At 57.0% G+C, this 288,358-nt stretch overlaps 3 long non-coding RNA genes across 4 annotated transcripts; all 3 read left to right on the top strand.

Moving 5' to 3' along the window:
* The first annotated feature begins 4,299 nt into the window (after positions 1 to 4,299).
* On the top strand, positions 4,300 to 26,318 carry LOC140392330 (uncharacterized). The gene is made up of 2 exons (XR_011935290.1): positions 4,300 to 4,437; positions 25,729 to 26,318. It is a non-coding gene; the product is annotated as an uncharacterized lncRNA (long non-coding RNA).
* Positions 26,319 to 70,677: 44,359 nt separating this feature from the next.
* Positions 70,678 to 245,856, top strand: LOC140392329 (uncharacterized). Of its 2 annotated transcripts, none has more exons than XR_011935289.1 (3): positions 70,678 to 70,917; positions 237,002 to 237,107; positions 245,555 to 245,856. It is a non-coding gene; the product is annotated as an uncharacterized lncRNA (long non-coding RNA). The 2 variants fall into 2 exon arrangements; XR_011935288.1 differs by lacking the exon at positions 70,678 to 70,917 and adding an exon at positions 71,099 to 71,181.
* Positions 245,857 to 255,038: 9,182 nt separating this feature from the next.
* Positions 255,039 to 286,247, top strand: LOC140392328 (uncharacterized). Its single transcript, XR_011935287.1, has 2 exons — positions 255,039 to 255,405; positions 285,580 to 286,247. It is a non-coding gene; the product is annotated as an uncharacterized lncRNA (long non-coding RNA).
* The last annotated feature ends 2,111 nt before the right edge of the window (positions 286,248 to 288,358 follow it).

Here is a 288,358-nt window from a genome sequence, read left to right as displayed (position 1 = left end):
GTGGAATTTAACTTTCAGTGAATAAATATTGAATATAAAACTAGTCTCCATAATGGTGACCGTGAAATGATTGCCGTAAAAACCCATCTGGTTCACTAACGCCCTTTAAGGAAGGAAATCTGCCTTTCTTAACCAGTCTGGCCTACATGTGACTTCAGACCCACACAGGGGTGTGGTTAACTCTTAAATACCGTCAGAAATAGCCCAACAAGCCACTCCTTCTGGGTCTCCTTCAGCTGGGGCTGGGGCTGTCTCCTCCACTGGGGCTGTTTAGCACACTGGGCTAAATCGCTGGCTTTGAAAGCAGACCAAGGCAGGCCAGCAGCACGGTTCAATTCCCGTAACAGCCTCCCCGAACAGGCGCCGGAATGTGGTGACTAGGGGCTTTTCACAGTAACTTCATTGAAGCCTACTTGTGACAATAAGCGATTTACTCAGTTCAAGGGAACAAATGTTGGCCCAGCCAGCAACACCCACATCCCAAGCAAGAATAAAAAAACAAAATGTGGCAGAGGGAGTAGATCATAGATTCGCTACAGGGCAGAAGGAGGCCATTCAGCCCATCGAATGTGCACTGACCCTTTAAAAGCGTACCTTACCTAGGTCCAGGTCCCCACCCTATCCCCGTAACCCAGTAACCCCACCTATCCTTCTGGCCACGAAGGAGCAATTTAGCACGGCCAATCCACCTAGCCTGCACATCTTTGGATTGTGGGAAAATCTGAGGCTCTCCACTTTGGCGGAATGGAAATGCAGAATATGACTTAAATGGAGAGAAATGGCAGAAAGCTGCAGTACGGAGGGACCTGGGTGTCCTTGTAAAGGAATCACAAAAAGCCAGCACTTGGTGCAGCAAATGATTAGGAAGGCAAACAGAACATTGATCTTTATCAAAAGAGGGATGGAGTATAAATCTAAATGAAGAACTATCCAGAGCTTTAGTGAGCTGCACCAAGAATACTGTCTGTGGTCACCTTCAGGATACACTCACATTGGAGGCTGGTCAGAGAAGATACACTCGGCTGATTCCTGGACAAAGGGGTTGGTTTATGGGGAAATGTTGAGCGGGTTGGCACTTTCCTCATTGGAATTGAGAAGAATGAGATGTGATCTCATTGAAACATACACCATTCTGAGTGGACTGGACAGGATAGATGCTAAGAGTACATTTCTCCTCATGGGGAATCTGGAACTCGGGACACAGTTTAAAAATAAGGGGCGGGATTCTCCCCTACTCCGGCGGGGCGGGGGGTCCCGGCGGGATGGAGTGCCGGGAACCTCTCCGGCGTCGGGCCGCCCCAAAGGTGCGGATTTCTCCCCACCTTTCGGGGCCAAGCCCTCACCTTTAGGGGCTCGGCCCGCGCCGGAGTAGTTGCTGTCCCGCCGGGGAAGGCCTTTGGCGCCAGGCCAGCCGGGGCCGAAGGGACTCTGCCGGCCGGCGGAAGTCCGTGCAAGCGCGGGAGCGTCAGCGGCTGCTGGCATAATCCCCGCGTATGCGCAGGGGGAGGGTCACCTACACGTCAGCCATCGCGGAGATCTGCACGGCCAATGCGTAGTAAAAGAGTGCCCCCACGGCACAGGCCCGCCCGCAGATCGGTGGGCCCCGATCGCGGGCCATGCCACCTTGGGGGCACGCCTGGGGGCCAGATCGCCCCGCGCCCCCCCCCCCCCAGGACCCCCGGAGCCCCCTCACGATGCCTGGACCCGCCGGTAAGGGTGGTGGTTTAATTCACGCCGGCGGGACCGGCATTACAGCAGCGGGACTTCGGCCCATCCCGTTGTGGTTACCGTCCCGCCAGCCGGTGCGGCGCGATTCCCACCCCCGCCGAATCTCCGGTGCCGGAGAATTCGCTGGCCGGCGGGGCGGGATTCACGCTGCCCCCGACGATTCTCCGACCCGGCGGGGGGTCGGAGAATCCTGCCCAAGGGGTCTCCCATTTAATTCAGGGATGAGGAGGAATTAATTTCTCAGAGGGTCGATGGTGTTCGAAATTCTCTTCCCAGAGGAGTAGTGGAGGCTGGGTTTTGTACATTTACAAGCTGAGTTTGACAGATCTTTAATTGACAAGTGAACCAAGGGCTATGGGGTCAGATAGTGAAGTGGAGATGAGTCCACTATCTCATCAGCCATGATACTTTATCTGCTCTTAGTGCAAAGAGCTGTTGGAAAACACCTCACTGCCTCTTGCTGCTCCTGGCCCTGTGCCAACCTACAACAGACACCCCTCCTCCTCATCTTGGTGGGAGCCAGTAGAAAGACCGGATTGCCCGCATCCTGCATCATCCGGGCCTCAATGGATCTGTCAACAAATTGAAGCGATAAATGTGGTGAGCATATTTCATTTAGGTTCACCTCCATCTGGAAACCAGCATTCCAGTGCTGAGCCCTTCACCCGACCTCCGTCTAGACATGGCATCCCCAGCCCACCCCTTCCAGGTGAAGGATATCCTGGAGGAACAGGGGTGCATGTTCCTCCCGTTCATACATGACTGCACGTGGAGACATTGCCCTGTGACTGGGGTGATCAGAGCCACATGTCAGAACCCTCCCTCACACACCATTCAACCTGCCTCCATTACCCTTGAGACTCTATAGGCACGATTGCCTTGTATTGAAAGACGAGCCGCACAATACCTTGTCAGCCATCACCATTCACTTGGGACGATAGAGGTGTGGAGTTGTGAGTTTGCTGCCCTCTGCCAGCAATGCCCCCTGGAGGCCTCCATCTCCCTTCACCCCTGCCTCTGACAGCAGCCAATAGCAAATAATAATAATCGTTATTATTGTCACAAGTAGGCTTACATTAGCACTGCAATGAAGTTACTGTGAAAATCCCCCAGTCGCCACATTCCGGCGCCTGTTCGGGTACACAGAGGGAGGATTCAGAATGTCCAATCCACCTAACAGCACGTCTTTGGACTGTGGGAGGAAACAGGAGCACCCGTAGGAAACCCACGCACACACGGGGAGAACGTGCAGACTCCGCACAGACAGTGACCCAGCCGGGAATCGAACCTGGGACACTGGTTCTGTAAAGCAACAGTGCTAACCACTGTATAAGTTTTCACATTAAACACCTGTGCACAAGGTTACAACCTGCCTCAGTGTTCTGTCAGGTGGATGTGAGGGGTGGGTTTGTCTGGGCTGGCTGCAGAGGGGGCACATGAGGCAAGGGTGGTATTGGGCAGATGTTGGGGGTTGGCTTGGCTCAGGGACCACAGCTGAGCCAGCGCTCACTGTTCTGGTGTTCCACCCCCACCCTCACCATCACCACCTCTGCCACCCCAGGGATCCGATGGGACCGTGTAAAGGGCAGCACGGTGGCATTGTGGATAGCACAATTGCTTCACAGCTCCAGGGTCCCAGGTTCGATTTGGCTTGGGTCACTGTCTGTGCGGAGTCTGCACGTCCTCCCCGTGTGTGCGTGGGTTTCCTCCGGGTGCTCCGGTTTCCTCTCACAATCCAGTGATGTGCAGGTTAGGTGGAACGGCCGTGATCAATTGCCCTTAGTGTTCCAAAACGTTGGGTGGAATTGCGGGGATGGGACAGGGGAGTAGTCCTTGATGGGGTGCTCTTTCGGAGGATCCGTGCAGAGTCATTGGGCTGAATGGCCTCCTTCGGCACTGTAGAGATTCTCTGATTCGATGCAGAAAAGCTGAAGGCATAGCAATAATTAACAGCCCAACACAGAAGGAAATAAAAACATTGCCATCATTTTATAAGGCACTCAAATAGCATGTTTGGAATGCATTTTTTAAATAAGCACCATGACTTTTAAATAAAATACCTCCTTGTGGACTTTCACAGCACATCAATGAAGCAAACAATGTATTAATGCGTTTGAATCTATTAACAGAATGAAGCCTTCTGTCGCCTTCTGCAGTACTTAACCAGTTCAAAGATCTCTGAAGTCAGAGGTGCCAATTATCTACAGACAGAAGGCTGCACGCTATGGAATGATAATGAACAGGCACTCATATCCCATCTGGTTTTTCAGAAGCTGACATAACCCTTGACCAGATTCAATTTTATTAGCACCAGGTCAAACCACCTCCCCAACTCCACAAATAAATTGCAAAAAATTGTTTAAATTCATCCTGCATGTCTTCGGGTGCTCCACCTAAACTCGGGTAAAGTGAAACACTTTGCAATTCAACTTTTCACTGTACCTTGGTACACGTGACCACAAACAAAATCCAAATCCAAACTCCAGTCATTTCAAAACTGCCTGAATCTGCTTTGAATTGCAGGCAAAGTTTGTCAAAATGCAGGGGACAGGAAAGTTACTCGGAAAACAACATTGGCACAGTGAGGGAAATGCGATTTGCAAACTTTTCTGTTTCTAATTAATAGCAATAATTATATTAACAGTTAAAGTTATTGTAAACAAATTCTCCATGTGCGAGGCTAATGTAAAATGCAAGGCTGTGTGAATGGTAAGAAACAATGCAGACTAATGGATTTATCGTTCTGCCAATTGATGTTTAACAGAGATATGTGAAAAATAATTAACACAAGAACAAAGAATCTATAAGAAAGCACATATGAAATGGAATGTAGCTCCAAGGTGTGGACCTGGAAAGAGTCCAGAACAGATCAGCTATAACTCTGGCTGCACAGTGCTTAGCAACTGTAGAAAAGTTAATTGAACAAGCCCAAGAACAGGTTGTGAGCTGGTGATGGTGCTGCATTGTCTGACTGAGCACAGTTTTATCCTCAGCTGAGAGAGTACGAAGCAAATAATGAAATGATGATGAATTTAGATCACAAGGAAAGATTAAGGAATGTAAAGTGTAGAAAGCTTCAAGGTGACCTAATTAATGTTTTCAGACTCATAAACAGATTGAACAAAACAGTTCCAGGCAAATTATTGACTACTGTGCTAAGTTCAAACATCCTTCAACAAAGTTTTGAAATTGAGGAAGTTCAGAGGAATGAATCACATACTCGAAGGTAATTGTATCATAAAAGGAGTTACCAAATCAGACAGTTACAGTGAAGACTATAAGGATGTCCGTCTAGTGATTGGGACAATTGAGAAAGAGGAAACTGATGTGTTGGGTGTTCTGGATCACATACAGGTCACCAACACTTGAAGTAGTGCAACACTATTTTATTAAAAGTTTTGTAAGGGCCACGAAGAATCCAGCACGAGTTTTAAGGATACAAAGTAATAACATTTATTTACTATAACATATATACATAACAGTAGCAGTAACTTCCCTTGCTACATACTCCTTCCTGCTGGTTCCTGAACTGGCCAGCTTTATTTATACTAGGAGTTTACTAGTGGTTTCTCCGCCCCCCTCATTGGGGAAGCTCATACTCCCACAGGATTGTGGGATAGTCATTAGTCCCCAGCCAATGGTAAGTAGGCAGGTTATAACAAAAAGGTTAACTATTTAAACATACTTGAACTGTGGGTAAATATGATACCAGCTTTAATTAAAGACCTTTGCCTTGTCCTAACCAGTTGATGCACTCAGCACATGGTGAATGTCTGTGTTACAGGCTGTGAGCTCTGTACTCCGAGCTAGCTGCTACTCAAATGAGAGGGAACTCTGATGTCCCCTGTCTTTATAGTGTGTGTGCTCTCACTGGTGATTGGTTGCGGTGTTGTGTGTGTTGATTGGTCCCACTGTGTGTCCATCAGTGTGTGTCTGCACCATGATATACTGGTGATATGACATCCCCCCTTTTATATAAAAAAATGTGCCTGCGTGACAATAAATAGTGTGTGGTGAATGTTCCTGACTACGTGTGTGCGAAATATTTACAGGACTATGTACATAAAACTAAGCTATTTACATGGGAAGGTGCCTGGTGCAGACAAAAACAGTGTGTCACACAAATAACGAGATGAACGCTATATACAAACCACTTGAACGATTAAACAGAAGAACAGAACAGACCAGAGAGTCGATTGGTGCAAAGTTCACAAATTAAGTCTCTGAGGTGGGCGACGAATTCTGGTTGACCGCCTCAAGGGTGGGTCAGGAGTCACCAGCTGAGGAGCGGGCTGGACTGCGTCAGAGTGAGGAGGATGCAGAGTGACCAGAATCTCTGCATAGTCCAGGTCAGGGACAACAGGAGGGCGTGGCACTGGCGGAGGATCATGTAGCGAGCGCGGAATGAGACGAAGGGCACGCCGATTACGGCGCAGAATGGAACCATCCGGGAGACGAACCAGGAACGAGCGGGGAGCCACCTGCCAAGAACCACAGCAGTTGCAGACCAGCCACCATCCGGAAGATGGATACGGACGTTGTCATCTGGAGCCAGAGCAGGGAGATCAGCTGCACGGGCGTCATGAGCCGCCTTGTGCTGTGTACGAGACAGTTTAATCCGGCGAAGGACCGGAACGAGGCCGAGGTCTGGGACATGAATGGACGGCACCATCATCCTCAGGGTGTGACCCATGAGCAGCTGGGCTGGCGACAGGGCAGTGGACAGTGGGGGCCGAGCGATAGGCCAGCAGGGCAAGGTAGAAGTTGGATCCCGCATCGGCAGCCTTGCAGAGGAGCCGTTTGACTATGTGGACGCCCTTCTCCGCTTTGCCGTTGGATTGGGGGTACAGGGGGCTGGATGTCACATGCACAAAGTTGTACCTCCTGGCAAAGTTGGACCATTCCTGGCTTGCGAAGCAGGGGCCATTGTCCGACATCACAGTGAGTGGGATGCCGTGTCGAGCAAAGGTGTCCTTACAGGCACGGATGACCGCAGACGATGTGATGTCGTGAAAACGTACCACCTCCGGGTAGTTTGAAAAATAGTCTACAATCAGAACATAGTCCCTGCCCAGCACGTGGAACAGGTCGATGCCGACCTTGGACCAAGGGGACGTGACCAACTCATGGGGTTGAAGGGTCTCACGTGGTTGGGCCGGCTGGAACCGCTGACAGGTGGGGCAGTTGAGCACTGTGTTGGCGATGTCGTCATTGATGCCGGGCCAGTACACTGCCTCTCGGGCCCGTCGGCGGCACTTCTCCACGCCAAGATGGCCTCCTCGTGTAGCTGTTCCAAGACGAGTTGGCGCATGCTGTGCGGGATAACAATGCGGTCCAGCTTCAGGAGGACACCATCGACTACCGCCAGATCGCCTCTGATGTTGTAGAACTGCGGGCATTGGCCCTTGAGCCACCCGTCTGTTAGGGTGGCGCATGGCACGCTGTAGCAGGGGGTCAGCCGCAGTCTCGCTGCGAATTTGGATGAGGCATTCATCCGTGGCCGGTAGATTGGAGGCCACGAAGGCCACATGGGCGTCAACCTGGCAGACGAATCCCGCTGGGTCACACGGGGGTGTTGACTGCCCTGGACAGAGCGTCGGCTATGATCAGGTCCTTGCCCGGGGTGTATACGAGCTGGAAGTCGTATCGCCAGAGTTTGAGCAGAATGCGCTGGAGGCGAGGCGCCATGTCGTTCAAGTCTTTTTGTATTATATTGACCCGCGGGCGAATGGTCGGTCTCAACGGTGAATTGGGGAAGGCCGTACACTAATCATGAAATTTGACGACACATGGCGCGTGACGCATATACAACGGGGGCCCATGATGAGGCCTCATCGCATTGCAGGAGCACTGCCCCAATGCCAGGTTGGCTGGCATCGGTCCAAAATTTTTGTCTCTTTCGCTGGATAAAAAAGGCACACTACCTGGGCCGTGGTAAGTTTGGTTTAAGTGACTTTCAGTGGCACATGGGCGAGCAGGGGCGGCCGCAGCAACAAGAGCTCCTGCCGGTGGCCGCGATTCACGGCGATTTCGGGGAAATCCCCGAGTCTTCACGCGCCCCCCCGACTATCGTCGGCCTTTGGGGCCGTCTGCGAGCAGCCAGCCGGGGCCAGTTTAAAAACCGGCGAAGAACCCCATGCGGATGGCGGGTGGGCGGGGGCTGAGGCGCTGGGCCCGGCGCGGCGTCGAGGTCAGAGCAGCGGTGGGCGGAGCTACGAGGAGGCCGAGGCGGCAGGCCCGAGGCCAGGGCACTATGTAGGGAGGGTGCTCCACGTCGGATGGCTCCCACCTAGGAGGAAGAAAGAAGGCTGAAGCCTGGTCCCAGGGGAGCGCTTGGGCGAATGCAGAGGAGAAAGGAAGAAGGTTGAAGGAAGTTTGGCAAAAGTGTTTTTTTTTTCTCTCCCCTTTTTTTTTCCAAAAAGAATAAATCACATTTATGAAGGACAGGAGGGTTGAAGGGGGGGAGAGGAGGAGAAAAGAAAGAAGATAAAAAACAATAGCCGCTAAAGGATGCGAAGAGCAGTGTGTCGAAGAAAGGAGGAAACGCGGGTTCGCCGCCGAAGGAGAAGACGAGCAAAAGTGTTGACAGGATGGCGGAAGCCAAGCTGCAAGGTGGGGCCGCACTACTTACGGTGGAGATGATGACCGAGGTGATGGCGGTGGAGCTGGAAAAACAGTTTGCGAGGCACATGGAAGCCTTGAGGAAAGAGATGGCGGTCGTGTTGAGGTCATTGTTGGAGGAGGCAATCTGCCCGATGGGGGTGGAGGTGGCAAAGGCATTGGCCGAGGACGAGAGCAGGGCGAGAAGATGAAGGAAGTGGAGGAGGCCGTGTCACGACACAGCGACCAGGTCACCTCGATGGGGGACAAGCTGCGGAGGGTGGTGGAGGTTAACAGAGGAACTCCGAGCAAAGCTGGAAGACTTGGAAAACCGCTCAAGGCAGCACAATTTGAGAATTGTGGGCTTGCTCGAAGGGACAGAGGGCCCAAGGCCAACGCAAATACTTCGCTAAGAAGTTGGCGGAGCTGATGGGGGCGGGTGAGAGCCCCACCCTGTACGAGCTAGACCCAGCTCATCGGTCATTAAGGCCGAAGCCCAAAGTGAACGAGCCGCCAAGGGCAGTAATTATTTGCTTCCATAAGTTTTGCATGAAGGAGAAAGTATTAAGCTGGGCGAAGCAGGAGTGTGAGGTGCTGTGGGATGGTACTGCGGTTCGGATCGAACAGGACTGGACGGTGGAGTTGGCAAAAGATTGAACGGCGTTTGGGCGAGTGTGAAGGCGGCTTTGTACCAAGAAGGGGGTGCGATTTGGTGTGGTGTACCCGGCGAAGTTGAGAGTAACATATAACGCCAAAGACTTTTATTTTGAGACAGCGGAGGCGGCTGAGCATTCGTGAGGGCAGAAGGCTTGGGACAGACGTGAAGAGCGGAACTGGAAGAGAGACTGTGGACTGTGTTTGAGCGGCTGGAAAATGTATAAATGTTACAACTTTCTTTTTACTGATTTGTATTGCAATTTACTTCTCTTTGCATTGTTACAGAGTTCAAGTTAATGGCATTCTGTGTTGCGACGGTTAAATGTTATGTTAGTGAATTGTAGGGGTTGGATTGTTGGGTTTGTTTTGGTGTTTCTTTCTCTGGGACTGGGCGGAAGGGGGGCGAGAGGTATTGGCGGGGGGAGCCACCCCGCGCTAGCTAACTAAAGTCAGTTAGTGAACGGGGGTGAGGTGAGAGGAGGACTGCGGACGTTGGAGCCTGGATAGCAGGCTTCAATGGGCCTACGAGGCGAGCGAGACGGGGGAAGGGATGGATGTTGGGGGATGTTTTTGTAGGGGGGGTTCTTGGGAGGGGGGTTCGATGTTACCAATGGACAGGGGCGGGTCAGGCATATGGGGCAGGGCCTCGGTGGTATTGGTGATGGTGGATAAGAAAGGTGGGGGGGGGGGGGGGTGAGAGACCCCCAGTAAGGATAATCACGTGGAACGTGAAAGGGCTAGGAGGTCCGGTCAAGAGGTCAAGGGTGCTTGCACATCTTAAAAGGTTTGAAAGCCGATGTAGCAATGCTGCAGGAGACTCACTTGAGGGTGACGGACCAGGTGAGACTTAAAAAGGGTTGGGTTAGCCAAGTGTTTCACTCCGGATTTGATGGAAGGGCTCGAGGGGTAGCGGTGCTGGTGAGCAAAAGGTTACGCTTCCAGATGGAGAAGGTGGTGGCAGATCAGGGGGGTAGATATGTGATTGTGACAGGGGCGCTGGAGGAGGGATTAGTGGCGCTGTTAAGTGTATACGGTCCCCAATTGGGACGATGTGGGATTCGCGAGGAAGGTGTTTGAGGCTAATTCCCGACTTGGACACGCGTGAGCTGATTGTGCGGGGGGACTGGAACTTGGTGCAGGAGCCAAGGTTGGACAGATCACGGCCGCGCTCGCTGGTCCCATCAGGGGGGGCGAAGGCGCTGGCTGGGCGTAATGGTGGAAATGGGAGGGGGTGGACCCTTGGAGGTTCCTGCACCCAAGGGAACGGGAGTATTCATTTTTCTCAGCGGTCCATAAGGTATACTCGCGGATCGACTTTTTTGTGGTGGGGAAGGCTTTGCTGGCTGGAGTCAAGGGATCGGAATACTCTGCAATTGCAGTGTCAGATCACGCTCCACATTGGGTGGATATGGTGCTGGAGAAGGGGGTAGCGCAGAGACCGGGATGGAAACTGGATGTGGGGCTTTTTGGGGAACCAAGTGTTTCTGTGAGATAAACTGAAAAAGGTAATTAAGGAATATGTAGGTTTCAATTGTACAGGTGAGGTGTCGAAGGCAGTCGTCTGGGAGGCTCTAAAGGCGGTGGTGAGGGGGAGATAATTTAGTTTAGGCCACGGTGAACAAAGAGGAGAGGTTGGAGCGGCAGAGATGAGATGTTGGAGGTAGATAGGAGGTATGCAGAGGATGAGGACCCGGCGAAGCTGGAAAAGAGGAAGGAACTACAGGCGAGCTTCAACCGACTGTCCACCAGGAAGGCGGTACGCCAACTGAGATGAGCAAGGGGTGCAGTTTATGAACATGGAGATAAGGTTAGCAGGTCAGCTCCGGAGGGAAGGCAGCGGCAAGCAAAATTCTTCAGGTGAGGGATCGGGCAGGGAAGTTGGTGGTGGCCCCAGTGCTGATTAACAAGGTTTTTGAGGAGTTTTATGAGAGGTTGTACAAGTCAGAGCCACCCGGGGGAGACCGTGAGATGCAGGAATTTCTAGATGTGTTGGAGTACCCGAGGCTAGGGGAGGGGGACAGGGCTACATTAGAAGGAGCGATAGTAGAGCAGGAGATAAAGGATGCGATAAGGAGGTTGCAGTCGGGGAAGGTGGCAGGGCCGGATGGGTTTCCGGGGGGAATATTATAAAAAATTCAAAGATAGGTTGGCACCCCTGATGGTGGGGATGTTTGAGGAGGCGATAGGGAAGGGGGTGTTGCCGCAAACCTTGGGGCAGGCATCGATTTCACTGTTGCTCAAAAAAGATAAGGTCCCGACGGAGTGTGGGTCGTATCGGCCCATATCACTTCTGAATGTGGACTTAAAAGTGTTGGCGAAGGCACTGGCGGGTAGGCTGGAGGAGTGCCTCCCGAAGGTGATAGGGGAGGATCAGACGGGGTTCGAGAGAGGGGAGGCAGCTCTTTTCAAACGTTAGGAGGGTTTTGAACGTCGTTATGGCACCGGCAGAGGGGAAGGAAACAGAGGTGGTTGTGGCATTGGACGCTGAGAAGGCGTTTGATTGGGGTAGAATGGGTAGAATACCTGATGGCAGTCCTAGAGCAGTTTGGGATTGGACCCAGATTTGTGGACTGGGTAAAGCTACTATATAAGGAGCCGAGGGCCAGTGGTCCGCACAAACAACATCAGCTCGAGATACTTTTCTCTCCACCGTGGGACGAGACAGGGATGTCCTATGTCCCCCCCTGCTGTTTGCACTCGCGATTGAGCCGTTGGTCATTGCATTAAGAAATGAATAGTGCGGGGTGGGGGGGGGGTGGGGGGGGTGGGATAGAGCATAGGGTGTCCCTTATATGCCGACGACTTGCTGCTGTATATGTTGGAACCGAGTGCGTCGATAGGAGGAATATTGGAGCTACTGCGGGTATTTGGGTCTTTCTCGGGGTACAAGCTGAACCTGGACAAGAGTATTTTTGTGGTGTCTCGGGTGGGGGCAGGGGTGGGGGGGCTGCCATTCCGTAGGGCAGGGACTCATTTTAGGTATCTGGGGGTGCAGGTTGCTGGGAGTGGGGGAGGCTCGCAGGTTACAACATCACTAGTTTGGTGGGGAAGAGTGAAAGCCGATCTGGCAAGGTGGGACGGCCTTCCTCTGTCACTGGCGGGTCGGGTACAGGCGGTTAAAATGAATGTGTTGTCGCGATTTTGTTTATTTTTCAATGCCTACCGATTTTCCTGCCAACAGCTTTTTTCAGGGAGATTGGGGGAAGGATTACCTCATTCATATGGGGAGGGAAGGTGGCCAGAGTGAGAAAGGTGCTGCTAGAGGGGACGGCAGGCAGGGGGGTTTGGGTATCCCGAACCTGGGGCGTCATTCTCCGACCCCCCAGAGGGTCGTGAGAATGGCCGTTGTGCCGCCGTGAATCCCGCCCCCGCCGGTTGCCGAAGTCTCCGAAGGGAGAAAAGTCGGCGGGGCGTTAATGGCGCCGCAGACGTCGGAGAATGTCACGGGTCTGCGCAAGGCAGCCAATTTTCGGCCTGCCGATATTCTCCCTTCCGGATGGGCCGAAGTCCCGTCGACGTGATGACCGTTCACGTCGACCGTGAATTAAACTCTCCTTTTCATCGGCATGACCCGGTGCTCCAGGTTCACGCCGACCAGCGTGGAGGTGAGTGACGGCCCTGGGGGGTTGGCTCTGGGCAGGCGATGGCGTGGCCGCAGTCTGAATGTGTGAGGAGAGGTGTGTCTCGGGTTGTGTGTGTGTGTGTGCGGCGGGGGGGGGGGGGGTGGTTAGAGTGGGCTGGGCTCCGGGGAGTGCCGGGAGGGGGGTCCGTGCCGGGGAGGAGGATGGGGGGGTCCGTGCCGGGGAGGAGGTTGGGGTCCGTGCCGTGGAGGGGGATGGGGGGGTCCGTGCCGGGGAGGAGGTTGGGGTCCATGCCGGGGAGGGGGATGGGGGGGTCCGTGCCGGGGAGAGGGGGATGGGGGTCCGTGCCGGGGAGGGAGGTTGGGGTCCGTGCCGGGGAGGAGGTTGGGGTCCGTGCCGGGGGAGGAGGTTGGGGGGGCTCCGTGCCGGGGAGGGGGATGGGGGGGGGTCCGTGCCGGGGGAGGGGGGGTGCGAGGGCAAGTGAGTTGGTCCACCTGGCCAGGTGCCAGCCTCCAACAGTTGGACCCATGCGGTCCATGCCACCTGGCTGGGGGGAAGGAGGGGATATGGGCAATGATGACATGTCGTTCCCCCCCCCCCCCCCCCCTCCCCCCAACCAGGCCGTCATGTTTTCAGACCATCCAGCGATGTTGGCCGCCGTGGCGGCAGCCGGCTAATGTCCATGTTGCCCTGGATGAGGAGGAGGAGGAGGAGCGTGCCAGAGAGGCGGCCCCAGGCTGGAGGGACACCTGACCGACAGGACGAGGAGGGGGGAGGAGAACGTCGCGGCCCCACAGCAACGGAGGCACCCGAGGGCGCCCTGTGTGTACCGGCCTGGGCAGTCATACCAGGACCTCACGGACCGGGAATGCAGGAGGAGACTCCGGATGAGGCGGGAAACCATGGCACATATCTGCCACCTGCTGGCACACCTGTCACCGCGTGGCACTGGCGGGGGACACCCCTCTCCCCGTGTCCGTCAAGGTTACGGTGGCCCTGAACTTTTATGCAACGGGGTCGTTCCAGGCACCGAGTGGGGGACCTGTCCGGCATATCGCAGACATCGGTGCATCGGTGCATCCGGGCAGTGACAGATGCCCTATGTGCCATGGCGCACCGCTACATCCACTTCCCTGTGGACCGGGCCAGCCAAGATGCCCGGGCCGTGGGCTTCTCTGCCGTGGCCGGGTTCCCCATGGTCCAGGACGCGATCGATGGGATGCACGTCGCCGTGCGGCCACCTGCAGATAACAGGGCCGTGTTCACCAATAGGAAGGGGACCTATTCGATGAACATACAGGTGGTCTGCGACCACCGCATGATGATCCTGCAAGTCTGCGCCCGTTACCCAGGCAGTGTACACGACTCATATGTGTTGTCGCGGTCATCCATCCCCAGCATGTACGAGGAACGCCATCCCCGGCTGAGGGGCTGGTTGCTAGGCGACAGGGGCTACCCATTGCGATCGTGGCTGATGACGCCTATACGGAGGCCACGCAATGAGGCGGAGAACCGCTACAATGATGCCCATGTAGCGACAAGGGGAGTGATCGAGAGGTGCTTTGGCGTGCTGAAGGTGGGTTTCAGGTGCCTGGACCTCTCTGGGGGCGCCCTCCAGTATCGGTCAGATAGGGTCGGCCGCATCATTGTGGTGTGCTGCGTCCTGCACAACATAGCCCAGCAGAGGGGCGATGTGCCGCAGGCAGAGGAGGGCGGAGTGGAGGAGCAGCAGGAAGAGGCGCAGTCCTCCCCAGGTGAGGGGGATGGGGGTAATGGTCAGGGCAGACGGGGTAGACACAGGCGGATGGCTGTCCACCGTTACCGGCTGGCCCAGCGGGCACGGGACAGACTGATAGCCGCCCGCTTCACTGACTAGATGGGCGTGGGAATCGGGTAGTATGGCCACAGACCGCACACCATGGCAACAGCCGACCACCCACACCCCCCACCCATCCACCCACCCAGCACCCTCACCCCCCTCCCCAACCCCACCCACCCCACCCGCATGCACACCACCCCCCCCCCATTGCCGATCCACCTGCGGCACAACGGGCCGGGCTCACACAGTTGCGGGTGGACGCGTGTCTATTGCAGGCCATGGAGGATGATGACAACCCGCCCTGCGGTGAGCTCCTGGCTCTACATCGTTGGACTATGTCTGACCCATGGCCACAGTACCACCATCCACCCGGACCATCCCTGCATGCGGCTGTGACACTGCAGCGCACGGTCCCGTCCTCTGCCCGGGGGGATGTTGATGGCGGCCCAGGGGGAAGGGGGCAGACTCACCTGGGGCTGAGGTAAGACCACCCCTCACACACCCACTTGCGCTCAACGTACATGACACCCCCGCATGCTTTGGACAGAGCACAAAGGCAGCTTCTGTAGGTGTAACATTGACTTTAATAACCAAACGAGTTCATGCACGTGCCCTAGCCCCTAAAACTCATCTGTGCCCTGCACCCGTGCCAACTTACTCAGTGTCTAATTGTTTGGCCTTACGGGCCCTTTGACTACGTCTACGTGGTTCCCCAGACGGTACAGCAGAACTGGAGGTGGACTCCTGTGATTCCTGCCCTCTGACACTGGATCCCTTTGGCGGCCGTTTCCTGGGGCGTCCTGGCCTAGATGGGCCAGGCTGCGGCCCGGGCGACTGGGATGGCGAGCTGCCAGCCTGTCCTGCCCGTTGCCCACCCGATGCACCTGGGACGGAAGGGGGGAGTCCGAGGTGTCGCGGTGTTCCCGGACCTCCCCTACAGGGGGAGCCGGGACGGACCACACCACCTCCTCCTCCCTCGGGGTGCCCGATGGCCCCCAGGCCTCTACATGGGTGGGGGATGCGAACGGACTGGCCATCCGACGCCCCCCCGACATCTGGCGCTGCCAGTCCAGGAGGCCCGTGCTGGTATCGACAGGGGTCTGCAGGTTTGCAGCCATGGAGCCCAGGGGGTTGTCAAACCCTGTCTGTGACAGTGCGACGCCGGCTCGCAGATGGCCACTGGCGCCGATGCCCTCAGCGATGGCCTGCAGAGACTGGGCTATGGTGTTGAGCGCCTCTGCCATCTGGCGCTGGCACTGGCTCATGGCCTCCTGTGAGAGGGCAGCCATGTCCTGGGCCACAGACGCCGCCTGCACGGAAAACCCCAGGCCTCGCAAACCGTTCCCCATGTCTGACACCGTCGCACCCATTGCCTCCACCGTGGACGCCACCCGTGCGGTGTCGGCCTGGGTGGCACGCATGACCGGCACCACTTCCAGCTCCTGGACGCGGGTGGACTCCTCCACCTGCGACTGCAGCCGCCGCAAGCCGGCCGTCACCCTCTTCGCTCGTCTCCGGGTCGGTGGTTGCATCGGACCTATGGGTGGGTGTGGAAACTCCAGGTACCCGGGATCCATCTGGGCGGCAGATGTTCGCTTGGGCTGGGCTGCTCTCCAACCGCCCGGCCCCTCTGCTGCTCCTACCTCCACCTGCTGTACCGGGACGGCTGTGTTGTGCGCACCAGTGAGTGTACCAGACTCCTCATCACTAAAGTGCCCAACCGAGGTGAGTGTTTCTGCGATGGTGGAGGGTGTTGGTGACAGCAGTGGCGTTGTGTCGTGCTCTTCGTCCCACTCTGAGTCCATGGCACTTTGGGGTGGGGGTTCGTCTCCACCCATCCACTCTGAGTCACTGTCCGGTATTTCGTCTTCCTGGGTAGTGCTGTCCCGGGTAGGAGTGTCCTGGGCAGTGCTGTCCCGGGTAGTGGTGTCCTGGGTAGTGGTGTCCTGGGTAGTGGTGTCCTGGGTAGTGGTGTCCTGGGTAGTGGTGTCCTGGCTCGGATGTGATGGGGGCCTATGGCTGTCCCCCTCGTCGCTGGGTGGTCGCTCCCGCACGTGACGGGGGTGTCGTCTCCCTGTTGCTCCAGGTCTCTCCGTCTCCTGTGGTCTCCGAGGGGGCATCCTGCGGGCGTCGCATGCTGGAGGGTTCGGGTCTCTCCGTCTCCTGTGGTGTGCGAGAGGCATCCTGCGGGCGTCGCATGCTGGAGGGTGCGGGTCTCTCCGTCTCCCGTGGCCTCCGAGGGGCATCCTGCGGGCGTCGCATGCTGGAGGGTGCGGGTCTCTCCGTCTCCCGTGGCCTCCGAGGGGCATCCTGCGGGCGTCGCATGCTGGAGGGTGCGGGTCTCTCCGTCTCCCGTGGCCTCCGAGGGGCATCCTGCGGGCGTCGCATGCTGGAGGGTGCGGGTCTCTCCGTCTCCCGTGGCCTCCGAGGGGCATCCTGCGGGCGTCGCATGCTGGAGGGTGCGGGTCTCTCCGTCTCCCGTGGTCTCCGAGGGGCATCCTGCGGGTGGTCTGCATCTGCGGGGATGGGTGCCTGGACGTTTGGTCCTGCGATACACAATGAAGCATGCATGGTTAGACATCAGGCAGTGATCAGGTGATATGGGGGAGGGGGATATAGGGGAGGGGGGATATGGGGACGGGCTGTCGGTGGCTCACTTGCTAGTACGCCCCCGACCTCTGCATCAGCAACCTCCCGGTCCTCAGGTCCGCCAGCCAGTTCCAGGGCCCTTTCCTGGTGTTCGGTCAGTGGCCTCTCATCAGCGGGGCCTCCTCCAGTCCTCACATGCTCCCTATTGTTGTGTGCGCGCTTCTCCTGTGGGGTTGGGGTGGGTGGGGGTGGTGGCAGGGGTAAAAGGCAACACTGTTAGGCAGGTATATGAATGCACGCCATCGGTTGCGCGTGCATTGCAGAGGTTAAGGTTAGGGCTGGATTCACTTGGGGATATGGGGGATATGGGGGAGGGGGGGATATGGGGGAGGGGGGATATGGGGGAGGGCGGGTATGGGGGAGGGGGGATATGGGGGAGGGGGGATATGGGGGAGGGGGGAATATAGGGGATATGGGGAGGGGGATATGGGGAGGGGTGCTATGGGGGAGGGGAGATATGGGGGAGGGGGGATATGGGGAGGGGGGATATGGGGAGGGGGATATGGGGAGGGGGATATGGGGGAGGGGGGATTTGGGGAGGGGCGATATGGGGAGGCGGGGATATGGGGAGGGGGGGATATGGGGGAGGGGGGATATGGGGGAGGGGGATATGGGGGAGGGGGATATGGGGAGGGGGGGATATGGGGGAGGGGGGATATGGGGGAGGGGGGATATGGGGGATATGGGGGAGGTGTGATATGGGGGAGGGGGGATATGGGGGAGGGGGGATATGAGGGAGGGGGGATATGGGGAGGGGGATATGGGGAGGGGGATATTGGGGAGGGGGGATATGGGGGAGGGGGGATATGGGGGAGGGGGGATATGGGGAGGGGGGATATGGGGGAGGGGGGTATGAGGGAGGGGGGATATGGGGGAGGGGGGTATGAGGGAGGGGGGATATGGGGATATGGGGGAGGGGGATATGGGGAGGGGGGATATGGGGAGGTGGATATGGGGGAGGAGGATATGGGGAGGGGGGATATGAGGGTGGGGATATGGGGGAGGGGGGGATATGGGGAGGGGGGATATGGGGCAGGGGGATATGGGGGAGGGGGGATATTGGGAGGGGGGATATGGGGGAGGGGGGGATATGGGGGAGGGGGGATATGGGGGAGGGGGGATATGGCGGAGGGGGGATATGGGGGAGGGGGATATGGGGGAGGCTCACCCTGGCTGCTCTGACGAGGTCGTTCACCTTCTTGTGGCACTGGGTGCCTGTCCGTGGTGTCAGGGCCGCAGCGGTGACGGCCTCTGCCACCTCCCTCCACAGACGCCAGCTGTGGCGTGGGGCAACTCTGCGGCCGTGCCCGGGACACAGGGCGTCCCTCCTCTGCTCCACCGCGTCCAGGAGCGCCTCCACATCCCGTGACTCGAACCTCGGGGCTGAGCGGCGGCCAGCCATCCAGTCGGGTGTTCCGGTCGGGTGTTCCGGTCGGGTGGGGGGGAGCAGCGCGGCCTTATGAGCCGTCACGCCGTGCGGCGCGTATGACGCTGCACGGCGTGAACCACGTGCCCAAGCGCGGATCCCGTTACGTTGCTGCTAGCCCATTCCGGGCCGGAGACTTTCGACCCATTTTTCCGACGTGATGCAAGTCGGATTTGCGCCGTTTTTTGCGCCGATCGGCGGATTTGCGCCGATAACGGAGAATTTCGCCCCTGATGTATTACTACTGGGCAGCGAATGTGGAGAAGGTGCGGAGCTGGGTCAGAGGGGTTGATTCTCAGTGGGTTAGAATGGAGGAGAGTTTGTGCAGGGGGTCGGGGCTGAAGGCGCTAGCAACAGCGCCGCTCCCGATAGCTCCGGGGAAATAGTCAGGGAGTCCGGTAATAATAGCTTCATTGAAAATCTGGAGGCAGTTTCGCCAACACTTCGGGTTGGGGGTAGGGTCAAGGGAAATGCCGATTCGGGGGAACCACAGATTTGAGCCAGGGAGGTGGGGTGGAAGTTTTCGGAAATGGGAAGAGAAGGGGATTAAGACACGAAAAGATTTGTTTCTTCGGGGTCGGTTTGCAGGATTGAGGGAGCTGGAAGCGAAGTATGGGCTGGAGCAGGGAGAAGGGTTTAGGAACATGCAGGTTCGGGATTTTGCCAGGAATGAAATACAGAGCTTCCCAGAGGAACCGGCCTCCACATTGCTGGAGGAGGTGTTGACGACAAGAGGACTGGAGAAGGGGGCAGTGTTAGCGCTGTACGGAGCTCTTTTGGAAGAGGATAAGGCACCACTGGAAGGGATCAAAGCAAAGTGGGAGGAAGAGCTGGGAGAGGTTATAGAGGAGGGGGTCTGGTGTGAGGTGCTCCGGAGAGTGAATGCCTCCACCTCATGTGCGAGGTTGGGGCTGATACAGCTGAAGGTGGTATATAGAGCGCACCTCACGAGGGCAAGGATGAGCCGATTTTTTGAAGGAGTAGAGGATGTGTGTGAGCGTTGCGGGGGGCGTGGGGGGGGGGGGGGGGGGGCGCGAATCACGTTCATATGTTTTGGTCCTGTCCAAAGCTAGGGGAGTACTGGAAGGAGGTGTTTAGGTAATTTCCGAGGTGGTGCGTGTGAAACTGGACCCGGGTCCCCAGGAGGCCATATTCGGGGTGTCGGACCAGCCAGGGTTGGAAACGGGAGATATCATAGCCTTCGCCTCGTTGATCGCCCGAAGGCGGATCCTGCTGGGATGGAGAGCAGCCTCTCCACCCAGTGCCCTGGCGTGGCGGGGGACCTGTTGGAATACTTGACCCTTGAGAAGGTTAAGTTTAGGGGGTTGGTTTAGCACACTGGGCTAAATCGCTGGCTTTTAAAGCAGACCAAGGCAGGCCAGCAGCACGGTTCGATTCCCGTACCAGCCTCCCCGAACAGGCGCCGGAATGTGGCGACTAGGGGCTTTTCACAGTAACTTCATTTGAAGCCTACTTGTGACAATAAGCAATTTTCATTTTTCATTTCATTTCATTAAGTGCGAACTGAGGGGAAGCTCGGAGGGGTTCTACAAGTCATGGACACTATTTATTATGCACTTTCAAGAACTGGATAACATCGAACATTAGTTGGGGGGGGGGAGGGTTGAGGGGAGGGGGGGGGCTGTGTGTGTTAATGGTGACTATGGGTAATCCCTGATTCCTTTTTGTCATTTGTTTATGTAAACAGACGGGTTGAGGTTTGGGGGTTGGTGGGCGGATGGGATCGTTGTTACTATGGGGACTGACATATCTTGCTGATTATTGTTTATTGTTGATGGGTGTAAATGTGGGAGAAAATGTGAAAAAGGAGGAGAATACAAATATATATTTTTTAAAAGTTTGGTTTTAAGTTCTGTCCATTCGCTCTTGTGGGCAGGAAGCCATTGGAAGTCTGTCGTCTTCCTGACCAGGTTCCTGAGAGCTGTGGTATGAGAGCGAGGTTAGGGATGAACGTCCCTAGGAAGTTGACCATGCCCAGAAATCGGAGGACCACCTTCTTGTCCTCTGACTTTTTCATGGCTGTGATAGCAGCCACCTTGTCCGCCTCCTGCCGCACACCCAACTGGGAGATGTGGTCCCCTAGGAACTTGAGTTCCCTCTGGCCGAAGGAGAATTTGGGTCTGTTGAGGCGTAGGCCCTGCTCCCGTACGCGTTTGAACACGCGTTGGAGGCGACTGATATGCTCCTGCGGGGTGGTGGACCAAATGATTATGTCGTCAACGTAGACGCGAACACCTTCAATGCCTTCCATCATTTGTTCCATGATCCCGTGGAATACTTCTGATGCCGATATGATCCCAAACGGCATCCTGTTGTAACAATATCTGCCAAAAGGGGTGTTAAAGGTACACAGTTTCCTGCTGGATCTGTCTAGTTGAATTTGCCAGAATCCTTTCGAGGCGTCAAGTTTGGTGAAGAGCCTGGCCCGAGCCATCTCGCACGTGATCTCTTCGCGCTTGGGGATTGGGTAATGCTCCCTCATTATGTTGCGATTCAGATCCTTTGGATCAATGCAGATTCTGAGCTCGCCGGAAGGCTTCTTTACGCACACCATGGAACTGACCCAGTCGGTTGGTTCCGTAAATCTGGAGATCACTCCTTGGTCTTGGAGGTTCTGCAGCTGCTGCTTGAGGCGGTCCTTGAGGGGTGCTGGGACTCTGCGAGGTGCATGCACCACAGGCGTGGCGTTCTGTTTGGGTATGAACTGGTAAGTATATGGGAGCGTGCCCATGCCTTCGAAGACGTCGCGGTGCTGGTCGATGATGGCGTTGAGTTGCGCCCTGAAGTCAGCATCCTGGAAGCAGACGTGTCATCAGGAGAGAGAGAGTGAACTCTTTGAATGAGGTTTAGCAATTTGCACGCCTGTGCGCCAAGCAGAGAGTCCTTCGAGGAGCCCACCATCTCAAAAGGAAGGATGGCTTTTCGTGACTTGTGCGTCACTTCGAGGTGGCATGAGCCGGTAGCAGGAATGATGTTGCCATTGTAGTCCAATAGCTGGCAGGCCGATGGGAGAATGGTTGGTTTGACACGAAGGCTTTGGAAAGCAGACCATGCCATGAGATTGGCGGAGGCACCAGTGTCCAGGCGGAATCATATTTGGGACTGGTTAACCGTCAGGGTGGCACACCACTCATCGTCTGGATCGATGCTGTATACCGACAGCGGCTGGTGTCTTTGCTTCGGGGACAGCCTGTTTTTCGTTACGACACCGACTCGAAAAGGCGCCTTCGGGTCCTCGGTGTCACTGCTGTGGGGGAGGTCGGAATCGGACTCGGTGACCGTGGGTTGAATTGCCCGAACATTCCTGCGAGGCTGGCTGAAGCGATATGAGTTGGAAGGCTGAGCTGCTCGACAGCAGGCAGCATAGTGGCCAAGTCTTCCACATCGTAGGCATTGTCGAGATTTTGCGGGGCATTGCCGCTTTAAATGGGCGGAGCCACAGTTGCCGCACGTCGTGGCGTCAGCATGTTCGCTGCGCCACCGCACATGCGCGGTGCGGTCCTGCATGGTGCGCGCCTGTGCAATGCGTTCCTCCATGTCGCCGCCCCCTCGTTTGGTGCATACAAGCGCGGGAGTCCGCAAAAAGGGCGCAAAATGGCCGCCCTCATCCAGGCTGAGGCCCTGGAGGTGTTCAATCACGTGGACCAGTTCCGCCTCGTGGGGACCTTGCCGCGCCGTTTCAGCCGCTTGTATATGGGAGTACCGACTGGTGGCATTTTCATGTAGGACACAGGTCTCGATGGCGGTCGCTAGGGTGAGTTGCTTTACTTTGAGGAGCTGCTGACGTAGGGGGTCCGACTGAACACCAAAAACGATCTGGTCGCGTATCATGGAGTCGGAGGTGGGCCCGTAGCTGCAAGATTGCGCAAGGATGCGGAGGTGCGTTAGAAAGGATTGGAAAGGTTCGTCCTTACCCTGCAAACGCTGCTGGAACACGTAGTGCTCGAAACTTTCATTCACCTCTACGCTGCAGTGAGTGTCAAATTTGAGGAGAACCGTCTTGAACTTTGTCTTGTCTTCGTCATCTGCAATGGTGAGAGAGTTGAAAATATGGACGGCATGGTCCCCGGCCGTGGAGAGGAGAGAGCAATCTTCCTGGTGTCTGAGGTGCCCTCCCTGGCCGTGGCTTCGAGGTTGAGCTGGAGGCACTGTTTGAAAATCTTCCAGTTGGCCCCGAGGTTGCCGGCGATGCAGAGCGGCGGCGGCGGGCTGATGTTGTCCATGTTGCAGAATGACGGAATGCTGGCGGAAGGCAGCTCACTTGCAGGTAGGTCGAAGAAGTGGTAGTATGCAACCACTCCTGGTATCATGATGTGTTGGGTGTTCTGGATCACATACAGGTCACCAACACTTGAAGTAGTGCAACACTATTTTATTAAAAGGTTAACTATTTAAACATACTCAGACTGTGGGTAAATACGATACTAGCTTTAACTAAAGACCTTTGCCTTGTCCTAACCAGTCGATGCACTCAGCACATGGTGAATGTCTGTGTTGCAGGCTGTGAGCTCTGTGCTCCTAGCTAGCTGCTACTCGAATGAGGGGGAACTCTGATGGCCCCTGTCTTTATAGTGCGTGTGCTCTCACTGGTGATTGGCTGCGGTGTTGTGTATGTTGATTGGTCCCACTGTGTGTCCATCAGTGTGTGTCTGCACCATGATATACTGGTGTATATTATGACAGAAACCTTTCCTGATTGTGTAAATTATTTTTTTAATGCATCATTCTCATGTCGTATACTCTCCCTGACACACTGAATCCTCTATCCAATGTGCTTATTCAATCGGGAATTGCTGGCTGCAGTATTTCCTCAGTTTGGACACATTATCGAGGATATAATCATATTCATTTTTACAAGCTGAACTTTTGATTTGTGGAATATATTTTAAAGTTGCTCCCAGCTGCATAAACGAGAAATGAGATCACGGAGGCAAGGGTTTCCTGAAATATATCAGCACCCCAATCGTTGAACTCTTCGGGGCGATAGTTTAAATGGTTGCAGGAGTGTAAAACTTGCATAAGCATGCTTGGCAAACAGTTGTATTTGACAAAACACATTTCTACAAAAGGAGTGCCCATCGGAAACCAAAGATTACACAGAGATTAAAGTAGACAAAACTGTAACCACAATCTGTGCCGAATGACCCAGTGGGACAAAGTCTGATTCATCAGAGTCAACCATTCATTTCTAATTGACTAATGGAATCTCACCACCGACTGTACAGAGCCAGCCACATAAATGCTGAGGCTACAAGAGCAGGTCAGAGGCTGGGAATCCTGTGCTGAGTAACTCACCTCCTGACCCCCCCCAAAGCCTGTCCACCATCGACAAGGCACAAGTCAGGAGTGTGATGGAATACTCTCCACTTGCCTGGGCGAGTGCAGCTCCAACAACACTCATGGAGCTCGGCACCATCCAGGACAAAGCAGCCCCCTTGATTGGCACCCCTTCCACCACCTCCTACAGTGGCAGCCGTGTGTGCCATCTACAAGATGCACTGCAGCAAATCATCAATGCTCCTTCGACAGCATCTTCCAAACCCACAACCTCCAACAGCTGGAAGGGCAATGACAGCAGACACATGGCAACATCCCCACCTGCAAGTTTACCTCCAAGTCACTCACCACCCTGACCTGGAAGTGTATCGCCGTTCCTTCAGTGGCGCTGGGTCAACATCCTGGAACTCCCTCCCTAAGAGCACTAAGAAACGTGAACACAACAGGAGAAAAATAGTTAAAAACAAACACAGCAAGAGAAAGATACAGCATTGGTGTCACCACTAACCAGCATAGGTGTCACCACTAACTATCACTGGTGTCAGCACTAACCAGTACTGGTGCCACCACTAACTATCACTGGTGTCACCACTAACCAGCATAGGTGTCACCACTAACTATCACTGGTGTCAACACTAACCAGTACTGGTGCCACCACTAACTATCACTGGTGTCAACACTAACCAGTACTGGTGCCACCACTAACCAGCACATGTGTCACCACTAACCTGCACTTGTGCCACTGCAAACTAGCACTGGTCCCACCACTAACCAGCACTGATGCCACCACTAACCAGCACTAGTGTTACCACTAACCAGCATTGAGCCACCGCTAACTAGCACTGGTGCACTGCTAACCAGCACTGGCGCCACCATTAACTAGCATTAGTGCCACCAGTAATTAGCACTGGTGCCACCGGTAACTAGCACTGGTACGATAACAGCACAACACTATTCTTGATGCTTATCAAGTTCCTCTCTGTAGATTGAAGATTGGCCTCACATTTTCAAGGACAAATCATTGATAAAGAGAAGGCTGTTTTACTTTGTAATCTTACCTCCTGAGGATCTGTGTTCGCAGTCAGTGAACAAGAGCATTCAGAACTCTTTGTACACTTGCCAGCCACACCCATATGTTTCATTTCAAAGACTAATTGTAGTCATGACCTTGGACAAGGGTCCAGACATCCACACAAGGAGAAATGCAGTGCAGTAACAATCCATGATCCATCACTGATCCTGGGAAAACTGTCCTGACTAACGTGCTTGATGAAAGGTTTGGTCACAAACAAGAATTTCAAATCTTGCATCTTTTTCACGGCTTTATGATTGAAATTTGCTTTGGTGGCTGAACCACATAATGCGCTGTAACGTCCGATTGTCGACGGAAAGCCACGTGGTCGCCGATACGGAGAGAGGAAACTGGGCATCCACCTGCCTTCAGAAAGCGCGACGAACCTTCCTGTTCTAGCGGCAACCTCGGGCTTCCAGCGCGACGGTCTGTGCAGGCTCTAGCGTGGCGCAGTTTCGATGTAGCCACATCCCTTGTGACGTAACAGTGACGGGAGCACCCATTGTTGGCAGGCTTTCAAACTGCAGAATTAGATTGAAGACAACGGGCAACATGTTTAACACGTGTTTTAAAGGTTGCAGAAAGCTTTTAAACATTTTTTTGTTTGTGATTTCTTTTAGTCAGGCCTTGCTGAGGTTATTGGTTCTTTTAAAGTAATTTAAAAAAAATTTCTGTGTCTAAAGGTGATTATTATTTACAAGTGAACATTGGTTTGTTATTAGTTTTGAATCTGTGAAACTATTTAGATCTGCACAATGTATTATATCACACTACGTGTGACATGCTGAAAGGTGTTTATCTTTTAATTTAAATTATGGTCATAATATTTTAAAAGCATCCTAGGGCTTTTGCGGTCACTGTCTTTGTAACAACTGTTTTTTTAACATTTGTTTTATAGAATCATTGAATCACTGCATTGCAGAAGAAAGTCATTCGACCCATCGAGCCTTCACTGATGCTTCAAAAGACCATCCTACCCGGGCCCATGTCCCCGCCCTATCCCCATAATCCCACCTAACCTTTGAGGCGATTGATCATGGCTAATCCACCTAACCTGCATATCTTTGGGACTGTGGGAGGAAACCGGAGCACCCGGAGGAAACCCACGCACACACGGGGAGAACGTGCAGGCTCCGCACAGACAGTGACCCAAGCCGGGAACCGAACCTGGGACCCTGGCGCTGTGAGGCAGCAGTGCTAACCACTGTGCCACCGTGTTACCCGTGTTATTGTGTCCCTGCCTAGTTTGCTTCATTTATTTTATTCATTTATAATTATCTGCTAATTAAATGTGCTTTGATCTTTCATAAGTCATTTGTAGAAGTTTGCAAAGTTGAATGGAAAAGCATTTATTAACATAAATAATTTTATTTTTCCTTTGAGCTTTGAAACCAGTTAAAGTTATCAGCTGAACAATGACATTTTGTGTCATAACCTCAACTTTTACAAATTTCTTGCAATAAAACCTATTTTCTCACTTAAACACAACGGTCCATAAAATCTATTTTTCCACACAAAGTCAACAGTTCTGTCTATTTGTAAAAAGGAGGGAAGGGGGGGGGAGAGGAGGGAGGGGACAGAGTGGGTAGGGGATAGGGGGAGGAAGCGAGACCTTGAACAAGTTCAAGGTACAAAAGAAGCAGCTCCTGAAGTGTAGTGTCCTGGCACACATCTCCTCTGACATCATTTCAAGATGTCCTTTGCCTGTACTCTCTCAGGGGTGGGTAATTGATTCACTTCCTCGCCAAGCGGAAATGTTGCATGACTCTTCTCTCATGTTCCCTGTACCTATGTAGAAGCCTCCGAACAATTCAAGGATTTATAAAAACCAGACTATTAATGTGATGCCCCAGCAGAGATGAAGCAGGACTACAGATTTTGAATCTGCACAAGATTCTGCAGTACCTGTCAGAGATATAGTTCACATTAGCTTACAGAAGACTTGCGTACGTCAACTAAGGCATTAAACTTTGTTAAAGCATTTGAAGTAATCACTGAGGCTTGTAGCAATGTACATTACATCGAGACTCTTAAACAACACAGTTTAAAATCCTTTGCAAAATCCAAATATACTTTATCTGTGAATCAGCTGGGAGGACAGGCTTGCTAAAATTAGTGTCCTTTAAGGAGTCAATATCACCATATCGATATCGAGCCCATGATCATCCAAAACTAATTGCGTTGGGCTGGCCATGTGCTTAGGATGTCATAGCCCCAAACTGCCAAAACTGCCAAAGCAAATCCTCTTCACCCAGCTCAAGGAAGGATCCTAAACAAGAGGTCAAAGGAAGCTCTTCAAAGACACCTTGAAGACTAACGACAAAAAATGGAACATTGTTGTCAATACCAGGGAGACCTTTGCTCAGAAGAAACCTACATGGGTGAACCTCCCGACTGAAGGGTCACAATTCTTCGCGAACACCCAACGGCAAGAGGAATCCTGGAAAAGGAGCCCGAGAAAGGAATACCCATGACTTAGCGTCCAAGGACCGATCCCACCTCCCAGAAACACCTGCCAAGTGAGTGACTGAAGATGTGGCTCTAGGATGGGGCTCATCAGCTACGCAAGGATACACAGACCCGTGACCAATAACACGGAGTGTCTTAGGTGGACAGTCATACTCATTAGTGAGTGATCACCAAAGATTACAGACACTCCAAACCCATTCCATCCATTATAGTTCCTTTACTGGATTAACAAAACCAAAGTTTTAAAAATATCTTTCTTTCACTTTCTGTGACTCCAAACTTACGTTAAACATTTAAAGGAACTTTTAAATGGAATTAAAAGCCTCATGACAAACAAAAGTTTAAAATATATATAGCTTCCTTTCGCTTTATTTGCATTTGAACATATTTACAAATGCTAAACACTAATAATCTAAAACATTAACCCACCAAAAACATGTCCCCCGATGTCCCTGCCACTGCTCGATGATCCTGGACCGAGAAATAAAAGTGCAAATAAAGAAGTGTACAAACTCACCTAACATTGGGACAAGTCGACCAAGTTAGCGCCGTCCCTGGATTTTTCATCTGTCTCTTCAGCACAGCGGTGGACAGAAAAGAGATAAAAAAACATTTTGCAGGTTACATCACCAGGACAATTTATGAATACAATGGACCCTTACAAAAATGATCAATGGTTCAACCATACTGAAAAACCTTTGAATTGTAAACCACAGAGAAGTTTAAATACTTTCTAAATTCTGTATGCAATGTGGTTGACTTGTAATTGCTCTGTGAAATGTTCAACAACTCACTCAAGGGCAATTAGGGATGGACAACAACATCTGGCCTTTCCAGCGATGCCCTCATCCCACAAAACAATAATATTGGGCGAAATTCTCTGGACACGGAGCGATGTCCACCGACTGGCGCACAAAACGGCGCAAATCAGTCGGGCATCGCGCTGCCCCAAAGGGCAGCACGGTAGCATTGTGGATAGCACAATTGCTTCACAGCTCCAGGGTCCCAGGTTTGATTCCCGGCTTGGGTCACTGTCTGTGCGGAGTCTGCACATCCTCCCCGTGTGTGCGTGGGTTTCCTCCGGGTGCTCCGGTTTCCTCCCACAGTCCAAAGATGTGCGAGTTAGGTGGATTGGCCATGCTAATTTGCCCATAGTGTCAAAAATTGCCCTTAGTGTTGGGTGGGGTTACTGGGTTATGGGGATTAGGTGGTGTTACTGGGTTATGGGGATAGGGCGGAGGTGTGGACCTTGGGTAGGATGCTCTTTCCAAGAGCCGGTGCAGACTCGATGGGCCGAATGGCCTCCTTCTGCACTGGAAATTCTATGTAAAAAAATAACATCAAAGGTGCGGAATGCTCCACATCTTTGGGGGCCGAGCCCCAACTTTAAGGGGCTAGGTCGGCGCCGGACGAATTTCCGCCCCGCCAGCTGGCGGAAAAGGCCTTTGGTGCCCCGCCAGCTGGCGCGGAAATGACATCTCCGGGCGGCGCATGCGCGGGAGCGTCAGCGGCCGCTGACGGCATGTGCAGTGGAGGGAATCTCTTCTGCCTCCGCCATGGTGGAGACCATGGCGGAGGCATGGTGGAGGCGGAAGGGAAAGAGTGCCCCCACGGCACAGGCCCGCCCGCGGATCGGTGGGCCCCGATCACGGGCCAGGCCACCGTGGGGGCCCCCCCCCGGGGCCAGATCGCCCCGCGCCCCCCCCCAGGACCCCGGAGTCCGCCCGCGGCATCTTGTCCCGCCGGTAAGGTAGGTGGTATAATCTACGCCGGCGGGACAGGCATTTTAGCGGCGGGACTTCGGCCCATCCGGGCCGGAGAATCGCGCGGGGGGGCCCGCCAACCGGCGCGGCGCGATTCCCGCCCCTGCCGAATCTCCGGTGCCGAAGAATTCGGCAACCGGCGGGTCGGGATTCACACCAGCCCCCGGCGATTCTCCGACCCGGCGGGGGGTCGGAGAATCTCACCCATTGTTACCTGTTGCCATTGTATGGTGTTATGTGTTAATGTAATGGTAATTACTCCATTACTTCCACTGATCAGCAACAGTCTGACATTTCTACACACGGCAGACATTCCATTGTCCCCGCACCTCCCCTTCCCCCTCCCATTCCGCATCTACCTACTTTCCCAGAAATTACGTGCCAACACCATCTGCACCATTACCAGTTCTGGATCAATGTTTAAAACAAAATGTATCAATAAGAGAATAAACAATGGTCCAAAAATCTCCCATCGATTTCCAAGCCACTGAAGAGATGCCCCAAAGTGATGTTTGTAGGTTTGTAATTCACCTCCATCATTCCCACCACAATGATGTTTTGTACAGTGATGTTTCAGTTCTTCCATGTCAACTGATATTAACTGGCCTAAAGGTTGACCTTATTGTTCTGTTAAGCTGTGCCGCAGCTGCTTGGGCCCTGGAGTACATTCCCTAAACCTCTCCATCTCTCTCTTTCTCCTCCTTGAAGACACTCTATAAGACTTACCGTTTTGTCCAAGCTTTAGTAATCGGCCCAAATATCTCCGAACGTGGCTCGGTGTTGTACTTTATTTTCGAATTAACATCCTCACAGTGTTGAGGAGCCCAAAGTGCCTTGAAACGTAATCATGTTCGCACTGGTTACAGTTATATTGTAGCCAGTGCATTGCTGAGGTCTCCGCTAACAAACAAAAGTGCATGGCCAAGTATTCCACACATTTTACACGGATGTGAAAGTGCTTTACGTTCTCAGAAAATGTTTTGGTTACCAGAAGCAAAATAAAAAGAGAAAATTGTTTATCAGGCCTTGCTGCACTTACAGTGATTTCTACTTCCACAGAAAGTAAATGAATGGAGTGTTGCTGAGGGCAGCCATTGTCCAGCGTGTCCAGAGAGCGTTCATCTCAAACTGCCGACATGCAAGGGTTTAAAGGCTGGAGATGAGACGATCAGCCAACCTACTCCCATCCCAGGAAAGATTCCTGACCTGAGCTCCCAGCCCAGCGCAAGCCCCCCACCCCCGACCTCCAACCACCCCGCCCCCCCAAGCCCGCCCCCCGGCACCCCAGAGGCAAATGTAGGGAAGGGACTCACCCCCTTTCCCCCTTTGGAGTTCAAGCCGCCATGTCCACATTTTTCAGGACTTGCATCAATTCAGGGCTGCGTGCACTGTATGTTCTATGTTCTATGACCCCTGGCTGAGGGGGGGGGGGGGCCAGAGCATCACAGGACGCCGGTGAATTGGGCGACTGACCCGATAATGTCATCCAATTGAATCAGTTGAGGACTTTACATTTTCCCGCTGGGTCTGACCAGGAAACCCATCAGGTCTGGTGGGACAGGCCGGGGGACTCGCAATCTTTTGCCCGACGCCTGATTTAACGGGACGACAAATAGCACTGGGCTAAATCGCTGGCTTTGAAAGCAGACCAAGGCAGGCCAGCAGCACGGTTCAATTACCGTACCAGCCTCCCCGAACAGGCGCCGGAATGTGGCGACTAGGGGCTTTTCACAGTAACTTCATTTGAAGATTACTTGTGACAATAAGAGATTTTCATTTAATTTCATCACTGGATAGCAGACCCGGAGAATCCCCCTCCCTAAACATTTTAGAGTTGTGTTATTGAAACATAAAAGATCCTGAGGGGACTTGACCGGGGGGATGTGGAAAGGCTGTTTCCTCTTGTGGGAGGACTGGAACTAAGAGGCACAATTTAAATATAAGGGGTTTCCCATTTAAGACGAGATGAGGAGAATTGTTTTCTCCCAGAAGGCTGTCAGCCGACGGAATTCCCTTCCCCAACGAGCAATGTGGGGGGAGGTGTTGGTGTCAATGAATATGTTTAGGGTTGGGTTAGAAAGAACCTCGATTGACAAGCGATGTAAAGGATATTGGAGCCGGCACAATGGAGTTGAGGCCCCAATCAGATCAGCCATGATGGTAACAAATGGCGGAGCAGGTTCCAAGGGCTAAATAACCTCCTCCTGCTCCCGATGTGAATGTTGTTGTAAGCATGTAGATCACAAAGAAAACACTGTGGATGCTGCAAATACTCAGCAGGCCAGGCAGCACCTGAGAGGGAGAAACCAAGTTCATCAGCCTGCAATTTTATTATATCATATTCTGCACCTGAAGGATGTTCCTCGCATCTTGTGGCAGAAAAAAGAAGCCAAATCCACGTGAAATTATCGCTAAAAATGGTTCCGTTTTGTCACAGTACAATATCACTTCTATATTCACCATATTATTCATCATATTACAAACATTGTTGATCCTATGGATATGAGTGGTGCTCTATAAATGCAATTACCTTTATTGTGTTAATGGAGAATCACTCTCTTCCAATGGTCAGTGGTAAACAAAGTACAATGTGCCTCTTGTTCCAGAATCACTTCAATTTCCTGGATGGAACTCTTTATGAATATCTCTCCCAGGCATCAATTCTCCATCTGGTGCCTCCCAGAGGTTATTTAGCCCCTGGAACCTGCTCCACCATTTGACACCATCATGGCTGATCCGATTGGGGCCTCAACTCCATTTTGCCGGCTCCAATATCCTTTCCCTCACTTGTCAATCAAGGTTCTTTCTAAACCAGCCTTCAAAATATTCATTGACGGCCACCCCCCCCCCCCCCCCCACCCCATTGCTCGCTGGGAAGGGATTCCGTCGGCTGACAGCCTTCTGGGAGAAAACAGTGCTGTTTTAGTGGGCGGCACGGCAGTGCAGTGGTTAGCACTGCTGCCTCACGGCGCCGAGGACCCGGATTCAGTCCTGGCCCCAGGTCACTGTCCGTGTGGAGTTTACACATTCTCTCCGTGTCTGCGTGGGTCTCACCCCCACAACCCAAAATTATGCAGCGTAGGTGGATTGGCCACGCTAAATTTCCCTTTAATTGGAATTTTTGATTTAAAGAGCATAGATACATAGATACATAGATACATAGAAGATAGGAGGAGGCCTTTTGGCCCTTCGAGCCTGCTCCACCATTCATCACGATCATGGCTGATCATCCAACTCAATAGCCTAATCCTGCTTTCTCCCCATAGCCTTTGATCCCATTCTCCCCAAGTGCTATATCCAGCCACCTCTTGAATATATTCAAAGTTTTAGCATCAACCACTTCCTGTGGTAATGAATTCCACAGGCTCACCACTCTTTGTGTGAAGAAATGTCTCCTTATCTCTGTCTGAAATGGTTTACCCTGAATCCTCAGGCTGTGACCCCTGGGGCGAAATTCTCCGGAAACGGCACGATGTCCGCCGACTGGCGCCCAAAACGGCGCAAATCAGACGGGCATCGCGCCGCCCCCAAGGTGCGGAATGCTCCGCATCTTTGGGGGCCGAGCCCCAACCTTGAGGGGCTAGGTCGGCGCCGAACGAATTTCCTCCCCGCCAGCTGGCGGAAAAGGCCTTTGGTGCCCCGCCAGCTGGCGCGGAAATGACATCTCCGGGCGGCGCATGCGCGGGAGCGTCAGCGGCCGCTGACGGCAACCCCGTGCATGCGCATTGGAGGGAGTCTCTTCTGTCTCCACCATGGTGGAGACCGTGGCGGAGGCGGAAGGGAAAGAGTGCCCCCACGGCACAGGCCCGCCCGTGGATCGGTGGGCCCCGATCGCAGGCCAGGCCACCGTGGGGGCACCCCCTGGGGCCAGATCGCCCCGCGCCCCCCCCAGGACCCCGGAGCCCGCCCACGCCGCCTTGTCCCGCCGGTAAGGTAGGTGGTTTAATTTACGCCGGCGGGACAGGCATTTCAGCGGCGGGACTTCGGCCCATCCGGGCCGGAGAATCGCGCGGGGGGGCCCGCCAACAGGCACGACGCGATTCCCACCCCCGCCGAATCTCCGGTGCCGGAGACTTCGGCAACCGGCAGGGGCGGGATTCACGCCAGCCCCCGGCGATTCTCCGACCCAGCGGGGGGTCGGAGAATCTCGCCCCTGGTTCTGGTAACACCCATCATTGGTAACATCTTCCCTGCATCTACCCTGTCCAGTCCTGTTAGAATTTTACAGTCTCTATGAGATCCCCCCTCATTCTTCTGAACTCCAGTGAGAACAATCCCAACCTAGTCAATCTCTCCTCACATGACAGTCCCGCCATCCCTGGAATCAGTCTGGTAAACCTTCGTTGCTCTCCCTCGAGAGCAAGAACATCCTTCCTCAGAGAAGGAGACAAAACTGCCCACAATACTCCAGGTGTGGCCTCACCAAGGCCCTGTACAATTGCAGCAAGACTTCCATTCTCTGTTTTATTAAGGCGTTTGCAGCCGCCACAACATCCTTGAATAATTATCATTGTAATGATTGCTTTGCCATTTCCTTGTTTGCCCAGCGTCACAGGGAATGAGTCAGCCATGTTATTGCATGGCATTATTCTAAAGCTGTACTTACACACATTCTGGGCGAAATTCTCCGGAAACGGCGCGATGTCCGCCGACTGGCGCCCAAAACGGGGCAAATCAGACGGGCATCACGCCGCCCCAAAGGTGCGGAATGCTCCGCATCTTTGGGGGCCGAGCCCCAACATTGAGGGGCTAGGCCGGCGCCGGAGGGATTTCTGCCCCACCAGCTGGCGGAAACGGCCTTTGGTGCCCCGCCAGCTGGCGCGGAAATGACATCTCCGGGCGGCGCATGCACGGGAGCGTCAGTGGCCACTGATGGCATCCCCGTGCATGCGCAGTGGAGAGAGTCTCTTCTGTCTCCGCCATGGTGGAGACCGTGGCGGAGGCGGAAGGGAAAGAGTGCCCCCACGGCACAGGCCCGCCCGCGGATCGGTGGGCCCCGATCGCAGGCCAGGCCACCGTGGGGGCACCCCCCGGGGCCAGATCGCCCTCGCCCCCACCAGGACCCCGGAGCCCGCCCGCGCCGCCTTGTCCCGCCGGTAAGGTAGGTGGTTTAATTTACGCCGGCGGGACAGGCAATTTATCGGCGGGACTTCAGCCCATCCGGGCAGGAGAATCGAGCGGGGGCGCCCGCCAACCAGCGCGGCGCGATTCCCGCACCCGCCGAACCTCTGGTGCCTGAGACTTCGGCAACCGGCGGGGGCGGGATTCACGCCAGCCCCCGGCGATTCTCCGACCCAGCGGGGGGTCGGAGAATCTCGCCCCTGGTTCTGGACACACCCATCATTGGTAACATCTTCCCTGCATCTACCCTGTCCGGTCCTGTTAGAATTTTACAGTCTCTATGAGATCCCCCTCATTCTTCTGAACTCCAGTGAGAACAATCCCAACCTAGTCAATCTCTCCTCATATGACAGTCCCGCCATCCCTGGAATCAGTCTGGTAAACCTTCGCTGCACTCCCTCGAGAGCAAGAACATCCTTCCTCAGAGAAGGAGACCAAAACTGCCCACAATACTCCAGGTGTGGCCTCACCAAGGCCCTGTGTAATTGCAGCAACACATCCCTGCTCTGTTTTATTAAGGCGTTTGCAGCCGCCACAACATCCTTGAATAATTATCATTGTAATGATTGCTTTGCCATTTCCTTGTTTGCCCAGCGTCACAGGGAATGAGTCAGCCATGTTATTGCATGGCATTATTCTAAAGCTGTACTTACACACATTCCTATTTCATACCCATGTTATTATGAACAAGATCACAATTTTCACAATTTAAAACAGGCTTCAGCAAAAAGGCTAAAACTTAAACTTTTCCTTCAGGAACTCCCAGCTCCCCGTGTGTGAATCTGACACCACAACCCCCATTTCACACAAAAAAACTAATTTACCTTGAATTATTTTACATTGAAGTATTTACATCTGTTTAACAGGCTCAATTTATTGAGATTGTGCTCAGTATGTCACCATACCTCAGTGTAATAGGATTATTTTCTAATGTCCCACAGATAGATTGGAGCTTAACATGGGGCTGGATTCTCTGCAGGCTGACGGTGAAATCCGGGGCGGAGAATCCATTTCCCCGCATGGAATCGGGGCCAGTGCCGTAAAGCCACGCCGCGTATCCCCTACCTGGGGCCATTGCTGGAAGCCCTGGCTCTGCTATTCTCTGCCCCCGACTGGCTGAAGTCCTGACGGCGTGGATCTAACATGGTCCTGCCGGCCAGGATGCTGGTGCGGCGGCTGAGGGCCGATTGGAGGGCAGGGGGTGCCTTATATGGGACCGGGTAATTTATGGTCAGGTGGTCCGGGTCGGGCGCAGCTGGATTCTCCGCTGGTGAGATTGCACCGACAGCGTACCCATGCCCGGGAATTTCCAGATGGCGTGGGGATGCCCACAATGGGAAACCCCATTGGCCGGTTGACGGGACAGAGAATCCTGCTGACGGTGGGAGCGCGCCGTGCCAGAAACTGGGTGCAGCGGGATGGAGAATCCCGCCCATGATGTTTAAATCTATAATACAACATGAGTACCTCTTTGTTCTTCACTAAGATGTACACAACAGCTTGGTGCGATTCTCAGCAATTCTGAATATTAATTCCTTCCTCCTGTCCTGAAAACGGAAACAAGCGAGAGTAGAAATCCACCAAGTGGTCAGTTTTCATGACTGACTCCGGACAGGCGAATGGCAGAAGCTTATTGTTATTGGCCAGTATCGGAGTCACGCTGGACGACCAATCCTGAGAGATTGCAGTGTCATCGTGGTCACTCCTGCTAAGATTGGCTAACTGAGCAGACTGCTGACCAAACTTTCCGATATTTGTGAAAAGGTGCCACACGAGTTAATGTACAGATCAAGTGAGCTATTGGGGCAAGCAGGAACGCCTTTAACTCAGTAAAACAGAATATCCTGTAGTCCCTGAAACATAGCAGTGCTAAACATGTCAGCAGAAATCAGTGTGTTAATGTCCACACAACTAATCAGTGAAGGATAGTCGATCTTTATTCAGTTTTCAAATTTTGGAGTTTAAGCTTGCAGGGAGAAGTTTGACTGGTTTATAGAGGAAGTGGGGTCAATAAAATAGCCTCTTCCAAGGTGGGAGTTGGCAGTGTGTATATATATCTCATGGTACTCTCAGCATTTTGTCGATGGTGGAGCTATCTCGCCCTGGGTGGTGGTGGTGGGGGGGGGTTGTCACCTGTTGCTAACTTTCCATTGGTTCAATTGCTCTGTTTTATTACCTTTGCTCTCGAGTCGCCAGGTATCTTTATGATACCGCCACGAGGTTCAAGTCCGAGTAATGATCAATAACCCAATACACCGATAAGTAAGATTCAAATCAAAGCACATTTATTATACACAGTAATCGCTACTCATGCACAAATTCTACGTCTAAGCTACTTCTACAACTAACAGGCCTATACTTAGCTTCTCCTCTCTTCCCTGGTCCTGGAGCTTCTGGAGTTCTGTGGGAACAAGCATAGTGTCTGTAACTATCTTGGTTTAACATCTCGTATGATAGTCTGTCTGTTAGTGCCAATTACTCCCTTTATAATTGGTCACTATGTGTGACTCCGTCATTTTTTTTTCAAAAACCAAATTTTAGGACAAGACACACTTTCAAATACTGAACCAGTGCAAGCCGTCTCGCAGATTGTGAGGTTTACCATCCAAATGTTTCAGGATGTAAATAGCATAAGGTAGGCAACCTAAGGGTTTTTAAACTAAAACTTTCCAAAATGAGGTGCGCATGGGCCGCGACGGGTAAGAGTTGGATGGAGTCCCCAGGTAGGACGGCGACCAATGCCGTGTCTCCCCTACCCGAGCGTAGTTGACCAGAGGGGGGGTTCCTAGGCAGGGCGGGTCCCAAGCCCGTTTCTCCACTGCCTGAGCAATCGACAAGAACGGGCAAGAAATGTAGTCATCGTGGGGGGGCTGCCGTAGTGGTTCTTCCCTCGAACCAGAAGGGCAGTTATGAACGGGCGTGTGGTATCTGTCGACGGACAAGTTCCGCTGAACTGGCGTCTGGGACCTTAACAAGTCTCTGCAGACAAACTAGTTCCTCTGAACTAGCATCTGGCCAATAGCAAGTCTCTGTGGGCAAGTCCTCGGAGGTTTCGGCCGAAAAGGCGTGGGGCCATGAAAAAAAAATAGCCGGTCTAACATACAACATTTAACAAAATACTACAAACAACATAAAACATGCTGCAGGTTCCATCAGAAAGGACACCGTTTCTCCCAAGCGGTTCCTTTTAAAACATCATCTGGACACCTCAGTTTTCGTTTGCGAACAGGGTCGCAAAGGGGTTCTCGTTTTGGGAGTTAGACTCAAGGTCGTCATCTTCTCCCGGATGCCAAACTCTTGAATGTATCAGGGCTGAAAGGGTTGCTTGGTATGATTTGGGATCCCTCTCGTCATTCCGGGCGAGTCTGAATGAGTTGTCTCTGTGCCAATAGGTGGTGTCTAGTTGTGTGGGGACGGAATCGGGGTCATCATTGTGGGTCAGTGGTCGGTGGTGGAGTTTGTTTAGGAAAGTGATCATGAAGGGATCACTCGAATCGTGGTCAGATTCGCTGGGTATGGATCCTATTGCATGGGGATAGTAGGGAGGCGTGCTGTGGCTATCGTCCGAGTCACAGTCGCTGTCTCTGCTGCTGCAGTCTGTGGGCGTTCCGGGGCGGAGTGTATATTTTGGGGGTGGAGTCGAGGTTGTGTCTGTGGCTGGGCTGAACGTGCTCGGTGATGGTAAGGTTACGTTGGCTGTGGGCGGGGTGTGGTGTGCTGCGTCGAGCATGACGTGGTGTGAGTGGTTAGACTGTGTTCCATATGCCTTCAGCTGGTTGATATGGAACCACGCAGTCGTTCCGTTGGGATACTTTATCTTGTAGATGTAAAGGTTTACTTTGTCCGCAATGGAGTACGGACCCGAGTACTTTGGTGACAGGAATGTGCTGGGGTTGTATACGGAGAGCATGACTTGCTGTCCTACACTGAACTCAGTCGCATGCACTGTCTTATCGAAACAGGCCTTGCTCTGTTTCTTTCTTGTGCCCAATTTCACTGCGGCTGCTAGCTGAGCCGTTTTAACATTATCCACTAATTGCTCTACTGCTTTCTCGTGTGTGAGGGCCGTCACTTCGGGGCTGGTCAAGTCTAAACCTGATAAAAATTCTGTGCCTTTCATGGGGCGTCCGGTCATGAGGGTGTGTGGGGTGTAACCTGTGGAAGTAGAAATTGTGTTCCATAAAAACATCAGCGCAAAAGGGAGGACTGAGTCCCAAGTGGTGTTGTTCTGCTGGACCATTTTTCTGAGGGTGGATTTTAGGGTCCGATTCATGCGCTCCACTATACCACTCGACTGTGGGTGGTATGCTATGTGGAATTTTTGGGTGATGCCAAATATCGTGAGGACGTTCTGCATGACATGTCCCGTAAAATGGGAACCTTGGTCGGATTCAATGCTGCGGGGGAGTCCCCATCTCGTTAAGATGTGGTGGGTCAAAATCTTGGCTGTGGTCTTTGCCGTGTTCGTTCTGGATGGGAATGCTTCCACCCATTTTGTAAATGTGTCTATCACCACATATTTATAACCATTCCTGCAAGGGGGCAATGGTCCTATAAAATCAATCTGGAGGTTAGTCCAGGGGCCATTAACGGGTCGGGTGTGACTGAGTTGAGCCCTTTTGGCACATCTATCGGGGCTATTCTGGGCACAGATAAGACAATTCTCGATGTAGTGATTTACATCGTCCTTCAAATTTGGCCACGAACAAAGCTGCTTGAGGTGGGCTGTAGTGGGATCGATTCCCTGATGTCCATGACCGTCATGGAACAAACAAATCAGTTGATTCCTGTCCTGTTCAGGAACCACATAAAGGGTGTCTTTTCACACCACACCGTCATGTGGGTCAGTGCATTTTCAAATCTCTCGTAGGGCGCTGGATAGTTTCCTTTTAAAATCTCCCTGAGATTGCTGTCCTGCTTCTGGGCCTCCATTAAATCCTCGATCCTAGTCTGTGAGACCTGAACTGCATTCACTGGGGCGCTCTCGGGGGGTGTCCAAAAATATCCGTGCCTGGAACCTGCTTTGGCCAGTGCGTCGGCTTTCACATTTCCAGGGGGGGGAGGAACGATGGTGACTTCGAACTTTAACTATCCCAAAAGTCCTGTTCTGTGCTGTCTCTAAAATGTGATGGAGCAATGGGGCTGAGGGGAGGGGTTTTCCGTCTTCGGAAACAAATCCTCTTGCTTTCCACAGGGGCAGGAATTCCGTAAGGCTGTTGCAGATATAGAGGCTGTCCGAGTATATGTCTGCTGGGCTGGGGAAGGAATCTGGGTGTTCCACTATATATGCGATGGCCGCAAGTTCTGCTGCCTGCGCGCCGAAATGTCCTGGAAGTTTTATTGCGATTTCTTCTAGGGCGGGTCCCTGCGCGTCCTCGACATAAATGCCGCATCCTGTTATGCGCTTCCCATCCAATATCGTGGAAGATCCATCCACATATATTTTTATGGGCTCGCACGTGTCTGTGTGCTGGGGGCTCTGGGTTGAACTACCTATCTTTCTGGCGGGGGGGGGGGGTTTAGCAATAAAGGGGCCTGTGTTGTGGTGTGGAGAGATGATTTCACATTCATGGGGGGTTCTGGGGTACTGTAGGTTGTCGGCTAAAAAAGTGTGGGTCTATGTTTGTTTCACAGTGATGTCCCGTCCCTGCAAAAGAAGGGTCCATCTAGCTGCTCTAATCTGACTGACTGTACCGTCCTTGAGTCGTCCGTCCACTAAAAGTTGTGTGGGGGTGTGTTCTGTGAGGATTGTGATGAGGTTCAGTCCAGTAATGTATGAAAAATACTGAACTGCCCAAAATACTGCGAGCAGGTGCCTCTCACAGGCTGAAAATCCCTTCCTGCACAGCATCTAAAACTCTGGAGGCGTAAGCTACGGGCCTTAACTGTTCGTGCCGTTCCTGGAGGAGCACGGCCGAAAGGGTGCGTCTGTGGTCGCTACCTCTATAGCTAAGGGGAAAGCGGGTCTGGAACTTGTAGTGCGGGGGCTGCTATGAGTGCCTGTTTTAAAGAGTCCACAGCATCCGTATGCTGCGGAAGCCATTCCCAGGGGGCTCCTTTCTTTAGGAGGTCTGAGAGGGGCGCTGCCTTGCTGGCGAAACCGTCAATGTGGTTTCGGCAGTAGCCAACCAGTCCTAAAAATGACCGGAGGGCTGAAACGTTCTGGGGAAGGGGCAATTTAGCGATCGAGTCAATCCTTTTGTGCTCGATCTCGCGTTTACCATGTGTGCTAATTGTACCCAAATATATCACCTTGTCTTCCAAAATCTGGGTCTTTTTGGGGTTAACTTTACAACCAATTGAGTGTAAGAGTTCCAGGAGTTCGGACAGAAGCTCAATGTGCTCTTCCTTGGTGTCTGTCTGCAGTAGTAGGTCGTCTACATACTGGACGAGACATTCGGGGCGAGAGAATTTGGCTAAACCATTTACCAGCTGTCGGTGGAAAATGGAGGGGGAGTTATGGAATCCTTGTGGCAGGCATGTCCACGTGTACTGCTGATTTTTAAAAGTGAAGGCAAATTAGTATTGGAACGCCTTTGCCAATGGAATGGACCAGAATCCAGTACTGGGGCGAAATTCTCCCCCAACGGAGCGCTGTCCGCAGACTGGCGCCAAAAACGGCGCCAATCAGACGGGCATCGCGCCGGCCCAAAGGTGCGGAATGCTCCGCATCTTTGGGGGCCGAGCCCCAACATTGAGGGGCTAGGCCGATGCCGGAGGGATTTCCGCCCTGCCAGCATGCGCGGGAGCGTCAGCGGCCGCCGACAGTTTCCCGCGCATGCGCAGTGGGGAGAGTCTCTTCCGCCTCCGCCATGGTGGAGGCCGTGGCGGAGGTGGAAGGGAAAGAGTGCCCCCACGGCACAGGCCCGCCCGCGGATCGGTGGGCCCCGATCGCGGGCCAGGCCACCGTGGGGGCACCCCCCGGGGTCAGATCGCCCAGCGCCCCCCCCCAGGACCCCGGAGCCCGCCCACGCCGCCTGGTCCCGCCGGTAAATACCAGCTTCTATTTACGCCAGCGGGACAGGCAATTTCTGGGCGGGACTTCGGCCCATCCGGGCCGGAGAATTGAGCGGGGGGTCCCGCCAACCGGCGCGGCCCGATTCCCGCCCCCGCCCAATCTCCGGTACCGGAGACTTCGGCGGGGGCGGGGGCGGGATTCACGGCGGCCAACGGCCATTCTCCGACCCGGCGGGGGGTCGGAGAATGACGCCCCTGATGTCCAAAACCGTAAAGAATCGGGAATTGAGCCCCTGCTTGAGCATTGTCTCGGGACTTGTGGCTACCGTGGGGGCTGCTGCGGGGGTAATTTTGTTGAGTTCCCGGTAATCGATGATCAGTCGCCATGATCCATCGGGCTTTCTCACTGGCCAAATCGGGGCATTATTAGTGGAGGCTACTGATCTAAGTACTGCTCTCATAAGCTGTCGATAACTTTTGCGATTTCGCCCTCTGCCTCTTGGGGAAATCCATATTGTTTTTGGGGTCCAGGGTCAGGTCCTGTGATCTGTACGGAGCCAGTCATCCGGCCACAGTCGTGTTTGTGGGTCGCGAATGCTGTCCTGTTCTTTTGCAGAACTGCCCTAACCTGCTTGTCCATGCTAAGCGTGGTCAGGTTGAATCAAAATTTGCCTACTGTGCTAATTTTGTTGGCGTATTCTCCTATTGTGAGCACTGCGGGGGCTCTTGCGGGTTTTGCCATTTTCCAGACACACTGGTTGACTGGATCAAATGATAAGTTGTGGGGATTCATAAAATTGATTCCCAGAATGTGTTCTGCTGTGTGGGGCAGATCGACTAAGACTACGGGGTGCTTGGTGGTGATGTTACCGATTTGAATGGGTACAGGGGCTGTGATGTGTCCCTGCTGTGAGTGGCCTGTAAAGCCTCTGAGGGTGATAGTGGCTGTAGTGGGCCACGTGTCCTTTTGGAACGCGGTGGAGGAATTTATTGTGGTGCGGGACCCTCCTGTGTCCCAGAGAAACTCGATGGGCTGTCCCCGAATTTTCGCTGCGACTACCGGTTGTCCGGACCTATCCCAAAGGGTGTTGCAGACCCAACTGGGGGAGCCCGTACACCGTCAGTCCTTTCCAGTCAAGTCCGTCTGACCTGAATGGGCGCTAACACTATGAATGGGCTCTGTCCTTTTCTTACTCAGAGTGCCCGTCTGCTGGGCTCTCTGTGGCTTTCGTGGGGCATTGCACTCTCTTGCAAAGTGTCCCAACTGTCCACAGTTGTAACACTCCTGCGACTTGGGTGGGGGGGCTGTTCTTTCCCTCATTCACCCATGCGGGGTTCTGGTGTGTTGTAACTGCCTGTATATCTGCGTCGGCCTGCTTTTCTTCGGGAACTTTAACTGCAGGTTTGTTTTGTACAGATTGCTCCCAGGCGCGGGACAATCTTTTTACTACCCACTTCTCGTTATGAGCCTCCTCTGAGGGATCATAATTTGCGCACGCTTTCTGTCCTGTTTCTGTGGCATGGGAGATAAGGGTGCGGGTCCATTTGGCCATGTTGTCTGGGGACAAATGGGCGCGGTCTAAGTCTCCGAAGAGTGCTGCAAAGTGGATCCACAGGCGTCCAGCAAACGCTGTGGGGTGCTCGGATTTCTTTTGCCTACATTTGTTGAGGCCATCTACAGAGTCACCCCGGTTATACCCGATCGCATCTAGGACCGCGGTATGCATTTCTGCAAGGGTGCCTCCTCCTACATTCTGTGGGTCGGGAAGGGCTGCTGCGACTGAAGGATCTAAACTCAAAACTGTGAGCTTTACGTGCTCTCGCTCATCCAGGCCGTACATGGTCACCTGCTGCTTTACTCTGGCAAAGAAGTGGTGGGGGTCTGAGATGGGGAGGAACGGTGTGATCTTCTCGCACGCGTCCTGTAACTGGGTCACTGTTAAGAGGGTGGAGTATAGAAATTCCGCATCGTCCGATGTGGCTGTGCTGTGGGTGGTTACGGGTTCATTGGAGCCGAAACTATCTGCTCTATGGGGGGTTGGGGCACTTTTCTCTTTTGGGGCTTTCCCTGCACACATGTTCCCTGAACATATCTCTGTGCTGTCTCGTTTAATTCTTCCCAATCAGGGCCATCTTCCTTATCTAATTTTGCTCCAAAGGTTTTCTGGAATCCTTTTTGAACTGAAAGCAGAGACTGCAGCTCTGCAATCTGCTTCCGGCACTTTGCGTGGTCTAGTGAGCTTTGTCCATGCTCCGTGGTGGCAGCATGGAGTGCTCTTAACGCTGCCTTGAGGTCACCACACTGTCTTTGCGATGCTTCTACCTGCTTCTCTGTTTCTTTACTTATCAGGACTGTACGTTGCGTGTCCTGATAGGCCTTTTCATATTGAGACTGGAAGCTGCTTAAGTGCGCCAGACAAGACTGGTGTGCCCTTTTGGCATCCTCCGCCTCTCCGTCTTTTGCTGCCAACTTCCTTCTCAATTCTAAGTTCTCTCTTTCTACCTTGCTTACATCGACCTTACTCATTCGATGTATGCCTTCTACTTCTTTCTGGAGCGTCCTAACGACCTCCTCTGTGCCTCGCAACTGTGCCAAGCAGGACACGATTGCCATCGGCTTGCGAGCTTTCCCTAAGCTCTTTTTGTGAATCTCACTCAGGTTCTCCCACCAAGTATGTCCTATACTTCCGGGGCCTGATTCCTCGTTGTCACAGAATTCACTCCAAAGGGGCCATCCTTTCCCTTTGAGGTACTTCCTGATTTCTTCCTCCCAAATGGGACAGTGTCCCACTCTACTGCTGCTGGTCGCTGCGACCGCAAATTCCTCTGGGTTCATGAGGCGTTGCATTGCCTGCATTGCCATCTTTCCTATCTGAATGCTGCTCTTCAAATTTGGAACAGGGGGACTAAGGCGGTGCTGTAAATACGAGTACGGCTTTCGCTACTTTCCGAGATACAAACTTCCGACAGTTTTGTCGCAACAAAAAATCTATCAGTTTACCTTATCGCCCTGTTAGTTACGCATGCATACACACACTTCCGAATTATGAGCATTGGTCAGAACTGCTTGAACGCTTGTGGTTTTCTGTTCCCAATTGGATCTCTAATTCAAATTTTTGGGTTCTGCCGGAGCGGTTATGCCACCTATAGATCGGGTCCCGTCAGATGTCGCCAAATAATGTTGCTAACTTTCCATTGGTTCAATTGCTCTGTTTTATTACCTTTGCTCTCGAGTCGCCAGGTATCTTTATGATACCGCCACGAGGTTCAAGTCCGAGTAATGACCAATAACCCAATACACCGATTAGTAAGATTCAAATCAAAGCACATTTATTATACACAGTAATCTATACTCATGCACAAATTCTACGTCTAAGCTACTTCTACAACTAACAGGCCTATACTTAGCTTTGGACTGGCCCACCAGGTCAGGGGAACAAATGGCCTTTCGTTCGGGTTCTGGGTCTGCGGGATTCGAAGTTGGTACAGATTGGTAGCTAGGAGCGCCTATCTCATAGCGAGCGTTGACTTAAGACTTACTTCTGTCGGCGGTCACTGCACCGGTCACGGTCAATGTTGGTTCGTGTTGCTGGGTGACCCGGGCAGGACGAAGAGAGGGCTGAAGAGAGACCGATTTGAACTTGGGGCTTAACTCTTATAGTCCCCAGGGGCTTCCCGCCTTTCGGGGCGGACCCTGTACCTGGTCCAAAGTGACTGGACTTCGTTCCAATCGCTTGGTTCGATTTCTCCAATACTGGAGCGGTTCCCTGATCGATGGGCGGGTTTGAGGTGCTCGTTCACCTCCTTTGTGTTGGCTCCTGCTGGCGCCGAGGAGTCTGGCTTTGCTTTGTGTGTCCAAAATGTTACTTATTGTTCCCGGGGATTGCTCATCAGTATGCAGATGGCTGCTACATTGTTATGCTGATGGTCGCTGGTATCGATGTTGTCTGGCCTTTTGCAGAGTTAAATACACAGCAAACCTGCAGCTGCTGGTTTCTGCCTGTGTTGGCTGACTTTCCCATCAGCCTTTGCTGTTCGCCATTTTAAATCGGGAGTTGGCTAATTTAGGTGGCTACATACCTTAATGGTGGCAGACTTACTGCAACAGTCTGTAGGGGCAGCACGGTAGCCTGTACGGGCAGCATGGTAGCACAGTGGTTAGCACTGTGGATTCACAGCACTAGGGTCCCAGATTCGATTCCCCACTGGGTCACTGTCTGTGTGGAGTCTGCACGTTCTCCCCGTGTCTGCGTGGGTTTCCTCCGGGTGCTCCGGTTTCCTCCCACAGTGTAAAGATGTGCAGGTTAGGTGGATTGGCCATGCTAAATTGCCCGTAGTGTCCAAAAAAGGTTAGGAGGGGTTATTAGGTTGTGGGGATAGGGTGGAAGTGAGGGCTTAAGTGGGTTGGTGCAGACTCGATGGGCCAAATGGCCTCCTTCTGCACTGTATGTTCTATGTTCTTGAAGCCAGAGACCACAACAACCCTACTGGAGCTGTTTCTCCTCTGACACCCCGTCCCTTGACATTTTTATTTTTGATGTGCTTACCTGGAGGCGACCTGGGCTGCCCTGCATTCCTCAGCAGTGACCACCTCTCTCAGTCTGGCTGCTGAAGCTTCAGGGCACTGAACCCTCCCTCTGAGTGGGCTGGCATCACCTGGAGGCCTCTGTCCCTGGCGGGATGGCAGGCCTGCCTGTGGGTGGCCAGTTCGGAGGTTGCCTGACTTACATCATTGAGTCAGTCCTAAAACACCCAGTCACATTCAGCCTTGCAAGTGTGCATCCCGTAACTCAACCACACTGCATTGCCAATAGGTCTTTCTTTATACATGATACCTGAGTCAATACCCTGCTCCTGCACACAATTAAATAACATTAATACATAATTAACAAATTCTACATTCTACTTAATAATGATGATTTTCCTTTGTTAGTGAAGTATACATTTACCGTGCATCTTATTCATTAAACCTAGGTTTTAAGGATCAATATTGGGAAACATTTCCTGATCTTCCTTGCCCTGATACCTGGTTAGAGACATATTGGTAACAACATCCAGCTGGTGACAAGATGTTTTGCTACATTTCAGCTTTGATCATAGACTCTATTCTTTAGCTGAAATGTAATGGCAGACTCATTTCCAGAGTGTTCTTTCATCTCTGGAAGATTTGAGAACCTGTTTGGTTGTTAGTTGCTGACTGTTACTTCTGTAAAAGGTCAATCGCGTTTTTATTAATTTTTTGCCAGGAGCTGTTCACAATAGGATTGAAGGGTGAGAATGAGAGTTCTTGATTCTCAAAGCAAATTCATTGTGGCTTTTCCTCAAGCAGGCAGGAATTTAATTCTTGTTTGAACAAGGGTCTGTTTGTTGCCGAGGCAGACTGCTGTGTGTTATATTAAAGGACCATAACAACAAACAGTTGTAAAATGGACCTACTCAGAGTTGGTTAATTGGGTTTTTTATTCACTCAGCGCTTTGGCCAAAAGATATCTCATTGATGATTGAAAAGCGCTACCACATGATTCCAGACAAAGTAGTTGCTCTTCCCAGTTGCTCAGCGGGCAGGCGCATTGCTAACTGGGTCCTGAGGCTCACAGAGCTGGGATGCCCCCAGCTCAATCTGTCCCACCCCCCCCCCCCCCCCCCCCCCCGTATTGGGTTAGTAGACCTCAGCTGAAGTGGCAGTTTAAAAAAATGTAAAGTTATCCATGGCGTCTACGGTTATCACACTGTAGACCTGGAAACAGGGTTATCACACATTGAACTGGAGACAGGGTTATCACACCATAGACCTGGAGACAGGGTTATCACACCATAGACCTGGAGACAGGGTTATCACACCATAGACCTGGAGACAGGGTTATCACACCATAGACCTGGAGACAGGGTTATCACACCATAGACCTAGAGACAGGGTTATCACACTGTAGACCTGCAGAGAGGGTTATCACACCATAGACCTGGAGACAGGGTTATCACACCATAGACCTGGAGACAGGGTTATCACACTGTAGACTTGGAGCCAGGGTTATCACACTGTAGACCTGGAGACAGGGTTATCACACTGTAGACCTGGAGACAGCATTATCACACTGTAGACCTGGAGACAGGGTTATCACACCATAGACCTGGAGACAGGGTTATCACACCATAGACCTGGAGACAGGGTTATCACACCATAGACCTGGAGACAGGGTTATCACACTGTAGACCTGGAGACTGGGTTATCACATTGTAGACCTGGAGACATGGTTATCACACTGTAGACCTGGAAACAGGGTTATCACACTGTAGACTTGGAGCCAGGGTTATCACACTGTAGACCTGGAGACAGGGTTATCACACTGTAGACCTGGAGACAGGGTTATCACACTGTAGACCTGGAGACAGCATTATCACACTGTAGACCTGGAGACAGGGTTATCACACCATAGACCTGGAGACAGGGTTATCACACCATAGACCTGGAGACAGGGTTATCACACCATAGACCTGGAGACAGGGTTATCACACTGTAGACCTGCAGACAGGGTTATCACACCATAGACCTGGAGACAGGGTTATCACACCATAGACATGGAGACAGGGTTATCACACTGTAGACCTGGAGACTGGGTTATCACACTGTAGACCTGGAGACAGGGTTATCACACTGTAGACCTGGAGACAGGGTTATCACACCATAGACATGGAGACAGGGTTATCACACTGTAGACCTGGAGACAGGGTTATCACACTGTAGACTTGGAGCCAGGGTTATCACACTGTAGAACTGGAGACAGGGTTATCACACTGTGGACCTGGAGACAGCATTATCACACTGTAGACCTGGAGGCAGGGTTATCACACTGTAGACCTGGAGAGGTGATTATCGCACCATAGACCTTGAGACTGGGTTATCACACTATAGACCTTGAGACTGGGTTATCACACCATAGACCTGGAGACAGGGTTATCACACCATAGACCTGGTATCAGGGTTATCACACTGTAGACCTGGAGACAGGGTTGTCACACTGTAGACCTGGAGACAGGGTTATCACACTGTAGACCTGGAGACAGGGTTGTCACACTGTAGACCTGGAGACAGGGTTATCACACTGTAGACCTGGAGACAGGGTTATCACGCTGTAGACCTGGAGACAGGGTTATCACACTGTAGACCTGAAGACAGGGTTATCACACCATAGACCTGGAGACCCGTTATCACACCATAGACCTGGAGACAGGGTTATCACACTGTAGACCTGCAGACACGGTTATCACACTGTAGACCTGGAGACAGGGTTATCACACTGTAGACCTGGAAACAGGGTTATCACACTGTAGACTTGGAGCCAGGGTTATCACACTGTAGACCTGGAGACAGGGTTATCACACTGTAGACCTGGAGACAGCATTATCACACTGTAGACCTGGAGACAGGGTTATCACACCATAGACCTGGAGACAGGGTTATCACACCATAGACCTGGAGACAGGGTTATCACACCATAGACCTGAAGACAGGGTTATCACACCATAGACCTAGAGACAGGGTTATCACACTGTAGACCAGCAGACAGGGTTATCACACCATAGACCTGGAGACAGGGTTATCACACCATAGACCTGGAGACAGGGTTAACACACTGTAGACCTGGAGACTGGGTTATCACACTGTAGACCTGGAGACAGGGTTATCACACTGTAGACCTGGAAACAGGGTTATCACACTGTAGACTTGGAGCCAGGGTTATCACACTGTAGACCTGGAGAGATGATTATCGCACCATAGACCTTGAGACTGGGTTATCACACCATAGACCTGGAGACAGGGTTATCACACCATAGACCTTGAGACTGGGTTATCACACCATAGACCTGGAGACAGGGTTATCACACTGTAGACCTGGAGACTGGGTTGTCACACTGTAGACCTGGAGACAGGGTTATCACACTGTAGACCTGGAGACAGGGTTATCACACTGTAGACGTGGAGACAGGGTTATCACACCATAGACCTGGAGACCCGGTAATCACACCATAGACCTGGAGACAGGGTTATCACACTGTAGACCTGCAGAGAGGGTTATCACACTGTAGACCTGCAGAGAGGGTTATCACACTGTAGACCTGCAGACACGGTTATCACACTGTAGACCTGGAGACAGGGTTATCACACCATAGACCTGGAGACAGGGTTATCACACTGTCGACCTGGAGACAGGGTTATCACACCATAGACCTGGAGACTGGGTTATCACACCATAGACCTGGAGACAGGGTTATCACACTGTTGACCAGGAGACAGGGTTATCACACTGTAGACCTGGAGACAGGGTTATCACACTGTGGACCTGGAGACAGGGTAATCACACCATAGACCTGGAGACAGGGTTATCACACCATAGACCTGGAGACAGGGTTATCACACTGTAGACCTGGAGACAGGGTTATCACACTGTAGACGTGGAGACAGGGTTATCACACTGTAGACCTGCAGAGAGGGTTACCACACCATAGACCTGGAGACAGGGTTATCACACTGTAGACCTGGAGACAGGGTTATCACACTGTAGACCTGGAGACAAGGTTATCACACCATAGACCTGGAGACAGGGTTATCACACCATAGACCTGGAGACAGGGTTATCACACTGTAGACCTGGAGACAGGGTTATCACACTGTAGACCTGCAGAGAGGGTTATCACACCATAGACCTGGAGACAGGGTTATCACACTGTAGACCTGGAGACAGGGTTATCACACTGTAGACCTGGAGACAGGGTTATCACACTGTAGACCTGGAGACAGGGTTAACACACCATAAACCTGGAATCAGGGTTATCACACAGTAGATGTGGAGACAGGGTTATCACACTGTAGACCTGGAGACAGGGTAATCACACCATAGACCTGGAGACAGGGTGATCACACCCTAGACCTGGAGACACGGTTATCACACTGTAGACCTGGAGACAGGGTTATCACACCATAGACCTGGAGACACGGTTATCACACTGTAGACCTGGAGACAGGGTTATCACACTGGAGACCTGGAGACAGGGCTATCACACTGTAGACCTGGAGACAGTGTGATCACACCATAGACCTGGAGAGATGGTTATCGCACCATAGACCTTGAGACTGGGTTATCACACCATAGACCTGGAGACAGGGTTATCACACTGTAGGCCTGGAGACAAGGTTATCACACTGTAGACCTGGAGACAGGGTTATCACACCATAGACCTGGAGACAGGGTGATCACACCATAGACCTGGAGAGATGGTTATCGCACCATAGACCTGGAGACAGGGTTATCACACCATAGACCTGGAGACAGGGTTATCACACTGTAGACCTGGAGACAGGGTTATCACACCATAGACCTGGAGACAGGGTTATCACACCATAGACCTGGAGACAGGGTTATCACACCATAGACCTGGAGACAGGGTTATCACACTGTAGACCTGGAGACAAGGTTATCACACTGTAGACCTGGAGACAGGGTTATCACACCATAGACCTGGAGACAGGGTTATCACACCATAGACCTGGAGACAGGGTTATCACACCATAGACCTGGAGACAGGGTTATCACACTGTAGACCTGGAGACAGGGTTATCACACTGTGGACCTGGAGACAGGGTTATCACACTGTAGACCTGGAGACAGCATTATCACACCATAGACCTGGAGACAGGGTTATCACACCATAGACCTGGAGACAGGGTTATCACACCATAGACCTGGAGACAGGGTTATCACACTGTAGACCTGGAGACTGGGGTATCACATTGTAGACCTGGAGACAGAGTTATCACACCATGGACCTGGAGACAGGGTTATCACACTGTAGACCTGGAGCCAGGGTTATCACACTGTAGACCTGGAGAGATGATTATCGCACCATAGACCTTGAGACTGGGTTATCACACCATAGACCTGGAGACAGGGTTATCACACTGTCGACCTGGAGACAGGGTTATCACACCATAGACCTGGAGACTGGGTTATCACACCATAGACCTGGAGACAGGGTTATCACACTGTTGACCAGGAGACAGGGTTATCACACTGTAGACCTGGAGACAGGGTTATCACACTGTGGACCTGGAGACAGGGTAATCACACCATAGACCTGGAGACAGGGTTATCACACCATAGACCTGGAGACAGGGTTATCACACTGTAGACCTGGAGACAGGGTTATCACACTGTAGACGTGGAGACAGGGTTATCACACTGTAGACCTGCAGAGAGGGTTACCACACCATAGACCTGGAGACAGGGTTATCACACTGTAGACCTGGAGACAGGGTTATCAGACTGTAGACCTGGAGACAAGGTTATCACACCATAGACCTGGAGACAGGGTTATCACACCATAGACCTGGAGACAGGGTTATCACACTGTAGACCTGGAGACAGGGTTATCACACTGTAGACCTGCAGAGAGGGTTATCACACCATAGACCTGGAGACAGGGTTATCACACTGTAGACCTGGAGACAGGGTTATCACACTGTAGACCTGGAGACAGGGTTATCACACTGTAGACCTGGAGACAGGGTTAACACACCATAAACCTGGAATCAGGGTTATCACACAGTAGATGTGGAGACAGGGTTATCACACTGTAGACCTGGAGACAGGGTAATCACACCATAGACCTGGAGACAGGGTGATCACACCCTAGACCTGGAGACACGGTTATCACACTGTAGACCTGGAGACAGGGTTATCACACCATAGACCTGGAGACACGGTTATCACACTGTAGACCTGGAGACAGGGTTATCACACTGTAGACCTGGAGACAGGGCTATCACACTGTAGACCTGGAGACAGTGTGATCACACCATAGACCTGGAGAGATGGTTATCGCACCATAGACCTTGAGACTGGGTTATCACACCATAGACCTGGAGACAGGGTTATCACACTGTAGGCCTGGAGACAAGGTTATCACACTGTAGACCTGGAGACAGGGTTATCACACCATAGACCTGGAGACAGGGTGATCACACCATAGACCTGGAGAGATGGTTATCGCACCATAGGCCTGGAGACAGGTTTATCACACCATAGACCTGGAGACAGGGTTATCACACTGTAGACCTGGAGACAGGGTTATCACACCATAGACCTGGAGACAGGGTTATCACACCATAGACCTGGAGACAGGGTTATCACACCATAGACCTGGAGACAGGGTTATCACACTGTAGACCTGGAGACAAGGTTATCACACTGTAGACCTGGAGACAGGGTTATCACACCATAGACCTGGAGACAGGGTTATCACACCATAGACCTGGAGACAGGGTTATCACACCATAGACCTGGAGACAGGGTTATCACACTGTAGACCTGGAGACAGGGTTATCACACTGTGGACCTGGAGACAGGGTTATCACACTGTAGACCTGGAGACAGCATTATCACACCATAGACCTGGAGACAGGGTTATCACACCATAGACCTGGAGACAGGGTTATCACACCATAGACCTGGAGACAGGGTTATCACACTGTAGACCTGGAGACTGGGGTATCACATTGTAGACCTGGAGACAGAGTTATCACACCATGGACCTGGAGACAGGGTTATCACACTGTAGACCTGGAGACAGGGTTATCACACTGTAGACCTGGAGACTGGGGTATCACGCCATAGACCTGGAGACACGGTTATCACACTGTAGACCTGGAGACTGGGGTATCACACTGTAGACCTGGAGACACGGTTATCACACTGTAGTCCTGGAGACTGGGGTATCACACCATAGACCTGGAGACACGGTTATCACACTGTAGACCTGGAGACTGGGGTATCACACAATAGACCTGGAGACAGGGTTATCACACCATAGACCTGGAGACAGGGTTATCACACTGTAGACATGGAGACAGGGTTATCACACTGTAGACCTGGAGACAGGTTTATCACACCATAGACCTGGAGACAGGGCTAGAACACCATAGACCTGGAGACAGGGTTATCACACTGTAGACCTTGAGACAGGGTTATCACACTGTAGACATGGAGACAGGGTTATCACACCAAAGACCTTGAGACAGGGTTACCACACTGTAGACATGGAGACAGGGTTATCACACTGTAGACCTTGAGACAGGGTTACCACACTGTGGACCTGGAGACAGGGTTATCACACTGTAGACAGGGTTATTACACTGTAGACCCGGAGACAGAGTTATCACACTGTAGACCTGGAGACAGGGTTATCACACTGTAGACCTGGAGACAGGGTTATCACACCGTAGACCGGGAGACAGGGTTATCACATTGTAGACCTGGAGACAGGGTTATCACACCATAGACCTGGAGACAGGGTGATCACACCATAGACCTGGAGAGATGGTTATCGCACCATAGGCCTGGAGACAGGTTTATCACACCATAGACCTGGAGACAGGGTTATCACACTGTAGACCTGGAGACAGGGTTATCACACCATAGACCTGGAGACAGGGTTATCACACCATAGACCTGGAGACAGGGTTATCACACCATAGACCTGGAGACAGGGTTATCACACTGTAGACCTGGAGACAAGGTTATCACACTGTAGACCTGGAGACAGGGTTATCACACCATAGACCTGGAGACAGGGTTATCACACCATAGACCTGGAGACAGGGTTATCACACCATAGACCTGGAGACAGGGTTATCACACTGTAGACCTGGAGACAGGGTTATCACACTGTGGACCTGGAGACAGGGTTATCACACTGTAGACCTGGAGACAGCATTATCACACCATAGACCTGGAGACAGGGTTATCACACCATAGACCTGGAGACAGGGTTATCACACCATAGACCTGGAGACAGGGTTATCACACTGTAGACCTGGAGACTGGGGTATCACATTGTAGACCTGGAGACAGAGTTATCACACCATGGACCTGGAGACAGGGTTATCACACTGTAGACCTGGAGACAGGGTTATCACACTGTAGACCTGGAGACTGGGGTATCACGCCATAGACCTGGAGACACGGTTATCACACTGTAGACCTGGAGACTGGGGTATCACACTGTAGACCTGGAGACACGGTTATCACACTGTAGTCCTGGAGACTGGGGTATCACACCATAGACCTGGAGACACGGTTATCACACTGTAGACCTGGAGACTGGGGTATCACACAATAGACCTGGAGACAGGGTTATCACACCATAGACCTGGAGACAGGGTTATCACACTGTAGACATGGAGACAGGGTTATCACACTGTAGACCTGGAGACAGGTTTATCACACCATAGACCTGGAGACAGGGCTAGAACACCATAGACCTGGAGACAGGGTTATCACACTGTAGACCTTGAGACAGGGTTATCACACTGTAGACATGGAGACAGGGTTATCACACCAAAGACCTTGAGACAGGGTTACCACACTGTAGACATGGAGACAGGGTTATCACACTGTAGACCTTGAGACAGGGTTACCACACTGTGGACCTGGAGACAGGGTTATCACACTGTAGACAGGGTTATTACACTGTAGACCCGGAGACAGAGTTATCACACTGTAGACCTGGAGACAGGGTTATCACACTGTAGACCTGGAGACAGGGTTATCACACCGTAGACCGGGAGACAGGGTTATCACATTGTAGACCTGGAGACAGGGTTATCTCACCATAGACCTGGAGACAGGGTTATCACACTGTAGACGTGCCAGTGAGGCTAGAAATAGGAAGATAGAGCAGCTAAACACGTGGCTAAACAGCTGGTGTAGGAGGGAGGGTTTCCGTTATCTGAACCACTGGGAGCTCTTCCGGGGCAGGTGTGACCTATATAAGAAGGACTGGTTGCATCTAAACCGGAGCGGCATAAATATCCTGGCCGCGAGGTTTGCTAGTTTCACACGGGAGGGTTTAAACTAGTATGGCAGGGGGGTGGGCATGGGAGCAATAGGTCAGAAGGTGAGAGCATTGAGGGAGAACTAGGGAATAGGGACAGTGGGGCTTGAGGCAGAGCAGACAGGGAGAAGTTGCTGAACACAGCGGGTCTGGTGGCCTGAAGTGCGTATGTTTTAATGCAAGAAGTATTACGGGTAAGGCAGATGAGCTGAGAGCTTGGATTAGTACTTGGAACTATGATGTTGTTGCCATTACAGAGACCTGGTTGAGGGAAGGGCAGGATTGGCAGCTAAACGTTCCAGGATTTAGATGTTTCAGGCGGGATAGAGGGGGATGTAAAAGGGGTGGCGGAGTTGCGCTACTAGTTAGGGAGAATATCACAGCTGTACTGCGGGAGGACACCTCAGAGGGCAGTGAGGCTATATGGGTAGAGATCAGGAATAAGAAGGGTGCAGTCACAATGTTGGGGGTTTACTACAGGCCTCCCAACAGCCAGCGGGAGATAGAGGAGCAGATAGGTAAACAGATTTTGGAAAAGAGTAAAAACAACAGGGTTGTGGTGATGGGAGACTTCAACTTCCCCAATATTGACTGGGACTCACTTAGTGCCAGGGGCTTAGACGGGGCGGAGTTTGTAAGGAGCATCCAGGAGGGCTTCTTAAAACAATATGTAGACAGTCCAACTAGGGAAGGGGCGGTACTGGACCTGGTATTGGGGAATGAGCCCGGCCAGGTGGTAGATGTTTCAGTAGGGGAGCATTTCGGTAACAGTGACCACAATTCAGTAAGTTTTAAAGCACTGGTGGACAAGGTTAAGAGTGGTCCTAGGATGAATGTGCTAAATTGGGGGAAGGCTAATTATAACAAGATGAGGCGGGAACTGAAGAACATAGATTGGGGGCGGATGTTTGAGGGCAAATCAACATCTGACATGTGGGAGGCTTTCAAGCGTCAGTTCAAAGGAATTCAGGACCGGCATGTTCCTGTGAGGAAGAAGGATAAATACGGCAATTTTCGGGAACCTTGGATAACGAGAGATATTGTAGGCCTCGTCAAAAAGAAAAAGGAGGCATTTGTCAGGGCTAAAAGGCTGGGAACAGACAAAGCCTGCGTGGAATATAAGGAAAGTAGGAAGGAACTTAAGCAAGGAGTCAGGAGGGCTAGAAGGGGTCACGAAAAGTCATTGGCAAATAGGGTTAAGGAAAATCCCAAGGCTTTTTACACGTACATAAAAAGCAAGAGGGTAGCCAGGGAAAGGGTTGGCCCACTGAAGGATAGGCAAGGGAATCTATGTGTGGAGCCAGAGGAAATGGGCGAGGTACTAAATGAATACTTTGCATCAGTATTCACCAAAGAGACAAAATTGGTAGATGTTGAGTCTGGAGAAGGGTGTGTAGATAGCCTGGGTCACATTTGAGATCCAAAAAGACGAGGTGTTGGGTGTCTTAAAAAATATTAAGGTAGATAAGTCCCCAGGGCCTGATGGGATCTACCCCAGAATACTGAAGGAGGCTGGAGAGGAAATTGCTGAGGCCTTGACAGAAATCTTTGGATCCTCACTGTCTTCAGGGGATGTCCCGGAGGACTGGAGAATAGCCAATGTTGTTCCTCTGTTTAAGAAGGGTAGCAAGGATAATCCTGGGAACTACAGGCCGGTGAGCCTTACTTCAGTGGTAGGGAAATTACTGGAGAGAATTCTTCAAGACAGGATCTACTCCCATTTGGAAGCAAATGGACGTATTAGTGAGAGGCAGCATGGTTTTGTGAAGGGGAGGTCGTGTCTCACTAACTTGATAGAGTTTTTCGAGGAGGTCACTAAGATGATGGATGCAGGTAGGGCAGTGGATGTTGTCTATATGGACTTCAGTAAGGCCTTTGACAAGGTCCCTCATGGTAGACTAGTACAAAAGGTGAAGTCACACGGGATCAGGGGGGAGCTGGCAAGGTGGATACAGAACTGGCTAGGTCATAGAAGGCAGAGAGTAGCAATGGAAGGATGCTTTTCTAATTGGAGGGCTGTTACCAGTGGTGTTCCACAGGGATCAGTGCTGGGACCTTTGCTCTTTGTAGTATATATAAATGATTTGGAGGAAAATGTAACTGGTCTGATTAGTAAGTTTGCAGACGACACAAAGGTTGGTGGAACTGCGGATAGCGATGAGGACTGTCAGAGGATACAGCAGGATTTAGATTGTTTGGAGACTTGGGCGGAGAGATGGCAGATGGAGTTTAATCCGGACAAATGTGAGGTAATGCATTTTGGAAGGTCTAATCCAGGTAGGGAACATACAGTGAATGGTAGAACCCTCAAGAGTATTGAAAGTCAAAGAGATCTAGGAGTACAGGTCCACAGGTCATTGAAAGGGGCAACACAGGTGGAGAAGGTAGTCAAGAAGGCATACGGCACGGTTGCCTTCATTGGCTGGGGCATTGAGTATAAGAATTGGCAAGTCATGTTGCAGCTGTATAGAACCTTAGTTAGGCCACACTAGGAGTATAGTGTTCAATTCTGGTCGCCACACTATCAGAAGGATGTGGAGGCTTTAGAGAGGGTGCAGAAGAGATTTACCAGAATGTTGCCTGGTATGGAGGGCATTAGCTATGAGGAGCGGTTGAATAAACTCGGTTTGTTCTCACTGGAACGAAGGAGGTTGAGGGGAGAACTGATAGAGGTCTACAAAATTATGAGGGGCATATACAGAGTGGATAGTCAGAGGCTTTTCCCCAGGGTAGAGGGGTCAATTACTAGGGGGCATAGGTTTAAGGTGAGAGGGGCAAGGTTTAGAGTAGATGTACGAGGCATGTTTTGTACGCAGAGGGTAGTGGGTGCCTGGAACTCGCTACCGGAGGAGGTGGTGGAAGCAGGGACGATAGTGACATTTAAGGGGCATCTTGACAAATACATGAATAAGATAGGAATAGAGGGATACGGACCCAGGAAGTGTAGAAGATTGTAGTTTAGTCGGGCAGCATGGTCGGCACGGGCTTGGAGGGCTGAAGGGCCTGTTCCTGTGCTGTACATTTCTTTGTTCTTTGTTCTTTGTAGTCCTGGAGACAAGGTTATCACACTGTAGACCTGGAGATAGGGTTATCACATCATAGACCTGGAGACAGGGTTATCACACTGTAGACCTGCAGACAATGTTATCACATTGTAGGCCTGGTGACAGGGTTATCACACTGTAGCCCTGGAGACAGGTTATCACACTGTCGACCTGGAGACAGGGATATCACATTGTAGACCTGGAGACAGGGTCATCACACTGTAGGCCAAGAGGCAGGGTTATCATACTGTAGACCTGGAGACAGGGTTATCACACCATAGACCTTGAGACTGGGTTATCACACCATAGACCTGGAAACAGGGTTATCACACTGTAGACCTGGAGACAGGGTTCTCACACTGTAGACCTGGAGACAGGGTTATCACACTGTAGACCTGGAGACAGGGTTATCACACTGTAGACCTGGAGACAGGGTTATCACACTGTAGACCTGGAAACAGGGTTTTCACACCATAGACCTGCAGAGAGGGTTATCACACTGTAGACCTGGAAACAGGGTTATCACACCATAGGCCTGGAGACAGGGTTATCACACTGTAGGCCTGGAGACAGGGTTATCATTCTGTAGACCTGGAGACAGGGTTATCATACCATAGACCTGGAAACAGGCTTATCACACCTAAGACCTGGAGACAGGGTTATCACACTGTAGACCAGGAGACAGGGTTATCACACTGTAGGCCTGGAGACAGGGTTATCACACCGTAGACCTGGAAACAGAGTTATCACACTGTAGACCTGGAGACAGGGTTATCACACTGTCGACCTGGAGACAGGGTTATCACACTGTAGACCTGGAGACAGGGTTATCATACTGTAGACCTGGAAACAGGGTTATCACACTGTCGACCTGGAGACAGGGTTATCACACTGTAGACCTGGAGACTGGGTTATCATACTGTAGACCTTGAGACAGGGTTATCACACCATAGACCTGGAAACAGGGTTATCACACTGTAGACCTGGAGACAGGGTTCTCACACTGTAGACCTGGAGACAGGGTTATCACACTGTAGACCTGGAGACAGGGTTATCACACTGTAGACCTGGAGACAGGGTTATCACACTGTAGACCTGGAAACAGGGTTTTCACACCATAGACCTGCAGAGAGGGTTATCACACTGTAGACCTGGAAACAGGGTTATCACACCATAGGCCTGGAGACAGGGTTATCACACTGTAGGCCTGGAGACAGGGTTATCATTCTGTAGACCTGGAGACAGGGTTATCATACCATAGACCTGGAAACAGGCTTATCACACCTAAGACCTGGAGACAGGGTTATCACACTGTAGACCAGGAGACAGGGTTATCACACTGTAGGCCTGGAGACAGGGTTATCACACCGTAGACCTGGAAACAGAGTTATCACACTGTAGACCTGGAGACAGGGTTATCACACTGTCGACCTGGAGACAGGGTTATCACACTGTAGACCTGGAGACAGGGTTATCATACTGTAGACCTGGAAACAGGGTTATCACACTGTCGACCTGGAGACAGGGTTATCACACTGTAGACCTGGAGACTGGGTTATCATACTGTAGACCTTGAGACAGGGTTATCACACTGTAGACCTGGAGTCAAGGTTATCACACCATAGACCTGGAGACAGGGTTATCACACTGTAGACCTGGAGACAGGGTTATCACACTGTGGACCTGGAGACAGGGTTCTCACACTGTAGACCTGGAGACAGGGTTATCAAACTGTAGACCTGGAGACTGGGTTATCACACTGTCGACCTGGAGACAGGGTTATCACACTGTAGACCTGGAGACAGGGTTATCACACTGTAGACCTGGAGACAGGGTTATCACACTGTGGACCTGGAGACAGGGTTATCACACTTTAGACCTGGAGACAGGGTTATCAAACTGTAGACCTGGAGACTGGGTTATCACACTGTCGACCTGGAGACAGGGTTATCACACTGTAGACCTGGAGACAGGGTTATCACACTGTAGACCTGGAGACAGGGTTATCACACTGTAGACCTGGAGACAGGGTTATCACACTGTGGACCTGGAGACAGGGTTATCACACTGTAGACCTGGAGACAGGGTTATCACACTGTGGACCTGGAGACAGGGTAATCACACCATAGACCTGGAGACAGGGTTATCACACTGTAGACCTGGAGACAGGGTTATCACACTGTAGACCTGGAGAGTCTACCTGGAGACTGGGTTATCACACTGTAGACCTGGAGACAGGGTTATCACACTGTAGACCTCGAGACAGGGTTATCACACTTTAGACCTGGAGACTGGGTTATCACACCATAGACCTGGAGACAGGGTTATCACACTGTAGACCTGGAGACAGGGTTATCACACTGTAGACCTGGAGACAGGGTTATCACACTGTGGACCTGGAGACAGGGTTATCACACTGTAGACCTGGAGACAGGGTTATCACACTGTGGACCTGGAGACAGGGTAATCACACCATAGACCTGGAGACAGGGTTATCACACTGTAGACCTGGAGACAGGGTTATCACACTGTAGACCTGGAGAGTCTACCTGGAGACTGGGTTATCACACTGTAGACCTGGAGACAGGGTTATCACACTGTAGACCTGGAGACAGGGTTATCACACTTTAGACCTGGAGACTGGGTTATCACACCATAGACCTGGAGACAGGGTTATCATACTGTCAGATTACCATATAGCCCCATGGTGCTATAATTGTTCCCCGATCCGCCGGCGGGAGTCTCCGTTACTCCGGCCGGTCAATGGGGTTTCCCATTGTGGGGCAGCTCCACGCGGTCGGGAAACCCCCGGCCGCCGGTAAAACGGAGAGTCACGCCAGTGGAGAATCCCGCCCCGGTTATCACACTGAAACCTGCTCCCACCTCGTTCTGTTTCTGCCTCTCTTTTGAGAGTGTGACATCGTGGAATCATCTCTCATATGAGGGTGCGACCCATGAGCAGCTGGGCTGGCGACAGGCCCGTGGACAGTGGGGCCGAACGATACGCCAGCAGGGCGAGGTAGAAGTCGGATCCCGCATCGGCAGCCTTGCAGAGGAGCCGTTTGACGATGTGGATGCCCTTTTCCGCTTTGCCATTGGATTGGGGGTGCAGGGGACTGGATGTCACATGCACAAAGTTGTACCGCCTAGCAAAGTTGGACCATTCCTGGCTCGCGAAGCAGGGGCCATTGTCCGACATCACAGTGAGTGGGATGCCGTGACGAGCAAAGGTCTCCTTGCAGGCACGGATGACTGCCGATGATGTGATGTCGTGCAGGCATGCGACCTCCGGGTAGTTCGAAAGCTAGTCTTCAATCAGAACATAGTCCCTGCCGAGCGCTAACCCTACCTTAGACCAAGGGGACGTGGGGCTGTAGGATCTCACGTGGTTAGGCCAGCTCGAACCGCTGACAGGTGGGGCAGTTGAGCACTGTGTTTGCGATGTCCTCATTGATGCTGAGCCAGTACACAGCCTCTCGGGCCCTCCGTCGGCACTTCGCCATGCCACGATGGCCTTCGCATAGTACCAAAACGAACTGGCGCATGCTGTGCGGGATCACGATGCGATCCAGCTTCAGGAGGACACCATCGCCTACTGCCAGATCGTCTCTGATATTGTACAACTGCGGGCATTGGCCCTTGAGCCACCCGTCCGTCATGTGGCGCATGACACGCTGTAGTAGGGGGTCAGCCGCAGTCTCGTGGCGAATGTGAATAAGGCGTTCATCCGTGGCCGGCAGATTGGAGGCCACGAAGGCCACATGGGCGTCAACCTGGCAGACGAACCCCTCTGGGTCACACGGGGTGTTGACTGCCTTGGACAGAGCGTCAGCTATGATCAGGTCCTTGCCCGGGGTGTATAGGAGCTGGAAATCGTACCGCCGGAGTTTAAGCAGAATGTGCTGAAGGCGAGGGGTCATGTCATTCAGGTCTTTTTGTATAATGTTGACCAGCGGGCGATGGTCGGTCTCAACAGTGAATTGGGGGAGGCCATACACGTAGTCATGAAATTTGTCGACCCCAGTCAACAGGCCCAGGCACTCCTCTTCGATCTGCGCGTAACGCTGTTCCGTGGGGGTCATGGCACGTGACGCATATGCAACGGGTGCCCATGATGAGGCCTCATCGCGTTGCAGGAGCACCGCCCCAATGCCGGGTTGGCTGGCATCCATTGAAATTTTTGTTTCCTTCGTGGGATCAAAAAATGCCAATACCGGGGCCGTGGTAAGCTTGGTCTTAAGCTCCTCCCATTTGCGCTCGTGGGCGGGAAGCCATTGGAAGTCTGTCGTCTTCCTGACCAGGTTCCGGAGAGCTGTGGTATGGGAGGCGAGGTTGGGGATGAACTTCCCCAGGAAGTTGACCATGCCCAGAAATCGGAGGACCGCCTTCTTATCCGCTGGCTTCTGCATGGCCGTGATGGCTGTCACCTTGTCCGCATCCGGCCGCACACCCAACCGGGGGATGTGGTCCCCTAGGAACTTGAGTTCCGTCTGGCCGAAGGAACATTTGGCTCTGCTGAGGCGAAGGCCTTGGTCCCGTATTCGTTTGAAAACGCGCTGAAGGTGACTGATATGCTCCTGCGACCAAATGATGATGTTGTCAACATAGACGCGCACACCCTCAATGCCCTCCATCATTTGCTCCATGATCCGGTGGAATACTTCTGATGCCGATATAATCCCAAACGGCAGCCTGTTGTAGCAGTATCTGCCAAACGGGGTATTAAAGGTACATAGCTTTCTGCTGGACCTGTCTAGTTGAATTTGCCAGAATCCTTTCGAGGCGTCAAGTTTGGTGAAGATGTTAAGACCATAAGACATAGGAGCGGAAGTAAGGCCATTCGGCCCATCGAGTCCACTCCGCCATTCAATCATGGCTGATTTCAACTCCATTTACCCGCTCTCTCTCCATAGCCCTTAATTCCTCGAGAAATCAAGAATTTATCAACTTCTGTCTGAAAGACACTCAACGTCCCGGCCTCCACCGCCCTCTGTGGCAATGAATTCCACAGACCCACAACTCTCTGGCTGAAGAAATTTCTCCTCATCTCTGTTCTAAAGTGACTCCCTTTTCCCGAGTCCTAGTCTCCCCTGCTAATGGAAACAACTTCTCTACATCCACCCTATCTAAGCCATTCATTATCTTGTAAGTTTCTATTAGATCTCCCCTCAACCTCCTAAACTCCAATGAATATAATCCCAGGATCCTCAGACGTTCATCGTATGTTAGGCCTACCATTCCTGGGATCATCCGTGTGAATCTCCGCTGGACCCGCTCCAGTGCCAGTATGTCCTTCCTGAGGTGTGGGGCCCAAAATTGCTCACAGTATTCTAAATGGGGCCTAACTAATGCTTTATAAAGCTTCAGAAGTACATCCCTGCTTTTATATTCCAAGCCTCTTGAGATGAATGACAACATTGCATTTGCTTTCTTAATTACGGACTCAACCTGCAAGTTTACCTTTAGAGAATCCTGGACTAGGACTCCCAAGTCCCTTTGCACTTCAGCATTATGAATTTTGTCACCGTTTAGAAAATAGTCCATGCCTCTATTCTTTTTTCCAAAGTGCAAGACCTCGCACTTGCCCACTTTGAATTTCATCAGCCATTTCTTGGACCACTCTCCTAAACTGTCTAAATCTTTCTGCAGCCTCCCCACCTCCTCCATACTACCTGCCCCTCCACCTATCTTTGTATCATCGGCAAACTTAGCCAGAATGCCCCCAGTCCCGTCATCTAGATCGTTAATATATAAAGAGAACAGCTGTGGCCCCAACACTGAACCCTGCGGGACACCACTCGTCACCGGTTGCCATTCCGAAAAAGAACCTTTTATCCCAACTCTCTGCCTTCTGCCTGACAGCCAATCGTCAATCCATGTTAGTACCTTGCCTCGAATACCATGGGCCCTTATTTTACTCAGCAGTCTCCCGTGAGGCACCTTATCAAAGGCCTTTTGGAAGTCAAGATAGATAACATCCATTGGCTCTCCTTGGTCTAACCTATTTGTTATCTCTTCAAAGAACTCTAACAGGTTTGTCAGGCACGACCTCCCCTTACTAAATCCATGCTGACTTGTCCTAATCTGACCCTGCACTTCCAAGAATTTAGAAATCTCATCCTTAACAATGGATTCTAGAATCTTGCCAACAACTGAGGTTAGGCTAATTGGCCTATAATTTTCCATCTTTTTCCTTGTTCCCTTCTTGAACAGGGGGGTTACAACAGCGATTTTCCAATCCTCTGGGACTTTCCCGGACTCCAGTGACTTTTGAAAGATCATAACTAATGCCTCCACTATTTCTTCAGCTATCTCCTTTAGAACTCTAGGATGTAGTCCATCTGGGCCCGGAGATTTATCAATTTTTAGACCTCTTAGTTTCTCTAGCACTTTCTCCTTTGTGATGGCTACCATATTCAACTCTGCCCCCTGACTCTCCGGAATTGGTGGGATATTACTCACGTCTTCTACTGTGAAGACTGACGCAAAGTACTTATTTAGTTCCTCGGCTATTTCCTTGTCTCCCATCACTAGATTACCAGCGTCATTTTGGAGTGGCCCAATGTCAACTTTTGCCTCCCGTTTGTTTTTAATGTATTTAAAGAAACTTTACTATCATTCCTAATGTTACTGGCTAGCCTACCTTCATATTTGATCCTCTCTTTCCTTATTTCTCTCTTTGTTATCCTCTGTTTGTTTTTATAGCCTTCCCAATCTTCTGACTTCCCACTACTCTTTGCCACATTATAGGCTTTCTCTTTTGCTTTGATGCATTCCCTAACTTCCTTTGTCAGCCATGGCTGCCTAATCCCCCCTCTGATAACCTTTCTTTTCTTTGGGATGAACCTCTGCACTGTGTCCTCAATTACTCCCAGAAACTCCTGCCATTGCTGTTCTACTGTCTTTCCCACTAGGGTCTGCTCCCAGTCGATTTTCGTCAGTTCCTCCCTCATGCCCCTGTAGTTACCTTTATTTAACTGTAACACCTTTACATCTGATTCTACCTTCTTTCTTTCAAATTGGAGATTGAATTCTACCATATTATGATCACTGCCTCCTAAGTGCTCCCTTACTTTAAGATCTTTAATCAAGTCTGGCTCATTACATAACACTAAGTCCAGAATGGCCTGTTCCCTCGTGGGCTCCATCACAAGCTGTTCCAAAAAGCCCTCCTGTAAACATTCAATGAATTCCCTTTCCTTGGGTCCACTGGCAGCATTATTTACCCAGTCCACCTGCATATTGAAGTCCCCCATGATCACTGTGACCTTGCCTTTCTGACATGCACTTTCTATTTCGTGGTGCATTTTGTGCCCCCGGTCCTGACCACTGTTAGGAGGCCTGTACATAACTCCCATTATGGTTTTTTTTCCTTTGTGGTTCCTCAACTCTACCCACACAGACTCCACATCATCTGACCCTATGTCATTTAGTGCTATTGATTTAATTTCATTCCTAATTAACAAGGCAACCCCGCTCCCTCTGCCCACCTCCCTGTCTTTTCGATAGGTTGTGAATCCCTGGATGTTTAAATGCCAGTCCTGAACCCCCTGCAACCATGTCTCTGTGATGCCTACCACATCATACCTGCCAGTCACAATCTGGGCCACAAGCTCATCTACCTTGTTCCGTACACTGCGCGCATTTAAATATAGCACCTTTAATTCTCTATTGACCGTCCCTTTTTGTTTTCTTAGTGTGGTGGACCTTGGTTTACTGAGCCTTTCCATACACTGTGTCATATTTTGTGGGATGGGGACTATCGTAACCTCTCCTGAGTTTAGTCTTTTCGTGCTTTTTTGTATTCCTAAGCAGCTACGCTTCCCACTGATTACTTCACGTCTTGGTTCCCTGACTTTCCCTTCCCCCCCAATCTTTAGTTTAAAGTCCTATTGACCACCCTATTTATTCTTTTCGCCAGAACACTGGTCCCAGCTCGGTTCAGGTGGAGACCATCCCAACGGTATAGGTCCCCCCTGTCCCAAAACTGATGCCAGTGTCCCATGAAAAGGAACCCCTCTTTCCCACACCACTCTTTCAGCCACGTGTTAACTTCCCTTATTCTTGCCTCCCTATGCCAATTTGCACGTGGCTCGGGCAGTAATCCGGAGATTATGACCCTTGAGGACCTGTTTTTTAATTTGAATCCTAGCTCTTTATAATCTCTAAACAGGTCCTCTTTCCTAGACTTGCCTATGTTGTTGGTACCGACATGGACCACAGCAACTGGATCCTCCCCCTCCCTCTCCAGTATCCTTTCAAGCCGGTCAGAGATGTCCCGCACCCTAGCACCGGGCAGGCAACATACCATGCGGGACTCTTTATCCTGCTCACAAAGGATACTATCTATCCCCCTGATAATAGAATCCCCTACAACTACAACTTGCCTATTTACTCCCTCCCCTTGAATGGCCTGCTGAACCATGGTGCCTTGGTCAGCTGACTCATCCTTCCTGCAGCCCTGTTCGCCATCCACACAGGGAGCAAGTGCCTCATACCTGTTGGACAGAGTCAAGGGCTGAGGCTCCTGAGTTCCTGACTGCTGGTTCCCTTTACCTGCCTGACTTGCAGTCGCACCCTGCTGTCCCTGGCCACTGGCAGGATTTAAACTACATACTCTGACAGGTGTGACTGCCTCCTGAAACACAGTGTCCAGGTAAGTCTCCCCCTCCCGGATGTGCCTCAGTGTTTGAAGCTCAGACTCCAGCTCATCAACTCTGAGCCGGAGCTCTTCAAGCAGCCAACACTTACTGCAGATGTGGTCGCTGCAGCTCACAATGGGATCTGCCAGCTCCCACATCAAGCAGCTCAAGCACATCACCTGACCAGCCATCACTAATTAATTAATTAGTTTAATTTAAGTTCATGAGTTTAGCTGTGTTTTTCTTTTAATTTGGGGCAGATTTGCTATCAACCACTCAGATCACAGCTTCCCTCTGACGTCACTTTTGGGGAAAAAACTGGAAAACAGGAAGTTACCGTTAGGTTTTTATACTCACAGAGACGGCTCCTCCTCCTCCGAACGGCTCCCGAAATTAGGCCCGAAGAAAGAGAGAGAACAAAACAGTCGGGAAAAAGCACCTTCTCCCACTCTTCACCGAATTACCTCACTGCACCAAATTACCAAATTCTCACTCGGTCTGTATCTCTCTCACTCAGGCTGTGTCTCCTTGACCTGCGCAATGCTTACTAATGTGCGCTTTCTGTCTGTCTTTTATACAGACTTTAGGATTGTTGGCCCGAGCCATCTCGCACGTGATCTCCTTGCGCTTGGGGATTGGGTAATGCTCCCTCATTATGTTGCGATTCAGATCCTTTGGGTCAATGCAGATCCGGAACTCACCGGAAGGCTTCTTTACGCACACCATGGAACTGACCCAGTCGGTTGGTTCTGTCACTCTGGAGAGCACTCCTTGGTCCTGGAGGTCCTGCAGCTGCTGCTTGAGGCGGTCCTTGAGGGGTGCTGGGACCCTGCGAGGTGCATGCACCACAGGCGTGGCGTCTTGTTTGAGCAGGATTTTGTAAGTATATGGAAGCGTGCCCACGCCTTCGAAAACGTCACGGTGCTGGTCGATGATGGCATTGAGTTGCGCCCTGAAGTCCGCATCCTGGAAGGCAGACGTGTCCTCTGGAGAGATAGAGTGTACTCATTGAATGAGGTTTAGGAGTTTGCACACCTGTGCGCCTAGCAGAGAGTCCTTCGAGGAGCCCACGATCTCGAAAGGAAGGATGGCTTTTCACGAGTTGTGCGTCACTTCGAGTTGGCATGAACCGGTAGCAGGAATGACGTTGCCATTGTAGTCCACTAGTTGGCAGGTCGACGGAAGAATGGTTGGTTTAACCCAAGGGTCTGAAAGGCTGACCATGCTAGGAGATTAGCGGAAGCACCAGTGTCCAGGCGGAATCATATCTGGGATCAGTTGACCGTCAGGGTGGCACACCACTCGTCGTCTGGATCAATGCTGTGCACCGACAGAGGCTGGTGGTTTTGATTCGGGGACAACCTGTTCTTTGTTATAACAGCGACTCGAAAAGGCTCCCTCGGGTCCTCGGTGTCACTGGTCTGCGGGAAGTCGGAATCGGACTCGGTTTGGGTAACTGCTTGTTGCAGGGTTCTTTGGAGGTTTATTTCATTTCCTGGTTCAATTTGAGGCATTGGGCTGTCATTCCAGGTGAAGGAAGGTTGTTTTACAGCTTTAAAAGATTTTTTCTTTGATTTGGGACGTTTCCCCTTTAAATGGGCGTGGTCCGGGACCTCTGTCGTCATGACGCGCGTGATGTAGCACGTAGGAGGTGTTTGCACATGCGCAGATCGCAGTTCCTTTACTGATGGCCGTTTTCGTGATTGCGCATGGCGGCGTCGCGCAACTGCACAAGTGCAGTCCCTTTAGAAAGATGGCCGCCGACCAAAATCGTTCTCTGCTCCGGGATTTCGGCCTCGTGGTGAGTACTGGCGCTTCTCTTACCTTTTCTTGCTGGTTGGAGTGTGTTTTTCTCACAGTATTTGCCGAATTTGTCCAGGACTGCCTGGAAGTCGCTCCTGTTTTGCCCCTTGGAGAACTTGAATTTTTAAAAGATTTCTTCTGCTCTGGCACCGGCGATGGTGAGGAGAAGCTCTGTTATTTCAGGAGCGGCCCGGTCTTCTAGTTCGGCTGCCAGCAGGAAGAGTTCAAACGTTTGCCGGAATGCCCGCCAGTTTTTGCGGAGATCGCCGTGGCACTGGAGCTGCTGCGGAACCCGGATCTCCGGATCTTGATCATCTTGCCTGGGTATCGTTGCTGGTTGTCACTGTACGCTGAGGTGCCGGCGATGCGGAGCGGCGGCGGCGGGTTGATGTTCTCCATACTGCAGGATGCCGGAACGCTGATTAGTTGCAGGTGGGTCTCAGAAGTGCTAGTATGCAACCACTCCTTGTACCATGATGTGTTGGGTGTTCTGGATCACAAACAGGTCACCAACACTGGAAGTGGTGCAACTCTATTTTATTATAATGTTAACTATATTAACATACTTGAACTGTGGGTAAATGCAATACCAGCTTTAACTGTTGTCCCTTGCCTAGTCCTAACCAGGTGATGCACTCAGCACATGGTGAATGTCTGTGTTGCAGGCTGTGAGCTCTGTGCTCCGAGCTGGCTGCTACTAGAAAGAGCGGGAACTCTCCTGTCCCCTGTCTTTATAGTGCGTGTGCTCTCACTGGTGATTGGCTGCGGTGTTGTGTATGCTGATTGGTCCCACTGCATGTCCATCAGTGTGTGTGTGTGTCTGCACCATGATATACTGGTGTATATTCTGACAATATGCTCTGGTGAGGGGTGATTCCATCACCGGTACACAGCGGCCTACATTGGTTCCTGTTTCAACAACAGGTTGTATTCAAAATTTTCATGGCTGTGTTGAAATCTCTCCAGGTCTCATTACTCTCTTTCTCCTCAACTCCCTCAAACCCCAAAGGTCTCCAAGATATCTGATGTATCCTTGTGTCTGTGTGGGTTTTGCCTCCAGATCCCAAAAGATGTGCAGCGTAGGTGGATTGGCCACGCTAAATTGCCCCTTAATTGGAATAAATGAATTGGGTACACTAAATTTATTTTAAAAAGATATCTGGGGCGGGATTCTCCGACCCGCCGGGGCGGCGTGAATCCTGCCCCCGCCAGGCCTCCCCCGGCGATTCTCCAGCCCGCGAGGGGCCCAAGTCCCGATGCTGTAATACCGGTCCCGCCAGCGTGAATTAAATCACCTCCTTTACCGGCGCAACCAGGCGGCGCGAGGGGGCTCCGGGGTCCTGGGGGGGGGGGGGGCGCGGGGCGATCTGGCCCCATGGGGTACCTCTACGGTGGCCTGGCCCGCGATCGGGGCCCACTGATCCACGGGCGGGCCTGTGCCGTGGGGGCACTCTTTCCCCTCCGCGTCGGCCATAGCCTCTGCGATGGCCGACGCGTAGGTGACCCCCCCCCTCCTGCGCATGTGTGGGGATGATGTCAGCAGCCGCTGACGCTCCCGCGCATGCGCGGACTTCCGCCTGCCGGCGGAGTCCCTTCAGCCCGGGCTGGCGTGGTGCCAAAGGCCTTTCCCGCCGGCCAGCGGCGCGCCAACCACTCCGGCGCGGGCCTAGCCCCTAAAGGTGCGGAGAAAGCCCGACGCCGGAGTGGACCCCGCCACTCCATCCAACCGGGACCCCCCCCCCCGCCCCGCTGGGTAGGGGAGAATCCTGCCCCAGATGTACAGCAGGGTTTTAATTGCATTGCTATTGGCAGCGATGCCTCCATCAGTCTTGACCCCCAAGCTCTGAAATTTGAACCTGGGCCCTTCGGCCTGGATACTTCTCCCTCAATCGTGAAGGCACTCCTCCAAACTGCTGCTTTCCCATGGTGTTGGTTACTTGTCCTAATGTCTCTTTCTTAGTCTTAGTGTCAGTTCTTGTCTGGAGAATCTGCAGTTGTGAAGCACATTGAGGTGTTTGACTTGGTCAAAGTACTATATAAATGGAAGTTGTCGTAAATTAAAATGTTGCGATGGAGTGACGGTCCATTATTACAAGGTCCGAGCCCAGGCACATTGTCAGGGATAATTCTACATACTCTGTGATTCAGCAACGTATTGTCACACTGCCCATAGGGAAAATATGCCCTATACCCCAGGATTCTGAGCTCTCTTTGATGTGCTTATAAAAATAAACAAAGAGTGAAAACGAAACACAAGAGAGCTCTATGTTTTGCTAGACCCAGTGAATTGTTGCCGTCAGAATTTTAATTCATTAACGATTTATTTTCTGGAATCTCAAATTGTGCCTGCAGCGGCCTACGGGATGGACCCTAACTTTGCTTCGAGGTCTCAGAGTTCAAGGTGAGCTTATTCAATTGTTGTTTCGATTGCTTAGGCCAGCAGTTCAAATTAAATTGCAATTCTCTATTTGCCTACATTGCTAAATCTTCTGTGTTTAACAATTGATGCACTGTTACTAAATTTTAAATCCCAGTTTTGTTCCGTGCCAGTTCAATCTAATCTGTAGCAAAGGTTTGTGCACAGGACTGAACATTTTTGTAGGAATCAGGTCGAGTGCTGAGAATCTCACCATCCAGGAATGAAACTTGGATTTTTAATCGGGTTGTAAGTAATTTCATAAACCCGTCCTTAATTAACCCTTACTTAACTCTCCAATGTTCACTGCTGCATTGCTAAGGAGGTTCATGTTGTGATTGATTTTACTTCTGCAAAAGTAGAAATCCAATTCTTGAGAGTCACAGTTCCAACTTTGCACAGCTGGTGGGGAGCAAAAATGGACAGAATAATGTTGAATAAACATTGCTGGCAGATGAGAGACTCCAGCAATAAGAATTTGCATTAATATGGTGCAGTTAACAAAGTCAAATGTCTCAACAGCTTCACAGGGGTGTTATTGAATATAATTTGACAGCAAGACGCACAAGGAGTTATTTGGATAGGGAGCAGAAATCTTGCACAAAGAAATCCGGGTGCGATTTTCCAGCCTCACAACCGCGTGTTCCTCAGCGACGGGAAGTGGCTCCCCTTTCGCTGGGTGCGAGATTCACTGTTCCTGCCACTGTCGATGGTATTTCCCATTGAAGTCACCCCACACCGCTGGGAAACCCGGGTGTATGCTGCCGGTGGGGACAGAGAATCCCGCGGCCAGCGAACGGCTGGAGGATTCCGGCCTATATCTCAGAGCCAATTGACAGAGAAAAATGTAGACATTTCGAGGTTGAAGACAGTGGGAGTGGGGGAATCTTCAGGGACAGGACATCCCGTTGAATCGGGCATGAGGGTAGAAACGGGATTCTTGCCGGGCCTGCACCCTGCTGAGATTCAGCATGTCGGCCCGAACGAGGTCCCCGCTGGCCCGGATGAGGTCACCAGCCTCCTGGCATGCTCCACTCTGCTGGGATTCTCCGTTCCTTCGCTCCGGCGGGATTCTCCGTTCCTTCGCTCCGGCGGGATTCTCCGTTCCTTCACTCCGGCGGGATTCTCCGTTCCTTCGCTCCGGCGGGATTCTCCGTTCCTTCACTCCGGCGGGATTCTCCCGTCCTTCACACTGGCGGGATTCTCCGTTCCTTCGCTCCGGCGGGATTCTCCGTTCCTTCACTCCGGCGGGATTCTCCCGTCCTTCACACTGGCGGGATTCTCCGTTCTTTCGCTCCGCCGGGATTTTCCCGTCATTCACTCCGGAGGGATTCACCGTTCCTTCACTTCGGCGGGATTCTCAGTTCCTTCGCTCCGGCGGGATTCTCCGTTCCTTCGCTCCGGCGGGATTCTCCGTTTCGTCACTCCGGCGGGATTCCCCCGTCCTTCACACTGGCGGGATTCTCTGTTCCTTCGCTCCGGCAGGATTCTCAGTTCCTTCGCTCCGGAGGGATTCCCCGTTCCTTGAGCGTCATTCTCCGACCCCCCAGCGGGTCGGAGAATGGCCGTTGGCCGCCGTGAATCCCGCCCCCGCCGGTTGCCGAAGTCTCCGAAGGGAGAAAAGTCGGCGGGGCGTTAATGGCGCCGCTGCCGCGGAGAATGTCACGGGTCTGCGCAAGGCAGCCGATTTTGGGCCTGCCGATATTCTCCCTTCCGGATGGGCCGAAGTCCCGTCGACGTGATGACCGTTCACGTCGACGTAAATTAAACCTCCTTTTCATCGGCGTGACCCGGTGCTCCAGGTTCACGCCGACCAGCGTGAGGTGACGGGACAGACTGATAGCCGCCCACTTCACTGACTAGATGGGCGTGGGAATCGGGTAGTATGGGGTAGAATCCCGCGCATGCACAGTGGGGAGAGTCTCTTCCGCCTCCGCCATGGTGGAGACCGTTGCGGAGGCGGAAGGGAAAGAGTGCCCCCACGGCACAGGCCCGCCCGCGGATCGGTGGGCCCCGTTCACGGGCCAGGCCACCGTGGGGGCACCCCCCCGGGGTCAGATCGCCCTGCGCCCCCCCCAGGACCCCCGAGCCCGCCCACGGCGCCTGTGAGGCAGCAGTGCTAACCACTGTGTCACCGTGCTGCCCTGGCACTGTGAGGCAGCAGTGCTAATCACTGTGTCACCGTGTGGCCCAGCGCTGTGAGGCAGCAGTGCTAATCACTGTGTCACTGTGCGGCCCTGCGCTGTGAGGCAGCAGGGCTAATCACGGTGTCACCGTGCGGCCCTGCGCTGTGAGGCAGCAGTGCTAATCACTGTGTCACCGTGCGGCACTGCGCTGTGAGGCAGCAGTGCTAATCACTGTATCACTGTGCGGCCCTGCGCTGTGAGGCAGCAGTGCGAATCACTGTGTCACCGTGCGGCCCTGCGCTGTGAGGCAGCAGTGCTAATCACTGTGTCACCATGCGGCTCTGCGCTGTGAGGCAGCAGTGCTAATCACTGTGTCACCGTGCGGCCCTGCGCTGTGAGGCAGCAGTGCTAACCACTGTGTCACCGTGCGGCCCTGCGCTGTGAGGCAGCAGTGCTAATCACTGTGTCACCGTGTGGCCCAGCGCTGTGAGGCAGCAGTGCTAATCACTGTGTCACTGTGCGGCCCTGCGCTGTGAGGCAGCAGGGCTAATCACGGTGTCACCGTGCGGCCCTGCGCTGTGAGGCAGCAGTGCTAATCACTGTGTCACCGCGCGGCCCTGCGCTGTGAGGCAGCAGTGCTAATCACTGTGTCACCGTGCGGCCTTGGCACTGTGAGGCAGCAGTGCTAATCACTGTGTCACCGTGCGGCCTTGCGCTGTGAGGCAGCAGTGCTAATCACTGTGTCACCGTGCGGCCCTGCGCTGTGAGGCAGCAGTGCTAATCACTGTGTCACCGTGCGGCCCTGCGCTGTGAGGCAGCAGTGCTAATCACTGTGTCACCGTGCGGCCCTGCGCTGTGAGGCAGCAGTGCTAATCACTGTGTCACCGTGCGGCCCTGCGCTGTGAGGCAGCAGTGCTAATCACTGTGTCACCGTGCGGCCCTGCGCTGTGAGGCAGCAGTGCTAATCACTGTGTCACCGTGCGGCCCTGCGCTGTGAGGCAGCAGTGCTAATCACTGTGTCACCGTGCGGCCCTGCGCTGTGAGGCAGCAGTGCTAATCACTGTGTCACCGTGCGGCCCTGCGCTGTGAGGCAGCAGTGCTAATCACTGTGTCACCGTGCGACCCTGCGCTGTGAGGCAGCAGTGCTAATCACTGTGTCACCGTGCGGCCCTGCGCTGTGAGGCAGCAGTGCTAATCACTGTGTCACCGTGCGGCCCTGCTCTGTGAGGCAGCAGTGCTAATCACTGTGTCACCGTGCATCCCTGCGCTGTGAGGCAGCAGTGCTAATCACTGTGTCACCGTGCGGCCCTGCGCTGTGAGGCAGCAGTGCTAATCACGGTGTCACCGTGCGGCCCTGCGCTGTGAGGCAGCAGTGCTAATCACTGTGTCACCGTGCGGCCCTGCGCTGTGAGGCAGCAGTGCTAATCCCTGTGTCACCGTGTGGCCCTGCGCTGTGAGGCAGCAGTGCTAATCACTGTGTCACCGTGCGGCCCTGCGCTGTGAGGTAGCAGTGCTAATCCCTGTGTCACCGTGTGGCCCTGCGCTGTGAGGCAGCAGTGCTAATCACTGTGTCACCGTGCGGACCTGCGCTGTGAGGCAGCAGTGCTAATCACTGTGTCACCGTGCGGCCCTGCGCTGTGAGGCAGCAGTGCTAATCACTGTGTCACCGTGCGGCCCTGCGCTGTGAGGCAGCAGTGCTAATCACCGTGTCACCGTGCGGCCCTGCGCTGTGAGGCAGCAGTGCTAATCACTGTGTCACCGTGCGGCCCTGCGCTGTGAGGCAGCAGTGCTAATCACTGTGTCACCGTGCGGCCCTGCGCTGTGAGGCAGCAGTGCTAATCACTGTGTCACCATGCGGCCCTGCGCTGTGAGGCAGCAGTGCTAATCACTGTGTCACTGTGCGGCCCTGCGCTGTTGGGCAGCAGTGCTAATCACTGTGTCACAATGCGGCCCTGCGCTGTGAGGCAGCAGTGCTAATCACTGTGTCACCGTGCGGCCCTGCGCTGTGAGGCAGCAGTGCTAATCACTGTGTCACCGTGCTGCCCTGCGCTCTGAGGCAGCAGTGCTGATAACTGTGTCACCGTGCGTCCCTGCGCTGTGAGGCAGCAGTGCTAATCACTGTGTCACCGTGCGGCCCTGCGCTGTGAGGCAGCAGTGCTAATCACTGTGTCACCGTGCGGCCCTGCTCTGTGAGGCAGCAGTGCTAATCACTGTGTCACCATGCGGCCCTGCGCTGTGAGGCAGCAGTGCTAATCACTGTGTCACCGTGCGGCCCTGCGCTGTGAGGCAGCAGTGCTAATCACTGTGTCACCGTACGGCCCTGCGCTGTGAGGCAGCAGTGCTAATCACTGTGTCACCGTGCGGCCCTGTGCTGTGAGGCAGCAGTGCTAATCACTGTGTCACCGTGCGGCCCTGCGCTGTGAGGCAGCAGTGCTAATCACTGTGTCACCGTGCGGCCCTGCGCTGTGAGGCAGCAGTGCTAATCACTGTGTCACCGTGCGGCCCTGCGCTGTGAGGCAGCAGTGCTAATCACTGTGTCACCGTGCGACCCTGCGCTGTGAGGCAGCAGTGCTAATCACTGTGTCACCGTGCGGCCCTGCGCTGTGAGGCAGCAGTGCTAATCACTGTGTCACCGTGCGGCCCTGCTCTGTGAGGCAGCAGTGCTAATCACTGTGTCACCGTGCGGCCCTGCGCTGTGAGGCAGCAGTGCTAATCACTGTGTCACCGTGCGGCCCTGCGCTGTGAGGCAGCAGTGCTAATCACGGTGTCACCGTGCGGCCCTGCGCTGTGAGGCAGCAGTGCTAATCACTGTGTCACCGTGCGGCCCTGCGCTGTGAGGCAGCAGTGCTAATCCCTGTGTCACCGTGTGGCCCTGCGCTGTGAGGCAGCAGTGCTAATCACTGTGTCACCGTGCGGCCCTGCGCTGTGAGGCAGCAGTGCTAATCCCTGTGTCACCGTGTGGCCCTGCGCTGTGAGGCAGCAGTGCTAATCACTGTGTCACCGTGCGGGCCTGCGCTGTGAGGCAGCAGTGCTAATCACTGTGTCACCGTACGACCCTGCGCTGTGAGGCAGCAGTGCTAATCACTGTGTCACCGTGCGGCCCTGCGCTGTGAGGCAGCAGTGCTAATCACTGTGTCACCGTGCGGCCCTGCGCTGTGAGGCAGCAGTGCTAATCACTGTGTCACCGTGCGGCCCTGCGCTGTGAGGCAGCAGTGCTAATCACTGTGTCACCGTGCGGCCCTGCGCTGTGAGGCAGCAGTGCTAATCACTGTGTCACTGTGCGGCCCTGCGCTGTTGGGCAGCAGTGCTAATCACTGTGTCACAATGCGGCCCTGCGCTCTGAGGCAGCAGTGCTGATAACTGTGTCACCGTGCGTCCCTGCGCTGTGAGGCAGCAGTGCTAATCACTGTGTCACCGTGCGGCCCTGCGCTGTGAGGCAGCAGTGCTAATCACTGTGTCACCGTGCGGCCCTGCTCTGTGAGGCAGCAGTGCTAATCACTGTGTCACCATGCGGCCCTGCGCTGTGAGGCAGCAGTGCTAATCACTGTGTCACCGTGCGGCCCTGCGCTGTGAGGCAGCAGTGCTAATCACTGTGTCACCGTACGGCCCTGCGCTGTGAGGCAGCAGTGCTAATCACTGTGTCACCGTACGGCCCTGCGCTGTGAGGCAGCAGTGCTAATCACTGTGTCACCGTGCGGCCCTGCGCTGTGAGGCAGCAGTGCTAATCACTGTGTCACCGTGCGGCCCTGCGCTGTGAGGCAGCAGTGCTAATCACTGTGTCACCGTACGACCCTGCGCTGTGAGGCAGCAGTGCTAATCACTGTGTCACCGTGCGGCCCTGCGCTGTGAGGCAGCAGTGCTAATCACTGTGTCACCGTGCGGCCCTGCGCTGTGAGGCAGCAGTGCTAATCACTGTGTCACCGTGCGGCCCTGCGCTGTGAGGCAGCAGTGCTAATCACTGTGTCACCGTGCGGCCCTGCACTGTGAGGCAGCAGTGCTATTCACTGTGTCACCGTGCGGCCCTGCGCTGTGAGGCAGCAGTGCTATTCACTGTGTCACCGTGCGGCCCTGCGCTGTGAGGCAGCAGTGCTAATCACTGTGTCACTGTGCGGCCCTGCGCTGTTGGGCAGCAGTGCTAATCACTGTGTCACAATGCGGCCCTGCGCTCTGAGGCAGCAGTGCTAACCACTGTGTCACCGTGCGGCCCTGCGCTGTGAGGCAGCAGTGCTAATCACTGTGTCACCATGCGGCCCTGCGCTGTGAGGCAGCAGTGCTAATCACTGTGTCACCGTGCGGCCCTGCACTGTGAGGCAGCAGTGCTAATCACTGTGTCACCGTGCGTCCCTGCGCTGTGAGGCAGCAGTGCTAATCACTGTGTCACCATGCGGCCCTGCGCTGTGAGGCAGCAGTGCTAATCACTGTGTCACCGTGCGGCCCTGCACTGTGAGGCAGCAGTGCTAATCACTGTGTCACCGTGCGGCCCTGGCGCTGTGAGGCAGCAGTGCTAATCACTGTGTCACCGTGCGGCCCTGCGCTGTGAGGCAGCAGTGCTAATCACTGTGTCACCGTGCGGCCCTGCGCTGTGAGGCAGCAGTGCTAATCACCGTGCGGCCCTGCGCTGTGAGGCAGCAGTGCTAATCACTGTGTCACCGTGCGGCCCTGGCGCTGTGAGGCAGCAGTGCTAATCACTGTGTCACCGTGCGGCCCTGCGCTGTGAGGCAGCAGTGCTAATCACTGTGTCACCGTGCGGCCCCGCGCTGTGAGGCAGCAGTGCTAATCACTGTGTCACCGTGCGGCCCTGCGCTGTGAGGCAGCAGTGCTAATCACTGTGTCACCGTGCTGCCCTGGCACTGTGAGGCAGCAGTGCTAATCACTGTGTCACCGTGCGGCCCTGCGCTGTGAGGCAGCAGTGCTAATCACTGTGTCACCGTGCGGCCCTGCGCTGTGAGGCAGCAGTGCTATTCACTGTGTCACCGTGCGGCCCTGCGCTGTGAGGCAGCAGTGCTAATCACTGTGTCACCGTGCGGCCCTGCGCTGTGAGGCAGCAGTGCTAATCACTGTGTCACTGTGCGGCCCTGCGCTGTGAGGCAGCAGTGCTAATCACTGTGTCACCGTGCTGCCCTGCGCTGTGAGGCAGCAGTGCTAATCACTGTGTCACCGTGCGGCCCTGGCGCTGTGAGGCAGCAGTGCTAATCACTGTGTCACCGTGCTGCCCTGGCACTGTGAGGCAGCAGTGCTAACCACTGTGTCACCATGCGGCCCTGCGCTGTGAGGCAGCAGTGCTAATCACTGTGTCACCGTGCGGCCCTGGCGCTGTGAGGCAGCAGTGCTAATCACTGTGTCACCGTGCGGCCATGCACTGTGAGGCAGCAGTGCTAACCACTGTGTCACCATGCGGCCCTGCGCTGTGAGGCGGCAGTGCTAATCACTGTGTCACCGTGCAGCCCTGCGCTGTGAGGCAGCAGTGCTAATCACTGTGTCACCGTGCCGCCCTGGCACTGTGAGGCAGCAGTGCTAATCACTGTGTCACCGTGCGGCCCTGCGCTGTGAGGCAGCAGTGCTAATCACTGTGTCACCGTGCGGCCCTGGCACTGTGAGGCAGCAGTGCTAACTACTGTGTCACCGTGCGGCCCTGCGCTGTGAGGCAGCAGTGCTAATCACTGTGTCACCGTACGGCCCTGCGCTGTGAGGCAGCAGTGCTAATCACTGTGTCACCGTGCGGCCCTGCGCTGTGAGGCAGCAGTGCTAATCACTGTGTCACCGTGCGGCCCTGCGCTGTGAGGCAGCAGTGCTAATCACTGTGTCACCGTGCCGCCCTGGCACTGTGAGGCAGCAGTGCTAATCACTGTGTCACTGTGCGGCCCTGCGCTGTGAGGCAGCAGTGCTAATCACTGTGTCACCGTGCGGCCCTGCGCTGTGAGGCAGCAGTGCTAATCACTGTGTCACCGTGCGGCCCTGCGCTGTGAGGCAGCAGTGCTGATCACTGTGTCACCGTGCAGCCCTGCGCTGTGAGGCAGCAGTGCTAATCACTGTGTCACCGTGCGGCCCTGCGCTGTGAGGCAGCAGTGCTAATCACTGTGTCACCGTGCGGCCCTGCGCTGTGAGGCAGCAGTGCTAACCACTGTGTCACCTTGCGGCCCTGGCACTGTGAGGCAGCAGTGCTAATCACTGTGTCACCGTGCGGCCATGCGCTGTGAGGCAGCAGTGCTAACCACTGTGTCACCTTGCGGCCCTGCGCTGTGAGGCAACAGTGCTAACCACTGTGTCACCGTGCGGCCCTGCGCTGTGAGGCAGCAGTGCTAATCACTGTGTCACCGTGCGGCCCTGCTCTGTGAGGCAGCAGTGCTAATCACTGTGTCACCGTGCGGCCCTGCGCTGTGAGGCAGCAGTGCTAATCACTGTGTCACCGTGCGGCCCTGCGCTGTGAGGCAGCAGTGCTAATCACTGTGTCACCATGCGGCCCTGCGCTGTGAGGCAGCAGTGCTAATCACTGTGTCACAATGCGGCCCTGCGCTGTGAGGCAGCAGTGCTAATCACTGTGTCACCGTGCGGCCCTGCGCTGTGAGGCAGCAGTGCTAATCACTGTGTCACCGTGCGTCCCTGCGCTGTGAGGCAGCAGTGCTAATCACTGTGTCACCGTGCGGCCCTGGCGCTGTGAGGCAGCAGTGCTAATCACTGAGTCACCGTGCGGCCCTGCGCTGTGAGGCAGCAGTGCTAATCACTGAGTCACCCTGCGGCCCTGCGCTGTGAGGCAGCAGTGCTAATCACTGTGTCACCGTGCGGCCCTGCGCTGTGAGGCAGCAGTGCTAATCACTGTCACCGTGCGGCCCTGGCACTGTGAGGCAGCAGTGCTAATCACTGTGTCACCGTGCGTCCCTGCGCTGTGAGGCAGCAGTGCTAATCACTGTGTCACCGTGCGGCCCTGCGCTGTGACGCAGCAGTGCTAATCACTGTGTCACCGTGCTGCCCTGCGCTGTGAGGCAGCAGTGCTAATCACTGTGTCACCGTGCGGCCCTGCGCTGTGAAGCAGCAGTGCTAATCACTGTGTCACCGTGCGGCCCTGCGCTGTGAGGCAGCAGTGCTAATCACTGTGTCACCGTGCAGCCCTGCGCTGTGAGGCGGCAGTGCTAATCACTGTGTCACCGTGCTGCCCTGCGTGTGAGGCAGCAGTGCTAATCACTGTGTCACCGTGCGGCCCTGCGCTGTGAGGCAGCAGTGCTAATCACTGTGTCACCGTGCGGCCCTGGCGCTGTGAGGCAGCAGTGCTAATCACTGTGTCACCGTGCTGCCCTGGCACTGTGAGGCAGCAGTGCTAACCACTGTGTCACCATGCGGCCCTGCGCTGTGAGGCAGCAGTGCTAATCACTGTGTCACCGTGCGGCCCTGCGCTGTGAGGCAGCAGTGCTAAACACTGTGTCACCGTGCGGCCCTGGCACTGTGAGGCAGCAGTGCTAATCACTGTGTCACAATGCGGCCCTGCGCTGTGAGGCAGCAGTGCTAATCACTGTGTCACCGTGCGGCCCTGCGCTGTGAGGCAGCAGTGCTAATCACTGTGTCACCGTGCGGCCCTGCGCTGTGAGGCAGCAGTGCTAATCACTGTGTCACCATGTGGCCCTGCGCTGTGAGGCAGCAGTGCTAATCACTGTGTCACCGTGCTGCCCTGCGCTGTGAGGCAGCAGTGCTAATCACTGTGTCACCGTGCGGCCATGCACAGTGAGGCAGCAGTGCTAATCACTGTGTCACCGTGCGGCCCTGCGCTGTGAGGCAGCATTGCTAATCACTGTGTCACCGTGCGGCCCTGCGCTGTGAGGCAGCAGTGCTAATCACTGTGTCACCATGTGGCCCTGCGCTGTGAGGCAGCAGTGCTAATCACTGTGTCACCGTGCGGCCATGCACAGTGAGGCAGCAGTGCTAATCACTGTGTCACCGTGCGGCCCTGCGCTGTGAGGCAGCATTGCTAATCACTGTGTCACCGTGCTGCCCTGCGCTGTGAGGCAGCAGTGCTAATCACTGTGTCACCGTGCGGCCATGCACAGTGAGGCAGCAGTGCTAATCACTGTGTCACCGTGCGGCCCTGCGCTGTGAGGCAGCAGTGCTAATCACTGTGTCACCGTGCGGCCCTGCGCTGTGAGGCAGCATTGCTAATCACTGTGTCACCATGCGGCCCTGCGCTGTGAGGCAGCAGTGCTAATCACTGTGTCACCGTGCGGCCCTGCGCTGTGAGGCAGCAGTGCTAATCACTGTGTCACCGTGCGGCCCTGCGCTGTGAGGCAGCAGTGCTAATCACGGTGTCACCGTGCTGCCCTGCGCTGTGAGGCAGCAGTGCTAATCACTGTGTCACCGTGCGGCCCTGCGCTGTGAGGCAGCAGTGCTAATCACTGTGTCACCGTGCGGCCCTGCGCTGTGAGGCAGCAGTGCTAATCACTGTGTCACCGTGCCGCCCTGGCACTGTGAGGCAGCAGTGCTAATCACTGTGTCACCGTGCGGCCCTGCGCTGTGAGGCAGCAGTGCTAATCACTGTGTCACCGTGCGGCCCTGGCGCTGTGAGGCAGCAGTGCTAATCACTGTGTCACCGTGCGGCCATGCACTGTGAGGCAGCAGTGCTAATCACTGTGTCACCGTGCGGCACTGCGCTGTGAGGCAGCAGTGCTAATCACTGTGTCACCGTGCGGCCCTGCGCTGTGAGGCAGCAGTGCTAATCACTGTGTCACCGTGCGGCCCTGCGCTGTGAAGCAGCAGTGCTAATCACTGTGTCACCGTGTGGCCCTGCGCTGTGAGGCAGCAGTGCTAATCACTGTGTCACCGTGCGGCCCTGCGCTGTGAGGCAGCAGTGCTAATCACTGTGTCACCGTGCGGCCCTGCGCTGTGAGGCAGCAGTGCTAATCACTGTGTCACCGTGCCGCCCTGGCACTGTGAGGCAGCAGTGCTAATCACTGTGTCACCGTGCGGCCCTGCGCTGTGAGGCAGCAGTGCTAATCACTGTGTCACCGTGCGGCCCTGCGCTGTGAGGCAGCAGTGCTAATCACTGTGTCACCGTGCGGCCCTGCGCTGTGTGGCAGCAGTGCTAATCACTGTGTCACCGCGTGGCCCTGCGCTGTGAGGCAGCAGTGCTAATCACTGTGTCACCGTGCGGCCCTGGCGCTGTGAGGCAGCAGTGCTAATCACTGTGTCACCGTGCGGCCATGCACTGTGAGGCAGCAGTGCTAACCACTGTGTCACCGTGCGGCCCTGCGCTGTGAGGCGGCAGTGCTAATCACTGTGTCACCGTGCGGCCCTGCGCTGTGAGGCAGCAGTGCTAATCACTGTGTCACCGTGCGGCCCTGCGCTGTGAGGCAGCAGTGCTAACCACTGTGTCACCTTGCGGCCCTGCGCTGTGAGGCAACAGTGCTAACCACTGTGTCACCGTGCGGCCCTGCGCTGTGAGGCAGCAGTGCTAATCACTGTGTCACCGTGCGGCCCTGCGCTGTGAGGCAGCAGTGCTAATCACTGTGTCACCGTGCGGCCCTGCTCTGTGAGGCAGCAGTGCTAATCACTGTGTCACCGTGCGGCCCTGCGCTGTGAGGCAGCAGTGCTAATCACTGTATCACCATGCGGCCCTGCGCTGTGAGGCAGCAGTGCTAATCACTGTGTCACCATGCGGCCCTGCGCTGTGAGGCAGCAGTGCTAATCACTGTGTCACAATGCGGCCCTGCGCTCTGAGGCAGCAGTGCTAATCACTGTGTCACCGTGCGTCCCTGCGCTGTGAGGCAGCAGTGCTAATCACTGTGTCACCATGCGGCCCTGCGCTGTGAGGCAGCAGTGCTAATCACTGTGTCACCGTGCGGCCCTGCACTGTGAGGCAGCAGTGCTAATCACTGTGTCACCGTGCGGCCCTGGCGCTGTGAGGCAGCAGTGCTAATCACTGTGTCACCGTGCGGCCCTGGCGCTGTGAGGCAGCAGTGCTAATCACTGTGTCACCGTGCGGCCCTGCGCTGTGAGGCAGCAGTGCTAATCATTGTGTCACCGTGCGGCCCTGCGCTGTGAGGCAGCAGTGCTAATCACTGTGTCACCGTGCTGCCCTGCGCTGTGAGGCAGCAGTGCTAATCACTGTGTCACCGTGCGGCCCTGCGCTGTGAGGCAGCAGTGCTAATCACTGTGTCACCGTGCTGCCCTGCGCTGTGAGGCAGCAGTGCTAATCACTGTGTCACCGTGCGGCCCTGCGCTGTGAGGCAGCAGTGCTAATCAGTGTGTCACCGTGCGGCCCTGCGCTGTGAGGCAGCAGTGCCAATCACTGTGTCACCGTGCCGCCCTGGCACTGTGAGGCAGCAGTGCTAATCACAGTGTCACCGTGCGGCCCTGCGCTGTGAGGCAGCAGTGCTAACCACTGTGTCACCGTGCGGCCTTGCGCTGTGAGGCAGCAGTGCTAATCACTGTGTCACCGTGCGGCCCTGCGCTGTTAGGCAGCAGTGCTAATCACTGTGTCACCGTGCGGCCCTGCGCTGTGAGGCAGCAGTGCTAATCACTGTGTCACCGTGCGGCCCTGGCGCTGTGAGGCAGCAGTGCTAATCACTGTGTCACCGTGCGGCCCTGTACTGTGAGGCAGCAGTGCTAACCACTGTGTCACCGTGCGGCCCTGCGCTGTGAGGCAGCAGTGCTAACCACTGTGTCACCGTGCGGCCCTGCGCTGTGAGGCGGCAGTGCTAATCACTGTGTTACCGTGCGGCACGGCGCTGTGGGGCAGCAGTGCTAATCACTGTGTCACCGTGCGGCCCTGCGCTGTGAGGCAGCAGTGCTAATCACTGTGTCACCGTGCGGCCCTGCTCTGTGAGGCAGCAGTGCTAATCACTGTGTCACCGTGCGGCCCTGCGCTGTGAGGCAGCAGTGCTAATCACTGTGTCACCGTGCGGCCCTGCGCTGTGAGGCAGCAGTGCTAATCACTGTGTCACCGTGCGGCCCTGCGCTGTGAGGCAGCAGTGCTGATCACTGTGTCACCGTGCGGCCCTGGCGCTGTGAGGCAGCAGTGCTAATCACTGTGTCACCGTGCGGCCCTGCGCTGTGAGGCAGCAGTGCTAATCACTGTGTCACCGTGCGGCCCTGCGCTGTGAGGCAGCAGTGCTGATCACTGTGTCACCGTGCGGCCCTGGCGCTGTGAGGCAGCAGTGCTAATCACTGTGTCACCGTGCTGCCCTGGCACTGTGAGGCAGCAGTGCTAACCACTGTGTCACCATGCGGCCCTGCGCTGTGAGGCAGCAGTGCTAATCACTGTGTCACCGTGCGGCCCTGCGCTGTGAGGCAGCAGTGCTAAACACTGTGTCACCGTGCGGCCCTGGCACTGTGAGGCAGCAGTGCTAATCACTGTGTCACCGTGCGGCCCTGCTCTGTGAGGCAGCAGTGCTAATCACTGTGTCAACGTGCGGCCCTGCGCTGTGAGGCAGCAGTGCTAATCACTGTGTGACCATGCGGCCCTGCGCTGTGAGGCAGCAGTGCTAATCACTGTGTCACCGTGCGGCCCTGCGCTGTGAGGCAGCAGTGCTAATCACTGTGTCACCGCGTGGCCCTGCGCTGTGAGGCAGCAGTGCTAATCACTGTGTCACCGTGCGGCCCTGGCGCTGTGAGGCAGCAGTGCTAATCACTGTGTCACCGTGCGGCCATGCACTGTGAGGCAGCAGTGCTAACCACTGTGTCACCGTGCGGCCCTGCGCTGTGAGGCAGCAGTGCTAATCACTGTGTCACCGTGCGGCCCTGCGCTGTGAGGCAGCAGTGCTAATCACTGTGTCACCGTGCGGCCCTGCGCTGTGAGGCAGCAGTGCTAACCACTGTGTCACCTTGCGGCCCTGCGCTGTGAGGCAACAGTGCTAACCACTGTGTCACCGTGCGGCCCTGCGCTGTGAGGCAGCAGTGCTAATCACTGTGTCACCGTGCGGCCCTGCTCTGTGAGGCAGCAGTGCTAATCACTGTGTCACCGTGCGGCCCTGCGCTGTGAGGCAGCAGTGCTAATCATTGTGTCACCATGCGGCCCTGCGCTGTGAGGCAGCAGTGCTAATCACTGTGTCACCATGCGGCCCTGCGCTGTGAGGCAGCAGTGCTAATCACTGTGTCACAATGCGGCCCTGCGCTCTGAGGCAGCAGTGCTAATCACTGTGTCACCGTGCGTCCCTGCGCTGTGAGGCAGCAGTGCTAATCACTGTGTCACCATGCGGCCCTGCGCTGTGAGGCAGCAGTGCTAATCACTGTGTCACCGTGCGGCCCTGCACTGTGAGGCAGCAGTGCTAATCACTGTGTCACCGTGCGGCCCTGGCGCTGTGAGGCAGCAGTGCTAATCACTGTGTCACCGTGCGGCCCTGGCGCTGTGAGGCAGCAGTGCTAATCACTGTGTCACCGTGCGGCCCTGCGCTGTGAGGCAGCAGTGCTAATCACTGTGTCACCGTGCGGCCCTGCGCTGTGAGGCAGCAGTGCTAATCACTGTGTCACCGTGCGGCCCTGGCGCTGTCAGGCAGCAGTGCTAATCACTGTGTCACCGTGCGGCCCTGCGCTGTGAGGCAGCAGTGCTAATCACTGTGTCACCGTGCGGCCCTGCGCTGTGAGGCAGCAGTGCTAATCATTGTGTCACCGTGCGGCCCTGCGCTGTGAGGCAGCAGTGCTAATCACTGTGTCACCGTGCTGCCCTGCGCTGTGAGGCAGCAGTGCTAATCACTGTGTCACCGTACGGCCCTGCGCTGTTAGGCAGCAGTGCTAATCACTGTGTCACCGTGCTGCCCTGCGCTGTGAGGCAGCAGTGCTAATCACTGTGTCACCGTGCGGCCCTGGCGCTGTGAGGCAGCAGTGCTAATCACTGTGTCACCGTGCGGCCCTGCGCTGTGAGGCAGCAGTGCTAATCACTGTGTCACCGTGCGGCCCTGCGCTGTGAGGCAGCAGTGCTAATCACTGTGTCACCGTGCGGCCCTGGCGCTGTCAGGCAGCAGTGCTAATCACTGTGTCACCGTGCGGCCCTGCGCTGTGAGGCAGCAGTGCTAATCACTGTGTCACCGTGCGGCCCTGCGCTGTGAGGCAGCAGTGCTAATCATTGTGTCACCGTGCGGCCCTGCGCTGTGAGGCAGCAGTGCTAATCACTGTGTCACCGTGCTGCCCTGCGCTGTGAGGCAGCAGTGCTAATCACTGTCTCACCGTACGGCCCTGCGCTGTTAGGCAGCAGTGCTAATCACTGTGTCACCGTGCTGCCCTGCGCTGTGAGGCAGCAGTGCTAATCACTGTGTCACCGTGCGGCCCTGCGCTGTGAGGCAGCAGTGCTAATCAGTGTGTCACCGTGCGGCCCTGCGCTGTGAGGCAGCAGTGCTAATCACTGTGTCACCGTGCCGCCCTGGCACTGTGAGGCAGCAGTGCTAATCACAGTGTCACCGTGCGGCCCTGCGCTGTGAGGCAGCAGTGCTAATCACTGTGTCACCGTGCGGCCCTGCGCTGTGAGGCAGCAGTGCTAATCACTGTGTCACCGTGCGGCCCTGCGCTGTGAGGCAGCAGTGCTAATCACTGTGTCACCGTGCGGCCCTGCGCTGTGAGGCAGCAGTGCTAATCACTGTGTCACCGTGCGGCCCTGCGCTGTGAGGCAGCAGTGCTAATCACTGTGTCACCGTGCTGCCCTGCGCTGTGAGGCAGCAGTGCTAATCACTGTGTCACCGTGCGGCCCTGCGCTGTGAGGCGGCAGTGCTAACCACTGTGTCACCGTGCGGCCCTGCGCTGTGAGGCAGCAGTGCTAACCACTGTGTCACCGTGCGGCCCTGCGCTGTGAGGCAGCAGTGCTAACCACTGTGTCACCGTGCGGCCCTGCGCTGTGAGGCAGCAGTGCTAATCACTGTGTCACCGTGCGGCCATGCAAAGTGAGGCAGCAGTGCTAACCACTGTGTCACCGTGCGGCCCTGCGCTGTGAGGCGGCAGTGCTAATCACTGTGTCACCGTGCGGCCCTGCGCTGTGAGGCAGCAGTGCTAATCACTGTGTCACCGTGCGGCCCTGCGCTGTGAGGCAGCAGTGCTAATCACTGTGTCACCGTGCGGCCCTGCGCTGTGAGGCAGCAGTGCTGATCACTGTGTCACCGTGCGGCCCTGGCGCTGTGAGGCAGCAGTGCTAATCACTGTGTCACCGTGCTGCCCTGGCACTGTGAGGCAGCAGTGCTAACCACTGTGTCACCATGCGGCCCTGCGCTGTGAGGCAGCAGTGCTAATCACTGTGTCACCGTGCGGCCCTGCGCTGTGAGGCAGCAGTGCTAAACACTGTGTCACCGTGCGGCCCTGGCACTGTGAGGCAGCAGTGCTAATCACTGTGTCACCGTGCGGCCCTGCTCTGTGAGGCAGCAGTGCTAATCACTGTGTCACCGTGCGGCCCTGCGCTGTGAGGCAGCAGTGCTAATCACTGTGTCACCATGCGGCCCTGCGCTGTGAGGCAGCAGTGCTAATCACTGTGTCACCGTGCGGCCCTGCGCTGTGAGGCAGCAGTGCTAATCACTGTGTCACCGCGTGGCCCTGCGCTGTGAGGCAGCAGTGCTAATCACTGTGTCACCGTGCGGCCCTGGCGCTGTGAGGCAGCAGTGCTAATCACTGTGTCACCGTGCGGCCATGCGCTGTGAGGCAGCAGTGCTAACCACTGTGTCACCGTGCGGCCCTGCGCTGTGAGGCAGCAGTGCTAATCACTGTGTCACCGTGCGGCCCTGCGCTGTGAGGCAGCAGTGCTAATCACTGTGTCACCGTGCGGCCCTGCGCTGTGAGGCAGCAGTGCTAATCACTGTGTCACCGTGCGGCCCTGCGCTGTGAGGCAGCAGTGCTAATCACTGTGTCACCGTGCGGCCCTGCGCTGTGAGGCAGCAGTGCTAATCACTGTGTCACCGTGCGGCCCTGCTCTGTGAGGCAGCAGTGCTAATCACTGTGTCACCGTGCGGCCCTGCGCTGTGAGGCAGCAGTGCTAATCATTGTGTCACCGTGCGGCCCTGCGCTGTGAGGCAGCAGTGCTAATCAATGTGTCACCGTGCTGCCCTGCGCTGTGAGGCAGCAGTGCTAATCACTGTGTCACCATGCGGCCCTGCGCTGTGAGGCAGCAGTGCTAATCACTGTGTCACAATGCGGCCCTGCGCTCTGAGGCAGCAGTGCTAATCACTGTGTCACCGTGCGTCCCTGCGCTGTGAGGCAGCAGTGCTAATCACTGTGTCACAATGCGTCCCTGCGCTGTGAGGCAGCAGTGCTAATCACTGTGTCACCTTGCGGCCCTGCGCTGTGAGGCAGCAGTGCTAATCACTGTGTCACCATGCGGCCCTGCGCTGTGAGGCAGCAGTGCTAATCACTGTGTCACAATGCGGCCCTGCGCTCTGAGGCAGCAGTGCTAATCACTGTGTCACCGTGCGTCCCTGCGCTGTGAGGCAGCAGTGCTAATCACTGTGTCACCGTGCGGCCCTGGCGCTGTGAGGCAGCAGTGCTAATCACTGTGTCACCGTGCGGCCATGCACTGTGAGGCAGCAGTGCTAACCACTGTGTCACCGTGCGGCCCTGCGCTGTGAGGCAGCAGTGCTAATCACTGTGTCACCGTGCGGCCCTGCGCTGTGAGGCAGCAGTGCTAATCACTGTGTCACCGTGCGGCCCTGCGCTGTGAGGCAGCAGTGCTAACCACTGTGTCACCTTGCGGCCCTGCGCTGTGAGGCAACAGTGCTAACCACTGTGTCACCGTGCGGCCCTGCGCTGTGAGGCAGCAGTGCTAATCACTGTGTCACCGTGCGGCCCTGCTCTGTGAGGCAGCAGTGCTAATCACTGTGTCACCGTGCGGCCCTGCGCTGTGAGGCAGCAGTGCTAATCATTGTGTCACCATGCGGCCCTGCGCTGTGAGGCAGCAGTGCTAATCACTGTGTCACCATGCGGCCCTGCGCTGTGAGGCAGCAGTGCTAATCACTGTGTCACAATGCGGCCCTGCGCTCTGAGGCAGCAGTGCTAATCACTGTGTCACCGTGCGTCCCTGCGCTGTGAGGCAGCAGTGCTAATCACTGTGTCACCATGCGGCCCTGCGCTGTGAGGCAGCAGTGCTAATCACTGTGTCACCGTGCGGCCCTGCACTGTGAGGCAGCAGTGCTAATCACTGTGTCACCGTGCGGCCCTGGCGCTGTGAGGCAGCAGTGCTAATCACTGTGTCACCGTGCGGCCCTGGCGCTGTGAGGCAGCAGTGCTAATCACTGTGTCACCGTGCGGCCCTGCGCTGTGAGGCAGCAGTGCTAATCACTGTGTCACCGTGCGGCCCTGCGCTGTGAGGCAGCAGTGCTAATCACTGTGTCACCGTGCGGCCCTGCGCTGTGAGGCAGCAGTGCTAATCACTGTGTCACCGTGCGGCTCTGGCGCTGTCAGGCAGCAGTGCTAATCACTGTGTCACCGTGCGGCCCTGCGCTGTGAGGCAGCAGTGCTAATCACTGTGTCACCGTGCGGCCCTGGCGCTGTGAGGCAGCAGTGCTAATCACTGTGTCACCGTGCGGCCCTGGCGCTGTGAGGCAGCAGTGCTAATCACTGTGTCACCGTGCGGCCCTGCGCTGTGAGGCAGCAGTGCTAATCACTGTGTCACCGTGCGGCCCTGCGCTGTGAGGCAGCAGTGCTAATCACTGTGTCACCGTGCGGCCCTGCGCTGTGAGGCAGCAGTGCTAATCACTGTGTCACCGTGCGGCTCTGGCGCTGTCAGGCAGCAGTGCTAATCACTGTGTCACCGTGCGGCCCTGCGCTGTGAGGCAGCAGTGCTAATCACTGTGTCACCGTGCGGCCCTGGCGCTGTCAGGCAGCAGTGCTAATCACTGTGTCACCGTGCGGCCCTGCGCTGTGAGGCAGCAGTGCTAATCATTGTGTCACCGTGCGGCCCTGCGCTGTGAGGCAGCAGTGCTAATCACTGTGTCACCGTGCTGCCCTGCGCTGTGAGGCAGCAGTGCTAATCACTGTGTCACCGTACGGCCCTGCGCTGTTAGGCAGCAGTGCTAATCACAGTGTCACCGTGCGGCCCTGCGCTGTGAGGCAGCAGTGCTAATCACAGTGTCACCGTGCGGCCCTGCGCTGTGAGGCAGCAGTGCTAATCACTGTGTCACCGTGCGGCCCTGCGCTGTGAGGCAGCAGTGCTAATCACTGTGTCACCGTGCTGCCCTGCGCTGTGAGGCAGCAGTGCTAATCACTGTGTCACCGTGCGGCCCTGCGCTGTGAGGCAGCAGTGCTAATCAGTGTGTCACCGTGCGGCCCTGCGCTGTGAGGCAGCAGTGCTAATCACTGTGTCACCGTGCCGCCCTGGCGCTGTGAGGCAGCAGTGCTAACCACTGTGTCACCGTGCGGCCCAGGCACTGTGAGGCAGCAGTGCTAATCACTGTGTCACCGTGCGGCCCTGCGCTGTGAGGCAGCAGTGCTAATCACTGTGTCACCGTGCGGCCCTGCGCTGTGAGGCAGCAGTGCTAATCACTGTGTCACCGTGCGGCCCTGGCACTGTGAGGCAGCAGTGCTAATCACTGTGTCACCGTGCGGCCCTGCGCTGTGAGGCAGCAGTGCTAATCACTGTGTCACCGTGCGGCCCTGCGCTGTGAGGCAGCAGTGCTAATCACTGTGTCACCGTGCGGCCCTGCGCTGTGAGGCGGCAGTGCTAACCACTGTGTCACCGTGCGGCCCTGCGCTGTGAGGCAGCAGTGCTAATCACTGTGTCACCGTGCGGCCATGCACAGTGAGGCAGCAGTGCTAACCACTGTGTCACCGTGCGGCCCTGCGCTGTGAGGCGGCAGTGCTAATCACTGTGTCACCGTGCGGCCCTGCGCTGTGAGGCAGCAGTGCTAATCACTGTGTCACCGTGCGGCCCTGCGCTGTGAGGCAGCAGTGCTAATCACTGTGTCACCGTGCGGCCCTGCGCTGTGAGGCAGCAGTGCTAATCACTGTGTCACCGTGCGGCCCTGCGCTGTGAGGCAGCAGTGCTAATCACTGTGTCACCGTGCGGCCCTGCGCTGTGAGGCAGCAGTGCTAACCACTGTGTCACCGTGCGGCCCTGCGCTGTGAGGCAGCAGTGCTAATCACTGTGTCACCGTGCGGCCATGCAAAGTGAGGCAGCAGTGCTAACCACTGTGTCACCGTGCGGCCCTGCGCTGTGAGGCGGCAGTGCTAATCACTGTGTCACCGTGCGGCCCTGCGCTGTGAGGCAGCAGTGCTAATCACTGTGTCACCGTGCGGCCCTGCGCTGTGAGGCAGCAGTGCTAATCACTGTGTCACCGTGCGGCCCTGCGCTGTGAGGCAGCAGTGCTGATCACTGTGTCACCGTGCGGCCCTGGCGCTGTGAGGCAGCAGTGCTAATCACTGTGTCACCGTGCTGCCCTGGCACTGTGAGGCAGCAGTGCTAACCACTGTGTCACCATGCGGCCCTGCGCTGTGAGGCAGCAGTGCTAATCACTGTGTCACCGTGCGGCCCTGCGCTGTGAGGCAGCAGTGCTAAACACTGTGTCACCGTGCGGCCCTGGCACTGTGAGGCAGCAGTGCTAATCACTGTGTCACCGTGCGGCCCTGCTCTGTGAGGCAGCAGTGCTAATCACTGTGTCACCGTGCGGCCCTGCGCTGTGAGGCAGCAGTGCTAATCACTGTGTCACCATGCGGCCCTGCGCTGTGAGGCAGCAGTGCTAATCACTGTGTCACCGTGCGGCCCTGCGCTGTGAGGCAGCAGTGCTAATCACTGTGTCACCGCGTGGCCCTGCGCTGTGAGGCAGCAGTGCTAATCACTGTGTCACCGTGCGGCCCTGGCGCTGTGAGGCAGCAGTGCTAATCACTGTGTCACCGTGCGGCCATGCACTGTGAGGCAGCAGTGCTAACCACTGTGTCACCGTGCGGCCCTGCGCTGTGAGGCAGCAGTGCTAATCACTGTGTCACCGTGCGGCCCTGCGCTGTGAGGCAGCAGTGCTAATCACTGTGTCACCGTGCGGCCCTGCTCTGTGAGGCAGCAGTGCTAATCACTGTGTCACCGTGCGGCCCTGCGCTGTGAGGCAGCAGTGCTAATCATTGTGTCACCGTGCGGCCCTGCGCTGTGAGGCAGCAGTGCTAATCAATGTGTCACCGTGCTGCCCTGCGCTGTGAGGCAGCAGTGCTAATCACTGTGTCACCATGCGGCCCTGCGCTGTGAGGCAGCAGTGCTAATCACTGTGTCACAATGCGGCCCTGCGCTCTGAGGCAGCAGTGCTAATCACTGTGTCACCGTGCGTCCCTGCGCTGTGAGGCAGCAGTGCTAATCACTGTGTCACCGTGCGTCCCTGCGCTGTGAGGCAGCAGTGCTAATCACTGTGTCACCATGCGGCCCTGCGCTGTGAGGCAGCAGTGCTAATCACTGTGTCACCGTGCGGCCCTGCACTGTGAGGCAGCAGTGCTAATCACTGTGTCACCGTGCGGCCCTGGCGCTGTGAGGCAGCAGTGCTAATCACTGTGTCACCGTGCGGCCCTGGCGCTGTGAGGCAGCAGTGCTAATCACTGTGTCACCGTGCGGCCCTGCGCTGTGAGGCAGCAGTGCTAATCACTGTGTCACCGTGCGGCCCTGCGCTGTGAGGCAGCAGTGCTAATCACTGTGTCACCGTGCTGCCCTGCGCTGTGAGGCAGCAGTGCTAATCGCTGTGTCACCGTGCGGCCCTGGCGCTGTCAGGCAGCAGTGCTAATCACTGTGTCACCGTGCGGCCCTGCGCTGTGAGGCAGCAGTGCTAATCACTGTGTCACCGTGCGGCCCTGCGCTGTGAGGCAGCAGTGCTAATCATTGTGTCACCGTGCGGCCCTGCGCTGTGAGGCAGCAGTGCTAACCACTGTGTCACCGTGCGGCCCTGCGCTGTGAGGCAGCAGTGCTAATCACTGTGTCACCGCGCGGCCCTGCGCTGTGAGGCAGCAGTGCTAATCACTGTGTCACCGTGCGGCCCTGCGCTGTGAGGCAGCAGTGCTAATCACTGTGTCACCGTGCTGCCCTGCGCTGTGAGGCAGCAGTGCTAATCACTGTGTCACCGTACGACCCCGCGCTGTGAGGCAGCAGTGCTAATCACTGTGTCACCGTGCTGCCCTGCGCTGTGAGGCAGCAGTGCTAATCACTGTGTCACCGTGCGGCCCTGCGCTGTGAGGCAGCAGTGCTAATCACTGTGTCACCGTACGACCCCGCGCTGTGAGGCAGCAGTGCTAATCACTGTGTCACCGTGCTGCCCTGCGCTGTGAGGCAGCAGTGCTAATCACTGTGTCACCGTACGACCCCGCGCTGTGAGGCAGCAGTGCTAATCACTGTGTCACCGTGCGGCCCTGCGCTGTGAGGCAGCAGTGCTAATCACTGTGTCACCGTGCTGCCCTGCGCTGTGAGGCAGCAGTGCTAATCACTGTGTCACCGTGCGGCCCTGCGCTGTGAGGCAGCAGTGCTAATCACTGTGTCACCGTGCGGCCCTGCGCTGTGAGGCAGCAGTGCTAATCACTGTGTCACCGTGCTGCCCTGGCACTGTGAGGCAGCAGTGCTAATCACTGTGTCACCGTGCGGCCCTGGCACTGTGAGGCAGCAGTGCTAATCACAGTGTCACCGTGCGGCCCTGCGCTGTGAGGCAGCAGTGCTAACCACTGTGTCACCGTGCGGCCCTGCGCTGTGAGGCAGCAGTGCTAATCACTGTGTCACCGTGCTGCCCTGGCACTGTGAGGCAGCAGTGCTAATCACTGTGTCACCGTGCGGCCCTGCGCTGTGAGGCAGCAGTGCTAATCACTGTGTCACCGTGCTGCCCTGCGCTGTGAGGCAGCAGTGCTAATCACTGTGTCACCGTGCGGCCCTGCGCTGTGAGGCGGCAGTGCTAACCACTGTGTCACCGTGCGGCCCTGCGCTGTGAGGCAGCAGTGCTAATCACTGTGTCACCGTGCGGCCATGCACAGTGAGGCAGCAGTGCTAACCACTGTGTCACCGTGCGGCCCTGCGCTGTGAGGCGGCAGTGCTAATCACTGTGTCACCGTGCGGCCCTGCGCTGTGAGGCAGCAGTGCTAATCACTGTGTCACCGTGCGGCCCTGCGCTGTGAGGCAGCAGTGCTAATCACTGTGTCACCGTGCGGCCCTGCGCTGTGAGGCAGCAGTGCTGATCACTGTGTCACCGTGCGGCCCTGCGCTGTGAGGCAGCAGTGCTAATCACTGTGTCACCGTGCGGCCCTGCGCTGTGAGGCAACAGTGCTAACCACTGTGTCACCGTGCGGCCCTGCGCTGTGAGGCAGCAGTGCTAATCACTGTGTCACCGTGCGGCCCTGCTCTGTGAGGCAGCAGTGCTAATCACTGTGTCACCGTGCGGCCCTGCGCTGTGAGGCAGCAGTGCTAATCACTGTGTCACCGTGCGGCCCTGCGCTGTGAGGCAGCAGTGCTAATCACTGTGTCACCATGCGGCCCTGCGCTGTGAGGCAGCAGTGCTAATCACTGTGTCAAAATGCGGCCCTGCGCTGTGAGGCAGCAGTGCTAATCACTGTGTCACCGTGCGGCCCTGCGCTGTGAGGCAGCAGTGCTAATCACTGTGTCACCGTGCGGCCCTGCGCTGTGAGGCAGCAGTGCTAATCACTGTGTCACCGTGCTGCCCTGCGTGTGAGGCAGCAGTGCTAATCACTGTGTCACTGTGCGGCCCTGCGCTGTGAGGCAGCAGTGCTGATCACTGTGTCACCGTGCGGCCCTGCGCTGTGAGGCAGCAGTGCTGATCACTGTGTCACCGTGCGGCCCTGCGCTGTGAGGCAGCAGTGCTAATCACTGTGTCACCGTGCTGCCCTGCGCTGTGAGGCAGCAGTGCTAATCACTGTGTCACCGTGCGGCCCTGGCGCTGTGAGGCAGCAGTGCTAATCACTGTGTCACCGTGCTGCCCTGGCACTGTGAGGCAGCAGTGCTAACCACTGTGTCACCATGCGGCCCTGCGCTGTGAGGCAGCAGTGCTAATCACTGTGTCACCGTGCGGCCCTGCGCTGTGAGGCAGCAGTGCTAAACACTGTGTCACCGTGCGGCCCTGGCACTGTGAGGCAGCAGTGCTAATCACTGTGTCACCGTGCGGCCCTGCTCTGTGAGGCAGCAGTGCTAATCACTGTGTCACCGTGCTGCCCTGCGCTGTGAGGCAGCAGTGCTAATCACTGTGTCACCGTGCGGCCCTGCGCTGTGAGGCAGCAGTGCTAATCAGTGTGTCACCGTGCGGCCCTGCGCTGTGAGGCAGCAGTGCTAATCACTGTGTCACCGTGCGGCCCTGCGCTGTGAGGCAGCAGTGCTAATCACTGTGTCACCGTGCTGCCCTGCGCTGTGAGGCAGCAGTGCTAATCACTGTGTCACCGTGCGGCCCTGCGCTGTGAGGCAGCAGTGCTAATCACTGTGTCACCGTGCTGCCCTGCGCTGTGAGGCAGCAGTGCTAACCACTGTGTCACCGTGCGGCCCTGCGCTGTGAGGCAGCAGTGCTAATCACTGTGTCACCGTGCTGCCCTGCGCTGTGAGGCAGCAGTGCTAATCACTGTGTCACCGTGCGGCCCTGCGCTGTGAGGCAGCAGTACTAATCACTGTGTCACCGTGCGGCCCTGCGCTGTGAGGCAGCAGTGCTAACCACTGTGTCACCTTGCGGCCCTGCGCTGTGAGGCAACAGTGCTAACCACTGTGTCACCGTGCGGCCCTGGCACTGTGAGGCAGCAGTGCTAACCACTGTGTCACCTTGCGGCCCTGCGCTGTGAGGCAACAGTGCTAATCACTGTGTCACCGTGCGGCCCTGCTCTGTGAGGCAGCAGTGCTAATCACTGTGTCACCGTGCGGCCCTGCGCTGTGAGGCAGCAGTGCTAATCACTGTGTCACCGTGCGGCCCTGCGCTGTGAGGCAGCAGTGCTAATCACTGTGTCACCGTGCGGCCCTGCGCTGTGAGGCAGCAGTGCTAATCACTGTGTCACCATGCGGCCCTGCGCTGTGAGGCAGCAGTGCTAATCACTGTGTCAAAATGCGGCCCTGCGCTCTGAGGCAGCAGTGCTAATCACTGTGTCACCGTGCGTCCCTGCGCTGTGAGGCAGCAGTGCTAATCACTGTGTCACCGTGCGGCCCTGCGCTGTGAGGCAGCAGTGCTAATCACTGTGTCACCGTGCTGCCCTGCGTGTGAGGCAGCAGTGCTAATCACTGTGTCACCGTGCGGCCCTGCGCTGTGAGGCAGCAGTGCTAATCACTGTGTCACTGTGCGGCCCTGCGCTGTGAGGCAGCAGTGCTAATCACTGTGTCACCGTGCTGCCCTGCGCTGTGAGGCAGCAGTGCTAATCACTGTGTCACCGTGCGGCCCTGGCGCTGTGAGGCAGCAGTGCTAATCACTGTGTCACCGTGCTGCCCTGGCACTGTGAGGCAGCAGTGCTAACCACTGTGTCACCATGCGGCCCTGCGCTGTGAGGCAGCAGTGCTAATCACTGTGTCACCGTGCGGCCCTGCGCTGTGAGGCAGCAGTGCTAAACACTGTGTCACCGTGCGGCCCTGGCACTGTGAGGCAGCAGTGCTAATCACTGTGTCACCGTGCGGCCCTGCTCTGTGAGGCAGCAGTGCTAATCACTGTGTCACCGTGCGGCCCTGCGCTGTGAGGCAGCAGTGCTAATCACTGTGTCACCATGCGGCCCTGCGCTGTGAGGCAGCAGTGCTAATCACTGTGTCACCGTGCGGCCCTGCGCTGTGAGGCAGCAGTGCTAATCACTGTGTCACCGTGCGGCCCTGCGCTGTGAGGCAGCAGTGCTAATCACTGTGTCACCGTGCCGCCCTGGCACTGTGAGGCAGCAGTGCTAATCACTGTGTCACCGTGCGGCCCTGCGCTGTGAGGCAGCAGTGCTAATCACTGTGTCACCGCGTGGCCCTGCGCTGTGAGGCAGCAGTGCTAATCACTGTGTCACCGTGCGGCCCTGGCGCTGTGAGGCAGCAGTGCTAATCACTGTGTCACCGTGCGGCCATGCACTGTGAGGCAGCAGTGCTAATCACTGTGTCACCGTGCGGCCCTGCGCTGTGAGGCAGCAGTGCTAATTACTGTGTCACCGTGCGGCCCTGCGCTGTGAGGCAGCAGTGCTAATCACTGTGTCACCGTGCGGCCCTGCGCTGTGAGGCAGCAGTGCTAACCACTGTGTCACCTTGCGGCCCTGCGCTGTGAGGCAACAGTGCTAACCACTGTGTCACCGTGCGGCCCTGCGCTGTGAGGCAGCAGTGCTAATCACTGTGTCACCGTGCGGCCCTGCTCTGTGAGGCAGCAGTGCTAATCACTGTGTCACCGTGCGGCCCTGCGCTGTGAGGCAGCAGTGCTAATCACTGTGTCACCATGCGGCCCTGCGCTGTGAGGCAACAGTGCTAATCACTGTGTCACCATGCGGCCCTGCGCTGTGAGGCAGCAGTGCTAATCACTGTGTCACAATGCGGCCCTGCGCTCTGAGGCAGCAGTGCTAATCACTGTGTCACCGTGCGTCCCTGCGCTGTGAGGCAGCAGTGCTAATCACTGTGTCACCATGCGGCCCTACGCTGTGAGGCAGCAGTGCTAATCACTGTGTCACCGTGCGGCCCTGGCGCTGTGAGGCAGCAGTGCTAATCACTGTGTCACCGTGCGGCCCTGCGCTGTGAGGCAGCAGTGCTAATCACTGTGTCACCGTGCGGCCCTGCGCTGTGCGGCAGCAGTGCTAATCACTGTTTCACCGTGCGGCCCTGGCGCTGTGAGGCAGCAGTGCTAATCACTGTGTCACCGTGCTGCCCTGCGCTGTGAGGCAGCAGTGCTAATCACTGTGTCACCGTGCGGCCCTGCGCTGTGAGGCAGCAGTGCTAATCACTGTGTCACCGTGCGGCCCTGCGCTGTGAGGCAGCAGTGCTAATCACTGTGTCACCGTGCGGCCCTGGCGCTGTCAGGCAGCAGTGCTAATCGCTGTGTCACCGTGCGGCCCTGCGCTGTGAGGCAGCAGTGCTAATCACTGTGTCACCGTGCGGCCCTGGCGCTGTCAGGCAGCAGTGCTAATCGCTGTGTCACCGTGCGGCCCTGCGCTGTGAGGCAGCAGTGCTAATCACTGTGTCACCGTGCGGCCCTGCGCTGTGAGGCGGCAGTGCTAATCACTGTGTCACCGTGCGGCCCTGCGCTGTGAGGCAGCAGTGCTAATCACTGTGTCACCGTGCGGCCCTGCGCTGTGAGGCAGCAGTGCTAATCACTGTGTCACCGTGCGGCCATGCACAGTGAGGCAGCAGTGCTAATCACTGTGTCACCGTGCTGCCCTGCGCCGTGAGGCAGCAGTGCTAATCACTGTGTCACCGTGCGGCCCTGCGCTGTGAGGCAGCAGTGCTAATCACTGTGTCACCGTGCTGCCCTGCGCTGTGAGGCAGCAGTGCTAATCACTGTGTCACCGTGCGGCCCTGCGCTGTGAGGCAGCAGTGCTAATCACTGTGTCACCGTGCGGCCCTGCGCTGTGAGGCAGCAGTGCTAATCACTGTGTCACCGTGCGGCCCTGCGCTGTGAGGCAGCAGTGCTAATCACTGTGTCACCGTGCGGCCCTGCGCTGTGAGGCAGCAGTGCTAATCACTGTGTCACCGTGCGGCCCTGCGCTGTGAGGCAGCAGTGCTAATCACTGTGTCACCGTGCGGCCCTGCGCTGTGAGGCAGCAGTGCTAATCACTGTGTCACCGTGCTGCCCTGCGCTGTGAGGCAGCAGTGCTAATCACTGTGTCACCGTGCGGCCCTGCGCTGTGAGGCAGCAGTGCTAATCACTGTGTCACCGTGCGGCCCTGCGCTGTGAGGCAACAGTGCTAACCACTGTGTCACCGCGCGGCCCTGCTCTGTGAGGCAGCAGTGCTAATCACTGTGTCACCGTGCGGCCCTGCGCTGTGAGGCAGCAGTGCTAATCACTGTGTCACCGTGCGGCCCTGCGCTGTGAGGCAGCAGTGCTAATCACTGTGTCACCGTGCTGCCCTGCGCTGTGAGGCAGCAGTGCTAATCACTGTGTCACCGTGCGGCCCTGCGCTGTGAGGCAGCAGTGCTAATCAGTGTGTCACCGTGCGGCCCTGCGGTGTGAGGCAGCAGTGCTAATCACAGTGTCACCGTGCGGCCCTGCGCTGTGAGGCAGCAGTGCTAATCACTGTGTCACCGTGCGGCCCTGCGCTGTGAGGCAGCAGTGCTAATCACTGTGTCACCGTGCCGCCCTGGCACTGTGAGGCAGCAGTGCTAATCACAGTGTCACCGTGCGGCCCTGCGCTGTGAGGCAGCAGTGCTAATCACTGTGTCACCGTGCGGCCCTGCGCTGTGAGGCAGCAGTGCTAACCACTGTGTCACCGTGCGGCCCTGCGCTGTGAGGCAGCAGTGCTAATCACTGTGTCACCGTGCTGCCCTGGCACTGTGAGGCAGCAGTGCTAATCACTGTGTCACCGTGCGGCCCTGTACTGTGAGGCAGCAGTGCTAACCACTGTGTCACCGTGCGGCCCTGCGCTGTGAGGCAGCAGTGCTAATCACTGTGTCACCATGCGGCCATGCACAGTGAGGCAGCAGTGCTAACCACTGTGTCACCGTGCGGCCCTGCGCTGTGAGGCGGCAGTGCTAATCACTGTGTCACCGTGCGGCCCTGCGCTGTGAGGCAGCAGTGCTAATCACTGTGTCACCGTGCGGCCCTGCACTGTGAGGCAGCAGTGCTAATCACTGTGTCACCGTGCGGCCCTGCGCTGTGAGGCAGCAGTGCTAATCACTGTGTCACCGTGCGGCCCTGCGCTGTGAGGCAGCAGTGCTAATCACTGTGTCACCGTGCGGCCCTGCGCTGTGAGGCAGCAGTGCTAATCACTGTGTCACCGTGCGGCCCTGCGCTGTGAGGCAACAGTGCTAATCACTGTGTCACCGTGCGGCCCTGCACTGTGAGGCAGCAGTGCTAATCACTGTGTCACCGTGCGGCCCTGCGCTGTGAGGCAGCAGTGCTAATCACTGTGTCACCGTGCGGCCCTGCGCTGTGAGGCAGCAGTGCTAATCACTGTGTCACCGTGCGGCCCTGCGCTGTGAGGCAGCAGTGCTAATCACTGTGTCACCGTGCGGCCCTGGCGCTGTGAGGCAGCAGTGCTAATCACTGTGTCACCGTGCGGCCCTGCGCTGTGAGGCAGCAGTGCTGATCACTGTGTCACCGTGCGGCCCTGCGCTGTGAGGCAGCAGTGCTAACCACTGTGTCACCTTGCGGCCCTGCGCTGTGAGGCAACAGTGCTAACCACTGTGTCACCGTGCGGCCCTGCGCTGTGAGGCAGCAGTGCTAATCACTGTGTCACCGTGCGGCCCTGCGCTGTGAGGCAGCAGTGCTAACCACTGTGTCACCTTGCGGCCCTGCGCTGTGAGGCAACAGTGCTAACCACTGTGTCACCGTGCGGCCCTGCGCTGTGAGGCAGCAGTGCTAATCACTGTGTCACCGTGCGGCACTGCGCTGTGAGGCAGCAGTGCTAATCACTGTGTCACCGTGCGGCCCTGCGCTGTGAGGCAGCAGTGCTAATCACTGTGTCACCGTGCGGCCCTGCGCTGTGAGGCAGCAGTGCTAATCACTGTGTCACCGTGCGGCCCTGCGCTGTGAGGCAGCAGTGCTAATCACTGTGTCACCGTGCGGCCCTGGCGCTGTGAGGCAGCAGTGCTAATCACTGTGTCACCGTGCGGCACTGCGCTGTGAGGCAGCAGTGCTAATCACTGTGTCACCGTGCGGCCCCGCTCTGTGAGGCAGCAGTGCTAATCACTGTGTCACCGTGCGGCCCTGCGCTGTGAGGCAGCAGTGCTAATCACTGTGTCACCGTGCGGCCCTGCGCTGTGAGGCAGCAGTGCTAATCACTGTGTCACCATGCGGCCCTGCGCTGTGAGGCAGCAGTGCTAATCACTGTGTCACAATGCGGCCCTCCGCTCTGAGGCAGCAGTGCTAATCACTGTGTCACCGTGCGTCCCTGCGCTGTGAGGCAGCAGTGCTAATCACTGTGTCACCGTGCGGCCCTGCGCTGTGAGGCAGCAGTGCTAATCACTGTCACCGTGCGGCCCTGCGCTGTGAGGCAGCAGTGCTAATCACTGTGTCACCGTGCGGCCCTGCGCTGTGAGGCAGCAGTGCTAATCACTGTGTCACCGTGCGGCCCTGGCGCTGTGAGGCAGCAGTGCTAATCACTGTGTCACCGTGCTGCCCTGGCGCTGTGAGGCAGCAGTGCTAATCACTGTGTCACCGTGCGGCCTTGCGCTGTGAGGCAGCAGTGCTAATCACTGTGTCACCGTGCGGCCCTGCGCTGTGAGGCAGCAGTGCTAATCACTGTGTCACCGTGCGGCCCTGGCGCTGTGAGGCAGCAGTGCTAATCACTGTGTCACCGTGCGGCCCTGCGCTGTGAGGCAGCAGTGCTAATCACTGTGTCACCGTGCGGCCCTGCGCTGTGAGGCAGCAGTGCTAATCACTGTGTCACCGTGCGGCCCTGGCGCTGTGAGGCAGCAGTGCTAATCACTGTGTCACCGTGCGGCCCTGCGCTGTGAGGCAGCAGTGCTAATCACTGTGTCACCGTGCGGCCCTGCGCTGTGAGGCAGCAGTGCTAATCACTGTGTCACCGTGCGGCCCTGCGCTCTGAGGCAGCAGTGCTAATCACTGTGTCACCGTGCGGCCCTGGCGCTGTGAGGCAGCAGTGCTAATCACTGTGTCACCGTGCTGCCCTGCGTGTGAGGCAGCAGTGCTAATCACTGTGTCACCGTGCGGCCCTGCGCTGTGAGGCAGCAGTGCTAATCACTGTGTCACCGTGCGGCCCTGCACTGTGAGGCAGCAGTGCTAATCACTGTGTCACTGTGCGGCCCTGCGCTGTGAGGCAGCAGTGCTAATCCCTGTGTCACCGTGCTGCCCTGCGCTGTGAGGCAGCAGTGCTAACCACTGTGTCACCATGCGGCCCAGGCGCTGTGAGGCAGCAGTGCTAATCACTGTGTCACCGTGCTGCCCTGGCACTGTGAGGCAGCAGTGCTAACCACTGTGTCACCATGCGGCCCTGCGCTGTGAGGCAGCAGTGCTAATCACTGTGTCACCGTGCGGCCCTGCGCTGTGAGGCAGCAGTGCTAATCACTGTGTCACCGTGCGGCCCTGCGCTGTGAGGCAGCAGTGCTAATCACTGTGTCACCGTGCGGCCCTGGCGCTGTGAGGCAGCAGTGCTAATCACTGTGTCACCGTGCGGCCCTGCGCTGTGAGGCAGCAGTGCTAATCACTGTGTCACCGTGCGGCCCTGCGCTGTGAGGCAGCAGTGCTAATCACTGTGTCACCGTGCGGCCCTGCGCTGTGAGGCAGCCGTGCTAATCACTGTGTCACCGTGCGGCCCTGGCGCTGTGAGGCAGCAGTGCTAATCACTGTCACCGTGCGGCCCTGCGCTGTGAGGCAGCAGTGCGAATCACTGTGTCACCGTGCGGCCCTGGCGCTGTGAGGCAGCAGTGCTAATCACTGTGTCACCGTGCTGCCCTGGCACTGTGAGGCAGCAGTGCTAACCACTGTGTCACCAAGCGGCCCTGCGCTGTGAGGCAGCAGTGCTAATCACTGTGTCACCGTGCGGCCCTGCGCTGTGAGGCAGCAGTGCTAAACACTGTGTCACCGTGCGGCCCTGGCACTGTGAGGCAGCAGTGCTAATCACTGTGTCACCGTGCGGCCCTGCTCTGTGAGGCAGCAGTGCTAATCACTGTGTCACCGTGCGGCCCTGCTCTGTGAGGCAGCAGTGCTAATCACTGTGTCACCGTGCTGCCCTGGCACTGTGAGGCAGCAGTGCTAACCACTGTGTCACCAAGCGGCCCTGCGCTGTGAGGCAGCAGTGCTAATCACTGTGTCACCGTGCGGCCCTGCGCTGTGAGGCAGCAGTGCTAAACACTGTGTCACCGTGCGGCCCTGGCACTGTGAGGCAGCAGTGCTAATCACTGTGTCACCGTGCGGCCCTGCGCTGTGAGGCAGCAGTGCTAATCACTGTGTCACCGTGCGGCCCTGCGCTGTGAGGCAGCAGTGCTAATCACTGTGTCGCCGTGCGGCCCTGCGCTGTGAGGCAGCAGTGCTAATCACTGTGTCACCGTGCGGCCCTGGCACTGTGAGGCAGCAGTGCTAATCACTGTGTCACCGTGCGGCCCTGCGCTGTGAGGCAGCAGTGCTAATCACTGTGTCACCGTGCGGCCCTGGCACTGTGAGGCAGCAGTGCTAATCACTGTGTCACCGTGCGGCCCTGGCGCTGTGAGGCAGCAGTGCTAATCACTGTGTCACTGTGCGGCCCTGCGCTGTGAGGCAGCAGTGCTAACCACTGTGTCGCCGTGCGGCCCTGCGCTGTGAGGCAGCAGTGCTAATCACTGTGTCACTGTGCGGCCCTGTGCTGTGAGGCAGCAGTGCTAATCACTGTGTCACTGTGCGGCCCTGTGCTGTGAGGCAGCAGTGCTAATCACTGTGTCACCGTGCGGCCCTGCGCTGTGAGGCAGCTGTGCTAATCACTGTGTCACCGTGCGGCCCTGCGCTGTGAGGCAGCAGTGCTAACCACTGTGTCACCGTGCGGCCCTGCGCTGTGAGGCAGCAGTGCTAATCACTGTGTCACCGTGCGGCCCTGCGCTGTGAGGCAGCAGTGCTAATCACTGTGTCACCGTGCGGCCCTGCGCTGTGAGGCAGCAGTGCTAATCACTGTGTCACCGTGCGGCCCTGCGCTGTGAGGCAGCAGTGCTAATCACTGTGTCACCGTGCGGCCCTGGCACTGTGAGGCAGCAGTGCTAATCACTGTGTCACCGTGCGGCCCTGGCACTGTGAGGCGGCAGTGCTAACCACTGTGTCACCGTGCGGCCCTGCGCTGTGAGGCAGCAGTGCTAATCACTGTGTCACCGTGCGGCCCTGCGCTGTGAGGCAGCAGTGCTAATCACTGTGTCACCGTGCGGCCCTGCGCTGTGAGGCAGCAGTGCTAATCACTGTGTCACCGTGCGGCCCTGCACTGTGAGGCAGCAGTGCTAACCACTGTGTCACCGTGCGGCCCTGCGCTGTGAGGCAGCAGTGCTAATCACTGTGTCACCGTGCTGCCCTGCGCTGTGAGGCGGCAGTGCTAATCACTGTGTCACCGTGCGGCCCTGCGCTGTGAGGCAGCAGTGCTAACCACTGTGTCGCCGTGCTGCCCTGCGCTGTGAGGCGGCAGTGCTAACCACTGTGTCGCCGTGCTGCCCTGCGCTGTGAGGCGGCAGTGCTAATCACTGTGTCACCGTGCGGCCCTGGCGCTGTGAGGCAGCAGTGCTAATCACTGTGTCACCGTGCGGCCCTGCTCTGTGAGGCAGCAGTGCTAATCACTGTGTCACCGTGCTGCCCTGCGCTGTGAGGCAGCAGTGCTAATCACTGTGTCGCCGTGCGGCCCTGCGCTGTGAGGCAGCAGTGCTAATCACTGTGTCACCGTGCGGCCCTGGCGCTGTGAGGCAGCAGTGCTAATCACTGTGTCACCGTGCGGCCCTGCGCTGTGAGGCAGCAGTGCTAATCACTGTGTCACCGTGCGGCCCTGCGCTGTGAGGCAGCAGTGCTAATCACTGTGTCACCGTGCGGCCCTGCGCTGTGAGGCAGCAGTGCTAATCACTGTGTCACCGTGCGGCCCTGCGCTGTGAGGCAACAGTGCTAATCACTGTGTCACCGTGCGGCCCTGCACTGTGAGGCAGCAGTGCTAATCACTGTGTCACAATGCGGCCCTGCGCTCTGAGGCAGCAGTGCTAATCACTGTGTCACCGTGCGGCCCTGCGCTGTGAGGCAGCAGTGCTAATCACTGTGTCACCGTGCGGCCCTGGCGCTGTGAGGCAGCAGTGCTAATCACTGTGTCACCGTGCGGCCCAGCACTGTGAGGCAGCAGTGCTAACCACTGTGTCACCGTGCGGCCCTGCGCTGTGAGGCAGCAGTGCTAATCACTGTGTCACCGTGCGGCCCTGGCGCTGTGAGGCAGCAGTGCTAATCACTGTGTCACCGTGCGGCCCAGCACTGTGAGGCAGCAGTGCTAACCACTGTGTCACCGTGCGGCCCTGCGCTGTGAGGCAGCAGTGCTAATCACTGTGTCACCGTGCGGCCCTGCGCTGTGAGGCAGCAGTGCTAATCACTGTGTCACCGTGCGGCCCTGGCGCTGTGAGGCAGCAGTGCTAATCACTGTGTCACCGTGCGGCCCAGCACTGTGAGGCAGCAGTGCTAACCACTGTGTCACCGTGCGGCCCTGCGCTGTGAGGCAGCAGTGCTAATCACTGTGTCACTGTGCGGCCCTGCGCTGTCAGGCAGCAGTGCTAATCACTGTGTCACCGTGCGGCCCTGCGCTGTGAGGCAGCAGTGCTAATCACTGTGTCACCGTGCGGCCCTGGCGCTGTCAGGCAGCAGTGCTAATCGCTGTGTCACCGTGCGGCCCTGCGCTGTGAGGCAGCAGTGCTAATCACTGTGTCACCGTGCGGCCCTGCGCTGTGGGGCAGCAGTGCTAATCACTGTGTCACCGTGCGGCCCTGCGCTGTGAGGCAGCAGTGCTAATCACTGTGTCACCGTGCGGCCCTGCGCTGTGAGGCGGAAGTGCTAATCACTGTGTCACCGTGCGGCCCTGCGCTGTGAGGCAGCAGTGCTAATCACTGTGTCACCGTGCGGCCCTGCGCTGTGAGGCAGAAGTGCTAATCACTGTGTCACCGTGCGGCCCTGCGCTGTGAGGCAGCAGTGCTAATCACTGTGTCACCGTGCGGCCCTGCGCTGTGAGGCAGCAGTGCTAATCACTGTGTCACCGTGCGGCCCTGCGCTGTGAGGCAGCAGTGCTAATCACTGTGTCACCATGTGGCCCTGCGCTGTGAGACAGCAGTGCTAATCACTGTGTCACCGTGCTGCCCTGCGCTGTGAGGCAGCAGTGCTAATCACTGTGTCACCGTGCGGCCCTGCGCTGTGAGGCGGAAGTGCTAATCACTGTGTCACCGTGCGGCCCTGCGCTGTGAGGCAGCAGTGCTAATCACTGTGTCACCGTGCGGCCCTGCGCTGTGAGGCAGCAGTGCTAATCACTGTGTCACCGTGCCGCCCTGGCACTGTGAGGCAGCAGTACTAATCACTGTGTCACCGTGCGGCCCTGCGCTGTGAGGCAGCAGTGCTAATCACTGTGTCACCGTGCTGCCCTGCGCTGTGAGGCAGCAGTGCTAATCACTGTGTCACCGTGCTGCCCTGCGCTGTGAGGCAGCAGTGCTAATCACTGTGTCACCGTGCGGCCCTGCGCTGTGAGGCAGCAGTGCTAATCACTGTGTCACCGTGCGGCCCTGCGCTGTGAGGCAGCAGTGCTAATCACTGTGTCACCGTGCTGCCCTGCGCTGTGAGGCAGCAGTGCTAATCACTGTGTCACCGTGCGGCCCTGCGCTGTGAGGCAGCAGTGCTAATCACTGTGTCACCGTGCTGCCCTGCGCTGTGAGGCAGCAGTGCTAATCACTGTGTCACCGTGCGGCCCTGCGCTGTGAGGCAGCAGTGCTAATCAGTGTGTCACCGTGCGGCCCTGCGCTGTGAGGCAGCAGTGCTAATCACTGTGTCACCGTGCCGCCCTGGCACTGTGAGGCAGCAGTGCTAATCACAGTGTCACCGTGCGGCCCTGCGCTGTGAGGCAGCAGTGCTAATCACTGTGTCACCGTGCGGCCCTGCGCTGTGAGGCAGCAGTGCTAATCACAGTGTCACCGTGCGGCCCTGCGCTGTGAGGCAGCAGTGCTAATCACTGTGTCACCGTGCGGCCCTGCGCTGTGAGGCAGCAGTGCTAATCACTGTGTCACCGTGCGGCCCTGCGCTGTGAGGCAGCAGTGCTAATCACTGTGTCACCGTGCGGCCCTGCGCTGTGAGGCAGCAGTGCTAATCCCTGTGTCACCGTGTGGCCCTGCGCTGTGAGGCAGCAGTGCTAATCACTGTGTCACCGTACGGCCCTGCGCTGTGAGGCAGCAGTGCTAATCCCTGTGTCACCTTGCGGCCCTGCGCTGTGAGGCAGCAGTGCTAATCACTGTGTCACCGTGCGGCCCTGGCGCTGCGAGGCAGCAGTGCTAATCACTGTGTCACCGTGCGGCCCTGTACTGTGAGGCAGCAGTGCTAACCACTGTGTCACCGTGCGGCCCTGCGCTGTGAGGCAGCAGTGCTAATCACTGTGTCACCGTGCGGCCATGCACAGTGAGGCAGCAGTGCTAACCACTGTGTCACCGTGCGGCCCTGCGCTGTGAGGCGGCAGTGCTAATCACTGTGTCACCATGCGACCCTGCGCTGTGAGGCAGCAGTGCTAATCACTGTGTCACCGTGCGGCCCTGCGCTGTGAGGCGGCAGTGCTAATCACTGTGTCACCATGCGACCCTGCGCTGTGAGGCAGCAGTGCTAATCACTGTGTCACCGTGCGGCCCTGCGCTGTGAGGCAGCAGTGCTAATCACTGTGTCACCGTGCGGCCCTGCGCTGTGAGGCAGCAGTGCTAATCACTGTGTCACCGTGCGGCCCTGCGCTGTGAGGCAGCAGTGCTAACCACTGAGTCACCGTGCGGCCCTGGCACTGTGAGGCAGCAGTGCTAATCACTGTGTCACCGTGCGGCCCTGCGCTGTGAGGCAGCAGTGCTAATCACTGTGTCACCGTGCGGCCCTGCGCTGTGAGGCAGCAGTGCTAATCACTGTGTCACCGTGCGGCCCTGACACTGTGAGGCAGCAGTGCTAATCACTGTGTCACCGTGCGGCCCTGCGCTGTGAGGCAGCAGTGCTAACCACTGTGTCACCGTGCGGCCCTGCGCTGTGAGGCAGCAGTGCTAATCACTGTGTCACCGTGCGGCCCTGCGCTGTGAGGCAGCAGTGCTAATCACTGTGTCACCGTGCGGCCCTGCGCTGTGAGGCAGCAGTGCTAATCACTGTGTCACCGTGCGGCCCTGCGCTGTGAGGCAGCAGTGCTAATCACTGTGTCACCGTGCGGCACTGCGCTGTGAGGCAGCAGTGCTAATCACTGTGTCACCGTGCGGCCCTGCGCTGTGAGGCAGCAGTGCTAATCACTGTGTCACCGTGCGGCACTGCGCTGTGAGGCAGCAGTGCTAATCACTGTGTCACCGTGCTGCCCTGCGCTGTGAGGCAGCAGTGCTAATCACTGTGTCACCGTGCGGCCCTGCGCTGTGAGGCAGCAGTGCTAATCACTGTGTCACCGTGCGGCCCCGCTCTGTGAGGCAGCAGTGCTAATCACTGTGTCACTGTGCGGTCCTGGCACTGTGAGGCAGCAGTGCTAATCACTGTGTCACCGTGCGGCCCTGCGCTGTGAGGCAGCAGTGCTAATCACTGTGTCACCGTGCGGCCCTGCGCTGTGAGGCAGCAGTGCTAATCACTGTGTCACCGTGCGGCCCTGCGCTGTGAGGCAGCAGTGCTAATCACTGTGTCACCGTGCGGCCCTGCTCTGTGAGGCAGCAGTGCTAATCACTGTGTCACCGTGCTGCCCTGAGCTGTGAGGCAGCAGTGCTAATCACTGTGTCACCGTGCGGCCCTGCGCTGTGAGGCAGCAGTGCTAATCACTGTGTCACCGTGCGGCCCTGCGCTGTGAGGCAGCAGTGCTAATCACTGTGTCACCATGCGGCCCTGCGCTGTGAGGCAGCAGTGCTAATCACTGTGTCACAATGCGGCCCTGCGCTCTGAGGCAGCAGTGCTAATCACTGTGTCACCGTGCGTCCCTGCGCTGTGAGGCAGCAGTGCTAATCACTGTGTCACCGTGCGGCCCTGGCGCTGTGAGGCAGCAGTGCTAATCACTGTGTCACCGTGCGGCCCTGCGCTGTGAGGCAGCAGTGCTAATCACTGTGTCACCGTGCTGCCCTGCGTGTGAGGCAGCAGTGCTAATCACTGTGTCACCGTGCGGCCCTGCGCTGTGAGGCAGCAGTGCTAATCCCTGTGTCACCGTGCTGCCCTGCGCTGTGAGGCAGCAGTGCTAATCACTGTGTCACCGTGCGGCCCTGGCACTGTGAGGCAGCAGTGCTAACCACTGTGTCACCATGCGGCCCTGGCGCTGTGAGGCAGCAGTGCTAATCACTGTGTCACCGTGCTGCCCTGGCACTGTGAGGCAGCAGTGCTAACCACTGTGTCACCATGCTGCCCTGCGCTGTGAGGCAGCAGTGCTAATCACTGTGTCACCGTGCGGCCCTGCGCTGTGAGGCAGCAGTGCTAATCACTGTGTCACCGTGCGGCCCTGGCGCTGTGAGGCAGCAGTGCTAATCACTGTGTCACCGTGCTGCCCTGGCACTGTGAGGCAGCAGTGCTAACCACTGTGTCACCATGCGGCCCTGCGCTGTGAGGCAGCAGTGCTAATCACTGTGTCACCGTGCGGCCCTGCGCTGTGAGGCAGCAGTGCTAAACACTGTGTCACCGTGCGGCCCTGGCACTGTGAGGCAGCAGTGCTAATCACTGTGTCACCGTGCGGCCCTGCTCTGTGAGGCAGCAGTGCTAATCACTGTGTCACCGTGCGGCCCTGGCGCTGTGAGGCAGCAGTGCTAATCACTGTGTCACCGTGCTGCCCTGGCACTGTGAGGCAGCAGTGCTAACCACTGTGTCACCATGCGGCCCTGCGCTGTGAGGCAGCAGTGCTAATCACTGTGTCACCGTGCGGCCCTGCGCTGTGAGGCAGCAGTGCTAAACACTGTGTCACCGTGCGGCCCTGGCACTGTGAGGCAGCAGTGCTAATCACTGTGTCACCGTGCGGCCCTGCTCTGTGAGGCAGCAGTGCTAATCACTGTGTCACCGTGCGGCCCTGCTCTGTGAGGCAGCAGTGCTAATCACTGTGTCACCATGCGGCCCTGCGCTGTGAGGCAGCAGTGCTAATCACTGTGTCACCGTGCGGCCCTGCGCTGTGAGGCAGCAGTGCTAATCACTGTGTCACCATGCTGCCCTGCGCTGTGAGGCAGCAGTGCTAATCACTGTGTCACCGTGCGGCCCTGCGCTGTGAGGCAGCAGTGCTAATCACTGTGTCACCGTGCGGCCCTGCGCTGTGAGGCAGCAGTGCTAATCAGTGTGTCACCGTGCGGCCCTGCGCTGTGAGGCAGCAGTGCTAATCACTGTGTCACCGTGCCGCCCTGGCACTGTGAGGCAGCAGTGCTAACCACTGTGTCACCGTGCGGCCCTGCGCTGTGAGGCAGCAGTGCTAACCACTGTGTCACCGTGCTGCCCTGGCACTGTGAGGCAGCAGTGCTAACCACTGTGTCACCGTGCGGCCCTGCGCTGTGAGGCAGCAGTGCTAATCACTGTGTCACCGTGCGGCCCTGCGCTGTGAGGCAGCAGTGCTAATCACTGTGTCACCGTGCGGCCCTGCGCTGTGAGGCAGAAGTGCTAATCACTGTGTCACCGTGCGGCCCTGCGCTGTGAGGCAGCAGTGCTAACCACTGTGTCACCGTGCGACCCTGGCGCTGTGAAGCAGCAGTGCTAACCACTGTGTCACCGTGCGGCCCTGCGCTGTGAGGCGGCAGTGCTAATCACTGTGTCACCGTGCGGCCCTGCGCTGTGAGGCAGCAGTGCTAATCACTGTGTCACCGTGCGGCCCTGCGCTGTGAGGCAGCAGTGCTAACCACTGTGTCACCGTGCGACCCTGGCGCTGTGAAGCAGCAGTGCTAACCACTGTGTCACCGTGCGGCCCTGCGCTGTGAGGCGGCAGTGCTAATCACTGTGTCACCGTGCGGCCCTGCGCTGTGAGGCAGCAGTGCTAATCACTGTGTCACCGTGCGGCCCTGCGCTGTGAGGCAGCAGTGCTAACCACTGTGTCACCGTGCGACCCTGGCGCTGTGAAGCAGCAGTGCTAACCACTGTGTCACCGTGCGGCCCTGCGCTGTGAGGCAGCAGTGCTAATCACTGTGTCACCGTGCTGCCCTGCGCTGTGAGGCAGCAGTGCTAATCACTGTGTCACCGTGCGTCCCTGCGCTGTGAGGCAGCAGTGCTAATCACTGTGTCACCGTGCGGCCCTGCGCTGTGAGGCAGCAGTGCTAATCACTGTGTCACCGTGCGGCCCTGCGCTGTGAGGCAGCAGTGCTAATCACTGTGTCACCGTGCGGCCCTGCGCTGTGAGGCAGCAGTGCTAATCACTGTGTCACCGTGCTGCCCTGCGCTGTGAGGCAGCAGTGCTAATCACTGTGTCACCGTGCGGCCCTGCGCTGTGAGGCAGCAGTGCTAATCACTGTGTCACCGTGCGACCCCGCGCTGTGAGGCAGCAGTGCTAATCACTGTGTCACCGTGCGGCTCTGCGCTGTGAGGCAGCAGTGCTAATCACTGTGTCACCGTGCGGCCCTGCGCTGTGAGGCAGCAGTGCTAATCACTGAGTCACCGTGCGGCCCTGCGCTGTGAGGCAGCAGTGCTAATCACTGTGTCACCGTGCGGCCCTGGCGCTGTGAGGCAGCAGTGCTAATCACTGTGTCACCGTGCGGCCCTGTACTGTGAGGCAGCAGTGCTAATCACTGTGTCACCGTGCGGCCCTGCTCTGTGAGGCAGCAGTGCTAACCACTGTGTCACCGTGCGGCCCTGCGCTGTGAGGCAGCAGTGCTAATCACTGTGTCACCGTGCGGCCCTGCGCTGTGAGGCAGCAGTGCTAATCACTGTGTCACCGTGCGGCCCTGCTCTGTGAGGCAGCAGTGCTAACCACTGTGTCACCGTGCGGCCCTGCGCTGTGAGGCAGCAGTGCTAACCACTGTGTCACCGTGCGGCCCTGCTCTGTGAGGCGGCAGTGCTAATCACTGTGTCACCGTGCGGCCCTGCGCTGTGAGGCAGCAGTGCTAATCACTGTGTCACCGTGCGGCCCTGCTCTGTGAGGCAGCAGTGCTGATCACTGTGTCACCGTGCGGCCCTGCGCTGTGAGGCAGCAGTGCTAATCACTGTGTCACCGTGCGGCCCTGCGCTGTGAGGCAGCAGTGCTGATCACTGTGTCACCGTGCGGCCCTGCGCTGTGAGGCAGCAGTGCTAATCACTGTGTCACCGTGCGGCTCTGCACTGTGAGGCAGCAGTGCTAACCACTGTGTCACCGTGCTGCCCTGCGCTGTGAGGCAACAGTGCTAATCACTGTGTCACCGTGCGGCCCTGCGCTGTGAGGCGGCAGTGCTAATCACTGTGTCACCGTGCGGCCCTGCGCTGTGAGGCAACAGTGCTAATCACTGTGTCACCGTGCGGCCCTGCGCTCTGAGGCAGCAGTGCTAATCACTGTGTCACCGTGCGGCCCTGTGCTCTGAGGCAGCAGTGCTAATCACTGTGTCACCGTGCGGCCCTGCGCTGTGAGGCAGCAGTGCTAATCACTGTGTCACCGTGCGGCCCTGGCGCTGTGAGGCAGCAGTGCTAATCACTGTGTCACCGTGCGGCCCAGCACTGTGAGGCAGCAGTGCTAACCACTGTGTCACCGTGCGGCCCTGCGCTGTGAGGCAGCAGTGCTAATCACTGTGTCACCGTGCGGCCCTGCGCTGTGAGGCAGCAGTGCTAATCACTGTGTCACCGTGCGGCCCTGCGCTGTGAGGCAGCAGTGCTCATCACTGTGTCACCGTGCGGCCCTGCGCTGTGAGGCAGCAGTGCTAACCACTGTGTCACCGTGCTGCCCTGCGCTGCGAGGCAGCAGTGCTAACCACTGTGTCACCGTGCGGCCCTGCGCTGTGAGGCAGCAGTGCTAACCACTGTGTCACCGTGCGGCCCTGCGCTGTGAGCCAGCAGTGCTAATCACTGTGTCACCGTGCGGCCCTGCGCTGTGAGGCAGCAGTGCTAATCACTGTGTCACTGTGCCGCCCTGGCACTGTGAGGCAGCAGTGCTAATCACTGTGTCACCGTGCGGCCCTGGCGCTGTGAGGCAGCAGTGCTAATCACTGTGTCACCGTGCGGCCCTGCGCTGTGAGGCGGCAGTGCTAATCACTGTGTCACCGTGCGGCCCTGCGCTGTGAGGCAGCAGTGCTAATCACTGTGTCACCGTGCGGCCCTGCGCTGTGAGGCAGCAGTGCTAATCACTGTGTCACCGTGCGGCCCTGCGCTGTGAGGCAGCAGTGCTAATCACTGTGTCACCGTGCGGCCCTGCGCTGTGAGGCAGCAGTGCTAATCACTGTGTCACCGTGCGGCCCTGGCGCTGTGAGGCAGCAGTGCTAATCACTGTGTCACCGTGCTGCCCTGCGCTGTGAGGCGGCAGTGCTAATCACTGTGTCACCGTGCGGCCCTGCGCTGTGAGGCAGCAGTGCTAATCACTGTGTCACCGTGCGGCCCTGCGCTGTGAGGCAGCAGTGCTAATCACTGTGTCACCGTGCGGCCCTGCGCTGTGAGGCAGCAGTGCTAATCACTGTGTCACCGTGCGGCCCTGCGCTGTGAGGCAGCAGTGCTAATCACTGTGTCACCGTGCTGCCCTGCACTGTGAGGCAGCAGTGGTAATCACTGTGTCACCGTGCGGCCCTGCGCTGTGAGGCAGCAGTGCTAATCACTGTGTCACCGTGCGGCCCTGCGCTGTGAGGCAGCAGTGCTAATCACTGTGTCACCGTGCGGCCCTGCGCTGTGAGGCAGCAGTGCTAATCACTGTGTCACCGTGCGGCCCTGCGCTGTGAGGCAGCAGTGCTAATCACTGTGTCACCGTGCGGCCCTGCGCTGTGAGGCAGCAGTGCTAATCACTGTTTCACCGTGCGGCCCTGGCGCTGTGAGGCAGCAGTGCTAATCACTGTGTCACCGTGCTGCCCTGCGCTGTGAGGCAGCAGTGCTAATCACTGTGTCACCGTGCGGCCCTGCGCTGTGAGGCAGCAGTGCTAATCACTGTGTCACCGTGCGGCCCTGGCGCTGTCAGGCAGCAGTGCTAATCACTGTGTCACCGTGCGGCCCTGCACTGTGAGGCAGCAGTGCTAATCACTGTGTCACCGTGCGGCCCTGCGCTGTGAGGCAGCAGTGCTAATCACTGTGTCACCGTGCGGCCCTGCGCTGTGAGGCAGCAGTGCTAATCACTGTGTCACCGTGCGGCCCTGCGCTGTGAGGCGGCAGTGCTAATCACTGTGTCACCGTGCGGCCCTGCGCTGTGAGGCAGCAGTGCTAATCACTGTGTCACCGTGCTGCCCTGCGCTGTGAGGCAGCAGTGCTAATCACTGTGTCACCGTGCGGCCCTGCACTGTGTCACCGTGCGGCCCTGCGCTGTGAGGCAGCAGTGCTAATCACTGTGTCACCGTGCTGCCCTGCGCTGTGAGGCAGCAGTGCTAATCACTGTGTCACCGTGCGGCCCTGCGCTGTGAGGCAGCAGTGCTAATCAGTGTGTCACCGTGCGGCCCTGCGCTGTGAGGCAGCAGTGCTAATCACTGTGTCACCGTGCCGCCCTGGCACTGTGAGGCAGCAGTGCTAATCACCGTGTCACCGTGCGGCCCTGCGCTGTGAGGCAGCAGTGCTAATCACTGTGTCACCGTGCGGCCCTGCGCTGTGAGGCAGCAGTGCTAATCACTGTGTCACCGTGCCGCCCTGGCACTGTGAGGCAGCAGTGCTAATCATAGTGTCACCGTGCGGCCCTGCGCTGTGAGGCAGCAGTGCTAACCACTGTGTCACCGTGCGGCCCTGCGCTGTGAGGCAGCAGTGCTAATCACTGTGTCACCGTGCTGCCCTGGCACTGTGAGGCAGCAGTGCTAACCACTGTGTCACCGTGCTGCCCTGCGCTGTGAGGCAGCAGTGCTAATCACTGTGTCACCGTGCGGCCCTGCGCTGTGAGGCAGCAGTGCTAATCACTGTGTCACCGTGCGGCCCTGCGCTGTGAGGCAGCAGTGCTAATCACTGTTTCACCGTGCGGCCCTGGCGCTGTGAGGCAGCAGTGCTAATCACTGTGTCACCGTGCTGCCCTGCGCTGTGAGGCAGCAGTGCTAATCACTGTGTCACCGTGCGGCCCTGCGCTGTGAGGCAGCAGTGCTAATCACTGTGTCACCGTGCGGCCCTGGCGCTGTCAGGCAGCAGTGCTAATCACTGTGTCACCGTGCGGCCCTGCGCTGTGAGGCAGCAGTGCTAATCACTGTGTCACCGTGCGGCCCTGCGCTGTGAGGCAGCAGTGCTAATCACTGTGTCACCGTGCGGCCCTGCGCTGTGAGGCAGCAGTGCTAATCACTGTGTCACCGTGCCGCCCTGGCACTGTGAGGCAGCAGTGCTAATCACAGTGTCACCGTGCGGCCCTGCGCTGTGAGGCAGCAGTGCTAATCACTGTGTCACCGTGCGGCCCTGCGCTGTGAGGCAGCAGTGCTAATCACTGTGTCACCGTGCGGCCCTGCGCTGTGAGGCAGCAGTGCTAATCACTGTGTCACCGTGCGGCCCTGGCGCTGTGAGGCAGCAGTGCTAATCACTGTGTCACCGTGCGGCCCTGTACTGTGAGGCAGCAGTGCTAACCACTGTGTCACCGTGCGGCCCTGCGCTGTGAGGCAGCAGTGCTAATCACTGTGTCACCGTGCGGCCATGCACAGTGAGGCAGCAGTGCTAACCACTGTGTCACCGTGCGGCCCTGCGCTGTGAGGCGGCAGTGCTAATCACTGTGTCACCGTGCGGCCCTGCGCTGTGAGGCAGCAGTGCTAATCACTGTGTCACCGTGCGGCCCTGCGCTGTGAGGCAGCAGTGCTGATCACTGTGTCACCGTGCGGCCCTGCACTGTGAGGCAGCAGTGCTAATCACTGTGTCACCGTGCGGCCCTGCACTGTGAGGCAGCAGTGCTAATCACTGTGTCACCGTGCGGCCCTGAGCTGTGAGGCAGCGGTGCTAATCACTGTGTCACCGTGCGGCCCTGCTCTGTGAGGCAGCAGTGCTAATCACTGTGTCACCGTGCGGCCCTGCTCTGTGAGGCAGCGGTGCTAATCACTGTGTCACCGTGCGGCCCTGCGCTGTGAGGCAGCAGTGCTAACCACTGTGTCACCTTGCGGCCCTGCGCTGTGAGGCAACAGTGCTAACCACTGTGTCACCGTGCGGCCCTGCGCTGTGAGGCAGCAGTGCTAATCACTGTGTCACCGTGCGGCCCTGCGCTGTGAGGCAGCAGTGCTAACCACTGTGTCACCTTGCGGCCCTGCGCTGTGAGGCAACAGTGCTAACCACTGTGTCACCGTGCGGCCCTGCGCTGTGAGGCAGCAGTGCTAATCACTGTGTCACCGTGCGGCACTGCGCTGTGAGGCAGCAGTGCTAATCACTGTGTCACCGTGCGGCCCCGCTCTGTGAGGCAGCAGTGCTAATCACTGTGTCACCGTGCGGCCCTGCGCTGTGAGGCAGCAGTGCTAATCACTGTGTCACCGTGCGGCCCTGCGCTGTGAGGCAGCAGTGCTAATCACTGTGTCACCATGCGGCCCTGCGCTGTGAGGCAGCAGTGCTAACCACTGTGTCACCGTGCGGCCCTGCGCTGTGAGGCAGCAGTGCTAATCACTGTGTCACAATGCGGCCCTCCGCTCTGAGGCAGCAGTGCTAATCACTGTGTCACCGTGCGTCCCTGCGCTGTGAGGCAGCAGTGCTAATCACTGTGTCACCGTGCGGCCCTGCGCTGTGAGGCAGCAGTGCTAATCACTGTCACCGTGCGGCCCTGCGCTGTGAGGCAGCAGTGCTAATCACTGTGTCACCGTGCGGCCCTGCGCTGTGAGGCAGCAGTGCTAATCACTGTGTCACCGTGCGGCCCTGGCGCTGTGAGGCAGCAGTGCTAATCACTGTGTCACCGTGCTGCCCTGGCGCTGTGAGGCAGCAGTGCTAATCACTGTGTCACCGTGCGGCCTTGCGCTGTGAGGCAGCAGTGCTAATCACTGTGTCACCGTGCGGCCCTGCGCTGTGAGGCAGCAGTGCTAATCACTGTGTCACCGTGCGGCCCTGGCGCTGTGAGGCAGCAGTGCTAATCACTGTGTCACCGTGCGGCCCTGCGCTGTGAGGCAGCAGTGCTAATCACTGTGTCACCGTGCGGCCCTGCGCTGTGAGGCAGCAGTGCTAATCACTGTGTCACCGTGCGGCCCTGGCGCTGTGAGGCAGCAGTGCTAATCACTGTGTCACCGTGCGGCCCTGCGCTGTGAGGCAGCAGTGCTAATCACTGTGTCACCGTGCGGCCCTGCGCTGTGAGGCAGCAGTGCTAATCACTGTGTCACCGTGCGGCCCTGCGCTCTGAGGCAGCAGTGCTAATCACTGTGTCACCGTGCGGCCCTGGCGCTGTGAGGCAGCAGTGCTAATCACTGTGTCACCGTGCTGCCCTGCGTGTGAGGCAGCAGTGCTAATCACTGTGTCACCGTGCGGCCCTGCGCTGTGAGGCAGCAGTGCTAATCACTGTGTCACCGTGCGGCCCTGCACTGTGAGGCAGCAGTGCTAATCACTGTGTCACTGTGCGGCCCTGCGCTGTGAGGCAGCAGTGCTAATCACTGTGTCACCGTGCGGCCCTGCGCTGTGAGGCAGCAGTGCTAATCACTGTGTCACCGTGCGGCCCTGCGCTGTGAGGCAGCAGTGCTAATCCCTGTGTCACCGTGCTGCCCTGCGCTGTGAGGCAGCAGTGCTAACCACTGTGTCACCATGCGGCCCAGGCGCTGTGAGGCAGCAGTGCTAATCACTGTGTCACCGTGCTGCCCTGGCACTGTGAGGCAGCAGTGCTAACCACTGTGTCACCATGCGGCCCTGCGCTGTGAGGCAGCAGTGCTAATCACTGTGTCACCGTGCGGCCCTGCGCTGTGAGGCAGCAGTGCTAATCACTGTGTCACCGTGCGGCCCTGCGCTGTGAGGCGGCAGTGCGAATCACTGTGTCACCGTGCGGCCCTGGCGCTGTGAGGCAGCAGTGCTAATCACTGTGTCACCGTGCTGCCCTGGCACTGTGAGGCAGCAGTGCTAACCACTGTGTCACCAAGCGGCCCTGCGCTGTGAGGCAGCAGTGCTAATCACTGTGTCACCGTGCGGCCCTGCGCTGTGAGGCAGCAGTGCTAAACACTGTGTCACCGTGCGGCCCTGGCACTGTGAGGCAGCAGTGCTAATCACTGTGTCACCGTGCGGCCCTGCTCTGTGAGGCAGCAGTGCTAATCACTGTGTCACCGTGCGGCCCTGCGCTGTGAGGCAGCTGTGCTAATCACTGTGTCACCGTGCGGCACTGCGCTGTGAGGCAGCAGTGCTAATCACTGTGTCACCGTGCGGCCCTGCGCTGTGAGGCAGCAGTGCTAATCACTGTGTCACCGTGCTGCCCTGCGCTGTGAGGCAGCAGTGCTAATCACTGTGTCACCGTGCTGCCCTGCGCTGTGAGGCAGCAGTGCTAATCACAGTGTCACCGTGCGGCCCTGCGCTGTGAGGCAGCAGTGCTAATCACTGTGTCACCGTGCTGCCCTGGCACTGTGAGGCAGCAGTGCTAACCACTGTGTCACCGTGCGGCCCTGCGCTGTGAGGCAGCAGTGCTAATCACTGTGTCACCGTGCGGCCCTGTACTGTGAGGCAGCAGTGCTAACCACTGTGTCACCGTGCGGCCCTGCGCTGTGAGGCAGCAGTGCTAATCACTGTGTCACCGTGCGGCTCTGCACTGTGAGGCAGCAGTGCTAATCACTGTGTCACCGTGCGGCCCTGCGCTGTGAGGCAGCAGTGCTAATCACTGTGTCACCGTACGGCCCTGCGCTGTGAGGCAGCAGTGCTAATCACTGTGTCACCGTGCGGCCCTGCGCTGTGAGGCAACAGTGCTAATCACTGTGTCACCATGCGGCCCTGCACTGTGAGGCAGCAGTGCTAATCACTGTGTCACAATGCGGCCCTGCGCTCTGAGGCAGCAGTGCTAATCACTGTGTCACCGTGCGGCCCTGCGCTGTGAGGCAGCAGTGCTAATCACTGTGTCACCGTGCGGCCCTGCGCTGTGAGGCAGCAGTGCTAATCACTGTGTCACCGTGCGGCCCTGGCGCTGTGAGGCAGCAGTGCTAATCACTGTGTCACCGTGCGGCCCAGCACTGTGAGGCAGCAGTGCTAACCACTGTGTCACCGTGCGGCCCTGCGCTGTGAGGCAGCAGTGCTAATCACTGTGTCACCGTGCGGCCCTGGCGCTGTGAGGCAGCAGTGCTAATCACTGTGTCACCGTGCGGCCCTGGCGCTGTGAGGCAGCAGTGCTAATCACTGTGTCACCGTGCGGCCCTGCGCTGTGAGGCAGCAGTGCTAATCACTGTGTCACCGTACGGCCCTGCGCTGTGAGGCAGCAGTGCTAATCACTGTGTCACCGTGCGGCCCTGGCGCTGTGAGGCAGCAGTGCTAATCACTGTGTCACCGTGCGGCCCTGGCGCTGTGAGGCAGCAGTGCTAATCACTGTGTCACCGTGCGGCCCAGCACTGTGAGGCAGCAGTGCTAACCACTGTGTCACCGTGCGGCCCTGCGCTGTGAGGCAGCAGTGCTAACCACTGTGTCACCGTGCGGCCCTGCGCTGTGAGGCAGCAGTGCTAATCACTGTGTCACCGTGCAGCCCTGCGCTGTGAGGCAGCAGTGCTAATCACTGTGTCACCGTACGGCCCTGCGCTGTGAGGCAGCAGTGCTAATCACTGTGTCACCGTGCGGCCCTGCGCTCTGAGGCAGCAGTGCTAATCACTGTGTCACCGTGCGGCCCTGCGCTGTGAGGCAGCAGTGCTAATCACTGTGTCACCGTGCGGCCCTGCGCTGTGAGGCAGCAGTGCTAATCACTGTGTCACCGTGCGGCCCTGCGCTGTGAGGCAGCAGTGCTAATCACTGTGTCACCGTGCGGCCCTGCGCTGTGAGGCAGCAGTGCTAATCACTGTGTCACCGTGCGGCTCTGCACTGTGAGGCAACAGTGCTAATCACTGTGTCACCGTGCGGCCCTGCGCTGTGAGGCAACAGTGCTAATCACTGTGTCACCATGCGGCCCTGCGCTGTGAGGCAGCAGTGCTAATCACTGTGTCACAATGCGGCCCTGCGCTCTGAGGCAGCAGTGCTAATCACTGTGTCACCGTGCGGCCCTGCGCTGTGAGGCAGCAGTGCTAATCACTGTGTCACCGTGCGGCCCTGCGCTGTGAGGCAGCAGTGCTAATCACTGTGTCACCGTGCGGCCCTGGCGCTGTGAGGCAGCAGTGCTAATCACTGTGTCACCGTGCGGCCCAGCACTGTGAGGCAGCAGTGCTAACCACTGTGTCACCGTGCGGCCCTGCGCTGTGAGGCAGCAGTGCTAATCACTGTGTCACCGTGCGGCCCTGGCGCTGTGAGGCAGCAGTGCTAATCACTGTGTCACCGTGCGGCCCTGGCGCTGTGAGGCAGCAGTGCTAATCACTGTGTCACCGTGCGGCCCAGCACTGTGAGGCAGCAGTGCTAACCACTGTGTCACCGTGCGGCCCTGCGCTCTGAGGCAGCAGTGCTAATCACTGTGTCACCGTGCGGCCCTGCGCTGTGAGGCAGCAGTGCTAATCACTGTGTCACCGTGCGGCCCTGGCGCTGTGAGGCAGCAGTGCTAATCACTGTGTCACCGTGCGGCCCAGCACTGTGAGGCAGCAGTGCTAACCACTGTGTCACCGTGCGGCCCTGCGCTGTGAGGCAGCAGTGCTAATCACTGTGTCACTGTGCGGCCCTGCGCTGTCAGGCAGCAGTGCTAATCACTGTGTCACCGTGCGGCCCTGCGCTGTGAGGCAGCAGTGCTAATCACTGTGTCACCGTGCGGCCCTGGCGCTGTCAGGCAGCAGTGCTAATCGCTGTGTCACCGTGCGGCCCTGCGCTGTGAGGCAGCAGTGCTAATCACTGTGTCACCGTGCGGCCCTGCGCTGTGGGGCAGCAGTGCTAATCACTGTGTCACCGTGCGGCCCTGCGCTGTGAGGCAGCAGTGCTAATCACTGTGTCACCGTGCGGCCCTGCGCTGTGAGGCGGCAGTGCTAATCACTGTGTCACCGTGCGGCCCTGCGCTGTGAGGCAGCAGTGCTAATCACTGTGTCGCCGTGCGGCCCTGCGCTGTGAGGCAGAAGTGCTAATCACTGTGTCACCGTGCGGCCCTGCGCTGTGAGGCAGCAGTGCTAATCACTGTGTCACCGTGCCGCCCTGGCACTGTGAGGCAGCAGTGCTAATCACTGTGTCACCGTGCGGCCCTGCGCTGTGAGGCAGCAGTGCTAACCACTGTGTCACCGTGCGGCCCTGCGCTGTGAGGCAGCAGTGCTAATCACTGTGTCACCGTGCGGCCCTGCGCTGTGAGGCAGCAGTGCTAATCACTGTGTCACCGTGCTGCCCTGCGCTGTGAGGCAGCAGTGCTAATCACTGTGTCACCGTGCGGCCCTGCGCTGTGAGGCAGCAGTGCTAATCACTGTGTCACCGTGCGGCCCTGCGCTGTGAGGCAGCAGTGCTAATCACTGTGTCACCGTGCGGCCCTGCGCTGTGAGGCAGCAGTGCTAATCACTGTGTCACCGTGCGGCCCTGCGCTGTGAGGCAGCAGTGCTAATCACTGTGTCACCGTGCTGCCCTGCGCTGTGAGGCAGCAGTGCTAATCACTGTGTCACCGTGCGGCCCTGCGCTGTGAGGCAGCAGTGCTAATCACTGTGTCACCGTGCTGCCCTGCGCTGTGAGGCAGCAGTGCTAATCACTGTGTCACCGTGCGGCCCTGCGCTGTGAGGCAGCAGTGCTAATCACTGTGTCACCGTGCGGCCCTGCGCTGTGAGGCAGCAGTGCTAATCACTGTGTCACCGTGCTGCCCTGCGCTGTGAGGCAGCAGTGCTAATCACTGTGTCACCGTGCGGCCCTGCGCTGTGAGGCAGCAGTGCTAATCACTGTGTCACCGTGCGGCCCTGCGCTGTGAGGCAGCAGTGCTAATCACTGTGTCACCGTGCGGCCCTGCGCTGTGAGGCAGCAGTGCTAATCACTGTGTCACCGTGCGGCCCTGCGCTGTGAGGCAGCAGTGCTAATCACTGTGTCACCTTGCGGCCCTGCGCTGTGAGGCAGCAGTGCTAATCACTGTGTCACCGTGCGGCCCTGCGCTGTGAGGCAGCAGTGCTAATCACTGTGTCACCGTGCGGCCCTGCGCTGTGAGGCAGCAGTGCTAATCACTGTGTCACCGTGCGGCCCTGCGCTGTGAGGCAGCAGTGCTAATCACTGTGTCACCTTGCGGCCCTGCGCTGTGAGGCAGCAGTGCTAATCACTGTGTCACCGTGCGGCCCTGCGCTGTGAGGCAGCAGTGCTAATCACTGTGTCACCGTGCCGCCCTGGCACTGTGAGGCAGCAGTGCTAATCACTGTGTCACCGTGCGGCCCTGCGCTGTGAGGCAGCAGTGCTAATCACTGTGTCACCGTGCGGCCCTGCGCTGTGAGGCAGCAGTGCTAATCACTGTGTCACCGTGCGGCCCTGCGCTGTGAGGCAGCAGTGCTAACCACTGTGTCACCGTGCGGCCCTGCGCTGTGAGGCAGCAGTGCTAATCACTGTGTCACCGTGCGGCCCTGCGCTGTGAGGCAGCAGTGCTAATCACTGTGTCACTGTGCCGCCCTGGCACTGTGAGGCAGCAGTGCTAACCACTGTGTCACCGTGCGGCCCTGCGCTGTGAGGCAGCAGTGCTAATCACTGTGTCACCGTGCGGCCCTGGCGCTGCGAGGCAGCAGTGCTAATCACTGTGTCACCGTGCGGCCCTGTACTGTGAGGCAGCAGTGCTAACCACTGTGTCACCGTGCGGCCCTGCGCTGTGAGGCAGCAGTGCTAATCACTGTGTCACCGTGCGGCCATGCACAGTGAGGCAGCAGTGCTAACCACTGTGTCACCGTGCGGCCCTGCGCTGTGAGGCGGCAGTGCTAATCACTGTGTCACCGTGCGACCCTGCGCTGTGAGGCAGCAGTGCTAATCACTGTGTCACCGTGCGGCCCTGCGCTGTGAGGCAGCAGTGCTAATCACTGTGTCACCGTGCGGCCCTGCGCTGTGAGGCAGCAGTGCTAATCACTGTGTCACCATGCGACCCTGCGCTGTGAGGCAGCAGTGCTGATCACTGTGTCACCGTGCGGCCCTGCGCTGTGAGGCAGCAGTGCTAACCACTGTGTCACCGTGCGGCCCTGCGCTGTGAGGCAGCAGTGCTAATCACTGTGTCACCGTGCTGCCCTGCGCTGTGAGGCAGCAGTGCTAATCACTGTGTCACCGTGCGGCCCTGCGCTGTGAGGCAGCAGTGCTAATCACTGTGTCACCGTGCGGCACTGCGCTGTGAGGCAGCAGTGCTAATCACTGTGTCACCGTGCGGCCCTGCGCTGTGAGGCAGCAGTGCTAATCACTGTGTCACCGTGCGGCACTGCGCTGTGAGGCAGCAGTGCTAATCACTGTGTCACCGTGCTGCCCTGCGCTGTGAGGCAGCAGTGCTAATCACTGTGTCACCGTGCGGCCCCGCTCTGTGAGGCAGCAGTGCTAATCACTGTGTCACTGTGCGGTCCTGGCACTGTGAGGCAGCAGTGCTAATCACTGTGTCACCGTGCGGCCCTGCTCTGTGAGGCAGCAGTGCTAATCACTGTGTCACCGTGCTGCCCTGAGCTGTGAGGCAGCAGTGCTAATCACTGTGTCACCGTGCGGCCCTGCGCTGTGAGGCAGCAGTGCTAATCACTGTGTCACCGTGCGGCCCTGCGCTGTGAGGCAGCAGTGCTAATCACTGTGTCACCATGCGGCCCTGCGCTGTGAGGCAGCAGTGCTAATCACTGTGTCACAATGCGGCCCTGCGCTCTGAGGCAGCAGTGCTAATCACTGTGTCACCGTGCGTCCCTGCGCTGTGAGGCAGCAGTGCTAATCACTGTGTCACCGTGCGGCCCTGGCGCTGTGAGGCAGCAGTGCTAATCACTGTGTCACCGTGCGGCCCTGCGCTGTGAGGCAGCAGTGCTAATCACTGTGTCACCGTGCTGCCCTGCGTGTGAGGCAGCAGTGCTAATCACTGTGTCACCGTGCGGCCCTGCGCTGTGAGGCAGCAGTGCTAATCCCTGTGTCACCGTGCTGCCCTGCGCTGTGAGGCAGCAGTGCTAATCACTGTGTCACCGTGCGGCCCTGGCACTGTGAGGCAGCAGTGCTAACCACTGTGTCACCATGCGGCCCTGGCGCTGTGAGGCAGCAGTGCTAATCACTGTGTCACCGTGCTGCCCTGGCACTGTGAGGCAGCAGTGCTAACCACTGTGTCACCATGCTGCCCTGCGCTGTGAGGCAGCAGTGCTAATCACTGTGTCACCGTGCGGCCCTGCGCTGTGAGGCAGCAGTGCTAATCACTGTGTCACCGTGCGGCCCTGCGCTGTGAGGCGGCAGTGCTAATCACTGTGTCACCGTGCGGCCCTGGCGCTGTGAGGCAGCAGTGCTAATCACTGTGTCGCCGTGCGGCCCTGCGCTGTGAGGTAGCAGTGCTAATCACTGTGTCACCGTGCGGCCCTGCGCTGTGAGGCAGCAGTGCTAATCACTGTGTCACCGTGCGGCCCTGCGCTGTGAGGTAGCAGTGCTAATCACTGTGTCACCGTGCGGCCCTGCGCTGTGAGGCAGCAGTGCTAATCACTGTGTCACCGTGCGGCCCTGCGCTGTGAGGCAGCAGTGCTAATCACTGTGTCACCGTGCGGCCCTGCGCTGTGAGGCAGCAGTGCTAAACACTGTGTCACCGTGCGGCCCTGGCACTGTGAGGCAGCAGTGCTAATCACTGTGTCACCGTGCGGCCCTGCGCTGTGAGGCAGCAGTGCTAATCACTGTGTCACCGTGCGGCCCTGCTCTGTGAGGCAGCAGTGCTAACCACTGTGTCACCGTGCGGCCCTGGCGCTGTGAGGCAGCAGTGCTAATCACTGTGTCACCGTGCGGCCCTGTACTGTGAGGCAGCAGTGCTAACCACTGTGTCACCGTGCGGCCCTGCGCTGTGAGGCAGCAGTGCTAATCACTGTGTCACCGTGCGGCCCTGCACTGTGAGGCAGCAGTGCTAATCACTGTGTCACCGTGCGGCCCTGTGCTCTGAGGCAGCAGTGCTAATCACTGTGTCACCGTGCGGCCCTGCGCTGTGAGGCAGCAGTGCTAATCACTGTGTCACCGTGCGGCCCTGGCGCTGTGAGGCAGCAGTGCTAATCACTGTGTCACCGTGCGGCCCTGGCGCTGTGAGGCAGCAGTGCTAATCACTGTGTCACCGTGCGGCCATGCACTGTGAGGCAGCAGTGCTAACCACTGTGTCACCGTGCGGCCCTGCGCTGTGAGGCAGCAGTGCTAATCACTGTGTCACCGTGCGGCCCTGCGCTGTGAGGCAGCAGTGCTAATCACTGTGTCACCGTGCGGCCCTGCGCTGTGAGGCAGCAGTGCTAACCACTGTGTCACCTTGCGGCCCTGCGCTGTGAGGCAACAGTGCTAACCACTGTGTCACCGTGCGGCCCTGCGCTGTGAGGCAGCAGTGCTAATCACTGTGTCACCGTGCGGCCCTGCTCTGTGAGGCAGCAGTGCTAATCACTGTGTCACCGTGCGGCCCTGCGCTGTGAGGCAGCAGTGCTAATCATTGTGTCACCATGCGGCCCTGCGCTGTGAGGCAGCAGTGCTAATCACTGTGTCACCATGCGGCCCTGCGCTGTGAGGCAGCAGTGCTAATCACTGTGTCACCGTGCGGCCCTGCGCTGTGAGGCGGCAGTGCTAATCACTGTGTCACCGTGCGTCCCTGCGCTGTGAGGCAGCAGTGCTAATCACTGTGTCACCGTGCGGCCCTGCGCTGTGAGGCAGCAGTGCTAATCACTGTGTCACCGTGCGGCCCTGCGCTGTGAGGCAGCAGTGCTAATCACTGTGTCACCGTGCGGCCCTGGCGCTGTGAGGCAGCAGTGCTAATCACTGTGTCACCGTGCTGCCCTGCGCTGTGAGGCGGCAGTGCTAATCACTGTGTCACCGTGCGGCCCTGCGCTGTGAGGCAGCAGTGCTAATCACTGTGTCACCGTGCGGCCCTGCGCTGTGAGGCAGCAGTGCTAATCACTGTGTCACCGTGCGGCCCTGCGCTGTGAGGCAGCAGTGCTAATCACTGTGTCACCGTGCGGCCCTGCGCTGTGAGGCAGCAGTGCTAATCACTGTGTCACCGTGCTGCCCTGCGCTGTGAGGCAGCAGTGCTAATCACTGTGTCACCGTGCTGCCCTGCACTGTGAGGCAGCAGTGGTAATCACTGTGTCACCGTGCGGCCCTGCGCTGTGAGGCAGCAGTGCTAATCACTGTGTCACCGTGCGGCCCTGCGCTGTGAGGCAGCAGTGCTAATCACTGTGTCACCGTGCGGCCCTGCGCTGTGAGGCAGCAGTGCTAATCACTGTGTCACCGTGCGGCCCTGCGCTGTGAGGCAGCAGTGCTAATCACTGTGTCACCGTGCGGCCCTGCGCTGTGAGGCAGCAGTGCTAATCACTGTTTCACCGTGCGGCCCTGGCGCTGTGAGGCAGCAGTGCTAATCACTGTGTCACCGTGCTGCCCTGCGCTGTGAGGCAGCAGTGCTAATCACTGTGTCACCGTGCGGCCCTGCGCTGTGAGGCAGCAGTGCTAATCACTGTGTCACCGTGCGGCCCTGGCGCTGTCAGGCAGCAGTGCTAATCACTGTGTCACCGTGCGGCCCTGCACTGTGAGGCAGCAGTGCTAATCACTGTGTCACCGTGCGGCCCTGCGCTGTGAGGCAGCAGTGCTAATCACTGTGTCACCGTGCGGCCCTGCGCTGTGAGGCGGCAGTGCTAATCACTGTGTCACCGTGCGGCCCTGCGCTGTGAGGCAGCAGTGCTAATCACTGTGTCACCGTGCTGCCCTGCGCTGTGAGGCAGCAGTGCTAATCACTGTGTCACCGTGCGGCCCTGCACTGTGTCACCGTGCGGCCCTGCGCTGTGAGGCAGCAGTGCTAATCACTGTGTCACCGTGCTGCCCTGCGCTGTGAGGCAGCAGTGCTAATCACTGTGTCACCGTGCGGCCCTGCGCTGTGAGGCAGCAGTGCTAATCAGTGTGTCACCGTGCGGCCCTGCGCTGTGAGGCAGCAGTGCTAATCACTGTGTCACCGTGCCGCCCTGGCACTGTGAGGCAGCAGTGCTAATCACAGTGTCACCGTGCGGCCCTGCGCTGTGAGGCAGCAGTGCTAATCACTGTGTCACCGTGCGGCCCTGCGCTGTGAGGCAGCAGTGCTAATCACTGTGTCACCGTGCCGCCCTGGCACTGTGAGGCAGCAGTGCTAATCATAGTGTCACCGTGCGGCCCTGCGCTGTGAGGCAGCAGTGCTAACCACTGTGTCACCGTGCGGCCCTGCGCTGTGAGGCAGCAGTGCTAATCACTGTGTCACCGTGCTGCCCTGGCACTGTGAGGCAGCAGTGCTAACCACTGTGTCACCGTGCTGCCCTGCGCTGTGAGGCAGCAGTGCTAATCACTGTGTCACCGTGCGGCCCTGCGCTGTGAGGCAGCAGTGCTAATCACTGTGTCACCGTGCGGCCCTGCGCTGTGAGGCAGCAGTGCTAATCACTGTTTCACCGTGCGGCCCTGGCGCTGTGAGGCAGCAGTGCTAATCACTGTGTCACCGTGCTGCCCTGCGCTGTGAGGCAGCAGTGCTAATCACTGTGTCACCGTGCGGCCCTGCGCTGTGAGGCAGCAGTGCTAATCACTGTGTCACCGTGCGGCCCTGGCGCTGTCAGGCAGCAGTGCTAATCACTGTGTCACCGTGCGGCCCTGCACTGTGAGGCAGCAGTGCTAATCACTGTGTCACCGTGCGGCCCTGCGCTGTGAGGCAGCAGTGCTAATCACTGTGTCACCGTGCGGCCCTGCGCTGTGAGGCAGCAGTGCTAATCACTGTGTCACCGTGCGGCCCTGCGCTGTGAGGCAGCAGTGCTAATCACTGTGTCACCGTGCTGCCCTGCGCTGTGAGGCAGCAGTGCTAATCACTGTGTCACCGTGCGGCCCTGCGCTGTGAGGCAGCAGTGCTAATCACTGTGTCACCGTGCGGCCCTGCGCTGTGAGGCAGCAGTGCTAATCAGTGTGTCACCGTGCGGCCCTGCGCTGTGAGGCAGCAGTGCTAATCACTGTGTCACCGTGCGGCCCTGCGCTGTGAGGCAGCAGTGCTAATCACTGTGTCACCGTGCGGCCCTGCGCTGTGAGGCAGCCGTGCTAATCACTGTGTCACCGTGCCGCCCTGGCACTGTGAGGCAGCAGTGCTAATCATAGTGTCACCGTGCGGCCCTGCGCTGTGAGGCAGCAGTGCTAACCACTGTGTCACCGTGCGGCCCTGCGCTGTGAGGCAGCAGTGCTAATCACTGTGTCACCGTGCGGCCCTGCGCTGTGAGGCAGCAGTGCTAATCACTGTGTCACCGTGCGGCCCTGCGCTGTGAGGCAGCAGTGCTAATCACTGTGTCACCGTGCGGCCCTGCACTGTGAGGCAGCAGTGCTAATCACTGTGTCACCGTGCTGCCCTGGCACTGTGAGGCAGCAGTGCTAATCACTGTGTCACCGTGCGGCCCTGCGCTGTGAGGCAGCAGTGCTAATCACTGTGTCACCGTGCGGCCCTGCGCTGTGAGGCAGCAGTGCTAATCACTGTGTCGCCGTGCGGCCCTGCGCTGTGAGGCAGCAGTGCTAATCACTGTGTCACCGTGCGGCCCTGCGCTGTGAGGCAGCAGTGCTAATCACTGTGTCACCGTGCGGCCCTGCGCTGTGAGGCAGCAGTGCTAATCACTGTGTCACCGTGCTGCCCTGCGCTGTGAGGCAGCAGTGCTAATCACTGTGTCACCGTGCGGCCCTGCGCTGTGAGGCAGCAGTGCTAATCACTGTGTCACCGTGCGGCCCTGCGCTGTGAGGCAGCAGTGCTAATCAGTGTGTCACCGTGCGGCCCTGCGCTGTGAGGCAGCAGTGCTAATCACTGTGTCACCGTGCGGCCCTGCGCTGTGAGGCAGCAGTGCTAATCACTGTGTCACCGTGCGGCCCTGCGCTGTGAGGCAGCAGTGCTAATCACTGTGTCACCGTGCGGCCCTGGCACTGTGAGGCAGCAGTGCTAATCACAGTGTCACCGTGCGGCCCTGCGCTGTGAGGCAGCAGTGCTAATCACTGTGTCACCGTGCGGCCTTGCGCTGTGAGGCAGCAGTGCTAATCACTGTGTCACCGTGCGGCCCTGCGCTGTGAGGCAGCAGTGCTAACCACTGTGTCACCGTGCGGCCTTGCGCTGTGAGGCAGCAGTGCTAATCACTGTGTCACCGTGCTGCCCTGGCACTGTGAGGCAGCAGTGCTAACCACTGTGTCACCGTGCGGCCCTGGCGCTGTGAGGCAGCAGTGCTAATCACTGTGTCGCCGTGCGGCCCTGCGCTGTGAGGCAGCAGTGCTAATCACTGTGTCACCGTGCGGCCCTGGCGCTGTGAGGCAGCAGTGCTAACCACTGTGTCACCGTGCGGCCCTGCGCTGTGAGGCAGCAGTGCTAATCACTGTGTCACCGTGCGGCCCTGCGCTGTGAGGCAGCAGTGCTAATCACTGTGTCACCGTGCGGCCCTGCGCTGTGAGGCGGCAGTGCTAATCACTGTGTCACCGTGCGGCCCTGCGCTGTGAGGCAGCAGTGCTAATCACTGTGTCACCGTGCGGCCCTGCGCTGTGAGGCAGCAGTGCTAATCACTGTGTCACCGTGCGGCCCTGCTCTGTGAGGCAGCAGTGCTAATCACTGTGTCACCGTGCGGCCCTGCGCTGTGAGGCAGCAGTGCTAATCACTGTGTCACCGTGCTGCCCTGGCACTGTGAGGCAGCAGTGCTAACCACTGTGCCACCATGCGGCCCTGCGCTGTGAGGCAGCAGTGCTAATCACTGTGTCACCGTGCGGCCCTGCGCTGTGAGGCAGCAGTGCTAAACACTGTGTCACCGTGCGGCCCTGGCACTGTGAGGCAGCAGTGCTAATCACTGTGTCACCGTGCGGCCCTGCTCTGTGAGGCAGCAGTGCTAATCACTGTGTCAACGTGCGGCCCTGCGCTGTGAGGCAGCAGAGCTAATCACTGTGTCACCATGCGGCCCTGCGCTGTGAGGCAGCAGTGCTAATCACTGTGTCACCGTGCGGCCCTGCGCTGTGAGGCAGCAGTGCTAATCACTGTGTCACCGCGTGGCCCTGCGCTGTGAGGCAGCAGTGCTAATCACTGTGTCACCGTGCGGCCCTGGCGCTGTGAGGCAGCAGTGCTAATCACTGTGTCACCGTGCGGCCATGCACTGTGAGGCAGCAGTGCTAACCACTGTGTCACCGTGCGGCCCTGCGCTGTGAGGCAGCAGTGCTAATCACTGTGTCACCGTGCGGCCCTGCGCTGTGAGGCAGCAGTGCTAATCACTGTGTCACCGTGCGGCCCTGCGCTGTGAGGCAGCAGTGCTAACCACTGTGTCACCTTGCGGCCCTGCGCTGTGAGGCAACAGTGCTAACCACTGTGTCACCGTGCGGCCCTGCGCTGTGAGGCAGCAGTGCTAATCACTGTGTCACCGTGCGGCCCTGCTCTGTGAGGCAGCAGTGCTAATCACTGTGTCACCGTGCGGCCCTGCGCTGTGAGGCAGCAGTGCTAATCATTGTGTCACCATGCGGCCCTGCGCTGTGAGGCAGCAGTGCTAATCACTGTGTCACCATGCGGCCCTGCGCTGTGAGGCAGCAGTGCTAATCACTGTGTCACAATGCGGCCCTGCGCTCTGAGGCAGCAGTGCTAATCACTGTGTCACCGTGCGTCCCTGCGCTGTGAGGCAGCAGTGCTAATCACTGTGTCACCATGCGGCCCTGCGCTGTGAGGCAGCAGTGCTAATCACTGTGTCACCGTGCGGCCCTGCACTGTGAGGCAGCAGTGCTAATCACTGTGTCACCGTGCGGCCCTGGCGCTGTGAGGCAGCAGTGCTAATCACTGTGTCACCGTGCGGCCCTGGCGCTGTGAGGCAGCAGTGCTAATCACTGTGTCACCGTGCGGCCCTGCGCTGTGAGGCAGCAGTGCTAATCACTGTGTCACCGTGCGGCCCTGCGCTGTGAGGCAGCAGTGCTAATCACTGTGTCACCGTGCGGCCCTGCGCTGTGAGGCAGCAGTGCTAATCACTGTGTCACCGTGCTGCCCTGCGCTGTGAGGCAGCAGTGCTAATCACTGTGTCACCGTGCGGCCCTGGCGCTGTCAGGCAGCAGTGCTAATCACTGTGTCACCGTGCGGCCCTGCGCTGTGAGGCAGCAGTGCTAATCATTGTGTCACCGTGCGGCCCTGCGCTGTGAGGCAGCAGTGCTAATCACTGTGTCACCGTGCTGCCCTGCGCTGTGAGGCAGCAGTGCTAATCACTGTGTCACCGTACGGCCCTGCGCTGTGAGGCAGCAGTGCTAATCACTGTGTCACCGTGCTGCCCTGCGCTGTGAGGCAGCAGTGCTAATCACTGTGTCACCGTGCGGCCCTGCGCTGTGAGGCAGCAGTGCTAACCACTGTGTCACCGTGCTGCCCTGCGCTGTGAGGCAGCAGTGCTAATCACTGTGTCACCGTGCGGCCCTGCGCTGTGAGGCAGCAGTGCTAATCACTGTGTCACCGTGCGGCCCTGCGCTGTGAGGCAGCAGTGCTAATCAGTGTGTCACCGTGCGGCCCTGCGCTGTGAGGCAGCAGTGCTAATCACTGTGTCACCGTGCCGCCCTGGCACTGTGAGGCAGCAGTGCTAATCACAGTGTCACCGTGCGGCCCTGCGCTGTGAGGCAGCAGTGCTAACCACTGTGTCACCGTGCGGCCCTGCGCTGTGAGGCAGCAGTGCTAATCACTGTGTCACCGTGCTGCCCTGGCGCTGTGAGGCAGCAGTGCTAATCACTGTGTCACTGTGCGGCCCTGCGCTGTGAGGCAGCAGTGCTAATCACTGTGTCACCGTGCGGCCCTGGCGCTGTGAGGCAGCAGTGCTAATCACTGTGTCACCGTGCGGCCCTGCGCTGTGAGGCAGCAGTGCTAATAACTGTGTCGCCGTGCGGCCCTGCGCTGTGAGGCAGCAGTGCTAATCACTGTGTCACCGTGCGGCCCTGCGCTGTGAAGCAGCAGTGCTAATCACTGTGTCACCGTGCGGCCCTGGCACTGTGAGGCAGCAGTGCTAATCACTGTGTCACCGTGCGGCCCTGCGCTGTGAGGCAGCAGTGCTAATCACTGTGTCACCGTGCGGCCCTGCGCTGTGAGGCAGCAGTGCTAATCACTGTGTCACCGTGCGGCCCTGGCACTGTGAGGCAGCAGTGCTAATCACTGTGTCACCGTGCGGCCCTGCGCTGTGAGGCAGCAGTGCTAATCACTGTGTCACCGTGCGGCCCTGCGCTGTGAGGCAGCAGTGCTAATCACTGTGTCACCGTGCGGCCCTGCGCTGTGAGGCAGCAGTGCTAATCACTGTGTCACCGTGCGGCCCTGGCGCTGTGAGGCAGCAGTGCTAATCACTGTGTCACCGTGCGGCCCTGCGCTGTGAGGCAGCAGTGCTAATCACTGTGTCACCGTGCGGCCCTGCGCTGTGAGGCAGCAGTGCTAATCACTGTGTCACCATGCGGCCCTGCGCTGTGAGGCGGCAGTGCTAATCACTGTGTCACCGTGCGGCCCAGCGCTGTGAGGCAGCAGTGCTAATCACTGTGTCACCGTGCGGCCCTGCGCTGTGAGGCAGCAGTGCTAATCACTGTGTCACCGTGCGGCCCTGCGCTGTGAGGCAGCAGTGCTAATCACTGTGTCACCGTGCGGCCCTGCGCTGTGAGGCAGCAGTGCTAACCACTGTGTCACCGTGCGGCCCTGCGCTGTGAGGCAGCAGTGCTAATCACTGTGTCACCGTGCGGCCATGCAAAGTGAGGCAGCAGTGCTAACCACTGTGTCACCGTGCGGCCCTGCGCTGTGAGGCGGCAGTGCTAATCACTGTGTCACCGTGCGGCCCTGCGCTGTGAGGCAGCAGTGCTAATCACTGTGTCACCGTGCGGCCCTGCGCTGTGAGGCAGCAGTGCTAACCACTGTGTCACCGTGCGGCCCTGCGCTGTGAGGCAGCAGTGCTAATCACTGTGTCACCGTGCGGCCCTGCGCTGTGAGGCAGCAGTGCTGATCACTGTGTCACCGTGCGGCCCTGGCGCTGTGAGGCAGCAGTGCTAATCACTGTGTCACCGTGCTGCCCTGGCACTGTGAGGCAGCAGTGCTAACCACTGTGTCACCATGCGGCCCTGCGCTGTGAGGCAGCAGTGCTAATCACTGTGTCACCGTGCGGCCCTGCGCTGTGAGGCAGCAGTGCTAAACACTGTGTCACCGTGCGGCCCTGGCACTGTGAGGCAGCAGTGCTAATCACTGTGTCACCGTGCGGCCCTGCGCTGTGAGGCAGCAGTGCTAATCACTGTGTCGCCGTGCGGCCCTGCGCTGTGAGGCAGCAGTGCTAATCACTGTGTCACCGTGCGGCCCTGCTCTGTGAGGCAGCAGTGCTAATCACTGTGTCACCGTGCGGCCCTGCGCTGTGAGGCAGCAGTGCTAATCACTGTGTCACCATGCGGCCCTGCGCTGTGAGGCAGCAGTGCTAATCACTGTGTCACCGTGCGGCCCTGCGCTGTGAGGCAGCAGTGCTAATCACTGTGTCACCGCGTGGCCCTGCGCTGTGAGGCAGCAGTGCTAATCACTGTGTCACCGTGCGGCCCTGGCGCTGTGAGGCAGCAGTGCTAATCACTGTGTCACCGTGCGGCCATGCACTGTGAGGCAGCAGTGCTAACCACTGTGTCACCGTGCGGCCCTGCGCTGTGAGGCAGCAGTGCTAATCACTGTGTCACCGTGCGGCCCTGCGCTGTGAGGCAGCAGTGCTAATCACTGTGTCACCGTGCGGCCCTGCGCTGTGAGGCAGCAGTGCTAACCACTGTGTCACCTTGCGGCCCTGCGCTGTGAGGCAACAGTGCTAACCACTGTGTCACCGTGCGGCCCTGCGCTGTGAGGCAGCAGTGCTAATCACTGTGTCACCGTGCGGCCCTGCTCTGTGAGGCAGCAGTGCTAATCACTGTGTCACCGTGCGGCCCTGCGCTGTGAGGCAGCAGTGCTAATCATTGTGTCACCATGCGGCCCTGCGCTGTGAGGCAGCAGTGCTAATCACTGTGTCACCATGCGGCCCTGCGCTGTGAGGCAGCAGTGCTAATCACTGTGTCACAATGCGGCCCTGCGCTCTGAGGCAGCAGTGCTAATCACTGTGTCACCGTGCGTCCCTGCGCTGTGAGGCAGCAGTGCTAATCACTGTGTCACCATGCGGCCCTGCGCTGTGAGGCAGCAGTGCTAATCACTGTGTCACCGTGCGGCCCTGCACTGTGAGGCAGCAGTGCTAATCACTGTGTCACCGTGCGGCACTGGCGCTGTGAGGCAGCAGTGCTAATCACTGTGTCACCATGCGGCCCTGCGCTGTGAGGCAGCAGTGCTAATCACAGTGTCACCGTGCGGCCCTGCGCTGTGAGGCAGCAGTGCTAACCACTGTGTCACCGTGCGGCCCTGCGCTGTGAGGCAGCAGTGCTAATCACTGTGTCACCGTGCTGCCCTGCGCTGTGAGGCAGCAGTGCTAATCACTGTGTCACCGTGCGGCCCTGCGCTGTGAGGCGGCAGTGCTAACCACTGTGTCACCGTGCGGCCCTGCGCTGTGAGGCAGCAGTGCTAATCACTGTGTCACCGTGCGGCCCTGCGCTGTGAGGCAGCAGTGCTAATCACTGTGTCACCGTGCGGCCCTGCGCTGTGAGGCAGCAGTGCTAATCACTGTGTCACCGTGCGGCCCTGCGCTGTGAGGCAGCAGTGCTAATCACTGTGTCACCGTGCGGCCATGCACAGTGAGGCGGCAGTGCTAACCACTGTGTCACCGTGCGGCCCTGCGCTGTGAGGCAACAGTGCTAATCACTGTGTCACCGTGCGGCCCTGCGCTGTGAGGCGGCAGTGCTAATCACTGTGTCACCGTGCGGCCCTGCGCTGTGAGGCAGCAGTGCTAATCACTGTGTCACCGTGCGGCTCTGCGTTCTGAGGCAGCAGTGCTAATCACTGTGTCACCGTGCGGCCCTGCGTGTGAGGCAGCAGTGCTAATCACTGTGTCACCGTGCGGCCCTGCGCTCTGAGGCAGCAGTGCTAATCACTGTGTCACCGTGCGGCTCTGCGTTGTGAGGCAGCAGTACTAATCACTGTGTCACCGTGCGGCCCTGCGCTGTGAGGCAGCAGTGCTAACCACTGTGTCACCTTGCGGCCCTGCGCTGTGAGGCAACAGTGCTAACCACTGTGTCACCGTGCGGCCCTGCGCTGTGAGGCAGCAGTGCTAATCACTGTGTCACCGTGCGGCCCTGCTCTGTGAGGCAGCAGTGCTAATCACTGTGTCACCGTGCGGCCCTGCGCTGTGAGGCAGCAGTGCTAATCACTGTGTCACCGTGCGGCCCTGCGCTGTGAGGCAGCAGTGCTAATCACTGTGTCACCATGCGGCCCTGCGCTGTGAGGCAGCAGTGCTAATCACTGTGTCAAAATGCGGCCCTGCGCTCTGAGGCAGCAGTGCTAATCACTGTGTCACCGTGCGTCCCTGCGCTGTGAGGCAGCAGTGCTAATCACTGTGTCACCGTGCGGCCCTGCGCTGTGAGGCAGCAGTGCTAATAACTGTGTCACCGTGCGGCCCTGCGCTGTGAGGCAGCAGTGCTAATCACTGTGTCACCGTGCGGCCCTGGCGCTGTGAGGCAGCAGTGCTAATCACTGTGTCACCGTGCTGCCCTGCGTGTGAGGCAGCAGTGCTAATCACTGTGTCACCGTGCGGCCCTGCGCTGTGAGGCAGCAGTGCTAATCACTGTGTCACCGTGCGGCCCTGGCGCTGTGAGGCAGCAGTGCTAATCACTGTGTCACCGTGCTGCCCTGGCACTGTGAGGCAGCAGTGCTAACCACTGTGTCACCATGCGGCCCTGCGCTGTGAGGCAGCAGTGCTAATCACTGTGTCACCGTGCGGCCCTGCGCTGTGAGGCAGCAGTGCTAAACACTGTGTCACCGTGCGGCCCTGGCACTGTGAGGCAGCAGTGCTAATCACTGTGTCACCGTGCGGCCCTGCTCTGTGAGGCAGCAGTGCTAATCACTGTGTCACCGTGCTGCCCTGCGCTGTGAGGCAGCAGTGCTAATCACTGTGTCACCGTGCGGCCCTGCGCTGTGAGGCAGCAGTGCTAATCACTGTGTCACCGTGCCGCCCTGGCACTGTGAGGCAGCAGTGCTAATCACAGTGTCACCGTGCGGCCCTGCGCTGTGAGGCAGCAGTGCTAACCACTGTGTCACCGTGCGGCCCTGCGCTGTGAGGCAGCAGTGCTAATCACTGTGTCACCGTGCTGCCCTGGCGCTGTGAGGCAGCAGTGCTAACCACTGTGTCACCGTGCTGCCCTGCGCTGTGAGGCAGCAGTGCTAATCACTGTGTCACCGTGCTGCCCTGCGCTGTGAGGCAGCAGTGCTAACCACTGTGTCACCGTGCGGCCCTGCGCTGTGAGGCAGCAGTGCTAATCACTGTGTCACCGTGCGGCCATGCACAGTGAGGCAGCAGTGCTAACCACTGTGTCACCGTGCGGCCCTGCGCTGTGAGCCAGCAGTGCTAACCACTGTGTCACCGTGCGGCCCTGGGGCTGTGAGGCAGCAGTGCTAATCACTGTGTCACCGTGCGGCCCTGCGCTGTGAGGCAGCAGTGCTAATCACTGTGTCACCGTGCGGCCCTGCGCTGTGAGGCGGCAGTGCTAATCACTGTGTCACCGTGCGGCCATGCACAGTGAGGCAGCAGTGCTAACCACTGTGTCACCATGCGGCCCTGCGCTGTGAGGCAGCAGTGCTAATCACTGTGTCACCGTGCGGCCCTCGCGCTGTGAGGCAGCAGTGCTAATCACTGTGTCACCGTGCGGCCCTGCGCTGTGAGGCAGCAGTGCTAATCACTGTGTCACCGTGCGGCCCTGCGCTGTGAGGCAGCAGTGCTAATCACCGTGTCACCGTGCGGCCCTGCGCTGTGAGGCAGCAGTGCTAATCACTGTGTCACCGTGCGGCCCTGCGCTGTGAGGCAGCAGTGCTAATCACTGTGTCACCGTGCGGCCCTGCGCTGTGAGGCAGCAGTGCTAATCACTGTGTCACCGTGCGGCCCTGCGCTGTGAGGCAGCAGTGCTAATCACTGTGTCACCGTGCGGCCCTGCGCTGTGAGGCAGCAGTGCTAATCACTGTGTCACCGTGCGGCCCTGCGCTGTGAGGCAGCAGTGCTAACCACTGTGTCACCTTGCGGCCCTGCGCTGTGAGGCAACAGTGCTAACCACTGTGTCACCTTGCGGCCCTGCGCTGTGAGGCAACAGTGCTAATCACTGTGTCACCATGCGGCCCTGCGCTGTGAGGCAGCAGTGCTAATCACTGTGTCAAAATGCGGCCCTGCGCTCTGAGGCAGCAGTGCTAATCACTGTGTCACCGTGCGTCCCTGCGCTGTGAGGCAGCAGTGCTAATCACTGTGTCACCGTGCGGCCCTGGCGCTGTGAGGCAGCAGTGCTAATCACTGTGTCACCGTGCGGCCCTGCGCTGTGAGGCAGCAGTGCTAATCACTGTGTCACCGTGCTGCCCTGCGTGTGAGGCAGCAGTGCTAATCACTGTGTCACCGTGCGGCCCTGCGCTGTGAGGCAGCAGTGCTAATCACTGTGTCACTGTGCGGCCCTGCGCTGTGAGGCAGCAGTGCTAATCACTGTGTCACCGTGCTGCCCTGCGCTGTGAGGCAGCAGTGCTAATCACTGTGTCACCGTGCGGCCCTGGCGCTGTGAGGCAGCAGTGCTAATCACTGTGTCACCGTGCTGCCCTGGCACTGTGAGGCAGCAGTGCTAACCACTGTGTCACCATGCGGCCCTGCGCTGTGAGGCAGCAGTGCTAATCAATGTGTCACCGTGCGGCCCTGCGCTGTGAGGCAGCAGTGCTAATCAATGTGTCACCGTGCGGCCCTGCGCTGTGAGGCAGCAGTGCTAATCAATGTGTCACCGTGCGGCCCTGCGCTGTGAGGCAGCAGTGCTAATCAATGTGTCACCGTGCGGCCCTGCGCTGTGAGGCAGCAGTGCTAATCAATGTGTCACCGTGCGGCCCTGCTCTGTGAGGCAGCAGTGCTAATCACTGTGTCACCGTGCGGCCCTGCGCTGTGAGGCAGCAGTGCTAATCACTGTGTCACCATGCGGCCCTGCGCTGTGAGGCAGCAGTGCTAATCACTGTGTCACCGTGCGGCCCTGCGCTGTGAGGCAGCAGTGCTAATCACTGTGTCACCGTGCGGCCCTGCGCTGTGAGGCAGCAGTGCTAACCACAGTGTCACCGTGCGGCCCTGCGCTGTGAGGCAGCAGTGCTAATCACTGTGTCACCGTGCGTCCCTGCGCTGTGAGGCAGCAGTGCTAATCCCTGTGTCACCGTGCCGCCCTGGCACTGTGAGGCAGCAGTGCTAATCACTGTGTCACCGTGCGGCCCTGCGCTGTGAGGCAGCAGTGCTAATCACTGTGTCACCGTGCGGCCCTGCGCTGTGAGGCAGCAGTGCTAATCACTGTGTCACCGTGCGGCCCTGCTCTGTGAGGCAGCAGTGCTAATCACTGTGTCACCGCGTGGCCCTGCGCTGTGAGGCAGCAGTGCTAATCACTGTGTCACCGTGCGGCCCTGGCGCTGTGAGGCAGCAGTGCTAATCACTGTGTCACCGTGCGGCCATGCACTGTGAGGCAGCAGTGCTAACCACTGTGTCACCGTGCGGCCCTGCGCTGTGAGGCGGCAGTGCTAATCACTGTGTCACCGTGCGGCCCTGCGCTGTGAGGCAGCAGTGCTAATTACTGTGTCACCGTGCGGCCCTGCGCTGTGAGGCAGCAGTGCTAATCACTGTGTCACCGTGCGGCCCTGCGCTGTGAGGCAGCAGTGCTAACCACTGTGTCACCTTGCGGCCCTGCGCTGTGAGGCAACAGTGCTAACCACTGTGTCACCGTGCGGCCCTGCGCTGTGAGGCAGCAGTGCTAATCACTGTGTCACCGTGCGGCCCTGCTCTGTGAGGCAGCAGTGCTAATCACTGTGTCACCGTGCGGCCCTGCGCTGTGAGGCAGCAGTGCTAATCACTGTGTCACCATGCGGCCCTGCGCTGTGAGGCAACAGTGCTAATCACTGTGTCACCATGCGGCCCTGCGCTGTGAGGCAGCAGTGCTAATCACTGTGTCACAATGCGGCCCTGCGCTCTGAGGCAGCAGTGCTAATCACTGTGTCACCGTGCGGCCCTGCGCTGTGAGGCAGCAGTGCTAATCACTGTGTCACCGTGCGGCCCTGCGCTGTGAGGCAGCAGTGCTAATCACTGTGTCACCGTGACACCCTGCGCTGTGAGGCAGCAGTGCTAATCACTGTGTCACCGTGCGTCCCTGCGCTGTGAGGCAGCAGTGCTAATCACTGTGTCACCATGCGGCCCTGCGCTGTGAGGCAGCAGTGCTAATCACTGTGTCACCGTGCGGCCCTGCACTGTGAGGCAGCAGTGCTAATCACTGTGTCACCGTGCGGCCCTGGCGCTGTGAGGCAGCAGTGCTAATCACTGTGTCACCGTGCGGCCCTGCGCTGTGAGGCAGCAGTGCTAATCACTGTGTCACCGTGCGGCCCTGCGCTGTGAGGCAGCAGTGCTAATCACTGTGTCACCGTGCGGCCCTGCGCTGTGAGGCAGCAGTGCTAATCACTGTTTCACCGTGCGGCCCTGGCGCTGTGAGGCAGCAGTGCTAATCACTGTGTCACCGTGCTGCCCTGCGCTGTGAGGCAGCAGTGCTAATCACTGTGTCACCGTGCGGCCCTGCGCTGTGAGGCAGCAGTGCTAATCACTGTGTCACCGTGCGGCCCTGGCGCTGTCAGGCAGCAGTGCTAATCGCTGTGTCACCGTGCGGCCCTGCGCTGTGAGGCAGCAGTGCTAATCACTGTGTCACCGTGCGGCCCTGCGCTGTGAGGCGGCAGTGCTGATCACAGTCACCGTGCGGCCCTGCGCTGTGAGGCAGCAGTGCTAATCACTGTGTCACCGTGCAGCCCTGCGCTGTGAGGCAGCAGTGCTAATCACTGTGTCACCGTGCGGCCCTGCGCTGTGAGGCAGCAGTGCTAATCACTGTGTCACCGTGCTGCCCTGCGCTGTGAGGCAGCAGTGCTAATCACTGTGTCGCCGTGCGGCCCTGCGCTGTGAGGCAGCAGTGCTAATCACTGTGTCACCGTGCGGCCCTGCGCTGTGAGGCAGCAGTGCTAATCACTGTGTCACCGTGCTGCCCTGCGCTGTGAGGCAGCAGTGCTAATCACTGTGTCACCGTGCTGCCCTGCGCTGTGAGGCAGCAGTGCTAATCAGTGTGTCACCGTGCGGCCCTGCGGTGTGAGGCAGCAGTGCTAATCACTGTGTCACCGTGCCGCCCTGGCACTGTGAGGCAGCAGTGCTAATCACTGTGTCACCGTGCGGCCCTGCGCTGTGAGGCAGCAGTGCTAATCACTGTGTCACCGTGCGGCCCTGCGCTGTGAGGCAGCAGTGCTAATCACTGTGTCACCGTGCGGCCCTGCGCTGTGAGGCAGCAGTGCTAATCAGTGTGTCACCGTGCGGCCCTGCGGTGTGAGGCAGCAGTGCTAATCACTGTGTCACCGTGCCGCCCTGGCACTGTGAGGCAGCAGTGCTAATCACAGTGTCACCGTGCGGCCCTGCGCTGTGAGGCAGCAGTGCTAATCACTGTGTCACCGTGCGGCCCTGCGCTGTGAGGCAGCAGTGCTAATCACTGTGTCACCGTGCCGCCCTGGCACTGTGAGGCAGCAGTGCTAATCACAGTGTCACCGTGCGGCCCTGCGCTGTGAGGCAGCAGTGCTAACCACTGTGTCACCGTGCGGCCCTGCGCTGTGAGGCAGCAGTGCTAATCACTGTGTCACCGTGCCGCCCTGGCACTGTGAGGCAGCAGTGCTAATCACAGTGTCACCGTGCGGCCCTGCGCTGTGAGGCAGCAGTGCTAACCACTGTGTCACCGTGCGGCCCTGCGCTGTGAGGCAGCAGTGCTAATCACTGTGTCACCGTGCGGCCCTGCGCTGTGAGGCGGCAGTGCTAATCACTGTGTCACCGTGCGGCCCTGCGCTGTGAGGCAGCAGTGCTAATCACTGTGTCACCGTGCGGCCCTGCGCTGTGAGGCAGCAGTGCTAATCACTGTGTCACCGCGCGGCCCTGGCACTGTGAGGCAGCAGTGCTAACCACTGTGTCGCCGTGCTGCCCTGCTCTGTGAGGCAGCAGTGCTAATCACTGTGTCACCGTGCGGCCCTGGCACTGTGAGGCAGCAGTGCTAACCACTGTGTCACCGTGCGGCCCTGCGCTGTGAGGCAGCAGTGCTAATCACTGTGTCACCATGCGGCCCTGCGCTGTGAGGCAGCAGTGCTAATCACTGTGTCACCGTGCTGCCCTGGCGCTGTGAGGCAGCAGTGCTAATCACTGTGTCACCGTGCGGCCCTGCGCTGTGAGGCAGCAGTGCTAATCACTGTGTCACCGTGCGGCCCAGCACTGTGAGGCAGCAGTGCTAACCACTGTGTCACCGTGCGGCCCTGCGCTGTGAGGCAGCAGTGCTAATCACTGTGTCACCGTGCGGCCCTGCGCTGTGAGGCAGCAGTGCTAATCACTGTGTCACCGTGCGGCCCTGCGCTCTGAGGCAGCAGTGCTAACCACTGTGTCACCATGCGGCCCTGCGCTGTGAGGCAGCAGTGCTAATCACTGTGTCACCGTGCGGCCCTGCGCTCTGAGGCAGCAGTGCTAATCACTGTGTCACCGTGCGGCCCTGCGCTGTGAGGCAGCAGTGCTAATCACTGTGTCACCATGCGGCCCTGCGCTGTGAGGCAGCAGTGCTAATCACTGTGTCACAATGCGGCCCTGCGCTCTGAGGCAGCAGTGCTAATCACTGTGTCACCGTGCGTCCCTGCGCTGTGAGGCAGCAGTGCTAATCACTGTGTCACCGTGCGGCCCTGGCGCTGTGAGGCAGCAGTGCTAATCACTGTGTCACCGTGCGGCCCTGCGCTGTGAGGCAGCAGTGCTAATCACTGTGTCACCGTGCTGCCCTGCGTGTGAGGCAGCAGTGCTAATCACTGTGTCACCGTGCTGCCCTGCGTGTGAGGCAGCAGTGCTAATCACTGTGTCGCCGTGCGGCCCTGCGCTGTGAGGCAGCAGTGCTAATCACTGTGTCACCGTGACACACTGCGCTGTGAGGCAGCAGTGCTAATCACTGTGTCACCGTGCGGCCCTGCGCTGTGAGGCAGCAGTGCTAATCACTGTGTCACCGTGCGGCCCTGCGCTGTGAGGCAGCAGTGCTAATCACTGTGTCACCGTGCGGCCCTGCGCTGTGAGGCAGCAGTGCTAATCACTGTGTCACCGTGCGGCCCTGCGCTGTGAGGCAGCAGTGCTAATCACTGTCACCGTGCTGCCCTGGCACTGTGAGGCAGCAGTGCTAATCACTGTGTCACTGTGCGGCCCTGCGCTGTGAGGCAGCAGTGCTAATCCCTGTGTCACCGTGCTGCCCTGCGCTGTGAGGCAGCAGTGCTAATCACTGTGTCACCGTGCGGCCCTGGCACTGTGAGGCAGCAGTGCTAACCACTGTGTCACCATGCGGCCCTGGCGCTGTGAGGCAGCAGTGCTAACCACTGTGTCACCATGCGGCCCTGCGCTGTGAGGCAGCAGTGCTAATCACTGTGTCACCGTGCGGCCCTGCGCTGTGAGGCAGCAGTGCTAATCACTGTGTCACCGTGCGGCCCTGCGCTGTGAGGCAGCAGTGCTAATCACTGTGTCACCGTGCGGCCCTGCGCTGTGAGGCGGCAGTGCTAATCACTGTGTCACCGTGCGGCCCTGGCGCTGTGAGGCAGCAGTGCTAATCACTGTGTCACCGTGCTGCCCTGGCACTGTGAGGCAGCAGTGCTAACCACTGTGTCACCAAGCGGCCCTGCGCTGTGAGGCAGCAGTGCTAATCACTGTGTCACCGTGCTGCCCTGGCACTGTGAGGCAGCAGTGCTAATCACTGTGTCACCGTGCGGCCCTGCGCTGTGAGGCAGCAGCGCTAATCACTGTGTCACCGTGCGGCCCTGCGCTGTGAGGCAGCAGTGCTAATCACTGTGTCACCGTGCGGCCCTGCGCTGTGAGGCAGCAGTGCTAATCACTGTGTCACCGTGCGGCCCTGCGCTGTGAGGCAGCAGTGCTAAACACTGTGTCACCGTGCGGCCCTGCGCTGTGAGGCAGCAGTGCTAATCACTGTGTCACCGTGCTGCCCTGGCACTGTGAGGCAGCAGTGCTAATCACTGTGTCACCGTGCGGCCCTGGCGCTGTGAGGCAGCAGTGCTAATCACTGTGTCACCGTGCGGCCCTGTACTGTGAGGCAGCAGTGCTAACCACTGTGTCACCGTGCGGCCCTGCGCTGTGAGGCAGCAGTGCTAATCACTGTGTCACCGTGCGGCTCTGCACTGTGAGGCAGCAGTGCTAATCACTGTGTCACCGTGCGGCCCTGCGCTGTGAGGCAACAGTGCTAATCACTGTGTCACCGTGCGGCCCTGCACTGTGAGGCAGCAGTGCTAATCACTGTGTCACAATGCGGCCCTGCGCTCTGAGGCAGCAGTGCTAATCACTGTGTCACCGTGCGGCCCTGGCGCTGTGAGGCAGCAGTGCTAATCACTGTGTCACCGTGCGGCCCAGCACTGTGAGGCAGCAGTGCTAACCACTGTGTCACCGTGCGGCCCTGCGCTGTGAGGCAGCAGTGCTAATCACTGTGTCACCGTGCGGCCCTGGCGCTGTCAGGCAGCAGTGCTAATCACTGTGTCACCGTGCGGCCCTGCGCTGTGAGGCAGCAGTGCTAATCACTGTGTCACCGTGCGGCCCTGGCGCTGTCAGGCAGCAGTGCTAATCGCTGTGTCACCGTGCGGCCCTGCGCTGTGAGGCAGCAGTGCTAATCGCTGTGTCACCGTGCGGCCCTGCGCTGTGAGGCAGCAGTGCTAATCACTGTGTCACCGTGCGGCCCTGCGCTGTGAGGCAGCAGTGCTAATCACTGTGTCACCGTGCGGCCCTGCGCTGTGAGGCGGCAGTGCTAATCACTGTGTCACCGTGCGGCCCTGCGCTGTGAGGCAGCAGTGCTAATCACTGTGTCGCCGTGCGGCCCTGCGCTGTGAGGCAGCAGTGCTAATCACTGTGTCACCGTGCGGCCCTGCGCTGTGAGGCAGCAGTGCTAATCACTGTGTCACCGTGCTGCCCTGCGCTGTGAGGCAGCAGTGCTAATCACTGTGTCACCGTGCTGCCCTGCGCTGTGAGGCAGCAGTGCTAATCACTGTGTCACCGTGCGGCCCTGCGCTGTGAGGCAGCAGTGCTAATCAGTGTGTCACCGTGCGGCCCTGCGCTGTGAGGCAGCAGTGCTAATCACTGTGTCACCGTGCCGCCCTGGCACTGTGAGGCAGCAGTGCTAATCACAGTGTCACCGTGCGGCCCTGCGCTGTGAGGCAGCAGTGCTAATCACTGTGTCACCGTGCGGCCCTGCGCTGTGAGGCAGCAGTGCTAATCACTGTGTCACCGTGCGGCCCTGCGCTGTGAGGCAGCAGTGCTAATCACTGTGTCACCGTGCGGCCCTGCTCTGTGAGGCAGCAGTGCTAATCACTGTGTCACCGTGCGGCACTGCGCTGTGAGGCAGCAGTGCTAATCACTGTGTCACCGTGCGGCCCTGCGCTGTGAGGCAGCAGTGCTAATCACTGTGTCACCGTGCGGCACTGCGCTGTGAGGCAGCAGTGCTAATCACTGTGTCACCGTGCGGCCCCGCTCTGTGAGGCAGCAGTGCTAATCACTGTGTCACCGTGCGGCCCTGCGCTGTGAGGCAGCAGTGCTAATCACTGTGTCACCGTGCGGCCCTGCGCTGTGAGGCAGCAGTGCTAATCACTGTGTCACCATGCGGCCCTGCGCTGTGAGGCAGCAGTGCTAATCACTGTGTCACAATGCGGCCCTGCGCTCTGAGGCAGCAGTGCTAATCACTGTGTCACCGTGCGTCCCTGCGCTGTGAGGCAGCAGTGCTAATCACTGTGTCACCGTGCGGCCCTGGCGCTGTGAGGCAGCAGTGCTAATCACTGTGTCACCGTGCGGCCCTGCGCTGTGAGGCAGCAGTGCTAATCACTGTGTCACCGTGCGGCCCTGCGCTGTGAGGCAGCAGTGCTAATCACTGTGTCACCGTGCTGCCCTGCGTGTGAGGCAGCAGTGCTAATCACTGTGTCACCGTGCGGCCCTGCGCTGTGAGGCAGCAGTGCTAATCCCTGTGTCACCGTGCTGCCCTGCGCTGTGAGGCAGCAGTGCTAATCACTGTGTCACCGTGCGGCCCTGGCACTGTGAGGCAGCAGTGCTAACCACTGTGTCACCATGCGGCCCTGGCGCTGTGAGGCAGCAGTGCTAATCACTGTGTCACCGTGCTGCCCTGGCACTGTGAGGCAGCAGTGCTAACCACTGTGTCACCATGCGGCCCTGCGCTGTGAGGCAGCAGTGCTAATCACTGTGTCACCGTGCGGCCCTGCGCTGTGAGGCAGCAGTGCTAATCACTGTGTCACCGTGCGGCCCTGCGCTGTGAGGCAGCAGTGCTAATCACTGTGTCACCGTGCGGCCCTGGCGCTGTGAGGCAGCAGTGCTAATCACTGTGTCACCGTGCTGCCCTGGCACTGTGAGGCAGCAGTGCTAACCACTGTGTCACCATGCGGCCCTGCGCTGTGAGGCAGCAGTGCTAATCACTGTGTCACCGTGCGGCCCTGCGCTGTGAGGCAGCAGTGCTAAACACTGTGTCACCGTGCGGCCCTGGCACTGTGAGGCAGCAGTGCTAATCACTGTGTCACCGTGCGGCCCTGCTCTGTGAGGCAGCAGTGCTAATCACTGTGTCACCGTGCGGCCCTGCGCTGTGAGGCAGCAGTGCTAATCACTGTGTCACCGTGCGGCCCTGCGCTGTGAGGCAGCAGTGCTAATCACTGTGTCACCATGCTGCCCTGCGCTGTGAGGCAGCAGTGCTAATCACTGTGTCACCGTGCGGCCCTGCGCTGTGAGGCAGCAGTGCTAATCACTGTGTCACCGTGCGGCCCTGGCACTGTGAGGCAGCAGTGCTAACCACTGTGTCACCATGCGGCCCTGGCGCTGTGAGGCAGCAGTGCTAATCACTGTGTCACCGTGCTGCCCTGGCACTGTGAGGCAGCAGTGCTAACCACTGTGTCACCATGCGGCCCTGCGCTGTGAGGCAGCAGTGCTAATCACTGTGTCACCGTGCGGCCCTGCGCTGTGAGGCAGCAGTGCTAATCACTGTGTCACCGTGCGGCCCTGCGCTGTGAGGCGGCAGTGCTAATCACTGTGTCACCGTGCGGCCCTGGCGCTGTGAGGCAGCAGTGCTAATCACTGTGTCACCGTGCTGCCCTGGCACTGTGAGGCAGCAGTGCTAACCACTGTGTCACCATGCGGCCCTGCGCTGTGAGGCAGCAGTGCTAATCACTGTGTCACCGTGCGGCCCTGCGCTGTGAGGCAGCAGTGCTAAACACTGTGTCACCGTGCGGCCCTGGCACTGTGAGGCAGCAGTGCTAATCACTGTGTCACCGTGCGGCCCTGCGCTGTGAGGCAGCAGTGCTAATCACTGTGTCACCGTGCGGCCCTGCGCTGTGAGGCAGCAGTGCTAATCACTGTGTCACCGTGCGGCCCTGCGCTGTGAGGCAGCAGTGCTAATCACTGTGTCACCATGCTGCCCTGCGCTGTGAGGCAGCAGTGCTAATCACTGTGTCACCGTGCGGCCCTGCGCTGTGAGGCAGCAGTGCTAATCAGTGTGTCACCGTGCGGCCCTGCGCTGTGAGGCAGCAGTGCTAATCACTGTGTCACCGTGCCGCCCTGGCACTGTGAGGCAGCAGTGCTAATCACTGTGTCACCGTGCGGCCCTGCGCTGTGAGGCAGCAGTGCTAATCACTGTGTCACCGTGCTGCCCTGCGCTGTGAGGCAGCAGTGCTAATCACTGTGTCACCATGCTGCCCTGCGCTGTGAGGCAGCAGTGCTAATCACTGTGTCACCGTGCGGCCCTGCGCTGTGAGGCAGCAGTGCTAATCACTGTGTCACCGTGCGGCCCTGCGCTGTGAGGCAGCAGTGCTAATCACTGTGTCACCGTGCGGCCCTGCGCTGTGAGGCAGCAGTGCTAATCACTGTGTCACCGTGCGGCCCTGCGCTGTGAGGCAGCAGTGCTAATCACTGTGTCACCGTGCGGCCCTGCGCTGTGAGGCAGCAGTGCTAATCACTGTGTCACCGTGCTGCCCTGCGCTGTGAGGCAGCAGTGCTAATCACTGTGTCACCATGCTGCCCTGCGCTGTGAGGCAGCAGTGCTAATCACTGTGTCACCGTGCTGCCCTGCGCTGTGAGGCAGCAGTGCTAATCACTGTGTCACCGTGCGGCCCTGCGCTGTGAGGCAGCAGTGCTAATCAGTGTGTCACCGTGCGGCCCTGCGCTGTGAGGCAGCAGTGCTAATCACTGTGTCACCGTGCCGCCCTGGCACTGTGAGGCAGCAGTGCTAATCACAGTGTCACCGTGCGGCCCTGCGCTGTGAGGCAGCAGTGCTAATCACTGTGTCACCGTGCGGCCCTGCGCTGTGAGGCAGCAGTGCTAATCACTGTGTCACCGTGTGGCCCTGCGCTGTGAGGCAGCAGTGCTAATCACTGTGTCACCGTGTGGCCCTGCGCTGTGAGGCAGCAGTGCTAATCACTGTGTCACCGTGCGGCCCTGCGCTGTGAGGCAGCAGTGCTAATCACTGTGTCACCGTGTGGCCCTGCGCTGTGAGGCAGCAGTGCTAATCACTGTGTCACCGTGCGGCCCTGCGCTGTGAGGCAGCAGTGCTAATCACTGTGTCACCGTGCGGCCCTGGCGCTGTGAGGCAGCAGTGCTAATCACTGTGTCACCGTGCGGCCCTGTACTGTGAGGCAGCAGTGCTAACCACTGTGTCACCGTGCGGCCCTGCGCTGTGAGGCAGCAGTGCTAATCACTGTGTCACCGTGCCGCCCTGTACTGTGAGGCAGCAGTGCTAACCACTGTGTCACCGTGCGGCCCTGCGCTGTGAGGCGGCAGTGCTAATCACTGTGTCACCGTGCGGCCCTGCGCTGTGAGGCAGCAGTGCTAACCACTGTGTCACCGTGCGGCCCTGCGCTGTGAGGCAGCAGTGCTAATCACTGTGTCACCGTGCTGCCCTGCGCTGTGAGGCAGCAGTGCTAACCACTGTGTCACCGTGCGGCCCTGCGCTGTGAGGCAGCAGTGCTAATCACTGTGTCACCGTGCGGCCCTGCACTGTGAGGCGGCAGTGCTAATCACTGTGTCACCGTGCGGCTCTGCACTGTGAGGCAGCAGTGCTAATCACTGTGTCACCGTGCGGCCCTGCGCTGTGAGGCAACAGTGCTAATCACCGTGTCACCGTGCGGCCCTGCACTGTGAGGCAGCAGTGCTAATCACTGTGTCACCGTGCGGCCCTGTGCTCTGAGGCAGCAGTGCTAATCACTGTGTCACCGTGCGGCCCTGCGCTGTGAGGCAGCAGTGCTAATCACTGTGTCACCGTGCGGCCCTGCGCTGTGAGGCAGCAGTGCTAATCACTGTGTCACCGTGCGGCCCTGGCACTGTGAGGCAGCAGTGCTAATCACTGTGTCACCGTGCTGCCCTGCACTGTGAGGCAGCAGTGGTAATCACTGTGTCACCGTGCGGCCCTGCGCTGTGAGGCAGCAGTGCTAATCACTGTGTCACCGTGCGGCCCTGCGCTGTGAGGCAGCAGTGCTAATCACTGTGTCACCGTCCGGCCCTGCGCTGTGAGGCAGCAGTGCTAATCACTGTGTCACCGTGCGGCCCTGCGCTGTGAGGCAGCAGTGCTAATCACTGTGTCACCGTGCGGCCCTGCGCTGTGAGGCAGCAGTGCTAATCACTGTGTCACCGTGCGGCCCTGCGCTGTGAGGCAGCAGTGCTAATCACTGTGTCACCGTGCGGCCCTGCGCTGTGAGGCAGCAGTGCTAATCACTGTTTCACCGTGCGGCCCTGGCGCTGTGAGGCAGCAGTGCTAATCACTGTGTCACCGTGCTGCCCTGCGCTGTGAGGCAGCAGTGCTAACCACTGTGTCACCGTGCGGCCCTGCGCTGTGAGGCAGCAGTGCTAATCACTGTGTCACCGTGCGGCCCTGGCGCTGTCAGGCAGCAGTGCTAATCACTGTGTCACCGTGCGGCCCTGCGCTGTGAGGCAGCAGTGCTAATCACTGTGTCACCGTGCGGCCCTGGCGCTGTCAGGCAGCAGTGCTAATCACTGTGTCACCGTGCGGCCCTGCGCTGTGAGGCAGCAGTGCTAATCACTGTGTCACCGTGCGGCCCTGCGCTGTGAGGCAGCAGTGCTAATCACTGTGTCACCGTGCGGCCCTGCGCTGTGAGGCAGCAGTGCTAATCACTGTGTCACCGTGCGGCCCTGCGCTGTGAGGCAGCAGTGCTAATCACTGTGTCACCGTGCGGCCCTGCGCTGTGAGGCAGCAGTGCTAATCACTGTGTCACCGTGCTGCCCTGCGCTGTGAGGCAGCAGTGCTAATCACTGTGTCACCGTGCGGCCCTGCGCTGTGAGGCAGCAGTGCTAATCACTGTGTCACCGTGCTGCCCTGCGCTGTGAGGCAGCAGTGCTAATCACTGTGTCACCGTGCGGCCCTGCACTGTGTCACCGTGCGGCCCTGCGCTGTGAGGCAGCAGTGCTAATCACTGTGTCACCGTGCTGCCCTGCGCTGTGAGGCAGCAGTGCTAATCACTGTGTCACCGTGCGGCCCTGCGCTGTGAGGCAGCAGTGCTAATCAGTGTGTCACCGTGCGGCCCTGCGCTGTGAGGCAGCAGTGCTAATCACTGTGTCACCGTGCCGCCCTGGCACTGTGAGGCAGCAGTGCTAATCACAGTGTCACCGTGCGGCCCTGCGCTGTGAGGCAGCAGTGCTAATCACTGTGTCACCGTGCGGCCCTGCGCTGTGAGGCAGCAGTGCTAATCACTGTCTCACCGTGCCGCCCTGGCACTGTGAGGCAGCAGTGCTAATCACAGTGTCACCGTGCGGCCCTGCGCTGTGAGGCAGCAGTGCTAACCACTGTGTCACCGTGCGGCCCTGCGCTGTGAGGCAGCAGTGCTAATCACTGTGTCACCGTGCGGCCCTGCGCTGTGAGGCAGCAGTGCTAATCACTGTGTCACCGTGCGGCCCTGCGCTGTGAGGCAGCAGTGCTAATCACTGTGTCACCGTGCTGCCCTGCGCTGTGAGGCAGCAGTGCTAATCACTGTGTCACCGTGCGGCCCTGCGCTGTGAGGCAGCAGTGCTAATCACTGTGTCACCGTGCGGCCCTGCGCTGTGAGGCAGCAGTGCTAATCACTGTCTCACCGTGCCGCCCTGGCACTGTGAGGCAGCAGTGCTAATCACAGTGTCACCGTGCGGCCCTGCGCTGTGAGGCAGCAGTGCTAACCACTGTGTCACCGTGCGGCCCTGCGCTGTGAGGCAGCAGTGCTAATCACTGTGTCACCGTGCGGCCCTGCGCTGTGAGGCAGCAGTGCTAATCACTGTGTCACCGTGCGGCCCTGCGCTGTGAGGCAGCAGTGCTAATCACTGTGTCACCGTGCTGCCCTGCGCTGTGAGGCAGCAGTGCTAATCACTGTGTCACCGTGCGGCCCTGTACTGTGAGGCAGCAGTGCTAACCACTGTGTCACCGTGCGGCCCTGCGCTGTGAGGCAGCAGTGCTAATCACTGTGTCACCGTGCGGCCCTGGCGCTGTGAGGCAGCAGTGCTAATCACTGTGTCACCGTGCGGCCCTGCGCTGTTAGGCAGCAGTGCTAATCACTGTGTCACCGTGCGGCCCTGCGCTGTGAGGCAGCAGTGCTAATCACTGTGTCACCGTGCGGCCCTGCGCTGTGAGGCAGCAGTGCTAATCACTGTGTCACCGTGCGGCCCTGGCGCTGTGAGGCAGCAGTGCTAATCACAGTGTCACCGTGCGGCCCTGCGCTGTGAGGCAGCAGTGCTAATCACTGTGTCACCGTGCGGCCCTGCGCTGTGAGGCAGCAGTGCTAATCACTGTGTCACCGTGCGGCCCTGTACTGTGAGGCAGCAGTGCTAACCACTGTGTCACCGTGCGGCCCTGCGCTGTGAGGCAGCAGTGCTAATCACTGTGTCACCGTGCGGCCATGCACAGTGAGGCAGCAGTGCTAACCACTGTGTCACCGTGCGGCCCTGCGCTGTGAGGCAGCAGTGCTAATCACTGTGTCACCGTGCGGCCCTGCGCTGTGAGGCAGCAGTGCTAATCACTGTGTCACCGTGCGGCCCTGCGCTGTGAGGCAGCAGTGCTAATCACTGTGTCACCGTGCGGCCCTGCGCTGTGAGGCAGCAGTGCTAATCACTGTGTCACCGTGCGGCCCTGCGCTGTGAGGCAGCAGTACTAATCACTGTGTCACCGTGCGGCCCTGCGCTGTGAGGCAGCAGTGCTAACCACTGTGTCACCTTGCGGCCCTGCGCTGTGAGGCAGCAGTGCTAACCACTGTGTCACCTTGCGGCCCTGCGCTGTGAGGCAGCAGTGCTAATCACTGTGTCACCGTGCTGCCCTGCGCTGTGAGGCAGCAGTGCTAATCACTGTGTCACCGTGCGGCCCTGCGCTGTGAGGCAGCAGTGCTAATCAGTGTGTCACCGTGCGGCCCTGCGCTGTGAGGCAGCAGTGCTAATCACTGTGTCACCGTGCCGCCCTGGCACTGTGAGGCAGCAGTGCTAATCACAGTGTCACCGTGCGGCCCTGCGCTGTGAGGCAGCAGTGCTAACCACTGTGTCACCGTGCGGCCCTGCGCTGTGAGGCAGCAGTGCTAATCACTGTGTCACCGTGCTGCCCTGCGCTGTGAGGCAGCAGTGCTAATCACTGTGTCACCGCGCGGCCCTGCTCTGTGAGGCAGCAGTGCTAACCACTGTGTCACCGTGCGGCCCTGCGCTGTGAGGCAGCAGTGCTAATCACTGTGTCACCGTGCGGCCCTGCGCTGTGAGGCAGCAGTGCTAATCACTGTGTCACCGTGCGGCCCTGGCGCTGTGAGGCAGCAGTGCTAATCACTGTGTCACCGTGCGGCCCTGTACTGTGAGGCAGCAGTGCTAACCACTGTGTCACCGTGCGGCCCTGCGCTGTGAGGCAGCAGTGCTAATCACTGTGTCACCGTGCTGCCCTGCGCTGTGAGGCAGCAGTGCTAATCACTGTGTCACCGTGCGGCTCTGCACTGTGAGGCAGCAGTGCTAATCACTGTGTCACCGTGCGGCCCTGCGCTGTGAGGCAACAGTGCTAATCACTGTGTCACCGTGCGGCCCTGCACTGTGAGGCAGCAGTGCTAATCACTGTGTCACAATGCGGCCCTGCGCTCTGAGGCAGCAGTGCTAATCACTGTGTCACCGTGCGGCCCTGCGCTGTGAGGCAGCAGTGCTAATCACTGTGTCACCGTGCGGCCCTGGCGCTGTGAGGCAGCAGTGCTAATCACTGTGTCACCGTGCGGCCCAGCACTGTGAGGCAGCAGTGCTAACCACTGTCTCACCGTGCGGCCCTGCGCTGTGAGGCAGCAGTGCTAATCACTGTGTCACCGTGCGGCCCTGCGCTGTGAGGCAGCAGTGCTAATCACTGTGTCACCGTGCGGCCCTGCGCTGTGAGGCAGCAGTGCTCATCACTGTGTCACCGTGCGGCCCTGCGCTGTGAGGCAGCAGTGCTAACCACTGTGTCACCGTGCTGCCCTGCGCTGCGAGGCAGCAGTGCTAACCACTGTGTCACCGTGCGGCCCTGCGCTGTGAGGCAGCAGTGCTAACCACTGTGTCACCGTGCGGCCCTGCGCTGTGAGCCAGCAGTGCTAATCACTGTGTCACCGTGCGGCCCTGCGCTGTGAGGCAGCAGTGCTAATCACTGTGTCACTGTGCCGCCCTGGCACTGTGAGGCAGCAGTGCTAATCACTGTGTCACCGTGCGGCCCTGGCGCTGTGAGGCAGCAGTGCTAATCACTGTGTCACCGTGCGGCCCTGCGCTGTGAGGCGGCAGTGCTAATCACTGTGTCACCGTGCGGCCCTGCGCTGTGAGGCAGCAGTGCTAATCACTGTGTCACCGTGCGGCCCTGCGCTGTGAGGCAGCAGTGCTAATCACTGTGTCACCGTGCGGCCCTGCGCTGTGAGGCAGCAGTGCTAATCACTGTGTCACCGTGCGGCCCTGGCGCTGTGAGGCAGCAGTGCTAATCACTGTGTCACCGTGCTGCCCTGCACTGTGAGGCAGCAGTGCTAATCACTGTGTCACCGTGCGGCCCTGCGCTGTGAGGCAGCAGTGGTAATCACTGTGTCACCGTGCGGCCCTGCGCTGTGAGGCAGCAGTGCTAATCACTGTGTCACCGTGCGGCCCTGCGCTGTGAGGCAGCAGTGCTAATCACTGTGTCACCGTGCGGCCCTGCGCTGTGAGGCAGCAGTGCTAATCACTGTGTCACCGTGCGGCCCTGCGCTGTGAGGCAGCAGTGCTAATCACTGTGTCACCGTGCGGCCCTGCGCTGTGAGGCAGCAGTGCTAATCACTGTGTCACCGTGCTGCCCTGCACTGTGAGGCAGCAGTGGTAATCACTGTGTCACCGTGCGGCCCTGCGCTGTGAGGCAGCAGTGCTAATCACTGTGTCACCGTGCGGCCCTGCGCTGTGAGGCAGCAGTGCTAATCACTGTGTCACCGTGCGGCCCTGCGCTGTGAGGCAGCAGTGCTAATCACTGTGTCACCGTGCGGCCCTGCGCTGTGAGGCAGCAGTGCTAATCACTGTGTCACCGTGCGGCCCTGCGCTGTGAGGCAGCAGTGCTAATCACTGTGTCACCGTGCGGCCCTGCGCTGTGAGGCAGCAGTGCTAATCACTGTTTCACCGTGCGGCTCTGGCGCTGTGAGGCAGCAGTGCTAATCACTGTGTCACCGTGCTGCCCTGCGCTGTGAGGCAGCAGTGCTAATCACTGTGTCACCGTGCGGCCCTGGCGCTGTCAGGCAGCAGTGCTAATCACTGTGTCACCGTGCGGCCCTGCACTGTGAGGCAGCAGTGCTAATCACTGTGTCACCGTGCGGCCCTGCGCTGTGAGGCAGCAGTGCTAATCACTGTGTCACCGTGCGGCCCTGCGCTGTGAGGCAGCAGTGCTAATCACTGTGTCACCGTGCGGCCCTGCGCTGTGAGACGGCAGTGCTAATCACTGTGTCACCGTGCGGCCCTGCGCTGTGAGGCAGCAGTGCTAATCACTGTGTCACCGTGCGGCCCTGCGCTGTGAGGCAGCAGTGCTAATCACTGTGTCGCCGTGCTGCCCTGCGCTGTGAGGCAGCAGTGCTAATCACTGTGTCACCGTGCGGCCCTGCGCTGTGAGGCAGCAGTGCTAATCACTGTGTCACCGTGCTGCCCTGCGCTGTGAGGCAGCAGTGCTAATCACTGTGTCACCGTGCGGCCCTGCGCTGTGAGGCAGCAGTGCTAATCACTGTGTCACCGTGCTGCCCTGCGCTGTGAGGCAGCAGTGCTAATCACTGTGTCACCGTGCGGCCCTGCGCTGTGAGGCAGCAGTGCTAATCAGTGTGTCACCGTGCGGCCCTGCGCTGTGAGGCAGCAGTGCTAATCACTGTGTCACCGTGCCGCCCTGGCACTGTGAGGCAGCAGTGCTAATCACTGTGTCACCGTGCGGCCCTGCGCTGTGAGGCAGCAGTGCTAACCACTGTGTCATCGTGCTGCCCTGGCGCTGTGAGGCAGCAGTGCTAATCACTGTGTCACCGTGCGGCCCTGCGCTGTGAGGCATCAGTGCTAACCACTGTGTCACCGTGCGGCCCTGCGCTGTGAGGCAGCAGTGCTAATCACTGTGTCACCGTGCGGCCCTGCGCTGTGAGGCAGCAGTGCTAATCGCTGTGTCACCGTGCGGCCCTGCGCTGTGAGGCAGCAGTGCTAATCACTGTGTCACCATGCGGCCATGCACAGTGAGGCAGCAGTGCTAACCACTGTGTCACCGTGCGGCCCTGCGCTGTGAGGCAGCAGTGCTAACCACTGTGTCACCTTGCGGCCCTGCGCTGTGAGGCAACAGTGCTAACCACTGTGTCACCGTGCGGCCCTGCGCTGTGAGGCAGCAGTGCTAATCACTGTGTCACCGTGCGGCCCTGCGCTGTGAGGCAGCAGTGTTAATCACTGTGTCACCGTGCGGCCCTGCGCTGTGAGGCATCAGTGCTAACCACTGTGTCACCGTGCGGCCCTGCGCTGTGAGGCAGCAGTGCTAATCACTGTGTCACCGTGCGGCCCTGCGCTGTGAGGCAGCAGTGCTAATCACTGTGTCACCGTGCGGCCCTGCGCTGTGAGGCAGCAGTGCTGATCACTGTGTCACCGTGCGGCCCTGCGCTGTGAGGCAGCAGTGCTAACCACTGTGTCACCTTGCGGCCCTGCGCTGTGAGGCAACAGTGCTAACCACTGTGTCACCGTGCGGCCCTGCGCTGTGAGGCAGCAGTGCTAATCACTGTGTCACCGTGCGGCCCTGCGCTGTGAGGCAGCAGTGTTAATCACTGTGTCACCGTGCGGCCCTGCGCTGTGAGGCATCAGTGCTAACCACTGTGTCACCGTGCGGCCCTGCGCTGTGAGGCAGCAGTGCTAATCACTGTGTCACCGTGCGGCCCTGCGCTGTGAGGCAGCAGTGCTAATCACTGTGTCACCGTGCGGCCCTGCGCTGTGAGGCAGCAGTGCTAATCGCTGTGTCACCGTGCGGCCCTGCGCTGTGAGGCAGCAGTGCTAATCACTGTGTCACCATGCGGCCATGCACAGTGAGGCAGCAGTGCTAACCACTGTGTCACCGTGCGGCCCTGCGCTGTGAGGCGGCAGTGCTAATCACTGTGTCACCGTGCGGCCCTGCGCTGTGAGGCAGCAGTGCTAATCACTGTGTCACCGTGCGGCCCTGCGCTGTGAGGCAGCAGTGCTAATCACTGTGTCACCGTGCGGCCCTGCGCTGTGAGGCAGCAGTGCTGATCACTGTGTCACCGTGCGGCCCTGCGCTGTGAGGCAGCAGTACTAATCACTGTGTCACCGTGCGGCCCTGCGCTGTGAGGCAGCAGTGCTAACCACTGTGTCACCTTGCGGCCCTGCGCTGTGAGGCAACAGTGCTAACCACTGTGTCACCGTGCGGCCCTGCGCTGTGAGGCAGCAGTGCTAATCACTGTGTCACCGTGCGGCCCTGCTCTGTGAGGCAGCAGTGCTAATCACTGTGTCACCGTGCGGCCCTGCGCTGTGAGGCAGCAGTGCTAATCACTGTGTCACCGTGCGGCCCTGCGCTGTGAGGCAGCAGTGCTAATCACTGTGTCACCATGCGGCCCTGCGCTGTGAGGCAGCAGTGCTAATCACTGTGTCACAATGCGGCCCTGCGCTCTGAGGCAGCAGTGCTAATCACTGTGTCACCGTGCCGCCCTGGCACTGTGAGGCAGCAGTGCTAATCACCGTGTCACCGTGCGGCCCTGCGCTGTGAGGCAGCAGTGCTAATCACTGTGTCACCGTGCGTCCCTGCGCTGTGAGGCAGCAGTGCTAATCACTGTGTCACCGTGCGGCCCTGGCGCTGTGAGGCAGCAGTGCTAATCACTGTGTCACCGTGCGGCCCTGCGCTGTGAGGCAGCAGTGCTAATCACTGTGTCACCGTGCTGCCCTGCGTGTGAGGCAGCAGTGCTAATCACTGTGTCACCGTGCGGCCCTGCGCTGTGAGGCAGCAGTGCTAATCACTGTGTCACCGTGCGGCCCTGCGCTGTGAGGCAGCAGTGCTAATCACTGTGTCACCGTGCGACCCTGCGCTGTGAGGCAGCAGTGCTAATCACTGTGTCACCGTGCGGCCCTGCGCTGTGAGGCAGCAGTGCTAATCACTGTGTCACCGTGCGGCCCTGCGCTGTGAGGCAGCAGTGCTAACCACTGTGTCACCGTGCGGCCCTGCGCTGTGAGGCAGCAGTGCTAATCACTGTGTCACCGTGCGGCCATGCAAAGTGAGGCAGCAGTGCTAACCACTGTGTCACCGTGCGGCCCTGCGCTGTGAGGCGGCAGTGCTAATCACTGTGTCACCGTGCGGCCCTGCGCTGTGAGGCAGCAGTGCTAATCACTGTGTCACCGTGCGGCCCTGCGCTGTGAGGCAGCAGTGCTAATCACTGTGTCACCGTGCGGCCCTGCGCTGTGGGGCAGCAGTGCTAATCACTGTGTCACTGTGCGGCCCTGCGCTGTGAGGCAGCAGTGCTAATCCCTGTGTCACCGTGCTGCCCTGCGCTGTGAGGCAGCAGTGCTAATCACTGTGTCACCGTGCGGCCCTGGCGCTGTGAGGCAGCAGTGCTAATCACTGTGTCACCGTGCTGCCCTGGCACTGTGAGGCAGCAGTGCTAACCACTGTGTCACCATGCGGCCCTGCGCTGCGAGGCAGCAGTGCTAATCACTGTGTCACCGTGCGGCCCTGCGCTGTGAGGCAGCAGTGCTAAACACTGTGTCACCGTGCGGCCCTGGCACTGTGAGGCAGCAGTGCTAATCACTGTGTCACCGTGCGGCCCTGCTCTGTGAGGCAGCAGTGCTGATCACTGTGTCACCGTGCGGCCCTGCGCTGTGAGGCAGCAGTGCTAATCACTGTGTCACCATGCGGCCCTGCGCTGTGAGGCAGCAGTGCTAATCACTGTGTCACCGTGCGGCCCTGCGCTGTGAGGCAGCAGTGCTAATCACTGTGTCACCGTGCCGCCCTGGCACTGTGAGGCAGCAGTGCTAACCACTGTGTCACCGTGCTGCCCTGCGCTGCGAGGCAGCAGTGCTAACCACTGTGTCACCGTGCGGCCCTGCGCTGTGAGGCAGCAGTGCTAACCACTGTGTCACCGTGCGGCCCTGCGCTGTGAGCCAGCAGTGCTAATCACTGTGTCACCGTGCGGCCCTGGCGCTGTGAGGCAGCAGTGCTAATCACTGTGTCACCGTGCGGCCCTGCGCTGTGAGGCGGCAGTGCTAATCACTGTGTCACCGTGCGGCCCTGGCACTGTGAGGCAGCAGTGCTAATCACTGTGTCACCGTGCGGCCCTGCGCTGTGAGGCAGCAGTGCTAATCTCTGTGTCACCGCGCGGCCCTGCGCTGTGAGGCAGCAGTGCTAATCACTGTGTCACCGTGCCGCCCTGGCACTGTGAGGCAGCAGTGCTAATCACTGTGTCACCGTGCGGCCCTGCGCTGTGAGGCAGCAGTGCTAATCACTGTGTCACCGTGCGGCCCTGCGCTGTGAGGCAGCAGTGCTAATCACTGTGTCACCGTGCGGCCCTGCGCTGTGAGGCAGCAGTGCTAATCACTGTGTCACCGTGCTGCCCTGCACTGTGAGGCAGCAGTGCTAATCACTGTGTCACCGTGCGGCCCTGCGCTGTGAGGCAGCAGTGCTAATCACTGTGTCACCGTGCTGCCCTGCACTGTGAGGCAGCAGTGGTAATCACTGTGTCACCGTGCGGCCCTGCGCTGTGAGGCAGCAGTGCTAATCACCGTGTCACCGTGCTGCCCTGCGCTGTGAGGCAGCAGTGCTAATCACTGTGTCACCGTGCGGCCCTGCGCTGTGAGGCCGCAGTGCTAATCACTGTGTCACCGTGCGGCCCTGCGCTGTGAGGCAGCAGTGCTAATCACTGTGTCACCGTGCGGCCCTGCGCTGTGAGGCAGCAGTGCTAATCACTGTGTCACCGTGCGGCCCTGCGCTGTGAGGCAGCAGTGCTAATCACTGTGTCACCGTGCGGCCCTGCGCTGTGAGGCAGCAGTGCTAATCACTGTGTCACCGTGCGGCCCTGCGCTGTGAGGCAGCAGTGCTAATCACTGTGTCACCGTGCGGCCCTGCGCTGTGAGGCAGCAGTGCTAATCACTGTTTCACCGTGCGGCCCTGGCGCTGTGAGGCAGCAGTGCTAATCACTGTGTCACCGTGCTGCCCTGCGCTGTGAGGCAGCAGTGCTAATCACTGTGTCACCGTGCGGCCCTGCGCTGTGAGGCAGCAGTGCTAATCACTGTGTCACCGTGCGGCCCTGGCGCTGTCAGGCAGCAGTGCTAATCACTGTGTCACCGTGCGGCCCTGCGCTGTGAGGCAGCAGTGCTAATCACTGTGTCACCGTGCGGCCCTGGCGCTGTCAGGCAGCAGTGCTAATCACTGTGTCACCGTGCGGCCCTGCACTGTGAGGCAGCAGTGCTAATCACTGTGTCACCGTGCGGCCCTGCGCTGTGAGGCAGCAGTGCTAATCACTGTGTCACCGTGCGGCCCTGGCGCTGTCAGGCAGCAGTGCTAATCACTGTGTCACCGTGCGGCCCTGCGCTGTGAGGCAGCAGTGCTAATCACTGTGTCACCGTGCGGCCCTGCGCTGTGAGGCAGCAGTGCTAATCACTGTGTCACCGTGCGGCCCTGCGCTGTGAGGCAGCAGTGCTAATCACTGTTTCACCGTGCGGCCCTGGCGCTGTGAGGCAGCAGTGCTAATCACTGTGTCACCGTGCTGCCCTGCGCTGTGAGGCAGCAGTGCTAATCACTGTGTCACCGTGCGGCCCTGCGCTGTGAGGCAGCAGTGCTAATCACTGTGTCACCGTGCGGCCCTGGCGCTGTCAGGCAGCAGTGCTAATCACTGTGTCACCGTGCGGCCCTGCGCTGTGAGGCAGCAGTGCTAATCACTGTGTCACCGTGCGGCCCTGGCGCTGTCAGGCAGCAGTGCTAATCACTGTGTCACCGTGCGGCCCTGCACTGTGAGGCAGCAGTGCTAATCACTGTGTCACCGTGCGGCCCTGCGCTGTGAGGCAGCAGTGCTAATCACTGTGTCACCGTGCGGCCCTGCGCTGTGAGGCAGCAGTGCTAATCACTGTGTCACCGTGCGGCCCTGCGCTGTGAGGCGGCAGTGCTAATCACTGTGTCACCGTGCGGCCCTGCGCTGTGAGGCAGCAGTGCTAATCACTGTGTCACCGTGCTGCCCTGCGCTGTGAGGCGGCAGTGCTAATCACTGTGTCACCGTGCGGCCCTGCGCTGTGAGGCAGCAGTGCTAATCACTGTGTCACCGTGCTGCCCTGCGCTGTGAGGCAGCAGTGCTAATCACTGTGTCACCGTGCTGCCCTGCGCTGTGAGGCAGCAGTGCTAATCACTGTGTCACCGTGCGGCCCTGCGCTGTGAGGCAGCAGTGCTAATCAGTGTGTCACCGTGCGGCCCTGCGCTGTGAGGCAGCAGTGCTAATCACTGTGTCACCGTGCCGCCCTGGCACTGTGAGGCAGCAGTGCTAATCACAGTGTCACCGTGCGGCCCTGCGCTGTGAGGCAGCAGTGCTAATCACTGTGTCACCGTGCGGCCCTGCGCTGTGAGGCAGCAGTGCTAATCACTGTGTCACCGTGCCGCCCTGGCACTGTGAGGCAGCAGTGCTAATCACAGTGTCACCGTGCGGCCCTGCGCTGTGAGGCAGCAGTGCTAATCACTGTGTCACCGTGCGGCCCTGCGCTGTGAGGCAGCAGTGCTAATCACTGTGTCACCGTGCTGCCCTGGCACTGTGAGGCAGCAGTGCTAATCACTGTGTCACCGTGCGGCCCTGCGCTGTGAGGCAGCAGTGCTAATCACTGTGTCACCGTGCTGCCCTGGCGCTGTGAGGCAGCAGTGCTAACCACTGTGTCACCGTGCTGCCCTGGCGCTGTGAGGCAGCAGTGCTAATCACTGTGTCACCGTGCGGCCCTGCGCTGTGAGGCAGCAGTGCTAAACACTGTGTCACCATGCGGCCCTGCGCTGTGAGGCAGCAGTGCTAATCACTGTGTCACCGTGCGGCCCTGCGCTGTGAGGCAGCAGTGCTAACCACTATCACCGTGCGGCCCTGCGCTGTGAGGCAGCAGTGCTAATCACTGTGTCACCGTGCGGCCCTGCGCTGTGAGGCAGCAGTGCTAATCACTGTGTCACCGTGCGGCCCTGCGCTGTGAGGCAGCAGTGCTAATCACTGTGTCACCGTGCCGCCCTGGCACTGTGAGGCAGCAGTGCTAATCACAGTGTCACCGTGCGGCCCTGCGCTGTGAGGCAGCAGTGCTAATCACTGTGTCACCGTGCGGCCCTGCGCTGTGAGGCAGCAGTGCTAATCACTGTGTCACCGTGCGGCCATGCACTGTGAGGCAGCAGTGCTAATCACTGTGTCACCGTGCCGCCCTGGCACTGTGAGGCAGCAGTGCTAATCACAGTGTCACCGTGCGGCCCTGCGCTGTGAGGCAGCAGTGCTAATCACTGTGTCACCGTGCGGCCCTGCGCTGTGAGGCAGCAGTGCTAATCACTGTGTCACCGTGCCGCCCTGGCACTGTGAGGCAGCAGTGCTAATCACAGTGTCACCGTGCGGCCCTGCGCTGTGAGGCAGCAGTGCTAATCACTGTGTCACCGTGCGGCCCTGCGCTGTGAGGCAGCAGTGCTAATCACTGTGTCACCGTGCGGCCCTGCGCTGTGAGGCAGCAGTGCTAATCACTGTGTCACCGTGCTGCCCTGGCACTGTGAGGCAGCAGTGCTAATCACTGTGTCACCGTGCGGCCCTGCGCTGTGAGGCAGCAGTGCTAATCACTGTGTCACCGTGCTGCCCTGGCGCTGTGAGGCAGCAGTGCTAACCACTGTGTCACCGTGCTGCCCTGGCGCTGTGAGGCAGCAGTGCTAATCACTGTGTCACCGTGCGGCCCTGCGCTGTGAGGCAGCAGTGCTAAACACTGTGTCACCATGCGGCCCTGCGCTGTGAGGCAGCAGTGCTAATCACTGTGTCACCGTGCGGCCCTGCGCTGTGAGGCAGCAGTGCTAACCACTATCACCGTGCGGCCCTGCGCTGTGAGGCAGCAGTGCTAACCACTGTGTCGCCGTGCGGCCCTGCGCTGTGAGGCAGCAGTGCTAATCACTGTGTCACCGTGCGGCCCTGGCGCTGTGAGGCAGCAGTGCTAATCACTGTGTCACCGTGCGGCCATGCGCTGTGAGGCAGCAGTGCTAATCACTGTGTCACCGTGCGGCCATGCACAGTGAGGCAGCAGTGCTAACCACTGTGTCACCGTGCGGCCCTGCGCTCTGAGGCAGCAGTGCTAATCACTGTGTCACCGTGCGGCCCTGCGCTGTGAGGCAGCAGTGCTAATCACTGTGTCACCGTGCGGCCCTGCGCTGTGAGGCAGCAGTGCTAATCACTGTGTCACCGTGCGGCCCTGCGCTGCGAGGCACCAGTGCTAATCACTGTGTCACCGTGCGGCCCTGCGCTGTGAGGCAGCAGTGCTAATCACTGTGTCACCGTGCGGCCCTGCGCTGTGAGGCAGCAGTGCTAATCACTGTGTCACCGTGCGGCCCTGCGCTGTGAGGCAGCAGTGCTAAACACTGTGTCACCGTGCGGCCCTGGCACTGTGAGGCAGCAGTGCTAATCACTGTGTCACCGTGCGGCCCTGCTCTGTGAGGCAGCAGTGCTAATCACTGTGTCACCGTGCGGCCCTGCGCTGTGAGGCAGCAGTGCTAATCACTGTGTCACCATGCGGCCCTGCGCTGTGAGGCAGCAGTGCTAATCACTGTGTCACCGTGCGGCCCTGCTCTGTGAGGCAGCAGTGCTAATCACTGTGTCACCATGCGGCCCTGCTCTGTGAGGCAGCAGTGCTAATCACTGTGTCACCGTGCGGCCCTGCGCTGTGAGGCAGCAGTGCTAATCACTGTGTCACCATGCGGCCCTGCGCTGTGAGGCAGCAGTGCTAATCACTGTGTCACCGTGCGGCCCTGCGCTGTGAGGCAGCAGTGCTAATCACTGTGTCACCGTGCTGCCCTGCGCTGTGAGGCAGCAGTGCTAATCACTGTGTCACCGTGCGGCCCTGCGCTGTGAGGCAGCAGTGCTAATCACTGTGTCACCGTGCTGCCCTGCGCTGTGAGGCAGCAGTGCTAATCACTGTGTCACCGTGCGGCCCTGCGCTGTGAGGCAGCAGTGCTAATCAGTGTGTCACCGTGCGGCCCTGCGCTGTGAGGCAGCAGTGCTAATCACTGTGTCACCGTGCCGCCCTGGCACTGTGAGGCAGCAGTGCTAATCACAGTGTCACCGTGCGGCCCTGCGCTGTGAGGCAGCAGTGCTAACCACTGTGTCACCGTGCGGCCCTGCGCTGTGAGGCAGCAGTGCTAATCACTGTGTCACCGTGCGGCCCTGCGCTGTGAGGCAGCAGTGCTAATCACTGTGTCACCGTGCGGCCCTGGCGCTGTGAGGCAGCAGTGCTAATCACTGTGTCACCGTGCGGCCCTGTACTGTGAGGCAGCAGTGCTAACCACTGTGTCACCGTGCGGCCCTGCGCTGTGAGGCAGCAGTGCTAATCACTGTGTCACCGTGCGGCCCTGCGCTGTGAGGCAGCAGTGCTAATCACTGTGTCACCGTGCGGCCCTGCGCTGTGAGGCAGCAGTGCTAATCACTGTGTCACCGTGCGGCTCTGCACTGTGAGGCCGCAGTGCTAATCACTGTGTCACCGTGCGGCCCTGCGCTGTGAGGCAACAGTGCTAATCACTGTGTCACCGTACGGCCCTGCGCTGTGAGGCAGTAGTGCTAATCACTGTGTCACAATGCGGCCCTGCGCTCTGAGGCAGCAGTGCTAATCACTGTGTCACCGTGCGGCCCTGCGCTGTGAGGCAGCAGTGCTAATCACTGTGTCACCGTGCGGCCCTGCGCTGTAAGGCAGCAGTGCTAATCACTGTGTCACCGTGCGGCCCTGCACTGTGAGGCAGTAGTGCTAATCACTGTGTCACAATGCGGCCCTGCGCTCTGAGGCAGCAGTGCTAATCACTGTGTCACCGTGCGGCCCTGCGCTGTGAGGCAGCAGTGCTAATCACTGTGTCACCGTGCGGCCCTGGCGCTGTGAGGCAGCAGTGCTAATCACTGTGTCACCGTGCGCCCCTGCGCTGTGAGGCAACAGTGCTAATCACTGTGTCACCGTGCGGCCCAGCACTGTGAGGCAGCAGTGCTAACCACTGTCTCACCGTGCGGCCCTGCGCTGTGAGGCAGCAGTGCTAATCACTGTGTCACCGTGCGGCCCTGCGCTGTGAGGCAGCAGTGCTAATCACTGTGTCACCGTGCGGCCCTGGCGCTGTGAGGCAGCAGTGCTAATCACTGTGTCACCGTGCGGCCCTGTACTGTGAGGCAGCAGTGCTAACCACTGTGTCACCGTGCGGCCCTGCGCTGTGAGGCAGCAGTGCTAATCACTGTGTCACCGTGCGGCTCTGCACTGTGAGGCAGCAGTGCTAATCACTGTGTCACCGTGCGGCCCTGCGCTGTGAGGCAACAGTGCTAATCACTGTGTCACCGTACGGCCCTGCGCTGTGAGGCAGTAGTGCTAATCACTGTGTCACAATGCGGCCCTGCGCTCTGAGGCAGCAGTGCTAATCACTGTGTCACCGTGCGGCCCTGCACTGTGAGGCAGTAGTGCTAATCACTGTGTCACAATGCGGCCCTGCGCTCTGAGGCAGCAGTGCTAATCACTGTGTCACCGTGCGGCCCTGCGCTGTGAGGCAGCAGTGCTAATCACTGTGTCACCGTGCGGCCCTGGCGCTGTGAGGCAGCAGTGCTAATCACTGTGTCACCGTGCGCCCCTGCGCTGTGAGGCAACAGTGCTAATCACTGTGTCACCGTGCGGCCCAGCACTGTGAGGCAGCAGTGCTAACCACTGTCTCACCGTGCGGCCCTGCGCTGTGAGGCAGCAGTGCTAATCACTGTGTCACCGTGCGGCCCTGCGCTGTGAGGCAGCAGTGCTAATCACTGTGTCACCGTGCGGCCCTGCGCTGTGAGGCAGCAGTGCTCATCACTGTGTCACCGTGCGGCCCTGCGCTGCGAGGCAGCAGTGCTAACCACTGTGTCACCGTGCGGCCCTGCGCTGTGAGGCAGCAGTGCTAACCACTGTGTCACCGTGCGGCCCTGCGCTGTGAGCCAGCAGTGCTAACCACTGTGTCACCGTGCTGCCCTGCGCTGCGAGGCAGCAGTGCTAACCACTGTGTCACCGTGCGGCCCTGCGCTGTGAGGCAGCAGTGCTAACCACTGTGTCACCGTGCGGCCCTGCGCTGTGAGCCAGCAGTGCTAATCACTGTGTCACCGTGCGGCCCTGCGCTGTGAGGCAGCAGTGCTAATCACTGTGTCACTGTGCCGCCCTGGCACTGTGAGGCAGCAGTGCTAATCACTGTGTCACCGTGCGGCCCTGACGCTGTGAGGCAGCAGTGCTAATCACTGTGTCACCGTGCGTCCCTGCGCTGTGAGGCAGCAGTGCTAATCACTGTGTCACCGTGCGGCCCTGCGCTGTGAGGCGGCAGTGCTAATCACTGTGTCACCGTGCGGCCCTGCGCTGTGAGGCAGCAGTGCTAATCACTGTGTCACCGTGCGGCCCTGCGCTGTGAGGCAGCAGTGCTAATCACTGTGTCACCGTGCGGCCCTGCGCTGTGAGGCAGCAGTGCTAATCACTGTGTCACCGTGCGGCCCTGGCGCTGTGAGGCAGCAGTGCTAATCACTGTGTCACCGTGCTGCCCTGCACTGTGAGGCAGCAGTGCTAATCACTGTGTCACCGTGCGGCCCTGCGCTGTGAGGCAGCAGTGCTAATCACTGTGTCACCGTGCTGCCCTGCACTGTGAGGCAGCAGTGGTAATCACTGTGTCACCGTGCGGCCCTGCGCTGTGAGGCAGCAGTGCTAATCACTGTGTCACCGTGCGGCCCTGCGCTGTGAGGCAGCAGTGCTAATCACTGTGTCACCGTGCGGCCCTGCGCTGTGAGGCAGCAGTGCTAATCACTGTGTCACCGTGCGGCCCTGCGCTGTGAGGCAGCAGTGCTAATCACTGTGTCACCGTGCGGCCCTGCGCTGTGAGGCAGCAGTGCTAATCACTGTGTCACCGTGCGGCCCTGCGCTGTGAGGCAGCAGTGCTAATCACTGTTTCACCGTGCGGCCCTGGCGCTGTGAGGCAGCAGTGCTAATCACTGTGTCACCGTGCGGCCCTGCGCTGTGAGGCAGCAGTGCTAATCACTGTGTCACCGTGCGGCCCTGGCGCTGTCAGGCAGCAGTGCTAATCACTGTGTCACTGTGCGGCCCTGCGCTGTGAGGCAGCAGTGCTAATCACTGTGTCACCGTGCGGCCCTGCACTGTGAGGCAGCAGTGCTAATCACTGTGTCACCGTGCGGCCCTGCGCTGTGAGGCAGCAGTGCTAATCACTGTGTCACCGTGCGGCCCTGCGCTGTGAGGCAGCAGTGCTAATCACTGTGTCACCGTGCGGCCCTGCGCTGTGAGGCAGCAGTGCTAATCACTGTGTCACCGTGCGGCCCTGCGCTGTGAGGCGGCAGTGCTAATCACTGTGTCACCGTGCGGCCCTGCGCTGTGAGGCAGCAGTGCTAATCACTGTGTCACCGTGCTGCCCTGCGCTGTGAGGCAGAAGTGCTAATCACTGTGTCACCGTGCGGCCCTGCGCTGTGAGGCAGCAGTGCTAATCACTGTGTCACCGTGCTGCCCTGCGCTGTGAGGCAGCAGTGCTAATCACTGTGTCACCGTGCGGCCCTGCGCTGTGAGGCAGCAGTGCTAATCACTGTGTCACCGTGCGGCCCTGCGCTGTGAGGCAGCAGTGCTAATCAGTGTGTCACCGTGCGGCCCTGCGCTGTGAGGCAGCAGTGCTAATCACTGTGTCACCGTGCGGCCCTGCGCTGTGAGGCAGCAGTGCTAATCACTGTGTCACCGTGCCGCCCTGGCACTGTGAGGCAGCAGTGCTAATCACAGTGTCACCGTGCGGCCCTGCGCTGTGAGGCAGCAGTGCTAACCACTGTGTCACCGTGCGGCCCTGCGCTGTGAGGCAGCAGTGCTAATCACTGTGTCACCGTGCGGCCCTGCGCTGTGAGGCAGCAGTGCTAATCACTGTGTCACCGTGCGGCCCTGCGCTGTGAGGCAGCAGTGCTAATCACTGTGTCACCGTGCGGCCCTGGCGCTGTGAGGCAGCAGTGCTAATCACTGTGTCACCGTGCGGCCCTGCGCTGTGAGGCAGCAGTGCTAATCACTGTGTCACCGTGCGGCCCTGCGCTGTGAGGCAGCAGTGCTAATCACTGTGTCACCGTGCGGCCCTGCGCTGTGAGGCAGCAGTGCTAATCACTGTGTCACCGTGCGGCCCTGCGCTGTGAGGCAGCAGTGCTAATCACTGTGTCACCGTGCGGCCCTGTACTGTGAGGCAGCAGTGCTAACCACTGTGTCACCGTGCGGCCCTGCGCTGTGAGGCAGCAGTGCTAATCACTGTGTCACCGTGCGGTCATGCACAGTGAGGCAGCAGTGCTAACCACTGTGTCACCGTGTGGCCCTGCGCTGTGAGGCGGCAGTGCTAATCACTGTGTCACCGTGCGGCCCTGCGCTGTGAGGCAGCAGTGCTAATCACTGTGTCACCGTGCGGCCCTGCGCTGTGAGGCAGCAGTGCTAATCACTGTGTCACCGTGCGGCCCTGCGCTGTGAGGCAGCAGTGCTGATCACTGTGTCACCGTGCGGCCCTGCGCTGTGAGGCAGCAGTACTAATCACTGTGTCACCGTGCGGCCCTGCGCTGTGAGGCAGCAGTGCTAACCACTGTGTCACCTTGCGGCCCTGCGCTGTGAGGCAACAGTGCTAACCACTGTGTCACCGTGCGGCCCTGCGCTGTGAGGCAGCAGTGCTAATCACTGTGTCACCGTGCGGCCCTGCTCTGTGAGGCAGCAGTGCTAATCACTGTGTCACCGTGCGGCCCTGCGCTGTGAGGCAGCAGTGCTAATCACTGTGTCACCGTGCGGCCCTGCGCTGTGAGGCAGCAGTGCTAATCACTGTGTCACCATGCGGCCCTGCGCTGTGAGGCAGCAGTGCTAATCACTGTGTCACAATGCGGCCCTGCGCTCTGAGGCAGCAGTGCTAATCACTGTGTCACCGTGCGTCCCTGCGCTGTGAGGCAGCAGTGCTAATCACTGTGTCACCGTGCGGCCCTGGCGCTGTGAGGCAGCAGTGCTAATCACTGTGTCACCGTGCGGCCCTGCGCTGTGAGGCAGCAGTGCTAATCACTGTGTCACCGTGCTGCCCTGCGTGTGAGGCAGCAGTGCTAATCACTGTGTCACCGTGCGGCCCTGCGCTGTGAGGCAGCAGTGCTAATCACTGTGTCACCGTGCGGCCCTGCGCTGTGAGGCAGCAGTGCTAATCACTGTGTCACTGTGCGGCCCTGCGCTGTGAGGCAGCAGTGCTAATCCCTGTGTCACCGTGCTGCCCTGCGCTGTGAGGCAGCAGTGCTAATCACTGTGTCACCGTGCGGCCCTGGCGCTGTGAGGCAGCAGTGCTAATCACTGTGTCACCGTGCTGCCCTGGCACTGTGAGGCAGCAGTGCTAACCACTGTGTCACCATGCGGCCCAGCGCTGCGAGGCAGCAGTGCTAATCACTGTGTCACCGTGCGGCCCTGCGCTGTGAGGCAGCAGTGCTAAACACTGTGTCACCGTGCGGCCCTGGCACTGTGAGGCAGCAGTGCTAATCACTGTGTCACCGTGCGGCCCTGCTCTGTGAGGCAGCAGTGCTGATCACTGTGTCACCGTGCGGCCCTGCGCTGTGAGGCAGCAGTGCTAATCACTGTGTCACCATGCGGCCCTGCGCTGTGAGGCAGCAGTGCTAATCACTGTGTCACCGTGCGGCCCTGCGCTGTGAGGCAGCAGTGCTAATCACTGTGTCACCGTGCCGCCCTGGCACTGTGAGGCAGCAGTGCTAATCACTGTGTCACCGTGCGGCCCTGCGCTGTGAGGCAGCAGTGCTAATCACTGTGTCACCGCGTGGCCCTGCGCTGTGAGGCAGCAGTGCTAATCACTGTGTCACCGTGCGGCCCTGGCGCTGTGAGGCAGCAGTGCTAATCACTGTGTCACCGTGCGGCCATGCACTGTGAGGCAGCAGTGCTAACCACTGTGTCACCGTGCGGCCCTGCGCTGTGAGGCGGCAGTGCTAATCACTGTGTCACCGTGCGGCCCTGCGCTGTGAGGCAGCAGTGCTAATCACTGTGTCACCGTGCGGCCCTGCGCTGTGAGGCAGCAGTGCTAATCACTGTGTCACCATGCGGCCCTGCGCTGTGAGGCAGCAGTGCTAACCACTGTGTCACCTTGCGGCCCTGCGCTGTGAGGCAACAGTGCTAACCACTGTGTCACCGTGCGGCCCTGGCGCTGTGAGGCAGCAGTGCTAATCACTGTGTCACCGTGCGGCCCTGCTCTGTGAGGCAGCAGTGCTAATCACTGTGTCACCGTGCGGCCCTGCGCTGTGAGGCAGCAGTGCTAATCACTGTGTCACCATGCGGCCCTGCGCTGTGAGGTAGCAGTGCTAATCACTGTGTCACCATGCGGCCCTGCGCTGTGAGGCAGCAGTGCTAATCACTGTGTCACAATGCGGCCCTGCGCTCTGAGGCAGCAGTGCTAATCACTGTGTCACCGTGCGTCCCTGCGCTGTGAGGCAGCAGTGCTAATAAGTGTGTCACCATGCGGCCCTGCGCTGTGAGGCAGCAGTGCTAATCACTGTGTCACCGTGCGGCCCTGCGCTGTGAGGCAGCAGTGCTAATCACTGTGTCACCGTGCGGCCCTGCGCTGTGAGGCAGCAGTGCTAATCACTGTGTCACCGTGCGGCCCTGCGCTGTGAGGCAGCAGTGCTAATCACTGTGTCACCGTGCGGCCCTGCGCTGTGAGGCAGCAGTGCTAATCACTGTCACCGTGCGGCCCTGCTCTGTGAGGCAGCAGTGCTAATCACTGTGTCACCGTGCGGCCCTGCACTGTGAGGCAGCAGTGCTAATCACTGTGTCACCGTGCGGCCCTGGCGCTGTGAGGCAGCAGTGCTAATCACTGTGTCACCGTGCGGCCCTGGCGCTGTGAGGCAGCAGTGCTAATCACTGTGTCACCGTGCGGCCCTGCGCTGTGAGGCAGCAGTGCTAATCACTGTGTCACCGTGCGGCCCTGCGCTGTGAGGCAGCAGTGCTAATCACTGTTTCACCGTGCGGCCCTGGCGCTGTGAGGCAGCAGTGCTAATCACTGTGTCACCGTGCTGCCCTGCGCTGTGAGGCAGCAGTGCTAATCACTGTGTCACCGTGCGGCCCTGGCGCTGTCAGGCAGCAGTGCTAATCACTGTGTCACCGTGCGGCCCTGCGCTGTGAGGCAGCAGTGCTAATCACTGTTTCACCGTGCGGCCCTGGCGCTGTGAGGCAGCAGTGCTAATCACTGTGTCACCGTGCGGCCCTGCGCTGTGAGGCAGCAGTGCTAATCACTGTGTCACCGTGCGGCCCTGGCGCTGTCAGGCAGCAGTGCTAATCACTGTGTCACCGTGCGGCCCTGCGCTGTGAGGCAGCAGTGCTAATCACTGTGTCACCGTGCGGCCCTGCGCTGTGAGGCAGCAGTGCTAATCACTGTGTCACCGTGCTGCCCTGCGCTGTGAGGCAGCAGTGCTAATCACTGTGTCACCGTGCGGCCCTGCGCTGTGAGGCAGCAGTGCTAATCACTGTGTCACCGTGCTGCCCTGCGCTGTGAGGCAGCAGTGCTAATCACTGTGTCACCGTGCGGCCCTGCGCTGTGAGGCAGCAGTGCTAATCACTGTGTCACCGTGCGGCCCTGCGCTGTGAGGCAGCCGTGCTAATCACTGTGTCACCGTGCGGCCCTGCGCTGTGAGGCAGCAGTGCTAATCACTGTGTCACCGTGCTGCCCTGCGCTGTGAGGCAGCCGTGCTAATCACTGTGTCACCGTGCTGCCCTGCGCTGTGAGGCAGCAGTGCTAATCACTGTGTCACCGTGCGGCCCTGCGCTGTGAGGCAGCAGTGCTAATCACTGTGTCACCGTGCGGCCCTGCGCTGTGAGGCAGCAGTGCTAATCACTGTCACCGTGCGGCCCTGCGCTGTGAGGCAGCAGTGCTAATCACTGTGTCACCGTGCGGCCCTGCGCTGTGAGGCAGCAGTGCTAATCACTGTGTCACCGTGCGGCCCTGCGCTGTGAGGCAGCAGTGCTAATCACTGTGTCACCGTGCGGCCCTGCGCTGTGAGGCAGCAGTGCTAATCACTGTGTCACCGTGCGGCCCTGCGCTGTGAGGCAGCAGTGCTAATCACTGTGTCACCGTGCGGCCCTGCGCTGTGAGGCAGCAGTGCTAATCACTGTGTCACCGTGCGGCCCTGGCGCTGTGAGGCAGCAGTGCTAATCACTGTGTCACCGTGCGGCCCTGCGCTGTGAGGCAGCAGTGCTAATCTCTGTGTCACCGTGCGGCCCTGCGCTGTGAGGCAGCAGTGCTAATCACTGTGTCACCGTGCGGCCCTGCGCTGTGAGGCAGCAGTGCTAATCACTGTGTCACCGTGCTGCCCTGCGCTGTGAGGCAGCAGTGCTAATCACTGTGTCACCGTGCGGCCCTGCGCTGTGAGGCAGCAGTGCTAATCACTGTCACCGTGCGGCCCTGCGCTGTGAGGCAGCAGTGCTAATCACTGTGTCACCGTGCGGCCCTGCGCTGTGAGGCAGCAGTGCTAATCACTGTGTCACCGTGCTGCCCTGCGCTGTGAGGCAGCAGTGCTAATCACTGTGTCACCGTGCGGCCCTGCGCTGTGAGGCAGCAGTGCTAATCACTGTGTCACCGTGCGGCCCTGCGCTGTGAGGCAGCAGTGCTAATCAGTGTGTCACCGTGCGGCCCTGCGCTGTGAGGCAGCAGTGCTAATCACTGTGTCACCGTGCCGCCCTGGCACTGTGAGGCAGCAGTGCTAATCACTGTGTCACCGTACGGCCCTGCGCTGTGAGGCAGCAGTGCTAATCACAGTGTCACCGTGCGGCCCTCGCGCTGTGAGGCAGCAGTGCTAATCACTGTGTCACCGTGCGGCCCTGCGCTGTGAGGCAGCAGTGCTAATCACAGTGTCACCGTGCGGCCCTGCGCTGTGAGGCAGCAGTGCTAATCACTGTGTCACCGTGCGGCCCTGGCACTGTGAGGCAGCAGTGCTAATCACTGTGTCACCGTGCTGCCCTGCGCTGTGAGGCAGCAGTGCTAATCACTGTGTCACCGTGCGGCCCTGCGCTGTGAGGCAGCAGTGCTAATCACAGTGTCACCGTGCGGCCCTGCTCTGTGAGGCAGCAGTGCTAATCACTGTGTCACCGTGCGGCCCTCGCGCTGTGAGGCAGCAGTGCTAATCACAGTGTCACCGTGCGGCCCTCGCGCTGTGAGGCAGCAGTGCTAATCACTGTGTCACCGTGCGGCCCTGGCGCTGTGAGGCAGCAGTGCTAACCACTGTGTCGCCGTGCGGCCCTGCGCTGTGAGGCAGCAGTGCTAATCACTGTGTCACCGTGCGGCCCTGCGCTGTGAGGCAGCAGTGCTAATCACTGTGTCACCGTGCGGCCCTGTACTGTGAGGCAGCAGTGCTAATCACTGTGTCACCATGCGGCCCTGCGCTGTGAGGCAGCAGTGCTAATCACTGTGTCACCGTGCGGCCCTGTACTGTGAGGCAGCAGTGCTAATCACTGTGTCACCATGCGGCCCTGGCGCTGTGCGGCAGCAGTGCTAATCACTGTGTCACCGTGCGGCCCTGCGCTGTGAGGCAGCAGTGCTAATCACTGTGTCACCGTGCGGCCCTGTACTGTGAGGCAGCAGTGCTAATCACTGTGTCACCATGCGGCCCTGCGCTGTGAGGCAGCAGTGCTAATCACTGTGTCACCGTGCGGCCCTGTACTGTGAGGCAGCAGTGCTAATCACTGTGTCACCGTGCTGCCCTGCGCTGTGAGGCAGCAGTGCTAATCACTGTGTCACCGTGCGGCCCTGTACTGTGAGGCAGCAGTGCTAATCACTGTGTCACCATGCGGCCCTGGCGCTGTGAGGCAGCAGTGCTAACCACTGTGTCACCATGCGGCCCTGCGCTGTGAGGCAGCAGTGCTAATCACTGTGTCACCGTGCGGCCCTGCGCTGTGAGGCAGCAGTGCTAATCACTGTGTCACCGTGCGGCCCTGCGCTGTGAGGCAACAGTGCTAATCACTGTGTCACCGTGCGGCCCTGCACTGTGAGGCAGCAGTGCTAATCACTGTGTCACAATGCGGCCCTGCGCTCTGAGGCAGCAGTGCTAATCACTGTGTCACCGTGCGGCCCTGCGCTGTGAGGCAGCAGTGCTAATCACTGTGTCACCGTGCGGCCCTGGCGCTGTGAGGCAGCAGTGCTAATCACTGTGTCACCGTGCGGCCCTGCACTGTGAGGCAGCAGTGCTAACCACTGTGTCACCGTGCGGCCCTGCGCTGTGAGGCAGCAGTGCTAATCACTGTGTCACCGTGCGGCCCTGCGCTGTGAGGCAGCAGTGCTAATCACTGTGTCACCGTGCGGCCCTGCGCTGTGAGGCAGCAGTGCTAATCACTGTGTCACCGTGCTGCCCTGCGCTGTGAGGCAGCAGTGCTAATCACTGTGTCACCGTGCGGCCCTGCGCTGTGAGGCAGCAGTGCTAATCACTGTGTCACCGTGCTGCCCTGCGCTGTGAGGCAGCAGTGCTAATCACTGTGTCACCATGCGGCCCTGCGCTGTGAGGCAGCAGTGCTAATCACTGTGTCACCGTGCGGCCCTGCGCTGTGAGGCAGCAGTGCTAATCACTGTGTCACCGTGCGGCCCTGCGCTGTGAGGCAGCAGTGCTAATCACTGTGTCACCGTGCTGCCCTGCGCTGTGAGGCAGCCGTGCTAATCACTGTGTCACCGTGCTGCCCTGCGCTGTGAGGCAGCAGTGCTAATCACTGTGTCACCGTGCGGCCCTGCGCTGTGAGGCAGCAGTGCTAATCACTGTCACCGTGCGGCCCTGCGCTGTGAGGCAGCAGTGCTAATCACTGTGTCACCGTGCGGCCCTGCGCTGTGAGGCAGCAGTGCTAATCACTGTGTCACCGTGCTGCCCTGCGCTGTGAGGCAGCAGTGCTAATCACTGTGTCACCGTGCGGCCCTGCGCTGTGAGGCAGCAGTGCTAATCACTGTGTCACCGTGCTGCCCTGCGCTGTGAGGCAGCAGTGCTAATCACTGTGTCACCGTGCGGCCCTGCGCTGTGAGGCAGCAGTGCTAATCACTGTGTCACCGTGCGGCCCTGCGCTGTGAGGCAGCAGTGCTAATCAGTGTGTCACCGTGCGGCCCTGCGCTGTGAGGCAGCAGTGCTAATCACTGTGTCACCGTGCTGCCCTGCGCTGTGAGGCAGCAGTGCTAATCACTGTGTCACCGTGCGGCCCTGCGCTGTGAGGCAGCAGTGCTAATCAGTGTGTCACCGTGCGGCCCTGCGCTGTGAGGCAGCAGTGCTAATCACTGTGTCACCGTGCCGCCCTGGCACTGTGAGGCAGCAGTGCTAATCACAGTGTCACCGTGCGGCCCTCGCGCTGTGAGGCAGCAGTGCTAACCACTGTGTCACCGTGCGGCCCTGCGCTGTGAGGCAGCAGTGCTAATCACTGTGTCACCGTGCCGCCCTGGCACTGTGAGGCAGCAGTGCTAATCACAGTGTCACCGTGCGGCCCTCGCGCTGTGAGGCAGCAGTGCTAACCACTGTGTCACCGTGCGGCCCTGCGCTGTGAGGCAGCAGTGCTAATCACTGTGTCACCGTGCGGCCCTGGCGCTGTGAGGCAGCAGTGCTAATCACTGTGTCACCGTGCGGCCCTGTACTGTGAGGCAGCAGTGCTAACCACTGTGTCACCATGCGGCCCTGCGCTGTGAGGCAGCAGTGCTAATCACTGTGTCACCGTGCGGCTCTGCACTGTGAGGCAGCAGTGCTAATCACTGTGTCACCGTGCGGCCCTGCGCTGTGAGGCAACAGTGCTAATCACTGTGTCACCGTGCGGCCCTGCACTGTGAGGCAGCAGTGCTAATCACTGTGTCACAATGCGGCCCTGCGCTCTGAGGCAGCAGTGCTAATCACTGTGTCACCGTGCGGCCCTGCGCTGTGAGGCAGCAGTGCTAATCACTGTGTCACCGTGCGGCCCTGGCGCTGTGAGGCAGCAGTGCTAATCACTGTGTCACCGTGCGGCCCTGCACTGTGAGGCAGCAGTGCTAACCACTGTGTCACCGTGCGGCCCTGCGCTGTGAGGCAGCAGTGCTAATCACTGTGTCACCGTGCGGCCCTGGTGCTGTGAGGCAACAGTGCTAACCACTGTGTCACCGTGCGGCCCTGCGCTGTGAGGCAGCAGTGCTCTTCACTGTGTCACCTTGCGGCCCTGCGCTGTGAGGCAGCAGTGCTAACCACTGTGTCACCGTGCTGCCCTGCGCTGCGAGGCAGCAGTGCTAACCACTGTGTCACCGTGCGGCCCTGCGCTGTGAGGCAGCAGTGCTAACCACTGTGTCACCGTGCGGCCCTGCGCTGCGAGGCAGCAGTGCTCATCACTGTGTCACCGTGCGGCCCTGCGCTGTGAGGCAGCAGTGCTAATCACTGTGTCACTGTGCCGCCCTGGCACTGTGAGGCAGCAGTGCTAATCACTGTGTCACCATGCGGCCCTGGCGCTGTGAGGCAGCAGTGCTAATCACTGTGTCACCGTGCGGCCCTGCGCTGTGAGGCGGCAGTGCTAATCACTGTGTCACCGTGCGGCCCTGCGCTGTGAGGCAGCAGTGCTAATCACTGTGTCACCGTGCGGCCCTGCGCTGTGAGGCAGCAGTGCTAATCACTGTGTCACCGTGCGGCCCTGCGCTGTGAGGCAGCAGTGCTAATCACTGTGTCACCGTGCGGCCCTGCGCTGTGGGGCAGCAGTGCTAATCACTGTGTCACCGTGCGGCCCTGCGCTGTGAGGCAGCAGTGCTAATCACTGTGTCACCGTGCGGCCCTGCGCTGTGAGGCAGCAGTGCTAATCACTGTGTCACCGTGCGGCCCTGCGCTGTGAGGCAGCAGTGCTAATCACTGTGTCACCGTGCGGCCCTGTACTGTGAGGCAGCAGTGCTAACCACTGTGTCACCGTGCGACCCAGCGCTGTGAGGCAGCAGTGCTAATCACTGTGTCACCGTGCGGCCCTGCGCTGTGAGGCAGCAGTGCTAATCACAGTGTCACCGTGCGGCCCTGCGCTGTGAGGCGGCAGTGCTAATCACTGTGTCACCGTGCGGCCCTGCGCTGTGAGGCAGCAGTGTTAATCACTGTGTCACCGTGCGGCCCTGCGCTGTGAGGCAGCAGTGCTAATCACTGTGTCACCGTGCTGCCCTGCGCTGTGAGGCAGCAGTGCTAATCACTGTGTCACCGTGCTGCCCTGCGCTGTGAGGCAGCAGTGCTAATCGCAGTGTCACCGTGCGGCCCCGCGCTGTGAGGCAGCAGTGCTAATCACTGTGTCACCGTGCTGCACTGGCGCTGTGAGGCAGCAGTGATAATCACTGTGTCACCGTGCGGCCCTGCGCTGTGAGGCAGCAGTGCTAACCACTGTGTCACCGTGCGGCCCTGTGCTGTGAGGCAGCAGTGCTAATCACTGTGTCACCGTGCGGCCCTGCGCTGTGAGGCAGCAGTGCTAACCACTGTGTCGCCGTGCGGCCCTGCGCTGTGAGGCAGCAGTGCTAATCACTGTGTCACCGTGCGGCCCTGCGCTGTGAGGCAGCAGTGCTAATCACTGTGTCACCGTGCGGCCCTGCGCTGTGAGGCAGCAGTGCTAATCACTGTGTCACCGTGCGGCCCTGCCTATTTACAGCAATGTAATTGTCTCTCAAGTGTCCACTGAAATGGTCTGGCGAGCAGTCGAGTTCTCTCACAAACATCTAGTGATGGGCAGTAACTAAAGGTGTTGCTGATGATGTCTGCACCCTGAGAACGAATAGACGAGAGGCCTGAGTTAGCTCATTGGTGGAGCCAGCCATTTGGTGCCATTGTATGACCGTGTAATTTTTCCAATTCTCTTGTACAGGTTACTATTGTATCTGCTTACACCGTCCTTCCAGGAAGCACATTCCTGAGCAATAGAGGACAGCACAAGTCTTCAGGGGAAGGAGAAAGGAAGAGAGGGAATGGATGAGCAATCTATCTGGGGTGACGTGACGAGACTGTTAAATCTCACGGCCTCTCACGAGATTTGTGAAGCTTGGAGCCACTCTCTCACGAGACGTCACAATCTGGTTCTCGCCCTCGCGAGGGCGAGAACCAGATTGTGACGTCTCGTGAGATTTACAGTAGGCCCATTAGGTCATTGGTTAGCACTGTTGCTTCACAATACCATTGTCCCAGGTTCGATTCCCGGCTTGGCTCACTGTCTGTGCAGAGTCTGCAAGTTCTCCCCGTGTCTGCGTGGGTTTCCTCCGGGTGCTCCGGTTTCCTCCCACAAGTCCCGAAAGACGTGCTGTTAGGTGAATTGGACATTCTGAATTCTCCCTCTGTGTACCCGAACAGGCGCCGGAATGTGGCGACTAGGGGCTTTTCACAGTGACATCATTGCAGTGTTAATGTAAGCCTACTTGTGACAATAACAAAGATTATTATTACAATGGCTTTGCCTCATGATTCAAGCAGCAGTTAAGTCACTAGTTAGACCAGTGATATAGTACAAAGTTGCACAAACAACAAACAAACTGCCTCCCAACAGTATGGATATTCAGGATCAAATTCCACACTAAAGCCTTTATCACGAGGGTCCCTTTCACTGGGAAACGATGGTGACTGGACAGTCTCAAAAAACATTTGTAGTAATAGAAATGAATTGGGAGAATCGCAGTGTGGGTGAAAACAGAAGCATAATTATATCAGAGCATGATTATCATTCACTACATTCCTGCCACACCAATGCCTTTTCTGAAACGTTCGAGCCTTATCCAGCAAAATCATTGTGTTTACATTACTGCTGGGTCAGCTAGCAATTTTGAAAATGCCATTACGTGTAAACACTGACTTTGTAGTCAAGCAAACATTGAGCAATTGTGCATCTAGCTGAGGCTCTGTACTTAATGTAACCCAGCACAAGCAGGCTGGGAGGTGAGCAGATTTATGGTGTGGCTCAAACTGGCTCGAGTTCCGTTTATGTTTCTCAACCTATTGAGCAAAGCTATGCAGAACTTGGCAAACATAATAGCCTCACCTACTGTAAATACATAACACTGGTCTCCTCCAACTTCCTATCATTTAGATAAACATTCCTTCCCCTCATTCCCAGTAAAACTACTAGTTAGACAAATCTGCAGTCTGTCGTCTGTTTTCTTGAAATATATTGCTGTAAATTGTCGGTAAAAACTCCCGCTGCTATTCTAAAGCTGGCCTGGCATCGTGCTCAATGCAGCAGTTGAGGTAGGGAAGTTGCAGGTAGGGAATATACAGTGAATGGTAGAACCCTCAAGAGTATTGAAAGTCAAAGAGATCTAGGTGTACAGGTCCACAGGTCATTGAAAGGGGCAACACAGGTGGAGAAGGTAGTCAAGAAGGCATACGGCATGCTTGCCTTCATTGGACGGGGCATTGAGTATAAGAATTGGCAAGTCATGTTGCAGCTGTATAGAACCTTAGTTAGGCCACACTTGGAGTATAGTGTTCAATTCTGGTCGCCACACTACCAGAAGGATGTGGAGGCTTTAGAGAGGGTGCAGAAGAGATTTACCAGAATGTTGCCTGGTATGGAGGGCATTAGCTATGAGGAGCGGTTGAATAAACTCCGTTTGTTCTCACTGGAACGAAAGAGGTTGAGGGGCGACCTGATAGAGGTCTACAAAATTATGATGGGCATAGACAGAATGGATAGTCAGAGGCTTTTCCCCAGGGTAGAGGGGTCAATTACTAGGGGGCATAGGTTTAAGGTGAGAGGGGCAAGGTTTAGAGTAGATGTACGAGGCAAGTTTTTTTACAGAGGGTTGTGGGTGCCTGGAACTCGCTGCCGGAGGAGGTGGTGGAAGCAGGGACGATAGTGACGTTTAAGGGGCATCTTGACAAATACATGAATAGGATGGGAATAGAGGGATACGGACCCAGGAAGTGTAGAAGATTGTAGTTTAGTCGGGCAGCATGGTCGGCACGGGCTTGGAGGGTCGAAGGGCCTGTTCCTGTGCTGTACTTTTCTTTGTTCTTTGTTCTTTGTTCTTTGAGGTTGGGAAGAGATGTTGATGCTCCTGGGCTTCTACCAATGTGTCTCTCATGAGCTGATTGCTGTCCTTTGAATGGTTCACTGTCTGAGGGGAAGAGCCTGGGATCTACTGTGCATTGCAACAAATGTCACATTTGATCCTGAGATGAGCTCATACACCTTCCATCTTTAAACCGTCTATTTCCACCTCTTTAACTTGCCCCCTTTTGCCAGTCGCAGCTCACCTGAGACTGAATCCCTCATTCATGCCCCAGTACCTCTCGGATTGATTATTCCAACGCGCTCCGGACTGGTTTTCCAGATTCTACCCTCTGTCAATTTAAGATCATCCCAAACCCTGCTACCTGCACCTTAACTTGCAGCAAGTTCCATTCGCCCCGTCGCTGACTGACCCACGTTTGCTTTGGATTTAACATTCGCTTCCTTGGGCGAGATTCTCCGACCCCCCGCCGGGTCGTAGAATCGCCGGGGGCTGGCGTGAATCCCGCCCCCGCCGGTTTCCGAATTCTCCGGCACCGGATATTCGGCGGGGGTGGGAATCGCGTCGCGCCTGTTGGCGCCCCCCCCCCCCCCCCCGCCCCCCCGGGATTCTCCGGCCCGGATGGGCCGATGTTCCGCCGCTAAAATGCCTGTCCCGCCGGCGTAGATTAAACCATCTACCTTACCGGCGGGACACGGCGGCGCGGGCGGGCTCTGGGGTCCTGGGGGGGGGGGGGGCGCGGGGTGATCTGGCCCCGGGGGGTGCCCCCACGGTGGCCTGGCCCGCGATCCGGGCCCACTGATCCGCGGCGGGCCTGTGCCGTGGGGGCACTCTTTTCCTTCCGCCTTCGCTATGGCGGAGGTGGAAGAGACTCCCTCCACTGCACTGAAATGTCATTTCCGCGCCAACTGGTGGGGCACCAAAGGCCTTTCCCGCCAGCTGGCGGGGCGGAAATCAGTCCGGCGCAGGCCTAGCCCCTCCAGGTGAGGGCTCGGCCGGTCAAGGGGCGGAGGATTCCCCACCTTTGGGGCGGCGCGATGCCGGACTGATTTGCGCCGTTTTTGGCGCCGGTCGGCGGACATCGCGCCGATACCGGAGAATTTCACCCCTGAAATTTTTCCAGTCTGCTCTATAAGGTAGGTGCAATGGAGCAACTCTGCTAACCTCTAATTCTGATGCTGATGGGGTTTAACTGGGTGTCTTTATTGAGCACTTGCTGGATGGGAAGGTCACTTGTGGATTCTGCAGAATTCCCCAGCTGATAAATCCCACACCTCTGTCGGGGAGTGGCTGGTGTGAAACTAGCCCCCAGCAGGATTTCTGGGGTCGCCCAGCTCATGAATCTGGCTTGGAGACCTCAGCGGTTACCGTCTCTGTCCCCATGACAATCTGTACATTAGGCTCCTCCCCATTCTCGGGCAGAATGGAGGCAGACACTGAGGGAGGTCAATTGGAAAAGGCTCTTCCGATGTCAATGATCATAAATAGGGTTGAGAGAAGTTCTCTCAGATCTGTCAGAAATCCCTTAGGAATCTGGGAATGAGGTCATGGAGAACAGTAATTAAAGAAAAATTGAGGTAACAATGGAAGAGAAAAGGATTTGAAAGAGTCTGAAATATCAGGTTTGTAGTTCCCATATGCAAATCCACAAAGTATTAGGAATGATGAAGGGGGACAACTAAAACAGCTGGAAAAGCGAAGCTTGGTGGTGTAACTTTGGCAGGAGTCTGGGCACAATCAGAATGAGGTGGAGGACTGTGACTAGTCTAGTCTCCCTGTGAAGCCAGTCCGGAGCTCGGTGATCGAGTTTTAGGGCAGGAATTTCTCACAGATCGGCAAAGGAGGATGGCAGGTGGGAAAAGCAGTGTTTCGGCCACTTTCGGAAATGGCCTTGGGCACTCAGAGGGAGGAGGAGGATCAACTGGTGTACAGCCTGGGGCCATCCACCCCGTGACTCCGGACTGTCCACCCATCCAAATCCACCCCGCGACTTGGGAGGGGTAGGTTGGAAAAGTAGGCTGCAAGTGTTGGGCACACTGGATAAGTGGGGCTTGTTCAAGGATCAGCTACTGCGTGTTCTTGATAAGTACGTACCGGTTAGGCAGGGAGGAAGGCGTTGAGCGAGGGAACCGTGGTTTACCAAGGAAGTGGAATCTCTTGTTAAGAGGAAGAAGGAGGCCTATGTGAAGATGAGGTGTGAAGTTTCAGTTGGGGCGCTTGATAGTTACAAGGTAGCGAGGAAGGATCTAAAGAGAGAGCTAAGACGAGCAAGGAGGGGACATGAGAAGTATTTGGCAGGTAGGATCAAGGAAAACCCAAAAGCTTTCTATAGGTATGTCAGGAATAAAAGAATGACTAGGGTAAGAGTAGGGCCAGTCAAGGACAGGGATGCGAAGTTGTGTGTTGAGTCTGAAGAGATAGGCGAGATACTAAATGAATATTTTTCGTCAGTATTCACTCAGGAAAAAGAGAATGTTGTGGAGGAGAATGCTGAGACCCAGGCTAATAGAATAGATGGCATTGAGGTACGTAGGGAAGAGGTGTTGGCAATTCTGGACAGGCTGAAAATAGATAAGTCCCCGGGGCCTGATGGGATTTATCCTAGGATTCTCTGGGAAGAAAGGGAAGAGATTGCTGAGCCTTTGGCTTTGATTTTTATGTCATCATTGGCTACAGGAATAGTGCCAGAGGACTGGAGGATAGCAAATGTGGTCCCTTTGTTCAAGAAGGGGAGTAGAGACAACCCCGGCAACTATAGACCGGTGAGCCTCACGTCTGTTGTGGGTAAAGTCTTGGCGGGGATTATAAGAGACAAGATTTATAATCATCTAGATAGGAATAATATGATTAGGGATAGTCAGCATGGCTTTGTGAAGGGTAGGTCATGCCTCACAAACCTTATCGAGTTCTTTAAGAAGGCGACTGAACAGATAGACGAGGGTAGAGCAGTTGATGTGGTGTATATGGATTTCAGTAAAGTGTTTGATAAGGTTCCCCACGGTAGGCTATTGCAGAAAATACGGAGGCTGGGGATTGAGGGTGATTTAGAGATGTGGATCAGAAATTGGCTAGCTGAAAGAAGACAGAGGGTGGTGGTTGATGGGAAATGTTCAGAATGGAGTTCAGTTACAAGTGGCGTACCACAAGGATCTGTTCTGGGGCTGTTGCTGTTTGTCATTTTTATCAATGACCTAGAGGAGGGCGCAGAAGGGTGGGTGAGTAAATTTGCAGACGACACTAAAGTCGGTGGTGTTGTCGACAGTGCGGAAGGATGTTGCAGGTTACAGAGGGACATAGATAAGCTGCAGAGCTGGGCTGAGAGGTGGCAAATGGAGTTTAATGTAGAGAAGTGTGAGGTGATTCGCTTTGGAAGGAATAACAGGAATGCGGAATATTTGGCTAATGGTAAAATTCTTGGAAGTGTGGATGAGCAGAGGGATCTCGGTGTCCATGTACATAGATCCCTGAAAGTTGCCACCCAGGTTGATAGGGTTGTGAAGAAGGCCTATGGTGTGTTGCCCTTTATTGGTAGAGGGATTGAGTTCCGGAGTCATGAGGTCATGTTGCAGCTGTACAAAACTCTGGTACGGCCGCATTTGGAGTATTGCGTACAATTCTGGTCACCTCATAGGAAGGACGTGGAAGCTTTGGAACGGGTGCAGAGGAGATTTACCAGGATGTTGCCTGGTATGGAGGGTAAATCTTATGCGGAAAGGCTGATGGACTTGAGGTTGTTTTCGTTAGAGAGAAGAAGGTTAAGAGGAGACTTAATAGAGGCATACAAAATGATCAGGGGGTTAGATAGGGTGGACAGTGAGAGCCTTCTCCCGCGGATGGAAATGGCTGGCACGAGGGGACATAACTTTAAACTGAGGGGTAATAGATATAGGACAGAGGTAGGTTCTTTACGCAAAGAGTAGTGAGGCCGTGGAATGCCCTACCGGCAACAGTAGTGAACTCGCCAACATTGAGGGCATTTAAAAGTTTATTGGATAAGCATATGGATGATAATGGCATAGTGTAGGTTAGATGGCTTTTGTTTTTTGACTTCCCATGTCGGTGCAACATCGTGGGCCGAAGGGCCTGTACTGCGCTGCATCGTTCTATGTTCTATGTTCTATGTTCTAATGCCCCGGCTAAACCCGCCAAAAACTGCACATGGACCCTTTCTGGCTGAATCGCGCCAAATGTCATAAAGGTCTTTGTATATAACGAGTTATTTACGGAGGCTGTGACTGTTGATTGGGGAAAAAGCACCAGGCATTCTGTGCAAGCATGTCCCGATGATATGGGTGGCCTGGTGGCGACGAGGTCCCAGGCTCTGGGTCACTGTCCGTGTGGAGTTTGCACATTCTCCCTGTGTTTGCGTGGGTTTCGCCCCCACAACCCAAAGATGTGCAGGGTAGGTGGACTGGCCACGCTAAATTGCCTCTTAATTGGAAAAAAAGAATTGGGTACTCTAAATTTCTTTTTAAAAAGCATGTTCCGATGAGAATGAGCAGGGAAGATCACAGCTAACACTCGTTACTGTGTTTTCAAAAAATGCACCCGGAATTTCCCAGTATCCAATTGAACAAGCAGCATTCTCGGCCAAAGATTAGCCTTATTAGTGACCACTCACTCGACAGGGCAGAGCTGTGCCAGCTGGGCTATATGCTGGTGTTCTAGAACAGGGCTCAAATTCTACAATTTCCGGTTCAAGAGCGAACCTGATGTTTAAAAATCGATGCTGTTGTAAAATGGAACCTATTGTCGCGTAATGTTCCACATTACAGTTTAAACCTGATACAAGTTATTATTGTAATCACTGGAGTTAGCAATGAAAGAATTATCGTGCAAAGTTCATTTTGATCAACCACTAACTCGGGATTATAGGATTAAGTGCATTGCCCCCATGTCTGTAAGACTGCAATTTGACTCAAATACAAATCAGCAACAGACGGATAGCTGTGCTCCAGATGTTTAGATCAGAGCCTTTTCGCTTTTTCCTTTATCTGATCACATTTTTTTTTTTGAAAAACAATATTTTGTGAAGAAATTTCAGATCTGAATATCAAAGGGTCACACAATAGTGCAGGGGGTGACACTGCAGGGAGCAACTGTGCAGGGAGCGACTGTTCAGGGAGCGACACTGCAGGGAGCGACTGTGCAGGGAGCGACTGTGCAGGGAGCGACACTGCAGGGAACGACTGTGCAGGGAGCGACACTGCAGGGTGCGACTGTGCAGGGTGCGACACTGCAGGAAGCGACATTGCAGGGAGCGACTGTGCAGGGAGCGACTGTTCAGGGAGTGACACTGCAGGGAGCGACTGTGCAGGGAGCGACACTGCAGGAAGCGACATTGCAGGGAGCGACTGTGCAGGGAGCGACACTGCAGGGAGCGACTGTGCAGGGTGCGACACTGCAGGAAGCGACATTGCAGGGAGCGACTGTGCAGGGAGCGACACTGCAGGGAGCGACTGTTCAGGGAGTGACACTGCAGGGAGCGACTGTGCAGGGAGCGACACTGCAGGGAGCGACTGTGCAGGGTGCGACACTGCAGGAAGCGACATTGCAGGGAGCGACATTGCAGGGAGCGACTGTGCAGGGAGCGACACTGCAGGAAGCGACATTGCAGGGAGCGACTGTGCAGGGAGCGACACTGCAGGGAACGACTGTTCAGGGAGTGACACTGCAGGGAGCGACTGTGCAGGGAGCGACACTGCAGGGAGCGACTGTGCAGGGTGCGACACTGCAGGAAGCGACATTGCAGGGAGCGACTGTGCAGGGAGCGACACTGCAGGGAGCGACTGTTCAGGGAGTGACACTGCAGGGAGCGACTGTGCAGGGAGCGACACTGCAGGGAGCGACTGTGCAGGGTGCGACACTGCAGGAAGCGACATTGCAGGGAGCGACATTGCAGGGAGCGACTGTGCAGGGAGCGACTGTTCAGGGAGTGACACTGCAGGGAGCGACTGTGCAGGGAGCGACACTGCAGGGAGCGACTGTGCAGGGTGCGACACTGCAGGAAGCGACATTGCAGGGAGCGACTGTGCAGGGAGCGACACTGCAGGGAGCGACTGTTCAGGGAGTGACACTGCAGGGAGCGACTGTGCAGGGAGCGACACTGCAGGGAGCGACTGTGCAGGGTGCGACACTGCAGGAAGCGACATTGCAGGGAGCGACTGTGCAGGGAGCGACTGTTCAGGGAGTGACACTGCAGGGAGCGACTGTGCAGGGAGCGACACTGCAGGGAACGACTGTGCAGGGAGCGACACTGCAGGGTGCGACTGTGCAGGGAGCGACGGTGCAGGGAGCGACACTACAGGGTGCGACTGTGCAGGGAGCGACGGTGCAGGGAGCGACACTGCAGGGAGCGACTGTGCAGGGAGCGACGGTGCAGGGAGCGACACTGCAGGGAGCGACTGTGCAGGGAGCGACGCTGCAGGGAGCGACTGTGCAGGGAGCGACACTGCAGGGTGTGACACTGCAGGGTGCGACTGTGCAGGGAGCGACAGTGCAGGGAGCGACACTGCAGGGAGCGACACTGCAGGGTGTGACTGTGCAGGAAGCGACGGTGCAGGGAGCTACAGTGCAGGGAGAGACACTGCCGGGAGCGACACTGCAGGGTGTGACACTGCAGGGTGGATGGTACTGGTTGCTGGTTATGTGTTTTGTCATTGTTTTGTTTATCTTTGAACAATTTGCACTCCGACGTTGTGATCGAGATTGTTGTTCCGTGGCAGCATGGTGGGGCAGTGGTTAGCACTGCTGCCTCACGGCGCCGAGGTCCCAGGTTTGATCCCGGCTCTGGGTCACTGTTCGTGTGGAGTTTGCACATTCTCCCTGTGTCTGCGTGGGTTTCGCCCCCACAACCCAAAGATGTGCAGGGTTGGTGGATTGGCCACGCTAAATTGCCCCTTAATTGGGAAAAATAAATTGGGTTCTCTAAATTTAATTAATAAGACGGAGATTGTTGTTCCTTCTGGCCTCAAAGATCAGCTTCTGGGGCGAAATTCTCCGGAAACGGCGCGATGTCCGCCGACAGGCGCCCAAAAGGGCGCCAATTAGACAGGCATCGCGCCGCCCAAAAGTGTGGAATGCTCCGCATCTTTGGGGGCCGAGCTCCAACATTGAGGGGCTAGGCCGACGCCGGAGGAATTTCCGCCCCGCCAGCTGGCGGAAACGGCCTTTGTTGCCCCGCCAGCTGGCGCGGAAATGACATCTCCGGGTGGCGCATGCGCGGGAGCGTCAGCGGCCGCTGACAGCATTCCCGCGCATGCGCAGTGGAGGGAGTCTCTTCCACCTCCGCCATGGTGGAGACCGTTGCGGAGGCGGAAGGGAAAGAGTGCCCCCACGGCACAGGCCCGCCCGCGAATCAGTGGGCCCTGATCGCGGGCCAGGCCCCAGTGGCGGCACCCCCCGGGGTCAGATCTCCCCGCGCCCCCCCCCAGGACCCCGGAGCCCGCCCACGCCTCCTTGTCCCGCCGGTAAGGTAGGTGGTTTAATTTACGCCGGTGAGACAGGCAATTTATCGGCGGGACTTCGGCCCATCCGGGCCGGAGAATCGAGCGGGGGGGCCCGCCAACCGGCGCGGTGCGATTCCCGCCCCCGCCGAATATCCGGTGCCAGAGACTTCGGCAACCGGCGGGGGCGGGATTCACGCCAGCCCCCGGCGATTCTCCCACCCGGCGGGGGGTCGGAGAATGTCGCCCCTGATAACCAGCAGTAGGCTGGGGGAAGCTGACCTTGAGCCATTGGAATTACAGCCTGGACATCATTAGGCCGATTGTATCTATACCCATGTCCACATTTCTACTGGAACCATCTGCAAATGCTTTGACATGAGCTTTTTATTATCCACCTGTTCGAACACATCACCATCTCCCTCTTAAATGATAGAACCATAGAACCACAGGAAAGTTACATCACCGAAGGAGGCCACTCTGCCCATCTTCTCCATGCCAGCCCAAGGACATCCAGGTGCACTTTCTAATCCCAACCTCCTGAACCCGGTCCCTAGTCCTGTAGCTTAGAGCACTTATGGTGCAGATCCAGATAGTTTTTAAAAGAGTTTTGAGTCTCTGCCTCCAACTCGGGCAGCGAGTTCCAGACTCCCAGTACCCTCTGTGTAACACGTTCTTCCTCACGTCCCCTCTACACCTTCTGCCTCTTGTCTTGAATCTATGTCCCCAGTTCTAGAATTCTCCACCAAGGGAAACAATTTTACTCTGTCCACCCAATCTCTCCCCCTCATAATGTTGTCCACCTCAATTAAGATGTGGAGTTGCCGGCGTTGGACTGGGGTGAGCACAGTACAAAGTCTTACACCAGGTTAAAGTCCAACAGGTTTGTTTCAAATCACTAGCTTTCGGAGCGCTGCTCCTTCCTCAGGTGAATGAAGAGGTCTGTTCCAGAAACATATATATAGACAGATGCAAAGATGCCAAACAATGCTTGGAATGCGACCATTAGCAGGTGATTAAATCTTTACAGATCCAGAGATGGGGTAACCCCAGGTTAAAGAGGTGTGAATTGTGTCAAGCCAGTTGGTAGGATTTCGCAGGCCAGATGGTGGGGGATGAATGTAATGCAACATGAATCCCAGGTCCCGGTTGAGGCCGCACTCATGTGTGTGGAACTTGGCTATAAGATTCTGCTCGGCGATTCTGCGTTGTCGCGCGTCCTGAAGGCCGCCTTGGAGAACGCTTACCCGGAGATCAGAGGCTGAATGCCCTTGACTGCTGAAGTGTTCCCCGACTGGAAGGGAACATTCCTGCCTGGTGATTGTTGCGCGATGTCCGTTCATTCGTTGTCGCAGCGTCTGCATGGTCTCGCCAATGTACCACGCTTCGGGACATCCTTTCCTGCAGCGTATGAGGTAGAGAATGTTGGCCGAGTCGCACGAGTATGTACCGCGTACCTGGTGGGTGGTGTTCTCACGTGTAATGGTGGTATCCATGTCGATGATCTGGCACGTCTTGCAGAGATTGCCATGGCAGGGTTGTGTGGTGTCGTGGTCACTGTTCTGAAGACTGGGTAGTTTGCTGCAAACAATGGTTTGTTTGAGGTTGCGCGGTTGTTTGAAGGCAAGTAGTGGGGGTGTGGGGATGACCTTGGCAAGATGTTCATTGTCATCAATGACGTGTTGAAGGCTGTGAAGAAGATGACGTAGTTTCTCCGCTCCGGGGAAGTACTGGACGACGAAGGGTATTCTGTCGGTTGTGTCCCATGTTTGTCTTCTGAGGAGGTCGGTGCGGTTTTTCGCTGTGGTGCGTTGGAACTGTCGATCGATGAGTCGAGTGCCATATCCCGTTCGTCCAAGGGCATCTTTCAACGTCTGTAGATGTCTGTTACGCTCCTCCTCGTCTGAACAGATCCTGTGTATACGGAGAGCTTGTCCATAGGGGATGGCTTCTTTAATGTGTTTAGGGTGGAAGCTGGAGAAGTGGAGCATCATGAGGTTATCCGTGGGTTTGCGGTAAAGCGAAGTGCTGAGGTGACCGTCCTTGATGGAGACGAGTGTGTCCAAGAATGAAACTGATTTTGGAGAGTAGTCCATGGTGAGTCTGATGGTTGGATGGAACTTATTGATGTCATCGTGTAGTCGTTTCAGTGATTCTTCGCCGTGGGTCCAAAGGAAAAAAATGTCATCGATGTATCTGGTGTATAACGTCGGTTGAAGGTCCTGTGCGGTGAGTAGGTCCTGTTCAAACTTGTGCATGAAGATGTTGGCGTGTTGGGGTGCGAATTTGGTCCCCATGGCTGTTCCGTGCGTCTGGATGAAGAACTTGTTGTCGAAGGTGAAGACGTTGTGATCCAGAATGAAGCCGTTGAGTTGCAGAATTGCGTTTGGAGATTGGCAGGCCCCCCAGCATCCCCCAGTTCCCTTCTTCATCTCTGATAGGTCCCACATTTCCCTTAACTAACCTTTTGCCATTAATATATTGACAAAACATCTTTTTGTTTTCTTTAACTTTACCAATCTATTTACCTGGCCTCCCTTTGATTTCAGGAGGGTTGCCACACTACCTGAAGGATGTAGAGGCTTTAGAGAGGGTGCAGAAGAGATTTACCAGGATGTTGCCTGGTATGGAGGCCATTAGCTATGAGGAGGTTGAATAAACTCAGTTTGTTTTCACTGGAATGACGGAGGTTGAGGGGAGACCTGATAGAGGTCTACAAAGTTATGAGGGGCATAGACAGAGTGGATAGTCAGAGGCTTTTCCCCAGGGTAGAGGGGTCAATTACTAGGGGGCATAGGTTTAAGGTGAGAGGGGCAAGGTTTAGAGTAGATGTACGAGGCAAGTTTTTTACGCAGAGGGTAGTGGGTGCCTGGAACTCGCTACCGGAGGAGGTGGTGGAAGCAGGGACGATAGTGACATTTAAGGGGCATCTTGACAAATACATGAATAGGATGGGAATAGAGGGATACGGACCCAGGAAGTGTAGAAGTTTGTAGTTTAGACGGGCAGGATGGTCGGCAGGGGCTTGGAGGGCCGAAGGGCCTGTTCCTGTGCTGTACTTTTCTTTGTTCTTTGTTCTTTGATGTCCTTATTTCCTTTTTTACTTTGTCCCTGCACTTCCTGTGCACGTCTCGGCTATCTGCAGTACTTAGTTCTTTGTGCCTATCGTACACTTTTTTGTCTGTCTGATCTTTCCCTGTAATCCTCTCGACAACCAGGGGGTCCAGATTTGGCAATACCACTCTTATTCTTGGAGGGGACAAGATGTATCGTCCCTGCCCCATTAACCATTCACGATGGAAACAATTCCACAACACTCCACGTCGGAATCCATCTTCTATTTTTTCTACTCTGGCCAACCTCAAAGTAAAAGCTTGTTATCCACCAGGTGATCCCTTTCTCACCAGTAACCTTTCTTCATCTTAATATTTTCTTTCCTTTGCTTCCAAGGTGGGAGATTCCCTGCATGTCATCGCTTAGTCTTTCTAAATTCCAAATTCAGCATTCTACATAATCTCCTTCCGTCCTCTTTCAATCAAAGACTCATCAATATTACCTCCTTTTCTAACTCCGGTCTCACTGTGCAAATCTCATTATTGTCACTCTCAGGCTTACACCAATCTGTGATGTGGTCAAATCACCAATTCCTCATTTATTCTATTCTCCTCTTGACTCTTGTTTACTCTTGGGAGCCTCCTGCATCATAGGCTTTGGGGGCAATTCAGCCGAAGATTTTCTCAGTCCGGTTTGGGGTGGGTTTAGCGAGCAGTTTCTCAATGGCTGCAGCCGGGAGTAACATCTCGCTATTCAATGCCACTTTGCCGGTTTCTCTTGGCGTCGGGAAGCTTCTCTTTTGCGAGGCTTTGTTGCTGAACGGCTGAAGCTCACCAGCGGGGAAGGCTCCTCGAAGATCAGGTCATCATTTGGGATGGGTTTCAGGCCCTCCCCCCCAAAAAAAAAACTTTGGAAAGGCCCCCGGGAACTCCCCCTCAACCTGGTAAGAGCCCCCGGGCCCTCCGGGCCCGATCCCTGGCATTGCCAACCTGGCACCCAGGCATCCTCGACCTGGGCACCCTGTTATAACTTGTGATAACGTTCCCAATGCAGGATGCAGGAAACCATGTTACTACCCTCAACAAGATGAGAAAATAAGACCAATTTCTCGCTGCGTCACGCAGCACGTTTCCACAATGCTACATTTCACGTGTATCTGCTGCTCAGGATTGAAAACCATCCGAAGGTGCGGCAATTAAATGGAACAGAACGTCAGTCGCTGGCAAAGCCTGAAAAGAGCTGCAGGAACTGTAGAATGAAGCCCACTGCTCTCGCTGTGGAAACCTGCCCAGTCATTGCATTTCTGAAGAAGAACTTTATCTGTTATCTGCACGGTGGTGCTTCAACTGGGTAAATTAGTTATCAATTAAGAAAACTGCAAAATGTATAAAATAAATCGCTGTTGTTATTTCCACCACAATGTGTGACTATGACTCGACTGCTGAAGGTTGAAATGAACTCCATCCACACAGATCGAAACCACACAGAATTTATTCATTCAATACGAATGTCACACAAATAGATTTCTGGATATGCCATAGCAGCTGATTGTGAACAAGTCGGCTTACCAGATGTCATTCCCTTCGAGAGGCAGCGATATAGGTTTGTTTCTGTGCTGTATTGTTCTTTGTTCTTTCAGGTTTTGGCCAAGGGTGGTATCATTACCAGCCCAGGCTTGGAGGGCCGAAGGGCCTGTAGCTGGATACAGCCTGAGCTGTATTGTTCTTTGTTCGTTGTTTTTTGATATAGAATCAGATTATCACTTCGAAAGCCAGGAGTGTGTTAAGGACAATTGACATGAATTTATTTCACGCAAGCAGTGTCTAACTAATTTAACAATTATCTTTGAGGGACGAGCAGAATGTATTGATTAGGGAAATGAGATGGATGTTGTAGGTATGGACTTTGAAAGGTCTTTGATAAGGTGCTGCATAGGAGGCTAGTTGACAAACTTCAAGGATGCAATATTGAAGGGAGTGTGGCAACATGGATTGGAGTTTAGATGAAGGAGAGAAAAGGGAAAGTATGAGTGAATGGGCGATTTTCAGAATACTTTGTTCCACTTCTCTGACCCATTGTCTCCGCTTCAATGAGACTGCTCGTACCTTGATATCCTTTTTCACCCCGATGATTACTTCTGACCCCATATCCTTTCTAAAACAAACACTGCCGAGTCCCACCTCCATAACACAGCTCAACTCTTTCCCCGCTTCAGCCCAGCTGCTGCTGAATCTGGTGACAGAAGGCCATGCTTGGCTCAATGGTAGAATTCTTGCCTCTTCGTGAGTTATAAGTTCGAACCCCACGCCAGGACCTGAGTGTGGAATCATGGTTGACTCGAAGCACTGAGGGAATGCTGACTTTCAGATGTGATACTGAACAGTTGTATCACTGAGGTGGACAAAAAAAAGACCATGGCATTCTTCAAAGAAGAGTAAGAAAGTTCTCCTGCAGTCCTGGCCAACACGTGTTCCCCCATTGTCATTGAAACCCATCCATTGCTGGCTGTGGGACGCTGCTATCAGCAGCTGGACTGCTGTGCTTTTGAAAATTACCATTACTGGCAGAAAGGCATCCTGACATTGTGAAAGGAGCGATAAAAACTGAAACTCTTTTTTCCCCTTTCCTTGTCTCCAGAATATTCCAACGTTTTCTTGCCAACCTCTCATTATCTTCCCTCTATAAATGGCATAGAAAGTTCTGTCATTTGTATCCGATCCTGCACCGAACGTATTCATATCACAGCTGTCCTCGTGTGTGTACTTTTCCCACCGAGCACCTGGTGCTAGGACGCTGCTTACATCGTCGATTTAGCAGAGAGTGCAAACAGGTTAATGGGTTACCTGTCAGCATCCTTAACTAGTCTGTGTGAAGGATTGAAGAACGTCGGTGAAAAAATGGGGACTGTAATTGTAATATCCCGCATGGAACCTGCGGGGTCGGAATGCTGGTTTTCCCTGTGCTCCTTGCGGAGTACGGGAGCGCCTGCTCGGGGCAGGGTGTCTCAGTTAACCCACCTATATAAGGGGGGCCAGTAAGGCACCGTCCTCAGCAGGAACCGGGTCGGGATTTATCAGGTAGTGTATATATCGTTTGTAAATAAAGCTGTGTTTCTTATGTTACACGGTGTCGGCTCCCCTTGTCCTTACTTAAGTCACCATAAACTGGACTCAATAAACAATCAGCATAATTCTCCATTCCCGAGACTAACTGTTGATGCCAACACAAAATCCGTGGAGTTCCATGACAGCAAAGTTGGTGCCGCACCGGGACCAATTCAGCTATTGTTAAACGGCCAGCTGCCACGTGGAACACACTTGATTCGAATGGGAAACGGGGCCGGATTCACCGGGTCTGAGATTGATGCTTAGAAGGCTGACAAGCTGCAGCCGCACATACTCACTGCACTCCCCACACACACTGCACTCCCCACACACACTGCACTCCCCGCGCACACTGCACTCCCCCCCACACACTGCACTCCCCACACACACTGCACTCCCCACACACACTGCACTCCCCGCACACACTGCACTCCCCCACACACACTGCACTCCCCGCACTCGCTGCACACACTGCACTCCCCGCACACACTGCACTCCCCGCACACACTGCACTCCCCGCGCACACTGCACTCCCTGCACTCCCCACACACACTGCACTCCCCACACACACTGCACTCCCCACACACACTGCACTCCCCACACACGCTGCACTCCCCCACACACACTGCACTCCCCGCACTCGCTGCACACACTGCACTCCCCGCACACACTGCACTCCCCGCACACACTGCACTCCCCCACACACACTACACTCCCAACACACACTGCACTCCCCGCACTCCCCGGACACACTGCACTCCCCGCACACACTGCACTCCCTGCACACACTGCACTCCCCGCGCACACTGCACTCCCTGCACTCCCCACACACACTGCACTCCCCACACACACTGCACTCCCCACACACACTGCACTCCCCGCACACGCTGCACTCCCCCACACACACTGCACTCCCCACACACACTGCACTCCCCACACACACTGCACTCCCCGCACACACTGCACTCCCCACACACACTGCATTCCGCACACACACTGCACTCCCCACACACACTGCACTCCCCCCACAAACACTGCACTCCCCACACACACTGCACTCCCCGCACACTGCACTCCCCACACACACTGCACTCCCCCCACACACTGCACTCCCCGCACACACTGCACTCCCCACACGCACTGCACTCCCCACACACACTGCACTCCCCCCACACACACTGCACTCCCCACACACACTGCACTCCCCGCACACTGCACTCCCCACACACTGCAGTCCCCGCACACACTGCACTCTCCCTACACACTGTACTCCCCGCACACACTGCACTCCCCGCACACACTGCACTCCCCGCACACCCACTGCACTCTCCACACACACTGCACTCCCCGCACACTGCACTCCCCACACACACTGCACTCTCCCTACACACTGTACTCCCCGCACACACTGCACTCCCCGCACACACAGCACTCCCCACACACACTGCACTCCCCCCACACACACTGCACTCCCCCCAAACACACTGAACAAAGAACAAAGAACAAAGAACAAAGAACAAAGAACAAAGAAATGTACAGCACAGGAACAGGCCCTTCGGCCCTCCAAGCCCGTGCCGACCATACTGCCCGACTAAACTACAATCTTCTACACTTCCTGGGTCCGTTTCCTTCTATTCCCATCCTATTCCTATATTTGTCAAGATGCCCCTTAAATGTCCCTATCGTCCCTGCTTCCACTACCTCCTCCGGTAGTGAGTTCCAGGCACCCACTACCCTCTGCGTAAAAAACTTGCCTCGTACATCTACTCATCCCCTCTCACCTTAAACCTATGCCCCCTAGTAATTGACCCCTCTACCCTGGGGAAAAGCCTCTGACTATCCACTCTGTCTATGCCCCTCATAATTTTGTATACCTCTATCAGGTCGCCCCTCAACCTCCTTCGTTCCAGTGAGAACAAACCGAGTTTATTCAATCGCTCCTCATAGCTTATGCCCTCCATACCAGGCAACATTCTGGTAAATCTCTTCTGCACCCTCTCTAAAGCCTCCACATCCTTCTGGTAGTGTGGCGACCAGAATTGAACAATATACTCCAAGTGTGGCCTAACTAAGGTTCTATACAGCTGCAACATGACTTGCCAATTCTTATACTCAATGCCCCGGCCAATGAAGGCAAGCATGCCGTATGCCTTCTTGACTACCTTCTCCACCTGTGTTGCCCCTTTCAATGACCTGTGGACCTGTACTCCTAGATCTCTTTGACTTTCAATACTCTTGAGGGTTCTACCATTCACTGTATATTCCCTACCTGCATTAGCCCTTCCAAAATGCATTACCTCACATTTGTCCGGATTAAACTCCATCTGCCATCTCTCCGCCCACACACTGCACTCCCCGGACACACTGCACTCCCCACACACACTGCACTCCCCCCACACACACTGCACTCCCCACACACACTGCACTCCCCACCCTCACTGCACTCCCCACACACACTGCACTCCCCGCACACACTGCTTTCCCCCCAGACACACTGCACTCCCCACACACACTGCACTCCCGCCACACACTGCACTCCCCGCACACTGCACTCCCCACACACACTGCACTCCCCACACACACACTGCACTCCCCACACACACTGCACTCCCCACACATCTGCACTCCCCCCACACTCACTGCACTCCCCACACACACTGCACTCCCCACACTCACTGCACTCCCCACACACACTGCACTCCCCGCACACACTGCACTCCCCGCACACACTGCACTCCCCCCACACACTGCACTCCCCACACACTGCACTCCCCACACACACTGCACTCCCCACACACACTGCACTCCCCGCACACACTGCACTCCCCGCACACACTGCACTCCCCCCAGACACAGTGCACTCCCCACACACACTGCACTCCCCACACACACTGCACTCCCCCCAGACACACTGCACTCCCCACACACACTGCACTCTTCGCACACACTGCACTCCCCCCACACACATTGCACTCCCCGCGCACACACTGCACTCCCCGCACACACTGCACTCACCGCACACACTGCACTCCCCGCACACACACTGCACTCCCCACACACACTGCACTCCCCGCACACACTGCACTCCCCCCACACACATTGCACTCCCCCCACACACACTGCACTCCCCGCACACACTGCACTCCCCCCAGACACACTGCACTCCCCGCGTACACTGCACTCCCCACACACACTGCACTCCCCGCACACACTGCACTCCCCACACACACTGCACTCCTAGCACACACTGCACTCCCCACACACACTGCACTCCCCCCACACACATTGCACTCCCCGCACACACACTGCACTCCCCACACACACTGCACTCCCCCCACACACATTGCACTCCCCGCACACACACTGCACTCCCCGCACACACTGCACTCCTAGCAGACACTGCACTCCCCACACACACTGCACTCCCCGCACACACTGCACTCCTCACACACACTGCACTCCCCACTCACACTGCACTCCCCGCACACACTGCACTCCCCACACACACTGCACTCCCCGCACACCCTGCACTCCCCCCACACACTGCACTCCCCACACACACTGCACTCCCCCCACACACTGCACTCCCCACACACACTGAACTCCCCGCACACACTGCACTCCCCGCACACACTGCATTCCCCACACACACTGCACTCCCCGCACACACTGCACTACCCACACACACTGCACTCCCCCCACACACACTGCACTCCCCACACATACTGCAGTCCCCCCACACACTGCATTCCCCACACACACTGCACTCCCCGCACACACTGCACTCCCCGCGCACACTGCACTCCCCACACACACTGCACTCCCCACACACACTGCACTCCCCGCACACACTGCACTCCCCCAACACTGCACTCCCCGCGCACACTGCACTCACCGCACACTGCACTCCCCGCACACACTGCACTCCCCGCACACACTGCACTCCCCGCACACACTGCACTCCCCGCACACACTGCACTCCCCACACACACTGCACTCCCCACACACACTGCACTCCCCACACACACTGCACTCCCCGCACACACTGCACTCCCCGCACACACACTGCACTCCCCACACACACTGCACTCCCCCCACAGACCGCACTCCCCGCACACACTGCACTCCCCGCACACACTGCACTCCCAACACACTGCACTCCTCACACACACTGCACTCCCCACACACACTGCACTCCCCCCAGACACACTGCACTCCCCGCGTACACTGCACTCCCCACACACACTGCACTCCCCGCACACACTGCACTCCCCACACACACTGCACTCCGAGCACACACTGCACTCCCCACACACACTGCACTCCCCCCACACACATTGCACTCCCCGCACACACACTGCACTCCCCCCACACACATTGCACTCCCCGCACACACACTGCACTCCCCGCACACACTGCACTCCTAGCACACACTGCACTCCCCACACACACTGCACTCCCCGCACACACTGCACTCCTCACACACACTGCATTCCCCACACACTGCACTCCCCGCACACACTGCACTCCCCACACACACTGCACTCCCCGCACACCCTGCACTCCCCCCACACACTGCACTCCCCACACACACTGCACTCCCCCCACACACTGCACTCCCCACACACACTGAACTCCCCGCACACACTGCACTCCCCGCACACACTGCATTCCCCACACACACTGCACTCCCCGCACACACTGCACTACCCACACACACTGCACTCCCCCCACACACACTGCACTCCCCACACATACTGCAGTCCCCCCACACACTGCATTCCCCACACACACTGCACTCCCCGCACACACTGCACTCCCCGCGCACACTGCACTCCCCACACACACTGCACTCCCCACACACACTGCACTCCCCGCACACACTGCACTCCCCCAACACTGCACTCCCCGCGCACACTGCACTCACCGCACACTGCACTCCCCGCACACACTGCACTCCCCGCACACACTGCACTCCCCGCACACACTGCACTCCCCGCACACACTGCACTCCCCACACACACTGCACTCCCCACACACACTGCACTCCCCACACACACTGCACTCCCCGCACACACTGCACTCCCCGCACACACACTGCACTCCCCACACACACTGCACTCCCCCCACAGACCGCACTCCCCGCACACACTGCACTCCCCGCACACACTGCACTCCCAACACACTGCACTCCTCACACACACTGCACTCCCCACACACACTGCACTCCCCCCACACACTGCACTCCCCGCACACACTGCATTCCCCACACACACTGCACTCCCCCCACACACTGCACTCCCCACACACACTGCATTCCCCACACACACTGCACTCCCCGCACAAGACACTCCCCACACACACTGCACTCCCCGCACACTGCACTCCCCACACACACTGCACTCCCCACACACACTGCACTCCCCACACACACTGCACTCCCCACACACACTGCACTCCCCGCACACACTGCACTCCCCACACACACTGCACTCCCCACACACACTGCATTCCCCGCACACACTGCACTCCCCGCACACACTGCACTCCCCACACACACTGCACTCCCCACACACACTGCACTCCCCGCACACACTGCACTCCCCGCACACACACTGCACTCCCCACACACACTGCACTCCCCCCACAGACCGCACTCCCCGCACACATTGCACTCCCCGCACACACTGCACTCCCAACACACTGCACTCCCCACACACACTGCACTCCCCCCACAGACCGCACTCCCCGCACACACTGCACTCCCCGCACACACTGCACTCCCAACACACTGCACTCCCCGCACACACTGCATTCCCCACACACACTGCACTCCCCCCACACACTGCACTCCCCACACACACTGCATTCCCCACACACACTGCACTCCCCGCACAAGACACTCCCCACACACACTGCACTGCCCGCACACTGCACTCCCCACACACACTGCACTCCCCACACACACTGCACTCCCCACACACACTGCACTCCCCACACACACTGCACTCCCCGCACACACTGCACTCCCCACACACACTGCACTCCCCACACACACTGCATTCCCCGCACACACTGCACTCCCCGCACACACTGCACTCCCCACACACACTGCTCTCCCCACACACACTGCACTCCCCACACACACTGCACTCCCCACACACACTGCACTCCCCACACACACTGCACTCCCCACACCCACTGCATTCCCTGCACACACTGCACTCCCCGCACACACTGCACTCCCCGCACACACTGCACTCCCCACACACACTGCACTCCCCCCACACACACTGCACTCCCCACACACACTGCACTCCCCACACACACTGCATTCCGCACACACACTGCACTCCCCACACACACTGCACTCCCCCCACAAACACTGCACTCCCCACACACACTGCACTCCCCGCACACTGCACTCCCCACACACACTGCACTCCCCCCACACACTGCACTCCCCGCACACACTGCACTCCCCACACGCACTGCACTCCCCACACACACTGCACTCCCCCCACACACACTGCACTCCCCACACACACTGCACTCCCCGCACACTGCACTCCCCACACACACTGCACTCCCCCCACACACTGCACTCCCCGCACACACTGCACTCCCCACACACACACTGCACTCCCCACACACACACTGCACTCCCCACAAACACTGCACTCCCCCCACACACACTGCACTCCCCACACACACTGCACTCCCCGCACACACTGCACTCCCCACACACACTGCACTCCCCGCACACACTGCACTCCCCGCACACACACTGCACTCCCCGCACACACTGCACTCCTAGCACACACTGCACTCCCCACACACACTGCACTCCCCGCACACACTGCACTCCCCCCACACACTGCACTCCCCGCGCACACTGCACTCCCTGCACACTGCACTCCCCCCACACACTGCATTCCCCACACACACTGCACTCCCCACACACACTGCACTCCCCACACACACTGCATTCCCCACACAAACGGCACTCCCCGCACACGGCACTCCCTATACACACTGCTCTCCCCACACACACTGCACTCCCCACACACACTGCACTCCCCACACACACTGCACTGCCCCCACACACACTGCACTCCACACACACACTGCACTCCCCCCACACACTTCACTCCCCGCACACACTGCACTCCCCGCACACACTGCACTCCCCCCACACACTGCACTCCCCGCACACACTGCACTCCCCGCACACACTGTACTCCCCCCACACACTGCACTCCCCGCACACACTGCACTCCCCACACACACTGCACTCCCCGCACACACTGCACTCCCCGCACACACACTGCAATCCCCACACAAACTGCACTCCCCCCACACACAGCACTCCCCGCACACACTGCATTCCCCACACACACTGCACTCCCCGCACACACTGCATTCCCCACACACACTGCACTCCCCGCACACGGCACTCCCCATACACACTGCTCTCCCCACTCACACTGCACTCCCCACACACACTGCACTCCCCACACACACTGCACTCCCCCCACACACTGCGCTCCCCACACACACTGCACTCCCCAAACACACACTGCACTCCCACACACACTGCACTCACCACACACACTGCACTCCCCACACAAACTGCACTCCCCGCACAAACTGCACTCCCCGCACACACTGCACTCCCCGCACACACTGCATTCCCCACACACACTGCACTCCCCGCACACACTGCACTCCCCACACACACTGCACTCCCCGCACACACTGCACTCCCCACACACACTGCACTCCCCGCACACACTGCACTCCCCGCGTACACTGCACTCCCTGCACACACTGCACTCCCCACACACACTGCACTCCCCACACACACTGCACTCCCCGTACACACTGCACTCCCCGCACACACTGCTCTCCCCACACACACTGCATTCCCCGCACACACTGCACTCCCCGCACACACTGCACTCCCCCCACACACACTGCACTCCCCCCACACACTGCACTCCCCACACACACTGCTCTCCCCACACACACTGCACTCCCCACACACAGTGCACTCCCCACACACACTGCACTCCCCACACACACTGCACTCCCCACACACACTGCACTCCCCGCACACACTGCACTCCCCGCACACACACTGCACTCCCCACACACACTGCACTCCCCCCACAGACCGCACTCCCCGCACACATTGCACTCCCCGCACACACTGCACTCCCAACACACTGCACTCCCCACACACACTGCACTCCCCCCACAGACCGCACTCCCCGCACACACTGCACTCCCCGCACACACTGCACTCCCAACACACTGCACTCCCCGCACACACTGCATTCCCCACACACACTGCACTCCCCCCACACACTGCACTCCCCACACACACTGCATTCCCCACACACACTGCACTCCCCGCACAAGACACTCCCCACACACACTGCACTGCCCGCACACTGCACTCCCCACACACACTGCACTCCCCACACACACTGCACTCCCCACACACACTGCACTCCCCACACACACTGCACTCCCCGCACACACTGCACTCCCCACACACACTGCACTCCCCACACACACTGCATTCCCCGCACACACTGCACTCCCCGCACACACTGCACTCCCCACACACACTGCTCTCCCCACACACACTGCACTCCCCACACACACTGCACTCCCCACACACACTGCACTCCCCACACACACTGCACTCCCCACACCCACTGCATTCCCTGCACACACTGCACTCCCCGCACACACTGCACTCCCCGCACACACTGCACTCCCCACACACACTGCACTCCCCCCACACACACTGCACTCCCCACACACACTGCACTCCCCACACACACTGCATTCCGCACACACACTGCACTCCCCACACACACTGCACTCCCCCCACAAACACTGCACTCCCCACACACACTGCACTCCCCGCACACTGCACTCCCCACACACACTGCACTCCCCCCACACACTGCACTCCCCGCACACACTGCACTCCCCACACGCACTGCACTCCCCACACACACTGCACTCCCCCCACACACACTGCACTCCCCACACACACTGCACTCCCCGCACACTGCACTCCCCACACACACTGCACTCCCCCCACACACTGCACTCCCCGCACACACTGCACTCCCCACACACACACTGCACTCCCCACACACACACTGCACTCCCCACAAACACTGCACTCCCCCCACACACACTGCACTCCCCACACACACTGCACTCCCCGCACACACTGCACTCCCCACACACACTGCACTCCCCGCACACACTGCACTCCCCGCACACACACTGCACTCCCCGCACACACTGCACTCCTAGCACACACTGCACTCCCCACACACACTGCACTCCCCGCACACACTGCACTCCCCCCACACACTGCACTCCCCGCGCACACTGCACTCCCTGCACACTGCACTCCCCCCACACACTGCATTCCCCACACACACTGCACTCCCCACACACACTGCACTCCCCACACACACTGCATTCCCCACACAAACGGCACTCCCCGCACACGGCACTCCCTATACACACTGCTCTCCCCACACACACTGCACTCCCCACACACACTGCACTCCCCACACACACTGCACTGCCCCCACACACACTGCACTCCACACACACACTGCACTCCCCCCACACACTTCACTCCCCGCACACACTGCACTCCCCGCACACACTGCACTCCCCCCACACACTGCACTCCCCGCACACACTGCACTCCCCGCACACACTGTACTCCCCCCACACACTGCACTCCCCGCACACACTGCACTCCCCACACACACTGCACTCCCCGCACACACTGCACTCCCCGCACACACACTGCAATCCCCACACAAACTGCACTCCCCCCACACACAGCACTCCCCGCACACACTGCATTCCCCACACACACTGCACTCCCCGCACACACTGCATTCCCCACACACACTGCACTCCCCGCACACGGCACTCCCCATACACACTGCTCTCCCCACTCACACTGCACTCCCCACACACACTGCACTCCCCACACACACTGCACTCCCCCCACACACTGCGCTCCCCACACACACTGCACTCCCCAAACACACACTGCACTCCCACACACACTGCACTCACCACACACACTGCACTCCCCACACAAACTGCACTCCCCGCACAAACTGCACTCCCCGCACACACTGCACTCCCCGCACACACTGCATTCCCCACACACACTGCACTCCCCGCACACACTGCACTCCCCACACACACTGCACTCCCCGCACACACTGCACTCCCCACACACACTGCACTCCCCGCACACACTGCACTCCCCGCGTACACTGCACTCCCTGCACACACTGCACTCCCCACACACACTGCACTCCCCACACACACTGCACTCCCCGTACACACTGCACTCCCCGCACACACTGCTCTCCCCACACACACTGCATTCCCCGCACACACTGCACTCCCCGCACACACTGCACTCCCCCCACACACACTGCACTCCCCCCACACACTGCACTCCCCACACACACTGCTCTCCCCACACACACTGCACTCCCCACACACAGTGCACTCCCCACACACACTGCACTCCCCACACACACTGCACTCCCCGCACACACTGCAATCCCCGCGCACACTGCACTCGCCACACACACTGCACTCCCCATACACACTGCACTCTCCACACACACTGCACTCCGCAGACACACTGCACTCCCCAGACACACTGCACTCCCTGCACAAACTGCACTCCCCCCACACACTGCACTCCACAGACACACTGCACTCCCCAGACACACTGCACTCCCCACACACACTGCACTCCCCACACACACTGCATCCCCACACACACTGCACTCCCCGCACACACTGCAATCGCCACACACACTGCACTCCCCACACACACTGCGCTCCCCACACACACTGCACTCTCCGCACACACTGCACTCCCCGCACACACTGCACTCCCCACACACACTGCACTCCCCGCACACACTGCACTCCCCACACACACTGCACTCCCCGCACACACTGCACTCCCCTCACACACTGCACTCCCCACACACACTGCACTCCCCGCACACACTGCACTCCCCGCACACACTGCACTCCCCGCACACACTGCACTCCCCACACACACTGCACTCCTCACACACTGCACTCCCCGCACACACTGCACCCCCCGCACACACTGCACTCCCCGCACACACTGCACTCCCCACACACACTGCACACCCCGCACACACTGCACTCCCTGCACACACTGCACTCCCCACACACACTGCACTCCCCCACACACACTGCACTCCCCGCGCACACTGCACTCCCCGCACACACTGCACTCCCCACACACACTGCAGTCCTCACACACACTGCACTCCCCGCACACACTGCACTCCCCGCACACACTGCAATCCCCGCACACACTGCACTCCCCGCACACACTGCACTCCCCACACACACTGCACTCCTCACACACACTGCACTCCCCGCACACACACTGCGCTCCCCACACACACTGCACTCCCCGCACACACTGCACTCCCCGCACACACTGCACTCCCCGCGCTCACTGCACTCCCCGCACACACTGCACTCCCCACACACACTGCACTCCCCGCACACACTGCACTCCCCGCACACACTGCACTCCCCACACACACTGCACTCCCCCACACACACTGCACTCCCCGCGCACACTGCACTCCCCGCACACACTGCACTCCCCACACACACTGCAGTCCTCACACACACTGCACTCCCCGCACACACTGCACTCCCCGTACACACTACACTCCCCGCACACACTGCACTCCCCGCACACACTGCACTCCCCGCACACACTGCACTCCCCACACACACTGCACTCCCCACACACACTGCACTCCCCACACACACTGCATTCCCCACACACACTGCACTCCCCACACACACTGCACTCCCCGCACACACTGCACTCCCCGCACACACTGCACTCCCCACACACACTGCACTCCCCGCAGACACTGCACTCCCCGCACACACACTGCAATTCCCACACAAACTGCACTCCCCCCACACACAGCACTCCCCGCACACACTGCATTCCCCACACACACTGCACTCCCCGCGCACACTGCACTCCCCGCACACACTGCACTCCCCACACACACTGCAGTCCTCACACACACTGCACTCCCCGCACACACTGCACTCCCCGTACACACTACACTCCCCGCACACACTGCACTCCCCGCACACACTGCACTCCCCGCACACACTGCACTCCCCACACACACTGCACTCCCCACACACACTGCACTCCCCACACACACTGCATTCCCCACACACACTGCACTCCCCACACACACTGCACTCCCCGCACACACTGCACTCCCCGCACACACTGCACTCCCCACACACACTGCACTCCCCGCAGACACTGCACTCCCCGCACACACACTGCAATTCCCACACAAACTGCACTCCCCCCACACACAGCACTCCCCGCACACACTGCATTCCCCACACACACTGCACTCCCCGCACACACTGCATTCCCCACACACACTGCATTCCCCACACACACTGCACTCCCCGCACACACTGCACTCCCCACACACACTGCATTCCCCACACACACTGCACTCCCCACACACACTGCACTCCCCGCACACACTGCATTCCCCACACACACTGCACTCCCCGCACACACTGCATTCCCCACACACACTGCATTCCCCACACACACTGCACTCCCCGCACACACTGCACTCCCCACACACACTGCACTCCCCACACACACTGCACTCCCCGCACACACTGCATTCCCCACACACACTGCATTCCCCACACACACTGCACTCCCCGCACACACTGCACTCCCCACACACACTGCATTCCCCACACACACTGCACTCCCCGCACACACTGCACTCCCCGCACACACTGCATTCCCCACACACACTGCACTCCCCGCACACGGCACTCCCCATACACACTGCTCTCCCCACTCACACTGCACTCCCCACACACACTGCACTCCCCACACACACTGCACTCCCCCCACACACTGCGCTCCCCACACACACTGCACTCCCCAAACACACACTGCACTCCCAAACACACTGCACTCACCACACACACTGCATTCCCCACACACACTGCACTCCCCGCACAAACTGCACTCCCCGCACACACTGCACTCCCCGCACACACTGCATTCCCCACACACACTGCACTCCCCGCACACACTGCACTCCCCACACACACTGCACTCCCCACACACACTGCACTCCCCGTACACACTGCACTCCCCGCACACACTGCACTCCCCACACACACTGCACTCCCCACACACACTTCATTCCCCGCACACACTGCACTCCCCGCCCACACTGCACTCCCCACACACACTGCTCTCCCCACACACACTGCACTCCCCACACACACTGCACTCCCCACACACACTGCACTCCCCACACACACTTCACTCCCCACACACACTGCATTCCCCGCACACACTGCACTCCCCGCACACACTGCACTCCCCGCACACACTGCAGTCCCCACACACACTGCACTCCCCCCACACACACTGCACTCCCCACACACACTGCACTCCCCACACACACTGCATTCCGCACACACACTGCACTCCCCACACACACTGCACTCCCCCCACAAACACTGCACTCCCCACACACACTGCACTCCCCGCACACTGCACTCCCCACACACACTGCACTCCCCCCACACACTGCACTCCCCGCACACACTGCACTCCCCACACGCACTGCACTCCCCCCACACACTGCACTCCCCCCACACACACTGCACTCCCCACGCACACTGCACTCCCCGCACACTGCACTCCCCACACACACTGCACTCCCCCCACACACTGCACTCCCCGCACACACTGCACTCCCCACACACACACTGCACTCCCCACACACAGACTGCACTCCCCACAAACACTGCACTCCCCCCACACACACTGCACTCCCCACACACACTGCACTCCCCGCACACACTGCACTCCCCACACACACTGCACTCCCCGCACACACTGCACTCCCCGCACACACACTGCACTCCCCGCACACACTGCACTCCTAGAACACACTGCACTCCCCACACACACTGCACTCCCCGCACACACTGCACTCCCCCCACACACTGCACTCCCCGCGCACACTGCACTCCCTGCACACTGCACTCCCCCCACACACTGCATTCCCCACACACACTGCTCTCCCCACACACACTGCACTCCCCACACACACTGCATTCCCCACACAAACGGCACTCCCCGCACACGGCACTCCCCATACACACTGCTCTCCCCACACACACTGCACTCCCCACACACACTGCACTCCCCACACACACTGCACTGCCCCCACACACACTGCACTCCACACACACACTGCACTCCCCCCACACACTGCACTCCCCGCACATACTGCACTCCCCACACACACTGCAATCCCCCCACACACTGCGCTCCCCACACACACTGCACTCACCACACACACTGCACTCCCCACACACACTGCACTCCCCGCACAAACTGCACTCCCCGCACACACTGCACTCCCCGCACACACTGCATTCCCCACACACACTGCACTCCCCGCACACACTGCACTCCCCACACACACTGCACTCCCCGCACACACTGCACTCCCCACACACACTGCACTCCCCGCACACACTGCACTCCCCGCGTACACTGCACTCCCCGCACACACTGCACTCCCCCCACACACATTGCACTCCCCCCACACACACTGCACTCCCCGCACACACTGCACTCCCCCCAGACACACTGCACTCCCCGCGTACACTGCACTCCCCACACACACTGCACTCCCCGCACACACTGCACTCCCCACACACACTGCACTCCTAGCACACACTGCACTCCCCACACACACTGCACTCCCCCCACACACATTGCACTCCCCGCACACACACTGCACTCCCCACACACACTGCACTCCCCCCACACACATTGCACTCCCCGCACACACACTGCACTCCCCGCACACACTGCACTCCTAGCACACACTGCACTCCCCACACACACTGCACTCCCCGCACACACTGCACTCCCCACACACACTGCACTCCCCGCACACCCTGCACTCCCCCCACACAGTGCACTCCCCACACACACTGCACTCCCCCCACACACTGCACTCCCCACACACACTGAACTCCCCGCACACACTGCACTCCCCGCACACACTGCATTCCCCACACACACTGCACTCCCCGCACACACTGCACTCCCCACACACACTGCACTCCCCGCACACACTGCACTCCTCACACACACTGCACTCCCCCACACACTGCACTCCCCGCACAGACTGCACTCCCCGCACACTGCACTCCCCCACACACTGCACTACCCACACACACTGCACTCCCCACACACACACTGCACTCCCCCCACACACACTGCACTCCCCACACATACTGCAGTCCCCCCACACACTGCATTCCCCACACACACTGCAGTCCCCCCACACACTGCACTCCCCGCACACACTGCACTCCCCGCGCACACTGCACTCCCCACACACACTGCACTCCCCACACACACTGCACTCCACGCACACACTGCACTCCCCCAACACTGCACTCCCCGCGCACACTGCACTCACCGCACACTGCACTCCCCACACACACTGCACTCCCCGCACACACTGCACTCCCCGCACACACTGCACTCCCCGCACACACTGCACTCCCCGCACACACTGCACTCCCCACACACACTGCACTCCCCACACACACTGCACTCCCCACACACACTGCACTCCCCGCACACACTGCACTCCCCGCACACACACTGCACTCCCCACACACACTGCACTCCCCCCACAGACCGCACTCCCCGCACACATTGCACTCCCCGCACACACTGCACTCCCAACACACTGCACTCCCCACACACACTGCACTCCCCCCACAGACCGCACTCCCCGCACACACTGCACTCCCCGCACACACTGCACTCCCAACACACTGCACTCCCCGCACACACTGCATTCCCCACACACACTGCACTCCCCCCACACACTGCACTCCCCACACACACTGCATTCCCCACACACACTGCACTCCCCGCACAAGACACTCCCCACACACACTGCACTGCCCGCACACTGCACTCCCCACACACACTGCACTCCCCACACACACTGCACTCCCCACACACACTGCACTCCCCACACACACTGCACTCCCCGCACACACTGCACTCCCCACACACACTGCACTCCCCACACACACTGCATTCCCCGCACACACTGCACTCCCCGCACACACTGCACTCCCCACACACACTGCTCTCCCCACACACACTGCACTCCCCACACACACTGCACTCCCCACACACACTGCACTCCCCACACACACTGCACTCCCCACACCCACTGCATTCCCCGCACACACTGCACTCCCCGCACACACTGCACTCCCCGCACACACTGCACTCCCCACACACACTGCACTCCCCCCACACACACTGCACTCCCCAAACACACTGCACTCCCCACACACACTGCATTCCGCACACACACTGCACTCCCCACACACACTGCACTCCCCCCACAAACACTGCACTCCCCACACACACTGCACTCCCCGCACACTGCACTCCCCACACACACTGCACTCCCCCCACACACTGCACTCCCCGCACACACTGCACTCCCCACACGCACTGCACTCCCCACACACACTGCACTCCCCCCACACACACTGCACTCCCCACACACACTGCACTCCCCGCACACTGCACTCCCCACACACACTGCACTCCCCCCACACACTGCACTCCCCGCACACACTGCACTCCCCACACACACACTGCACTCCCCACACACACACTGCACTCCCCACAAACACTGCACTCCCCCCACACACACTGCACTCCCCACACACACTGCACTCCCCGCACACACTGCACTCCCCACACACACTGCACTCCCCGCACACACTGCACTCCCCGCACACACACTGCACTCCCCGCACACACTGCACTCCTAGCACACACTGCACTCCCCACACACACTGCACTCCCCGCACACACTGCACTCCCCCCACACACTGCACTCCCCGCGCACACTGCACTCCCTGCACACTGCACTCCCCCCACACACTGCATTCCCCACACACACTGCACTCCCCACACACACTGCACTCCCCACACACACTGCATTCCCCACACAAACGGCACTCCCCGCACACGGCACTCCCTATACACACTGCTCTCCCCACACACACTGCACTCCCCACACACACTGCACTCCCCACACACACTGCACTGCCCCCACACACACTGCACTCCACACACACACTGCACTCCCCCCACACACTTCACTCCCCGCACACACTGCACTCCCCGCACACACTGCACTCCCCCCACACACTGCACTCCCCGCACACACTGCACTCCCCGCACACACTGCACTCCCCCCACACACTGCACTCCCCGCACACACTGCACTCCCCACACACACTGCACTCCCCGCACACACTGCACTCCCCGCACACACACTGCAATCCCCACACAAACTGCACTCCCCCCACACACAGCACTCCCCGCACACACTGCATTCCCCACACACACTGCACTCCCCGCACACACTGCATTCCCCACACACACTGCACTCCCCGCACACGGCACTCCCCATACACACTGCTCTCCCCACTCACACTGCACTCCCCACACACACTGCACTCCCCACACACACTGCACTCCCCCCACACACTGCGCTCCCCACACACACTGCACTCCCCAAACACACACTGCACTCCCACACACACTGCACTCCCCACACACACTGCACTCCCCGCACAAACTGCACTCCCCGCACACACTGCACTCCCCGCACACACTGCATTCCCCACACACACTGCACTCCCCGCACACACTGCACTCCCCACACACACTGCACTCCCCGCACACACTGCACTCCCCACACACACTGCACTCCCCGCACACACTGCACTCCCCGCGTACACTGCACTCCCTGCACACACTGCACTCCCCACACACACTGCACTCCCCACACACACTGCACTCCCCGTACACACTGCACTCCCCGCACACACTGCACTCCCCACACACACTGCATTCCCCGCACACACTGCACTCCCCGCACACACTGCACTCCCCCCACACACACTGCACTCCCCCCACACACACTGCACTCCCCCCACACACTGCACTCCCCACACACACTGCTCTCCCCACACACACTGCACTCCCCACACACAGTGCACTCCCCACACACACTGCACTCCCCACACACACTGCACTCCCCGCACACACTGCACTCCCCGCGCACACTGCACTCGCCACACACACTGCACTCCCCATACACACTGCACTCTCCGCACACACTGCACTCCGCAGACACACTGCACTCCCCAGACACACTGCACTCCCTGCACAAACTGCACTCCCCCCACACACTGCACTCCACAGACACACTGCACTCCCCAGACACACTGCACTCCCCACACACACTGCACTCCCCACACACACTGCATCCCCACACACACTGCACTCCCCGCACACACTGCAATCGCCACACACACTGCACTCCCCACACACACTGCGCTCCCCACACACACTGCACTCTCCGCACACACTGCACTCCCCGCACACACTGCACTCCCCACACACACTGCACTCCCCGCACACACTGCACTCCCCACACACACTGCACTCCCCGCACACACTGCACTCCCCTCACACACTGCACTCCCCACACACACTGCACTCCCCGCACACACTGCACTCCCCGCACACACTGCACTCCCCGCACACACTGCACTCCCCACACACACTGCACTCCTCACACACTGCACTCCCCGCACACACTGCACCCCCCGCACACACTGCACTCCCCGCACACACTGCACTCCCCACACACACTGCACACCCCGCACACACTGCACTCCCTGCACACACTGCACTCCCCACACACACTGCACTCCCCCACACACACTGCACTCCCCGCGCACACTGCACTCCCCGCACACACTGCACTCCCCACACACACTGCAGTCCTCACACACACTGCACTCCCCGCACACACTGCACTCCCCGCACACACTGCACTCCCCGCACACACTGCACTCCCCGCACACACTGCACTCCCCACACACACTGCACTCCTCACACACACTGCACTCCCCGCACACACACTGCGCTCCCCACACACACTGCACTCCCCGCACACACTGCACTCCCCGCACACACTGCACTCCCCGCGCTCACTGCACTCCCCGCACACACTGCACTCCCCACACACACTGCACTCCCCGCACACACTGCACTCCCCGCACACACTGCACTCCCCACACACACTGCACTCCCCCACACACACTGCACTCCCCGCGCACACTGCACTCCCCGCACACACTGCACTCCCCACACACACTGCAGTCCTCACACACACTGCACTCCCCGCACACACTGCACTCCCCGTACACACTACACTCCCCGCACACACTGCACTCCCCGCACACACTGCACTCCCCGCACACACTGCACTCCCCACACACACTGCACTCCCCGCACACACTGCACTCCCCACACACACTGCATTCCCCACACACACTGCACTCCCCACACACACTGCACTCCCCGCACACACTGCACTCCCCGCACACACTGCACTCCCCACACACACTGCACTCCCCGCAGACACTGCACTCCCCGCACACACACTGCAATTCCCACACAAACTGCACTCCCCCCACACACAGCACTCCCCGCACACACTGCATTCCCCACACACACTGCACTCCCCGCACACACTGCATTCCCCACACACACTGCATTCCCCACACACACTGCACTCCCCGCACACACTGCACTCCCCACACACACTGCATTCCCCACACACACTGCACTCCCCACACACACTGCACTCCCCGCACACACTGCATTCCCCACACACACTGCACTCCCCGCACACACTGCATTCCCCACACACACTGCATTCCCCACACACACTGCACTCCCCGCACACACTGCACTCCCCACACACACTGCACTCCCCACACACACTGCACTCCCCGCACACACTGCATTCCCCACACACACTGCATTCCCCACACACACTGCACTCCCCGCACACACTGCACTCCCCACACACACTGCATTCCCCACACACACTGCACTCCCCGCACACACTGCACTCCCCGCACACACTGCATTCCCCACACACACTGCACTCCCCGCACACGGCACTCCCCATACACACTGCTCTCCCCACTCACACTGCACTCCCCACACACACTGCACTCCCCACACACACTGCACTCCCCCCACACACTGCGCTCCCCACACACACTGCACTCCCCAAACACACACTGCACTCCCACACACACTGCACTCACCACACACACTGCACTCCCCACACACACTGCACTCCCCGCACAAACTGCACTCCCCGCACACACTGCACTCCCCGCACACACTGCATTCCCCACACACACTGCACTCCCCACACACACTGCACTCCCCACACACACTGCACTCCCCACACACACTGCATTCCCCGCACACACTGCACTCCCCGCACACACTGCACTCCCCGCACACACTGCAGTCCCCACACACACTGCACTCCCCCCACACACACTGCACTCCCCACACACACTGCACTCCCCACACACACTGCATTCCGCACACACACTGCACTCCCCACACACACTGCACTCCCCCCACAAACACTGCACTCCCCACACACACTGCACTCCCCGCACACTGCACTCCCCACACACACTGCACTCCCCCCACACACTGCACTCCCCGCACACACTGCACTCCCCACACGCACTGCACTCCCCACACACACTGCACTCCCCCCACACACACTGCACTCCCCACACACACTGCACTCCCCGCACACTGCACTCCCCACACACACTGCACTCCCCCCACACACTGCACTCCCCGCACACACTGCACTCCCCACACACACACTGCACTCCCCACACACACACTGCACTCCCCACAAACACTGCACTCCCCCCACACACACTGCACTCCCCACACACACTGCACTCCCCGCACACACTGCACTCCCCACACACACTGCACTCCCCGCACACACTGCACTCCCCGCACACACACTGCACTCCCCGCACACACTGCACTCCTAGAACACACTGCACTCCCCACACACACTGCACTCCCCGCACACACTGCACTCCCCCCACACACTGCACTCCCCGCGCACACTGCACTCCCTGCACACTGCACTCCCCCCACACACTGCATTCCCCACACACACTGCTCTCCCCACACACGCTGCACTCCCCACACACACTGCATTCCCCACACAAACGGCACTCCCCGCACACGGCACTCCCCATACACACTGCTCTCCCCACACACACTGCACTCCCCACACACACTGCACTCCCCACACACACTGCACTGCCCCCACACACACTGCACTCCACACACACACTGCACTCCCCCCACACACTGCACTCCCCGCACATACTGCACTCCCCGCACACACTGCACTCCCCCCACACACTGCACTCCCCGCACACACTGCACTCCCCGCACACACACTGCAATCCCCACACAAACTGCACTCCCCCCACACACAGCACTCCCCGCACACACTGCATTCCCCACACACACTGCACTCCCCGCACACACTGCATTCCCCACACACACTGCACTCCCCGCGCACGGCACTCCCCATACACACTGCTCTCCCCACTCACACTGCACTCCCCACACACACTGCACTCCCCACACACACTGCACTCCCCCCACACACTGCGCTCCCCACACACACTGCACTCCCCAAACACACACTGCACTCCCACACACACTGCACTCACCACACACACTGCACTCCCCACACACACTGCACTCCCCGCACAAACTGAACTCCCCGCACACACTGCACTCCCCGCACACACTGCATTCCCCACACACACTGCACTCCCCGCACACACTGCACTCCCCACACACACTGCACTCCCCGCACACACTGCACTCCCCACACACACTGCACTCCCCGCACACACTGCACTCCCTGCGTACACTGCACTCCCCGCACACACTGCACTCCCCACACACACTGCACTCCCCACACACACTGCACTCCCCGTACACACTGCACTCCCCGCACACACTGCACTCCCCACACACACTGCACTCCCCACACACACTGCTCTCCCCACACACACTGCACTCCCCACACACAGTGCACTCCCCACACACACTGCACTCCCCACACACACTGCACTCCCCGCACACACTGCACTCCCCGCGCACACTGCACTCGCCACACACACTGCACTCCCCATACACACTGCACTCTCCGCACACACTGCACTCCGCAGACACACTGCACTCCCCAGACACACTGCACTCCCTGCACAAACTGCACTCCCCGCACACACTGCACTCCCCGCACACACTGCACTCCACAGACACACTGCACTCCCCAGACACACTGCACTCCCCACACACACTGCACTCCCCACACACACTGCACTCCCCTCACACACACTGCACTCCCCACACACACTGCACTCCCCACACACACTGCACTCCCCTCACACACACTGCACTCCCCGCACACACTGCAATCGCCACACACACTGCACTCCCCACACACACTGCGCTCCCCACACACACTGCACTCTCCGCACACACTGCACTCCCCGCACACACTGCACTCCCCACACACACTGCACTCCCCGCACACACTGCACTCCCCGCACACACTGCACTCCCCGCACACACTGCACTCCCCACACACACTGCACTCCTCACACACACTGCACTCCCCGCACACACTGCACCCCCCGCACACACTGCACTCCCCGCACACACTGCACTCCCCACACACACTGCACACCCCGCACACACTGCACTCCCCGCACACACTGCACTCCCCACACACACTGCACTCCCCGTACACACTGCACTCCCCCCCACACACTGCATTCCCCACACACACTGCACTCCCCGCACACACTGCACTCCCCGCACACACTGCACTCCCCGCACACACTGCACTCCCCACACACACTGCACTCCACACACACACTGCACTCCCCGCACACACTGCACCCCCCGCACACACTGCACTCCCCGCACACACTGCACTCCCCACACACACTGCACACCCCGCACACACTGCACTCCCCGCACACACTGCACTCCCCACACACACTGCACTCCCCCACACACACTGCACTCCCCGCGCACACTGCACTCCCCACACACACTGCACTCCCCGCACACACTGCACTCCCCTCACACACTGCACTCCCCACACACACTGCACTCCCCGCACACACTGCACTCCCCGCACACACTGCACTCCCCGCACACACTGCACTCCCCACACACACTGCACTCCTCACACACACTGCACTCCCCGCACACACTGCACCCCCCGCACACACTGCACTCCCCGCACACACTGCACTCCCCACACACACTGCACACCCCGCACACACTGCACTCCCCGCACACACTGCACTCCCCACACACACTGCACTCCCCCACACACACTGCACTCCCCGCGCACACTGCACTCCCCACACACACTGCACTCCCCGCACACACTGCACTCCCCGCACACACTGCACTCCCCGCACACACTGCACTCCCCGCACACACTGCACTCCCCACACACACTGCACTCCTCACACACACTGCACTCCCCGCACACACACTGCGCTCCCCACACACACTGCACTCCCCGCACACACTGCACTCCCCGCACACACACTGCACTCCCCGCACTCACTGCACTCCCCGCACACACTGCACTCCCCGCACTCACTGCACTCCCCGCACACACTGCACTCCCCACACACACTGCACTCCCCGCACACACTGCACTCCCCGCACACACTGCACTCCCCTCACACACTGCACTCCCCCACACACACTGCACTCCCCGCGCACACTGCACTCCCCGCACACACTGCACTCCCCACACACACTGCAGTCCTCACACACACTGCACTCCCCGCACACACTGCACTCCCCATACACACTACACTCCCCGCACACACTGCACTCCCCGCACACACTGCACTCCCCGCACACACTGCACTCCCCACACACACTGCACTCCCCACACACACTGCACTCCCCACACACACTGCATTCCCCACACACACTGCACTCCCCACACACACTGCACTCCCCGCACACACTGCACTCCCCACACACACTGCACTCCCCACACACACTGCACTCCCCGCACACACTGCACTCCCCGCACACACACTGCAATCCCCACACAAACTGCACTCCCCCCACACACAGCACTCCCCGCACACACTGCATTCCCCACACACACTGCACTCCCCGTACACACTGCATTCCCCACACACACTGCATTCCCCACACACACTGCACTCCCCGCACACACTGCACTCCCCACACACACTGCATTCCCCACACACACTGCACTCCCCACACACACTGCACTCCCCGCACACACTGCATTCCCCACACACACTGCACTCCCCGCACACACTGCATTCCCCACACACACTGCATTCCCCACACACACTGCACTCCCCGCACACACTGCACTCCCCACACACACTGCACTCCCCACACACACTGCACTCCCCGCACACACTGCATTCCCCACACACACTGCACTCCCCACACACACTGCATTCCCCACACACACTGCACTCCCCGCACACACTGCACTCCCCGCACACACTGCATTCCCCACACACACTGCACTCCCCGCACACGGCACTCCCCATACACACTGCTCTCCCCTCTCACACTGCACTCCCCACACACACTGCACTCCCCACACACACTGCACTCCCCCCACACACTGCGCTCCCCACACACACTGCACTCCCCAAACACACACTGCACTCCCACACACACTGCACTCACCACACACACTGCACTCCCCACACACACTGCACTCCCCGCACAAACTGCACTCCCCGCACACTCTGCACTCCCCGCACACACTGCATTCCCCACACACACTGCACTCCCCGCACACACTGCACTCCCCACACACACTGCACTCCCCACACACACTGCACTCCCCGTACACACTGCACTCCCCGCACACACTGCACTCCCCACACACACTGCATTCCCCGCACACACTGCACTCCCCGCACACACTGCACTCCCCCCACACACACTGCACTCCCCCCACACACTGCACTCCCCACACACACTGCATTCCCCACACACACTGCACTCCCCGCACACGGCACTCCCCATACACACTGCTCTCCCCACACACACTGCACTCCCCACACACAGTGCACTCCCCACACACACTGCACTCCCCACACACACTGCACTCCACGCACACACTGCACTCCCCGTACACACTACACTCCCCGCACACACTGCACTCCACGCACACACTGCACTCCCCACACACACTGCATTCCCCACACACACTGCACTCCCCACACACACTGCACTCCCCGCACACACTGCACTCCCCGCACACACTGCACTCCCCGCACACACTGCACTCCCCACACACACACACTGCACTCCCCACACACACTGCACTCCCCACACACACTGCACTCCCCGCACACACTGCATTCCCCACACACACTGCATTCCCCACACACACTGCACTCCCCGCACACACTGCACTCCCCACACACACTGCATTCCCCACACACACTGCACTCCCCGCACACACTGCACTCCCCGCACACACTGCATTCCCCACACACACTGCACTCCCCGCACACGGCACTCCCCATACACACTGCTCTCCCCACTCACACTGCACTCCCCACACACACTGCACTCCCCACACACACTGCACTGCCCCCACACACTGCGCTCCCCACACACACTGCACTCCCCAAACACACACTGCACTCCCACACACACTGCACTCCCCACACACACTGCACTCCCCGCACAAACTGCACTCCCCGCACACACTGCACTCCCCGCACACACTGCACTCCCCGCACACACTGCATTCCCCACACACACTGCACTCCCCGCACACACTGCACTCCCCACACACACTGCACTCCCCACACACACTGCACTCCCCGTACACACTGCACTCCCCGCACACACTGCACTCCCCACACACACTGCACTCCCTACACACACTGCATTCCCCGCCCACACTGCACTCCCCGCACACACTGCACTCCCCACACACACAGCTCTCCCCACACACACTGCACTCCCCACACACACTGCACTCCCCACACACACTGCACTCCCCACACACACTGCATTCCCCGCACACACTGCACTCCCCGCACACACTGCACTCCCCGCACACACTGCACTCCCCACACACATTGCACTCCCCCCACACACACTGCACTCCCCACACACACTGCACTCCCCACACACACTGCATTCCGCACACACACTGCACTCCCCACACACACTGCACTCCCCCCACAAACACTGCACTCCCCACACACACTGCACTCCCCGCACACTGCACTCCCCACACACACTGCACTCCCGCCACACACTGCACTCCCCGCACACACTGCACTCCCCACACGCACTGCACTCCCCACACACACTGCACTCCCCCCACACACACTGCACTCCCCACACACACTGCACTCCCCGCACACTGCACTCCCCACACACACTGCACTCCCCCCACACACTGCACTCCCCGCACACACTGCACTCCCCACACACACACTGCACTCCTCACACACACACTGCTCTCCCCACAAACACTGCACTCCCCCCACACACACTGCACTCCCCACACACACTGCACTCCCCGCACACACTGCACTCCCCACACACACTGCACTCCCCGCACACACTGCACTCCCCGCACACACACTGCACTCCCCGCACACACTGCACTCCTAGCACACACTGCACTCCCCACACACACTGCACTCCCCGCGCACACTGCACTCCCTGCACACTGCACTCCCCCCACACACTGCATTCCCCACACACACTGCTCTGCCCACACACACTGCACTCCCCACACACACTGCATTCCCCACACAAACTTCACTCCCCGCACACGGCACTCCCCATACACACTGCTCTCCCCACACACACTGCACTCCCCACACACACTGCACTCCCCACACACACTGCACTGCCCCCACACACACTGCACTCCACACACATACTGCACTCCCCCCACACACTGCACTCCCCGCACACACTGCACTCCCCGCACACACTGCACTCCCCCCACACACTGCACTCCCCGCACACACTGCACTCCCCGCACACACTGCACTCCCCCCACACACTGCACTCCCCGCACACACTGCACTCCCCACACACACTGCACTCCCCGCACACACTGCACTCCCCGCACACACACTGCAATCCCCACACAAACTGCACTCCCCCCACACACAGCACTCCCCGCACACACTGCATTCCCCACACACACTGCACTCCCCGCACACACTGCATTCCCCACACACACTGCACTCCCCGCACACGGCACTCCCCATACACACTGCTCTCCCCACTCACACTGCACTCCCCACACACACTGCACTCCCCACACACACTGCACTCCCCCACACACTGCGCTCCCCACACACACTGCACTCCCCAAACACACACTGCACTCCCACACACACTGCACTCACCACACACACTGCACTCCCCACACACACTGCACCCCCCGCACAAACTGCACTCCCCGCACACACTGCACTCCCCGCACACACTGCATTCCCCACACACACTGCACTCCCCGCACACACTGCACTCCCCGCACACACTGCACTCCCCGCACACACTGCACTCCCCGCACACACTGCACTCCCCGCGTACACTGCACTCCCCGCACACACTGTACTCCCCACACACACTGCACTCCCCACACACACTGCACTCCCCGTACACACTGCACTCCCCGCACACACTGCACTCCCCACACACACTGCATTCCCCGCACACACTGCACTCCCCGCACACACTGCACTCCCCCCACACACACTGCACTCCCCCCACACACTGCACTCCCCACACACACTGCTCTCCCCACACACACTGCACTCCCCACACACAGTGCACTCCCCACACACACTGCACTCCCCACACACACTGCACTCCCCGCACACACTGCAGTCCCCGCGCACACTGCACTCGCCACACACACTGCACTCCTCACACACACTGCATTCCCCACACACACTGCACTCCCCATACACACTGCACTCTCCGCACACACTGCACTCCGCAGACACACTGTACTCCCCAGACACACTGCACTCCCTGCACAAACTGCACTCCCCGCACACACTGCACTCCCCGCACACACTGCACTCCACAGAAACACTGCACTCCCCAGACACACTGCACTCCCCGCACACACTGCGCTCCCCACACACACTGCATCCCCACACACACTGCACTCCCCGCACACACTGCACTCCCCAGACACACTGCACTCCCCGCACACACTGCGCTCCCCACACACACTGCACTCCCCGCACAGACTGCACTCCCCGCACACTGCACTCCCCGCACACACTGCAATCGCCACACACACTGCACTCCCCACACACACTGCGCTCCCCACACACACTGCACTCTCCGCACACACTGCACTCCCCGCACACACTGCACTCCCCACACACACTGCACTCCCCGCACACACTGCACTCCCCACACACACTGCACTCCCCGCACACACTGCACTCCCCTCACACACTGCACTCCCCACACACACTGCACTCCCCGCACACACTGCACTCCCCGCACACACTGCACTCCCCGCACACACTGCACTCCCCGCACACACTGCACTCCTCACACACACTGCACTCCCCGCACACACTGCACCCCCCGCACACACTGCACTCCCCGCACACACTGCACTCCCCACACACACTGCACACCCCGCACACACTGCACTCCCCGCACACACTGCACTCCCCACACACACTGCACTCCCCCACACACACTGCACTCCCCGCGCACACTGCACTCCCCACACACACTGCACTCCCCACACACACTGCAGTCCTCACACACACTGCACTCCCCGCACACACTGCACTCCCCGCACACACTGCACTCCCCGCACACACTGCACTCCCCGCACACACTGCACTCCCCACACACTGCACTCCTCACACACACTGCATTCCCCACACACACTGCACTCCCCACACACACTGCACTCCCCGCACACACTGCACTCCCCGCACACACTGCACTCCCCACACACACTGCACTCCCCGCACACACTGCACTCCCCGCACACACACTGCAATCCCCACACAAACTGCACTCCCCCCACACACAGCACTCCCCGCACACACTGCATTCCCCACACACACTGCACTCCCCGCACACACTGCATTCCCCACACACACTGCATTCCCCACACACACTGCACTCCCCGCACACACTGCTCTCCCCACACACACTGCATTCCCCACACACACTGCACTCCCCACACACACTGCACTCCCCGCACACACTGCATTCCCCACACACACACTGCTCTCCCCACAAACACTGCACTCCCCCCACACACACTGCACTCCCCACACACACTGCACTCCCCACACACACACTGCTCTCCCCACAAACACTGCACTCCCCCCACACACACTGCACTCCCCACACACACTGCACTCCCCGCACACACTGCACTCCCCACACACACTGCACTCCCCGCACACACTGCACTCCCCGCACACACACTGCACTCCCCGCACACACTGCACTCCTAGCACACACTGCACTCCCCACACACACTGCACTCCCCGCGCACACTGCACTCCCTGCACACTGCACTCCCCCCACACACTGCATTCCCCACACACACTGCTCTGCCCACACACACTGCACTCCCCACACACACTGCATTCCCCACACAAACTTCACTCCCCGCACACGGCACTCCCCATACACACTGCTCTCCCCACACACACTGCACTCCCCACACACACTGCACTCCCCACACACACTGCACTGCCCCCACACACACTGCACTCCACACACATACTGCACTCCCCCCACACACTGCACTCCCCGCACACACTGCACTCCCCGCACACACTGCACTCCCCCCACACACTGCACTCCCCGCACACACTGCACTCCCCGCACACACTGCACTCCCCCCACACACTGCACTCCCCGCACACACTGCACTCCCCACACACACTGCACTCCCCGCACACACTGCACTCCCCGCACACACACTGCAATCCCCACACAAACTGCACTCCCCCCACACACAGCACTCCCCGCACACACTGCATTCCCCACACACACTGCACTCCCCGCACACACTGCATTCCCCACACACACTGCACTCTCCGCACACGGCACTCCCCATACACACTGCTCTCCCCACTCACACTGCACTCCCCACACACACTGCACTCCCCACACACACTGCACTCCCCCACACACTGCGCTCCCCACACACACTGCACTCCCCAAACACACACTGCACTCCCACACACACTGCACTCACCACACACACTGCACTCCCCACACACACTGCACTCCCCGCACAAACTGCACTCCCCGCACACACTGCACTCCCCGCACACACTGCATTCCCCACACACACTGCACTCCCCGCACACACTGCACTCCCCGCACACACTGCACTCCCCGCACACACTGCACTCCCCGCACACACTGCACTCCCCGCACACACTGCACTCCCCGCGTACACTGCACTCCCCGCACACACTGTACTCCCCACACACACTGCACTCCCCACACACACTGCACTCCCCGTACACACTGCACTCCCCGCACACACTGCACTCCCCACACACACTGCATTCCCCGCACACACTGCACTCCCCGCACACACTGCACTCCCCCCACACAACCTGCACTCCCCCCACACACTGCACTCCCCACACACACTGCTCTCCCCACACACACTGCACTCCCCACACACAGTGCACTCCCCACACACACTGCACTCCCCACACACACTGCACTCCCCGCACACACTGCAGTCCCCGCGCACACTGCACTCGCCACACACACTGCACTCCTCACACACACTGCATTCCCCACACACACTGCACTCCCCATACACACTGCACTCTCCGCACACACTGCACTCCGCAGACACACTGCACTCCCCAGACACACTGCACTCCCTGCACAAACTGCACTCCCCGCACACACTGCACTCCCCGCACACACTGCACTCCACAGAAACACTGCACTCCCCAGACACACTGCACTCCCCGCACACACTGCGCTCCCCACACACACTGCATCCCCACACACACTGCACTCCCCGCACACACTGCACTCCCCAGACACACTGCACTCCCCGCACACACTGCGCTCCCCACACACACTGCACTCCCCGCACAGACTGCACTCCCCGCACACTGCACTCCCCGCACACACTGCAATCGCCACACACACTGCACTCCCCACACACACTGCGCTCCCCACACACACTGCACTCTCCGCACACACTGCACTCCCCGCACACACAGCACTCCCCACACACACTGCACTCCCCGCACACACTGCACTCCCCACACACACTGCACTCCCCGCACACACTGCACTCCCCTCACACACTGCACTCCCCACACACACTGCACTCCCCGCACACACTGCACTCCCCGCACACACTGCACTCCCCGCACACACTGCACCCCCCGCACACACTGCACTCCCCGCACACACTGCACTCCCCACACACACTGCACACCCCGCACACACTGCACTCCCCGCACACACTGCACTCCCCACACACACTGCACTCCCCCACACACACTGCACTCCCCGCGCACACTGCACTCCCCACACACACTGCACTCCCCACACACACTGCAGTCCTCACACACACTGCACTCCCCGCACACACTGCACTCCCCGCACACACTGCACTCCCCGCACACACTGCACTCCCCGCACACACTGCACTCCCCACACACTGCACTCCTCACACACACTGCATTCCCCACACACACTGCACTCCCCACACACACTGCACTCCCCGCACACACTGCACTCCCCGCACACACTGCACTCCCCACACACACTGCACTCCCCGCACACACTGCACTCCCCGCACACACACTGCAATCCCCACACAAACTGCACTCCCCCCACACACAGCACTCCCCGCACACACTGCATTCCCCACACACACTGCACTCCCCGCACACACTGCATTCCCCACACACACTGCATTCCCCACACACACTGCACTCCCCGCACACACTGCACTCCCCACACACACTGCATTCCCCACACACACTGCACTCCCCACACACACTGCACTCCCCGCACACACTGCATTCCCCACACACACTGCACTCCCCGCACACACTGCATTCCCCACACACACTGCATTCCCCACACACACTGCACTCCCCGCACACACTGCACTCCCCACACACACTGCACTCCCCACACACACTGCACTCCCCGCACACACTGCATTCCCCACACACACTGCACTCCCCACACACACTGCATTCCCCACACACACTGCACTCCCCGCACACACTGCACTCCCCGCACACACTGCATTCCCCACACACACTGCACTCCCCGCACACGGCACTCCCCATACACACTGCTCTCCCCACTCACACTGCACTCCCCACACACACTGCACTCCCCACACACACTGCACTCCCCCCACACACTGCGCTCCCCACACACACTGCACTCCCCAAACACACACTGCACTCCCACACACACTGCACTCACCACACACACTGCACTCCCCACACACACTGCACTCCCCGCACAAACTGCACTCCCCGCACACACTGCACTCCCCGCACACACTGCATTCCCCACACACACTGCACTCCCCGCACACACTGCACTCCCCACACACACTGCACTCCCCACACACACTGCACTCCCCGTACACACTGCACTCCCCGCACACACTGCACTCCCCACACACACTGCATTCCCCGCACACACTGCACTCCCCGCACACACTGCACTCCCCCCACACACACTGCACTCCCCCCACACACTGCACTCCCCACACACACTGCATTCCCCACACACACTGCACTCCCCGCACACGGCACTCCCCATACACACTGCTCTCCCCACACACACTGCACTCCCCACACACAGTGCACTCCCCACACACACTGCACTCCCCACACACACTGCACTCCACGCACACACTGCACTCCCCGTACACACTACACTCCCCGCACACACTGCACTCCACGCACACACTGCACTCCCCACACACACTGCATTCCCCACACACACTGCACTCCCCACACACACTGCACTCCCCGCACACACTGCACTCCCCGCACACACTGCACTCCCCGCACACACTGCACTCCCCACACACACACACTGCACTCCCCACACACACTGCACTCCCCACGCACACTGCACTCCCCGCACACACTGCATTCCCCACACACACTGCATTCCCCACACACACTGCACTCCCCGCACACACTGCACTCCCCACACACACTGCATTCCGCACACACACTGCACTCCCCGCACACACTGCACTCCCCGCACACACTGCATTCCCCACACACACTGCACTCCCCGCACACGGCACTCCCCATACACACTGCTCTCCCCACTCACACTGCACTCCCCACACACACTGCACTCCCCACACACACTGCACTCCCCCCACACACTGCGCTCCCCACACACACTGCACTCCCCAAACACACACTGCACTCCCACACACACTGCACTCCCCACACACACTGCACTCCCCGCACAAACTGCACTCCCCGCACACTCTGCACTCCCCGCACACACTGCACTCCCCGCACACACTGCATTCCCCACACACACTGCACTCCCCGCACACACTGCACTCCCCACACACACTGCACTCCCCACACACACTGCACTCCCCGTACACACTGCACTCCCCGCACACACTGCACTCCCCACACACACTGCACTCCCCACACACACTGCATTCCCCGCCCACACTGCACTCCCCGCACACACTGCACTCCCCACACACACAGCTCTCCCCACACACACTGCACTCCCCACACACACTGCACTCCCCACACACACTGCACTCCCCACACACACTGCATTCCCCGCACACACTGCACTCCCCGCACACACTGCACTCCCCGCACACACTGCACTCCCCACACACATTGCACTCCCCCCACACACACTGCACTCCCCACACACACTGCACTCCCCACACACACTGCATTCCGCACACACACTGCACTCCCCACACACACTGCACTCCCCCCACAAACACTGCACTCCCCACACACACTGCACTCCCCGCACACTGCACTCCCCACACACACTGCACTCCCCCCACACACTGCACTCCCCGCACACACTGCACTCCCCACACGCACTGCACTCCCCACACACACTGCACTCCCCCCACACACACTGCACTCCCCACACACACTGCACTCCCCGCACACTGCACTCCCCACACACACTGCACTCCCCCCACACACTGCACTCCCCGCACACACTGCACTCCCCACACACACACTGCACTCCCCACACACACACTGCTCTCCCCACAAACACTGCACTCCCCCCACACACACTGCACTCCCCACACACACTGCACTCCCCGCACACACTGCACTCCCCACACACACTGCACTCCCCGCACACACTGCACTCCCCGCACACACACTGCACTCCCCGCACACACTGCACTCCTAGCACACACTGCACTCCCCACACACACTGCACTCCCCGCGCACACTGCACTCCCTGCACACTGCACTCCCCCCACACACTGCATTCCCCACACACACTGCTCTGCCCACACACACTGCACTCCCCACACACACTGCACTCCCCACACACACTGCACTGCCCCCACACACACTGCACTCCACACACATACTGCACTCCCCCCACACACTGCACTCCCCGCACACACTGCACTCCCCGCACACACTGCACTCCCCGCACACACTGCACTCCCCACACAAACTTCACTCCCCGCACACGGCACTCCCCATACACACTGCTCTCCCCACACACACTGCACTCCCCACACACACTGCACTCCCCACACACACTGCACTGCCCCCACACACACTGCACTCCACACACATACTGCACTCCCCCCACACACTGCACTCCCCGCACACACTGCACTCCCCGCACACACTGCACTCCCCCCACACACTGCACTCCCCGCACACACTGCACTCCCCGCACACACTGCACTCCCCCCACACACTGCACTCCCCGCACACACTGCACTCCCCACACACACTGCACTCCCCGCGCACACTGCACTCCCCGCACACACACTGCAATCCCCACACAAACTGCACTCCCCCCAACACACAGCACTCCCCGCACACACTGCATTCCCCACACACACTGCACTCCCCGCACACACTGCATTCCCCACACACACTGCACTCCCCGCACACGGCACTCCCCATACACACTGCTCTCCCCACTCACACTGCACTCCCCACACACACTGCACTCCCCACACACACTGCACTCCCCCACACACTGCGCTCCCCACACACACTGCACTCCCCAAACACACACTGCACTCCCACACACACTGCACTCACCACACACACTGCACTCCCCACACACACTGCACTCCCCGCACAAACTGCACTCCCCGCACACACTGCACTCCCCGCACACACTGCATTCCCCACACACACTGCACTCCCCGCACACACTGCACTCCCCGCACACACTGCACTCCCCGCACACACTGCACTCCCCGCACACACTGCACTCCCCGCACACACTGCACTCCCCGCGTACACTGCACTCCCCGCACACACTGCACTCCCCACACACACTGCACTCCCCACACACACTGCACTCCCCGTACACACTGCACTCCCCGCACACACTGCACTCCCCACACACACTGCATTCCCCGCACACACTGCACTCCCCGCACACACTGCACTCCCCCCACACACACTGCACTCCCCCCACACACTGCACTCCCCACACACACTGCTCTCCCCACACACACTGCACTCCCCACACACAGTGCACTCCCCACACACACTGCACTCCCCACACACACTGCACTCCCCGCACACACTGCAGTCCCCGCGCACACTGCACTCGCCACACACACTGCACTCCCCATACACACTGCACTCTCCGCACACACTGCACTCCGCAGACACACTGCACTCCCCAGACACACTGCACTCCCTGCACAAACTGCACTCCCCGCACACACTGCACTCCCCGCACACACTGCACTCCACAGAAACACTGCACTCCCCAGACACACTGCACTCCCCGCACACACTGCGCTCCCCACACACACTGCATCCCCACACACACTGCACTCCCCGCACACACTGCACTCCCCGCACACACTGCACTCCCCGCACACTCTGCACTCCCCACACACACTGCACTCCCCGCACACACTGCACTCCCCGCACACACTGCACTCCCCAAACACACTGCACTCCTCACACACACTGCACTCCCCGCACAGACTGCACTCCCCGCACACTGCACTCCCCGCACACACTGCAATCGCCACACACACTGCACTCCCCACACACACTGCGCTCCCCACACACACTGCACTCTCCGCACACACTGCACTCCCCGCACACACTGCACTCCCCACACACACTGCACTCCCCGCACACACTGCACTCCCCACACACACTGCACTCCCCGCACACACTGCACTCCCCTCACACACTGCACTCCCCACACACACTGCACTCCCCGCACACACTGCACTCCCCGCACACACTGCACTCCCCGCACACACTGCACTCCCCGCACACACTGCACTCCTCACACACACTGCACTCCCCGCACACACTGCACCCCCCGCACACACTGCACTCCCCGCACACACTGCACTCCCCACACACACTGCACACCCCGCACACACTGCACTCCCCGCACACACTGCACTCCCCACACACACTGCACTCCCCCACACAAACTGCACTCCCCGCGCACACTGCACTCCCCACACACACTGCACTCCCCACACACACTGCAGTCCTCACACACACTGCACTCCCCGCACACACTGCACTCCCCGCACACACTGCACTCCCCGCACACACTGCACTCCCCGCACACACTGCACTCCCCACACACTGCACTCCTCACACACACTGCACTCCCCGCACACACACTGCGCTCCCCACACACACTGCACTCCCCGCACACACTGCACTCCCCGCACACACTGCACTCCCCGCACTCACTGCACTCCCCGCACACACTGCACTCCCCACACACACTGCACTCCCCGCACACACTGCACTCCCCGCACACACTGCACTCCCCACACACACTGCACTCCCCCACACACACTGCACTCCCCGCGCACACTGCACTCCCCGCACACACTGCACTCCCCACACACACTGCAGTCCTCACACACACTGCACTCCCCGCACACACTTCACTCCCCGTACACACTACACTCCCCGCACACACTGCACTCCCCGCACACACTGCACTCCCCGCACACACTGCACTCCCCACACTCACTGCACTCCCCACACACACTGCACTCCCCACACACACTGCATTCCCCACACACACTGCACTCCCCACACACACTGCACTCCCCGCACACAGTGCACTCCCCGCACACACTGCACTCCCCACACACACTGCACTCCCCGCACACACTGCACTCCCCGCACACACACTGCAATCCCCACACAAACTGCACTCCCCCCACACACAGCACTCCCCGCACACACTGCATTCCCCACACACACTGCACTCCCCGCACACACTGCATTCCCCACACACACTGCATTCCCCACACACACTGCACTCCCCGCACACACTGCACTCCCCACACACACTGCATTCCCCACACACACTGCACTCCCCACACACACTGCACTCCCCGCACACACTGCATTCCCCACACACACTGCACTCCCCGCACACACTGCATTCCCCACACACACTGCATTCCCCACACACACTGCACTCCCCGCACACACTGCACTCCCCACACACACTGCACTCCCCACACACACTGCACTCCCCGCACACACTGCATTCCCCACACACACTGCATTCCCCACACACACTGCACTCCCCGCACACACTGCACTCCCCACACACACTGCATTCCCCACACACACTGCACTCCCCGCACACACTGCACTCCCCGCACACACTGCATTCCCCACACACACTGCACTCCCCGCACACGGCACTCCCCATACACACTGCTCTCCCCACTCACACTGCACTCCCCACACACACTGCACTCCCCACACACACTGCACTCCCCCCACACACTGCGCTCCCCACACACACTGCAGTCCCCAAACACACACTGCACTCCCACACACACTGCACTCACCACACACACTGCACTCCCCACACACACTGCACTCCCCGCACAAACTGCACTCCCCGCACACACTGCACTCCCCGCACACACTGCATTCCCCACACACACTGCACTCCCCGCACACACTGCACTCCCCACACACACTGCACTCCCCACACACACTGCACTCCCCGTACACACTGCACTCCCCGCACACACTGCACTCCACACACACACTGCATTCCCCGCACACACTGCACTCCCCGCACACACTGCACTCCCCCCACACACACTGCACTCCCCCCACACACTGCACTCCCCACACACACTGCATTCCCCACACACACTGCACTCCCCGCACACGGCACTCCCCATACACACTGCTCTCCCCACACACACTGCACTCCCCACACACAGTGCACTCCCCACACACACTGCACTCCCCACACACACTGCACTCCACGCACACACTGCACTCCCCACACACACTGCACTCCCCACACACACTGCACTCCCCACACACACTGCACTCCCCACACACACACTGCACTCCCCACACACACTGCACTCTCCGCACACACTGCACTCCCCACACACCCACTGCACTCCCCACACACACTGCACTCCCCACACACACACTGCACTCCCCACACACACTGCATTCCCCACACACACTGCACTCCCCACACACACTGCACTCCCCGCACACACTGCACTCCCCGCACACACTGCACTCCCCACACACACTGCATTCCCCGCACACACTGCACTCCCCACACACACTGCACTCCCCGCACACACTGCACTCCCCGCACACACTGCACTCCCCGCACACACTGCACTCCCTGCACTCCCCACACACACTGCACTCCCCACACACACTGCACTCCCCACACACACTGCACTCCCCCCACACACACTGCACTCCCCACACACACTGCACTCCCCGCACACACTGCACTCCCTGCACTCCCCACACACACTGCACTCCCCACACACACTGCACTCCCCGCACACACTGCACTCCCTGCACACACACTGCACTCCCTGCACACACACTGCACTCCCCACACACACTGCACTCCCCACACACACTGCGCTCCCCACACACACTGCACTCCCCACACACACTGCACTCCCCACACACACACTGCACTCCCCGCACACACTGCACTCCCCACACACACTGCACTCCCCACACACACTGCACTCCCCACACACACTGCGCTCCCCACACACACTGCACTCCCCACACACACTGCACTCCCCACACACACACTGCACTCCCCGCACACACTGCACTCCCCACACACACTGCACTCCCCCCACACACTGCACTCCTCACACACACTGCACTCCCCACACACACTGCACTCCCCACACACACTGCACTCCCCGCACACACTGCACTCCTCACACACACTGCACTCCCCGCACACACTGCACTTTTTTCAGCTTGGGGAGATGATGTCATTGCTGGGCGGAGTTAAGGGCTGGGATTCTCCGATCCCGCGGCCAAGTTCTGACGCTGTCGTCAGAAGTGGTGCGGGCCACTCTGGCATCAACGGGCTTCAAATGTCAGATATTCACCCCTTCCTAGGGGGCTAGTATGGTACCGGAGTGGTGTCCGCTGCTCCAGCGCCCGAACGCTGGTGCGCCAGCGCTGGCGCGGGTCCCGCATGCGCGTGGATTCCCGTCTCCGCACCGGCCCCCGGGCAGTATGGTGGAACCCTACAGGGGCCCGGCGAGGATGAACATAGGCCCCCCACGGAATTAGCCAGGCCACCGTGGTGGCCCCCTCTCCGGAGTCAGATCCCCCCGCCCCCCACCAGGACGGCCCCGCAGCCAGAACTCTGAGGTCCCGCCGGGTGGGACCATACGTAACCCACGTCGGCGGGACTCAGCCGAACCCGGCGGGCACTCGGCACGTCGAGGCGCAGCGGGTCACTGGGGGGGCCACTTTCAATGACCCCCGACCAGCGCAGCAGCGACCCCGTGGGCGCCGGAGAATTGCTGACGGAGAATCGGCGGCCCGGCCTCAGAGCGTCGTGGCGCGATTCTCACGCTCTCCCAGCGATTCTCCGACCCGCCGCGGAATCGCAGGATCCCGGCCAAGGTCTTCGGACATTTTGAGGAAGCTTTTGAGTTGAGTTCTGATATGGCTACCCTTTGGACCACAAGGTCTTTTGCTCTCATAGTGCAATAGTTAAAAGAAAGATTAATAGTATTTAAAGTAGTGCAGACTTGCCTGAGGACAAGGGGAAGCTGAAACAAACTGGTTGAAACAGCTTTTTGAAAACTCCCAGCCAGAGTTTGCAGGGGTTCTAACAGGAGCCAAATCTGTTCTGGAAAGCAAGTATTACTGTGTGCCAATGGGATGTGGGATGGATTGAGGGCTGTGTGTTTTTTCTTTCTTATTGTTTAATTGGGAAAAGTGATAGTAATTAGGGGCGAAATTCTCCCCAAACGGCGCAATGTTCGCCGACTGGCGCCCAAAACGGCGCCAATCAGATGGGCATCGCGCAGCCCCAAAGGTGCGGAATGCTCCGCATCTTTGGGGGCTGAGCCCCAACATTGAGGGGCTAGGGCAGCGCCGGAGGGATTTCCGCCCCGCCAGCTGGCGCGGAAATGACATGTCGGGGTGGCGCATGCGCGGGAGCGTCAGTGGCCGCTGACAGTTTCCCGCGCATGCGCAGTGGGGAGAGTCTCTTCCGCCTCCGCCATGGTGGAGACCGTGGCGGAGGCGGAAGGGAAAGAGTGCCCCCGCGGCACAGGCCTGCCCGCGGATCGGTGGGCCCCGATCGCGGGCCAGGTCACCATGGGTGCACCCCCCCGGGGTCAGATCGCCCCGCGCCCCCCCCAGGACCCCGGAGCCCGCCCGCGCCGCCTTGTCCCGCCGGTAAATAGCTACTCTAATTTACGCTGGCGGGACAGGCAATTTCTCGGCGGGACTTCGGCCCATTCGGGCCGGAGAATCGAGCGGGGGGGCCCGCCAACCGGCGCGGCCCGATTCCCGCCCCCGCTGAATATCTGGTACCGGAGACTTCGGCAACTGACGGGGGCGGGATTCACGGCGGCCAACGGCCATTCTCCGACCCGCTGGGGGGTCGGAGAATGACGCCCTAAGTGTATTGTATTCACCGTACTGAGCAGTACTGATCAAGGGTAATTGTTAGCTTGTTTTGGGTGTGATGTGAAAGAGTTTAATATTGTGGGGGGATTCTCTCCGGTCACGCCGGGCGCGAATCGCACGACGCTGGTCCGCTGATTCTCCCGTGAGCGGAAAATCGGCACCGCCGGCGCCCGCACACGGCCGGCCGAGGGCCGCTATTCGCAGCCCCCCCCCCCCCTCCCGGCAATTCACCGCCCGGGATGGGCCGAGTGGCCGCAAAAAAATCTGAGTCCTGCCGGTGTCGTCCACCTCGCCGTGCATCCTCTCGGGGGTGGCCTGGTTGGGGGGGGGTCCCTGGCGGGACCTCGCCGTGCATCCTCTCGGGGGTGGCCTGGTTTGGGGGGGGGGTCCCTGGCGGGACCTCGCCGTGCATCCTCTCGGGGGTGGCCTGGTTTGGGGGGGGTCCTTGGCGGGACCTCGCCGTGCATCCTCTCGGGGGTGGCCTGGTTTGGGGGGGGTCCCTGGCGGGACCTCGCCGTGCATCCTCTCGGGGGTGGCCTGGTTGGGGGGGGGGGGGTCCCTGGGGGGGCCTCTGCTGTGGCCTGGCCCGCGATCGGGGCCTACCGATCAGCGGGCCGGCCTCTCGGGCTGGGGGCCTCTTTTGCTCCGCGCCGGCCCCTGCAGCCCTACCCCATGTTGCATCGGGGTCGGCGTGGAGAAGGAAGCCACCGCGCATACGTGCAACCGCGACGGTCACAGCGCGCATGCACAGACCCGCGCCGCCCATTTGTGGCCGGTATCGGCAGCTGGAGCGGCGAGGATCGCTCCACTGCCGTGCTGGCCTCCTGTCGGACTCGGAATAGCCGCTTCTGGGACCCTGTTGACGGCGTTTACGACGGCGTCAACACTTAGCCTCAGGATCAGAGAATCCCACCCCCTATTTTTGGCGCATTCACCCCTGGAATGAATCAGTCCTTCCTCACAGTCTTACAAAAATAAACTAAAATATTGGGTCTCGGTCCAGTATCCTCGTCACTATTGGGGTCTGGTCTGGAATCCTAATCAACTCAATAATATCTCATTAACTAACACATACTAAAGCTCCTTTACAGAGTATGGGTTAGAACAAGAACAAAGAAAATTACGATGTGGAGATGCCGGCGTTGGACTGGGGTGAGCGCAGTAAGAAGTTTTACAACACCAGGTTAAAGTCCAACAGGTTTGTTTCGATGTCACTAGCTTTCGGAGCGCTGCTCCTTCCTCAGGTGAATGTAGAGGTATGTTCCAGAAACACATATATAGACAGATTCAATGATGCCAGACAATGCTTGGAATGCGAGCATTAGCAGGTGATTAAATCTTTATAGATACAGTAAAGAAAATTACAGCACAGGAACAGGCCCTTCGGCCCTCCCAGCCTGCGCCGATCCAGATCCTTTATCTAAACCTGTCGCCTATTTTCCAAGGATCTACTTCCCTCTGTTCCCCGCCCGTTCATATATCTGTCTAGATGCATCTTAAATGATGCTACCGTGCCCGCCTCTACCACCTCCGCTGGCAAAGCGTTCCAGGCACCCACCACCCTCTGCATAAAAAACTTTCCACGCACATCTCCCTTAAACTTTCCCCCTCTCACCTTGAAATCGTGACCCCTTGTAATTGACACCCCCACTCTTGGAAAAAGCTTGTTGCTATCCACCTTGTCCATACCTCTCATAATTTTGTAGACCTCAATCAGGTCCCCCCTCAACCTCCATCACCGTTACTCCCCTCACTGGAAACATGCAGGAAACCAGACTGGGGAAATCCAGGTTACTGACTCCTGTTTGCTAAACCAGGTCGCACAGTGATTAATTCCAGCATGCCTGTTGCACTGTTGAGTTTAGCATAGTACAGATTGGGATCAAACCCGTTTGGTATGTGTCATTCTAAACCTTGCATTTAATTAGTAAACCTTCAGGAAACCAGCTCTCTACTGAGCACTTCCATTGATCTCTCTTTCTTCCTCTATTGGTGCTGTACATCTCCAATCCTGACCCAGATAAATCACGCTGAGCCCAATGACCATAATTCCCCCTCACATCTCATGCTGACTCGTCTTAATCCCTTATCATATTGACAAATGAAACAAATTCTGCCTTTAAGTTCCATTCCTGTTCCATCAATCTCTGCACTTTCGTTGATTTCCAGTCTTGGTTGTGTGGTAGGATTGGCCAACTCCAAATTAATATATTGTCCAAATGTAGCAATGTGAATTGTCTTTTCAATGTTAAATCACACACTCTGCTCCCTGGTTCTGTTGGCTTTTTCATAACAATTTCTTAGTAAGGAGGGATGTGTTTCATGAATGACCCTCGCTAGGACATTCCGTATTTGCTTTCCGTTATCACCCAGATATTATTGTCTTTCACGTTTAGGCATTTTGCGCCTCCTTTAACTTTCTCCAACACTCAGGAATTTCTCACTTTAATAGTGTGATATGCTGTGCTAAAGTCAAGGCTTAAAGCTGAGTTCCTGTTTGCATGTGGTAATTGTTCAAGTCAGTGTTGTGGATAACATTGAATGCATAAAACAAAAGGAACATTTTTCAAGGGCAGAACTTTCCCATATTTTCTCAGGGGCTGACTGAAACCAAGCTCTCCTGCCCTGCATAGCCCCCTCCCCCCCAACCCCCACCCTGTGTAGCTCTCCTGCCCTGCATTGGGGGTGCCCAACCCACCCCAACCCTCAGCATCGGAGCGCTCGCCCCCACCGCTACTCCCCACCATTATCAGCATCACCTTGGATGGCTCCTCCCCCCCCGCCCAACAAACACAATGTGAATCCCCCCCCCCCCCACCCCCAATGGGGCTCCCTAGAGGGTCCGCCCCACCCATTGTCCTCTCGCACAGGTTGGCACTGCAAACAGTGCAAACCTGCGCCGGGGGCAAGGGGAGGAGCAGTGCCAGGCCACTGCCTGTGCCTGTCCCTCTCCCCCTGGCGACTACATTTACCTTTGTGCCCCTGGGGGAAGCCCCGTGACTGAATCACATGTGGATATTGGGTGAAGGGGGGAATCACGTTGAGCGGAGTGCGGTAAGCACATTGAAATGGATTTGAATCAGATTCCCGCCGTTTCTGGGTGTGAATCACATTTCATCAGCAGCACGGGCCGTGGAAAACCGCAAAACGCAATCTGACAGGACTTCACACCCACGCAGCCTCCTCGCAGCTGTTTTGTGAAGCTAATCCTTGCACACTGCTTTCAGGAGAGTCTATGTACAGTCAGATTATTCCAATGGTCGGGAGTGAACATTGTTTAAGAATTAAGGTAAAACATTTTGATCGAGGTCCTTGGGTTTCAGTTGTATGGAGAGAGGAACATTCCTAACCTTGGATCTGAAAAAGGCAATTTGGAAGAACTGCACAGCAACAAAGGGATTTCCGCATCACCATCGGTACAGCTCACAGGTACAACCTCCATCGGTACAGCACAAAGGTACAACCTCCATCGGTACAGCACACAGGTACATCCTCCATCGGTACAGCACACAGGTACAACCTCCATCGGTACAGCTCACAGGTACAACCTCCATCGGTACAGCACACAGGTACAACCTCCATCGGTACAGCACACAGGTACAACCTCCATCGGTACAGCACACAGGTACATCCTCTATCGGTACAGCACACAGGTACAACCTCCATCGTACAGCACACAGGTACAACCTCCATCGGTACAGCACACAGGTACAACCACCATCGGTACAGCACACAGGTACAACCTCCATCGGTACAGCACACAGGTACAACCTCCATCGGTACAGCTCACAGGTACAACCTCCATTGGTACAGCACACAGGTACATCCTCCATCGGTACAGCTCACAGGTACAACCTCCATCGGTACAGCTCACAGGTACAACCTCCATCGGTACAGCACACAGGTACATCCTCTATCGGTACAGCACACAGGTACATCCTCCATCGGTACAGCACACAGGTACAACCTCCATCGGTACAGCACACAGGTACAACCTCCATCGGTACAGCACACAGGTACAACCTCCATCGGTACAGCTCACAGGTACAACCTCCATCGGTACAGCACACAGGTACAACCTCCATCGGTACAGCACACAGGTACAACCTCCATCGGTACAGCACAAAGGTATATCCTCCATCGGTACAGCACACAGGTACAATCTCCATCGGTACAGCTCACAGGTACAACCTCCATCGGTACAGCTCACAGGTACATCCTCCATCGGTACAGCACACAGGTACAACCTCCATCGGTACAGCTCACAGGTACAACCTCCATCGGTACAGCACACAGGTACAACCTCCATCGGTACAGCACACAGGTACAACCTCCATCGGTACAGCACACAGGTACAACCTCCATCGGGACATCACACAGGTACAACCTCCATCGGTACAGCTCACAGGTACATCCTCCATCGGTACAGCACACAGGTACAACCTCCATCGGTACAGCACACAGGTACAACCTCCATCAGCGCAGCACACAGGTACAACCACCATCGGTACAGCACACAGGTACAACCTCCATCAGTACAGCACACAGGTACAACCTCCATCGGTACAACTCACAGGTACAACCTCCATCGGTACAGCACACAGGTACAACCACCATCGGTACAGCTCACAGGTCCAATCTCCATCGGTACAGCACACAGGTACAACCACCATTGGTACAGCACACAGGTACAACCTCCATCGGTACAGCACACAGGTACAACCTCCATTGGTACAGCTCACAGGTACAACCTCCATCGGTACAGCACACAGGTACAACCTCCATCGGTACAGCTCACAGGTACAACCTCCATTGGTACAGCACACAGGTACAACCTCCATCGGTACAGCTCACAGGTACAACCTCCATCGGTACAGCACACAGGTACAACCTCCATCGGTACAGCACACAGGTACAACCTCCATCGGTACAGCACACAGGTACAACCTCCATCGGTACAGCACACAGGTACAACCTCCATCGGTACAGCACACAGGTACAACCACCATCGGTACAACTCACAGGTACAACCTCCATTGGTACAACTCACAGGTACAACCTCCATCGGTACAGCTCACAAGTACAATCTCCATCAGTACAGCTCACAGGTACAACCTCCATCGGTACAGCACACAGGTACAACCTCCATCGGTACAGCACACAGGTACAACCTCCATCGGTACAGCACACAGGTACAACCACCATCGGTACAGCTCACAGGTCCAATCTCCATCGGTACAGCACACAGGTACAACCTCCATCGGTACAGCACACAGGTACAACCTCCATTGGTACAGCACACAGGTACAACCACCATCGGTACAGCTCACAGGTACAACCTCCATCGGTACAGCACACAGGTACAACCACCATTGGTACAGCACACAGGTACAACCACCATCGGTACAGCTCACAGGTACAACCTCCATCGGTACAGCACACAGGTACAACCTCCATCGGTACAGCACACAGGTACAACCTCCATCGGTACAGCACACAGGTACAACCTCCATCGGTACAGCTCACAGGTACAACCTCCATCGGTACAGCTCACAGGTACAACCACCATCGGTACAGCTCACAGGTACAACCACCATCGGTACAGCTCACAGGTACAACCACCATCGGTACAGCACACAGGTACAACCACCATCGGTACAGCTCACAGGTCCAATCTCCATCGGTACAGCACACAGGTACAACCACCATTGGTACAGCACACAGGTACAACCTCCATCGGTACAGCACACAGGTACAACCTCCATTGGTACAGCTCACAGGTACAACCTCCATCGGTACAGCACACAGGTACAACCTCCATCGGTACAGCACACAGGTACAACCTCCATCGGTACAGCTCACAGGTACAACCTCCATCGGTACAGCACACAGGTACAACCTCCATCGGTACAGCACAGAGGTACAACCTCCATCGGTACAGCACGCAGGTATATCCTCCATCGGTACAGCACACAGGTACAATCTCCATCGGTACAGCTCACAGGTACAACCTCCATCGGTACAGCTCACAGGTACATCCTCCATCGGTACAGCACACAGGTACAACCTCCATCGGTACAGCTCACAGGTACAACCTCCATCGGTACAGCACACAGGTACAACCTCCATCGGTACAGCACACAGGTACAACCTCCATCGGTACAGCACACAGGTACAACCTCCATCGGGACATCACACAGGTACAACCTCCATCGGTACAGCTCACAGGTACATCCTCCATCGGTACAGCACACAGGTACAACCTCCATCGGTACAGCACACAGGTACAACCTCCATCAGCGCAGCACACAGGTACAACCACCATCGGTACAGCACACAGGTACAACCTCCATCGGTACAGCACACAGGTACAACCTCCATCGGTACAGCACACAGGTACAACCACCATCGGTACAGCTCACAGGTCCAATCTCCATCGGTACAGCACACAGGTACAACCACCATTGGTACAGCACACAGGTACAACCTCCATCGGTACAGCACACAGGTACAACCTCCATTGGTACAGCTCACAGGTACAACCTCCATCGGTACAGCACACAGGTACAACCTCCATCGTTACAGCTCACAGGTACAACCTCCATCGGTACAGCACAAAGGTACAACCTCCATCGGTACAGCACACAGGTGCATCCTCCATCGGTACAGCACACAGGTAGAACCTCCATCGGTACAGCTCACAGGTACAACCTCCATCGGTACAGCACACAGGTACAACCTCCATCGGTACAGCACACAGGTACAACCTCCATCGGTACAGCACACAGGTACATCCTCTATCGGTACAGCACACAGGTACAACCTCCATCGGTACAGCACACAGGTACAACCTCCATCGGTACAGCACACAGGTACAACCACCATCGGTACAGCACACAGGTACAACCTCCATCGGTACAGCTCACAGGTACAACCTCCATCGGTACAGCACACAGGTACAACCTCCATCGGTACAGCTCACAGGTACAACCTCCATCGGTACAGCACACAGGTACAACCTCCATCGGTACAGCACACAGGTACAACCTCCATCGGTACAGCACAAAGGTATATCCTCCATCGGTACAGCACACAGGTACAATCTCCATCGGTACAGCTCACAGGTACAACCTCCATCGGTACAGCTCACAGGTACATCCTCCATCGGTACAGCACACAGGTACAACCTCCATCGGTACAGCTCACAGGTACAACCTCCATCGGTACAGCACACAGGTACAACCTCCATCGGTACAGCACACAGGTACAACCTCCATCGGTACAGCACACAGGTACAACCTCCATCGGGACATCACACAGGTACAACCTCCATCGGTACAGCTCACAGGTACATCCTCCATCGGTACAGCACACAGGTACAACCTCCATCGGTACAGCACACAGGTACAACCTCCATCAGCGCAGCACACAGGTACAACCACCATCGGTACAGCACACAGGTACAACCTCCATCGGTACAGCACACAGGTACAACCTCCATCGGTACAGCACACAGGTACAACCACCATCGGTACAGCTCACAGGTCCAATCTCCATCGGTACAGCACACAGGTACAACCACCATTGGTACAGCACACAGGTACAACCTCCATCGGTACAGCACACAGGTACAACCTCCATTGGTACAGCTCACAGGTACAACCTCCATCGGTACAGCACACAGGTACAACCTCCATCGGTACAGCTCACAGGTACAACCTCCATTGGTACAGCACACAGGTACAACCTCCATCGGTACAGCTCACAGGTACAACCTCCATCGGTACAGCACACAGGTACAACCTCCATCGGTACAGCACACAGGTACAACCTCCATCGGTACAGCACACAGGTACAACCTCCATCGGTACAGCACACAGGTACAACCTCCATCGGTACAGCACACAGGTACAACCACCATCGGTACAACTCACAGGTACAACCTCCATTGGTACAACTCACAGGTACAACCTCCATCGGTACAGCTCACAAGTACAATCTCCATCAGTACAGCACACAGGTACAACCTCCATCGGTACAGCACACAGGTACAACCTCCATCGGTACAGCACACAGGTACAACCACCATCGGTACAGCTCACAGGTCCAATCTCCATCGGTACAGCACACAGGTACAACCACCATTGGTACAGCACACAGGTACAACCACCATCGGTACAGCTCACAGGTACAACCTCCATCGGTACAGCACACAGGTACAACCTCCATCGGTACAGCACACAGGTACAACCTCCATCGGTACAGCACACAGGTACAACCTCCATCGGTACAGCTCACAGGTACAACCTCCATCGGTACAGCTCACAGGTACAACCACCATCGGTACAGCTCACAGGTACAACCACCATCGGTACAGCTCACAGGTACAACCACCATCGGTACAGCACACAGGTACAACCACCATCGGTACAGCTCACAGGTCCAATCTCCATCGGTACAGCACACAGGTACAACCACCATTGGTACAGCACACAGGTACAACCTCCATCGGTACAGCACACAGGTACAACCTCCATTGGTACAGCTCACAGGTACAACCTCCATCGGTACAGCACACAGGTACAACCTCCATCGGTACAGCACACAGGTACAACCTCCATCGGTACAGCTCACAGGTACAACCTCCATCGGTACAGCACACAGGTACAACCTCCATCGGTACAGCACAGAGGTACAACCTCCATCGGTACAGCACGCAGGTATATCCTCCATCGGTACAGCACACAGGTACAATCTCCATCGGTACAGCTCACAGGTACAACCTCCATCGGTACAGCACACAGGTACAACCTCCATCGGTACAGCTCACAGGTACAACCTCCATCGGTACAGCACACAGGTACAACCTCCATCGGTACAGCACACAGGTACAACCTCCATCGGTACAGCACACAGGTATAACCTCCATCGGGACATCACACAGGTACAACCTCCATCGGTACAGCTCACAGGTACATCCTCCATCGGTACAGCACACAGGTACAACCTCCATCGGTACAGCACACAGGTACAACCTCCATCAGCGCAGCACACAGGTACAACCACCATCGGTACAACACACAGGTACAACCTCCATCGGTACAGCACACAGGTACAACCTCCATCGGTACAGCACACAGGTACAACCACCATCGGTACAGCTCACAGGTCCAATCTCCATCGGTACAGCACACAGGTACAACCACCATTGGTACAGCACACAGGTACAACCTCCATCGGTACAGCACACAGGTACAACCTCCATTGGTACAGCTCACAGGTACAACCTCCATCGGTACAGCACACAGGTACAACCTCCATCGGTACAGCTCACAGGTACAACCTCCATCGGTACAGCACACAGGTACAACCTCCATCGGTACAGCTCACAGGTACAACCTCCATCGGTACAGCACACAGGTACAACCTCCATCGGTACAGCACACAGGTACAACCTCCATCGGTACAGCACACAGGTACAACCTCCATCGGTACAGCACACAGGTACAACCTCCATCGGTACAGCACACAGGTACAACCTCCATCGGTACAGCACACAGGTACAACCACCATCGGTACAACTCACAGGTACAACCTCCATTGGTACAACTCACAGGTACAACCTCCATCGGTACAGCTCACAAGTACAATCTCCATCAGTACAGCACACAGGTACAACCTCCATCGGTACAGCACACAGGTACAACCTCCATCGGTACAGCACACAGGTACAACCACCATCGGTACAGCTCACAGGTCCAATCTCCATCGGTACAGCACACAGGTACAACCACCATTGGTACAGCACACAGGTACAACCACCATCGGTACAGCTCACAGGTACAACCTCCATCGGTACAGCACACAGGTACAACCTCCATCGGTACAGCACACAGGTACAACCTCCATCGGTACAGCACACAGGTACAACCTCCATCGGTACAGCTCACAGGTACAACCTCCATCGGTACAGCTCACAGGTACAACCACCATCGGTACAGCTCACAGGTACAACCACCATCGGTACAGCTCACAGGTACAACCACCATCGGTACAGCACACAGGTACATCCTCCATCGGTACAGCACACAGGTACAACCTCCATCTGTACAGCACACAGGTACATCCTCCATCGGTACAGCTCACAGGTACAGCCACCATCGGTACAGCTCACAGGTACAACCTCCATCGGTACAGCATACAGGTACAACCTCCATCGGTACAGCTCACAGGTACAACCACCATCGGTACAACTCACAGGTACAACCTCCATCGGTACAGCACACAGGTACAACCTCCATCGGTACAGCTCACAGGTACAACCTCCATCGGTACAGCTCACAGGTACAACCTCCATCGGTACAGCACACAGGTACAACCTCCATCGGTACAGCTCACAGGTACAACCACCATCAGTACAGCACACAGGTACAACCTCCATCGGTACAGCACACAGGTACAACCTCCATCGGTACAGCTCACAGGTACAACCACCATCAGTACAGCACACAGGTACATCCTCCATCGGTACAGCACACAGGTACAACCTCCATCGGTACAGCACACAGGTACAACCTCCATCGGTACAGCTCACAGGTACAACCTCCATCGGTACAGCTCACAGGTACAACCTCCATCGGTACAGCACACAGGTATAACCGAGATTGGTACAGCACACAGGTACAACCACCATCGGTACAGCACACAGGTACAACCACCATCGGTACAGCACACAGGTACAACCTCCATCGGTACAGCACACAGGTACATCCTCCATCGGTACAGCACACAGGTACAACCTCCATCGGTACAGCACACAGGTATAACCGAGATTGGTACAGCACATCAATCACAGGAAATCCATGTTGTCCTTAGAGAACTGGTATAGAAATGATTCACCAGAATGATATTGCAGCTTAAACAGTTCGATTCGGAGGGTGGGTTGTTAGACATGTGTGCTTTTCAGTTTTGGACATGTAGAAGTAATTGTGCTGTTTAAAATGGCAATGAAATTCATTAGATAGATACACGTCTTGGGGGAATCCGGGTCAACAGGGCATATATATTTATACAGATAAACATACCAATTCAGGGGGGAAATGGGCCAATTTGACCTCTCAAGCTGGTTCCACCATTTAATAAGACCATGGCTGGTCTGTAACACACAAGAGCCGGGATTTTCTGTCAGTTTGACCTGGCGGGATCTTCTAGTCCTGCTGACAGCGCACCACCAACGTGGAAACCCCGTTGACAATGGCGGGAATGGAAAATCCCGCTGCCGGCTGCTGGCAAGCCGCCCTCCGCTGCACAGAACACACCACGGGGGACAAATCCTGCCAAATATGTTTGTCACTTACTCTGCTGATGCGTGATATTTTTATTGTTGATTAGTCAAGAGAAAGGACAATGGATTCTGCCGGTCACTTCTCTCCATGACCCAGCAGGAAATGGATGCATTCAGCTGCAGGTATCAACACATTTAACACAACGAGACACGGCCAGTCCATCAAATATTAACGGTTTCAACTGTCACCAGCTTTCTTTTTTTTAAATATAAATTTAGAATGCCCAATTCTTTTTTTTTTCAATTAAGGGGCAATTGAGTGTGGCCAATCCTGCACATCTTTTTGTTTTGTGGGTGTGAGACCCACACAGACAAGGGGAATGTGCAAACTCCACACAGACCCGGGTCCTCGGCGCCACAATGCACCAGTGCTAACCACTGCGCCAACATTCCGCCCCGTCACCAGCTTTCCGTCCTGCATTTATTTAAGAGAACAACCATTGATGGCTCTGGGTTACTTGAAGCTACAACCTCGCGTTCATGTTTGGCTCATAATTAACTTGTTTCTCTTTCTGTGCTCCTCTGTTTTCAGCTTGTGCGAATGTTTTGATTGCTAACAGAACAAAACGTGTGATGAGAGAGCCATCATCTTTACTGTCAAAATTGTTGTGATTTTACAATAATATAGAGGAATCAATCACCCAGAAGGGATTGTGTAAACACATTGCGGGATCACGTATTTAAGCTAGGGATTCAAGAACAGAAACATGAATAGAAAGCTTGAAGGCATCACCAAAAGGGCTATGTGTTCTGTATTCTGCTCACAGGCCGAAGTGAAACTGAGGTTGGACCTCATAACACATTTGTAAAGTAAAATAAAGTGACAGACTTGTATTCTCGTAATGGTATGCTGCAATCCCACAACATCCCCCTTTCTTTTTAAATATTATCCCTCCTTCCAAAGCAGTGTAGCCACTTATTTGTACTATTTAGGTACCATTGCATATGTGTATATGACTAGTGAATCTCTGAGTCTCTAAAGTGTAGGACAATCTGCTGGTAACTTGTCTGGAGGCTATTTGAATTTCTCACAGTTATCTGTGGGGTTGTCATTCTTGAATCCTGTTCCTGGTTGCATTTGGCATCTTATCCTCGATGTAGTGAGTGAGGATCTGGAAAGGACCGGATTTGTACTTGGTTATGCCTCACAGTGGTACCTTTGTGTGTGATAATTCCATCGGACATTGGTTCTGACTTTTGTGTTGTGCAAAATGTATGGGACCAATTGACGGACTTGCATTCCCCTGTAAATGTAATGTCAATTTTGTCAAAACACTCCGGATTGAAGAGAAGAAATTAGTTGAAGGTGCAGTTTGTTGCTATTGAGACTTCTCCTTTAAAAGTCCTGTTTATATTTTTCTCTCTCTATTAATTAACACTTCCCCTCACTGTAAACCTCTACTGAATGATGCATTAGGAATGCCAGATACCATTTTCACATTACAAACAATAAGCAAAGAACTGTTGTCTAGTTGCCATGGACAACTAGGACAGATTTCCAAGCTGGGATGCAGCCTAGGGGGTGGGGCAGTTCTGGTTGAGACCCCCCCAAAGTCTGGATTTCACTCACTGCCATTGGGTTTACATAGAATCCCTACAGAATCCCTGCAGTGCAGAAGGAGGCCATTCAGCCCATCGAGTCTGCACAAACTCTCCAAAAGATCACTCCACCTAGGTCCACTCCGCTGCCCAATACCCGTAACCACACCTAACCTGCATATCTTTGGATTGTGGGAGGAAACCGGAGCACCCCGAGGAAATCCACGCAGACGTCTTATGGTCTTATGGACATGGGGAGAATGTGCAGACACGGCACAGACAGTGACCCGAGGCCAGAATTGAACCTGGGACGCTCTGAGGCAGCAGTGCTAATCACCGTGCCACCCTGACATTGTACCCAGACAGCACCACTAGAGAAAACGACCGAAGCAGGTCAGTCAAGCTTCTGCAGAATGAACAGATGGGTTCATGTTTTTAGTTGTCACGCTGTCATCAGAAATGTTCAGAACTGACATCCTCAACCTTCCTGAAGGAGACACATCGCGGCAATGTGGATAAACTTTTACACCCAGCATGGTCACACATAGAGCAATGAAATAAATGTCTGATTAGTCTGTTACCCGTGGTGTTGGATGTGGGATGTCAGTCAGGGCACTGAGTGGATTCTCCTGCATGTTCAATTCAGAAATGTGGCACTATTATTAATTACAGGATTCCATGGACAAATAAGGAGATGAGAAACCAAGTGAATTTGATGGGGATGGCCCACGAGGGCCACAATAAATAACAAAGTAAAGGTGAATATAATGAAATAAAAACTGTTACGAGTGGGATGTCTGTGTGGGATTTTCCGGCCGATCCCGCTGGGATTTTCAGTTTTCCAGCGTCAGTGAATTGTGAGAGGTGAGGACTGAAGATGATGAAAAAACTAAGAGCGATATCAGAGAACATGTGGATGTCAAAGAGGTTCAGAGCAATGTTGCAATAAATAAAAGGCAAAGTTTAGGAATTTGTTGATTAAACAAAAGATAATAAAGGGACTAATGGGATCTTTGTCAGGTTCCTGAGCAAGACAACGAAGGAAAAGGGCCATTGGTTTTTGAAATGTTCGATCAGTGTCGGTGTGCTGGTCGCAGTGTGGTCAGTGTCGGTGTGCTGGTCGCAGTGTGGTCAGTGTCGGTGTGCTGGTCGCAGTGTGGTCAGTGTCGGTGTGCTGGTCGCAGTGTGGTCAGTGTCGGTGTGCTGGTCGCAGTGTGGTCAGTGTCGGTGTGCTGGTCGCAGTGTGGTCAGTGTCGGTGTGCTGGTCGCAGTGTGGTCAGTGTCGGTGTGCTGGTCGCAGTGTGGTCAGTGTCGTGCCCAATATTACCAAGGGAGACAAAGTTAATCTCGGTTATTAAAGGTCAGTTAGCTGAACATCTATGGGAGGACATGTTTATGAGACTTTAATGGAAGATAAAAGGTGCATGTCTGGATAAAGAGGAAATGGTGAGAAGTAGCCAGCACAGACATCAAACAGCATAATCATGCTTGAAAAATCTCCGAGAATTCTTTGAGGAGATAAAATGGTGATGGGAGAATGTGATGGAGCATCAAACATCGACTAAAGGAAAGTCTTTGAAGAGATATTGGGCGGGATGCTCCGACCCCCCGCCGGGTCGGAGAATCCCCAGGAGGTGGCGTGAATCCCGCCCCGCGGCTCCGATGCCGGTTGCTGTACTCTCCGGCGCCGGTTTTCGGGTGGGGGTGGGGATCACGCCACACCGGCCGGAGCTGTTGCCAGCTGCACCCCCCCCCACCCCCCCCACCCCGGCAATTCTCCGGCAATTCTCCGGGCCCCGATGGGCCGAGCGGCCGTCTGTTTCTGGCTGGTCCCACCGGCGTGGATTGGACACGGTCCCACACGGCGGTACCTGGCTGGTAGGCCAGCTGGTGCGGTCCTCTGGAGGGGGGGGCGCGGGGGGGATCCGGCCCTGGGGTGGGGGTCCCCCACACTGGCCTGGCCCGGGATCGGGGCCCACCGATCTGCGCATGCTCTGAACCACGCCGGCGGTTCTGCGCATGCGTTAACTCACGCAGTCCCTTCGGCGCCGGCTGGCACAGTGCCAACCCCTCCGGTGCCGGCCTAGCCGCCGCATGTGCGGAGAATTTCTGGTCGGCCCGACGCCGGAGTGGCTCGTGCCGTTTTTTACACCGGCGTCGGGCCAACGTGCCGATTCAGGAGAATCCCGCCTATTGTGTGTGAGATTATTAGAGGAGATTAAAGGGCATGGAATTAGATGGGGGGGGGGGGGGGGGGGGTGGAGTAACAAAATTGATTAAAAATCGATCCAATGCGAGAGGTGGTGTTACGAGTTTATTTCTCAGCGTGGCTGAATGTGGACAGTGGTCACAGAATCACACAATTGTTACAACGCAGGAAGAGGCCATTCACTCCATCGTTTCTGCACCAGCTCTCCAAACAAGCATCATGACTTAGTGCCATTTCCCTGCCTTTTCCCCGTACGGGCGCGGTGGCACACTGGTTAGCACTGCGGCTTCACAGCGCCAGGGTCCCAGGTTCGATTCCCCGCTGGGTCACTGTCTGTGCGGAGTCTGCACGTCCTCCCCGTGTGTGCGTGGGTTTCCTCCGGGTGCTCCGGTTTCCTCCCACAGTCCAAAGATGTGCGGGTTCGGTGAATTTACCATGCTAAATTGCCCTTAGTGCCCAAAAAGGTTGGGTGGGGTTACTGGGCTACAGGAATAGGGTGGAGGTGTGGGCTTAGGTGGGGTGCTCTTTCCAAGGGCCGGTGCAGACTTGATGGGCCGAATGGTCTCCTTCTGCACTGTAAATTCTATGATTCCAACCCTGCACATGATTTCTATTCAAATAATCATCCAATATCCTCTTGAATACCTCGATTGAACCTGTGTCCACCACACTTCCAGGCCGTGCATTCCACACCCCAACCACTCGCTGCGTGAAAATGTTTTTATTCACGTCACATTTCTTTCTTTTACAAATCATTTAAATCTATGCCCCTCTCATTCTCCATCCTTTTACGCACGGAAAAGTTTCTCCCTGTCTACTCTGTCCAGCCCCTTCATGATTTTGTCCCACACAATTCAGCTCTCGGCTCACTTCAAGTTGTTGCACATATTAATAAGTTGGACATAGATCGACAGGAAGCGGAGCCTGGAGATGATCCAGGAGGCTTAATTAATTCTTTTGAAGATCAGAGAAAGCAACAAATGGATAATTGTAATCTGGGTAAGTGGGTTGAAAAGTGGCAGATGGAATCTAATGCCTGCAAGTGTGAGGTAATACTTTATAGTTGAAACAAAAGAGACAGCAGCAACTACATTCTGAATGGAAATAGGTGATGTAAAGTCGGTAAAGTCGCCACAGTCCCAGATGGCCATAGGCTGCTTTCCCCTTTGAGGGGAAGAGCTGACTGGTGGTGGTTTAACCCGAGGATCGCCACACCTCGGGAGAGGGGCAAGGTTGAGACGGTGGGGTCTTCATGAATAACCTCAATGGGACCTGAATGGAATTGCTGCTGTGAATACGCACAGGATTCAGGGATCCAGCTTCTCCAAAAATTAACGTTTAAATTAAAAGCCGTAAAATATTCAAGTGAAGAAGAAACAATAAGCCTTTATAAAACCTTAGTAAGATTAATTGCTGGGTGCACGCTGAATTATTAGGTGTAGTACCCTCAATAATGACACGAGAGTGTATAATGGTAAATGAAGGCTTTAATAAGCAGAGAACTAGTCAGTGACTGAGATGTGTGCTTACTGAGTGCCACCTACAGGGCGTCACCTTATATACGGCTCCCTGGTGGGAGGAGCCTGGCGGAGTCCCCAGGGTTCCAAACCCGGTGTTAAAGGGGCAATTGCCTACATGGTGATAAGGGTCCAGTAACCATTCATCACATGAGGGCAATTCGCTCACCGACAGAGATTGGTCAGAGCATAGGAAGATAGGACTTAGATGCAGAAGTAGGCCATTCGGCCCTTCAAACCTGCTCCACCATTCAATATGATCATGGTTGACCTGGTTGGGGTCTCAGCTGCACTTTGCTGTCTGCTCCCCCCCCCACCACCAAATGACTCCCTTGTCTATCAAAAATCTATCTAACTCAGCCTTGAATAGGTTTAAAGATCCAGCCTCTACTGCCCACTGGGGAAGAGAATTCTACACACCAATGAACATCTGGGAAAAAGAAAGTTCTCCTCATCTCTGTCTCAAAAAGGAAAACCTCTTAATCTTAAACCATGTCCCAAAATTCTGAAAATGCTGAAGAAAAGCCACAGCTCAGATAGACACAGAGAAATGTTCAATCTGCTAAAAGCTGCTGAATAAGGACAAGGAAGAGCAAACTCAATCCGAAAGTTACAAGCAAAATACTTGGTGAGTTAACTTGGCTGTAAACCTTCCCCTCCCTGCTCCAGTAGGAATGAAAGGTGATATGTGGTAGAACTTGCAGTATTTCCACCCTTGAAATGGCAAAACTGCAAGCTTGCAAACAGGTTTAATTCATGAGCTGCAACTGCTAAGAGTAGCTACACTTCTAATACTGCTGAAGAGGTTCAGCTACAAATTGTACTGTACTCTAAATCTATCTGACAAACAAAGAAAACACTCAATAGGGATTTTGAAACACACATTTTGAATCCTGAGTAAACACTATTGATGAATGCTATGTATTCAATATTGGAGTTCAAGGTGAAAATGGTTTCACTGAACAGTATGTGACAGTAGCACAACTTACAGATTCATGTAAATTTGGGCAGCGATTTGGACATGATAGGGAGGCTGTGATGTAGTGGTATTGTCACTAGACTGGTGATCCAGAGACATGGGTAATACTCTGGAGACACGGGTTCAAATCTTGCCATGGCAGATAGTGGAAATTTAATCCAATAAGTATCTGGACTAAATATCCAATAAATAACATTGCCAACTGTAAAATTGTAGAAAATCCATCTGGTTCACTCATGTCCTTTAGGGAAGGAAATCTGCTGTCCTCACCTGGTCTGGCCTACATGTGACTCCAGACCCACAGCAATGTAGTTGATTCTGAAATGGCCCAGCCAAATTGCTACAAAGTCAATAAAAAGGAATGAAACTGGACGGACCTTCCGGCAGCAACCCAGGCACTGGAAACAACGGCAAACCCAGTCCATTCGACCCTGCAAAGTCCTCCTTCTAAAATCTGGGGGGTTGTGCCAAAATTGGGTGAGCAAGTCAAGCAAGACCCTGACATAGTTATATTCACAGAATCATACCTTACAGATAACACCCTAGAGACCACCATTGCCAGAGGTGGCGGCACAGTGGTGTACAGCTGGGAGGGAGTTATCCTGGGAGTCCTCAACATCGACTCAGGACCCCATGAAGACCCAGGTCAAACTTCAGGCCAACCATGGGCAAGGAAACCTCTTGCTGATTACCACGTACCGTCCACCACTCAGCTGATGAATCAGTGCTCCTCCATGTTGAACACCACTTGGAGGAAGCACTGAGGGTGGCAAGGGTGCAGAGTGTACTCTGGGTGGGGACCTCAATGTCCATCACCAAGAGAGGCTCGATAGCGCCAGTGCTGAATGAGCTGGCTGAGTTCTAAATGATATAGTCCCATCTTCACAATGAGGATACCCTCCATTGTGTGTGTGGCACGACCATAGACTTTGAACAGATCTAACAACTCAGGACTGGAATCCATGAGGCGCTGTGAGCCAGCAGCTGCAGCAGAATTCTACTCCACCACAATCTGTAACCTCGTCGGCCGGTATATCCCCCACGCCCCCATCACCCAGCCAGGGGATCAGCCCTGGTTCAATGAAGAGTGCAGGAGGGCATGCCAGGAGCAGCACTTTCCTGATGTGCCTACAGCATGTGGACTGCAGCTGTTCCAGAAAGCAGCTCGCCATCACCTTCTCAAGGTCAGTTAGGGATGGGTAACAAATGCTGACCTAGCCAGCGACGCCCATGGCCCATAAAAAATAATTTACTGAACAAGTGATTGGGGATAGAATAGTCCACAATACCACTGAAAGAGAAGGAACTTAGACTAAAGAAAGCGACAGACGGGTGTAGAAATGCGGAGCTTGCAAAACGTCAGCGAGAGCACATGTGTGGCAGGACAGACTAGGAGGTACATCATGCTGAGAGATATTCCAGACCAAAAGAGCAGACCGATTGTGGACAAAGGGCAGGATGCAATACTGTGGAGGAGATCATGCACAGGGAAAGATGGATCATCCGGTGTATGGAATACGACGTTCCAACTGCAAAAAGCTGAATCATTTTGCACACACGTGTTTGGCTGGAAAGAAGCAAAACAAGTCGATACAGATATCAGCAGCAGAGTCAGATGAAAAACTATGTACGATGCAAAAGGTTGGCAGCCTCAGGTCTATCGGTGAAAAACGGTTTGTGTCTGTTACGATGATGACTGCAGAAAGAGAGTATCAAGTGAACAAGAAGTGTTCGGTCGACACTGGTGCATCCTGCAACTTTCACAGGCCTGTGCAAATTTGGCTTGAGGTGGTGATCCAAACATGAAGTCCTCGAAGTCAGATTGAATCTCTCTCTAATGGCACGGTCAAAGATCAAAGAAAAGTACAGCACAGGAACAGGCCCTTCAGCCCTCCGATGCCGAGAGAACAAATTGGTCTGACAGCCCAATGCAATGGCGAGAAGGACGGTCTGGACTGGAAAATCCTCCATGGCAACAGTGACGCATCTCCACTGAAGTCAGTCTGAAGCTGGGATTGGTAACCCTGAACCTGCCGACACGGATTTACAAAACCATGGACTGAAGAACAGATCCTAGAGGAGTGCAAGATGTGTTTACAGAGTTGGGATGTCTGCCAGGAGAAAATCATCTCAAAGTAGCTGAGAATGTGTGGTAAACCACTGTGTCCCTACATTAAGGGTTGTGCGGTAGAACCTGCACTACAGGTTCACCTGGGCCCCTGCATGCTAGCTCCGTCCAGGAGCCGGGTTGTAAATATGCGTGGCCTTCAGCTCGCAGCCATTCCGTCAGCTGCTGTGGGAGGCCACACTTCAGGAACTAATAAAGCCTCAGTTTTAATTCAACTTCGTCTCCCGCCAAATCGATCGTGCCTCAGAATTTGAGACCAATTAGGCAGCTGCTGAAAGGATTCCCAGCTGCCCTCAGGTCAAACCGAAGAACCAAGACAGGAGAGCTGGGAAGAAGGGGGGTAGTGAAGAAAATGATAACTCCTCCAGACTGGATAAGCAGCCCGGAGCAGTGAAACAACTTGGAAAGCTGAGAGTATGATTCGACCCAATGGATCTAAATAAAGTGCTGAAGAGATCTCACTAACCCATGCCAACCATCGAAGGAATGTTGCTGCAACTTGCCAAGATACTCGCTACCCTGGACATGAATGATTCCTCGCAAGCTGCTCTTTCAACAGCAGAAAAAGCTACAGAAGACAGAAGCAGCAAGAGATGTAAAAAAAATCAAGGTGAAGTAGCAGAAAGCCAAACCATTATCTGAGTTGATAGTTGGAAAGTCAGTCAGGGTACAAAACTTCAAAACTCTCAACAGGAGTCAGCCCACATGGAAGCTTGGGACATTCGCAGAGAAATTGTCACTTTAATTGTACGCGGTGGAAGTGAATGAGCAAATATGCCAGCGCAACTAGACATATACCAACAAGCTGTTCCTTCACTACAGGCGACCGGTCAGGAAGGTGGGATCTCACCAGCTACACTGATCACCAAATCACCATCACTCCCAGAGATTCACTTGTCTCCAGCAATGGAAACAGACCAACAACAGTTACCACGGCAATAAGTGCTATGGAAACGACACTCTCTGGACAAGGAACATGACCCAGACAAACAGCCAATGACAACGTGCACAGGTACCGCCTGCGTGATTCAAAGACATGTAGACAAGGCAAGCACAAAGGCTGACTGGCAGGTCAACCTGTTGTTAATGGATGAGAATAGTGGTGTACGGTGGGTAACTTGGGTAATTTGCAGTTACACACGGCCCTGCAAATGCACCTTCTGTTCAACAGGAAAAGGGGGATGTTTGAATCTTTTGTTCATTGTGAAAGGGCATGTTTGGGTTTTGAAATGCAACAGTATTTGATGCCCTGCCTGGCTTGGTGTTGTCATCTGACCTCTGCCATGAGGTTGGCTCTTTGAAAATGAATGAATGAAAAATGAATGAAAATCGCTTATTGTCACAAGTAGGCTTCAAATGAAGTTACTGTGAAAAGCCCCTAGTCGCCACATTCCGGCACCTGTTCGGGGAGGCTGGTACGGAGGCTGCCAGTTTAAATCAGTTCATTAAAGAAATACAATAAGAAAACACCACTATCTTTACCTCTCTCTCTCCCGAAGTCTCACTGTTTTGGTGCAAAAAGTCTCTTTCCGTGTTGTAACTGCAAAAATTGAAAAATGTTGCGGTAAATAAATACAAAGAACCCAGTGACCTCTACAGCTCCTATCGATATATTTATAGAGTTGGAATGCATTAAGCGGACAATGATATTTAATACATTCTAATTGTAGCCTTGGTAGGTACATCAACAGAAACTCTGGTTTAAAAATTAAAAGCTGTTCAAATTCAGAAATTTGAAAATGGAAGAATTTAAATGTTATATTTTGCAACCCACAATATTTGAGGAGATAGCTGATCCAGTGTTTTGTCAGTTTCATCCCTTGATATGTTGATAGTGAGACAGCAGCAATTCGACACCACGTCTCTGGAAATGGACAAACCCAAGTGAAGCACAGGCATGTGAACATGACGGGTGTAAAGGCAAACGCTCCATCTGACGCCAGAGCCATTTGAGCATTCTGGACTGCAATGTTCCAGAGACTGGTCATGTGCTGTAACTTGACTAGCAGAGGTTAGTAATGCACTTACACACAGCCTGGAGTTTCAGTAAATGACGGAATAGCTTTCTGTAAGAGTTTCCTATCCTTGTCAAGAGGTGAAATGGAAAATGACTAACTATGGCTAAGTATCATTAACTGCATGCACATCATGTTTAATAGTGAACTTACAGAATCAGTAGAAAACATTAATAACAGCCCCTTGTATTAATAACAGGTTAGTTTGCCCCTCCAGTTAGTTGAAGGACACGGTTATGCCTTTTGACATGAACAATGCACTGGTTTGGTTGATGGTGATGAAATATAATAAATTTGTCTTCCGCAAACTCTACTCTAGTTCCAGGTTTTAATTATATCCTAAACAAAGTCCATTGTCCAGTTTAGGGTGTTATAAAATACTGCCAAGGAATCTAGTGGCTGGGAACAAAGTTTTAATAATTTTCATCTGTTTCTACCCCCTATACCCAGCGTGAATTTGTCTCAACTGTAGCATCCCTAAGATACTGCTGAAGAATCACTATGGTGCGATACAAACTCTGCCATGGTTACGGCAACCAGAAACCCCAACAGGAACAGATAGACATTTTTTTACAAATGTAATTCACAGGATGTGGACGTCGCTGGTTAGGCCGCATTTGTTGCCCAACCCTAGTTGCCCTTCAGAAGGTCGTGGTAAGTTGCCTTCTTGAACCGCTGCAGTCTTTGAGGCGTAGGTACACCCACTGTGCTGTTAGGGAGGGAGTTCGCCATAGGGCAACATGGCTGATAGGAGCCAGGAGACCCCCCACTCCCAGGATCTACCCGGCTCGCAACACTTCGCGAGATCTAACGGCAGACGTAAATTGCGATGCAAATCCCACCCATTGTGGGCGGGATCACCTTTTGACAAATCAGCATACTAGAGCGAGGCAGTTAGTCTCACTGTAATATGCAGATTCCTGAGGCACCCGAGGAATTGATCCCCTTCGCCTCGGAGACCGCAGGCGAGCGCCGTTCAGGGCTGGTCTCTACAAACGGGACCAGGCGGAACAGCTTCATGGGAGTCTCTCAGGGGATCAAAGGCCTCCAGCTGCTTGGGCAGGATGGTACCCTGGCACTGCTGATGCCACCAAGGCACCCTGGCACTGCCAGGCTGGCACCCTGGCAATGTCACCTGGGTGCCAGTCTCACGCTGCCAAGGTATCCCGTTGGCACTGCCAGCTGGCAGGCGAGCTGTCAGGATACCAGGTTGGCACTGTCCACACGCGGCTAAACGCACTCGTTAAGGGACTTTGTTCCCATTTAGTTCAATCGCAATGTAAATGTATTCAACAATGGAGCATCCACAACACTCTGGGATGGAGAATTCTTAAGAAAGACAAGAAGCAGAACTCGCTCATTTCACATAGACCAACAGCTAGTGGGCAGAGCAAGAGCAGGCTGTGTGGTGGGTAGGGCTGGTAGGTGCAAGGCAGGGTGGAGGACAGATCACGGAATGACAGGCACTGCACAGGAGAAACTAGAAGCTGTGAGTTTCCTCCGGGTGCTCCGGTTTCCTCCTACAGTCCAAAGGTGTGCGGGTCAGGTGGATTGGCCATGCTAAATTGCCCTTAGTGTCCAAAAAGGTCAGATGGTGTTACTGGGTTATGGGGATAGGGTGGAGTTGTCGACCTAGGTAAGGTGCTCTTTCAGAGGGTCGGAGCAGATGGGCCGAATGGATCCTCCTGCACTGTAGCGATTCTATTCTATTCTATTCTAAACTATCATGTTGCAAAAGGTGACCAAGAACGAGACCTCTACCTAAACGGCATCAACAATCACCCTACATCTCCCTATCATGGTGATGTTTTGGACCTCATGCTGACATCAACCACACCCCCAGAAAGTCACAGCTAAACTGATGACTCGCAACAATCTGATCAGCAGTCGAGCAGGAATTTCTTGGGGAGCCGACACTAGAACTTCTGGCTTCCTGCTACCCAGTAGCGGAGTCCTGTGCTTCTGCAAACTACAAACTGCTAACGTCCAGCTGAATGAGATCATGAGGAGCATTTCAGGAATAATCCAGTCAACAACACAAATTGGCTTCCTGTGTTAGCAACATTGCACCACCACAAATCCATCACGTAGCGAGCACAGCACGACTGCGAGTAAAAATGTACAAAAATCTGGTTCTGCCTCTGGTAGAAGACATCACCCACCCACCCACTCTCCCACCCACCCACCCACCCACCCACTCACCCACCCACATCCACCCACCCACCCACTCTCCCACCCACCCACCCACCCACCCACTCACCCACCCACCCACTCTCCCACCCACCCACTCTCCCACCCACCCACCCACCCACCCACCCACTCTCCCACCCACCCACTCTCCCACCCACCCACCCACCCACCCACCCACTCTCCCACCCACCCACTCTCCCACCCACCCACCCACCCACTCACCCACCCACATCCACCCACCCACCCACTCTCCCACCCACCCACCCACTCACCCACTCACCCACCCACTCTCCCACCCACCCACCCACTCTCCCACCCACCCACCCACTCACCCACCCACTCTCCCACCCACCCACCCACACACCCACCCACCCACCCACCCACCCACCCACTCTCCCACCCACCCACCCACTCTCGCACCCACCCACCCACCCACTCACCCACCCACATCCACGCACCCACCCACCCACCCACTCTCGCACCACCCATCCACCCACTCTCCCACCCACCCACCCACCCACTCACCCACCCACCCACCCACCCACCCACTCACCCACCCACATCCACGCACTCACCCACCCACCCACTCTCGCACTCACCCACCCACCCACTCTCCCACCCACATCCACCCACCCACTCTCCCACCCACCTATCCACCCACTCTCGCACCCACCCACCCACCCACATCCACCCATCCATCCACCCATCCACGCACCCACACACCCACACACCCACCCACACACCCACATACCCACCCACAAACCCACTCAACCACCCACCCACCCATCCATCCACCCACCCACCCATCCACGCACCCACACACCCACACACCCACCCACCCACCCACCCCACCACCCACACGCCCACACACCCACACACCCACCCACCCATCCACACATCCACCCACACACCCACTCAACCACACACCCACCCACCCACCCATCCATCCACCCACCCAGCCACACACCCACACACCCACCCATCCATACACCCACCCACACACCCACCCACCCACACACCCGCACATCCATACACCCACCCACACGCCCACCCATCCACACACCCACACACCCACCCACCCACACACCCATCCACACACTCACATTTCCACCCACCCATCCATACACCCACCCACCCACACATCCATCCACACACCCACCCACCCACCCATCCACACACCCACCCACCCATCCACACACCCACATTTCCACCCCCCCATCCATCCACACACCCATCCACACACCCATCCACACACCCATCCGCACACCCACCCACCCACCCACACACCCACATTTCCACCCCCCCATCCATCCACACACCCATCCACTCACCCACCCACCCATCCATACTCCCACCCACACACCCACCCATCCACCCACCCACCCACCCATCCACACACCCACCCACCCACCCACCCACACACCCATTCACACACCCATCCACACACCCACCCACCCACCCACCCATCCACACACCCACACACCCATCCACCCACCCATCCATACACCCACCCACCCACCCACACACCCATCCACACACCCATCCATACACCCACCCACCCACGCACCCACACACCCATTCACACACCCATCCACACACCCACCCACCCACCCACCCATCCACACACCCACACACCCATCCACCCACCCATCCACACACCCACCCACCCACCCATCCACTCACCCACCCACCCACCCACTCTCCCACCCACCCACCCACCCACTCACCCACCCACCCACTCACCCACCCACATCCACCCACCCACCCACTCTCCCACCCACCCACCCACTCTCCCACCCACCCACCCACCCACCCACTCACCCACCCGCACCCACCCACCCATCCACTCTCCCACCCACCCACCCACTCACCCACCCACTCTCGCACCCACTCACCCACTCACCCACCCACACACCCACCCACCCACCCACCCACATCCACGCACCCACCCACTCTCGCACCACCCACCCACCCACTCCCCCACCCACCCACCCACCCACTCACCCACCCACGCACCCACCCACATTCCCGCACTCACCCACCCACCCACTCTCGCACCCACCCACTCACCCACCCACTCTCCCACCCACCCACCCACCCACCCACCCACTCACCCACCCACTCACATCCACGCACTCACCCACCCACACACTCTCGCACCCACCCACTCACCCACCCACCCACATCCACGCACTCACCCACCCACACACTCTCCCACCCACATCCACCCCCCCACTCTCCCACCCACCCACTCACCCACCCACTCTCCCACCCAACCACCCACCCACTCTCCCACCCACCCACCCACCCACTCTCCCACCCACACCCACCCACCCACCCACTCTCCCACCCACCTATCCACCCACTCTCGCACCCACCCACCCACCCACTACTCACCCACCCACATCCACCCATCCATCCACCCACCCACCCATCCATGCACCCACACACCCACACACCCACCCACACACCCACATACCCACCCACACACCCACTCAACCACCCACCCACCCATCCATCCACCCACCCACCCATCCACGCACCCACACACCCACACACCCACCCACACACCCACACACCCACCCACCCACCACCAACTCTCCCACCCACCCAACCACCAACCCACCCACCCATCCATCCACGCACCCACACGCCCACACACCCACACACCCACCCACCCATCCACACACCCACCCACACACCCACTCAACCACACACCCACCCACCCACCCATCCATCCACCCACCCAGCCACACACCCACACACCCTCCCATCCATACACCCACCCACACGCCCACCCATCCACACACCCACACACCCACCCACCCACACACCCATCCACACACTCACATTTCCACCCACCCATCCATACACCCACCCACCCACACATCCATCCACACACCCACCCACCCACCCATCCACACACCCACCCACCCATCCACACACCCACATTTCCACCCCCCCATCCATCCACACACCCATCCACACACCCATCCGCACACCCACCCACCCACCCACCCACACACCCACCCATCCACACACCCACACACCCATCCACACACCCATCCACACACCCATCCACACACCCACCCACCCACACACCCACCCACTCACCCACCCACGCACCCACCCACATTCCCGCACTCACCCACCCACCCACTCTCGCACCCACCCACTCACCCACCCACTCTCCCACCCACCCACCCACCCACCCACCCACTCACCCACCCACCCACATCCACGCACTCACCCACCCACACACTCTCGCACCCACCCACTCACCCACCCACCCACCCACATCCACGCACTCACCCACCCACACACTCTCCCACCCACATCCACCCCCCCACTCTCCCACCCACCCACTCACCCACCCACTCTCCCACCCAACCACCCACCCACTCTCCCACCCACCCACCCACCCACTCTCCCACCCACACCCACCCACCCACCCACTCTCCCACCCACCTATCCACCCACTCTCGCACCCACCCACCCACCCACTACTCACCCACCCACATCCACCCATCCATCCACCCACCCACCCATCCATGCACCCACACACCCACACACCCACCCACACACCCACATACCCACCCACACACCCACTCAACCACCCACCCACCCATCCATCCACCCACCCACCCATCCACGCACCCACACACCCACACACCCACCCACACACCCACACACCCACCCACCCACCACCAACTCTCCCACCCACCCAACCACCAACCCACCCACCCATCCATCCACGCACCCACACGCCCACACACCCACCCACCCATCCACACACCCACCCACACACCCACTCAACCACACACCCACCCACCCACCCATCCATCCACCCACCCAGCCACACACCCACACACCCTCCCATCCATACACCCACCCACACGCCCACCCATCCACACACCCACACACCCACCCACCCACACACCCATCCACACACTCACATTTCCACCCACCCATCCATACACCCACCCACCCACACATCCATCCACACACCCACCCACCCACCCATCCACACACCCACCCACCCATCCACACACCCACATTTCCACCCCCCCATCCATCCACACACCCATCCACACACCCATCCGCACACCCACCCACCCACCCACCCACACACCCACCCATCCACACACCCACACACCCATCCACACACCCATCCACACACCCATCCACACACCCACCCACCCACACACCCACCCATCCACACACCCACACACCTATCCACACACCCATCCACTCACCCACCCACCCATCCATACTCCCACCCACACACCCACCCATCCACCCACCCACCCACCTATCCACACACCCACCCACCCACCCATGTTGATCCCCAAATTTCTTTCTCTGTCAGTCTGGCCTCAATAAAAGTTGAGATGGATTCGCACGTAAAAAGAAGTTATTTATTTAGCTTGCAAGCTTGAATCATCTTACAGAAACGTAAGAGACATCCAGCCTCTTACACCCCAGAAAACGACTGAACTAAAAGACAAAGGGATCTCTGCAAAATCAATTCAAATGGTATCAAGTTTCACATAATCGACGGACATAGGTCAGCCTATGTCCCTCCTGACCTGTTCGATCTATTCTGATTGGCTCACTTCCAATCCCTTTCTCTGGCCCCTATCAATGCAGCATCACTCTCATAGACACACCTCTTCCTGCTTTTTCCATGCGGTCTCAAACCCCTTTGTCCCTAACTGCCAGAATCAAAGTGGCTTATTTCTACATTACATTAACTAGTAACTCTAAAGTAACTATTTTATATCACATTCGTCATTCCCTCCTTTTATCATTCCATGATAACCGAAATATCCAATCCATAGCTACGGTTCCTCATCTAAAAAGATCTGTCGCTGCATTTCCAATTCCTGTCTTAGCCCCCCTTCATCTGCCTCACCCTCATGGATTTTAACAGTTAAATTTTTTTTCCGGTGATTGGGGCGGTGATCTGATCTAGTGCACCCCGCATTCTACCCATCACACATTTAAGGATGGCCAGGCCCACAAAGATGCAGCCGATAGCTACCACTAGATACATGGCCATATTTATCAACCAGTCCTTCCATCCTCCAAATCCCCAGTTACCCCAAGAGTCAGGATCCTGCATCCCGTCCAAGTGATCCCGTATGCGATCCATAAATTTAGTAATGTTAGCGGTCAAGTCCTGAACACCCATGATATACTTGCCCTGTACTATGGCGCATACCCCACCCTCACGGGCCAGAAGATAGTCAAGAGCATACCGGTTCTGCATTGCAAACAACCGTAGCTGAGACAACTCCTTGGTTATTGCCCCGAGGGCTCCCAAGGTTTACTACCCGGGTTTTCCTCAGTTTGGCCTTTAACTAACTTAAGTGTATCTCCCGGTAATCTACGTTCTAGCTGTACTTCCCTTCTCACACGCCCCGTCCTCTCTCTAGTCCCTTTCTCTTTCTCATGGTCTCTTCCTACACTCTTCTGACAGCCTGATTTTACCTTTATTGTACCACTTTTAACACATCCAAAATCAAATTTACATGTATTCCAAAAACAAGGCAATGTCCATATAATGTTCCCTTCCCATCGCCGGGACCGGTGCAGCTGCTTCATGACTCCTGCATTCTCCTTAACTTTGATGACCTTCCATGAGTCGATACCATGTCCTCGTATATGGGGGCAGCGAAGAACATCACCTTTGCATAGGTGATGTATCCTTGTAGATTGGTTGGGGCTACACAGATACATAATATTCCCCTTTTCCATATCCATCGCCAATAACACGCCAAGCGAAGTGAGGCCAAATATCAGACAGACGATGCGTAGCCACTCCATCATGCTCCACACCTGTAAAATAGCACTGGAGAAGGGAGGCAGGTTAGTATCCGACCTTTTACGGTAGTGGAGATGGACTCAATTTACAGTGATGTAGGTGGACCCAAGCACTTCGCCCCTCCACTTTAACTGCTGTGGGGGTGGTAAGGAGAACTTGGAAGGGCCCGTCCCATCGCGGCTCCGACCCCTTCCTAGTCCAATTTTTGACCATGACATAACTACCGGGCTGGACTGAAAGTGAGCTAGGTACTGGGGCAATGGCTGGTGAGCCGCGCTGACTTGGCCATGGAGTTCCTTGAGCACTTGCGTAAGGGCTAGAACATAGGTGGTCATTTCTTCAGTCATCTGATGAAACTGAACCCGTCTGGGAACCTGCAGGCTCCAAGGAGTTCTAAGAGGCCTGCCATAAAGAATCTCGGCGGGAGAGAGCCGGGCTGGTCCCGCAGGTGTAACCCGCAGCTGGAAGAGGGCAACGGGGAGCAACTTAAGCCATGTCAGTCCCGTGTCTGCTCTTAATTTTGCCAATTTAGTTTTGAGGGTCTGATTGTGTCTCTCAACCAACCCGGCCGCCTGCGGTCTGTAAGGACAGTGTAACTGCTGGCGTATGCCCAACTGGGAGCAAAACTCTTTGTTAATTTGTCCAATAAAATGAGGCCCATTATCAGAACTTAACTGAGCTGGTATACCGTACCGGGGAATGATTTCCCTCATCCAGACTTTAACCACAGGAGCAGCTTTACTATAGATAGTCGGATACGCCTCGACCCATCTGCTGAACACATCCACAATGACCAAAACATATTTGTAACATTGACACCTTTCCAACTCAATGTAATCCATTTGGAGCGTCATAGATTCATAGATTCATAGAATTTACAGTGCAGAAGGAGGCCATTCGGCCCATCGAGTCTGCACCGGCTCTTGGAAAGAGCACCCCACCCCACCCAAGCCCACACCACCCTATCCCCATAACCCAGTAACCCCACTCAACCAACGCGAAGGGCAATTTTGGACACTAAGGGCAATTTATCACAGCCAATCCACCTAACCTGCACATCTTTGGACTGTGGGAGGAAACCGGAGCACCCGGAGGAAACCCACGCACACACGGGGAGAACGTGCAGACTCCGCACAGACAGTGACCCAGCTGGGAATCGAACCTGAGACCCTGGAGCTGTGAAGCAATTGCACTAACCGCTATGCTACCGTCCTGTCTCAAAGGGACCACTGGGCAACGGGGTTTGCCCTTCCCACAAGGGATACCTTTTCCGGTGTTATATTGCTGACAAATCAAACACCGATTACTGATACTTTGGGCCAACCCCTGCATTTTAGGGTGCCACCAAGTGTCCAGCAACAAATCACTAGTCCCTCGAGCCCCACAATGAGTTGCAAAGTGTACACATTCAATGACCCATAAAGCCAGTACATCAGACATACAAGTCTGATGTGCAGGCGTGGTCATAAAGAGGAAACAGAATCATATGTACAACCTAACCGTTTCCACATTTGTTTATCACTCTCAGGAGCGTCCTCCTGTAACCTTATGACGTCTTGGATGGTTGGCATTGGCTTGTCAGAAGCAGACATATTCATAGTAGATCGTTTAGTCTGACTTAACATTTTAGGCACCATCACTTGCTGAATTTGTGCGGCTGTGCGCGCTGCACGATCTGCTCGTTCATTACCAACGTCAACTGGGGTTGTACCATTCGTGTGGGCAGCGCATTTAATAACGGAAATCTGCGCGGGCATAAGGAGGGCCTGCAGTAGGTCATTAACTAAACCCCGGTGGGATATTTGACCACACATAATCATGTCAGGTTGTTCTGACGAAATGTCACTCAAATCGCCCCTTATTGTGGTAGTTTCCTGAATCAAGGCTAAACAGTCGTGGCCAGGTGCGTCTTCATGGACAGGGGGACCACTAAGAAAATAGGCTGGATTGATAGTGGTACAGTATTTAAATGGCAGACGTGGATTGTTCAAAAGGTATATCTCATACCTATTCTGACGAGCTGCGGTAAGATGCTGACCATTCGCCCCATATCCCTGGCATGGTACTGGTCATGGACCTGACGTGTAATATGAGGGCTTACCGAAGCTGACTGTGGCCATAAATGTGGTGATATTGTAACAAAATCGGCTGTACCTTCTTTTCCCGTGACTGTGGCTGTAACCTTGACTGGCCATTCGGTCTCAAGTAATGGCCGGTATTTGTCCTCCAACTCCCTGTTTCGTCCAGTTCTGTCATAGGCCAGGGTAACGTGATGCAGTGACTGTTCAACGTCTAACGTCCACCACTGGGGGGTGATAGAAATATAGCACTGTTGTCTCATCCTCCTCTTCGCTGATCCACCCACCCAAAGTCACTATATTGGAGCTCCTGCTGGTAAACTACCATTTCTGCCGCTTGTTGGGGTCGCAGATCATCCTTTTTCATTACATACTCAGTCTTAACCTTTGTAACTGAGCCTCCTTCTTGGCCTACACCCTCCTTCCAGTAAAATCTGACTGCCCTTGCCATCTGGGAAGGGTCGTTCTCTGTCCAATTCATGTTATTACATTTCACAGCAGTAACCACAGAAGGTGGTAGGCAATGCATTAACATAGCACAGTATTGAGGGGAATTCTGACCATTTTGATACAGCAAATCGCCTGACTGCCCCCGGTAGATTTCATTAAAACGCTCCAGAAATTCCTCTGGCTCGTCAATCTTCCTAGGTTTTAGGTCTAAGATAACAGAAAGATTTATGGGCCTTTAAAATGTGCTATTCAACGCATTCAAGATCTGTGTCCTTCTTTTCTCTATTTGCTCTCTTTTTTTAAAAAACTTAAAAATGTTTGAAAATTCAAATTGAATTACTGCAACTTGCAAGCTTAGCTCTGATCTCAACTCAGAACTAAATTTACAATTTGCTTAACACAAACTTGTATAACATTTACAACTTAATTATTTCTTTATCTTAACAATTTTTCTTTTAACAAGTTTTTTTTCTTTTACATACACATAAGTATTAGCAAAATCAACTATCATCTCCAGATTGACACTTTTTAAAATGGTGTCCATGATCTTCTTTAAGTTTCTATTAATCTCCAGATAAAATGAGATAAACCTTATTTCAAGTAAGTAAAACTTAAGATTCTGGCAATTTCAATCAATTGTATTCGAAAATAATAACTTTTATCAAAGAGGTGGAGAAACCCACTGGTTTCCTTTAATTAATTCAAAACGTAACTTTGCTGGTGTTCACTGACTCAAAGGAAAGGTATCCGATTACACTACGGCTGCTGCTGTTATCTCAAAGCCTGAGTGAGAAGCACTGTCTGTTTTCAACTCTGCCTGCTGCTGTTAACCCTTTGAGAGACTTCTGCTTCAACCAATATGCAGCATTCCTCACAATCTCAACTAGACCTCGGAACTTTACAGTCCAAGGAGACAATTTTAGCTTAATCAACTATATATTTAAAACACTCACACATAGAGTTGAACCATCTTCAGATTTAAAAACAGTTATACTGGACTGAACCTCCATCTATTGAAGTCTCATCAGCCCCTGAACCCATATAATAGACTGAACCTTCATTAATGAAGTCACATCAGCCCCTGAACCCATATAATAGACTGAACCTTCATTAATGAAGTCACATCAGCCTCTGAACCCATATAATAGACTGAACCTTCATTATTAAAGTCCCATCAGCCCAAAACCCTAACCCAAGCCGAAACAACAATATGAAATCCCATCAATTAAAGTGCTAATCCCCAGACTGACCTGTGATTTCGTCGAGGCGGTCTTTCTGTGCCAACCGCGAGTGACCAGACTAATCAGACGATAAGAAGAGGGGAACAATCAATGCGCGGTCGTTTTCCAGTTCTACATTGAGGGCCCTTTGTTCCCCATCCTCCTGTTCATAATCAGTCTAATTCTGATTTTGCAGTTGGATCAGGATCGCCCAGAGAAATCCCGGTTTTCGGCACCAAATGTTGATCCCCAAATTTCTTTCTCTGTCAGTCTGGCCTCAATAAAAGTTGAGATGGATTCGCACGTAAAAAGAAGTTATTTATTTAGCTTGCAAGCTTGAATCATCTTACAGAAACGTAAGAGACATCCAGCCTCTTACACCCCAGAAAACGACTGAACTAAAAGACAAAGGGATCTCTGCAAAATCAATTCAAATGGTATCAAGTTTCACATAATCGACGGACATAGGTCAGCCTATGTCCCTCCTGACCTGTTCGATCTATTCTGATTGGCTCACTTCCAATCCCTTTCTCTGGCCCCTATCAATGCAGCATCACTCTCATAGACACACCTCTTCCTGCTTTTTCCATGCGGTCTCAAACCCCTTTGTCCCTAACTGCCAGAATCAAAGTGGCTTATTTCTACATTACATTAACTAGTAACTCTAAAGTAACTATTTTATATCACATTCGTCACCCATACACCCACCCACACACCTACCCATCCACACACCCACCCACACACCCACCCACCCACCCACCCATCCATACACCCACCCACCCACCCACACACCCATCCACACACCCATCCACACACATCCACACACCCACACACCCATCCACACACCCATCCATACACCCACGCACCCACCCACACACCCACCCACCCACCCACCCATCCACACACCCATCCACACACCCACCCACCCACCCATCCATACACCCACCCACCCACCCACACACCCATCCACACACCCACCCACCCACACACCCATCCACACACCCATCCACACACCCACACACCCATCCACACACCCACACACCCATCCACACACCCACCCACACACCCACCCACCCATCCATACACCCACACACCCATCCACACACCCAGACACCCATCCACACACCCATCCATACACCCACGCACCCACCCATCCATACACCCACCCACCCACACACCCACCCACCCACCCACCCATCCACACACCCATCCACACACCCACCCACCCACCCATCCATACACCCACCCACCCACCCACACACCCATCCACACACCCACCCACCCACCCATCCACACACCCACACACCCATCCACACACCCATCCACCCACCCATCTACCCACCAAATGGCTGATCTCAAGGCAGCCAATCTGGTCGCCCAGCCTGAGCTAGGCAGTTCCTCTGCGGACCTGTGGAAGGGTCTGTGACACAAAACCAACAGCACAGCCCAGAAGCAGCACTCGGTTATGTCCGCATGCTGGCAATCCAGTCTTTGACCTCCCACGTCGCAAATAGGTCAAACTGAACAGGTTTTGCGGAGGAGTCGGACCCTGCCACAAGAAGCTCTTCCGTTGGGCACACCGTGACTCACCCCTGTGCAACTGTAGCGAAGTGCAAACAATGGTGCAGATAATTGACAAGTGCCCGACCTTTGCTTCAGTGGCCACAGCGCTGCCCTGGAGCAGGCTGGTGAGGAGACTGCCAACCCACTGAATAATCTCAAATTTGGCACCTAGCTGACCATCAGTGCATTCGACAGGAGAAGTAGTAGGTAACCTGGGCGCGATTCTCCACTCCCGCGCTGGTTGGGAGAATCGCCTGGGCCGCCAAAATTTCCCGGGACGCCGGTCCGACTCCCTCCCGCGATTCTCCCAAGCGGCGGGAACGGCCTGGTCGAGTTCCGCGGGCCGCAGGCCAGAGAATCGCCGGGGACACCCAAAATGGCGATTCTCCGGCACCCCCGCTATTCTCAGGCCCGGATGGGCCGAGCGGCCAGGCCAAAACGGCGGGTTCCCCCCGGCGCCGTCCACACCTGGTCGCTGCCGTTGTGAACGGTGCGTGAACGCTGGGGGGGGGCGGCCTGTGGGGGGGCGAGGGGGGATCCTGCACCGGGGGGTACCTCAAATGTGGGGTGGCCCGCGATCGGTGCCCACCGATCGTCGGGCCATCCTCTCTGAAGGAGGACCTCCTTCCTTCCGCGGCCCCGCAAGATCCGTCAGACATCTTCTTGCGGGGCGGACTTAGAGAGGACGGCAACCCACACATGCGCGCATGACGCCTGTTATGCGACGCCGGCCGCGTCATCAATGCGGCGCCGCCTTTACGCGGCGACAAGGCCTGGCGCGGGTAGATGACTCGGCCCCGATCCTGGCCCATTGTCAGGGCCTGAATCGGTCGGGACCGGGGCCGTTTCGCGCCGTCGTGAACCTCGACGGCGTTCACGACGGTGCGGCCACTTCGGCGTGGGAGTGGAGAATCGCGCCCCCTGTGTCCGGACTGGTCGAACAGCTCATTATCCAATTAAATGCCAAGGATGGGATTTACATTTCTTTTCAAATAAAAGAAAGATTTCTCGAGTTTAAACTTGGTGCTGAGTGACACAAGCCATGTACATAGAGTGATGAAGGCAGTGCTCAGTATTGTACTTAAATCGACTTGACCTTCTCCTAGGCTATGAGTAACCGTTCCTCACCATAGAGCAAAAAAAAACTCCACAAACGGCACCATGTCACCTTGAATCAGAAGGGTAGTCCGACAGGCAACCCTCCTCCAATTGCCAAAATAATGTCCTTCGTATCCACAGTTATTGTCCTCACTCTGTCATGATGCTGGTGTCCTTTTATCAAGACCCTCCATGACTGGTGTAAGAATAGCCAAACTCCTTTTTGGGTTCCTGTTCCCATCCCAGTCAAACTACAGTAATGTGTACATATTCAGAGGAAGGAATTTAATAATATTGTGCCACAAGGCCACATAAATGAAAATGAGCATTCTCATCTTGCCTTGATGGGTTGCAACATTCTTCAAAAGATTTGGGACTTCCTGCTTCCTTTGTGGTTGGAGGCGGTAATGGCCCACGGTACCTGCCTGAATTATTCACCTTTACAGGGAGCTTCGGCACCGAGATTCTGAGGCCTCTGGGTCTACTCTCTGCCCATTGGCAGCACTGGCACAGACAAATGTCTCTATCACTTTCAGCTCCATAGCCTTTCATTGTGCCAAGGCGAATGTCACATCAACAACCTCTGTAAAGACGGTCTTGCTTGTTAAACGCTTTTCAAGTTGTCAGAACCAATCTATGAAGGAGGCCAGCTGCCAAGCTCTTTTGAAATACTCTAATGGGTTTCGAGCATGCAAAACGGAGTGACAAGGTGCAAATGGAATTTGTGCTCAGAAAGAATATTTATTAACTTCCTGGTACTTCCTGATAGAACGGTCTAAGTTTACCATTGACAAGGGAAACAGATCAGGGTGCCCATGGGTGATGAGACACATACCTGGATGATTCAGCCAATGGGCTTCCCCAGGGATCTGTTCTAGCTCCAATCCGTTCCAGTTTCTATATCAACAATCGGCCTCCAACCATGTCTCAGAAGATCACCAATGCCGATGATGTCTGTTGTGTCTCTCGGGCACGGACATTTTCTAAACTAGAGACAACACTACACAACGATGTTGCAAAGCTTGGCCAACCACTGTAAGACCTGTACATTCAGACCATCAAGATTAGCAAGTTTGCAGATGATACTAAGATTGGTGGAGTTGCAGATAGCGAGGAGGACTGTCAGAGAATACAGCAAAATATAAATAGATTGGAGAGTTGGGCAGAGAAATGGCAGATGGAGTTCAATCCAGGCAAATGCGAGGTGATGCATTTTGGAAGATCTAATTCAAGAGCGGACTATATTGTCAATGGAAGAGTCCTGGGGAAAATTGATGTACAGAGAGATCTGGGAGTTCAGGTCCATTGTACCCTGAAGGTAGCAACGCAGGTCGATAGAGTGGTCAAGAAGGCATACAGCATGCTTGCCTTCATCGGACGGGGTATTGAGTACAAGAGTCGGCAGGTCATGTTACAGTTGTATAGGACTTTGGTTAGGCCACATTTGGAATACTGCGTGCAGTTCTGGCCGCCACATTACCAGAAGGATGTGGATGCTTTAGAGGGGGTGCAGAGGAGGTTCACCAGGATGTTGCCTGGGATGGAGTGTGCTAGCTATGATGAAAGGTTGAGTAGATTAGGATTGTTTTCGTTGGAAAGACGGAGGTTGAGGGGGGACCTGATTGAGGTCGACAAAATTATGAGAGGTATGGACAGGGTGGATAGCAACAAGCTTTTTCCAAGAGTGGGGGTGTCAATTACAAGGGGTCACGATTTCAAGGTGAAGGGGGGAAAGTTCAAGGGAGATGTGCGTGGAAAGTATTTTCCGCAGAGGGTGATGGGTGCCTGGAACGCTTTGCCAGCGGAGGTGGTAGAGGCGGGCACGATAGCATCATTTAAGATGCACCTAGACAGATATATGAATGGACGGGGAACAGAGGGAAGTAGATCCTTGGAAAATAGGCGACAGGTTTAGATAAAGGTTCTGGATCGGCGCAGGCTGGGAGGGCCGAAGGGCCTGTTCCTGTGCTGTAATTTTCTTTGTTCTCTTTGTATCAACAACAAAACAGTCTCCAGTATATTCCATCCCCATAATGCCAGTGCCAAGAGGGAACTCAACATCTCCATCAATGGCAACAGACTGAATCACAAACAACATCCTGTTTATCTTCACCGAATACCAATATACCCAAAACAGTCGAACAAGACAGCAGCAAAGATCAAAACCTCCTCAGCAAAATTGCTGGCTCTTCATGGGGTGCGGATGCTCAAACCTTAAGGACTCAGCTCTTTCCTTTGTCTACTCGACTGCAGAGTGCTCATCCCACACCAGTCTTGTAGATTCCCAGCTCAACACAGCAATGTGAATCATCTCAGGTACCCTCTGATCAACACAACTGCCCAGCTCCCAATCCTGAGCAACATCCCAACCCCTCACATAAAGAGGGAGATTGCAGCAAAGTGGCTCCTGGAGAAGGTTCACAACAACCCAATCCTGCCTCGACACAAGGACCTTCCCAATCCACGTGCTGCTTCCCCCCCCCCCCCTCCCCCATCACACCAACCTATATGGTTAACACCACCATCCAGGGAATAACAGCAGAGCCCTGTGGTAGCAGGAATGGAACCAACAGCCCACCACTAAAAAACACTTCCTGATCCCACAGTCCGCCCGCCCGGCTTCAACCAGCCACGCCAACATTGGGCACTCCTCAAGCTGGTCACACTGGTCCAGGCCTTTGTGCAGTGAATCAGCACAAGTGGGCCCTTTCAAGAAACCCGGACTGCAGCTGTGGGAACCACATTCAATGATCCACATCACTGAGGACAGGCCCTTGACGAAGCTCAGCGGTGGGTCAGAGGGCGCCGATTAGCCACTGCGCAAGCTATCTGCTGACTTGGGGATTACTGCACATGCTAAATAAATACAAGATATTTGTATCTTTTTTGCTCTATTAGTGGAACATTTCTTTTTGTTAATCTGCATAAACAGGATTCAAAACTGACAAAATATTATATTTACAAATACAACCATGTCAGTTGTTCAAAACACTTTCTAAAATGCATTTATTGTGGAAAACTAGCCGAGCAGCTAATAGATGACATATAGACCAACTAAATGTACGAAGATATCAATCGCACCAACACATTGATTAAACAAAACAAAAGGACATGCATGTACATGGTATGTGGACATGTATATGGTATGTGGACATGCATATGGTATGTGGACATGTATATGGTATGTGGACATGTATATGGTATGTGGACATGCATATGGTATGTGAACATGTATATGGTATGTGGACATATATATGGTATGTGGACATGTATATAGAACATGGACACGGTGCATGTGTCCTGTGTTTGGGGTGAGCTTTGCTATTCCCCACTTCCCCTGCAGGGGGGCTGAGCATCTGATGAGTGAACTGAGGAGTGGCAGCACCTGGGGGGGCCGCTGATTGAGCTTGGCCACGCCCACCCTGGTGATGGGTCAGCTGGGGTCAGAGGGTGTCCAGAGGAGTGGCCTGGGTGGGCTCCCAAATGACCAGAGGCTCTGTGAACATTTCCAGGACACAGTGAGCAGCCCGCGGCCTGGAACTTGTACCGAACGAGTGCGTTTAAAACAAATACAGCAGCAATGGCGATCTGAGCCCGGACACCCCGATCCCGAGGGTGGGGGGGAACCCCGATCCAGGGGGGGGGGAACCCGATCCCGAGGGGGTCACCCCGATCCCGAGGGGGGGGAACCCGATCCCGAGGGGGAGGGACCCCGATCCCGAGAGGGTCACCCCGATCCCGAGGGTGGGGGGGACCCCGATCCCGAGGGGGTCACCCCGAATCCATGGGCTTGACCAGGGAGAAACCCCTCAAGGCCCCAAAAATGACCAAAGTGCGAGCCAAGGCCGGTGTGGGCCTCAGAGACTAAGCTGGGGGAAACCGCCAGCCAAACCCTGCCAAAATCACACTTCAAAACGTTTCTGTTAAATCACGTTCTTTGTCTCTTGGAAACGCAGATCAACTTTAAAAACACCAGGAAGTCGACAGGGTTAAGGAAAAGTTCATTATTCACATTGCGCCAACCTCATTCTGACTTAAAATGGAGCCAAGAGAAACTAAAAATCATCAACTAAAAATGGGACCTGGAATTCAGCAAAATTCAGTTGAAGAAACTCAGTTCATCTCAATGTGAATAAAGAGATAGAACTACAACATGAGATATAGGGCACAGAAACAGCCCAACCATTCCATGCTGGTAGTTATACGGCATTGCAGTCTCCACCCACCTTTTCTCATCTAAATCTTGCATCGTAACCCTCTGTTCCCTCCTCCCTCTAATATCTGCTTCACCAACTCCCTGTGACAATGGCTTCCACATTCTCACCACTCTCTGGGAAGAGAAGGTTCTCCTGAAATCCCAGTTGGATTCTTGGTGACTGTCCCATATTCATGGCCTCCAGTTGTCCCCATGTGCACAAGAGGAGACTTTCACTCTTCGGTCAGGAACGCAGAATCTGGAGAATTCCCAGTTCCATGAACCCAACTCCTGAAAAATTGCCCTGGAGGATTTGATTTTCATTCTGCGAGGCAGTTGGTTGGGGAATGGAAACCGATTGCAGGCAGCGCGATGGGTGCTGGTTGCCGCGAGATGGGCAAAAAGGTTGACTTCAGTGATCCTACACTGTATTAACTTAGTGCCAACTCATGCCACCTAATGGCCCCCACTCAACACCCTTTTCCCTTACACCCTTTGTGCTCAGCATGGGCAGTCCTTGGGATCCATGTAGAAATGAAATAAAGTAAAGTTCTCATTTTTAATTTCAAGTACCCAGTTCTTTTTTTTTCCCAATTAAGGGGCAATTTAGTGTGGCCAATCCAACTAGTCTGCACATCTTTGGGTATGGGAGTGAGGGACACGGGGAGAATGTGCAAACTCCGCATGGACAATGACCCAGGGCCGGACCGAACCCGGCTCCTGTGCCCCATGTGGTAGCAGCGCTATTCACTGTGCCACCCTGAAACAAAGTAAAGTTCTAAGTGCCTATTGATGCATTAACTTTTTTTAAATAATTGGTAAAAATTCATCCACTATATTTGAATTTCTTCAACGACTTAATCCCTAATAACAACAGGCACTTGTATTCACAGCCCCACATTAAAGATTTTATAAGTACTTGGAGCTGTGACTCAAATTATGAACTGACAGGCAACCTTCAGGCTTATGTCAACAAACAGTGAAATAGCAAGTATGATTTATTTTTAATTGCAGACTGCTTTTTTAATTTAAAGGCCAGGAGATGTCAATTTCTTTTTGGCAGATTGACAGTTCCAATGAGCTTTGACAATTCCCTTGACTGTACCAATGAGTTTAACAATTCCAGGGAGTTTATCCACTTTTTGCGCACATCCATGTCTAATTTTAACAATCAAAAAGGGCACCTTACCTTCTTCCAATATGTCCTTTGACCTATACAAAAGGGTATACTACCTTTCCAAAGAACTCTGCTAACTTTAAACTTTCTCCCAATAGGAGAAGTGCACAAGTCGTGTTCCCCACAAGCTAAAATCAGATCTGACTGAAGGCAGTTTCACTTTAACATGTGCAGCTGCCTCCATCAACCACAACCGTGCAATGTACAGTGGGTTCAGGGGCATGACCTCTGGATGGGGCCTCTTGTGCCACTTTGATGTAATTCACTCTGTCTGAGAACTATAAAAAACCTTCATTGCTTACTGACTGTGGTGTTGGGTGTTCTGACACACAGATGAGCCAACACAGTTGCATATGGTACAACGCTTCTTTATTTAAACTCACTATTTACAACTTGGTCTTTGCACTCTGCACGTGGGGGGCTCCCTGCTTGTGGTGTTTCAACAGCTCTTTCTTGTTCCCTTCTCCCCAGACCTACTGACCTCCAGGTGTCGTGCTCGTGCTTTTTATGTGGTTGGTGTTCTTGTCTGTGATTGGTTGTGGTGTTGTGTACTCTGATTTGCCTGTTAGTGTGTCCATCATGATGTGTGTGTTTGAATATCATGACATCCCCCCTTTTTACAAAGATATGTGCCTACGTGGTAATAAATATGATCGTGACGTGAGTGCATCTAAGAGTGTGTGTGTGTCGTGTGCAGCATGTGTCTATGACGGAACTATGTACATGGGGCGATGTCGAGTGCGTCACATGAATCCAGTTGTACCATAACATAACAGAAATGCGAACGAGAGAAGAAGAAAAAAAATTTGAACAGTTGTCCAGTCAGACGACATCTGGAACGATAAACAACAACAGGTTATCATGTAAAATTGTCCAACTTATTAAACATATGAACTGTATTATAAGTCCATTCTAATGGGTTTGCGACGAATTCGGGTTGACCGCCTCAAGGGTGGATCAAGAACCACCGGCTGCTGTGCAGGCATGGCCATGGGTGGCGATGGAAAGGGCGTGATGTGCGGCAGCTCCACAAAGTCATCCTCGGAAGCCTGTTGAGGATCTGGCGTGTTGTGTGGCTGTGAGCGTGGAAGTCGGCGAAGGGCGCGCCGATTGCGGCGACGCACGGAACCATCCGGCATGCGAACCAGGAACGAGCGGGGAGCCACTTGTCGGAGGACTTCGGCCGGTGCTGACCAGCCACCATACGGTTGATGGACGCGTACTTTGTCTCCGGAGGACAGGGGGGGCAGGTCCGTCGCTCGTGTGTCGTACCGACCTTTCTGGCGATCACACTGCAGTTGCATGTTCCGAAGAACCGCCTCATTGTCTGTTGTCGGTGCCAGGACGGAAGGTACCGTCGTCCTGAGGGAGCGACCCATTAGTAGCTGCGCTGGCGAGAGGCCCGTGGATAACGGGGCCGATCGATAGGCCAGCAAGGCAAGGTTAAAGTCCGATCCGGCATCAGCCGCCTTGCACAGGAGCCGCTTTGCGATGTGGACACCCTTTTCAGCCTTCCCGTTCGATTGTGGATGCAGAGGGCTGGATGTCACATGAGTGAAACCATATGCTGCGGCAAAGGACGACCATTCACGGCTGGCAAAACAAGGTCCATTGTCTGACATGACAGTCCTTGGAATGCCATGGCGAGCAAACGTTTCCTTGCAGGCCCCAATGACTGCGGACGACGTCAGATCATGGAGAGGCATGACTTCCGGGTAGTTTGAGAAGTAGTCTATAATAACAATGTGATCTCTGCCGAGCGCGTGAAATAGGTCCACACCCACCTTCGCCCAGGGGGACGTCACCATCTCGTGTGGTAGAAGTGTTCCGGAGGTTGCGCCGGCTGAAACCTCTGACAGGTTGTGCAGTTGAGCACCATGTTGGCTATGTCTTCATTAATACCCGGCCAATATACCGCCTCCCGGGCCCTTCGTCTGCATTTTTCGACGCCCAAGTGGCCTTCGTGTAGTTGACGAAGAATCATCTGGCGCACACTGTGTGGAATAACGATCCTATGCGATTTCATAAGGACCCCGTCTATGTTGGTGAGATCATCTCGCACATTATAAAACTGGGGGCACTGCCCTTTTAGCCACCCTTCCGTCATGTGGCGCATCACTCGCTGCAGCAGAGGGTCAGTCGCCGTCTCTGCGCGTATGTGGGCCAGACTAGGATCATCAGCTGGCATATTTGCTGATGTCAGAGTCACGTGTGCCTCAATTTGACGCACGAACCCCTCTGCATCTGGTGGTGTGCTCACTGCTCGGGAAAGAGTGTCCGCCACGATGAGTTCCTTCCCCGGAGTGTAGATCAGTTCAAAATCGTACCTCCTGAGTTTGAGTAAGATGCGCTGGAGGCGAGGAGTCATGTCGTTCAGGTCTTTGTTAATGATGTTGACCAGGGGGCGGTGGTCAGTTTCGACCGTGAATCGTGGCAGGCCATACACATAGTCGTGGAACTTGTCCAGTCCAGTTAACAAGCCCAGGCATTCTTTTTCGATTTGCGCGTAGCGCTGTTCGGTAGGGGTCATGGCTCGTGAGGCATACGCAACCGGGGCCCATGATGACGTGCTGTCTTTTTGCAGGAGTACCGCTCCAATACCAGATTGGCTGGCGTCTGTTGAGATCTTTGTAGGGCGAGTCGTGTCAAAGAAGGCCAGCACTGGTGCCGTGACCAGTTTGTGCTTGAGCTCCTCCCATTCCCGCTGATACGATTGGTGCCAGTTGAATTCCGTCGATTTTTTTACGAGATGGCGCATGTTTGTTGTATGAGAAGCCAGGTTGGGAATGAACTTTCCAAGGAAGTTGACCATGCCCAGGAATCTTAAGACAGCCTTCTTGTCAGCCGGTCGTGGCATGGCTGTGATGGCGCTAACCTTGTCTGCATCGGGACGGACCCCGGACCTTGAGATGTGGTCCCCGAGGAATTTCAGCTCCGTCTGGCCGAAAGCACACTTCGCACGGTTGAGACGCAGGCCATTTTGCCGTATGCGGGTAAAGACACGTCGAAGACGATGCATGTGTTCCTGCGGAGTGGTGGACCAAATGATGATATCGTTCACATATACACGTACCCCTTCGATGCCTTCCATCATCTGCTCCATAATGCGGTGGAATACTTCAGATGCCGAAATGATGCCGAATGGCATCCGGTTGTAGCAGAATCTGCCAAAAGGGGTGTTGAATGTGCATAGTCTTCGGCTGGCCGGGTCCAGTTGGATCTGCCAGAATCCTTTGGACGCATCCAATTTAGTGAATATGTTGGCTCGCGCCATCTCGCTGGTGAGGTCTTCTCGTTTCGGGATGGGATAGTGTTCCCGCATGATGTTGTTGTTCAGATCTTTTGGATCTCTACATATACGGAGCTCGCCCGAGGGCTTCTTTACACAGACCATGGAGCTGACCCATGGCGTGGGCTCCGTGACCTTGGATAGGACCCCTTGGTCCTGAAGAATCTGCAGTTGCGCCTTGAGGCGGTCTTTGAGAGGCGCAGGAACCCTGCGAGGTGCGTGAACGACAGGGATGGCGTCCGGTCTGAGTCGAATCTTGTACGTGTGTGGCAATGTCCCCATGCCTTCAAAAACCTCCTGGTTGTGAGCGAGGAGGGAATGGAGATTCGCGTGGAACTCAGCATCCGGGAAGTCGGATATCTCATCTGGAGAGAGAGACATAATGCGCTGTACCAGGTGAAGGACCTTACACGCTTGTGCGCCCAGTAACGAGTCCTTTGATGAGCCCACAACTTCGAAGGGGAGTGTGGCCGTGTGCCTCTTGTGAGTCACCTGTAGCTGGCAAGATCCTATGGACGGGATAACGTTCCCGTTATAGTCAACCATCTTAAGCCGGGATGGTGTGATGGGTGGTTTGACCTTCATGGCCTGGACTGCAGAGTAAGCAATCAGGTTGGCGGATGCGCCGGTGTCCAGACGGAAGGCGACGCGCGATCGGTTGACCGTCAGGGTGGCACACCACTCATCGGCTGGATTGATGGCATTGACCTTGTTGACATCAATGACGGCAACTCGGAAGGCATCCTGGTCATCTGCATCACTTAACTGGAAGTCTTGATGCGTGGGCTGGACGGTCCTGACTCGTGCGCGAGGTTGTCGAGGATGCGCCGGATCTATGGGTTGAGCCGCACGACAGCGGGCTGCGTAGTGGCCCATCATGGCACATCTGTTGCTCTGTCGGTTTTTTGCAGGACATTGCCCTTTTAAGTGTAGACCTCCACAATTGCTGCACGTCATGACGTCACGGCGTTCGTTGCGCCACTGCGCATGCGCAGTGCGATCCTGCGGTGGACGCGCCTGCGCAGTGCGTCCCTCGTTGTGGCCGTTATTTTTGGCGCGCACCTGCGCGGGAGACCGCGAAAAGCGCGGGAAGCGGCCGCTGTCGTCCGGGCCGTGGGGCGGGAAGAAATCGACGGCCTGGATGCGTTCGACGTCGTGGGCGGCCTGGCTTGCCGATTCGACGGCTGGGGACCCCCTCCGTGCCAACTCGGACGCCTGAAATCGGGCAAAACTGCAGGTAGCATTTTCATGGAGGACACAGGCTTCCACAGCAGACGCTAAGGTGAGGCTCTTTATTTTAAGAAGCTGCTGGCGTAGGCCACTAGAGGCAACGCCAAAAACAATCTGGTCCCTGATCATGGACTCTGTAGTGGTGCCGTAACCGCAGGACTGCGCTAGAATCCGGAGGTGCGTCAAAAAGGGTTGAAAAAGCTCCTCCTTACCTTGCAGGCGTTGCTGAAAGATGTATCTTTCAAAACTTTTGTTTACTTCAACTTGAAAGTGCTGGTCCAGTTTGAGGATGACCGTGTCATATTTGGCCTGGTTTTCGCCTTCTTCGAACACCAGTGAATTAAAGACATCGTTTGGGTGGGGGCCTGCGTAGAAGAGGAGCATTGCAATCTTCGAATCATCCGAGACATTCTGTTTTTCGGTGGCACGGATGTACAGGTCAAATCGCTGCCTGTAGAGCTTCCAGTTGGTGCCTAGGTTCCCCGTGACTTGCATCGGCTGCGGTTTGCCGGTGTGGTCCATGTCCAGAATGGCAGGTTAGTAGGCAGGTATCGATCCACTCCTGTACCATGTGGTGTTGGGTGTTCTGACACACAGATGAGCCAACACAGTTGCATATGGTACAACGCTTCTTTATTTAAACTCACTATTTATAACTTGGTCTTTGCACTCTGCACGTGGGGGGCTCCCTGCTTGTGGTGTTTCAACAGCTCTTTCTTGTTCCCTTCTCCCCAGACCTACTGACCTCCAGGTGTCGTGCTCGTGCTTTTTATGTGGTTGGTGTTCTTGTCTGTGATTGGTTGTGGTGTTGTGTACTCTGATTTGCCTGTTAGTGTGTCCATCATGATGTGTGTGTTTGAATATCATGACACTGACTATAAAGGAAACTTGGTTTGAGTACCGTGGCAAACCTCATTTCTGTGCAGCAGGAAGTGTCAATGTTCCCACATTTCAGCCGGAAGGGTTTTAACTGATGCTGGTGCACCAACGCAGGCATTACATTTATTTTTGAGATGATCCTCAAGCTATTGTTGCAAAGTTCTCGATGTAACGATAGGCTACTGCAGAAAATACAGAGGCATGGGATTCAGGGTGATCTAGCAGTTTGGATCAGAAATTGGCTAGCTGGAAGAAGACAAAGGGTGGTGGTTGATGGGAAATGTTCAGACTGGAGTCCAGTTACTAATGGTGTATCACAAGGATCTGTTTTGGGGCCACTGCTGTTTGTCATTTTTATAAATGACCTGGAGGAGGGCGTAGAATGATGGGTGAGTAAATTTGTAGATGACACTAAATTCGGTGGAGTTGTGGACAGTGCGGAAGGATGTTACAAGTTAAGAGGGACATAGATAAGCTGCAGCGCTGGGCTGAGAGGTGGCAAATGGAGTTTAATGCAGAAAAGTGTGAGGTGATTCATTTTGGAAAGAATAACAGGAAGACAGAGTACTGGGCTAATGGTAAGATTCTTGGTAGTGTGGATGAGCAGAGAGATCTCGGTGTCCATGTACATAGATCCCTGAAAGTTGCCACCCGGGTTGAGAGGGTTGTTAAGAAGGCGTATGGTGTGTTAGCTTTTATTGGTAGAGGGATTGAGTTTCGGAGCCATGAGGTCATGTTGCAGCTGTACAAAACTCTGGTGCGGCCGCATTTGGAGTATTGCGTACAATTCTGGTCGCCGCATTATAGGGAGGATGTGGAAGTATTGGAAAGGGTGCAGAGGAGATTTACCAGAATGTTGCCTGGTATGGAGGGAAGATCTTATGAAGGCTGAGGGACTGGAGGCTGTTTTCGTTAGAGAGAAGAAGGTTAAGAGGTGACTTAATTGAGGCATACAAGATGATCAGAGGATTGGATAGGGTGGACAGTGAGAGCCTTTTTCCTCGGGTGGTGATGTCTAGCATGCGGGGACATAGCTTTAAATTGAGGGGAGATAGATATAAGACAGATGTCAGAGGTAGGTTCTTTACTCAGAGAGTAGTAAGGGCGTGGAATGCCCTACTGCAACAGTAGTGGACTCACCAACACTAAGGGCATTCAAATGGTCATTGGATAGACATATGGACGATAAGGGAATAGTGTAGATGGGCTTTAGAGTGGTTTCACAGGTCGGCGTAACATCGAGGGCCGAAGGGCCTGTACTGCGCTGTAATGGTCTATGTTCTATGTTCTATGTAACAGCGAAATGGATTGCAAACTTCATTTGCTTTAATTTCTGTTTCAATAAAACTTTTAACAGTACTCGCTGGATGGGTTCTAATTGACCTTTGGGCTATTGAATATTTTAATAAACAACTGTTTCAGCTCCAGCCCAAAGTGCAAGTCAGGTTTTAATTGATATGTCTCTTATTCACAGCTTATCCTCACTGAGTCAACATGAAAGGAACCAAAACACCTCAAATAATTATTCCTTTCTTAAAACTTCGGGCTATTGTATAACAGATAATTGCTTTACGATTCTGTGAAAGTGTGAATGACACTAAATAAAATCCTAATCAGGTCAATATCAAATGCCTGCTCAGGTTTGTGCTAATGAACTTCAGCCTCCAAGATGGTTAATCAAGGAAGTAAATATTTGCCAGGATTATCAACGTAGCCATTAAAGAGAGGACACTCGATTCTAGAAACTACAGTTGACAATGTCAGGGGTTAAATGTTCGGCCGACATTCTTCTCTGTGCTATTTTGGTGCAGATGTTTTCAATTTCCAAGGGCCGGTGCAGACTCGATGGGCTGAATGGCCTCCTTCTGCACTGTAAATTCTATGATTCTATGATTCATGATAAACAAGTTAGTGCCTGTGTTCAAGTAGCAGGACAGAGGAATGTTGTATAAATGTGTTTGGAACTTATTTGCCAGAATTGCTGGCAGTAATTTGTACGTTTCAACGTCCCTGGGAATCGAGCATTGTAACAGGACCAGTTGTACTGGCACACGGGGGCACAGCTATACGGAACAGGGCATTTCCAAAGAACCCTGATCTGTGTCTGGCACTCAGCACTTGGGAAGATTGGAGGCTTCTTTGTAAAAACGCACTGGCAAACTGAGGGTGCCTCTGGGGAATTTAAGCAACTTTGCAAAATGCATCTCGGTACTTGCCACAGAATCTCACATTCTCAGACAAGAGCATTAAGAGAAGCACTGGAGAAGAAATTGCCTTTTTTGAATTGAGTCCGCACCTTTCAAACATCTATTTCATTCTGCATTCTCACACACCCGTTCAATATATTGAGTGAATGTATACCCTCCCAAAGCATTGACCTTTATAAATCTCTGTAAAACTTTGTAAATGTCTCAGCAAACTGCAGCATTTAACAAATCCAGAAGCATCTCGACAATAAGAACTCCCACTCAGACTCCTATTTATTGACAACAGCTCCACCTTCAACACCATAATCCCAGCCAAGCTCATATCAAAGTTCCAAAACCTAGGACTTGGCTCCTCCCTCTGCAACTGGATCCTCGACTTTCTGACCGACAGACAACAATCAGTAAGGATAAACAACAACATCTCCTCCACGATAGTCCTCAATACTGGGGCCCTGCAAGGCTGCATACTTAGCCCCCTACTCTACTCCTTATACACACACGACTGTGGGGTAAAATTTGGCTCCAACTCCATCTACATGTTTGCTGATGACATGACCGTAGTGGGTCAGATCTCGAACAACGGTGAGTCAGAATACAGGAGAGAGATAGAGAACCTAGTGGAGTGGTGTAAAGACAATAATCTCTCCCTCAATGTCAGCAAAACTAAACAGCTGGGGCGTCATTCTCCGACCCCCCAGCGGGTCGGAGAATGGCCGTTGGCCGCCGTGAATCCCGCCCCTGCCGGTTGCCGAAGTCTCCGGTACCGGATATTCGGCGGGGGCGGGAATCGGGCCGCGCCGGTTGGCGGGCCCCCCCGCTCGATTCTCCGCCCCGGGTGGGCTGAAGTCCCGCCGATAAATTGCCTGTCCCGCCGGCGTAAATTAGAGTACCTATTTACCGGCGGGACAAGGCGGCGTGGGCGGGCTCCGGGGTCCTGGGGGGGTGCCCCCACGGTGGCCTGGCCCGCGATCGGGGCCCACCGATCCGCGGGCAGGCCTGTGCCGTGGGGGCACTCTTTCCCTTCCGCCTCCGCAACAGTCTCCACCATGGCGGAGGTGGAAGAGACTCTCCCCACTGCGCATGCGCGGGAAACTGTCGGCGGCCGCTGACGCTCCCGCGCATGCGCCACCCCGACATGTCATTTCCGCGCCAGCTGGCGGGGCAACAAAGGCCGTTTCCACCAGCTGGCGGACCGGAAATCCCTCCGGCGCCGGCCTAGCCCCTCAATGTTGGGGCTCGGCCCCCAAAGATGCGGAGCATTCCGCACCTTTGGGGCGGCGCGATGCCCGTCTGATTGGCGCCGTTTTGGGCGCCAGTCGGCGGACATCGCGCCGTTTGGGGAGAATTTCGCCCCAGGTCATTGACTTCAGGAAGCAAAGTACTGTACACACCCCTGTCAGCATCAACGGGGCCGAGGTGGAGATGGTTAGCAGTTTCAACTTCCTAGGGGTACACATCACCAAAAATCTGTCCTGGTCCACCCACGTCGACGCTACCACCAAGAAAGCACAACAGCGCCTATACTTCCTCAGGAAACTAAGGAAATTTGGCATGTCCACATTAACTCTAACCAACTTTTACAGATGCACCATAGAAAGCATCCTATCGGGCTGCATCACAGCCTGGTATGGCAACTGCTCGGCCCAGGACCGCAAGAAACTTCAGAGCGTCGTGAACACCGCCCAGTCCATCGCACGAACCTGCCTCCCATCCATTGACTCCATCTACACCTCCCGCTGCCTGGGGAAAGTGAGCAGCATAATCAAAGACCCCTCCCACCCGGCTTACTCACTCTTCCAACTTCTTCCATCGGGCAGGAGATACAGAAGTCTGGGAACACGCACGAACAGACTCAAAAACAGCTTCTTCCCCACTGTCACCAGACTCCTAAATGACCGTCTTATGGACTGACCTGACCTCTTTGCACACCTTCTCTACTGAGTAGTACTACACTCTGTATGCTTACCCGTTTTCTGTGTCTATGTATTTACATTGTGTGTTTATCGTATGTCCTATGTTTTCTTTATGTACAGAACGATCTGTCAGGACTGTACACAGAATAATACTTTTCACTCTACCTTGGTACACGTGACAATAAATAAAATCCAAATCGAAACCCCAGCCCTCGTCAGCAGAGATAGTCAGGAATGAAACTTAGATTTTAGCAAATGACTTTACTCTGACTGGGACAAATCCCTGTAACCCAGATAATCATCATAATAATAATAATCTTTATTAGTGTCACAAGTAGGCTTACCTCAACACTGCAATGAAGTTACTGTGAAAAGCCCCTAGTTGCCACATTCCGGCACCTGTTCGGGTGCACAGAGGGAGAATTCAGAATGTCCAATTCACCGAACAGCACGTCTTTCGGGACTTGTGGGAGGAAACCGGAGCAACCGGAGGAAACCCACGCAGACACGGGGAGAACGTGCAGACTCCGCACAGACAGTGACCCAAGCCGGGAATCGAACCTGGGACCCTGGAGCTGTGAAGCAATAATCACTGTGCTACCGTGCTGCTCACATCATGGGCTGTTGTACTGTTGTCCAGTGTATGGATTCTATGTGCAAACTGCGTGATGTAGAGTTTTAAAAAGCCAAATATAAAAGGTCATTTGGTAAAAATGATATTTAAATATATATCCAATAATTCGCTCTAAAATTACTGTCAAGAATCCTTGTAATGGATATATATATGCTGCTGATGATTCTACCTTTCACTCCAGTGACCGAGCTAACTTTTAAAACTTCTCTATTTTTTCCAGAGTAACCGAATCAGCGGGGCTGCAGCAGTCGGCTGACTGGACCCCCATGATCAGCGGAAATGTAATTAAACGGCACCTGTTCAGAAGCTGAGCTTTGCGGTTTGAGCTGTTTTGGGGTCCAGAATGACTCGCTTGCTCAGAGGACGTGGGTGTAACGGCGAACTTAGCTGGCACTCAAACTGGGCCTTGGACTGCGCAGCAGATTCTAACATCGAACAGGAATCTAAACTCAGCTTGGTGAGACCTGGAGCAGCAGCTTGGGACTGAGTCCCCCGGGAGAGGGGCTCCACGAGAGTGGCAGAGGAGAATGGCAAGTGCTGACTGGGTTACCCAGGCACTCTGCAACACACAGCAGCATTCCTCCTCCTATTGTTTCACCATTAAGGGAAGTTTGGAAACACTGGGCTTGAATATCGCCCAAACGAAGGAGGTGCGGCACTTCATTCAGTTGTTTAAAGTTGGAGGAGGCAGCAGTGTCTTTGTCCGGAAATGGTATCCCAAACTATGAGAATGATTTGTTGACAGATGTTTAAAACAACAACATTCGTTAACAATGCTGTAATGTACTGAAGCAAAGACTGTAGTGTGAGCTGTTTTTAGCCATGATTAATTCAGCCACTTTTGTGTTTAGATAAGGGTTCTTAATAAATTCCTGAAATTTGACCATCTGTAAGGCAACACTTTAATCTTCCATAATGTGCCTTTGCGATTGGATTGTTTCTGATGGCTGCCTTTGTGTTGTGGAATTTCGCATTGCCTGTCACGTAGCCTCTGAGGGCTCGTGTCGTGCCTGCTTTCTTCATTTTGTAGCCCTGGTGCCAGGTTAGCAGAAAGCAGCTCTCTCATCATTCCAGCCAGTCCTCCCGCTCACCACCACCCCCCCCCCCCCCCCACCCCCCCCCCACCCCCCCCACCACCCCCCCCACCACCACCACCACCACCACCACCCCCCCCCACCACCACCACCCCCCCCACCACCACCACCACCACCCCCCCCACCGCCACCACCACCACCCACCCCCCACCACCACCCCCACCACCACCACCACCCCCACCCCCCCCACCACCACCACCCCCACCACCACCACCACCCCCCCCCACCACCACCACCACCCCCCCCCCACCACCCCCACCACCCCCCCACCCCCACCCCCACCACCCCCCCCCCACCGCCACCACCCCCCCCCACCACCACCACCCCCCCCACCACCACCATCCCCCCCCACCACCACCCCCCCCACCACCACCACCACCACCACCCCCCCCACCACCCCCCCCCACCACCACCCCCCCACCACCACCACCACCACCACCACCCCCCCCCACCACCACCCCCCCCACCATCACCACCACCACCCCCCCCACCACCACCACCACCACCCCCCCCCACCACCACCCCCCCCCCCCCCCCACCACCACCACCACCACCACCACCACCACCCACCAAAGCACAACGAGAGAGTGGGAGAATCCTTGCAGGAATTACTGTGGATAGTTTATTGTATCTGTTCCGAACTTAGTTTTGGCATTGCTCAACCCGTGGGTCTTGTGATCTGACTCTTTCTCCATGTCGACTGGCCTTTTCCCAGTTCTATTGGCTGCTTGCCCAGATCGCCTGGCTCGCTCGCCATGTAACATGATGCTTTCCTCATGATATCTCGCTATATCCTCACGTCTCACGTGGACCGGTTCCATTCCCATGTGGTCTGGCTCTGAGAACCAGCCCCCCCACAACCCCTCTCCTGGCAAACTGTATCTTGGAACAACTGCGCTGTAATTTAATTCTGCACAGATGTGACCTTACAGAGACAGGGGGCAATGGGTTTGTCACCAACACTGGATTTCCTGGAATGAACTGGATGACCCACCAGTGAATTTCAGCAACAGGAAGAGCATCCACTCCCTCAACATTCAACTGGTCTGTGATCACAAGAGCTTTCACCACATGTACACTTGCTTTCCTGGTATCTGCCTTGACTCTTTCATCCTCTGACAGTCCAGGATGGCACTACTCTTCATTCCCACTCCCAAAACCATGTGGATCAATTTCAGAGGACAAGAGCCAGCTCTGGAAGAGATGATAGTTATTCACCCCTGGTACCGAGATGGTACCACGGAAGATGTCGAACTGAAGCTATCTGTTCACAAACAGCTTCTAAAGATGTGGTTCTGGTGCCGGGGACGGTGTCCTGCAGTGCACTCCTGCAAGGATCTCATTATGGGGGTAGCTACACTCTCAATAATCTACATTTATCTAGCGCCTTTAACATAGCGACACGTCCCAATATGCTTCTACGTGTTTCAAAGTGTCCGAAGATATCGAACCTGTGCAGATCTGCTCCAGTTGCACAGGGCTCCAGGATCTCAATATGGATGCCATCTATGTCAGGGGTCATTTAATTCAGGCTCGGACCAGCTGAGCTCCCCTGGAGGACAGAATGGTCGGGAATTCACTCTGAGCTGATTGTCTGGAGACTTACACTGAAGGTAAAACTGGGCAGCACGGTAGCATTGTGGATAGCACAATTGCTTCACAGCTCCAGGGTCCCAGGTTCGATTCCCCGCTGGGTCACTGTCTGTGCGGAGTCTGCACATCCTCCCCGTGTCTGCGTGGGTTTCCTCCGGGTGCTCCGGTTTCCTCCCACAGTCCAAAGATGTGCAGGGTAGGTGGATTGGCCATGCTAAATTGCCCTTAGTGTTCAAAATTGCCCTTAGTGTTGGGTGGGGTTACTGGGTTATGGGGATAGGGTGGAGGTGTTGACCTTGGGTAGGGTGCTCT

Source organism: Scyliorhinus torazame, chromosome 16, assembly GCF_047496885.1.
Source record: "Scyliorhinus torazame isolate Kashiwa2021f chromosome 16, sScyTor2.1, whole genome shotgun sequence".
In the NCBI taxonomy this organism is placed as follows: Eukaryota; Metazoa; Chordata; class Chondrichthyes; order Carcharhiniformes; family Scyliorhinidae; genus Scyliorhinus; species Scyliorhinus torazame.
Note: the sequence above shows the minus strand (reverse complement) of the source record. Positions and strands in the feature narration are given on the sequence as shown.